Source organism: Aythya ferina, assembly GCF_964211825.1.
Source record: "Aythya ferina genome assembly, chromosome: 21".
NCBI classification, from domain to species: domain Eukaryota; kingdom Metazoa; phylum Chordata; class Aves; order Anseriformes; family Anatidae; genus Aythya; species Aythya ferina.
In genome coordinates this window covers 5,678,337-5,955,516 of record NC_140319.1, presented here as the reverse complement: position 1 = coordinate 5,955,516, position 277,180 = coordinate 5,678,337, and the positions used below count along the sequence as shown (strand labels likewise).

General features: G+C 54.1%; 5 protein-coding genes and 1 long non-coding RNA gene across 9 annotated transcripts; 4 read left to right on the top strand and 2 right to left on the bottom strand.

Moving 5' to 3' along the window:
• Nucleotides 1–38,631: 38,631 nt before the first annotated feature.
• SAMD11 (sterile alpha motif domain containing 11) lies at nt 38,632–166,665 on the top strand. 3 transcript variants are annotated; one of them, XM_084495024.1, is made up of 16 exons: nt 38,632–38,725; nt 62,017–62,059; nt 63,392–64,200; nt 65,991–66,082; nt 99,729–99,907; nt 108,313–108,363; nt 125,243–125,367; nt 138,798–138,890; nt 143,609–143,773; nt 147,969–148,119; nt 154,431–154,546; nt 154,708–154,786; nt 155,025–155,731; nt 159,477–159,601; nt 162,541–162,651; nt 164,980–166,665. In XM_084495024.1, the coding sequence occupies exons 3-16, from the start codon at nt 63,408–63,410 to the stop codon at nt 165,226–165,228; spliced, it is 3,036 nt and encodes a 1,011-aa protein (XP_084351150.1). In that variant the 5' UTR covers nt 38,632–38,725; nt 62,017–62,059; nt 63,392–63,407; the 3' UTR covers nt 165,229–166,665. The 3 variants fall into 3 exon arrangements, with proteins under 3 accessions (XP_084351150.1, XP_084351148.1, XP_084351149.1); XM_084495022.1 differs by lacking the exon at nt 38,632–38,725 and adding an exon at nt 45,711–45,809; XM_084495023.1 differs by lacking the exons at nt 38,632–38,725; nt 108,313–108,363 and adding an exon at nt 45,716–45,809.
• Nucleotides 112,014–121,089, top strand: LOC311422207. Its single transcript, XR_014685222.1, has 2 exons — nt 112,014–112,559; nt 119,985–121,089. It is a non-coding gene; the product is annotated as an uncharacterized lncRNA (long non-coding RNA).
• Nucleotides 166,666–168,326: 1,661 nt separating the features above from the next.
• Nucleotides 168,327–202,254, bottom strand: NOC2L (NOC2 like nucleolar associated transcriptional repressor). Its single transcript, XM_084495025.1, has 19 exons — nt 202,167–202,254; nt 201,928–202,065; nt 201,222–201,393; nt 200,778–200,906; nt 200,043–200,163; nt 199,393–199,483; nt 198,924–199,002; nt 197,324–197,434; nt 196,699–196,812; nt 195,866–196,054; nt 193,579–193,718; nt 189,333–189,444; nt 183,856–183,969; nt 183,573–183,674; nt 179,630–179,773; nt 175,133–175,246; nt 172,189–172,324; nt 170,302–170,445; nt 168,327–168,731 (listed from the first exon to the last, which is right to left on the bottom strand). The coding sequence occupies exons 1-19, from the start codon at nt 202,184–202,186 to the stop codon at nt 168,601–168,603; spliced, it is 2,301 nt and encodes a 766-aa protein (XP_084351151.1). The 5' UTR covers nt 202,187–202,254; the 3' UTR covers nt 168,327–168,600.
• A 427-nt stretch (nt 202,255–202,681) lies between these two features.
• Nucleotides 202,682–219,555, top strand: KLHL17 (kelch like family member 17). 2 transcript variants are annotated; one of them, XM_084494829.1, is made up of 12 exons: nt 202,682–202,746; nt 209,787–210,036; nt 210,413–210,534; nt 210,964–211,185; nt 211,951–212,067; nt 212,377–212,590; nt 212,708–212,852; nt 213,049–213,216; nt 213,529–213,617; nt 214,245–214,318; nt 215,570–215,751; nt 216,303–219,555. In XM_084494829.1, the coding sequence occupies exons 2-12, from the start codon at nt 209,826–209,828 to the stop codon at nt 216,529–216,531; spliced, it is 1,773 nt and encodes a 590-aa protein (XP_084350955.1). In that variant the 5' UTR covers nt 202,682–202,746; nt 209,787–209,825; the 3' UTR covers nt 216,532–219,555. The 2 variants fall into 2 exon arrangements, with proteins under 2 accessions (XP_084350955.1, XP_084350956.1); XM_084494830.1 differs by lacking the exon at nt 202,682–202,746 and having other exon boundaries at nt 204,921–210,036.
• Nucleotides 219,556–222,235: 2,680 nt separating this feature from the next.
• PLEKHN1 (pleckstrin homology domain containing N1) lies at nt 222,236–239,290 on the top strand. The gene is made up of 15 exons (XM_084495376.1): nt 222,236–222,396; nt 223,565–223,664; nt 227,754–227,900; nt 228,050–228,130; nt 228,950–229,037; nt 231,790–231,914; nt 232,661–232,810; nt 233,070–233,150; nt 235,734–235,803; nt 236,110–236,264; nt 236,712–236,906; nt 237,265–237,501; nt 238,346–238,456; nt 238,582–238,630; nt 238,808–239,290. Exons 1-15 carry the CDS (start codon nt 222,317–222,319, stop codon nt 238,996–238,998), a joined length of 1,860 nt encoding a protein of 619 aa, XP_084351502.1. The 5' UTR covers nt 222,236–222,316; the 3' UTR covers nt 238,999–239,290.
• Nucleotides 239,291–243,583: 4,293 nt separating this feature from the next.
• PERM1 (PPARGC1 and ESRR induced regulator, muscle 1) lies at nt 243,584–250,154 on the bottom strand. Its single transcript, XM_084494774.1, has 4 exons — nt 250,018–250,154; nt 247,636–249,531; nt 246,711–246,827; nt 243,584–244,865 (listed from the first exon to the last, which is right to left on the bottom strand). The coding sequence occupies exons 2-4, from the start codon at nt 249,527–249,529 to the stop codon at nt 244,786–244,788; spliced, it is 2,091 nt and encodes a 696-aa protein (XP_084350900.1). The 5' UTR covers nt 249,530–249,531; nt 250,018–250,154; the 3' UTR covers nt 243,584–244,785.
• Between the last annotated feature and the right edge of the window lie 27,026 nt (nt 250,155–277,180).

Here is a 277,180-nt window from a genome sequence, read left to right as displayed (position 1 = left end):
TTGAGAAAGTTAAGAGTGCGTGGAGCTACTCAAAGAAAGGCACAGCAGAGGAGAAAGTATTGAGAAGCGGTTTGGTGCTGGCTGTTTCAGAATGAATTGGTTTGACGTTAAGGATTTCTTTCCAGACTTCATTTTTTTGCATCTTTTCTCAGCTCTCACTCTTTCACAACTTCCTGCTTTTTTCTTCTAGCCCTCTCACTTCTCCGAGCTTTTTCCTTCTGCAATGAGTGGCAGGGATCAAAATAAATCAGTCCGAGTCTGCAAGAATCCGGAGCACGTGGACATGCAACAATTCACTGAATATTCAGAAAGAAAGGTAGAGAATTAATCAGATCAGCAAGGCAACTATGAATCTAAAGGAAATATAACCATGATAAAATTCCTGGTGCTGGAGCAGCACGGAGTTTAATCATTGGAGATGGCGAAAAGCTTGTGAATGTTTTGAGGCATTTTTATTCCTTCAGTCATGTCTTTTGAGATAAAAAGTAATAAGCTAATTAAAATGTACCCAAGCGTGGCTCTGAGTAATAAGGTGAGGGTATGGACATAAAATAAACAAAACCCAACAAACACCCAAACAAATATACGGGCAGTCCTTCTGTCTGGTGTGGGTTGGACGGTCGTGTTTCAGCTTTCAGAATCAGAGCTGTAAGGGATGAGGAAATTAAGCCCTGGTCAAGCCAAAGCTCCAAAATTATTGTATCAGGCAGAAGAAGGCAGCAAGTCCAGGGGAGGGATGTTTGAGAACCTGCACGGCACACGCATTGCGATAAAAAAGGATGTGTCTGCTTGCCAGGAGGGGCTGGGTGCCACTTGTTTGGTTGTTCATTCTGGTTTTGACTGCAGAAAGGAGTCTGAAAGGCATTTATTATTTAACTTGCTGATTTGGGAGAGGCGTGGAAGAAGCACTGCTACTGACCTCCAGGTGAGCCACAGGCTGCAGCTTCTGGGCTGCGTTCAGTGCAGCTGGGCCCACGGAGATGGCACTCAGGGCAGACCCGGACCTTTGTCGGAGTGGTGGGGTGCTTCTGTGTGTTTTCTGCTGCTGCAGCTACAAATTTGGGATAAGGACGGGAAGGCAGGCGAGCGAAGGGCTTGGATGTGAGGAGGTAGCAGGGCTCTGTTTGATAGGCCTCGTCTTTGAATTCTGCTTCAAAAGTCTGGGGGAATGGTGGTGTGCGTCCATGACTTATTTATTTCTTCCTTCAGATTTCCAAGCAGGACTGTAGGTGTGCACCTCGCCCATAAATTAAACATCACAACGTAAACAAAGGGCTGCTCATAAATATCTGCACCTCAACCCGTCCTTATCAGAAGTCTTGGAGGGAAGGAGGTGGGCTCTGTACCATGAAGTGGAGACGTCCTCGCTCATCCTTCACCCAGAGAAGGTGCAAACAGGGCTTTGTTAAGGTCCTAGCTCGTTTTGTTTTGTTTTGTTTTTCTGCTGGAATTACACCCTGCTTTTCTTTCACCTGCGCTGTTGCCTCAAGCTTAATTCCAACCCACTGATTATTTTCTGGTGCAAAAAATCTCCTCCTTCAGCTGATGATGCTGACAACACAGGGTAGCTCTCTGCCCTAGCCTTGTGCCCTCTGCAAATGGATGTTTTTGCTGTGCCCAAGCTTAGACGAAGCTTGTGATGCTGCGAAGCCTTGCATGCTGCCACAATTTGTGTTTCTGGTGGGGCGCAAGGCTGGGATGGCTCTGCAGAAACACAAGGCCCACTGGACCCCCAGCAGGAATGCTGAGCTGAAACCCGGTGAACCTGAGGTGAGATGTGACTTGCCCTTCAGGAACAACTTAGTGTGTAAGCTGAGAAACCTGCCAGCTGAACTTCTGGACCTTCTCCTGGGCTGCGTGTGGAGGAGCAGAGGCTTTGCAGGAGAGTGGAGTGGGTGCAGACCACCCTCGTGTGGCACCCAGTGCCAGGGGGCACTGCCAGCAGCGTGGCACCCCCTGTGTGTGCCCAGCACCACCTGCAGGGCTCCAACCTCCAGGGCAGACATCAGAGGCAGAGAAACAGCCCTCGCTGTAGCAGCACGAGGACTCTGGAGGAGGCTGGGGGGAGCTTTTTCACACTCGACTCTCCTGCCACTGCAGGCTGGGTGCAGCCAGCAGCTCCATCGCCCTGGTTCTTCCTGCCCAGAAAGTGCTGTTTCCATTTCCTGCCGCAGTGGTGAGAAAAGCCTTCGTGTTGCTGCCTTCTCCCTCGCCCTGTCAACCCCCTCTCCCCAGTTGAGTCCGCTTTTTGACACGCAGCATGCACAGAGGGGTACTCCCCATCCCACACACCGCTCACCGGGCGGGCAGCCCTCGGTAATCTCCTGCGTCTCGTTCACAGAAGTGCTCGCTCTTGAAAAGAAATGTCTGGTGGTTAACGTGGTTCCAGTAAAATACCTAGTGAGTAGGTAGCTAATTTCCATAATACAGAGAAGCATCAAGAAAAGAAATCTCCTGGGCTTGGTGTGCAGCAGAGCAGTTGCCTCTCGCTGACAGCAGGCGTGTGCTGTGCTGGGGACTGGCTCAGGCTTGCTTGGTGCTAGCTTTCACCCTTGCCTACTTAGAGGCTACTGAATGCGGTTTAAACCACATGTGCTTGAACTGGTGTTGAACCTGTTAGGGGAAAAAAAAAAAAAAAAAAAGGTGTTTTTTCCAGTGTGGGATGGGGCCGAGCGGCCGTACAGAGAGCTGCTGTCACTGCTGTGCTCAGCGAGGGAGCTGCACCTCGCCAGCCCTGCTCAGTGCTCTCCCTTGGAGAACTCTGCTCCAGCTCAACATCTGGTTTTCCAAATGCCTCTGCAACACTCCTTTTTTTTTTTTTTTTCTATTTTTTTCTCCCCCAAATGCTTCTCGAGCTCTGTTGGCTGTCTTGCATCTGGAGGTCAAGTGCCTTGCCCCCGTGGGTCACGCAGCAAGCGAGCCCTTTGATCCTCGTCCCAACAGACGAGAGCACTCGGAGGCACTGCTGCTGCTGCCGGGGCTCAGATCTGAGCTTCGGGTGTTGGAGGCAGGGCCCACGGTGGCTGAGAGCTCTGCTGGCTGCAGGCAGCGAAGGAGTAGCTGTTTGCTTCAGATCTGACCTGGTCCCAGGCCCGAACGCAGGAAGGTTGCTCTATAAATGGCCTGGAGGTGTGAACCGCCTGGTGTATCGCTCTGTTCTCTCACCTTGGGTAAAAGTGAAATGCAGCGTTGCATTTCAGCTGCAATGGGCCCTGCACCCCGAGGGGCCTGCTGGCTTTGACGGAGGTTGCTGAATGCTCAGCTCCTGGGATTTGCAGCCCCAATTTGCAGTTAATAAACGTGCTTGGGCTCAAGCAGCAGGCGAGCACAGTAAGAGCTCAGTCCCAGGACCCTCAGGCAGCAGGGTGCAGCTTTCTGGCTGCTTTCCCCTGCAGTGCATGCACAGCTGCATGCAAGCTCAGTATATGCAGTGGTATTTACCTTGGACAGGTTGGTTTTCTTCTCCTACCCTGATGCCTCCGTCCGCTCTCTCGTGGAGGCCTCTAGAGCTGTGTTGGTGCAGGTGTCCTCTGTACTCAGCACATCCCAGCATCCCTGGAAGTCTTGTTGCCCTTACGAGGGCTGCATGAGGAGACCACCTGCCAGGAATATCTCAGTGCTTAACACCTCCTTTCAACACCTCCCGAGCACAGCCAAGGAAAAGCCTGACCTTCCTCTCCTTGTCCTGCGGGGAGCCCCAAATCTCTTCTTAGAGGGAAGGATCCTTCCCTCTAAGCTGTGTCTGTCCATACCCGTAGGCTCCAGTTTTGTGTTCCTCACCCAAGGTTTGTATGGAAGAGGGGAGGGAATGCGGTGGCACACTGTTTCTGGCTCTCTGCGTGCTATCAAATCCATCTAAGTTGCCCCTGTGGTGCCAAGAAAGGAGGCAGGTGCTGATAAATTCCTATCTTGCTTTTTATTTATGTTGGCTTCACTCTGGGGAAGGAGTTCCGTCCTTCTTCCTGCAAGCACATAGTAGGAAATGTTTCTACAACCATGGTAGAAAAGAACACAGAAAAAAGAGAGCTAAAAGCAGGGCCCATCTGGTCAGCACCATGGCTCCCACCTTCCCTTGCCCTGGCTCCCCTTCGGACTGGGGAGACAAAAAGCCATTTCTGCCCACTTTACTTGGTGCTGGTGGCATTCAGCCTGGCAAGGAGGGACCCCGAGACACTTGCCTCTGTGCCTGGCATTTATATCTATGTTAATCTGCTTGTTCTGACTGCTCTTTTCCTTGTGTGTCTCTGTTGCACGTTTTGGGTCCCTCCTGGCAGCGTGAAGCCCGCAGATCTCAGCCTTCCCTCATTTCTCTGGTAGGTGAGGGCTCTCTGGTGGCGTTCTGGACCACACAGACACTGTGGCACGAGGAGCGTGCCCGGGAAGATGACGCTGTTGCTGCACAGGCAGCTGGAGCATTGTTAGACTTCAATGCAATTCTGAATGGCCTCAGATCTGCCTCTCGTGTTTCCCATTCCCATATTCACTCGGCATCAGAGGCTTGCAAAGTGTGCTTGCAAAGCGTGCTGCCCGGCCTTCGGCCACACTCAGAGACCCGCACCCAGTGGAAAATGCAGCCTTAAGGGCTGTGAAATATTCTGAATTGTCCCAGCATTGCACTCCACGTCTTAGGTATCTGCTACCCCCTCCTTGCACAGACAGTGCAGCAATTTCTTTATGTCTTTATTTTTAAGGGGGAGCATTCAAGCCTGGTGTCTCCGTTTAGCTCTGCTTGGCCATAGTGTAAAATATGGTGGTTGGTGTAGAGTCCCAGCTGGCAAAGTCCTTGCTAACTCTTTTGCAGATCGGGAAGCTGACGAGCAGAGCAGCTAAATGCCTCAGTCAAAGTTCACACAGCAGCTCAGTGACAGCTGGAAGAATCAGCCCCCGGATCCCCAGCTCCCCTTCGCCTGGCCAGCGGCAGGTATGAGATGTCAGGCAGGAGCAGTGATTTCCCTGGGGCCCCGTGCCTGGCGGACGCTGCCCATCATTTTCTCTGCAGCACGACACAGCCACGTTGCCACCACACACGTCGAGCTCCGTGGCAGCTCGAAAAGAACGCCGCTCCTTCAGAGGAAATCTCCTGAGTGCGATGACCAAAGCTGGGGAGAAAAAACCGTGGGGGCTTTGCACATGTTGCTGCTCCTTCCCTACCTCCATGCTTAAATTAAAAACAAAAACAACCCTCCCCCCCCTAAAAAATCCACCCAACTGAAAGCATTTGTCTCCCATCGAAGCAGTCAAACATCGCAGAATGCAGAGGCACGAGGGTAGGCTTGCTCCTGTGAGCCTTTGCTGGCCAAGTTATGTGGCAGTGGGTGCTGGGGAGGCCACATGTGCAAGGAGAAATGGGTCGAAAGGGGACAGAGCTGCTGCTATATAAGGCTTTTTTTCCCACTCCTTGCCAACATAATCAAAATAACTCACTTACACCTAATAAAATAAAATGCAGAATCCAAAAGCCTTCCTTCCCTCCAGCGGTTTGTCTGGATCCCATTCCTTGAAGCTGAGCTGAGAAAGCCACAGCGGGTTTTTATTAGTATTATTTTCTGTTAATTTTTCTAGAATGAAAAATACTAAGCGAGGCAGAAGGTGTAGCATATTTCTGGCACAGATGGAAGGCAAGTGCTCCTAAAGCTGATGGCATGATGGGGACCAAACTTCACGGTAAGTTAATGTCTGTTGTGTTTTTTTTCCACCTTTTTTTTTCTCTCTCCCTCTCGGTTTAATTTAGTCCTTGCTTACCCACAGATAGGTGGGGTTTATCGCCTCCTTGTCTGCTCGAAGCATATGTGTGTGTGCTTTTTCAATTAGATCTGATCTGCCCTTCCCTTCTGTCCGTTTCCATTTAGGATTGCTTTCCATCACAGCTGCAGTTCTCCAAACTACCAGAGAATGAGTGTGGGAAGTACCAGCAGCCCTTTACAACGTGCCGGGAATGACCAGAGATGACAGTTGCAAAGGTGAAAGAGAAAGGTACTAAAACATAAAAGCAAGAAATTCCACACGGGTAGTGGCAATCTGACAAATTAATTAACTCTTCTGCATATGTAAATCATAACGGTGAAGGGGACTGCTCCTGTGGTGAACTCAAATGCAAAACTAACGGCCTAGTGGGTTGGAGATACAAAGCTGGGTGACCTTGGAGGCTCTGAGTAAAGCTGATTGTGAAACGATCAACTGAAAGTGCAAGTCTGTCAAAAATTTTCTGAAAGACTTTGCAGAAACATGTTGATTTTGGTAAAAATAATTTTCAGGGGAAAGGCACCAAAAGAAATAGCCGTAGACATCACCATCTCAGGCCTCTCCGTTGACCCGGATGCGTCATCTTGAGTCAGGGCGTTGCAGGGGCAGATGCAGCGCAGCTGTGACCACATCAGGGAGCCCGGGAGCACCCCCACCCACCCTCGTTGGGCACGTTGACCCCTCCAGCCTGACTCACGGGGTGGGCGAGGGACGGCGTCACCGGGCTGCAGCTGGGACTTGAGCGTGGCCACCCTGCTCCACGAGCCCCCCAGGCAAGAGGCAGCGCCCCAAGGCCAATTGCCAGAGCCTGCACATTGCCAGCGTGGTGGGACATCTGGGCTGAAGGAGGCACCAAACCTCCTTCAGCTCTTCCAGTAAATCTTCATCGTTGTTCCCACAGTGGGAGAAAGTGAGGCCCAGAAGCATGAACGTGACTCAGTGCGTCGATGGTGGTGACCAAGCCCGTAGATCCTCATCTCAGTGCTTGTTCTTTAGCTACAAGACTGCCTAGCGTAGAAGAGGGATTTATATTCATGTTCAATGTTTTCCTTTTGCTGTCATGCATATTTAATATGCATCTAATAAATGACTGACTTCCACAGCTTGTGCTGCTGCAGCTATGAAAATATACAATAACCCGGTGCCTCTTATCTTTGTTTCAGTTTCAGTTAATGACCGGGATGAAGCCCGTCCTTCAAACACAGGTAAGTGGTCTCTGCTGAAGTCACTGGGATCTCGGCACGTGCTCGTGAAGGTGGAGGTTGCCCGTCTTTATTACTTGCTAAATTATGTCTTAGAATCTACTGCGTTATTTCCGCTTGCATCAGGACTTAGAGGTTGCTCCATATTTAAAAATAAAAAATAAAAACAACTTAAATCTACCAGACAATGGTGACTAGTCACGAATTAAAAAGGAAAAAAAATGCTTTACAGTGATATGAAGGTAAAGAAATGAGTTCCATATGGCTGTGTGTGTTTAAGAGCACAGATTTAGTAGGGAGGCAATGGGGGCTGGGACCCTTTAATTTCTGCTACGCTCTGTGTCACAGTGATGAGGGAAAGTTATTGCTGGCACCAATGCGTTGCACCTAGCCCTGCTATGAGATACCCACTCTCCAGTGTCCTGCCTGTCCCATCACATACCTGCTCTGCGTTTCTCAGCCTGAGTAAATCATTTTTCACTCAGCTACCAAAGATTTTTATGCTTGTGGTTTCCCAGAGTCAAATCCTTGGTGTTGGTCAGAAGATGTCACATATGTGCATGTCATTTACCTTGTAAACCACAACTTTTTAAAGAAGCAGATGCAAAGTATGTAGGAGAACTAAGAGCGCTGACCCAATCACAACAGCAATCTCTTTTTAGATCGTTACAGTATGTAACATCTCTGAGTGAAATGGAGTTAATCATCCAAACCTGTAATTTTCAAGTAATCTCCAATTCTGGATTGTTGTTATGTCATTACCAGCAGTAGCCAGCATTTGAAAAGGAGGCAGCAGAGAGTTTCTGTTAAAATGAAATCAAAAATATTTTTTATCAGTGGCATGTTTAAAAGCTGAAGCATCTGAATGCTTTTTTGCAATCTGTATCAGAGAGTCATACCTGGTGAATCTCTGCCTAAATCAGTGGCAGCAGAGGGAGCGTGTAACAAAGAAGAGAAAAAATCGCCTCGTGTAAGATTATGGAAATGCCATGCAAGAGGCATAACACGGTAATTTGCAGGTTGGGATGAAAAAACCATTAATGCTCAATTTCTGCATATTGAGTTATTATGTGCAAGTTATTAACAGTGTAATTGTTCAGCTCAGATGCTGGTGGCAAGAGATTTCAGATGATAAATATGTCTCCAGCATAACTCAATTCTTTTCACTAGAGTTTGACTAAAGGACAAATTAGGTCCCTGATGTCCAGGAATGAATTTGGTGGAAGCAGCCTGTATCAAAGGGCCTGGGGATTTGAGATTGTAGGGTACAAGATGAACATAAATATTTCATGGTGGAGAATAGTCTTGACCCCTCACAGAAAACCTTCTGGTACAGGATTCAAATATGCAGCATCGCTGATTCTTTTTGCATGCACCATCCTCATGTAACATTGAAACTACCTGCTCTGCTTTCAGTTTTGAAAATAAGGAGTAATTGTCACTTCAAATTTGACCTGCTGGAGCAGACACAGTTCCATTAAGACACAATTCTTCAACCATTATCAATGCTCGGTACAAAAACCGTCCCCTTCCTCATTATTTCACAGCTAGATTGTTAAACATCTTAAGCCATTTTGGAGGAATAATAAAAACAAAAAGATATCAAGAAATCAACTTTATCTCCCTAAAAAACAGGGAGGAATGAATTTCCCTAGTGCCTTCCGCCATCATCTCGCTCTTATCATGAAGGAGGGACTGTGCTGGCTTGCTGAAAAGAAAAATGGGAGGGAGGAGAACGCAGCCACTGGGGAGGCTGGAGCTCCCTAAATGTAATTTCCATATCTCGTTATTTGCAGGCTGTGTCCCAATCGGGCCGAGTACCCTTTGGAGAAGTTTTGCTCCAGATGCATCAGCTCAGGGCGGCTGCTGCTACCGAGGAGTCCCGAGATGCTCCGGCCTTCTCCATCCATGTACCACAGGGGACCCACAGTGCATTCCGGGAGCCAAACGCATGACTCAGATCTCTGTTCCTCCAGCGGCTCGAACTGCACGCTGCTGGTAGCTCTGCACCAAACCAAACCCGTGCCGGACCCAGAAAAACCTCTCCTGGTCAGTGGTGGAGGAAGCACAAGCACACGTAGCTCTGCACGGCTACCCCACAGGTACGGCTCTCCAGCGCCTGGCCCATCACCCTGGTGGCTTTCTGGGCTGCTCTGGGTACACCTGAGGAGCATTGCTGTCTGCTCAGGGTTGCCACCAGGGCAGGTAACAGGGACAACAGGGACCCTGCCAAAAAGTGCTCGATCCCCTTAGGGAAAAAAAAAAAAAAACCAAGCTGACTTCCCCAGCTCAGCCTCCTCTGCCTTCTGTTTGAACCCCCCAGGCTCCAGCCCTGCACAAGGGACAGCAGAGCCACCGGAAGGTCTCCCAGCCCCCCGGGGGGGTTGTGGCGGAGCCTCCCCACCACCCTTGGGGCTCTGGCGGCCGCCGGCCACCCGCCACCCAGCCGCTTCCAGGAAGCCAGCCCCGTCGCGCCGTCTGGGGCCGCCGGCGGCTCCGCGGCCGTGCCCTTGGCTGCCGGCCACGGTGGGAGGCCCCCACGGTTCTCCCGGCTTTGGGCGGCCGCCCGCGGGGGTCCCCAACGCCTCCCCTGCACACCCAGCAACCGGGGAGAGAGCGAGGAGAGGGGCTGGGGTGAAAGCTTGAATTCCACCCCCCCCGCCAGCCCCAGCTTTGAGCCCAGCGGGAGGAAAGAGGGGAGGCAGAGGGCTTGCTCTGCTCCGGCAGCGCTTCTCTAATGCGGTTACACGGGCTTGAAATGAGTGTTTACCGCTGGAAAACGCTGCTGCTGGTACCTCTGCTCCTCTAGAGCGCCAGATCTGTGTGTTTGAAATGGCCAGGCCACTGGAGGAGCAAAGACTCAAAAAAAAAAAAAAAAAAAAATCAAATTTCTAAGAGCAAATCCTTTTATTGAGCATGTGTGTGGCTTTCTGTGGTGCTGGGAACCTACAGTTCCCATATAAAACTCGGCTCCTAATTCTTCCCTGCCTTTTCCCTTCCCCAGGCTCTGTCCATTGTTCTTGCTTGGCTCCATCGCTGAGTCCGTGGCAAACTTTTGTCCATATGTCTCCCCAGGAGCCATCCGAGGTGTAGGTCAGGCTGTTATTATCCCTGCTTGGGAGAAAGGAAACTGAAACACGCCTCAGGTCACCCGAGGAAATCTGTGCTGGATTAGCACCTGAATCATTTGTTCTGGTCACAGAAATGCTAATTTCATTAGCATTTTAACATCTGAGCAGAGCCCTGAGTGATATGGCCGCGAAGATGCAGGTATTTCCAGCCCCAGTCCTACCCCACTAAGTTCAGCGGTGAACTTCTTTGGCAGTGGATTGAAATCTAACCAAATATTTTCTTTGGGCTCGGTTCTCCTTTCATTGGCATTGTTTTATGCAGAACTGATGTAAGCAAAAGAAGAAATAATTATTTTTTTGTTTAATTCTTGCAGAGCGTATATTTTTCGCTGTGAAATTATTCAGCAAAGATGGTGATTGCTGGTAACAGACTGGGATATCTCAAATGAATGTCATAAACTTTTTTTTTTTTGGTGCAATCCTTTATTTCTGCATTCTTTACAGCAGGACTGGGAGATAATGGGGTTGGAATGTCCTTCTTGAATGTTCATTTTATTTTTTTGTCAAGGAGGATAAAACTCCAGCTAATCCTGCCATAAATTTAGGTATTCCTAATGCTTCGGTATTCCCAATTTTCTTCAGGCATTAGGTATGTAATCAGTCCTGTGCCAAAAAGGAAAATAAAAGAAAAATTTGGGATTGCAAGCAGCTTTTTTTTTTTTTTATTAAATATAAAATAATAATAAGAAGAAGAAGAAAAAAGAACAAGCTGCCCAGTATTGCTCAAGTTCAGATGGTTTTAATAATTTTCCAGTGTAACCTGTCTGGCTCTGCAGTCCCTCCACAGGAAAATTGAGATTTGGGAGCGTGCAGAATGTGTCTTGTGGCAATTCACATGGCTCGGTACTCTTAGGACAGCAGTGCAGTGGTGCTTTGCCCTCTTACAGTAGTGTCCCATTCAAGGTTTACATCTCTGCTCCTCACAAACCCAGCAGAACTGAGCAACACCCCCTGCTAATGAGTGGGGCTGGTAAGAAAGGGGGCTAACGGTGATATCTGGAGTGTGACACGAGGCTGAGCATGTTGGGGTCCGAACAGAAAGGAGGAACAGGACCAGAGGGGCCCCGATCAGCAGTGCAGCCCTGCAGGTGATGGCCCAGTTTGAAGATGGGCTGTGCTGCCTGCAAAGGCACGTGCTGTCCCTCCTCCCTGGAGGGCAAGGTGGGCATCTGCTCCACCGTGCTCCTCTGGGACTGGGACCAGTTCTTTGGGACCTCCGGAGGGAGGTCAGCAAGGAGCAGAAGGAAGCAGGGCTCAGAGCAGCTGCTCCAAAATAAAGGAGGAACTGAGGCAGCTTTGGGGAGGGAAAACACATAGGGGGTGTTCCCACTGCTATTTCCGAGCAGAAGCTGCATTCCTATCAACCAGCACAGTGGTATTTCCCCGTGGTCTGCTCCACGGCTGCCCCGCCACCCTCCTGATGCCTTATTGATGACTGGTGCCATACGATCCCTTGCATGTAACAGTTCTGCCTCCTTCCCCTTCTTCCTAGCTTCTGTTGACTTTCTTTCCTTTGCTGCTTAGCCCATGGCTTATATTACAGATATATTTAAAGTGGGTTCTTTTTAAACTCTTCCAGGTTGTGTTTATTTCTTTAGGAGATAGCAGTTTAATGTATGTACATGTGAAGAGGGGCTGTGCTCCTCCACCAGTATTTTTTTTATTTTAGTGGGGTTCTCTGTTACTCTTTCTGTAGCTTGAAAGGGCTTTGATGGGAGCGGGGTATTTTTGCTTTAATTATCGTTAAAGAAAGAAGATAGAAGGAAACCAACCTCAGCCTATGAAACTTTTCCCAGCACAACTTGTCGATTCTGATGGCTAAATGGCCACTCCACTTAATGAGGGGCTGAGAATTGTCCAAGTGAGCAGTTATTTTCAGGACATCTCCCCTTCCTCAGGTAGCTGGGAGCCAGCGCAGGGTAAGAAGAGCATCCACAGGGCTTCCCTCAAAGCCTGTTTGCAGGCAGCCTGGGGGAGCACCTCTGTGTACTGCAGGCACAAGACCTTGGGCTGGCCGTCCCACCAAGGGGTGCTTTCTCCGTGAGCCTTGCAGCTGGTGATCTGGCGTGCTGTGCTGGCTGCTGGGGGGCTTTACGAGCAGCCCAGCTGCTGTGAGGAGGCCACAGCCACGCAGCTCCCAATTTGGGTTTGTATAAGCACCAAAACAGACAATGGGGAAAAAATTGGAAATAAGCACGCTGGCTGTTTTCGATTAGGAGCAGCCCTACTTCAGTCTGCACCACAGGCACTCGTGTTTGCTTAGCAGTACAAAGGATTATTCATAAGAAAGTGGATTCCTGGACCAGGATAAGATAGCAGGACCCTTTACTTGCTCCCGTGGGTCCATTTCTGGTGGGTTCCACCAGCATCTCGCTGGCATTTTGTGGGAGGTGAAGCCTGTGGAAACGCACAGGGGTCAGTGAAATGGCCCCTTTGTCACTAGGCAGTCCTGGATCAGGCCCGCTGTGTGGGTTTCCCTGTTGTCTCCAGCCTGTGGGGGGTTGCTCCATTTGTACTTGGGTGTTCCTAAACTAAGGTTTTGGGGCTGTCTGTAAATGCATCAAACAAAATGACTGGCCTGACTGGCCGTGGGGCTGTGGTTTTATGCCCTGATCGTATGGTTGACCCCTGCTTTTCACACCTAGCAGCAAAGCATCTCTTGGCTTAGCAAACGGTCCTTATCTGGTGTAAAAAACGTTATCTGCAGGTTGTATCACGGGCCTGTGAAGTCAGGGGTTCTTGACTGTGCTCCCAGCTTCTCCACCAGCTCCCCACGGGCCTCAGTTTGTGCGCCTGCAGAGTGAGGATATCCATCCCTACCCGCCTTGCAGGAAGAAATATTTGATTGAGAGGTGCCTGCACTACGAGATGCTCGGACGAAGGATGTAGCTGGGAACAGTTCTCACTGCTCTTATTAGGCCCTGCTAACAGAAGGGAGAAGCAGTTCTGTGCTGCCTTGCTTTAAATAGGGCACAGTGTGAGGCACAGATACAAATGAAAACCGTTCAGCTTGTTTCTTTTCTCTTCTCCCCCTGCAGAGAACCTGGCCCTGATTCTGCTGTCATGCTGGTGCAGAAGAGCAATTCAACTGGTGTCAGAGGATTTCCATTGACATAAATCTAGTGTAAGCAGGAGGATCGTGGGGCTCTATATTGGACATTTTCCACTTTCCAGGGTGAACGTGTGGACTTTCCCTCAAGCAGACCAACCTCAGTAGGCATATTTATTCCTCTTTGTCCTTGCCCTTAATTTTTCTTCTATTTGCTTGCGTTACTTAACTCCATGAAATGCATCTTCCATAACTACAAGTGGAGGTGGGCATTAAAACAAGACATAGCTAAATGTTTTAGAGAGACTTCTCCACTTGCCCCTGACACTCCCTTCCGAAGTGGCAAGCATGTATGGGTTTTGCTATCCTTAGGCAACTTTGCTGGTATTTCTCACGATTATTGATAATGATTATTGATAATATTTTATTGAAGAATTTTATGCCATGGCATTTTGAAGTGCTGCAAACTTCCTGCAGAACAGCCAGGCCCCTATACTGAGGAACTTTTGAGGTAGCAAAAGGTGTGTGTGATAAAGACTGCTTGTATATTGAGTCAGATTGAGATGTAAGTAGGTAAGGTCATGCTTGCTGTTCTGCTTTCATGCAACTCTCCAGAAACTCCCCTGGTAATAAATAATAATGATTACCTGATTATCTGTAAGGCATAATAACAGCTTTCATCCAAGATCTGAAAAACTCTTTGAAAGGTGGATTTTGCAAATGCAGAACTGCAGTGCAGGGGATGAACAGCTTGATTTTTATCAGCCAGCATTGAACTTGCCATAGGGGTACACAGGGGAGCACGTAGCAAAAAGGGATTGAATTGGTGCTTCTTGCCGCTCTGTCCAGTGCCTTGTTTTTGTGGCTGGTTGTGCCACACTGTTCACACAGTCTCAAGACATCCTTCCCACAGTGTGCTTTCTTTTTTGCCTTTTTTTAATGTGACCCAGAGCCCTGGCTATGGTCTTTCAGGCATATCGTTGAGACAGGTACTCCTAGAAACTTAGATCCAGTTGTAGAGATTCACAGAATCCTCTAGGTTGGAAGAGACCTCCAAGATCACCTGGTCCAGCCTCTGAGATTGGTTGCTTCTGAGCAAGAGGGTTGTGTTCCCAGCTCCTAGAGAGCAGCCTTGCAAGGTTTTAGGTCTGAACACCTGAAAACTGCAGGATTGGAAGGGTTCTGAGCATGCTGGAAATCCACTGCTCATGCCGAGGCATGATGCATGCAGGCAGGCAATGACATCTAGAGTATCTTGAAACATTTGGGAGATTACAAGAAAATCTTTACTGCTGGCCCTGTTCTAACCCATTCTGTTTTTTAGAAATATGTGGAAACAACTTATCTAATATAAATGTATTTGTTTTAGGTTTTGCCTCCCCCTCACGATTTCTGCCAAAAGCTCTGGATTGCTGTGGTCAATGGCATCTCTGAAGGACACACGGGCTGACAGACAGTAAGTTTGCCACAGCAAATATTGCAGTCTTTTCCAACAAAGGCAAAACAAATCACATGTTGTCAGTGGTATTGCAGGTCAAGCATGAAGTTGTGCCATCTCCCACAGTCTGAGCAGAAAAAGAAATCTAAGCAGTGAAGGGAAACAGAAAAGTTGGCTGACTGTTTAATTTACTTATCTTTTTATGTCTTTTTCTGTACTTTTTTATTTCTTAACACACGGAGTTCCCCAATTTTCTATTATTATAATGAGGAGTTTCATTCATTGCCCAGCATCAAAGCTCTCCTCATGGTGGTACAGATTAAACATTGTTTTTTCTTGCCCTTCTTATCAGTTTATCACAGATAGCTCAGCTCAATGTAGGTTTGAAACCTTTACCTTATGCCCAATGACTTCACCCTGTCTGGGAGAAGGGAAGGAGCGGGGAGCACCCTAATCTGTCTTCCTTTTGGCCTAAAAGGTGGCAGAGGAGGGGCAGTGTAAAGGAGAAAGCTGGTATCAGCCCAGAACCTTTTTTCCTTGCTTCATCTCTTCCTTCCAGTATCTCCTCTCCCTTTCCTTCTGCTCTCTGCCCTGTGCTGCAGCATTGCTGGTGACCTTGCTGTCTTCTCCCCTGCCACTCCTCTCCATCAGACAAGGTGCTTGAGAGATCGGGGCCCCATACAACTGCGGGAGAAGCCTGTGGAGTCATTCCTCCTCCTTCCAGCTGTGAATATGGCCCAAGGGGCTTCTAATCACTTTCTTTCATTCTGCACACAATGAGTAGTGTAGCAAAAACTCTCAACTGGGGAAAGAAAGGGAGAGAATTGCCAGAGGAAGAAAAGGATGGGAGGAGAGAGAGACGTTTCTCTCTTTATCCATAAAGCTGGAGACTTTCCTGCTCAGGAAATGAAGGTCTTCTGACCCCGGAGTCTTTTTCCTCCAGTTCAGACAATGTGCAGATGTTCTGCCAGGCCTTGCTGCACCCGTTTGATACCTATAAAGCTTTTACATTCAGTTCTATCGAGTTGGCTCTATCCCAAAGACATTAAATTCACATAAGAAATAAAAGCATTTTGCAGCACTGGAGCTATTCGTACCTTGGGAAGTCCTAGAGCTTCATGGGTGGGAGTCAGGGAGAGGACCTTCCCAGCAAGGTGTCCTTCAGCATTTCAGGACACCATTTTCTCTAGGAAAGCCGTTTGTCACCAAAATATCTGGGGCAGGAAAAGAGATAATGATGGTATAGGGAGGGTTGGCTTTGCTCTATCAGTGAAGAGCTGAGGACAGAAGAACATCCAGTGTGTGCATCTGGCAACAACGGGGTAAGAAAAAGGCAAATATTTTGCTAGCCTTATCTGGTGGAATTAATAGGACTAGCCATGGAGAAGGGTGGGAAGCAACTGGAGAATGAATAATGTGTACCTGGAAGCCCACCTCTCCATTTTACAAGGGAGCAGCCCCTCCTAGAAGGGCTGTGCAAATGTTCCCAACTTCCTGAGCTATGCGGAGAGCCTTCATTTGAGACATTTCTGGGGGTGAAATCTCACGGTTGTGTTGCTAGCACCTGTCAGAGCCCGTAAGAGCTGTATGTCTTAGATGGAAAGTTTTCAAAGTGCAACAGGCCCAGAAACGCCTCCCTCCATGCATGCATAAGACACTGTGATTAAAAATGCACCCGCAGAGAGGAAAATAAAAACAACAGCCCAGAAACTCCTTGAAGAAAGATATTTATGTCCTAAGTTGTAAAACTCGCCAAGCTCCCCAAAGAAACAGCAGTAACAGAATTTAGCTGTTGGAACCCAGAGACGCATTGTTCTGATTTAATAATTAATGTGGAGTTAATTGAGGCTTTTACTGAACTGAAACAGGATAAAAGAAACCTGCCAGTCTGGACGCCATGCTTCTCTGAGAACAAGTTCATTCTGTTCCCCTGTGACCCCCTCCCCAGTCCCTGTGCCACACGCCGCCCCCCTTTCCTTTCCCCCAAAGGGGTGTGGAGCGTGACCACTTCTGTTCAGCACACAAAACGAGGCAGGGAAGCAGGGAAGGTGGCCACCGAGGCGGCTGGGTGTGGGGAAGGGGGAGCCAACAGCAAGCCCGGTCTGGGGATGAACGGAGCTTTCCTCCTTCCCTCTCCTGGGCCATTGTTTGACAGCAATTTTCCACATCTGCACTGACTTGGGAATTACTGAGCCATGCAGCAGTCACAAAGGATGCCTCCGACAGGCAGCAAAGACAGAGAGAGAGAGACAGGGAGAAGCTGGCTCCGTGTTATCTTCAAGAAAGTAAATAACGACACGGGTTTATGGCTTAAAATGCAGTGCTTTAGAAATTAAGGGTTGCACAGAATGTATCCTGGGCAAAGTGGCTTTTAACCCCTCGGAGCCTGTGCAATGGGAATAAATACTTCTCAGGCGTGCTGGGAAAAATGGCCAAATTTTGGTGGCGGGGCTGTTGGTTACTAGAGAATGGAAGGATGGGAGAGCCCGTCAGAGTAGGGCATGGCTGCAGCACCAGATCTAGGTCCTCTGGAAGAGCGTTTGGAGCGGCCTTCATCTTGCAGAAGAAATCATTATACCAATTTCAAGGCCCTTTGGATGAGAGTTTATCAGAATTTATCAAGAATCATGAAGGAAAAGCTGTTGTGTTTTTTTTTTTTTAGATTTTTTTTTTTTTTTCTGATCACAACAGTATTGGGGGAACAGAAGGTGCTAAGATGGATGAGTCTTGGAGCAGATCTACCCTGAATTCTGGCCCCTGCAGTCTCCTGCCTTGGGTCTATGCTTTTTTTTTTGGAAAAATGCAACCCTTGCATTAGCCCACTGCCATACTGTGGTGTGCTAGTGCAGAGGTGAGGGAGTTTTCCTCGTATGGCAAGGATAGAAGAGTTTCTGGGAAGGAATAACTCCTTGATCTCAATTCTCCTTCCCTTCCTTTCACCCCCTCCTGTCAGGACGAGCCCTGCTACTTTCATTCAACCCATCAGCTCCTACCTAGAGACTGGAGCAAGAGCAACAACTTTTGAAAGTCCATGAGATTGTGACTGTTTGCAGTTTGCAGGGGGGAAGGATCTCTGTACATCTGCCCATTTAGTAACTGCTCTTCAGCAACTGCCTGCAAAGAGGACCTTTTTATTTAGGTTTTCCCTTTATTTTTCTAGGCTCACTGAACACAGGGAGAGGAAAACCCCAGCTGGGAGCACCAAAAACGAGCAAAGCAAAGCTGCTCTATATTGCTGACAGTCACTGGGATCATCAGCAGAAGCGAGGTACGCAACACTTCTTTCTCATTTGGGGTTCAGACTCTCTCTTTGGAAGCAGGAATACTAGGACATTGGGGTTTCTGTCCTCCAAATAAATGGGGTGACAGAAGAGATTACTAGGAAGTGCTTTTTCACCTGAATGTGAGCAAACCCCATTGGGTGAACTTTGCAGCACAGAGCACATCTCTGAGGGTGGGAGAGGGGATGCTGGGCACTAGGAGAATAAGGAGAAAGAGGGAAAGCTCTGGGGAAGGTAATCACACACTTCTCGAGTCATGGGAACATGATATATATGTGCCTGTTGTGAGGTAGTGCTTTAGGTGCATCTCTGTTTATTAAAAAGGGATTTTTTTTTCCATCTGACTTTATTGATACACAGTGGTTCAAAGAAAATTAAGAAAAAAAAGAATTGCAGCTGTGGAATATTATTATTTATGCACAACCCCTTAGTAGTCAGAAGTTCCTCTGGAGATCTATTGATTCTGCGTGTGGGTGAGTTTTTGAACTGCAGTTGGTGCTGCTCTAGCTTTGTTGCCACTTAAGATAATAAGCTGGTCTAATTCTGTGCACGGCATCATCCTGGCTTCCACAAGAATGGAGTTATGCCAATATTGGTAGTTTTGGAAAATCACTTTGCAAGTGTGTGCCAAATCCCCGGAGGGTTTGCCGTTCAGAAACACAGAAATTAGAAGAAAAGAATGGCTCCATTGATCTGGTTCCTAAACTGTTCATTGTATGACCTTAGGCAACTCATTTAATTTCTGAGTGCCACAGTTTATCTATCAATAAAACAGGGATAATATCTATTTATTTCTTACAATAGGTTGGGAAATCTAATAAGAAAAATGTTGGCAATAAGCTTTTGATCCTGTAAAAGTAAGAGAGGACAGCAAAGGACAGCATTAGTTACAAATGCATGTTGCATTTTTCATGTAGTTGACAATGTTATTGTGCTGTTTGGAATCAAGCTGATGCTAAATAATTATCTGAAACAGAATTCAACAGATTCTTGATCCTGGCATGTGGGAGGTTCCGATGTGTCTCTAAATTTAGAGTTTCTCTTTAATTTGCTTAGGCAGTTGAATTCATGTTGGGTATTCAGCCCCGGACAGGACACGTACACTGGCTTGTGCAGCTTCCATGGATCACATCGAGCTGGTGTCCACCGTGCCGTCAGTCTTGCCTGGTTTAGGCACGATAGGTGCAGCCCTGGGGGCACAGGTAGGCTGACCCAGGTGGCTTCTGGCTGTGTCCTTTGCCGTGCTGTGGTTATTCTGTGGTTTTGGCTGAGTCAGGGTAAGAGAAGGGCATTGACTCTGTTCTGCTTTTGTATGAAATCGGTCCATAAACAAAATAAATTGCAGGCCCAGCTGGAGCTGTGAAAGCAAGCAGCACTGAAAAATGAGCCTCGGATAGGGAGATTTATTGAAATGAGCCATGCACTCACACCACCATGTATGTATCTGTGTGCGTGCTTATCTGTATCTGTATGTGTGCCTGTTAGAAAGGTAGAAATCTAATGGTCATACAGTAACCATATAATGTCCTGGTGAAGAAACAAACGTAAATGACAACAGAGGTATTTCTTTACCTAATGAGAAAATTGAAGGAGAAGAAGAGGAGAGGAAAAAAAGAGAGGAAAACACACACCAACATATTCTAGGAAGGGATTATTATCAGCTGGAGGTGCAAACAGGGGGCCAGGCCCTCCCAGGACTGTGGGCTGCCATTCGCCTGTACCACTGACCTGGGTGAGGGGAGCAGACCCCAGATGAAGTCTCCTTCTCAAGGTCCCACAGACCTTGTGAAGAGCCCAGAGGGCACGTGTGCTTCGAAGAGAACCAGGCAGAATCACACCATACAGAGGAGAAGAATTTTATTCAGGCTTCGAAACACCCAAAAGGGGATTAATAACCGTAATTAAAAAAAGGAAAATAAATCTCCTGTCCATTAGACGGGAAAAATCCTTTGCCTCCCTGCAGGAGAGAGGAGACTGGGAGCTGAACAGAATGTAGGATGCAAGAGCAAACTGTAACCCAGTGAATTAGTCTTAACTATAGCGAAAACAGCGCTTGTGTAAATGAGGCCCCTAAGGGCCGATAACCAAGCAGTAAAATGTTACAGGAGGGAAGTAAGTCAGGGCTATAAACCTGGGAAGTCAGGACTGGGTAGCCAGGATCTGGAGCATAAAACAGGCGAGATTAAAGGATGACAGATGAGGGCTGGGAAGGATGCATGAATCCTCACTGGCCTAAGGATTCTAATTCCTTTGAAGACAGGCTGGTTCCTCCGAGTGCTGCCAGGCACCAGAAAATGACGGAGATGCCCACTGAGAACTTGCAAGGAGAGTGGAAGAGTGAGCGATGGATGATAAATAAAATAAGGGAACATAATCAAATCAACATTGAGTGTATTTGATTTAGGAGGACACCAATGAATAGAGAAGGGGAAGAAGGCGGCAGGGTGGGAGTTACTGTTGGATGGGACTGTGGCTTGAGTGAGATATAGTGCAAGCCCTAAATTATCATCATCATTATTTTTTGGCTGGGCTGTGTTGTGACATCAATACCAATTTACACTCTGGGTGAATAGCACTTACTACCTTCTTGTCTTCATAAATTGTGCATTGCCCTTATTTATTTGCTTCCCTGTCCCCTTCCTCTCCTCCTGCATCGCCTCCCTCCTCCCTTACACCCTGACGGGGGTGGTGTATCCTTGCTATGTCCTTGAGGAGCTTGACATCTAACCCCAGTTCTGAGTCCCCAGCTCCACGCTCCCTCCTCCTGTGACAGGTACAGCAATGTTCCTTTTATATTCTTTGTTGTGGGGAGGATGGTGTGAGCAAAAGGAGGCGAGGCATTACCCTTGATAGACCCGTTAGCAAGTGAATCCCTTTTCAGGCAGCTGCTATTTCCATGGTACCTGTGGTCCTCTTGTCCAGCTGTAAGTTGACACGTTGACTGTTCTGAGTCAAAGCCTTCTTCCTGCCATCACGTGCTACATGTTCAAAGGTCGTAATTTTTATACTTGCTTTCTGTCCAAATTCAGTGAGCCATCTCACGTTGTGAAGGCCCACAAAAGCACTGCTGTGGCATCACAGGACATCTTCAACACTCCCTTCAGGCATGTGAAAAGCAGGTCACATCATGGCAACCCCAGCAGTGCCTGGAAGCAGGTCGACTATTTTTTGTATGTCCACAGGACGGAGCTGCTCCATCTCTCACTTGTGTGGACTAAGTTCTAGTAAAAAAATCATTCTGCAAGCCACTTGCCTTCCCAGGGCATCCATTTGATGCCTATTGTAATGTTAAAAAGGCACAGAGTCTATTGTTTTTCTTTGAGAATAATATAGCAGCTGAGGGGAAAAAAAACAACGTCGTAACTGTGACCGTATTATCTTAGGTAACTGCGAGATCTCTCTGCTGCTCAGGAGGAACATAGCTAGAGAGACAGAACCCATTCCATTTCATTTAAGAAAATACTCTTTTTTTTCCTGCAAATTTGTGTTGGCATTTTCATCCTGCAGAAAATGAGGCAATGAGAAAGGTAGTGTAGGAGAAGCATTAAAGGACAATAAAATCAAGTCTATACCAAATACAAGACCAGGCTTGAACTGTACATCTTATGGAACCTCTGCAGAAGGATAGGGAAGTAATCTGAATATTGGCAAAGAGCTGGAGAGTTGGATTGTGGATCCTAAGAATAGTCTATCCCAGGTGAATGAACAGATCCCAGGTAGAGTTCAGTTTCCACAGACTGGTCGTGCATCCAGCCTCCTGTCACTCACCATCTCCTTTCTCATCTTGTTTGATTGATTAGAAGATTTTCTTACTTGCTCTTTTGGTGTGAACAATCAAGGCCACCTGTCTTGAGGAGGGGAAGAAGATGTCATTCAGCTACTACATTTCCTTGGAGGAGGAGGACTTTCACTCAGCTGATTAAATTCTGGAATAAAGATGGAGATGGGGCAGTCATCTTTTTGTTTCCTCTATACTCCCATGTACTCCCCTTTTCTTTTTCTGTTGGCGTAGCAAAAAGAGGATGAAGCATCTATATCAGATAGATGGCATGTAATTTACAAACTGTTTTTTTTTGTTCCTCAACAAGTGCTAGGGACTAAAGGATTCCCAGGTTCAACCTCCATGCCCGGGTAGCTAGAAAGGAGCCTAGCAGAAGCTCTTTATAATGCTCTTTATAGCACTTTGCCTCTTTTTTATATACTTTTTTTTTTTTTTAAATACCTTCGAATACATACAGTCAAAAGGAACAAAAAGCATGCCCAGGATAGTGGGGTACTTTATCTTACGGACTGTCAGGTGAAGCTTTTGCTTACTGCTAATAATTGGTATAAAGGAGGATAAGACTGCAACTAGGGAAAAGAAAAACAATGTCTAGCTGGGTTGTGTTTCCAGCTCCCATTAGCCCTAAATCCAAAGAGTACGAGGGGCTGAGCTGCACATTGCTGGAGCGCGTGGGTCTATAAATGGTTAGCCATTCTTGCTCTAGGCTGAGATCTCGCTGCAGGATTTTTAGCTGATGTGACTTTTGATTTTTGACATTAATTCCCGCTATGCGACTTTGTAGGAGAAAAGGTGTCTGTAACCATTAACAAGAATAATTATGGAAGGAGAAGAAATCTTGAATTGGAAAGATGATAAACTATCATCTGGTGTCAGTCGGCAGAGAGACACTGGTTTTTGCTGATAGTTTGTGCTAAACCCCTGCATTTTACACTGAAACAGCTGAGTTGTGCACATGCTCTGCTGTTCTGCCCTTGTGACTGGGTCAGTGATTGAGTGAATTAGACAAAGTCCATTTGGAAACTGAGTGTGTGCCAACTGCCTTTTTCAGTTCCATTTGAAATTCTGATATAAACTAAAATAATTCTGGTTCAAAACTGGCAAGCTTTTCCAGTGGCTTAAAGTCACGCCTTAAATTGATCTGATACCCATCAACGGGTGGGGTAACTGGTGGTCTCCTCATGAACTGGTTTGCCTATTGGAAGGGCTGATGGCAAAATTGAAGCTAACAGATCTCAGAATTACCTCTTAGTGTTGTTGTAGTGGATAACTCTTGGTTTTTGAGCATGATGTTGCCCTCAACCTGTCCAAATTTCCTCTCCCACAGCAGAACCTGAAGAAGAGGGCGATGCTGTGGGGCAATTGCTCTCACACAAAATCCCATTGACTTGGGAGGGAACTTCTAGCTGCAGGTAAGGATGCAGAAAACCCAGAACTAAATGCTTGGTGAACTCAGAAGGTAGACTAACGGGGAGTGGGAAGGCCTTGGTCTGTGTGTGAATTTATTTGGCACGCAGGTGCCAGGCAATGGGCAATGTCACTATCAAAAAAAGGGCAGAGACTTTTCCTGTGCTAAAGGATTGCAGATTTAATCTATAATAAATCCTGTCTCCTGTTTTCTGGTGGTATCTCCAACTCACAGTCTCTCCTGTCATATTCTGCACCCAATTGAATGTTTATTACTGTATATATGGAAACACAAGGCTTCTTCCTGATTCCTGCATCCCGATCGGTTCGTGCTCTGATCTTTGCAGCCAACAGAACAGAAAGCTGGGGATTTTCCTACTTTTGAGTCTGCTTTGCTGAAAAGAAAATAGATTCAGATAATGTATGAAGCAGCCTGGTGCTGGTGCCTGCTCAGAGGAAACAGGCAAAAGAGGGATAGACTACTGAAAAAAAAAAAAAAAGAAAGAAAAAAACCAACCTTATTTAGGGGTAGTAGATTTAATAATCTCTAATAGAATTACTGGTAAGGAATCTACATGCTCATCTCTTTCCTGTAAATTTGTATTTCTTTTTTTTTGGTTTCTTTTTTTTTTTTTTTTCCTCTCTCCCGTCTATAGCCTGCCTTCTTCTGTAGGGAATCAGTATGTAGACATTCTCCTAGGACAGTGGCTGATGATGGTACCTGAGCTGCAAGGTCATGTCCTTGCATAATACATTAGGAGACAGTGGGTTTGAATATGCTTAACCCCGTACAGGTGCACAGGGAAGAAGATGGATGCAAAGAACTTCTTTTTCCTGCTGCTTCTGTGCAGGGGGCAGGGCAGAGGCACCATCTCTGAAACTCCTCTTCCACACGTGTGGTGCCCTGGGAATCCAGCCCAGACTAGAGTGGAGCCTAGCCCCAGGCACAGGGCCTTGGGGAACAGCTGCCAGCATCGAGTTCGCCTTTAGCTTCCCTCCCCGCCTCTCCTCAGCAGAGACCTGCAGCTGGAGCTGAGCTTTTCCTACAATGCCAACTTGCAATAATGCAAACTAATTGCCAGGGTGCAGCAAAGAAAGCTGAAACACCTGCCAAGAAGGTAGAGCGGCTCCTACACTTCCATTTTCTGCCTGCGTGGAAATAGAGTAAAAATTAAAATCCTGGGGAGCGCTCACGCCCTCTCAGGCTGCAGCTGGATGATGGAAATATTTGGAACTTCACTGCCAGCTCTGTGGTTTGGTTGATTTGGGGGATGCAGGAGATGTAAAGCTCCCCAGTGCCCCATGCAGAATAACGTGCCTTCCCTTAAACACCACTTTAGTAAACATTCTGGGTAAATGTTGGGTAAAAACTGCCATGTTCCATTTTCCTGGAGCCTTGATTTTCTGCTTTTTTGTGCCTAGTCTTGGTGACAAGGGAATCTCCCTAGAGATAATGACTTGAGAGCGGTGTCATTTCAGTTTTTATTGATGCCGTGGTCTCGGACAAGTATGAAAGAATAACTTGGCAAGAGGTGGTGGTTTGGAGAGCAGTAGATAACCCCCTCTAAAGAGAAAGGCATTTAAGAAAAAAAGGCAGCATTTACTTTTAAGTTTGGATTTTCCGAGAATGAACGCTGGACAGATGTAAGCCCTGAAATATGTGATTAGTTCACTGTGTTAAAGGAGTGCAGCACTTCTGGTTTGCTGGTAGCCTGCATCACAAACTTGTAAGGCAATCAGCAACTTTCTTTGGGAGCCCTGTTCCACAGACCCTGGCCTCAGTGAAAGTGCACAGCAGGCAGTGTTTACGGGGTCAGGACCCAGGGGACCTGTGATTTGCTCCGTCAGTGCCACAGAGTCACTCTTGTGACCTAGTAACACATTTCTGGGGAGGAATATAACTCCATAAATCCCAAAGCCAAACTTTTAATGTGAACATGGCAAATTCTTTTGCCTGAACTTCAAACGTGGTTAGGTTCATTGTTTAATTTTAATCGGTATTACACAATAATCGCTCGCCCGATTTTATTTCCAAATCTCAATCCACCTAGCAGTTCCGTACACGAACGGCCCCTTTGTGTTCACGAGCATCAGTCGTTAGTAATTCTTAGCTGGATTAAATCATTAGGCCCTGATCCTGCAGACGGCGTTGGGTTGTGGGTAATTGTACTCGGGGATTAGCTGACTGAGTTCTCTGGTCTCATCTGGGTGGAGTTGTTTGTAAACCACAGGCGTTTGCGAGACTCGAGATATTAAAGAATTCTGTGGCATGGTTCATTTACTTTCATATTAAGCACGCCTATAATACCAAAACTTTTGGGCATTAAATGAGATAAGGAACATCTGAAAGGAGGAGATTTATTTGTACATATTTCACCATGCAATTTTCTGTGTGTGAAAGATGCCTAAAGCTACACTGTTTGAAGTCATTCTCTATGGCTAAAAGCGCTTAAGGACATTTGTTCCCTGGCTTATATTTATGATATTGTATAGGCAAGGTCTGGTATTCAATGCAGAAAGAAACTGTCTAAATTTCGAATGCAGGAATTTCAGGATGGGGCCCAAAACTGGATGAACCCTAGGACATTGCCTTCCTTTGGGAGAACCCAGCACCTCCTGCAGGATGAAGGCTGGGCTCCTGGAGCAGTGATCTAGGGGCAAGTCTTCATCCCTCCACGATAAGCAAAGCAGAACTTTTAGATGATAACCACCCGATAACCTGTGCCACTGCTGGAAACGCCAACAACCCGTTAGCTCCTTGGCATTGTGGCCAACCAGTTCCCAGCCACCCATCCTGGTTGGGATTTCCGTGGTGCAATCAGCCCGGATCAGGGCACAGGAATTCGGGCCGTGTCCGCAGCTGACTTGCCCCAAGCAGTTCACCTGGGCTTCTCACGATCCTACAGCCACCGTTGCCTCACGCAGCACCCCTGGGCTCGATGGCTGAGATTACAGAGCTGTTACCTGGCTGGGCAGACAGGCCCATGCCCCGATCACGTCGCCGCTGTGCCCCGCAGGATGAAGCTTTCTGCTGCTCCCCAGCCCCGGTGGACGAACTTCTCCCTCCTGCCCTCCTCCTGACCTCAACCTGATCTGGAGGAGCCGCTCCTCCTGAAGGTCAGAGATAATTCACGTGGTGTCGTGCTGTGTCATTCACCATGAGTGACCGCACTGGTATGATGAATGGGGAAGGGTCAGGCGGAGCGCTAACCCTAGGAACAAATCCGTGGGGCCGCCAGCGGCATTTTATTTAGGGTCTACGTAGCGCCTTCCAGGCTTTCTGCCTCAAGAATGAGCAGCTCATCCCTGAAAGGAACTCAGCACTTTCCTTGTTTTTCCGCCCCTGACTCCAGGAGAAGGAGAGGCTGAGAAGCATTTGCAATTCTGTAAAACTTACGAGCACAATGGGTAGCCTATCTAATTGATAAGCAGCCTTAAATCTCATTTTTCAAGGGTTTGTAGTGTGGCACTGAAAATTGCTGAAACTTGGCATTCAAATCTCATCTGGGGAGCAACTCTTTTCTTCCCATCTTTCCCTCTCTCTTTTTTTTTTTTTTTTTTTTTTTTAAGATTGCTTTCTTGCATCATCTTGGATCTTTTCTGCTCTGCAGCCTCCCCTCTGACCCCCCTCTCCTCCCCCCAAGTTACAATTTCTGGCAGAGTTTCTCAGTGAGCAATTGCTCACGAGGGCTCTGAGCTCTGCCATTTTTCTCCCAGTGGGAGCTGCATCCCTGCATTTTTCTGGAATTAAAAAAAAAAAAAAAAAGTCAATTTCTCAGGGTTTTGTTACCTGAAAGAAAGAACAAACGATGCAAAGGCCCAAACAGAAATTTCTGCAGTGCAATGCTCTTTGTACCTATGGCCTACGTGTTAGTTAAAATCATGTCTGCAGAGGGCCCACAAAAATGCCTTTAAGACAATTCATTTCCATTTTAGATCAGCAATGAACCCTGTTTACTCGAGGGTTTTACTCCACTGGCTATACCACTGTAATTGAAGCCATATAATTTCTCTAAGCTGTGCTAAGATAGAGCACACATCACGCTGGTGTAGAGCTGCATCCTTTTAAGGGTTGCTCTCTTAGAGCTTTTCTGATGAAGTCAAATTCTTCTCTCCCAAATAAGATAGCGGTATGATGGAAAAAAGGCCATATCAGAGGTAAGAGATGAGCCTTGCTCTCACCTTCTGCTTTTCAGTGTTGCAGCAAGGAAAAGGGTCGGGTATAAGGGCTGATTTGCCACAAGCACACTTGGTATGCAGCACAGGGCTGAGTTTGGGGGCACACTTCACGGCGGTGTTAGGGCCACCTCTGGAAAAGCTGTGGGATGGGCTGGGGAGCAGAATCCTGCCCGTTTGTTGCAGCATTCTGTATTTTCCTCTCCCGGCCAGCTTCTTGCCCCAGGAGCATGCTAACAGCATGCTATCAGTGCTGAGAGGAGTCTCGGCTCCGATGTGACGGATGCGGCCCTTTGTAGCGAGCAGGTGAGTTTCGTGATGAGGTGTGAGATTTGCCACCCCTCCTTAGGCAAGCTTTTCACTGAAGTCGGCGAGACTTTTGCCAGATCTGCGTTGTCAGGACTCCTTCCTGGCTTCTGCTTGCGCAGCAGCATGACTAAAATGCTCCACTATCTCATTCCCATTTTTTTTCATCACCTATTTTGGCAGGGCTAGCATCGTGTCCCTGGCCAACAGGTTCCTACACCGGGATGCACTCAGGTAAAATTACCACCGATTCTGCTGGAAAGTTTGCCTGCCTCAGGTCCGCAGGCATAAACACAAAGCCTTTTTCTCGTGTTTCCATTATTCCAAAACAGCTTAAATTTTAGTAATAAAATATTGCAGGCATTTAGTCCATGATATGGATTAGGGCCCCCTTGGCCACTTAGGAGTAGCAAACATAATTTAAATGGCAGATAGTTTTGTCATTTGAAAATTAGCTATTCTGTATCTGAAATAACCGTGTTTTTTTGTGGTGGTTGGCATGGAAACAAGGAGAGCCTACAGGTCCTGCTCCAGACACCTTCGTAACCCCAGTAGAAGGCAATGGGAGCCTGTGGAAAGGCTCTGCAGCTCTGAAAATCTATGTAAAGTATCTCACTTTTGTCCTCCAGAAAGGACCTGATTTTGAAAATTAGCTTTATTCTGAAGTCTTCGCTGAAGTGGCGCCATGCAGCGGTCTGAGCTCAGGTTGTGCATTTGGAGTTAAGGTTAAATATTGCAGCAGTAAGAGCTCCTTCCACGCTGGCTGGTTCCTGTGCTCTGCAGAACAAGGACACGGCAGTCAAGGGCCCTCCTGTAGTTAAGAGGACACAGCCCTGCTCCTGTAGGTGTCTCGTCCCTCCGTGCTAGAGCTGAACATCGCTGGTGGCACACTGCTACTTTCCTCAAGCCATGCGGTATCAAGTAGAAAGGGTCTTTGGTAACTACGGCAAGTTTTACCCCATTTTTGGATAGGTATTAGGCTGAGTCTTGTCGGTAATTTGTAGAGATCACTATGCTTAATTTTCTCAGCAATGCCAATCTCAAGAGAGGAAAAAAAAGTCCTCGCTGTGACTTGATGAGATGGGGCAAAACATCACCATTTAGCAATGAGAAGTGTTGGCATTTCACTGAAATGTCATGGCTTCGGCTACATTCTGTCTCTCCCATTCCAAAATGATTTCCAGGAAGGCAAAATGGAAAGTGGGACCATGATGATAAATGAGTGAGATTTTTAACTGTCTCGTTGAAGTACAAAAAGCCCTTCATCTTACATAGGAAGGTTTGGTGGGTTTAGTGTTTGAAAATAAGGCCAGACGGAGAACATCTCCTCTGAGACCTGTTGGGTCAGGCATGGTGGTGATTAAAATGCGGTCCTGGTCCTAATGCAGTTTTTAGAGTAGCTGCCTGATGTGGGGTTGTGTCGGATCTTCTGGTTAAGGGAAATGCTGACAGAAGGAAAAAGAAACGCGGGGAAACAACGTGCATCGTCTTCCTCGCTCTCCCAGGAACTAAATGCAGCTCCGTGTGAGGGAGCAGGAGAATAAGGTGCTCATCCGAGTTTCTTCTCCTGTAGGCCTCTTTCTCTTAAATATCCATCGTGCTGAGAGGGAGACGGGCAGGGGATGTGAGGAGTTGGAGCTGTGCTGCGCTGTGTCTGGTGCTGCAAAGCTTTTGGATGCTGGCGGTGAGGACTGGGACGAATGGCTGTAATTTACAGCTGAGAACATGCTTTTGTAGGACAGACTGGGGGAAAATTGAATCTCGAAATGATTCACTTAGAGCCGAGGCCTGCCTCCGTGGAAAGTCTCGCTAGGTGTGGAGAATTTTCTGGCAGACACAGCTCGAGGGGATGGGGCCGGGAGTGCGACTTGACCTCTTCCTCGCACCCCTGCTGCGTGGAGACCACCTCTTCTGGAGCATGGCACGTGATAACTTAGACTTTTCCTGTCTAACACCAGTGTCCAAGGGTCAAAACAGACACAAAGACCTCAGCATGGAAGCCGTTCATTGCTAAAACGTTCAGAAAAGCACCGCTGTGGCTGTGTGAAAGGCCAGTGATGGTGCACCAGTGTGAGCTGGCACATCGCGAGCACCGCACAAACCCTCTGCAGCACGTTTTGAGGGCTCAAACAGGGAGCCCACGGTGTGTGGCACTCGGCTGCTGTTTTCTCTCTGCAAGCATCCCTCGGTGGGCACTTTGGGGTGGCACGGCTGCTGTTGTTGCCCTGGCTTTTGGGGTGGCAGGCACAGAAGGCATAGTTGCCTATTTTCGGTGTGCCGGTGCCGGCTGTATGTGCGCACACAGCTTCTGGTTTTTAATTTTGCTCTTTTAGGGGATTGCTGGTGAGCACTGCAGCAGGACAGCCGTGCTGTCGCTCTCCTTGCACCGAGGCTGTGGCCCCCCGGAGCTCATCATTACCCCCCTCCCCAAGGCGGGGACCCCCCGGGAGCCGTGGCTGCGCGGCTGCCTTGGCTGCGTGCGGCCGCGCCTCCGCGTTCCTGTGCTATCAGCCCTGCTGGAAAAAAAAAAAAAAAAAAAAAAAAAAAAAAAAAAAAAAGGAAAGAAAACATAAAAAAAGAAAGAAAACAAAAAAAAACCTCATCCCCCGGCCGCCCGGGGAGCGCGTAGGCGGCTGCGGGGCGTGCCGAGCCGAGCCGAGCCGTGCCGAGCCGCAGCGCCCCGGGGGAGGCAGCGGCCGGGGCCGCCCGGTTAATTGGGACCTGGCGGCGCCAGCTGGGGCCGGCCCCGGGCAGGGCTCCCAGGGCACCGCTCGGCCCCGTCCTTGCGTGGGGTTTGGGGTTTTTTGTGGTTTTTTAATCTCGGTTTCCTCCCGCCCCCGCCCCGCGGATGCCGGAGGCTCCGAGCCGCGGCTGGGGGAGGCCGCCGGGGCTGGGGGGTGGGAGCTGCGGGTACGGGGGGTGGAGGGGATGGGGATGGGGAGAAGATCCCTCATCCCCTTCCCCGTCCCTGACCCCGTCTCTGTTCCTATCCCTGTCCCTTTTTCCTTCCTTGTCCCTGTCTCTGTTCCCCTTCCCATCCCCTTCACTGTCTCTGTTCCAATTCCCATTCCCGTCCCTGTCCCCATTCCCATCCCCATCCCCATCAGTATGAGCTGCTCCCAGTGATGGCAGGGCTGGGGAAAGCCTCTGTCCCCAGCAGTGCCCAATTCCCAGATGCAGATTGTTCACCAGGTCCCCCCGATGCCGTCCATGCTCAGTTTAACGAAGCTCTGTCCCCCTGTGCCTCCACGCACACTGCCAAGCACACGCCTTGATGTGATACACGTCTATGGCATGTTTCTTGGTACATTTATTTTTCCTTTTTGCAACCAAACCGATTAGGAGAAAGCCTTTTATGAGGGGCTTACAGCTGCGTGGACCTGCATGTAAAGGATATCCTCGGAAGGTTTAGTTTTTATCCTTCACATTGCGAGAGCAGTGAAAAGCAGCCCGGTACGTTCTCCTAGATAGATGCAGTCGCCCCTGGACCAAAGGTGTGTAGGAGCCTTGCCGGCTGCAGTGCAGAGCGTGCTCAAAGTGCTGTGGAGCCCAGGAGGAAAATTACAATGGTTTCTGTCCTCCTGCGGCATCGTACGGTGAAGGGATTGCGGGGCGGTGGGTCCATGTGCACCAGGAGGGTATCAGCAACTGGGGGTCGTGTTTGGCCTTTTCAGGCACACACGTGGAGGTTTTGTTGCCAGTTGAGTTCAGCTGCTGGGAGAATGGGTTGGACTGGGTTGGGAGATAAAGCTTGCATCAGCTTTGGCTGTTAACGTAAGGGGGAGACGCGAGTTTGGGATTAATGAAACGTGGAAGTGGAAGGGGAGAGAGAAGTACGAGACTTCGGATGCTGTCATAATTATTGCTCTATTTTAATAAGAGCTGCGGATGCTTATCACCTCGGTGAATCAGGTTGCGTTAGGTGCCAACGTTGAGGCACCCGCGTTTGAGAAGTGCCAGCTCGCTGGCAAGGTCACAGCAGCTTGGTGACGGATCTGGGAACAGCGGCCGGGTCCTCACCCCTCTGCCACCGCCTCGGGCAGGGCGGAGGGAACCAGGGAGCTGTAACTTAGGGAGAAAGAAGTCCCATAATGAAGATCCTGCAGGAGCCAGCTCAGATGCCTGGAAGGGAGAGGCACAAAGCTAGAACTGAAAAGATGAAGGACCTCATTGAACCTGAAGTGCCTCATTAAGTGCAGTACAGCCTGAGCGTGCACAATGGCAGATTTTTCGGGAGATACGTAGAAAGCTCAAACTGGGAGGGGTGGGAGAAACGGAGAAAAGAGTTCCCTTCCAAAAATACTGAAGTTGAGTAGTATTAGATATAAGGAATAGAATTAATTATTGTGTACTTACAAGGTAGCAACACACACCGTCCGTTTTAGCAGCCTGGTTATGTGGAACTGCCTGTGTACAGGGAAAGAGTTGTCTGCTCTTCCTGGCTCCTGATGCTAAATCGCCAAATGCTTGCTCTGTGCCTCATTTTTTCCACAGATGAGCCCAGGGTAAAACGTTGATATCTCTGAGTCTTTTTGCACAGAACTGTAAGGCAGTAAATATCCATTGGGTCTGAAGCAAAGCAAAGAATAGATATACTCAGAGGAAATTGATGTGGAAATTCAACTAAGTATTGAAATATTCAGGAATATTGAACAGCAAGCTGTTTGCATGCAGTTCTTAGTACTTGGGGATGCTGCTTCTGAAGAGTGGTTTATTTAGCTTTGCTGCCACATCAGGAATTCAACTAATATTTGCCCATGTTTGGTGATTCCCTGGCAGCCACTGGTGCTACCGGGAAGCTGCGAAAGGAATGTTTGCCAAGCGCGTTGCGAGCTTCGGGTGATGGCTGCTATGGCTGTGCAAAGAATCGCCATGAAATAAATCAAAGGCTTGCTGGAAAAAAAAAAAAAAAAAAAAAAACCAAGAAGAGAAAGGGATCTGGAGAAGGACAGCTGCTTGAAAGGCTGACCTCCTAGGAAGAGGGTGACTGAGGAACTCCTGCCAGTGTTGCTCTAGCGCTGGGATTCCAAGATGTGGAAATAGGAAGTGAGCTGTTTCTTTTCAAGGGTCTCAGCCACGCGCACTGCTCAATTTATCTTCCTGGCTGGACCTACACTGATAGCATTTAGCCTTCCAGGGGCCATTTCTCTGTTATTATTCAGATTAAGCTGGTGAAGTTTAAGCAAACGATTCAGTGACTCGCTAGAGCATGGCTCGCAACTAGGCTGCTCAGCTGAGGAACTGTCAGCCTGGTTTTAACTTGTAACTGGGTGCTGAAGTCAGATACCACTTGAGGTATCCCTCTGCTGTATTGAAACCCAGGGAAACTTTGCTGGAAAGGTTCCTTTGTAACCTCCTCTCAACATCTTGTCATTGCGTCACCAGAAACTTTACACGCTCCTGCAGTTTGGTTTCATCTTTGGCATGGGAGGCGGTAGGCAGCCAGCCAGCACGGTGAGGGATGTGACCAGGGAATGGGGGAGCGTGGAAATGTCACCAGGTGTGGGTCCTCCACGAGGCAGTGCTCTGATAAGTCCTGCCTGCAGCAGGCTGCCAAAGTCTTTTACGGAAAGCATGGCTTCTGCAGGTGTTGACGGCAGCAAAACGGATTTGGAAAAGGTTGCGATAAAGGGAGTTCTCCTGGGAGGTGGAAAAAGGAGCAGTAAGTATCTGAAAACCACTTTGGTCACACAAGGAGCACAATGTGCTTGTTGGAGCACTCAGGGACTGCCTTCTGTTGGACCGGACGAGGCAGAGAGTCTGGGGGCCTGGTCAAAGCCTGAGACTTCCATGAAGTGCTTCCAGTATTCTTTTTTCCAGGGATAGGACTATTCCTGACCCAAAGACTTACATAAACTCCTCAGGATTTTGGTTCCCCAGGTCCCAAAGGGACAGTTGCCATTTCCTCTAAATGCAGTAAACCAGAAACCCTCATTTCAGGTGTCCTCTTGGCTGATCCTGCTTTGAACCCAATATATCCCTTTCATCCCTATTTCTGGGTCTTTCTGCATCCAGGTAACCTTCTGCTCACTCATTTCCCCAGTACCTGCCTTCAGTCATCATCTCAATCTTTGATTTCAAAGGAACTAGATGGATTTTCTAGCCTAGTCTGCAGCTTTAAAATGGGAAACACAAACTGGGAGCTAGGAGACAAACCAGAGCATATGTGGATATGTGAGTCTGGTGGGGGGAGAATCGGGGAAAAGCCCAGGATTTGTGTCTGGTAACCAGGAAAATGGACACAGTACAAAATTATTGCTTTTGCTGATGTAAAGATGATATTTTATGTCCGTTAGTGTGTTTTTGTGATAGACCTGAGAGGTTGCTGCTGTGATCTATAAATCTTTGTTCTGAAGCGGTTCTGTGATGCTGGTCTCCCTGGCATAGAATTGTTTTAGGTACAGATCTGATAAGTGATAAAACATGCAATTCTGTTTACGCTCTCTTTTGTTTGTTTGTTTTAAATACCTGTATTACAGCTGCAATGTGACTGCAGCTCTAGTCCCTCCCCTGTTAACATTTTCAGGACAGGCTCACCTACCCTGGGTGGGGCTGAGCAGGAGTTTTCTAACCCAGTACTCGGTGAGATAGCGCTGGTGGGTTGGGGTTCAGTGTCAGCAGCACCTCAGTTTGACAGCGGTCTGCAGGATGTCCTGCAGAGCACAGGGTTCCCAAACTACCATGCAGTGGGCATCCTGCTACGCTCGGTGAGGATGGCGTGCTCCTCTGCAGCTCTGTTACGTGCTGGTGGCAGGTGAGATCCTGGCTGTGCCGTGGAGGAAAGGCTGCTCTGGTTCCAACAGCGACTGACCCAGTGGCACAGAGCCCTGCTGACGGCGCTTCGGCAAATCGCAGGAATTCAGGGTGGAGGTTTGGAGCTCGGCGTGAACTGTGGACATGTTGGATGTTACCCTGTAGACATAAACATCGTTGTGAAATGATCAGTGAGTCACCAATGCAGTATAATCACCCGAGATGTGCCAAGCACCGGGCTGTCAATCACTCTCAAATTGACAACGCACCCTTAAGTGTGTGCTACGCCTGCCCGAGGCCCCGGTATAAATCCTCTTGCAATGGGGGAACACGCTCCTTGTAACACAGGTGTGCACACAGGGGTGCCCTAAGCACGTCACATCATTCTGTTATCGATGGGCACCACCAGGCCTCCACAGGGCGGCTTGAGCTTAGCCCTAGCAGCAGGAGGAAACGCTGTAAAGCCGAATTGCAGCTCTTGTTGCACGTGTGTGCTTTGTACCAGACACCTCCAGTGCGTGTGGTCACTCCTGCCTCCCATGATCTGGTTGATGCAGCAGGGATTTGGCACTGCGAGCGTGTCCTCCTTGTCTGTAGGAGCTTTGGTGTGCGCAGCCCTTGGCAAGTAGGGTTGTAGATGCCAGACATGCTCCGTCGTCTGGCTCTGTCAGCACTTCTTTTGAAGTTGTGCAGATGTTGGTGCAAACGTTCCTGACAGGACTGAAAGGGACCCGTCGAATGGAGAAGACCATGAGGCTGACATATGGAAAGGTCCAAGAGTTCTGGTGTGGTTTGCAAGCGAGCTGCTGCGCTGAACAAAACAATTAGCATCGCTAAAGAGCATTTCGTCGCTGCGTCTGAGAAACGAGAAGGATGTTTTGATGTTTCCTCAGCTACATCCAAGACAACTTCCTAGCCTGCAGCTGGAGATACGGCCATCATGCACAGGACCCAAAGTTGTGCCAGTACTTTCCTCCTGTCCTTTCAAGGCTGGCATCACTTCCACTCCTTTTACCCTCACCATCTCTGCACCGAGCAAGCACAGGCGTAGCAGGATGGTTACACACACGACTTTCTTGCAGGTATTCCAGCCAGATACCTGACAGATGCTGGTAAGGTGGTGCAAGCCTGGCGTTTCCTTGCTCTGGCTGTTGTCAAAAACCAGTGCTTTCATTAGAAATGGAGCTGGCGAGTGGCAGAAGTGGATATCTCAGCAGACCATGGCATACGCGCAGACACGATGCAGTGTGCACACCTCCGGTATCCAGGTGCAGAGGGGGGTTGGGAGGAGAGGCAATACCAGAGTGAGTTTGTGTAATTAAAGATGGAATAACCACCTCTGCTGCCTTTCTCGTGCAGCATAAAATAAGACTGAGACTGAGGGGTTGGCTTCTGGCGATCTAGCCGTGGCAGCATGAAAAATGAGGAGGAGTGTGATAAGAAACTAATAATTTATGTTCCAAGCACAGACTCACACCAGTGTGGAGGGAAATTTGTGCCAATAACTCCTACTAACTCAGAAAGGCACGCAATCTTTTATTGCACAAATTATTAACGACCAGAAAATAAATGACTCTGTAATCAGATTGGTGCTGCCGGCGCTTTTCGTTTCTCCTTTTATTTGTATAAATTCTGAAGCCAGTCCACCCCTGAAGCTGAGGCAACGGGAACTTTTCCTGGCCCGGCGCCATGCCTGACAACAGAACAGATTAAACGGCGAAACAGAAACGCCTCGCTATCTCATTGCCTATCAGAAATGGGCTTACCCGACAGATGTTTGCTGGCCCCTTCGGCACTAAGCAGCTTTGTAGGGATCCCTGGCTTGGGAGCGCATCGCGTGGTGACCGGGGGAGTCCAACAGCAGTGTATGGAAACGTAGGGGAAAATAACAGCTCTCTGTCGTCTCTTGGCCCTGTCCCTTTTCAGGCTGCTTTCTTCACGTCCTCGCTCTGTCCTTCGGGCTGTTTGTGTTGTGCTCCATATGCTCCTGCTCTAGGTTTTCAGCAGTAGTGCTTAACATTCAGCAGTGCTGGGCACCCACAGCAATTGCCCAAGTCCACCAGGGTTGGGGGTCCTCAGTCCTCCTGAAATCAAGACTTTGGGCCTCGGACTTGCCTGGTGAAAAGAGCACGAGGAGCTGGGTTTATTTAGACAGAGTCCATATGGAAACAAAGCGTGGAATGTTTTCCCCACCAGCAAGTGATTACATCCTGTGATCTTTCTTGAATTAAAATCTTTATATGATGGTAATGAGGAAAAGAGGCACCGACGGAAGACGAAACCTCTTAAAGAGGAGAGATGATGGCTTTTGGATCGGCTGCAGGCTCCCTTTTTGTGTCTCCCAAAGGAGGGGGCACAGTGTTCCTGCGGGAGGAGCGAGGAGCTTGGGTGTGATGCCAAAGCGAGCTGAGGAATGCGAGCTGGGCTCGAGCTAGTCACTATTTGCAGGAGGCGCAGCGCGAACCGGAGCGGTAGAAGCAAACAACTTGGAGCCCACAGGTAGCTTTGGATCGAGATCTAAGCTTCACTTGAAAGTTATCTCGATAACACACCGAACCCGTATCTCGGGCGGGGTTCCAACCCCGGGGGATATCTCAACCCGAACCCGATGTTTGCAGGACTTGCTGCGTCCCTGCCCTGCCGCCCTGACCCCAGTGCCGCCCCGCGGGGCTTTTTGGCCCCGGACCCAAGCCCAGCGATGGGGCCCAGCTCTCCAGCCAAGGCGGATTTCTTCTGAGTCACATCATCCACAGCAGCCTGACCCGGCTGGGCCTCATTTAAGCCCAATATATAAGGTTTTAGGGTGAGGTTTCTTCCGTAAGCGTCCCTTGAAGGCGAGGGAGTTGCTCCATATGCTGTTGGAGGCTCCGGCCCGTGTAAGGCCCGTGCATTTTTCAGTTGGTGGGGCACAGCCATCTGTACAGACTTATAATTACGGTGCTGCTTAGACATTCCTCTCCCCTCCCATTCCCCCCTTCCCCTTTGGATTGTGTGAGCCATATGATAAGGAAGAAAAGTGTTTCTATTGTTAATCCAGCCCATTCGTTATCAACGGCGCTATCTCCCTGATGGCTTCATCTGAATGGGGAGGAGGGGGGGAGCTGCTCTCCCTCTCCCTTTTTTTTTTTTATATTGGCGAGGGGGTGTTGGTGAAGGTGACCACAGCCGGGCTGCAATAATGAATAATGTGCAGATTGTTCCTGGGGACTGCGAGTGTTTTATTAATGCAGGTTTTCTTAGACTGAATGCCCAATCACCACAGAACCATGAAACTCAAATTGCCTTACAGCTCTCTCATGAACATACTTTTAATCTCATTGACCTGTCGTTATACTGCAACACATAAATCCAGATTTGGAGATCTTATGTCCAATCATAAATTGGGCTGGCAGACTTCCGATCAACAGAATAAAACTGTCTCCTGCGAGGTGGGTTTTTTATTTGTCAGCGCTGTTCCAGCAGACAGAGCGGAGGTGCAGTCAGCTTTTCTTAATAAACTATTCTTTAAAAAAAAATGGGGGAAAATCAGAAACCCAGCATGGAATTCACAAGAGAGAGAGAAAAAAAAAATGAGGTGATGTTTAAATAACATTAATGTTGGACATAAACATCGAATGTGGAAAATTGTGAATTAAGGGGTGTTTGCTTCTGCCATCATGGAGAAATGGTAGAAAAATAGAAGAGTTTGTGCCGTGGCATCCAGACACACAATTTTGGTCATAATTCTCTGTGTTTTCTGGGGGCAGGAGAGCACTCGTACGAACTTTATAGAATTCCTTCCTCTTTTCTTATCTCTTTTTCTCCTTTTACTTAAACGGGCAGCCTTGAATAAATCTAATTTCCCCTCCTTTGCATACAGTGTTTTATTCGGATTCAGCAGAGAATGAGGGATTTGAATTTTGTTTGGGTCGGTGGGAAGCTGGATGTGCAGGGAGACTTTGCTGTGCTGCTATCAGGCTGGGGGCAGTCATGCAGAAGAATTTCCCTGTGTGAAGGGAGATTACAAGAGGGAAATCCTGCTGGGCGCTGAGCGTGTTCAGGGTGGTGCAGCAGGCCCCTGTGCGAGTGCTGTGGCCAACTCCTGTTCTCCTCAATACAAATGTGTCCCCCAAAATGCTGCTGGAGCAGGTTTGCGTGTGTGTTTTCTCTTGATAGATCACTGTAGAAGAAAGCCCTGTGATGGACTTCTCCAGTAGCTCACACAACGCTCATTCATTCAACGCTCAGTGTTTCATTACATAGACATCACCTTTTCAATGCTCCCCTGCCGTATGCGTTATTCCATAAGATAATACACATGTTGAAAATCACCATTTCATACTCTTGCACTGTGCTGAACCCATCTTTTGTCTTCATCTCCCAAAGGGGTCTGGCGGACAGCAGCACAGGCTTCCCAGGACAGAGCTGCCTCCGTCATCCTTTGCATCCTGCCCGTCAGAACCCGCTCTGCTTGAAGCAGGTAAGTCAGTGACGTGCACCATCAGTACACAAGGCCCTGCCAACCCATGCTGAAGCCGAGCTGGTGGTCTAGAGGCAGTGTCCTTTCCTCTGTGTGGCTTCACTGAGGGCTTGTTGCTGCTAAGAAGAATTCTCCCTAAAGACAAAGAGCAGCTGAAGTTCTCTATTCCTCAAAATGTGGAGACCTTCTAACTTTCGGGGAGAGTCTGTGGTAGGAGTGGCTCATTTCAAGAGTTTCCTGGGCTTTTCAGTGTCCTTTGAGTGTTAGCGGGTTGAGACCACCCCTAGAACCTGAAGAGCTCTTGCTCTTAACCTGTTCCAGGCACCCGCACCTCACTGCAGCTGCACGCTGGGCAGGCAGGCAGTGCCTCCAGGTAGCCCTGCTGGTAGTTCTGGTGCTCTGAAACAGCAAAGCTTTGGACAAAAGTGCAGTTTTGGCTATTGCATCCCTCCAAGTGCTGTTCTGTGGCATGGCAGCTGCCGCCAGCTCTGGCTCTGCTCCTCAGCATTCCAGTCTTGCCCCCGTAACAATTCAGCAGCAGTCATCTGAGGAAACAAAGTACTTTGGACTCCCTCCTCTAGGGTTTTCTGTCCTCACGGTGTTTTGTTGAGGGCCTCTGTTTTCATAGCGCCGGGATAGATGGACTCCTAAAATATACAGCCAATTACACGGCAGAATTTATTAGACTTTATTCTGGTGCACGTTACGTGGTGGGGGTGGGGAAGAAAGCGCCAACTCTGGAAGGAAACCCATAGCAACTGAAACTGTAAGTGTGAGGATTAGAAGTCCCCATAAATATACCTGACTTTGCCATCACTGTTAATTAAATGCAAGTCATGAAACACGGGCCCAGAGCGCGTCGGTGACAGGGAGCAGCAGTGTTCAGAGGCAGGAAGGAAGAGCAAGCAGGGGAACGGCTCCATGGCCTGGGGCTGAGACGCAGAGCACAGCCAGGAGGGTTAAAGGCACGCAGGTGATTTAGAGCGAGCCCTCCCCAGCGAGGCAAAGGGGACTCTCTGATCAGTTATTAATGTTTCCTGTTTTATCTTCTCATCTTCGTGGGTTTAATTGTAAATTATCCGGCGTGCTGCGCTGCTCCGCTGTGTTTTCTTCTCCTGTCCCAGAGAGGCGATAGAGGAGGACGTGGTGATGCTAACAAGGAAGCCAGGCACGGGGAAGGCCTGTCCCCTCTCAGCTTTGCCTCAGGGCTGTGCAGCTCCAAACTGCGAAGCTCTCTGGGCCTCATGCTGTGATTTACTCAGCTTCTGAGGCCTTCTCCCCTCCAAATAACGTGCCAGGATTGGGCTTCTAGGAGCAGCGGTGCTTGGCTTCCCTCCAGATACGCGTGGCCCAGAGGGCCATGTCTGAGAGACCAGGACGAGGTACTGTGTTAATTCAGCTCTCCTGTAAACAGCTTCCTCGTTTTCTCCCCCTTGTCGTTATTCAAGCATTTTTCCTTTCCCAGCTCCGTTTCGCCCTTGGTAATCTCCCCAGCATGTACTCCATCAGCACTCCTGTGGGGCTTCTGTGCGTAGGAAATAAAGCCCATAGTTCAGCACTATCCATCTAATATCTTCTGACTGGTTTTAATCATAGCATTTTCCATTTAATTGGGAAGGCAGGCACACTTTGCATATTAATACGGCACAGCCCGCACCTCCTAAGCATTAAAAGCATAGATGTCTGGGATGTGCTGTGCAGCGGCTGTGAACCTGCTGGGCGTCTTTTAGCATCTCTGTGAATGGGATATTTTCAGCAGGGCTGGTTTCTGCCCTCCTGGTGGAAGTCCATTTGAAAAAAAAAAAAAAAAAAAAGGAAGAAAAAAAAAAAAAAGAATTATTCCCTCAAAAAATTGTATGGATTTCAGCCATTTAAATAATCGGTCTGTAGGCAGTGCAGCCGTTGCTCTGTCTGTTGTGTCCATTGTCTTTCCTAGATCACAACACTGCTGGTCCCATTGTCTATTGAGGACAGCCAAAGGGGAATATATCATCTTCCCTCCCTTCAGAACTGTTGGTCGTATAGCTCTTTCCCCTTCTGTGATCCATCTATTTTCATGAAAGACCCATTCTTTTTCTTCTTGGCTTCGTATTGCCACCCATCACTGGAGGCCGTCTGTGCAAAACCAATAGTTTTGTCTTCATTTCATTGTGGTTTTCATGACTCTTTCTTCTCCTTGGTCAAAACTTTCCTTAGGGCAGGCAAATTGGTTTGGATTTGGAGGCGGTCTCAGTAGGTCTTTTATGGTGAAAAAGCTTTTCAAGAACACGCTCACACACACCTTGCCACGTGGAAGGCGAGGAGGGGAATTCTTACCGTGATTTGCTATCAGCATCAGTTGGTGGTGTGCTAGATGCTGTACAGAAAGATAGCAAATGTGCAGCTCTGTTAGAAAGTGGAGGTGTTTGCTTTAGATTCCAGACAGGTCCTGCTTACAGTTTTCGTATTCTCTTGTAGTCTCCCTGTCTCCAAAGTTTTTGGTATACGTGGTATATATCTTTAAGGTTCCCATTCAAAGTTAGGAGAGAAAGAAAACTGATGAGCTGAGTCTGTTCTGACGTTTGCATTTATTTCCATTATTCACAAGAGCACAGATCTAGAGCCCTGCCATCTCGGGGAACAGTTGCCCATGGTTTTGTACGGCAGATGTGAGAAGAGAGGTGTGCATCAGGCAGTAACTTGCAGGCTGTGTGTGGCAGGGATTTTATCTTCCTTTCTGGTTGAGGCACACTGGCCACAGTGCTGGGTCCGTGTAATTTGTGTTGATCAGCTAAGCCTCCCTGCTTCTCCATTATTCCTGTTGAAGCCTTCAGGAAGCACCTGGGTTATTCAGCACCAAAGTGGCTTCCACTTCTCCTGGAAGAAGTCTGGAGTGCTCGGGTGCTGCTGCAAAGCTCGTTAGGCTCCCAGGCACTGGCTCACAGCTCTGCAGAAGTGCATAATGATGGCCCCGGGGGAACGGTGTTCTTAACTGGGGATTGTAGGGCACAATCTAATGCTTTGTCCTGCCTTGGTCATTGTGATCCCAGAGCCTCTGGGATTGGTTTGAGCTCTGATGCCACACAGAAACCCGTTGGGTGGGCACTGAGGAATGTTTGTGTATTTAGCTTCCAAGCTTGAGAGGATAACACAGATGAGGCCAGATGAAAAATAGATTGGCTTTGATTATAGATTTTAATCACCTCCAAGGCGATGCAGCATTTCAGCTTTCAGGAAAATCACAATATGTGAGCCAATTTTGTCCTGGTTATCAATAGGTTCGAGAGACTATCAGCAACCACAAATATGCACTTTTGCTATTTGTGTTTTTGCCATTCTTCAGTGTGGCAGCAACCCAGAAAGTTTCCAGGCATGGCTGTACCTGGGACCTTCTGGAGGCTGGTCTCTTGCGAGCTGGTGTTGTGGGAGTTGTGACTGCTCCGGGCCCCAGTGTGTACCACGGAGAGGTGATCCAGCAGAGGCACAGTTTAATTATAGAGGTAAGGCTAGGTCAGGAAATCTAGCTCTCCAGAAGCTGGTGGTATGATAGTAGAGGGCAAACAGAGCCAGATCTTGCATGCTGCATGTGTTTTCCTTGCTGATCTGTCATTGCTCCTGCAGCCTGTCAGTAGTCCTAGTCACTCCTGCTTTTCTGGTCTAGTAAGAGCTCTGTCATTGCGTCTCTGTCTTGACCTACAGTTCCCTGTAGACTTCATAATTACGGCCTTCTTTAAAACAGACATCACTTACCATGCCAGAAATTGTCACGGCGTGGGGGAGTAGATCAAAATCCATTAGGGAACAAGAGGTGACTGGATTCATTTCCACCTGAAATTTCAATTAAGCATTTCAGCATAAACCAAACCTAGACAGAATGACTCTGTTTTTTGAATTTCAGAATTGGTTTGTCAGGAAGAAGTAGATGGAGCTTTCCAGAGTTTAAAAGTGTACAGCAGCACTACAGACAGCTAAATAGAGCTGTAGATACCTGTAAGTATTTCAGATGCTGAAAGCCACAACTATGTAGAGGTTTTCCTCATGTTAATTTGTCTGCTGTGCCTGAAAGCTGGGTCTCCCAATGGAAACAGTCAAAACAGATTCTTCTACTCATTGTTGTTTCAACTGGAAACCCGGTAGTCTTTGCGTTTGTTGGAGCTAAAATAGTTCCCAAGATGATATTGTGGCACGTGTCTGCTAGGTGTCTGGTTCTCCAAAGCATCCAAGAGGATCAGTGATCTGTAACAGCGTGCTCTAGGTACATACCTATGCATCTCTGGACCCTTTTTTGAATATCTGATTGATACTGAACACCACGCGGGGAGGCATTTCCTACAGAGGAACCACGGCTCACCCATTACCGGTGTTCACTGTGTGCTTTCTTTTATGGAGAGGGGCCAACAGCCAGCCCCATCATCTGTGTTGTCACAGACATGGATAAGAGTTGGGCTGTGAAGTTGCCTAACCCATTTCTGAGCTCCCCCGAGCTTTGCTGTGTCCGTGGCTGTGTTCTTTCTGAAGCAGCAGCTAGCAGTTCCCTGGTGCTGCCGGTGTGGCTGCATCCCAGCGCCTGTTGGGCTAGGAAGCTGGAGGCTTGAGCTGAAACCTGCCAGCTGATTGCCAGTAGCTTTGGGGAGACAGCTGGCTCTCTGCGGCTTACCAGCAGCAGGCGGAGTGCGCAGATACCGCGCCTCCAACCCTGGAAAGCATCTGCTTGCAGCACCGCTGTGGAAACAGAGGAATGATACTGCTGGCATCCTGCACCAGGCAGGAGTGGAGAACGGAGGAAATTTTGAAATGGCAGTTGGTCTTTTTGTAAAGGAGCCTTGGTTTCCACTACCTTTTAAAATTTTCTCTCTCTCTCTTTTTTTTTTTTTTTCTTCCCCCAGATATTTCACAGGTCTGGACTATTTAACACTGACCCCCAGTGAGTGAGCTTCTCAGAGTAATTTGGAGGTTTCTTTTGTTAGGGGATGTTAGCCAGAGAGGCCTTGCGTGGCCTTTAGCACGCACTAACATTGAAGACAAAATGTGTTTCAGAAAGAGGAAGGACCTGGGTGTCGCAACACCTCCAGCCTTCCCCTGTTTCTGCCACTTTCTTGTTCCATATCCCCAGGAGACTTATTTAAACAATTTTCTTCATCAGTCTGTAATAAAGCACAATCACTGACCACCTGCGTTGCACTGGAGTTGTGACACACAGCTATCAAGGGCCTGTATCAATAGCTGGAAGAATGACAGAAGTTAGAGAAACATTACATTTCTTATTCTCCATGGACAGAAAAGAAAGGAGAATTGTAGAGGGTTTTTAATGTTTTTTGTTTTGTTTTTCTTATTTTCTATATTATAGCGAGACCATGAATTGCCCTGAAAGAGCACAAGAAGCTGTTCCTAAGGCTGGAAGGCATTAAAGAGTCGGGGGGCTTCTTGTCTTTAGCACAGTGTGGTTTTTGCAGTGGTTGTTGCTGCTTAAAAGAGGCTGGTAGGTGTATGGCACTAGCGGACTGGTGCTTCTGGAAATCAGTGCTGGGAAGGGGGGCTACAGGCAGGATAGCAGAGATCTTTGGCATTTCCTGGGCTATGAAAATAGTTCTGAGTTCTGTTCTTTTGACTGGCAACAGGAGTAATTTGCCTTCTTATTTATTAGGGACTCGTGAGATGGCTGGGGGGAGAAAGCAAAGGGAGAGAACGGCTAGAAAGCAACCGAATCAGCAGCTTAATCAGCAGCTTGTTACTGCGAAACACAAAAAGGATATCCCAAAGATTTAGGGACTGAGAAGCCAGTGGACTGCTTTGAGTCCACTCAATGTTTTTGTTGGACTGGAAGTCCCACGCTCCTGGCCCCTGCCGCGCACATCTTCTTGAACACATCCTTCCACGTTGTCGGTGTGTGTACATGAAATGAGACGTGTCCTGTGTGTGTGTACATCCACACGCACACAGAGCCGTGTACAGAAGCCATGCAAATTTGGGGGACAGCCTCGGGAGTCCCTGGAGAACAGGCTGTTATTGCACTTATTTTGTGTCACCCTCGTTTCTAATCAGACACACACACTCGCGCACACACCTCTCACTGGCTCTCTTCAGCCCTGTATCTATTTTCTTTTATTATCCTGGCAGGAGACGAGCTTCATTAGGGGAGCGGAGTCTCTAACAAGGATGGGGAATGGCAACAACAAAAGGATGTAGCAATATAAAGTTATGTCAAAAAACCTTTACAAGAAAAACGGCTGACATTAGAAACAGTGTGCATTAAAAATTCAAGACGGTTGGAAGCAGGGGCAGGACTGGAGAGAGAGAAACAAATAAATACCCAGGCTTTAAACTAATAAATCCTTGCATTTGGGAAATGTATCAAACCCTGCATGCTATTAAAACTGGCTTTATTTCTATTATTGTTAATAACAATGATAAATATATTTTTTTCTTGGATCTCAGTGTGGGCTATCTGCATTTTAAATACACACTTAACTGGCTGAGCAATCTTTGCCTTGTACAGTTTGCTGCTAATATTCGGCGGCTGGGAAGGCTGCTTCGTTGTGCCAGACGTGGAACTGGCTAACTGGGCCCAGCAAATCATTTTGGCTGTTCCTTGAGCAGCAGCCCCAGTTCAGTCAGCTCCGTAGAGTTACGCCAACACACCCGCCCTGTTTCTTTTGGCTGATCAGATAATCTGTCAGTCCGGCTACCCCTGGTTTGGGGTTTGTTTCTTTTCCACCATCAGGCTCTTTGCGGAGAATCCGTTGACCCAAACGCAAAACAGCCCGAGGCTAACCTGTGGGTAATAGATTAATTCGTTTTCGCAGGGAACTGAGAAAGCCAAATCTGTGTGCAAAGGGAGAAGGATTTGGAAAGGAAAAGTTAGACTGCTGTGCTCTTGAAGCATTAGAAAATTAGGATTTTATTCTGCTCTGGCCCTGAAGGTCTCTAACACATACTTGTTTCCCTCCTCCCTTGTGAGCTGGCCAACACACCCGTACAGGATAAATCTGGATCCCAAAGTCCTGCAATTAGCAGAGGTTGAAATGAGAACTGCCACTTGTGTCACCTGCCTCTAGAGAGCTGAAGACCTGGGTGCTGGGCAGCAAGCTTCTTTGTCACCATGCAGGTGAGCCGCACACCTTTGTGGTTTGCTGTGTTCCCCTAATTCTGGGAATTCACAAGAGGCCCTATGTTCTCCAGCCTGACCAGCCTGCTCCTTCCCACCTGCTCTAAATTCATGCTGAAATTGCGATTGCTCCCCCCCAGCTCCTCAGCCAGAACCTGCAGCAGCAGATGAGTGTGCCCGATGTTTTCCAGAACCTCTCGTGGTGCTTTATCTGCTTCTCGGGGTGTGTTAGCAGACGCCGATGGGTTACAGCACCGCGTCTGGATTTCCTGCGGTCTGGGGACCTGGCTTCCCAGCCTCTCCTTTGTGTCAGGTTTCTCCCACTTTTTACGAGGCTCATTCATGCTGTTGTAATTACAGACTTTTATAGACTTTCACCAAACCAGTTCTACCCACCTTTGGTTTGAAATGCAGTTAAACAAAACGCGGCGATGCACAGAGGTTACCGGTGGTTCTTGGGAGTGTCGGGCAGGGTGTGGGGGCAAAGGGTTCCCCCTGTCTGAGAGGACAGCTTGCTTTTGTTACTTCTGTTCAGCTGCCATGAAAAAAGGGTGAGAAGAAAACTCCCAAAGTGGGCGGCAGGCTGTCACCCTCTCCTAAACTCTGGCAGCTTCAGATTCATTTTTTTTTTTAAAAAAAAAAAGGTCCCAGGGAACAAAGGAGATGAAACGAGGAACCTGTTTCTTTGACACTTGCAGCTTTATTGCTTTAGACGTGGGAGCAGTAGAGCCATGCTTAATAAATCCTGGGATTTGGGAAGTATATCAAACTCTGCGTGGTATTAAAACTAGTTTAATGCCTAGTGCTACTGTCTGCTCTTCTTGCCACTTTCCAAGTGGCTCTCACACTCTGCCAGGTGCATGAACAGGTCAGAAAAAGAGGTTCCTGCCCACAGCTCTCCTGGTAGCAGTCTCTCCCTGTCTTTCCTCATCCTTCCTTGCTTCTAACCCAGCAGACAGACACAGGCTTGTCTTTCTGCCTCTTCTATGTATAAATGTATTGGTTTTACACGAAGAATGGGATGTTCTGCTGGACATGGAGGATTTTTTCCTGTTTTCTTGCTGCAAATGTTACAGGTTCCTTGAGGCCTTTTCCTCCCCGATTGTGCCTCTTCTCCAGTTTTCTTTCCTCAGTGGCACGAGGTGGGATATTGCCAAGTTCCCTGTCTTGCAGCTGCTCGGTCAAGCAACAGAAAATCTCCCCCGGTTTCTTCTTGCCTTCAGGGGACCGTATCGTGCCTCGACAGCCAAGCAGCCCACCACCAGGTTGGGATCTGTCGCCCTTCAAAGCCTGCTCTCTGTCGTGGCGGCGTGGCGAGGGAGTTATCCTGTTGTTTGGAAGTGTCGGTGGCAAGGGACAGCGGTGTGTTGTGGTTTGCTTAACGCCTCCTCCTCGGTTTCTTCACGTGACACCCAAACCAGAGGGAAAAAAGCTTTGCGTGTGGACAGACGGAGGAGCCTGGGAGCTGGGTCTTTTTCAGCTCCCTCTGTGATGTTAGTTCATGACCCTCTGTGTTGTATAATACCTGTGCGTGTTTTTTCACTGCCCTTCCATGTGCAGCAGGGCAGGGGAAGGAGGGAAAGAAGGTGGTGAAAGGCAGCTGGGGTCACCCTGTTGACAGCAAAACATCCTCTAAGAAAAAAATATTCACTTTGAAACGCCGTAAAACAACCTCCGTTTCTGTGTTTGTAGTTGTGTGTATGTATGCATGCAGGCGCTCTCTGTCTCTCTCACAGTTCTCCTCTTAATATTATTCATCCTTATTACATATCATTATTCTTTATTATGATTTATCTGCCATGCCACGACTTTATTATGATTTATACCCCTGCCCCCAAAAGAGCTTACAGAAGGCGTCACACGGCAAGAAGACAGGCATCCCTGCACAGGGGGAGAGACGTGGCTTTCTCCCTGAGCAGCGAGTCTAACTTTTCTTCTGAGCTGTAATGAACCCCAGTTCTTGGCTTCAGCGAAAGGCTTTTGGTTTGCTTGTACCAAGGCTACAAATCTACCTTTCACCCACAGTTATGGTCCCCAGTTCCTTTGCTGCTGAGCTTGAATAACTGCCAGCAGCGTCAATGGGAGCTGCTTGCTGCTGGAAATGGGGGAATAACGTCCCTACCTTCTCCTGCTTTTTCTAGATCTTGATTTTCATCTTTCCTATTACAGCAAATTGTTTAACGATTGCCCTTACAGCAGGCTGATCCTTGTCCTGGGTGGGGAGGAACTATCCTGGAGGCAGCGTTACCTCTTGGGTACATACGTGTAAGTGACAATGACCCCGCAAACGCTGCTGTCTGTGTTCCAGTAGCATTTTGGTGTTCACGTGGAGGAACCTTGACCTGTCACCTGTTTGTGAGCAAGGAGGTGCCCTCTTTTGTCAGCCGTGCTGCTTTGTTGAAGGAGCGAATCGCCGTGTCTTTGTTGAAGGACCTGAAGGAGGGAATTGCCATGTCTCCAGAACCTGGAAATTTGCTCCTCTCTTTGGTAAGAGGGTGCCTTAGCTCCCCAAACCAGAAATCTGAAGGAAGGAACCTGCTCTGCGGGCTAACGCCAGAATCTTCAAAGCAATGTAAAGGAGACCGGGGCTGTCTCCGAAGGAGCCTTTCAGATCTGAGTATTTGGGGAGCCCAAGGACTTGTGCTCTCCACTCCCTCAGAGCTTTTCACTGGGAAAAAAATGTGTATTTTTGCAATACAGCAACTCCATTTTTTTAGGGTCAAGGTCTTCGTGCTTCATCCACATTAAAATTAATGTTGGGCCAGACTTTGAGCTCCTTTGGAAACATCAGTCAAGACAGCAGCAGGTAACAGGGAGAAAAAAGAGGGAAGATGCAAAACCACAGGAATAAGAGAACCCTGGACCTTTTCTTAAGAAAATATTGCCGTTCCCTTTGAAGTGACCGAATCCCCTTGTGTGCCCCTGCGTTTGCCTTCAGCATCTTACTGTGTCCATTGTGTGATTGGTGTGCAGGCTGTGCCACCCATAAAGCCCATCCCCAGCCCTGGCTGCATTCCCCCTGCCCTGCTCTCATCCCTCCCTCATTACCGTGCTCCCGTGACTTTCCTCTGAATGCACACAGGAAGTGGCAGAGCTGTCAGAAAATCTGCATTTCCCGGAGATGATGTTTTTCATGGCAAGGAAGGTCAGATATTTTTTGTGTGTGTTACGGGAAACCCATGACAACGATAAAAACAAAAATGCCCCACCCTCGTGCTTCGTTAAGGGCCGGGATTTAAATGGTCCTGATGAGAGGGATAATCGCAGCTGGGGAAATGGGTCAAAGGCAGAAAGAGGAAAAACTTTGGAGAGCCGCTTTGGGGGTGGGAATACAGCAGTGAAGTGCTGTTTGATGACATGGATGCTCACTTTTGGTGCGGGTCATGCACTGTAACCTGGCATAAATAATCTTGGAGGGTGGTCAGAGCAGTGTGCAGCCTGGTGTGCCTTGTGGAGCCCCCTTGGTGGTGGGATGCCTGTGCGGGGTAAAGGAGGAGTTAACCAAAACCTTCAAACGCAACCAGCTCCCCTGTGGCAGAGCCGAGGAAACGAGCTCCGAGCTTAGGTTTCTGCATAGTGTTTGGGTTTTTTGATCTGGCATCCAGTTTGGATGCCTGAAGTTGCTAAAGCTGGCCTGGCGTGACTCTGATCCTATTTGAAACGTTGGCAAAACTCATGTGGAATTCAGCAACGCGAGGGAGAGCCGGGTTTTGGAGCACATCAGCGGTTGGGGACAGGGACTGTCATCTGCCCTTTGTCTGTAGGGCACCTAGCACGACACGGTCCTGGCGACAGGAGGCTCCGAGCCATAATGGCAATGCAAACAGCAAATGACAACATTTTGTGAGGTGAGCAGGGCTTAGGACAAGCATATATGTAAGTCGCATGCATGCATGTGTACGGGTAAGTGCCAGAGGCAGGGACTCGCAAATATTTAACCACAATAAGCAGAGACACATTTTCTTCCCTTTTCCCGAGGAGCCGGTCATCCATCCAGCTATTTTATTTATTTATTAAATATCACTGGAGATAGTTCAGCAGCAGGGGCGCGCTGCTCTGTCTCCCGGCCGATGATTGCCATCAGGCTGGAGAAATCAGTCATTTCTGGCAAGAAAAAAAACCGTTCGGTGGGTTAATGATGCAGGGTAAATACTGACAGTGGCCAGTGGTCTGAGCACACCAGACATGACCTAAGGGAATCATAGATTCCGAGGGGGCTGCTGTGTCTCCGTAATGTGATTGCCTCTTTATAATGGCCTCAACTTTTTTTTTTTTCCTTTTTTTTTTTTTTTTTTTTTTTTTTTCCCTTCCCCTTTATCATTATTGACCAAGGAGCATCAGTGAGGCTGGAGAATAAATAGTTCCCTGCTGGTTAACAACAGGCCCTCCACCGATTGCAAAGCCAGCCAGGCTCCATCATCACGATAGAAGCGGGGAGCACCCCAGGAGCCTCCCCTGCGGCTGCGGGGCGCAGGCTCCGGCACGGGACGCGGCCACAAACCCGGTCCCCTGCGCTCCCCCTCTCCATCCCCATCCCCAGCTCCGTCTGGGCGCTGCTGGCCGGGGCTGTTTGCACAACCTCCCCCGGCTGGGGCTGGCTCCAGGCTCCCGGGGGCGGGAGGTGCTGCTTTTCCAGCGGGTATTTGTCGGGTCAGAGGCTGCGCCGCCCGCCGGGCTCCGCGCCTCGCTCCCCGGGTTATTTATTGCCTCGCTCCCCGGCGGCAGCGCTGCGGCTCCGGGGCTGCTGCCAGCAACCCGCGGCGGCGGCGGGGAACCCGTCGGGGGGTTCCCGAGAAGCGACGAGGCCGTTTTTGGATGTGTGTGTCCCCCCCCCCCCCACAACCCCGGTCCCCATCCCGCTGCCCCCGCTCCCGGAGCTGGAGGCTCGCGGTCCCCCGGGGGCTGGTGCCGCCCGGGGGCGTTTGGTGGTCGATGGGGGGGGGGAAAAAATGGGGTGGGAGGCTTTTGTGGAGGTTGGCTGATTAAAAGCAGGCTGGAGCTGAGTTGGAAGGAAAGGAATCTAATCTATTTCTAATCGGGGTTTGATTTGGTGGAGCTGCAGGCAGGGTTAGGGCGCAGCATCCCAGCCTCCAGCGTGGTCCTTGGGCTGAAAGTCCAGGCACCCCAATGGGCTCCTCCTCTCCTCCCTCCAGCACCAGGTAGTCCCAGCGGGGAAAATTTTGTCTTTCAGGCTTCTCAGTGCTTGCAGCCTTCACCAGGAGGTTGGGGAGGGTGTGCAGCCACTGAGTGCTGCAAACCCATGGGCTCTGGAGCTGGGCAGAGCTGAGCTGGAAAGGGGAACTGCGAAAGGACGGGGCTGTAGCTCACCTCAGCACTCGTTCCTGAAGGTCAAAGGATGGGAGTGAGGCTGTAAATGTGCCCGTGATGGCCTTTGGAGAGCTGCAGGCGGTGTGCCTGGGCAGATAAGCTCGAGCAGTGGGCAGCCCGGCCTGGAGGATGGGGTCAGAGCCGTGTCACCCGGGCATGTATGCGTGCAACCACGCACCGTGCTGCTTCTGAAACAGAATTACTCAAATTCCACATGACGACACTGTTAGGTGATTTCCATTGATATTTCTGTTGAGTCACTCTATATAATTTGGCGTTTTAAGGTAAAAATGAACGCAGTCCCTAGGCTGACCTTATCTGCTCTTACGGGCTGGGCTGTGCGCCGTGGGTACCTGTAATCTAACGATCTCCTAGTGCTTTCCAGATCTTCATTAACATTTCACCCTGATTTCAGCTTGTTTATTCCTTTGCATGCAGATTTCTTGTGCGCCGGGTCGGGTTGTTTCCCTTGCCAGCAGGCTGCGTGCGTAGGGTCCCTCCACGGCTTTCACCTCCGGGGTTGTGACGTGAGCCTGCTCTGAGCGATGCGCTGGGAACACCACAGCATCGGGGAGAGGCCCGGCTTTGGTTGGCTTTGGAAATGCCCCTGCCTCGGGGAGGATTGCTGTGGCTTATGGGGAAAATGGTCTTGTTTCAAAGTTTGTGATGGGGATTCCAGTCGGAGCTTTACCCTCTGTACCTTCCGCAGCAGTTGTCCCTCGGGTCGAGGAGATGTGCTGGGAACTCTTCTGGAAAGGGCAGGCAACTCTAGGGTCCCCTCACGGGGCGGCCACACAGCTCACATTTCCCTTGCTAGGGCAAGCAGCTCACAACTCACTCCTGCTCCCGACAGCTTGACTTGTTAAGGTGCCTTCCAGAACTGAAACTTCTGTCCCTGCTTGCAGTGTATCAGCCTGCTCAAAACGTGTGGGAACTAGCGAGCAAATGTTTCTCTCTCACGGTGAGCTCCATCTCTCTCATCCCGATACAACTCCTTGGGCACAGGGGAATACAAGAAGCCAAGTAAGTATTATTTTGTTATAGTTCAGCTGCATTTCTTTCCTGGTGTTACCTGCTTGTCTGCGGATGCACCAGGGTCCCCAGGGCTCCTGAACACTTATTTTTATTTTTATTTCCCCATCTGTTGCCCTCACATTCACTCCTGGGCAATGGAAATGTACCCCAAAAACCTTTGTCTCCAGTTAATGGGGAGAGGAGAAAAGAGACTGTTAGAAACTCCTGGGATGTGCCAGGACAGCTGTTGATATGGGCAGGTCAAAAGAGACATGCACGTGGAGGGAACTTTTTACTCTGGAGGCAAAGGGGACTGCCCATGCAGGTGAGAAGGCCAAGGAAAAATGCTAACGAGTGCGAGGTGGTTAGCAGCAGTCAGAAGCTGCTAATTATCCCACGCTTCGGCTCGTTCTCATGGGAGCTGGGAAACTCGCTCTTTGATCCGCCTGGAGTTCATTTCATAATTGGATGGGGGTTCCAGGTGCTACCGCCGAGGGTTTTAGGGAGCTGATGGGAAGAGATAGTCAAATCGGGGGCCTCGGACGGTCACCGAGGTGTTCTCAGCCTTTTGCTAAAGGCGAACGACGAACGTCTTTCACCTTCTTGTCCTTACAGGGTTATTGATAGGGCTCTTTTGTATCGGCTCTTGGACGCTCTTTTCTTCACCACAGTCACCCTTAGGGTTCCAGCCTCTTTCCCTCCCGTTTCATGGAGAAGAGAGCCGAGTGTTTACTTCCTACTGCTTCGAAGCGGTTTGAATTGCATTAAGTTTGTACCTCATTGCTGCAGTTCCCTACGACTAGCCCAATAAATAGATTTACTGATTTAGTGGCATTTAGTGGTAGCTACTGCAGCAGCAAGGCTGGAGAGGGCTCCAAGAACATCAGTGCAAAGGGAATTTTGAATTTGTCATTGCAGATGACAAATGTTGAAAGCCTAATTCTGGCCGTTAGATCATTTCATGGGTAGTGCATCCAACCTAAGCAAAACAACTGGAGATGTAAAGATGTAATTTTTGCACTAAGTTGCTCATGAATGGGCTACGGCTCAAGATATTAGCAGAAATCAGCAGGAGAGGAAGAGTCACGCTTCCTGTCTGCTCCACGAGGAGACGAGCCCGCTCCCAAAACGCCTGGTCTCCCAGGAGCTCTGATTACAGACTCTCACTGCACTGCGGGTTCCTGCACTGTTTGCAGAAGAATTTCTCCTGTGGCAGACTGGAGACTGATAGGAACCAAGGAAGAAGGTCGGCCAGCTATAAAAAAAGTTGCAGAAGCACTGGTATCGTTATAGTACGTGGATATAACAGTGCGATCTCTGTTATTACTCCAAATAATGCCTTCTCTCGTTGAGTAATACAAATAGGGTCAGCAAACTACCTCTCAGAACAGCTTCCAAAGCAGGAATTATGCAGTAAGCAACGGCTCCGTAATTGTGTTGGTGAACTGCTGAGTGCAGGCAAACCCTGGCTCCTCTAACAGTCCCAGGAAACACCGCAGAGGAGGGCATCAGTGCTACCAAAGGGCCGGTGGTTTTCTAAAGAAATGTTTTCCTTAGCCAGCTGTATAATCTGAAATTAGGCAATAGCGCCTAGATACCAGAGTGGTATATAGGGATGGGAAGTAGCAACAACCTCTTGAGGACCTCCTTATGACTTAAAAAACCCACATGCATGCTGTGAGTGCTTGCAGCTCCAGATTGGACAAAAAACTGCATTCACCCAGCACACACACACTGGTCAGTCCTACTTTGCTGTTGGCCATGAGTCCTGCGTGGAGCTGTGTCCCCTGCCAGGACTGCTGACAGCGAGGGGCATGGGACACGCAGTCCCTGTCCCTGATGGAGGGGAGGATTATGGCAAGCGTGCTTCTTTCCACCACCAAAAGAGGAAGGTACTGCACAGCTTCCTTGTTGTTTGTAGGTGTATATGGCTGATCTGTGAGTATCTTAATGTGTGCATGTGTACAAACACACGGGTTACTTCTAGGAAGCACAACATGTTGTATTCTGTAGGTTAATCCAGATTAGGACTTGATTTCCATATTCATTCAGTGAGAACATGACAATATTGTAGTCCTAATGAAAATCCTGCATACGTTGGAACAATGGCCATTCTTGCAGTCAAACACAGCAGTCCCTGGTGAGTTATACTAGCTCTGCTCTTTCAGGTATTAGCAGGGGGAAGGGGGAGAATCTTGTGCTCAATAATATATGGATCCTTAAAGATTTTTTTTGAGCAAGTAATAATTCTTTAGAAATTAAGCCTAATTAAAAGCAATACCTTACCTATAAATGCATTCAGTTACTTTGTCAAGATAATTTTATTTTTGTTTCCTGTGATGTTGCCTTGTGCATCCTAATCAGCGTTTTGCTGTAATTGTGATGGGAGGCCGGACCACCGAGACAGGCTCCTTTAAAACCTGGAAGGAAGCAGCAAGCGGTTGGACGGTAATAGACTTGAGTGTCTTCTGGATATTTACAGTGGATTAGGCTTTTTATTTTAGGGTCAGTGCAGCCTTAACCTGAATGCAGTGGTTTATGGCTAATGCCAGCATCGCTTCTGGGTGCAAAGCACATGTGAGAAATGCCTGCGTGCTCGATGTGCTTGAAAGGGGAAAGGGGAACTCAGAAAGATCTCTTCCCTCCACTGCTCACCCTCAGTCATTGATCCCAGCTTCCTCCTAAGTCTTTCCCGGGTAGTGAAAAATGAAATGTGTGATGGAACCCAGCTTTTTGCCCCTTCAGCTGTTGGCACATCTGTTATTCTGCTGAGGATGAGATGCGAGCTACCATCTGGCTGAAATGTTAGTGACTGAAATTTTGGCGACTGCCCCGAAAAGCCAAGCTAATATTTCAGCAGCTTGTCTCTTCCCGGTCGGTATGCAGAGAACCTCAGGTTTGATATTTTAGCCCTTCTTGTCTTTCTGGGAGCACAAAGCAAAGCCAAACTAACCCTCCTGCTCACCCAGAGCCTATTCTCTGCGTGCACACGCCTGTGCATCGTTGTGTGTCGGTGTCTCACAGCTGCTGCCCCTTGGTGCCAGGCTGTCCCAGCTCCCTTGGGCTGGTTGCTGCAGGGCTGTACCTGCTCCCATCCTGTCCACAGCCGTTGCTAAGTCTGTGCTGAAGACGGCTGAGGAGAGCAATAGCTTTTGTGAACAATACAGTGTTCAGAATGCCTTTTTATACTTTCCTATGGAAGCAAAACTTGAAACGTTGTGCCAGTGTCTGGGGTAGTTTTTCAAGTGCGTGCTGACAATGTTATCTATTTGCATGTGTGTCTTCTGCATGCGAAGAGTGAGTGAGAGTGGTTTGTGCCATGTGTGGACACAGATTAGTTTTGGCTAAGGCAAGGAAGATGTATGACAAACAAACCCCTTTTCTCCTGCTGTGAACAAAATAGTTATTTGTAAGTATTTGCCAAACAGTTTGGATGAGCAATTTTAAGCATCAGGCATCAAAATTACTTGCAAACTGTTTGCTTTCTGCATGTGCCACTTATGTTGTGTTGTGGTTCATAATTATTTGTTTTTGCTCAGTGGCTGAGTTATTGAACTTGAGAAAAAACAGAGATATAGAAACATATAGTATGGGATAGGGATGAATGAGGAGTGTGAACACCCGGTGAGCTGTGCTTCCCAGCTCTGCTTTATGGAGATGTTCTCTCTGTTTTATGAGCAGAGAACCTGAGCTTGGAGTTGCTAGGTGAATTGCTGCAGTCACAAAGTGAAGCAAAATAAGCAGAAATAGAAGTTGGAATGCCTGACTCCACATGTAGAAAAGTTGGAGTTTGGAAGTCTGACAAACAAATAAAACTCGGTGCTAACTAGTTGCAGCAGGCAGCTTCTCTTGTCCACAAGCATGCTGCGTGTGCTGTGAAGCAAGGCAAGAAGAGCAGAAGAGTTGCCCGTCTTCCAAATCACCATAAAGAGATTCAAATGTGCAAATGCTTGTTTACATATTATTTGAAATTCCCTTTGTTTTGTTTTTGTTATTCTTTTTTTTTATATATATATCTTATCTAAGTTTTTGTTTGATTAAAGCACTCTGTTGCAGTGTAGTCATGGCAACAAGTTTACTTGAATGAGTCTCTTTTTCTAGGAATGTAAGATATAAAAGAAAAGAAAAACAAACCCAAACAAGACAGGCCTTCATGTGGTCCTGACCCAGCCTTTATTCATAATGATGGAGGCTAAGGGAGTAGTGAGTGAATGAGGAGCAAGCAGGGAGTTGTTTATGTGCGTTTGACTCCGTGAGTTTGCTGGAGACTCTGCTTATGTCTGCGCCTGTTCATACGAATGCCTTTGCATATCTTTTGTTCAAATACAACCTACTTGTGCATGACCACATAAGAGCTCTGGTCGCAGTGACGACGAAGTCCTGACCGCCTTCCTGTGCTGAGCTGGATTGTCCTGGTTACAGCTGCAGAGAGAGCACAGCGGCACAGACTTGGGTGAGAATTCCCTGGAGAAAAATCGGTCCACATCGGTGCAGCTCCTCTGTGATGTCTGCTTGAAACACCCCTGCTAACTCATTAACATTCAGCTACAGCAGATGGACGCTTGCAGTCATATCTGAAACTGCAATATAGACATCACCCAGCCTAGGACCTATGTGTACGTAAAGTTTTACAGTGCTGTAACAATAATTGTTCTGAAATGTTCCCGGTGGAAGTTGCACAGCTGTCTGGTGGGGTGCGGCTGTGCTAGCGGAGAGGTGATCTATGCTAATCCCGTAATTACTAGGGCATTGACTACACAACACCGATTTCTAGAAAGGAGGAGAATTAGAACAATACAAAACCCGTCTGCAGAGATGCCCAGTGATTTAAAGGCTTTCGAACACGTTAGCCCTAATTAATGTGAAAGCTGTAAGCCAGCTCAGGTAGTGTGTACTTCAGCACCTCCTAAATTGGTTAAGGCAGGTTCTACCTAGCCTTTAATTTGACCTCTCTAGCATGCATTAAAAGTAGTTACACCTTGATTACACTAGACTCTTGTGACACTTCACTTCCAAAGGATTAGCTACCAAAGTTCATCCGCCTAGTCTAAACAACTGTGCTTTGTGCACACGTGTTCGTATACGCTTGTGAAGGAGGGGACAGACCCAAGGCTGCTTCTTTTATAGCACTGTTTGGTGCTGGGGTGGCACGCCAAATGTTATCTTCTTCTTGGTGGCCACTAATTTTGTATTCTTTTAACCCAGCAATAGATTCCAGCCGTGCCCGGCTTCTTGGATAGTCAGTTTTTCAGTGTTTCTTTTTGTTACTATGATTGTAGGCGGGAAGGAAGGCAGGAAGTTGGAGAGGGGAGTAGCACAGAGTGATCTACAAGTGCTGGGACACAGCCAAGCTTTAGATTAATACATCATGACCGTCATTTCAGCATCTTTTGATATTGTGAGTTTTTCTTAGCAATGGAGCAGATTAGAGTAGAAAAAAGCAAGCAAACAAACAAACAAAATAAAAAAACAACAACCAACAACAACCCTAAAAACAAACTTTAAGGAAAAAGAGAATCTGGTGATGGCTTTCTTCTGCATTACAGCTTTGATATCTCAAGTCTTTCACAAGAGCTACAAATCAGCAGTAAATAACATCTCAGGAGAGAAGAATAGGCGAGAGAGAAAGATGTGTTTTTAATTGCAATATGGGCACAAAGAAAGAGTATAGTTAATACAGAGAGAAAAACAGGGAGGCTGTCCAACGGCTGGAACTGCAAAGAAGAAGGCACTTGCCTTAAAAGTAAAGGGTCAGAGAGAATTGTTAATATAACAGCAGCTTTGATACTTAAAGCCTTATTCCACTGGTGATTTCTGTAAGTGCTCTTTTTACATCATGCAGGCACCAGTTGAGTGTTGCTAAATTTGTTGCTTTCCAAAACCTTTGTAGGGAAGGGCAATCTCTTGTGGGCCTTGAACACTGAAGTGTGAAGTCAGTAAAAAAAATTTTTTCCATTGGTTTTAATGGAAATAGGAATCTGCCCTTTGAATTGAAACTTCTTGTTGCAGAGATCTCAAAGCTGATTCTGATCCGAATTTCCACAGCATACCTGAACTCCAACCACTGAGGAAGGGAGATGAATCGGTACTTTTATCCCGTTAGGGTTTCTGGTGCCATATCCTCTGTATTGAACTACGTAGATTGGTCTCACTGGTGCTCTGCTATACGGGGTACTTGCAGGGAAGGTGATTTGGAAGAGGTATTTCATGAAAATACTTGGATGGAAAGAGTTTTTTAACCCACACTGACTGTCCTGGGCCGTTCTCTTGGAAGCAGCCAACCTGCCTGCAGGAGGTAGGGATGTGTGCAATTGACAGCTCTGGTTTGTTGTGTAACCTCATGCTACCCTAACCCTACGTCCAACAAAGACACAAAATACCTCGTAGTGAGTTCTAGGGGGCTCCTTTTTCACCCCAAGAATTCAGTGTAAGTGGCAGCCTTCTGTATCAATGGGATTAAAAAGGGTACAGCCCAGCAGTTCCCGAGGAAGCCCTTTTTGAGAGGCAAAGCCCTTTCCAGTGTCCTCCTTCCCAACCCTCCGCCCCTGAAGACCCTCGTGTGCCCTCTCTGCTGCTGCTCTTGCTGCTGGGCTGTCAAAATCTCTCTTAATGAAACAGTCTGGCCCGAGGCTAGTATTACCTCCAGTACTGATCCTGCTGGGCTGCTCACGTGCCGCAGCGAGCACAGAGCCGGGCCACACCTGGCAAGGAATAAAAGACAAAAAGCAGTGAATCCTGTCTGTTAGACTGCCTTGATGTCCTCCGAGGCTGTAAAAGGGACTGGAGAAGGCATGAATTTGGCTGTTTTGGGGAGTGGTGGTGCTTGGTCTCCTGCCTTGTCTTTCGGTCAGCTTAGGGTGACTTGGTAGGGTCAGAGCTGTCGCTTTCCATCACGGGTGTGATCACATCAGGGCAATTCTGGGGGAAAGGAGTGTGGAGAGGAGCTGTTAACTCGCAGTCATAAAGGGCTAAGCACCCTAGCTTTGTTCAGGGAAATGACAGGGCCCAGGGGGTACTGCCCCATTTGTTGAAGGACCTGCTTAACTACCTGAGCTCTCCTGGTGTGCAGGACACAACTTGGCTGCCATCCTTACTTGGGGGCTGTGAGGAACCCCTGGTATGGCACAGCCAGCCAGGAGCACTCTGTGGACTCGGTCTGGCCATTTTACCTGTGCCTGGGTGCCTCTTTCCTCCCAGCCTCAACCTGCCTTTCCTGTCAAGGGGCACAGCCTGCACCTACAATGAGTTTTTAAAGCACTCAGCACCAGGGACCTTTGATCTCAGTTAGAAACTCAGGTTTACTGTCAGACGTAAATAACAAATTGCATATAGGATGTTCCCACTCCTTTTACGGGTAGAATAATGGAGGCCTCTCCAGGATAAGTAATTTGTCCATGAAACTGATGACAGAACGAGGAGGAAAATCCTTATCAGTTAACTTTCAGACCTCTGCTTGAAGCACCATCTCTTCTTGTAATACGCTTTCCAGGAGAGCTAGCTCTTGGCTGCTGTTGACACATTTGATCAGAGAGAAACAAAAGGTCCTGGTTTTGCTTCAATCCAGCATGTTGTATTCCAGAAGTGAGGAACTAAACGTTAGAAAATGATCACTATTTATTACGCTTCCTGTGGTAGCGCCTCTCTGAGCAGATTAAGAATCATGCTTCCACTTTGCTAGGTGCGCTGGAAACACATTGCAAAAAGACACAGCAATTTGCACCCCCAGACTTTAGCACATTCCAATTCCTTAGTCTGGCCTTTGCAAAGCATACCTGCTTCTCTCTTCAACCACATGTGCGTGGATTTGCTTAGATCTCTCTGATCTGCTCGCCAATGGTGGATCTGTTTACACTAATCTCAAGAGCTCCACTCTTACGAGACTGGAGCTGAACAACTCGAGGCTCCTGCTGTCGGACTCAGGCTTCCAGACAGAGCTCTTATGCTTTATTACAGTGTGGAGGGGTAGGGAGGACTTGGTAGTAAATTTTAGTGCTCGTAAGAGACTGGTAGGATCGCCTTGAATCTGCGCCTCTTGAATCCCTCCAAACTTTGCCGAGGTCTACCTGAAAGCATCGTGTGTGTGCAGGAAATGCAGCCTGGCCCAAGCCCTGCACCTCAGGCTGAGACACCATCAGGAAGCCTCCCTCTGCCAGTGCTTGGCCAACGCACCTATATCATGACTGGAATCAAATACCCATATTTTTTGGGGACTGAAGCACAGCCAAGCAGTTGCTGCCCTTCCAGAATGAAGTCTAAGCAGATTCGTTTATGAGTAGGTTCAGTTTTGAGCCCGGTTTCTTTAGAGATTGAAAGCAACTGAGTTGACGCAAAGTGGGAAAACCCCACGGCAAGTCAGCTTTTCCCCTGAAAAGAGAAGGTAAATACAAATCCTCGGGGTTAGGAAAGGTTCCATCACAGTGGGCTGATACGGGCAGAGCAGACGCTAGGTGCTGTTAGGGGATCTGAGGGGCCTGGAAGTGCCACAGGAGGATGTGTTCCTGCAGGGTGAAGGCCATTCCTGCTCCTCTGAGCCCTCCTGGAGGAAGCCTTGAGACTTATCTTTGGAGGCGGCCAAGCTCTCTGCACTTGGAGGTGAAGCTGCCCTTACGGATGGAGGTGGCAGAAGAACAGCAATCACTGTGGCTGTAAGAGAAAGCAAGCTACAGAGGAAACACCCATTCCCATCTAAAAAATTAAAAGCAATCAGCCCCGTGAAGCCAAGTCGCAAAGAAAATGGATTCAAATGAAGCCTGAAGAAGCTCTGCGAGCCCTGCAGAGAGCTCAGGGCAGTTGTAGGTGTGCCAGGCGAGGAGGTTTTCTAGGAGGACAAGAGCAGTGCTGCTCACCCTACAGCATCCTCACCTGAGCTCCATCCAGAGTCATCGCACGCTTTCACGGAGAACGCCTGCGTCTCCCAGAGCCTCTTCCAAGCATTGTTCTTGGTTCATTAGGTGATAATAGAAAGTAATTTTTCCCCTGTCATCTTGAGCAATCAGAGGCATTAAGAATAAGAGCCTAAGCCTGAAAGCCTAAATGAGAGGGCTTGATGGGTATGTATATCTGCCTCCTTCATTAGAGCAAGAAGTGAGAGGATTGCTCCCAGAGCTTGCATTCCTGGCGAATAAATAGGCGAGGAAGAATCATGGTCAAACAGGGCCAGGAGATGAGGTTTGGGGCTTCAGGTTCCATTCCCAGACCTGCTGGACCCCGGAGAGCCGTTTTCCTCCCCCTTTGCTGGTGAGAAGCAACAGCCTGTCCCACAAGGGGCCCATCAGAGGACGCGGTGTCGAGAGGGGTTCCCATCAGCTGGGGGCTGTGGGGGGCAGAGAGCACCCGTGAGAGCTCAGGCCAATCACTTGGTGCCCCAGTGTGAGCTCCTCACCCCTATTAGCCTGCGTTTACTCATAGTGGGACTGAGTAGCTGCATGAGTAACTGTGTAAACCCAGCACGAGTACAGCATTCACATTCTGGATCTCAGTCTCTTTACCACTAAAATGAAGCTTTTTAGCTTCCTCGTAAAGGTGCTGGGAGGTGCTGGGCATTCTCATCTCTGTCCTGAGAGCATCAGAGAGAGGGTGCTGAAGGGGCCGGGGCTGGTTGGGAACTGCCCTGCTACCTGTCAGTGGCTACCAGTGGAGAGCAGATGGGAGAGAGACAAGCAAATCCATTTCTCCCTGTCTGGAAGGCAAATTTAACTTGCCACTAGCTCCCCTGTAAGAAAATATGTACTAAAATGTGCACCTTGGAACAAAATCAATAATTGTTGTTGTTTGGGATGGGATAGTGATGCCACCTTCTAACATTTGTGGGGCATATTTCTTGTAGTATATTCAAGAGGATAATTTCTTTTTATTTCCCTTCCAGGTAGGATTCTTCCCACTCAGCCGATCCCAAGCAGCATCCAAAGGTAGGGACCTCTCATCACCATCACAAATCTCCGTAACAACAACACAACTTAATTTTGGGCCACACTGGGCTGTTCCGCGTGGCTGTCCAGTACGGCTCCTAACGCAAAACCAAATTACAGCACACCCCCTGCTTCTTCCTCCATCCCTGGGGGGGAGGAAAGAGCAGGATCGAGCCCTCCTTCCCCAGGCTTTTCCCACCAGGAGCCTGCCAGGCAGAGCAGCGCACGCAGCCAGGCGTGCGGAGGGAGGCGAGCCCGGCTGGCAGGGGGCAAGCCCAGCCGCGCCAGCCGCCGGAGCCGGGCTGGCGGCTCCCCTGCGGCTCCGGAGTTGGCTCCGGAGCCGGATCCGGAGCTGGCCCCGGAGCTGGCCCCGCCGGCCGTCGCTCACCCCCTGTCTCCCCGCCGCCGCCGCCGCCGCCGGCGCGGCGCTTGCAAGCGCCTCCGCTCTTTAAATGGGCCAAGTTAAGAGAAGCGGCGGCGGCGGAGGGAAAGCTTGTTTGGTCGGAGTCTGGGAAGTGCGCTGCGACTTCGGAGCGCAGATCAATATATGTCTGTCCCGGCTCGGGGGAGGGCCGGGGGGGCGAGCCGGCAGCCCGACACAGAGCGGCGTTTAGGGGCTGGGGGCGCCTGCGTGGGGAGCGCACGGCGTGCAGAAAAGCACGAGCTGGCGGGGCTGTACATGCGTGTGTATATATATATAAATATGTAGATAAATATATATATGCACACACATATCTCTGTAACATAATACCGTGTCGGCTTTTTTTTTTTTCTTTTTTTTTTCCTTAAATTCCGCGCAGGAGTGGGAATTAAAATACCAACTGGCGGTGCTCCGAACCCGCCGGTGGGAGCGGGGCGAGGGCGCAGGGGTGCAGGTGGAGGGGAGGGAGGGAGGGAGAGAGGGGGGGAGGCCCCCGGGAAACTTCTCCGGCCGGCCGGCTGCTTGCAGCCCCCGGGCGCTGCGGGGCAGGGCAGGGGCGGCCGGCACCGGGCGGCCCCCGGGGGCCGGATCCTGCCCGCGCCCGGCGGGCGCCGGCGGCGGCGGCGGCGGCGGAGGGGAGGGAGGCGGATGGCGGGGTGGCGGCGGCGGGGGCGCAGCGTTTCATTTTAATTATCGCCTAGAAATAAATAAACCAGGTGTCAGTTTAAAGGAAGGAGGGGAGGAAGAAAAGGGGGGGGGAGGGTGGGGGGGTAGGAGGGCGAAAGGGGGCCGGGTGGGCGGCGGGGAACCCTCCAGCCTGGTGAGAAGGTGGGTCGATCTAGGGGAATCAATAAGCGCTTTTTTTTTTTTTTTTTTTTTTTTTTTTTAAACCAAAATAATGTCTACGGCAGCGGAGACCTCTCCGAGATGTCAGGTATTAGTCCGGAGGGGCAGATCTGCGAGCCACACGGCAGCTCCCGGGGCTACGGTACATTAGGCTCTCCGTGGGAGAGGGATCCCAGGGAGCTCCGCTGGGGAGCCAGCCCAGGAGATTTGTTCGCGGGCTGCTCCGGGGGATACCAGCCACCTCCGGCACCCGAGCGCCAAAGGTGCTCGTGTTCCTGCTGCTGCTGCTGCTGCTGCTGCTGGCGCATTTCATCCAAACTCCAGCCAGAGCGGGGGCAAGTTGAGCCGGAGACATCAGAGCCACTGCGCTTTGGAGAGACGAGGGCGCCCGGGGAGCGCAGTAGCACCATGCCTGCTATCAAGAAGGAGCGACTTGACAGGGAAGAGCTGGCCCTGGCAGCCTTTAACCAACCCATGGAAACCTTACCTGACTATCTCGCCCCTCTGGCCGCCGCTGCCATGCCGGTGGTAGCCCCCCACCCGCCGGCGTACGAGCAGATCTTTGCCCACCGCGCGTACCTGGGCTTCCACGAGAGCCCCCACCCCTCCCACCCCCACCACCACCTCCCCGAGGACCTGATGCTGGAGAGGTTTTCCTCCATCCCGGATTTCCAGCCCTTCTTTGACAACGGCGAGCCTTGCATCGAGGTGGAGTGCGGGGAGAACAAGGCGCTGCTCTACATCAATAAGTTGTGCCAGGGGAGCAAGGGACCCTCTATCCGCTACCGGGGCGAGTGGCTCACCCCGAACGAGTTCCAGTTTGTCAGCGGCAGGGAGACGGCCAAGGACTGGAAGCGCAGCATCAGGCACAAAGGTAGGGGCGCTGCCCCCCCTCCCTCCCCCTTTGTAATTTTTTTTGGGGGGGGTCCCCCAAATTTCGCCGCTCTTCCTCAGCATCCTCCCCCTCGCCCCCCCCACGCTTCGGTGGCCGGATCCGGGGAAGGGGTGGGGGGAGGCTGTGTGGGTGGGTGTTGGGGGAAGCGGGGGGGCTCCGTGTTATCGGGGGGGACCTCGTATCGCCTCGCCGTGCCCCCTCCACCCCCCCGGGGCTCTCCCCGCCGCCCCCCACCCGGGCACCCCAGGAGCGGCGCAGCGCGGCTGGAAGTTTTCCCAGCGATTTGGCAGCGCCGGCGGGGGGAGGAAGAAGAGGAGGAGGAAGAAGAGAGGAGGTGGAGGGGGGGGGGACGACGAGTTATGTTGGGGGGGGGGGGAGAGGCGTCTCTTCGTTGAGGGGGGGGGGGGGAAGAAGTTTCGCTCCGTGCGGGCAGACGGCGGGGGGCACCCTGGTGGGGGGGGACACACACTCGGGGGGGGGGACAGACAAACTGGGAGGGGAAGAACAGGACCCAGGGGGGGTCACAGGATCCGGGGGGGGTCAGAGGACACGGAGGGGGGGGGACAGGGAGCCGGGGGCTGAGCCTCGGCGCCACGGGGAGCGGCGGCTCCGTCGCGCCGGGGTGAGGACGAGGCAGCTCCGGGGCGGCGGGCGGGGCGCCGGGGGGGTGTTCCCCCGGCTGCTGGGTGGTGCGGGACCTCCGCCGTGCTGCCGGGGGGGGGAGCCGGTCCTCCCCCCCCCCCCTTTTTCCTTTCCCTCCATCCCTCCCTCCCTCCTTCCTTCCCTCCCTCCCTTCTCTCCCTCCCCGCCGCAGTCCCGGCGCCGGGGCCGGCGCGGCGGAGCTGCTGGTGCGGGCGGCAGGTGGAGGCAGAGCGGGGAGCCTGCGGGGGGGGGGGGGACATGGGGAGGGGGGGGTCGGTGGGGATGGGGAGGGGAAGGGGTATGGGGGGGGTGAGGGGGCGAGGAGAGGAGCCACGCAATTAGCGAGAGCCGGGGGGGGGCGCACGGGGAAGGGGGGGGGGGGGCCGGGGAGGTGGCTGACACCTCGCCCCGGTTATTGATCGCCGGGGGGGGGGGCGGAAAAAAAGGGGGAGCAGCTGCGGGGGCTGCTCCGGTTGGCGGTGCCGCACTCCTTCCCAAGCCAAAAAAAAAAAAAGCAACAAAATGTTGAGAAATGTCTTATTTTTAGAAAATCGTATTTTTGAAAAAAAATCTCAATTAAAAAGCCGTAATTAAAAAATCTATTTTAAACATCTTTATTTAAAAATATTAATTAAAAATTCTTTATTAAAAATTCTTTATTAAAAATTCTTTATTAAAAATTCTTTATTTAAAAACCTTAATTAGAAAAAAAATCTTATTTTTTAAACCTTAATTAAAAAATATTTTTAAAATCTTTTTTTTTTTTTTTTTTAATTCTTAATTTTTGATTCTGATTTTGGCACTGGCTGCCTTCAGGAAACCTCAGCTCCTCCGGGGTGAGTCAGGAGAGGCCCGAGGTTGAACTGGAGGAGCTTTTTCTTTTTTTGGGGGGTGGGAGGAAGGCTTTGGGCAGCGCAGAGCCCCCCGGGGGGGCTCCGGGGGTCGGGGGTCGCCTCCCCTCGGGCAGCTCGGGGAAGGAGCAGGCAGCAGCCGGGGTGGGTGGGTGCTGGCAGGCAGGGGGGCTGCGCCTGTCTCCCTGGATCCTTTCCTCCTGTGAAGGTGCTGATCTTTTTCTTTTTATTTTTTTTCCTGCTTCTCCTCCTTGTCTCCTTCTCCTCCGCATCCAGGGAAAAGTTTGAAGACTCTTATGTCCAAAGGAATCTTACAGGTACATCCTCCAATCTGTGATTGCCCTGGGTGTCGAATTTCGTCTCCAGTGGTAAGATTACTGTTAAATATGTGCTTTAGTTAAGACATCTCCCCTCTCCTCCGCCTCCTCCCCTTTAAAAAAAAAAAAAAAAAAGAACAAACCAAAAAAAAACCAACCCACCAGCCCTTTGCTTCTGTGCTCCGGTAGGAGCTGCCAGTCCCTGGGGCTGCCAGCGCTGCTCGCAGACAGCGCAGGTGGGAAGAGAGGTGTTTAACCTAAAGGCTGCGGCGCGATTGTGTGGCTTTCGGGGGGAGCTGGCTCCGTGCAAGCGGCCAGCCGTTCAGCAGCTTCGTCCTTATCCTCACCCCTCGATTCTTGTGTGTTCTGCAGAGGTGTAAAGTGGATAAATAAAGCAGAAGGGCATTGCGAATGCACCCGCGTGCTAGAGTCAGAACAGCCACGGGTTACAAACCATTAATGATTTTTTTTTTTTTTAAGCTAAGATGAAGGAGGAACGAGCTCATCTTAAACATTCACAACTTTTACAACATTTGTCTCGTAAATCACTGCTTTTTGTAGATCTTTGCAGCACAACTTTTGGGTTCCTCTCTGCCGTTACCTTGAGAACTTTCAAAATCTCTATATGGCACCAGCATTTTCATCCAAAAGATGCTGGTGCTGTAAATAAAAACCAACTGAAATTGTGGTCAACCGAGGCATTAAAACCAGTTCTTTGTGTGCAGGAATTACCATAAAATACAGAAATACCAAAAGGTGATGGCAAAACTGTTGGCTCATGGAAGTGAACCAGGTCGTGGTCTGAAAAGCCAGCCGTGAGTTGGAACATTGTTGTCAGTAGCACTGTGGGAACAGCTGCCACTTGCGACTTGCTTCCTTTAATCCACTGAAATTACCCATTTTTTTTCTTGTGTTGTTTCTATGGGATCCGAGGGATGTTCTGTTCCACACGCAGCATCTTCATGATGCTCATCTTGGATTTGAGAACTGAAATGCTTTCTGCATGGTGCATATATGTGCATGTGATGTGTGTCTACAGACAGACACAGTCACAGCTGTGGGGTCTGTCTGTGGGGTCAGCTTGGGGGAGCAGCCGCCCGGCCCCACTGAGCTCCCAGGTACAGCTCCACTGCCTTACGTGGTATCCTAAACCCAGCAGGGCAGATGGACCACCAAAACCTGGTGTTTCTGAGGGACTGCTGTCATTCCTCTGAGTCTGGGGGCAAAGTTTGGGGTGCTGTGTGATAAACTCGCTGCCGTGTTGAGTTCTGTGTGTGCGTTAATCACTAATCTGTACGGACTGGAGGCCAACGAGCAGGGATCTGAAGACCAAAGACCCAGACTTGCTGCTGGGGCTAAATGCCTGGCCAGGTGATGCTGGCTGCTTGTCATTTTCTGTGTAGCCAGTTGTGTGGTGTGGTGGCCAAAGGCCACCTCGTACTTCCCTAGCAGCAGCATTTTTTAATAGATGCGCGGGGATGCTGTGCGTCTACAAAGGGAGGAAGCTGGGCATGGAACAAAGGCTATATTAAAGTGGCTTTTAAAATAGAACTGAATTTGAGAAGTTCAGACAGGGAAAGAAGGCTTCGTGTGGTTTTGGGAGAGGAGAAATGAATCCCCCTGGACTCGGCTCCTGCTGCTAACCCACTCGTGTGAGCTGCTTGCAAGGGGGTCGGTGTCAGAATGAGCCCAGGGGGGCCAAACCCCAGCGAGAGCTTTCATCCAAGCTGTGTTTCTCAGTGCGTGCTGCATTTTCTGGGCTGTAATTAGACCGTAGTCCTGACCGAGTGACAATTTCACGTTTGGAACCGGAAAGCTTTTGGTAGTGCCTCGTAGCAGCTGCGTGTGCTGCACATTCAAAACAGTGACACGAGGAAGGGGGTGCCCACCCCTCTCCACCTTTCCAGATGTAGGCACCACTGCCCAACCGTGGAATTTTGGGGATGTTCGGGGTACCCTGGGTGCTTGCGTTCAGATAGGGACACGGCGATGGGGAACTGGCTCCATCCTCCTCCTCCCGGAGCGAGGTCAGTCCCAGCAGAGCCCCCCTTGGCACGGGGCTGGCCGGCTGCTGGCGGCTCTCGGCACCCTGCCCTTCTCTGTGCCGCTGCCAGCAAGAAGAGGCAGCGCCGCAGGGCTCGGGTCGAAGCCCCCCGAGCTCGGGTCGGAGCCCTCAGCCCCGTCTGGCGCCGCGCTGCTCCCCCCCTGCCTTTGGGGCCAGCCCTGCCGGGGGCTCCCCCGCCGTGGCTGGGGAAAAGAGTGGCGCCCGGCCCCCGTCGCGCCCGGCTCCGTCGCCCCCCGCCGCCCCGTCGCAGCTCGTTTGCTGCAGCTGCAGACAGCGGCCGGCGCCGGGGCCAGCTCCGCCACCGACCGCTGGTTTCCTGCGAGGCGGAGGGGGAGCAGCAGCGTCGCGCCGGCTGCACTGGCGCCTTCTCCCCCCGGGCAGCAGCCGCCCCCGTGCCGGCATCCATCCATCCATCCATCCATCCATCCATCCATCCATCCGTCCGTCCATCCATCCGTCCGTCCATCCGTCCATCCATCCACCCACACATCCATCAGCGGGGACCAGGGGGAGCCGCTGCTGGCCGGGAAGGCTGATCGGAGAGGCTTGGGGGGCCCTCGGGTGGAAGGGGTTGTGGGGGTGCAGGGGGGACCCTCGGGATTTGGGGAGAAAGGAGGGTCCCCAGGGGAGGGCAGGGATGCTGGGGGAGGGCAGCACGGCATGTTCTTCCCCCCAGCTCTGCCGAGAAGGGGAGTGGGGTGCTGCGTGTCCCCCCCCATGTGTCCTCCTGGAGGGTGGCCGTGCCCCCCGTCGTCCCGTCCTCCTTTCCCCGTACCCAGCCTTTGCCCCGGAGCTTTTCCAGATGCGGAGGGGAGACCCCGCTGCAGCTCTGGGTCCCTGCAGCTATTTTGGAGGCGCGGGATGCCAGGCGTCCATAGGAGAGGTTTTGAGGAGGGGCCTGCCCCCACGCTCAGCACACGTCAGTTCTGGGCAGACACAGCTCGTCTCGCTCGGAGCCCTGGATGCCTTCCAGGCCATTCTGGTGAAACCCGTTCCCCGCAGGGTTCCCCCCGTCCCCTCCACGCCTCGCAGCGCTCCCCAGCACAACGGCTCCGCTTCCAGACCCCCGGCAGGGGCCGTGCTGGACGCTCCCTCCCCAACGTGACCCGTGCTCGCCGGCGGTGGTCTGGGCGCAGGGGGGGAGCCTGACGATTCCTGTCGAGAGCAGCACTAAAATCTTTACTGCCGAAACAAAGCGTCTCGGGTTTGCAAAGTCTGGCATCGCGTGGCCGGTGTAACGCAGGGCAGGGGTTTCTTACCAGGCTTTTGCTTGGGTTGTTTCCCTCGTCAGCACGACCCTCGCTGCATGGTGCTACTTGTGCTGCCTCCAAAGGTGTGCTAGGGCTGGATGTTGGCTACTCCTCATCCTCTTTTCCCATGGAAAGGGCGGCTGAAAGGCTGCCCACGGTGGGCTTTGAGGTCCAGGTCACAGCTACAGAAGGCAGGCAGGCTTCTAAAAAGTCTTATTTATTTTTAAATGTGCCGTAGCTGCGTTCAAGCCAAACAGAAAGCACGACAGAATGTGTGTTTTGTTTTTTTTTTCACTCCGTTTCCTTCGTTGCATGTCAGGACACATGGTAATTGTGCATAACTTGGCCGATGACGATGGTAATTTGTTTGGTTACTGGGGTGGTGTTTTGCTCTTGATTTGATTTATATGTGCTCCTTTTTATTTGCTGCTGCTTTGCTCGCTTGTTGTTGCTTTCTTTCGATGCCCCCGAAGATAAGGCGTTAGTCCAAGACTTTGTCAAGGGCGGGAAGAGGAAAGATCTGCTTATTTAAAACCAAGATGACAGCAATCAGCCGAGGCCCTGTTATTTAGCCCTAAGACTGCTGAGTGCTCTGCTGCCTGCTCGTTCGGAGGGGCAGGGGCTCTGCGCCTCCCTCCAGCACTGCCTGACTTCTCCTGGGGTCTGGCTGCATCTGCCCCGGGGATGCCCTTCTGCCACCGCTGCTCTGTGGCTCGGTGGGGAACCAGGAGCAGATCTACGTGGGGTAGGGTCAGCAGTGCCACCGAGACCCCGTGGGCACCGGGACCCGAATTCAGAGGCTGCCCCCAAACGGGGACCGTGCCCTGCTGGGCGTGAGCCCTGCAAGAGAGCCTTGCTGCGAGGGCTTCGCCTGCTGCTGGAAAATGTAGTTGGCTGCCCGTAGAGGCAGGATTAAGTCAGAAAATTTACTTCTAACCGAATAGATTAGATTTAGGTTCCTTTCCGAGCTGCCGTGGCCTCAAGGATTGGAGCTGGAGAATCTTGGGGTTTATGTGAAGGGGGCTGTTCATAACTTCGCCTTTGCGTCTCTGGGGGCTGCCTTATGAATGTGCAAAAAGCCCCTCTGTAAAGCAGACTTATAAACCTTTTTATCCCCCCAAGGTCTTTGGCACAGTCTGTTGATTTTTATTTGTGGTTTCATGCTGATTTGGATTGTTGCTTTTAATCCAGCACATTTTAGTTTAGGTTAGCATTTGTTGGAGGCTTTTTTTTTCTTTTTTTTTTTCTTTTTTTTTTTAAACGGGCTTCACTCAGGTGATTTTTAGGGCACGTGTGTTGTACTAAGAACTTCTAACTTAAATTTGAGTTGAAAAGTGTATCCCAAATCCATCAGGCACCACCTTCAGGGAGAGATTGGGGCTATGGCACGTTGTGCGTCTGCGTGGAGAGACCTCAGCTCCCGTCCTTCCTGGGAGAGGTGAGAGGCTGAGCACACAGCTTGCCATGTTCCCAAACCCAAAGGCAGCAGGAGCACGTTTGTGTGCTGCTTTCATGGAGGATCCCCAAAATAAGCCACTTTTGGGTCATTCAGCACTGTGCAAGGGAAAACTGGCAGCTGGAAGCAGGCACGGGTGTGAGAGGTGCTCCTGGAGGCGTTCTGGGCTGGAAGTTATCCCTGCTGGTCCTCCAGCTCAGCTCGGGGACAGGGCACGCTGCCACTGCCTGGTGCTGTCCGGCGCCAGGGGTTTGGAGGGGGGAGTTGTTGAGAACTGCTGGTTATTATTTTACGCAGGGGCAGAACAAACCCAGATCAATAGGGCTAAGAGTGCCAGCACAATACTGAAGGATTTAATTTTGTGGATTATTAAATACCCTCTGGAAAGGAAAATATTAATTGGATTGCAGTCTTGTGAGTGAACAGCAGAGATGTATAAGCAGCTATGGCTTAGGAAAATAATTTTATCTTCCTGTGGGTTTTAAAGAGGTCCAAGTGGGGGACGTTTGCCATAGCGCTAAGGCGGCAGTGAAGATTTTTTACTCTGTGGTGAACAACGAGGAGAAACTGGGTGCAAGAGGTCTCGTGTGATGGAAGGAGCGAGGAAGCTCCATCCATGAGCTCAGGTTAGTGTCTGTGAGCAATGGATCCACCAGCTTTTGGAGTGGTGTTGGTTTCTTGGGAGAGCCAAGGAGAGCATCACCTGTGCCGCCCCGTGTTGTGCCCTGCCCTGGGCTCAGGGTTTTACGCACGAAGGCAGCGGAGGTTTTGCAGCCAGCACCGCGTGCCTGGCGAGCTGTTGGGTTTGTGTTCCACCAGGCCTGGAGAATCTACTGCAAGCAAGTTGCAGCTGGGAAGAAAGCAGGCTAAATAAATATATAAAGCAGCGAAAGCAGCAGCATCTTGTTAGCGGTGTGTCAAGGGCAGTGTAAAGGTGAGATAGGATAAGTAATTTTGCTGTCAAAATTATTTAGAGATGTCATTAAACTGCTTAGGGCTGTCTCTGCTGCTTCAGGGCACAGACACCTGGTTTTAATTTGCAGTGGTCTATGTCCAAACCTGTTGGCCTTATTCAAAGGGATCAGTGCTAATTTGGAGCCTGGTGGCAAATGCCTTTCGTGAACACGGGATCTAAATGGCAGAGGTGACTAAAAGACCAGAATTAACTCCCTCATAAACTCCGTTCATTTTTCTTTTCCTGGGGTTGTAAAACCATAACCTAGTTAAGTTTGCAGAGCTGATGAACTTTTCAGATTGCTTGTTCTGGTTCAGCTCTGGGGGAAGGAGAACAGAGAAGCAGTCCCGTATTGGCCCCAGACATTGGCAAAGAGACCCACGCTGCTCCTAATGAAGTAATGCTTGGTTGGAATTTTGCGCTTGCAAAATTACTTTGTTTTGTCTATAATTCTTTTTCCTCCCCTCGTTTCTCTCCCTCTCTCTCTTTCCTTCCTTTCTGGGTTGTCTTGTTCTGTTCCTTATGCACAGTTTGCTTCCTTTCTCCAGAAAACTTCTTGCCACACAGCAGACACCGCTGCTGACTCTCGTTTAGCATCTCTGCCCTCTTGGCTCCCTTCTTCCTCCTCCAGGTTGAAGTTCACCATCTTCACCGAGTCAGCACCTGGAGAGACACCATTCTCACCATTTCGGGGCTCCTTTCTGTTTGGAGCTATTCAGCTTCCTCACTTCTGGTAGTGAAAAGCTCATTATTGGGCTCTGTGTCCCAAATTGGTGTTAAGGGTGGTGAAAAGACATCCCAAAAGTTATTTATTGGTGCAGGGTTGTAAGTGAAATGGAGAGCTGCAAAATCCAGCAATACCTTCAAGCCAAAATTTGCGCTTTTGACTTTCTGGATGAAAACATTCCTGCACGCCAAATCCCTCTGTTTTAAAGTGTTGAGGTCGCTTCAACCAGCGTGTGAAGGAGACTTTTTCAATCCCCTGTGCCTCCAGCGAGGCCGACACCTGCGCCTGCATCCTCCAGCACACCGCTCGGGCTGCTGTGCTGCAGCATCAGAGCAGGGGCTTGTCCAAAACCGCTTGGCTTTTTCCAGCAGGGTGCTTGCCAGAGGAAGGTGAACAGGATTTGACCCCGAGCTGCAGCTGGGAAAGGGAACGGTGAGATAAATGGGCGAGCAGCAGGCAGTGATGGAGGCTAAGTGTCCTGCCGCTCCTTGAGGGACTGAAGAGCTGAAAGCTCCTGTTATTTTGCACGCTAATTGTTCATCCACGCTTGTGCTGCCGCAGCAGCTCTTGCTAGTGGAGATCTCCCATAGATTTGGCCAAAGTTGCTGTATTTGTACCAGCACACGGCCGCTGCTCAGCTCTGCCCAAGTGGTGTCGGGGCAGTGACGTGGAGCAAGAGGCCTCGCCGTGGCTCGGTTGTCTGTGGGCACAGTGGTGCTGCCTTGTGTTTTATCATCTTGAAAAATGGGGGAGAAACGACTTTGGAATAAGGTTTCATTAATATTTTGAGAAGTAACAGCATTTTCTGTCTTTAGATGTAAGTCGATGGGCAGTACCTGTGATTTTTGCATTGTGCTGCTCAGTTGGGAAGGGAGAATCTTTCTTCAGATAATTAAGAAGCAGAAAAACTTCAGAGCTTTTGATGATAGAGGAGAGACTCGCCAGCCCTTTGGTCCAGAAAACACATCTGCTTCTAAACTGTTTCTGACGATGGCACTGCAACAAAGTCCTGTGTTGGCTCGCAGCTGATTCCCGGCGTAGTGCCGGGAGGTGCGATCGCTTCGGATCATGCAAGAAGCAGCTCGGGGATTTTAAACAGCTTCAGTGAACTCGGGCCTCTTAATCACCGCCACTTCTTCGTATAAAACTTTTCTCTTGAAAGAAAGCAGCCCACTCTGCCCAGCCCGAGGGTCTCACCCCTCGGAGCTCGTGTTTATCGCCGCGTCCCTGGGGCCTTGCAAATTCAGCGTTACGAGCAGATTCCTCTCCAGCGGTAGCTACTGCTCTGCCTATCTCTGCCCATCAAATTGCAAAAAACTCCCTCGTAACCCCATCCTTTCTTTTTATCGGGCGATGCAGGCGATAGGTGGTACTCGGCTCGGCTGGAGCTGCTTTTGCCGTGTTGCCAGGGCAACCGGAGATAGCCCCCGCCGACAGGAAAGGGCAAGCATTCCTTTCTGCCACCGGCTGGAGCATCAGTGATTGAATGAGATTAGATGGAATTAGATAATCCCGAAATTCGCAGTGATTTGACGCCAGACCTTTATTAAATAAGTAAAAGTACCGGCCCTTGTAGGAAAAATGAATTCTCGTAGATCAATAACTTTTCCCACCATTTGTCACAGCTGTGATTCTGAAGATCTCTTTTTCTGTGATGTGGGGCTAACCACACAAACAAACCTTTTTTTCTTTCTTTTTTTTTTTTTTTCTCTCTCCCAGAGGGAACTATGATATCAATTCCTCGTTTATTTCCCCCTTGTGATTCACCCACTTAACCATAAAGTACACTTAGAAAGGAAAGCACTACACGATTCTTCAGTGATGGTTCAATGAACTACAGCGTACAGGAGTTACTTAAAATTGTACACTGGTAGTCTTAACTATAACTGTGTTTTAGGGTCCTTTTTTTTTTTAAGAAAAAAAAAAAAAAAGCTGTGTGTTATGAACGGCAGCGTAGTTTTTTATTCCTTGTATGTTCAGTGCCTAAAACTGCTGGGACCTCATCTGTGCTTGGCACGTGCCTCGCTCAGCTGCAGTCGAGTTGATAACACCCTATTTTGATCGAAAGTAGATCTGGGTAAAATAAGGATGGCCGTGTGAATGCAGGATTGGACTTTGATCACAAGCAGTCTAGATTTACATCAGTTTGACTGTGTTGACTTGTTTTTCATCTTCAGGCTGGCATGGCTTGCATCAAAACTTAGCCTGCATCAGAGGATGCCCAGCAGAGCACGGAAAATTTGGTGCCTTCTGTCCCTCAAGCAGTTTTGTTTCTTATCAAGCTAAATTGGCTCTTTCTGAGCCGAGGGCTAATTTATTTATTTTTGCAGAGGGGTTGCTGTCCTTTGGGTGCAGCTCTGCTGAGGTTTTTGCAGACAGAGGGGACAGAACAAGGTCTCAAAGCCATCAAGAAGGAGCATACCCACAATGAGAAGGGCAGCCTGCCGACTCCCTGTGAGGATGCTTTTCATTCTGAACAAAAATGTAGTAAACTAGGTCCGTTTAAAGAAAAAAATTAACAGTGCAATTCCTTAAAACATTTTTGGCTTGAAATTCTTGAGCTGGTAATTCAGGGCTGTAAATCTATCTAAATCTATCTGCACTTGTTTGCATCAGCACCGTGGATCTGGTTTTCTGAAGTCTCACCTTACGCTGCTGTGATGTATTTCTCAGAAATAAGTTCAATAAAAGTAAATCAGTGAGGCTGATAAGCACTGCTGTCCCCTTACGGGTGCAGAGGGCAAAGATCTTCCTTGCTTCGGGAGGATTTAGTTTCATTGACGTCTCTGCTATTGATTTTAAAACATTATAGAATTTTTAAAAAGTATCTTAAGAGGATATTTGAAATTATATACTCTACAAGTTGCCGTGCTTTTCCTCTAGCAGTGCTGAGAAGCTAACTTAAGGAGAGTAATCTCATTGTTTTGGTGGGACTCCTGTCACGTCAAGGTCTAGAACTAAGGATACACAAGGATACAGGCAGGCTGAATTGCCACCCCTGCCTTTATTCAGCATTCAAAGGAAATTCAGGATTCCTCAGAAATCCAGAAAAATCTGGGATTTGGGTCTTTACCCCGTGACAGAAGATGATTCCTGCTTGTGATCAGGTTTCCCACCTGTCCAGCCCCAGTGTGCGAGGCAGAGGAGCTGTTGCTGCATCCATCCGGGGCAGAGTACTGCTGGAACCACTGGTACATCCCCCTGGAAGAATAGGAAACACAGCAGGAGAGGAAATGAGCCAGGTGCTTGTTTTCTTCAGGTGGCAGCTTCACCTGGGATAATCGTGCCCTGTTGCCTAGAGGTCTGCTCCACAGGACCCCCAAACAGCTTTGGGGGAACAGGGATTCTTCCCGGGAAGAATCTGGCTTGGTAACTGTAATAGCAGCTCAGTGTAAAGAGCACATGTGTGTTCAATACATAATAAAGTCTAGGTATCGGTTGCTTCAGTGATTTCCCATGTTTGGAGACCAGCCTTCACCTGGGGAGGTCTCTCCGAGCTGACAAAGGAAAATCAATTGGAAACACACACGGTGCAGAATTCCTTGTGGTGAGGATTGCAGTCCAGCTCGCATGTTTTAAATTGTACCCTGGAGAAGCTGCCCTTAATTTGTTGGAACCGTACTTTTCCTCTTATTTTTTAATGCCATCTCTGTGCATGATACTTTTTCTTCAATACCGAGTCATGTGAAGGCTCCTTCTCTGTCTGGCTGGAGCTAGCTGACACCAAAGAACATAATGAAGTTGGGTGTTCGAGGCTCTTCTGTGGGTTGGCGCAGGGGAGACGCCTGGTAACCATGCAAAGTGTGGGGCATTTGGAGAGAAAGCCTTTGCTTTGGCTGGTTGCTATTTATTACGGCTGAATCCCAAAATAATAGACATCAGATTTTGAGATGGCAGTTGGCAGCGATCCTGCTGCGTGTTCCCATGGACAGACAGGCATGGAAAGCCAAAACAAAGCTACTCAGGCTCGGTATTTGATGAAGAAAACCTGCTCTGTACTGGCAGAATGAAACCCAGAGCCTGCACCGCAGGACGGGCGTCCTACGAGCGCTGGCTCTGGCGGAGGGGAGCAGTGGGTCTGGCCATCAGGTGTCTGCTGGGGATAACCCACCGTGCTTTCTCCAGCCTTTGTTTCCAAAAGGAGATTTTTATCTGGCTTGTTGGACTTGGTTTACCAAGAGACACGCATTTCTCAAGGCCTAAATATCTTTTATTCCCGTTCACACCAGTGGTGTTCGGTGCCTTCACATGGCCCTTGGAAATGTGGGCACGTTCCGTGATTCAGCTTCCCCATGAGCAGGCTGGGGCGAGCTTATGGAAATCAAATCTTCAGATTTCTGGGTTAAAAGGCCAGGAGACCACCGTTACCATCAAGTCTAAGGTCTGGTACTATAATAAGAAATAGGACTTCCCCAAACCGGTTCCTGTTTATGGTGGCTTGTCTTTGCAGCTTTCTTTTGAAGGGAAGCGTGCAGTTGTGATTACAGGTCCTGTTGTGTATTGATCCTAATAAATAGTTTCAGTGGGTAGCTACTCTCACTATTTAGGAAACATTGACGATATTGCTAGTTTGGGTTTGTTCCTTGTCACATTCCTGCCACCTGGTCTCCTTACAGCTTTGTATTTCATTCTTCAGAGCTCTTTCAGTGCCCATCAAGAAGCCACCTCTCAACCTTCTCCTTGGTGAGTTAAATGCAGCGAGGCTCTTCAGGCTCTCCATGCAAGGAGGCGACCCCAGACCTTTAGTTGTCCAACTGGTTATTGATAAAAGTATTAGAGAGATGGTTACGTGCTTATATTCTGAGATCTTTTTATCATCTTTTAATCCAGTTAACTTGTGCTGTGTTGGCTGGTAGTGCTCTCATTTCTCATTCAAAAAGTTGCGTGGTGTAAGATCAAGAAATTTGCAGGAATCTAAGCACATGACACCAGCACAATTGTCTCAGCAAAAAAGATACGGGATCTTTTCCACGAACAAACTTTAATTTGCATAAATTATGTCACCTTCCTTTAATTTATTATCGCTTGTCCAGTTTCCTTTATTTCATTATTTCTCCTGGGGGTTATAAAATTACTTGGATTATCCTGTTTGTGCTTTTTAAAACACAGGCCCAGTGCTACGTTTTCCCGTTTACCTTGGATTTCCTCATTGTTCTGAGACTCATTAAAGATCAAAGTCAAGTATATAAAGAACTTCCCTGGCTAAGTCCTGAAACTCTCCGAGTGCAAGTGATCCAAGTCTGCTGATTTAAAACTCTGTAACTTCAGAAGTTTCAGTTTGGAAGCCTCCTAATTTATTGCTGGAATGAAAAGTATTTCATTTTCCTACCAAGTTAGAGCTAGCTTTTTCTCCCAGCGCAGAGATGAAATATTTATTGAACATCCTGATTTTTTTTCAGCATTCCTGACAGTTCTGCCATTCCCATCCAGTTACAGGCTGAAACCACGATTACCTCCTCGGCTTAATAAACCAGTGTTTACAAACCAGTTTGGAATTCTCCAGCGAAAGAAGGAGTTATTAAAATCGCAAGTGCAATTATTCCAGATTAGGATCTTTATAATGGGCGAGGAAGCAGAAGCCTGCCCCATTACAAAGGGCCCTTCTCTGCGCGTTACGCCGACGGGATGTCCAACTGTCTTAACGTCTGGTGCTCCTTAGCTTTTGGTTTATGCCTCCGGTGGGATTTCTGCTGCCTTTGCTTTGGTCGGTGCTGGTTTCATCGGCAGCCTGGCGCGTGGCTCAGCTGGTGGAGCACTAGGAGGGCAGGATGCTTTCTCTTCCTCGGCTCAGCGCCGCTTGCCAGGCTGAGTGTTTACAGCCTGCGGGTTCGGGTAATGAATAGATGTGCCGGGCTTCAAAAACCCGACCTCTGTGGCTTTCTGATGAAAGCCAAGCCGTTCTCCCCCACCTGGATGCTGCTGTAGCTCACGCTCCTCGTCTGGCTGCTTCTGTTTTCTCCCAGTCTTCCAGTCAAGCCTTCCCGCTCGGTCGCCAGCTTATGAAGCAAGGCAGTGTTTGAGTTATCCAAAGGAGCGCTCACGGTGCGTTTTGTCAGAGCTTTCTCCTCTTTAAACAAGCAGATCTGCCTTCCCTCGGTGTTTGCTGTAAATGCTCTTGGAAAGGTCTCAGCGCGGGGCTGTGTGTGCAAGGGAAGAGGTAGCAAAGTGATGCACCCACAGCACAAAACTCCTCTGCTCCCGGGAGCACCCAGTGGGAGACACCTCGCCGGGCACCTCCCTCTGCTCCAGGCTCGTGTTCATCCAGCTCTGGCTCGCGGAGATGCTGTGCTGTTAGCCCGGGCTGGCACGAAGCATCTTGATACCCTGCGAGCTGTGAAACTCGACATATGCCGAGGCAGCGAGAGGAGGAGAATTTTTCCTTAAAGCTTCCTGGGAATGTTCTGGCAGTATTTCATCTGCCGGGGGCTGCGGTGTCATTCAGGCTGATCCCAGTAGGCCAGCGGCTTAGGATCAATAACGCCCTTGATCAGCAAATAATTCTACCTTGATCAGAGAATCCTGGTAATTAGAGCTGGGAAGGATGTATGGCTTCACTCAGCCTGCTCCGGAGAGCCCCGAAGCACGCTGGCATCAGTGTGTGTGCTTCTTGGGTTTTTTTTTTTTTTGGGCCATTCTTGTAACACAATGTTAGCCAGGCTGTGCGTTGTTATTTTCGGGAAGCATCAATATGGGATGTTCCACTGGTTTTCCTCGATAAGAAAATATGAAAAAAGCCTGGTTTAAAAATGGCAAAGATGAGGGAGAAGTGGGGCACGAGGAGAGGAAACGGCCCCTTCTGATCACCCAGGAGCAGAGCTGGAAACGGAGCTCAGCCCCTCAGCTCCCATTCCCTTTTGGTGGATGCTCTGCTCAGCCTCAGACCTTGCGTGTGTCAGCCCCCAAAATGCCTCCTCTGCTGCCCTGACCAGAAGGCGTTGTTCCTGGGGTTGCTGCCTTTCCAAAGCTGACCAAAAAGGGAGGCCCTGCAGCATTTTGGTGTTTTTCGACAGCCTGGTCCAAGGGACCTGCATCACGACCAAGCCACGCTAACACGCAGTGCTACCCCTGGCTGGGGATTCCGAGGTAGGTGGAAGTGGCTTCATTCTCTCTTCCTTCACTGCTGTCTTCATCCCTCCTTGGGCTGAAACTTTGTGTATTTGGGACAACCTTTTTGGGGTGAAAGTGCATCTGTGGGATTCAACTCGGAACAGAGCGCAAGAGACGCGTTGTGCGGTGGCACAGGACGGCGCTCTGCTGTATGCAGCTCCTTGGCGGTAGCTCCCAGCAGGTTTTCGGTGGCACAAAGCAGAGCAGCTGGGGGCTGGGCGAAGGCTTAAAAGGTTTCTAAGTGAGCGTGTGGGAAATGGGTTGGAGCGTGCTGTGCCAGGGCCAAGTCTGCCCCGGAAGACTTTAGTCATCGGCATGCAAAGCACCGAGAGGCAGGGTGTCACGGCGCCGGGGCTATGCGGAGGGCAGGAGCTGTCACAGCACTAGCTGCTGGTTACAGAGCCCCAAAAATGAGGAAATAAAGATAGCTTTTCATATTTTTTTTTTTATTTTTTTGTGTGTCTGTCTGTGTGAGCCCATCAAGCAGCAGTGTGGCCGCTTGCCTACAAACAGATTAGTTTTTTATTGCTTTTGCCACCTCTGTGGTGCTGTAAGGCCTGGCTAGACCAGGGATAGCACGATAAATCTGGTTTATATCAATGTGAACTTTGATATATCTTATTAATATCACGCTCACGATTTGAGTATTTAAACATGGATGGCACACACACAAACGTCATTTAGCTTATGCTTGCTTTATTTAATTATTTTAGATTTATACAACACCTGTCATGGGCTCGTAACTGCCATGCAATTAATTAAACCTACCAGGCACTCCAGGTGGAAAATGGGCTAGGAAAAAAACCTCAGGAGCCTCCGCTGAAGCCGTGTAGGATGCCTCCGAGGGAAGCCTGCGTGGGTTAGCGAGGGCAGGGATTGCACCGAGGTTTGGGCAGAAGGAGGAAGGGAAACAGGGCTCACACAGCCACAGCAAAACATCTCGACCCGGAGGGAGCAGGGGGGATGCTCAGAAACCTGCGTGGCCCAGAGCTTGGCTTACAGTCGGGGCTCTTTGCGAGCTGCTGTTTCAGCGCCTCGTGCAGGGAGCCCGACAGAGCCACCCCAGGCAGGAGGGGCAGTTCCTGCTGCCTCAGCTCCCACTGGGATGCCTGCAAGGTTTGGAAGTGGTTTTGCATTCGCTGTCTCAATTTTCCCCAGTTTCAGCCTTTCTTTAACAAAAAAAAAAGTCAAGAAACGGGCTGAGGGGCTGCTGGGGGCTCTCAGGGCAGGGCTGGCTGGGGCAGAGCCTGTGCTGCCTCCTCGTTTCTCCTGCCTAGCCCCCAGACCACAGATTTCAGCAGAATTACACAAACGCCATGATATTGATGATTATTTCGGGCTCCTCTTGCCCACGTACCCCACAGGAATTCGCAGCCCTTCTCAACGCTTTGCATTATGCAAAATTTCTGAGAAAGGAAGAAGTTAATGAAAGGCAAGTTCTCGTAGCTGGGAGTCAGCAAGCACAGGGAGAGCCTTTACCCGGTTTGGATGAAGCACCCTTGACCAGAGCAGCCTGAAACATCTTTGAGAGGACTCTCCTTCCCTTGGCACTGCTGAATTACCTCTTAATAGGCTGCAGAGGTGCAGGGCGAGCTCCCTTCCTGTAGACTAAAGGTCAAGCGTAGCCCCTTGCTGTTGCAGGAGGTGACACGGCTGTTCTGAGTAATTAGTTTAAAAAAATGCATATGTATCTTGGTGGCACCAGAAAACGCTGACTAAAATCCAGAAGGAAATAACAAAGCAGTTGCCCATGTGCATCAGATGAAAACGGTTTCGCTCTCTGAAATATCTGCCGTGCCTTTGTAATAAAATTAGCGAGAAGGGAAAATGCCTGGTGAACACAAGGCTGAGAGGCTGTCACACGGTTTTCCAAGTGTTGTCTTTAAACAGCAGCGATCCTGGGGGTCAGGAGCATTCCTTTGTTCTGTTTCTCCAGCCCTGAGCATGGTGGAGTTGTGCTTGGGGACTTGTAGCTGCTGCCACAGCCCAGCACTTGGGGGTACAGCGATTGGGGTGCCTCAGTGTGCTCGTGCTGGGCTGGGGGTACCCGCAGTGACAAGGATCACGTGGGCCCGTGTAAAAAGGGCTGAAAAAACCCCACGTCTGGCACCACGGAAGGCAGAAACCAGGAGGTGAGCTAATAATGGGCCAGAGAGATGGAGTACGCTTTGCAGAGGATGGGGAGACGTCGTCTGAGCGCTAATGAGGTGTTTGAGTTTTGGCCAGGATTAGATGGGGGCATTCTGCGCTTGGCTTGACGAGTTCAGCTGGAGAAGGGCCAGAGGACTCCGAGCTTAGGTCCTGGAGACTCCAAGGGTGTGTTACAAAGAGCAGAGCTACCTGCTGTCTTCTCGCTCTTCCCCTGCCTCCTGTGCACCATTTCCCTGCCAGCGAAAGGCCAGCAGCCCACAGGAGCAGACAGAGCAACTCTTGGGACTTGTGCTTTGCTTCCTGGCAGATAAGATAGCAGAGAACTTTATTTTCAGGAAAAAAAAAGCGAGGTGTGCTCCGACAGATCAGCAGGTGAGGAAAGACAGGAATTAAAAGTAAGTAGAGGGTGGCTCGGAGGAGGAAATAGCAGGTGAGAGGCAATTGCTCAGGAGCTCGTGCTGCATGCTCCTGATTTAAAAAACATATTCACTGCTTGCCTGGTTGCTGCAAGGTCAGGAAGGCAGCAAGAGCGGTGCCAGCACAACAGGTCTGCTGGAAAATAAGGCGCCCTTGTGTGGTATCCCCCCTCCAGGGGAGGTGGAGCTCCTCTAATCTCCTTCCCCTTATCCCTCTTCCAGCTGACCTCCTGGGCTCGGTAAATAACATTGCAGGAGCCGCAGGAACCGGCGAACAATGAGCGGCCTCCCAGGGAGCCCGAAATTCCTTCCCCCTAAATAGCAAACTTTGCAGTCTTTGCAAAAGCATCCACAGTTATTATTCATTTAAGTGGTGGTTTGTGTTGTTTTTTCCCCCCCCCGATATGTATATATATATACACACCGTGCCTTGTCTGTCTTTTACCCTCCCACTTCAAATGTGATTCCAGAGGGGATTTTTCTGGACCCCAGTGGCTAAATCGACCCAGCCTTCTGCCCGTGGGAGTGCCTGGTGTTGGGTATTGCTTTCCTCTCCTCCTCTTGTTGTTGTTTAGGGATGGCTCACCTGCCTGATTACAGCACAGAGGGAGATAGAGGGAGATTCGCCCGAGCCTTTGGAAATGTCTGCAGGGATTTGTCCATCTGATCCCTGTTTATTTTAATAGAGCATTCAGAGCTCGAGAGCTGCCTGTCAGAACTGATTTTGTGTCTCCAGAACCAACGGGTGCAAGGTTTTGCTCACTTGATTAGCCCTTATTTTGGGTTTCTCCTTGTATCCATCAGCGTTTGGGTTTGTGGTGGTGTTTTGTGTGTTTTTTGGTTGTTTTTTTTTTGTTTGTTTGCTTTTTTTTTCCCTGTGCAAAGACTGCATCCTGGAGTTGAAGCGACGCTGTGCTGGACCTCGGTATTTGCATTCTGCTTTTGTTTTGAGCTGGAGCGAAGGAAATCCAGAGGAAATGTTCATACCCATCTGGAAGAGACGGCGCTCCCCTCCTGCACGTGGGGTTCCCAGGCTGGGTGGCTGAGCTTTGCAGCAGGGATCCCCGTGCCAGCAGCCCCGCATCCCTGCTCCCCTCCTCTTCCATCTCTGCCCCCTTTTTGCTCTCCCTCCCCTCGCCCAGCTCTGCTGCTTGCACCTTCTGCCTCTCCTCCGTGGCTGCTCCTCGCAGGGTGGGGTGAGGAAAGGGGGGGCGGTGGAAATTCCTGCCGTGAGCCCCAACCCTTCCACCCCCACGCACTACCCTGGGAGAGACCCAGACAGGCGAGGTGACTCAGCTGGGGCTGGCTGCGGCCTGGGGCTGCCGTGGGGAAACGAAAGGCCCCCAGGCAAGGCAGCCAGGCAGCTGGGGGTGGCGGCTGCTGCTTGCTTTGCTTCTCTTTTTTTTATTTATTTTTTATTTTTTTTTTTAAGCCCAGGGACCTAGCAGGGCGCAGGGGAGACGGCTGCTGCACGGGCTCCAAGAGCTGGTGGGATGTAAAAAAGGGAAAGCAAGCCTGTGTTATACGGGCTTCAGGTCAGTCTGCAAGGGTCCAGACTCTTTCACCAAAAATTTGTTAAGGTTCAGCAAGTCAGAAGCAGCTGAAAAGCAGTGGTTGAACCTCCCAGGTTTTTTTTTTTGCACCATGTAGGTGACTCTGGGGCAAGGTCCACCTGAGCAGAGGACCCAGAGCGAGATTTGGGGTGAATCTCTGTCTGTGGTGGTCTCCAGACGGGGATGGCGTTACCCTGCCTGCCTCTGGAGGTGGTGGTGGTGGAGGGCAAAAGCCAGGTCTGAGCTCCGGGGCTCTGAGCAGGCTGAGTGCTGTGAGACGGGGACGAGGGACCCCTGGTTTCCTACCCCCTCCCTGGGAAGGGCAGGGAATTGCTGGCTTTGGGCTGCTCCCCCTCCGTGCCTTCTGGCCACGCGGGCGCACAGGTGTGCCTGCAGAAATGTGTGAAGACATGTGCGTGCTAATGGCACCTAAATATAGCAGCTGCTCCTCGCTCCTGTTAACCTGTCAAGTGTCTCCTCATCCTCCCTGGCTTTGTCAAGCCCTAGGTATTACTCACGGCCATGACTAATTCCCTACGGAGGGCCCCTAAAGAGGGTTAGAAAATGAGGCCTCCGTCGCTCTGGGGCACAAAACATCACGGCTTTTTTTTTTTTTTTTTTTTTTTGTCTGAATTTGGCTAATGAGAGGAGAAACTCCCGCGGATAGGCTCGAGCTGCAGACAGGGAGTCCTCAGACAGGTTTTTTCTCCATGGCAGCCGTCCTGGCGCCCTTCCGAGGAGGCGTGCACACCCGAAACTGGCCCTGGGTGTCTGCAGGAAAGCCCAAAGCTGCTAATTGGGGCCGGCGCTTTCTGCAGGAGGAAGACGTGGTGGAAACGTGCTTAGGGTGGGATTTCACTTTCGCTTTCAGGGACTTCCTTTTCTCAAAGGCAGAGGCTGGCCGGGTAAAACCGAGCTGCTTAACGGCACACAAGAGGATCATGCGACCGCAGAGAAGTCTGCGTCTTCTTGGAGCGGCGGGGGGGGAATTAGGATTGGCAGAGTGTAATTGGTAAAGCTCCGATTTGGCTGGGATTTTGATTTGAACAGGCCCAGAAACGCGCCAAGCGAATAAGAAGAAGTTGGGACCTTAAATTTGCTCTCCAGCACCTCTGACGGCAAAGTGCACCCGAGTACACTTATTCAAGAAGGAAGAGTGCCACCTATTGAGTCCCACATTTCCCCTCCTCGGGAAGGCTGCGTGTGAGCACCCCATCCAGGTACTTTCCAGGCACGGCTCCGCACCACGCAGGTGGTGGGAAGGAGCCCCAGCCTGCGGTGCTGCCCTCCTGCAAGGGGAAGCCGAGCGTGCCCCTAAAAAGCAAAAAATTTACATCGCTGCGGCTGTGCCGCGTGCTGGAGAAGCAGATGCCAGTTGTCCCAAGTCGCCATCAGCAACCTGCCAAGTAGAGAGCGTTTTGTGGAGCAGGATTTGTGTTTAACGTGAAGAAAACCTTCAAGGCTTCCAGGCGGTGCTGGGCGAGTTATGGTGGTGCTGCTCGGTGTGCCCCGGGCTGCTTGAGGGGCTGGTGAAAGACATGAGGGGACGTGGGGCTGCTAAATGCGGGCTGCGTGGGCAGGGTTTGGTTCTCCACGTGGCCACCGTGGAGTTCCCACCTCGGGGAAATGCTTAAATGCCTAAGAAGGGAGATAACGGGTGCCCGGACAAAATGTTTCACCTTTAAAAACAAACACACCCTCCTCCCCCTGGATTTCGTTCCTTTAATTTGGGTTCTGGTTTTCGCTCCCATGGGAAATGAAGGTTTTTTTCCCCTGCTCAGAAAACTCTTCCCTTTGGTATTATTTTTTTTTTTTCCCTTTGAGCTTCTTGGTTTTATTCTTTTGATGAATTATTTACCTCTCTTGGGTTTGGGGTTTTTTATATTCTCTTTGTGTTTATCTTCAAAACATACAACTCCCAACACTCCCTAATAACACACAACCTCCTCGCGCTCCCCACTTCCATTCAGCACACATCGCAGAGCCACTGTGTTTGTTGGTCATTTGTCTCCCAGCGTTACATTTATACATACGGGCGTGCTGTAAATCATGCGGCATCACCTCGTGGCGTTCCAGATGTGCCGAGCCACCTGGCAGCGTATTTTTGGGAGTAGTTTTGGCTTTTCCTTGGCTTTTGGTGCACGCTGTCTGAGCAGAACCCGTAGTGCTGGTGCTGAGCGATCCCGGTGGATGCTGAGCCTTGCCCCAGTGCTTGCAGAGCCCACCTAGGAGGGAATCGTGCCGACTGCAGGTAATTCCCAGCTAGGTTTCTTTCTCAGGGGCACACCGGGGTATGAGTGGTTGGAGCAGCAGCCATGGGGATAGGATCTTTCTGTCCCACTCTTGCATCTTCCACCAGTCTGCCGTGCGACAGCGAGCGAGTTGCCCCCCCTTCCCTTGGTCTCACTTGTTTGTAAAATGGTATAAAAAGTACTTCCAGGGACGCAAAGCGAGAACTTTGTGCCCTTTTTGCAAAAGCTGCTGGCCTAGAAATGAAAGGCCTGGCAGGCTGCAGTGCTGTTACCGACACGATAGGGCTGGACTTCAATGTTTGCACACCTTGGCTGGTGAGTGGGAAGGACGGGATCCGCGTCGTGCTTCCAGGAACTGCTCGTGGTGGAGCTGCTGCTCGGCTCCTTTTTGTCGTCACCAGCCCCACCGCGGAGCTGTCTGGCACCCCATTTTTCATACGAAGCAGCAGCAGCACCAGGGTGGCTTGTAGGAGATGCCTCTTTGCCTCGGCGAGCTCGTGTTAATCTGCGTGTCGCCCTGGGTGGTGACAAGCCTCCTCCTGCTGCTCCCGACCACGCTGCGTTTTGGGGGACTGAGGGCATGTCAGTCCTCAGCAGGGCCGAGGAGGAGGAGGCAGGGAGTCCCTGGGGTGGCAGCAGCCACGCAGGAATTTGGCAGGCTTTTTGCCTCATGCCTGCTGCTCTCCGGCTCTGTCATTCACTCCACTCCGTGCTGCAGCTGAAGAGCACGTATCCAGACTCCGAGGAGGCACGTCTCGTAGTTGTGCAAAATCAGTTAATTTTTTATTGGATTTGAAGTCGGCCTCCATGGGCCAAATCCACCCCTGGAGGGCCGAGGCTGGGGAACAGGAGGCAGCCGGGGCTTTCTCTGGGTAATTGACTTGCTCCTCGGTGTCCACCCTCAGATTTGCACAAGAAACCTCCCTGCCTTTGCTTCTCCTTCTCCGCAGTGCTGGGGCTGAGAGGCCTTTGTCCCTGGCAGCCTCCGCCATCGAGATGCATTAAATTAAGCATCCGCACACACCGCAGCCCTGAGGCTATTAACCCCCCGCGCACACAAATAATCCGTCGTGGGCTAAGGAGAATAACTTAACGTTTGGACCCTGCTCTCGTCCAATTCATTTCCACACCTGCGGGAGTGACCTTCAAAACTTGCTGGAGGCTCTGTCTCCAAAGTCGGTTCCTCATTAGTGGGAATGAAATGTACTGCGGGGCTGCCGCCGCGTCTCCGGAGAGCCGCGCGCCGAGCCAGGCTGCTGGTCCCTGCCCAAGGACTGTGCCAGGCCCTGTCAGTCCCCGTTAGCTTTCCAGACGCCCTGCTTCCCTGCCTGCTCCTCCTCTCCTCTCCGCAGTAACGTAATTAAGATTAATGAGAGGTCCTCGCGGCACGGCCACAAAGGTTTGGGTGCGCAGGGGCTGCTGTTCCAGGTGGCTGGATGTGCCGGAGAGCGGTGTCTATGGTGCCAGCGGTTATTTGGTGCTCCCTGCCACCCCTGCTCGGAGGAATATCTCTTCTCCCTTTGCCCTGATGGCTGCACCTGGGGTTTTCGACCAGGACTGAGTGCCGGGTCCGCTGGGGAGACCTTGTGCAACGCAACATTGGCACTGATGTAAGTCTTGCTTGGGGACCTCAGCCTGGGCTCCTGGTTCAGGGCTTTTGTGGCTGACAGTCGCTGCTTTACACCACGAGCACAGCCAGACCCTGCCCCAAAAGCATCCGAAATAAAGAGGGGGTCAAGGCAGAGTCAGCCTTACCTGCAAGTAAGGAGAATGGAGGAGACCTCTTCTTGCTGAGTGGTGTCCTCGTGGTGAACACAGCAAATGTAAGGAGTACGCAGCGTGTAACGAGATGGCTTCATCCACTTGAAGGACTCTTAATTTATTTATTTTCTATTTATTTCCATAGTGAACGTGGTCTGGTGGTGGTGTTTCCTTCTAGCCTTCATCTCGGGCGTGCCATGGGCAGGTCTGCAGTGGTCTTAGAGAGGAAGGGGAGAAAAAACCCAAAGCCTCCCGTTGTGCTTCGGGTCCTTGCCATCCATCAGCCAGGGGTCACAGCAACTGCAGATCATATGCTGGGGTCTCAAAACCTGCAGGAAATCAGTCTTTGTTACATGGAAAATAAAGCAGTCTATGGGGAAAATAACCATAAATGTTCATTATTTGTACAGGAAAATCAATTTGTAGGCCAATTGACCAAATAAAGTAATACAATTTGCTGGGAAATTCCCTAGGTGTGGCTGGCAAATCACGGAGTGGAAATGGCAGCGGTGGCTGCAGAGGTTGTCTGGTGGTTTGGGGGTGGGAGGGATAAGGGGAAGGGAGGTAAAATGGGGGGAAATTAAGAAAAAACAACAGAAAAGACCGCTTTCTGCCCTTCTGCTGTGCAGCCAGCTGCAGGGAAGGTCCTAACAAAAGGAGGAGAAGCAGAAACTGTTGGGTTTTGTTTCTGGTTTTGGTTGAGTTTTATGTTTCATGTTGTTTTTTTAATATCACAGAGGGTGTTGGAAAAAAGGTAGCAGTGTCACCACCAGCGTGGCAGCACAGAAGGAGCTGCGAGAGGCGGCACGGCCGCGATGTGTGGGGAGTGACAGGGACACGACCTCCCTCGTTTCGCCCCCAGCCCACCTTGAGCAAGCCCGTGTGCGTGGAGAAAAATCAGCTAATCACCCTGCAGGGTTTTACGGTGGTCCCAGGAGTCTCGTGGCAGGGCTGAGCTCAGAGCTGAGTGTTTCTGAACGCCGGCGGTGGGCACCCTGCGACCGGACAGAGAATTGGCCCCAGGGGCGCGTTGACACCGCTCAGGTTTGACGCGGTGAGGATGGATTTCTCAGTCGGGCTCCTCCAGTTATCCCAACAGATCCTTTGTGCTTCCCTTAGGCATCGCTAAGGCGGTGCAGCCCAGCTCCTCCGACTGCTGAAAAGGCTCCCCCAGAGCTTCTGCTCCGCTCTGGATGGGAATGTGTTGTGTCCTTTGTGGGCTTATGGCTTTGGAAGAAGGTGAAAGGGGCTCAGGGGAGGCCGTGGCTTCACGCCTGTGCAGCTCTGTAACAACAAGCTCCTTCCCCAGCCCCGAGTGGCCCTGCTGAGCTCGTCCTGCTTCGACAACCTCTGGCAGTCCCACCACGCCTGCACCTTCCTCTGCTTTGTTTTGGTATTGATAGCGTGAGAGCGAGATGTTTGCGTAAACACCGGATTTTTTATTTTATTTCTTTCAAATGTGAAAGCAACACCCTAATGAATATTTGGAGTTTCCGTGTTTGCTTTGGATTTCCCAAGTCTGCTTGGCCGTCAGGAGGGTCGAGTCGCTCTGAGGAAGCTTTGTGGGCAGACCTGGCTGCTGCTCGCTTGCTAAGCGGCTGCTGTCCCCTTGGATTTTTCTTCTCTTTTCTCAGAGCTGGGAGCAGGCTCGAAATCCTACAATTTGCGTGGCTTTCCATGGCTTTGCCAGCCTGGAGGATCTCGGGGAAGGTGCAAGGTGAAGGCTTGAGCTCATGGTCCTCGAAGCATGCCCGTCCAAGGGGGACGGGGCTGTGCTGCTGGGTGGTCCCTCCGTGGAGGCAGATGGGGCTGATTTTGGGGCCGATTTTGGCACCAGCCTCCCTGGGGAGCCCTCGGATGCAAGGCAGAGCTCGGGGTGCGCTGGGCAAAGCTGCTGCTGCCTCTCTGCTCGCAGCTGGGCTGCTTCAGTTCTGAGGGAAACTGCTTAGAAATCGATTTTTTTTTTTTTTAAAGCTGGGAAAAAAAAAATGCCTTCTTGTTCATTTCCATTTGGTTCTGGCCAGGAACGTGAGTGGTGGAGAAGTCAGGAGGCTTTTTGGGTTGGTCTGACCCCAGGGTGCGTGAGCTGAGGATGCCTCGGGTCGGGGACCTGCAGGGCAGGACCTCTCCCTTTTGTTCCTCTCATGCCCCTACTACATTTCGGTTAGCAGTGATTACAGGGCTCTTCTGTGTTGTGGAAGCCCAGCTTTTAAGATGTTTTTAGAGCTGATTTTCCAAAGGAAGCAGCTGTAGCTCTCAGCAGGGCACAGCTCTCAATAGGTGCAGCAGCAGCAGAACTGCCTTCCATGTGGACAGCAGAGCAGGCTGGAAGCCACGCTTGGACATCTCAGGGATCTCAAAGAAATGCTTTAAGCACGTGTCTCCAGAGCAGAATAGAAGCATAAACCCCAGCTGAATTTCCCTTGCTGAATTATTTCAACTTTGCAGGGAAAGGCTGTGTCCTCGTGGACCCGATGAAATGAAACGTTGGAGTGAAGTGTTAATTCCTTGGGGGAATGGTGGACAGTTATTTTGTTCTCTTGTCTTTCTCCCACCTGAAAGGTAGAGCAGTGAGGTGCGTGAGGAGAAGAGGAAATGTCTGAAAGCATCCGTGCCCTTTTGCTCCTTGTCTCTTCACCAGAGCGGAGGAGCAGGAAAGGAAAGAAAAAAGAGAAAAATGCGTGAGTTTTGCTTTTATTTAGGAGATAGCATCAGTGTACCACATCCTCAGTTGGTGTGAGTTGACTTTTACTCCATTAATGCCGACTTACATTGCCTGAGGACCTGGCTTCAAATCTCTGCTTCCTTCTTTTCAACCTCAGACTGAAATGGACGAAGTTATTTGATGTGGGACAGACAGAGAAAACAAAGACCACACCGCTCCTCGGCCTTCTTCCAAGGAGTTTTTGAAAGCAGGTAGCTCCAAAAGACTGATGGATTTTCTATCCTGGGGTATTTCCCTTCAAAGACTGGAAATTCCACTTGGCTTTTCCAGAAGAGCATGGCTCTGACTCTATTAACAAATTACCCTTTAGGCTTTATAATTCACTCAGAGGTAATAAATGGGAAGCGTTTCCTTCTGTTCACAGGTCTTGCTCATCTGTTTCTGTAGGGCTCCAGAAAATAACGTTGTTAACATTGATGGGAAGAGCTGCCCTTCTGTGTAACTTTTTTTTTTTTTTGGTTCATAACATATATAATTTCTCCAATTATAATAGTACCTAGAGTCATGTTGGTACTCCTCATCAACGCATCCTTCTCTGCTCCAAAATGCTTGCAGTATAAACAAGGAGGAGGTGTTACTGCTGGCTTTTTAGAGCAGGGAGACCGAGCACAACGGGGTCAAGTGAGTTGCCTGAGATCACACAAGGAAGTTGTGGTTAAGAGCAATCTTCTTCTTTGCCTTCTTCTCTCAAGAAAAGAATGGAATCCCCTAAAAAAAAAGGGCCTGGGCTGTCTGTACTGGAATTGATGGCTTAGTATAAAGAAGTTGGTGGAAGCAGCTCTGAGTGGTGAAAGGGTTTAAGCAAAAAGACTCACAGCGTGCCTGATCATTTGTGTGTCTCTCATGTAATGCAGCTGGGCTAGGCTGCAGGTCTCATCTGAGGAAGATTAACAGCTTTTTTTTTTTTCCTGCCACATGTCTGCAACTACTTCTCCTACACAGCAGCTCGGGGAATCAATCACTCTTGGTGGTACCTCAGGCTCTGGCAGATAGTGAGGTATTTGTCCTGGGGTACCCTGCAGGACAGCTGGTGCCTTTGCACCTGGGAGTGCAGAAATCTTCCCTCGCTTTCAGTTAAGTTTCAGTGTCCAGAACGTGGAAGTGCAACCTGGAGCATCAAAACCCCCTGATGTGAGGAGAAGCAACCTGCATCTCTCTGAGGACCGAGCAGTCCTGTTAATGGACCTCAGGAAAACCCATGGATATTGACTAATGCTTGACCTTTCTTCTAAAGTGCTATTTAAACTGAAGGAGCCAATGCTTGAAGCATATCCCCAGCTCAGAAGATGCAGTAGCACTGGTTGATTCCCTCTCCCATTTGCTCTCAGAAGAATAATTGCAATTTGCCATCTAAGCATTTGCTTTGTCAGTTGTGCTGCAGCCAAGCCCAGACTCTGCCATCGGACTTGGAGCTTTGCACCCTGAGATTTTCGGTGCCCTGAGGAATTCTTTGAGATTTCAGGGTTTTCATTATTTAGATAACTCTTTTTTGTTAAAGGAGACCCGTATCACAAAGCACATCCTCACCAGGTGTTTAGCCATCCTGGGTGCATTGTCAGTCTCAAGGAAGGCTTTTTGATACGAATCCTGGGAGCACCTTACCCCTGTCAGGAGGAGGGTTCCTCACACTTGGCAATCTCAAAATGCTTCCCACACACAGCGAGGGAAAGCCCTGCTGCAGGACTTTGTAACAGCTTCTGAGACCTGCTGTAGTCACAGCCTGGCTCTGAGTGCCCCATGGATAATGGGATCCTATAAGGTAACGAGGTAATGGGAGTTCTTTACGAGCTCTCCTCTTAGGCTAGAGAGGACAATTTGAGAGCAATCTCTGCAAGTACTTAAATTGCTGCATGGAAACTGATAATTCTGACCTCTTCTCCGACTGGGGTTTAAGACATCCTGGCTTGTTCGAGAAGAGCATTGGATGTGAGTCTTCCTGGACAAGGAACCAGAAGAGGGAGGTTCATTGACGAAGAGAGGTGGTTGAGCAGATTGACACCTTGCAGCATCAACTGGCGTGCACTGAGGGCTGCCAGCGGTGAGTTCAAAGCATTTTGCTACCTCCCAAACATCCCTGATCTATCGGGGATCCTGCTAGAAATCAACACAAAGGCTGCTGCGACCTGTATAAATTAACAACGGGGACACACAGGCTGGCATCAGCCCAGTTTGTTGTGGGCAGGTAGGAGGAAGGTGACAGCAACTCTCCAATGAACGGCCTTTGGGATTTTTTGCTGGATCAGGTTTTGCAGAACACATCAGCGAGCGGTTGGTGCTGGATCAGGCCTTGCCCGAAGATGTCATTTCTCTTTCCTAGCTGCTCCATTGCATTTTCTGCTTTATTTGTATACAACCTTAAGGGGGCAGGGACAGAGCTGAGAAGCTCCTGCGTCAATGCTCTTCAGAGCCTCGTATGAAGCAAACTTGTCCGAGCAGGCCAGCTTGCTCACATGATGGAAGAAAATATTCCAGGAAGAAAAGGGGAGTTTACTTTGACCTATTATAAACAATGGTGTGAAAAGAAATAGTTTGCCCAAATTGAGACGTGTCTGTTTCAACAAAATATCCCTTTTTTTGCAGAGCTGCTGGGCAGGATTGGCTGTTTGGGAGTGATGGCTTGGCAATTACTTGTGAGTTTGGCTGCTTAACTGTAAATATTGCACTGAAAATGGTGACCTAGGAGGAAGGAGAACGAGAGGAAGAATGAGCTCGGTGGGATGCCTTTGTCCTTATTTTAATGCGTTCTACCTGTAAATGTCAGTGGGTTTTATCAAAGCGAGGAGGTGACACTCTTGGAGGAAGGGTAGCCGAGATGTGACTACCTGTGGTCGTGCAGTAATCTGTGGGCAAAGCTGGGGCAGAATCGAGGTTTTTCAGCTGTCGTCTTCTTCAGGAGGTTCAAAAACCAAGGCTGGGCTGCACCTTGGTCCTTCTCGGTTTTGTGGTTTCGGCGTGCCCCTTGCTGCCTGTACCTACAGAAGGATGCCGAGCACCAAGCCCATCGGCCATCAGGTGAGGCAGAAAAACAGCTGTGGAGGAAGGCTGCTGGCTGTTGTTTTATTCATCTCTTCATTACCAAACAGGAGACGAGGGGCTGGGCAGCTCGTTGGGTCCGTGACCCCCCTTTTGGCGGAGGTGCAGGCGCTCCCGATGCCATCAGCCCGGTAGGATGCCGGCCTCGGGCGCCTAATGAAGGCCCAGGGGAGGGCAGGAGATTATCTGGGCAGGCCCCCGGCCCTTTCCTGGGTGTTTAATCACGGCCGAAGGTAAACGCCAAGCCTGTCATTTAGCCAGCAAGGGGGTGTGTGGGCTCCACGGGTGTGTAATTTCCCTAATGAAAGCCATTTGACTGGGTTTATTATTTGAAAAAGGGAAAAAAAAAAAAAAAAAAAAAAAAAAAGATTCCAGGCTCTCAGAACCTCCCCCTTTCCTTTTCCATATCTTTATTATCAATAAAAAGAGGGAGAAAATGCTGTCTGGACTCGAGGATTTCCTTCACATATGGAACAGATTTAGCATTCCTCAGCTCCCAGCGCTGGCACTGCACCAAGCTCCCCTCTTGCCTCCCCCCAGCATCCCCTGCCTGCTCCCCGTGTTTCCCAGCCCTACGTGGACAGCAGGAATGCAGATGCTGTTGTTCCTGCAGTTGTTGGCTTCCATTCCCATTTGTATTTTTATTTTTCCTACCCGATAGAAATCCCATTTGCAGCGGGTCGAATCGCAGGCACGTGAGCCGCCTCGCAGACAGCCCCGATGTTTTTAGCGGCGCGCAAACTCCTCGGGCGTTGGCGTTTCTGCCTTGTTTTCCTGGGGATGCTGAAGGAGCCGTGTCCGTAGGGACTGCACCTGCTCGTCAGCTCGGGTCTCTTACCATCAGGAGCGCTTCCCGTGGCCTGGCGAAAGCTTTGATTCCATGTGCATTTTTTTTCCATGGCTTTTTTTTTTTTTTTTTTTTTTTCTGTGCCTTGCAGCTCTCCTCGCCGAGGCCTTTCCATTGCTGGGATCAATTAAATGCTCACCAGGGACTCTCGCTGCGAGGAATCTTTCCTTTTCTGGCTGCCTTTGAATGTCACACCAGGGCGTTCAGCTGTTTTTGACCTTGTTGCAGTAGCTCCCAGGGCAGAAAACCTTTCCTAACCCTCCCTTCCCTGCTCTCCCCCAAGCCCTGTGCTCTCCGCCCGCCGCTCCATCTGCGAGCTCTCCCAGGGCTCTTGTGCAAGAGCTCGCCCCTGCTATTCTTGGCTGGGAGCGCGTGGCTCCAGGGGAGAGCTGCGAGGGGGTGGGATGGCTGGGTGGGGGGAAAAAGATTGCATTTTGTAACTCCTGACCTCTCCTAGCCACACGGAGCGGAATTTTCCCCTGCTCTCTGAAAGGGAAGAAATCCCACTACTATTTTATTTTTTTTTTCCCCCTATTTCATATGGTCCCTTGCTTTCAGGGCAGAGCAAGCAGGCTTCTGGGCTTCTCCACTCAGGTAACCTTCCACAGATCCAGCATCATTTTCTTTCCTTTTATTTTTTTTTAATTGTAGCTGCATCTCTACCTTATTTGACTTACTGATACTTTTAAATCGTGTGTTGGTACCCCTCTGATTTTTTTTTCCCGGGGAAAGGAAATCTCCTCGCCTGTGATTTTTCTAATACCAAGCCAACCCCCCGCCCGGCCAGTGCTGTAAGCGAGGCAGTGCCAGCAGTCACTGGTGTCAGAAGAACCCAGGAGGGTGACGTGGTGAGTGCCGGAGGGCTGGGCTGACGCAGGACCGGCTCGGGGGGCGCAGGGGACAGAGGGTTTTAGGCTCCAGCTTTAGCTGGTATCATAACCCACAAAATTAATGGTGCGAAGGGGAGGGGATCCTAACGCGGGAGGCAGCTCTGCTCTGCCCCCAGCACTCACCCTTGCAGTAGCTTTGGAGGATTGCAGGGGTGTTTTACTCTCTGGCCGGGCTAATTAAGGCGTGGATAAATGATGCTCGCTCTGTTCTGTGCCAAGGGACAGGGGAAATCCCTGGGTTAGGAAGGGAGGGTGCCAGCCCCACACCTTCACCTTGCCCTCGTTTGGTTGAAAACGGAGTTATTTAATGGGGGAAGCTTCAGGTGCCAACTGGGAGCTGTGTTCAGCAGTCACCTGCCCCTGCTAAAGGGGGCTCCAAGGAACTCAGCATCATTTCGTGGGCTTTAGTTAAATCCTGCCTTGATTATTGGGCTCAAAGAGATGTTTTTTTTTTTTTTTTGTAACTGCTGAAAGTTTTTTCCTTCTCCTCATGTGCGTGCTCCCAAGGGGATGGGAGCTCTTCACGTGGTGTGTTTGTCAGGCTGGGAAGAGGGAAATTCTGGCGAATGTAAAGCCTTGGTCTCAACTTTGGGAGGCCCCCAGTGAGCTCTTAAATGTGTGTTAATAACTGATAGTTTATTAGGGATCATTAAAGAGGGTTATGTTGATAAGATCCAGCACAGGCCAAACCACGCAGTGCTTCCAGTACAAGTTTCATCTGGTGCTGAGTGCCATGGGTTAAAAAGATCCTGCTTTCACGAATTTTAACTGATTTTAAGTTCTTTTGCTTTTGAGATTAAAAGGTAGGCAGAATTGTTCCGACGGGAAGATGCAAGTGTGGAATAGTTCAGTTCAGCTGTGCTTGGGGTGCCTTTCAGGGCAATCAGGTGCTTTCTCAATGAAGCCAGGCTGCTAGCTTCATCTTTGTTGGGGCTGTGAATTAAAAACAATCCAGGGGACTGTTTTTTTTTTTAAAAACAATTAAAAACAATTCAGGGGACATGGACAGGTTTTTCTCCCAAGTGTCTGACGTCCCCGTGAATACCAACAAATTGGAAGGTGGTTTTCTTGCAAAATACTCAAAGTTTATGAAAGGTCCCTGCCTGGATTCGTGCACATCACACTGCTCAGCGTGCCTTTTGCTACCTGCCACCACGAGCAAAGTGCCATTTGATAACTGAAGCAGCACAGCCACAAAAGATATCTCAATATCTTCACCTCTGCAGGTGGGTTCCTGTCCTGTTGTCCCTCTGCACGTTGTAGAGGACTTCAGCAAAAGCCAGGAGTCGTAGGAATGGCTCCTTGGTGGCTTGCTGCTCACCAAGGAGTGGTTTTTATTTACAGCTTGGACCGCTGCCTTCCCAAGTCAGTGGAAAGACAATTGATTGTAGCAGGTTCTGGACCAGGCTTCTGGCTACCTTTGTGCTTAATTTAAAAGTAATGTGTATCTACTGGTGAATGCCTCTAAACAGATTAAGAAAGTGCAATTGATTCAAAAGTGACTATAGATGAACATAAAAGGCAAAATTGATTTGTCTCGGTCTATTTTAATTTTCTGGGAATGCAGAAATGTTAACAAAAAAAAAATGCCCCAAACCTGTTGGCATAAATACAAAGTACAAAATAAACACAGATTTAAAAAAATAAGCTCCCAGTGCTGGACTGCAGGTGTTTGCAAGGGAACTGCTGTGGCCCCGTTTCCAGTGCTGCCCATTTGAGTTCATTCGTGTGTCTTTAGGGGAACAAGCTGGGTGATATCCACAGAGGGGTGTAGATATTTTTGTATACTATACATACAAATTTGTACTTTATATATATGAATATATATGTGTATATATAGGTATGTACATGATATATATATATATCAGCTGATATATGCATATAGAGCAGCTTTAGGTGCAAGGTTATGGTTTTAGGAAGGCAAAGGACAAGCATTTTAAGGAGCAGGGGAAAGTGGGAGCTGGTGCTCCGGGTCCGGTGGGCTGTTTCTCTCGCTTTAGTGCCTCCCTTTTTGCTGCACTCTCGCTCTTGTTAGGGCTGATGAGTCCCTGGGTAGTCACTGAGACCCGGTAACTGCTTGAAGGTACCATAATGGCCATAAAATGATTTTTAGTATCTGATCAGCGCTATTCTCTTTAGCCTGCAAAGTCACAGCAGAGAGCGAATTGCAATTATTTTGAAGCGGAAATTTGCACACCCGCCCTCCCCTCCCCCTTTAATTGTTATGATAAATTGCAACTTCAGGAAAATATATAAAGCTCTGGCGCGATAAAGCTCGTGCTGATATCAAGTCCTGGCTTTTCAGCGTGACAGAACCGTGGTGCAAATCCTGCCTTCTCTTTGCATTTCCCTTCCTCCCTTCCCGTTTTCCCTTTCTCTCCTTTTCTCCCCCCCGTCCTTTGGACACCGTGCAGCCCAGAGCAGCTTTAGGCACGGGATGAGCTCTGTGCGTGTTCCCCGTTTGCACAGGAGCAGGAAAAAGGGGCTGGGGTGGCGATGCCCACGTGTGCAAAAAATGTTTAGGGGCGGGAGACGCAATTTATGGCACGACCCCAGGCTGCAGGCAGCGAGAAATCTCTGCAAAGGGCAAGGTGAGGGGGGCCCTACTGCTGTCCAAGGGAGCCCCCTGTCACATAGCATTGACCCCTGGCACCGTAGGGATTCACCTGCTGCAGCTGGGTCTTGGAGAGCCACCAGCAGAAGCCCCAGGAATGGTGTCCCCGTGTCCGAGGCTGGGCACTGACCTTGTTGCTCTTTCCCCAAGGATGCTCTTTTCTTCTTCACGCTGCGCGAACAAAGCGCACGAAACCTCACGAACAACAAATCCGGCTCAGAGGGTGTCTTTTTCCTCGTATACATGACTTTTCCCATTTTCAAGCCAACTTGGCCCACTGCTCCTCTCTCTCTGGCTGTCTGCAGTTCACAGGCAGCTGAGTTCTTGGCTTGGAAGTGCATCGGAATGGAAAAGCTAATGTGCCTCCTTGGGGCAATGCCTTCCAGATGGATTTAGCTAATTATCACAACGATTAGGGCTCCCCTTAATGACCACAACTGGAAATTTATTGACGGAGGTAAACAAGAAGTTTTCGTTTTGTCTTGGTGGAAAGTTCTTAATTTCTTTAATTAAAAAAACATGGGCTCTTCCGTCACTTAGCCTTGCTCCACGCTCCCCTTCAGAGAGCCTGGCTGGCTCTCCCACAACATTTCCATTTTGCCAGGTTTATTTGGAAAGTTGGAGTTGCTGTTGCAGAGAAAATGTTGTTAGTTAAGCGCTGCCTTGCACTCCCCTGACCTGTTTCACACACCTTGCTCCGTTTTGTTCCAGTCCTCCCTAAAACCACGTTTCTTCTGTAGCACTCATCTTCTTGAAGAAAGCATCCACAGAGTATGCAGAACTGTTTTACCTCCCCTCACTGCGGTTCCCTGCCAAGTTTCATGCTTTTGTTTGCTGAAATTTTAAATTCTGTGGGTCGGTGAAGTTGCAGGCTCTTTTCTTGGGTTTCTAATCCAGTGTCTTTCACTGCAAGTGCTCCTCCTGTGGCTCTCTGTCTCGGTCAATCACAGATTAAGACTTGGGGTGTTTAGCTCAGGAAGATGCTATCAGAGCAAGAGCTAAAAACCCAACGAGCTCCAATTTAGGCTGCCCCAGGCTCGAATCCTCTCGTGCATCAGGCACAGAGGGTGCAGGGACAGAGTCATTTATCATACGTTCTCCCTGCTGGCAGAAGATAGGAGGTTGGGAGCAGGGTCACGTTGCGCTAGGTTCTGCACACAAACACACAGGCAGCAAAAAAAAGTGGCTTTTGCCCCCTGGGCGTTATTCTCTGGTTTATTTGAGTCTTGTCAGAAGTGAATTGTTGGGGGCCAAACGCTGCCAGGAGCTCCCAGGGGAAGTTGGGACAAGGCAAGAACTGCCAGATTGCTCTGCACATGCAAATGAACGGTGAAAAGTAGCCTCAATAATTAAAACTAGATGGATGTGGACTATTGGCTGGTGTGGGAGACAAACCTGGTGGCTGGCAGAGGTTTTCCCTTTGTAGTCAAAAGTGTTCTGGATTCTCAGGGTCACATCTTTGCTGTGCTGCTGCCAAAGGTTGCGTTTCACCTATCCAGCTGTGTCAGTACGTGACATTTGGTGGGAAATATTCTGGAGAGAAGGACTGGAGCCTGACAGCTCCATCATCCTTTGCTGTTGGTGTGAAAGAGAGCCGAAGTAGGAACGGAGAGGTGGGGAGAGGCTGGAAGTGCATGGCTTGAGTGTTGGAGCTGGAGGAGCTCGAGAGAGATGTGCCTCTGCTGAAAAGTCCTTTGCAAAGCGAGCGTGGCCTTTGCCCAGCCACCATAGTTTGAAACCCGTGTTTTTGAGCCCTGGACAACATTGTCGTCCAGAACAACCATTTGTGAGGATCTTCTTGGTTCTGGGTTGTCTAACCAAATTCTCGTTTGTTTTTTTTTTTTTCTTTTTCCCTCATGCCCTTTCCTGCTGGAACTGATTCCACCCTGTGGCAGAACCGGGGTCGCCTGGCAGAGAAGAGGACGATCCCCCTGCCTCCCACCAGGATCCCGAAGAAAGAGCTGACCTCGATTTTCTCGCATAGTGATGACAGCGAAGAGAGCGACAAGGGCAATGGTCAACACCCCGAAGTAAAGCAGGAGGAGGATCTCCATATCAGTATCATGAAAAGAAGGTACTTTCCTGCCAGGGAGAGCTGGCATGACAAGAGCAAAGACAAAGCACACTGGGCAGCAGGTGACCACCCTTTCTGGGCCAACACTGCCCGGGCAGCCCGATGGAGACACCTCCAGGGCTTGAAATTCAAGTGCAAAAGGCCCATTATAGCTCAGGAAGAGCAGCTGGATCCTCTCCTGTGCTTGCTGACTCCTGTTTGGGGCAGCTGGGGTTCAAAGAGGTCTTGTACCACGGGGCTTGTGTGGTAAAAGGCATCTGCATTTGCAGATGGTGATTTTTGTGCCATCCCCTGCCCAGCGCTCTGTGTCTTTGTGCCTGGGGAGCCAATGAATTGCATGAGCAAGAAGTCATCTGGGGGCCTTTCGCACAGCCATCTGCAAACCCACGGAGGTGCACGGGTCAAAAGGCTCGTCTTCTGCTCTCGTGTGCCCAGAAGTTCTGATGTAATAGAAACGGGATAATTTAATGTTGGTGAGCAAAGTTTGGGGTGGAGATAGCAACGATGGTGGTAGTTACGTGTGCTTGCTGGCGTGTCAAAGAGCACAGCCACGTCTGCCTGGTCCTCCGTGGTACAACGGGAGATGTAATGGAGTTGCAGGAGGCAGAGTCACTCAGGGTTACCTCAACACTTAATATTTTGGTTACGTCTTGCTCAGTACCAGAGATGTTCACAAAGGAGCTCACGCAGGGTTAGAGGAGGAGGAGGAGGAGGGATTGCTCTAAGTTACATTCAAGTAGCTGTCAGCTGGGCTCTCATGTCAGGCCTTAGTGCCAATAATATTCAGCTGCAAGATTTTGGGTTCTCTTCTCCTTCACAAGAAATATGGTGTTTAGAAGACCTGTAACTACAGGAGAATAAATACCTAAAGGTGATGTGTCTCAGCCTCCCATGCATATCATTGCAACTCATCTTGATTGTCATCTCTCTCTGATGCATAAAATCACTCAGATCCTAAGACAAGCCCTATAAAAACAGAGGAGTGGAAACCGAAGGCATGTAATTGCTTTTCTTATGTTTTATGTGTTCCTCGCTCCTGAGGAGATGAGCTATTTCCCCTCTTGCCTTCCAGCAGACGCTGGTACCTTCTGCAACAGAGAGCTCGGAAGTAGGGAGACAGCACAGTAGCCAGCTCTCCTCATAAAACCCACCTGTAATTAAAGTCTGGGTTTATCATCGCAGCTGTCTGAGGGCCGTGGCCGAGGGTTATCGCTCGGAAATGAAGAGGTGGCTGGGGACAGCATCAACCCTGCCCATGCAGGCAGGAGCCACGGAGGGGAGGGAACGCTCCTCATCAGTTTGGGGAAAGTGCCCTCCTTCTCCACCCCCCCCCCTTTAATTATGCTCCTAAATCTGCAAAATTACAGCGCGAGATTTTTCTCATTAGGAGGGAGAACCTAACGAGCGTTTAATTGATACGCTGGGCCCCCAAAATACAAAGTGCTCTTATCCTAAATCTTTAATTACTGTAATTGCTTTGCCTTGTTTATTAGGAAGTGAAGAAAGAAAAATACTCGGTGGTTATTAGGCAGTGGTCCCCCAGCTTATCGCGTCTGTCCTGCAGTCCTTTGAGTCCTCTTCTCTGAAGGTCCCTTGCTTGAGCGTTGTCTCGATTCCTTAGAGGATGTTGTTGCCTTTTCTCTTTTTTTTTCCTGCTGCCCTGGCAGGGAACATCTACAGCTCCATCCCTCGGCATTGCCAAGCGCTCTGCCCCCTCCAAATAGCCAGTCCCACTAAATCACCCCCTTCTCGTGGTGGGGGAACGCCGGCCGTTCCCAATTGTTGGAGGGCGAGGAATGGGGAGCAGCCTGAGGAAGATGAAGGTGTGATGGAGCTGGCTCTGGAGGCAGCAGCGTGAAGGCAGACAGCTCGCAGACACGACAGCTGGGGCCTGCCGGAGCCCGCGCCCCATCTGCCTCCTGCCTTTAATTCACCTGTTGTGTCCTCCCCGCCTGGTGCTGGATTGGGCCGAGGTTTTATCGCCTCCCACTGAGAGGGAGAAATAGGTTAATAGCAGCAAAACAAGGTCAGGGCCTGAGCAAACCTGTGGTTTCCTCTCGTACCCCTCACGCACGTTGATTTTATGGTTATAAACAGCGCCATTATTGCTGTGGATGTTGTTGCCTTTTCTTTTTTTTTCTCTCCGTTCTCAATTTCCTTAATATTGACCATTTCCTTCCATCGTTGGCACAAGGGGATGCTTCCTGCTGCTCTGAGGTCTAGGCATCGGTAAAGAAGAGGCCCAAGGGATTAGAAAAGGAGCCAGAAGCTCAGTTTCTTGGTCAGTCTCTCATCCTCGCCTTTGACACTTCTTTCACCCGTGATCTTAGGCATCTGCCTGTGCTGATGGCCTTCAGAGGAGGCCTGAGGACTAACAGCCTGCCTCGTGGTGTTCTTGCAGCGTTGAAGTCGGTGCTTGTCATTGCGTGCCAACTTATTTCCCTGCCAAGTCCTTGCAGAACCGTGTCACGTCGCTGTCCTGCACGTGCGGAACGGGTTCGGCGCTCTAATGAGCTCGGCTCATCTGCTTTGAAATCCAGGTGACCCAGGCTTAGAGGGGAACGTTTCTCAGCTCGTGGTGAGACCCCTTGAGTCCTCCTGAGCCTGCTTTGCAGGGTGTGCTAAGCAGCCTTTGTGGTACGCCTCCTGTCTGGAAAATAGGGGGCTTAAAATCTTGTCTCATATAACCAGAGGCGTCTGCTGAGCTTGATACCGTAGCTTGATACCCAGACTGTAAGCACTTAGGGAGCAAGCTCTGGAGATTATTGGGACAGTGCTGCAGAAGGGTAACGGCCTTTTCCTTTTGATCAGAACCCGGGCTCCAGAAATCTTGCTCCTCTCCAGCCTTCCTTAGGGCAACATTTGCGTTGCCTTAATCAATGGGTAGGTTCAGCTGGGCTGGCGCCTGGTGAGGATGCTTGGCTGGCTACGAAGGTGGTTTTTCCTATATGGTGAAAGGGATGATATCAATATAGGGCATTTCTGTACTGACTGATGCACCTCGGTCACTGGTGTAGTTACTAACTAAAAGTTATCCCAGTCCGTGGCATAGTTCTCCCCTCTCTGCTTAATCCGAGACACAAAATCAAGCAATGTAGAGAGATTTGAGACTACAAATTCCGTGTTAACTTCCTCAGACTCATTGGGAAACTCTGAGTGGTGTTATTGGGAAACGCATTACCTCTGCAAAAGCCTGGGAGCTTTTCATGTTGAGGCTGAAGCTGTCAACTGAGGCAAAACTTCAGCTGAGGTTGAAGTTTTTGATCTGACCGACCATAAAAGCATCGAAGGAACCCTTATGGGATATTAAGTAAATATGTACATTGGACTAAGTAATGGCCAGGAGAGGTACAAAAGGACCTGTATGGTGAAAATGCCTTTAAAGTTCATTAATTTGAAAAAAAAAAGAGGATGGGGAGGAAAAGTAGGAGCAGATTGTACAACGAGAGCACACAAGGGGCTGGCTTCCTTGCCAAATATTGCTCTGAAAGAAAAGCAATTTTGAGGAGAAATAAGAGAAAAACAAATGTCCTGCAACAGCATGCGTGTGTGTGCTCTGGGGAGGTTTCTGGAGAACCCCATCCTGCCCTGAAGTCTTTTCTTACACCCCCGAGTGCTCTCCGGCTGGGGCAGCAGCGTGGCCCCAATGCCCAGCACCTGCCGTGGGAATCGCGGTGCTTTTTCCAACCAGCACTTGAAGGTGTTTATCCAAGGACTGGCAGGACGCTGCCGTGCATCACACACAGAGCCCAGAGGGGCAGGGTGCCTCCCCCTGCCCCCAGCATCCCCCCCCTCTCAGCGTTCTCCCTCCTCATCCATTTTCTGATGGCCAAATTACTGCCCTCCGCTCGGCCCTAATGGCTCGCGGCTGTCAGCCTCTCCCCCGCCTGCCTTCCTAAGTGGAGAGCTCTCTCTAATATCCCATAAGGCTGCTGCTCTTTGACTCCCTAATTGATTGGAGATCAAATCCGAGCCCCCCCCCACCCCGTTGTATTTGCCACTCGCACCTGCTTGTCATTCAGGGCCACGAGGTCCCAGCGCCTTCCCCGGTGACGTGCGGGGTGCGCGGCACCGCCTCTGCCGCCCTCCTCCTGCTTGGCCCCTTCCCAAAAATCCCCCCCTGGTGCTGCCCTGGGGGGGAGACCCTTGAGATTCCCTCCTCCTGGAGGAGCTCGGTGGATGGTGTGATGCCCACAGCTGCTGCCAAAATCCCTGGGGTCTGGGTTGGGTGGACCAGGCTCATCCAGGAGGTGTAGGACTAAAGGGAGAGTGGGCATGGGGCAGAGCAGGATGCTCTTTGGGCTCCAGCCGTGAATCAGGCTCCTAGATTAGACCCGATAGCCCTCCTCCTAATTGCCATGACTCAAAAGGAGGGGGCCAGGGCCCCTCCTATAGCCGGAGAGAGATTTTAATGCTTTAGGACACTTTTCTTTCACAGCCCCCACTGGCTATTTTCTGTTAATTGGCAGGTCAAAGCCAATCCCTTCTTCCTTCCTCTGCAGCCCTTTATTTTCTCTGCCTCCTCTTTCCTCCCCCTTGCTCTCTTTTCCTCTGAACCATGCACCACTAAATAACAGCCCCCGTATTCAATAAATATATTAAAGATCCATCTGGGAAGTGAAGGCTGGACTTGGTCCAGAGTGCCAGGAAGCATGTCATTGACCTAATGAGGACGTATATTTGAGGTCGGGGGGGAGAGAAGGACAAGGGTTGCTTGTCAGGGATATTGCAGGATAAAATAGGAGATACAGCAAGAAATCCCTTCTTGCCCAAGACAGAGAGAGGAGACTGGAAAAAAAAAAAAGGTGAAGTGTGAGAATGAAATCCCGACCGTGGCAGGGAATGGCCAAGATGCCCTAAGTCCTGCTCTCAGCCTTGCTGCCCTGGAAAAACTGCCCCGTTCATGGCCTGCACGAGCTTTCAGTGCCCCCTTTCCCCAGCACTGCCCTACACCAGAGGAGCTGGGGAAGCCCTGGGAGTATTTTTCTCTCTCCTGGCAGCTGGGGACCCGTGGCTGTGGCTGGATGCTGCCCGCTGTTCTCCACGCTCCCACAACGTTTGGAGAGCCAAAAGGAGCTGCACAAAGCGAGCTGGCCGCGGGGCAGGGGCTCAGCTGCAGGACGGGGCTGCTGCTGCTGCCCCTGGCGTGGCAGGGGACGCCTGGCTCCATCCCTTGGCCCCTTCCGTGGTCGCCACGCCGGTGTTGGAAGCCCGCAGGGGCCTCTACAGTAAAAAGAAATGACAGGGAAGGAAAAAAAAAAAAAAAAAACAGCTTAAAAATTAAAAACTATCCCAGCTGCTCTCCCGTATTTTGCCAGCTCTGTCGCTTTCTTTTCTGGGTTGGCTTCTCATTCCAATGCAGGCTCCAGAGATGACTCGAGCAGCCTCAGCCCTTCCTGTTAAATCCCTTTTTTTTTTTTTCGGTTTCACGTACGTTTATGAGTGATTTCACTCTTGGTACAGACCGAGCCCTGACACTCAGGTCCCTCCTTGCTGGGGTGCCCGACCCAGAGGTTTGTGAGCCTCCTGCTTACACCCTCCGAGTGCCTTGGCCCTGCCTTCGATGGGTTCCTGCTGCCACAGGACCCATCGGGGCATTTTTGTGCTGGATTCCTTCTACCTGACCACACTACCCCTGAAATCTTGGGATGGTGAAGAGCTGGGAGAGCTGGAAGCGGCCGCCCTGCCTGCCTGTTTTTAATTTCCCCCCCTCCTTTTCTGTTATTAATTTGCAGGGAACCATCTCCCGCTCACCATTCTCTATACGACCCAAGGACGGGCTTGTGCAGCTGATAGCTTGCAAATTATTAGTAATTTGATTTCAATTGGATGAATAACCCGTTAAAGCAAAATGTACATTAGCCTCAGCAATCTAATTGGTGATAACGGCGCAGGGACGTGGAAGGAGTGCTTGGTTCTGCTCCCCGTCCCTCCCTCCACCCCCCCCCAAAAAAAAAAGATAATTAGGATTTAATTTCATTCTCACCTATTCATTTGTCTAAATATGGGTGTTTAATTATCCATCTCGGCAGATAGCTGTCTCTGCGTGGATCTGAGCTCTGCCTTTCCTACCAGCCCGTCCCTCCCTGCCACTCACAGCTCTCTGAAGCTTTGAAGCTGAGCTGGGCGAAGCCTCCTTAGGAGCCCTGCCTTCCCCTGGTGCTCAGCACCACCAGGATCCATCCAGCCTGCTGCAGACCACGAGGAGCTGTGTTTTGTGGAGCTCGCTGGTGGACCGGGACCCCCGAGCACCCCATGGCCCACTGCTGGACCCCAAACGGTGCTTGCTGCCTTTCCAAATCGGCATTTTTTTTTCATCAGGAAAGGGACCGTGGAGTTTTAGCTAGGCAAACACAGTGCTTAGCCTACCTATAGCTCAGCACCAAACCCTCCAGCGGGATGATTGTCCCTTTTCTCTTGCCTTTTATTTTTTAAGAGCACTGAGGGATGTTTTATAGACGGAGACAGGAGAAGCACGAGGGCCTTTTTCAGGCTCCCTTGCCAGCAGTTGGTGGCTGGGCAGTGTTTGGAGCTCTCCCCACTTCCACAGGGCAGCTGCCAGGGTCTGAGCAGCCTCGTGCAAGGTGCTGAGCTGCAATTAAAGGGGTCTCCTGGAGGTCTGTGTGTGCAAGAAGTCAGGGATTTTGTGGAGCAGTGCAAAATCAGGCTTCCCACCCTCACCAACCGCACTCTCTTCTGTGCCAGAAGGACCAGGAGAGCTTGGGCTGGCTTCATTTTGCTTTGGATTCACATCAGCTTACCTGGGAAGTCCAAACATGTCCCAGTCGGACCAAGATCTGCTCATGGAGATGTTACTCAGTGCCCCCATTTGGCCTTTGCTTTCCCAGAAGTTCTCCAATGTTGGCTGAATTTTAACTTTGAAGAACAATCGTTACCTGCTGTAGGCTCAGTAGCTGGGATTCGCCTTTTGCCACTTCTGTTTGCAAATAAAAAGCTGGGAAGATGGAAAGTTGGGAAGGGGGAAAGCTGGGGTAGGTTTTCTAAACCGTTGCATATGAGGAAAGGGTAAAATAGGAAAAGGGAGGTACACGTGGAACTAATAAGTACAGTTCTGAGCACAGCTTTATTGCTGGAACTTAATATCTAATAAAATCTAACAACCCCCTAAAAGAAGTACTCACCCCTGAAAGAACCACGCGGAGAGCAGCCAGTCCTGCAGGGAGAGCACAGAGGACAGGGATCGTGTTAGTAAAACCCCGTGTTAGTAAAGCCCTGTGCCTCGGCTGTGGAATTATTTCCGTGCTGAGCATTGCTTGCAGCTGATTTCTGAACCAGGCTGCAGCAGGGGCACCCGGTCAGGAAAGCACTTGAGCAGCCACTCAGCCCTGGGTTCCGTCCCATTGACTTCCCCGCTCATGCTTAAGTGCTTGCTGGCCCAATTCAGGGCACATTCAAACCAGAACGGGTCCCTTTTGCCTCGGCAGCCTTTGGATCAGGCTTTTCCTGGACTCTTCAGCCACACGCGGCTGCTTCCTCCAGCTGGGGACAGGGGCAGGAGCGCCGCGGGGACGCCCAAAATGCGCAAAAACCCATTTGGCCTCGCCGCGTGTGATGCTTGCCGGCGCTGCTCTTCAGTGCTTTTGGGAACCTGGGGCTGCAGGAGCCGAGCTGCAGGCTCGCAGGAAGATGCTGAGAGGGAGCAGCATCGTGCGAGGAGCTGGGCTCGCGTGCGGCTTCGGTCTCAGCTGGCTGGGCTCCTCATCAATCACGCCGCCGCGGAGAGCCACCGGTGGGCACAGCCCTCCTCGGAGGTTCTGCCCCTGCTATCCGCTGGAGATGCTGGACCACAGAAGGTCTCAACGTCTGCCTTAGCCCTCTGGGTCAGTGCGGATGCTGTCCTGTTGGAAAGGGTAGCAAAGAGGGAAAAAAAACAAAAAAAAAAAATCAAAAAAAAAAAAGCAAACGGCAAAACCCAGCCCCCTTGGCCGCCCTGCCTTCATTTAGGATGTTGTTCATCTCGGCTCTGCTTTTCCTGCTTGTCAGCAGGCAGAGTGACAGAGTATGTGAAATTAATTTCCGAGGTGGGAAATTGCTAATAATTTATTTACAGCTGGGGCGGGCGCGGAGGAGGGAACGCGGAGCGGCCGTATTTGGGTTCTCTTCAGGAAATGTCACCGCTTAGCCCTTGCTGCTCCCTCTGAACGTGCCCTCTCGGTTGAGACAGCATCTTGCAGCCCCTGTGCCTGGCAGGGAGCTCACCTGCGGGTCTCATTTACAGCTCTGGGAGACCTGCTGGGGGAGCTGAGCCCCTCGCAGGCTGTGGCAGAGGGGTTGGGAGCCCGAGAGGAGCGCGGGTGGGTGGTCGTGATGGAGCTGCTCTTAAAATGGCAAAGAGATGCAGCGTTCAGCCTGTGCCATTGACCTCTCTGTTTGTTTGTTAACAGGATACACACCCACTGGGATTTAAACATCTCCTTCCGAGAGACCTCTTGCAGGTACCATTTTGGGGCACCCTCTTTGTATGGTAGGCGAAGAGTTTCTGCTATGTTACTGGCGTGTGGATGCTGTCAGATGTAAATGAACATTTCTGACTGTCGGTGCTGGGGGGGGTTTCTCTTCCTCCTTTCTTCCTTTTTCTCCCCTTCCCAAATACCCTTCCTTTTGTTCTTTTATTTGGGGGAAAGTTGTCTCTGGGGGGAAACACTGCTGTGTTGGAAGGGAGAGTTGATTAGCCTTGTAAAGAAAGCCTGTTACCATTTTTGATATATGCTTGCTCTAGTCCCTTTTTGGAAGAATGTGGGATTGGGGTGACCCCAATGTACAATTTCACAGCTGATACGAGAGGCTGCATCTCATTTGCAGAAGTGATCCTTTGCACAAAAGGCTCACTGAAGGCCAAGGATGCTCCCGAGTCGCTCCGAAACTTAGCTTAAAGCATTGCAGCCTTAAAAGGTGGGCCTGTGGCTGCAGGGAGCAAAATCACCGGATGGCAGTGCTTGGATAACAATATGATAACGCTGAGCCACCCTGCTCCTGGAAAAATTACATCTGTAGGCATCCAGCTGCTGTGCATAGAGGTCATACTGCAGTAGAAACTCCTGGAGCCATCAGGACTCTGCTTTTTGCAGGGTGAAGTCTGAGCTGGCTGAGCTGCAGCTGCAAAATGCGGTGCAAGAGTATTAATGTGGTAACTTGGGAGAAAGCGGGCATTGAAAAAAATGAGTATTTTATGAAGCATAAGTAAAAGAAATCATATTGAAATTGGAATTGTAAGAGCAGAAGGATTGCCAAACCAATCCTGTCTGTTGGTTTTGAGGTCTGGTTTCCTGCAGTAGCAGATGCCCCAACAAGGTGCAAGTTCCTGAATCAGAGATATCCAGGTATAAATGTTAAAATTGCATTGTGACCTCTGATGTGGTCAGTTGTTGCTCGGGGCATTGTGTTCAATAGTGCATTTTCTGTGTTGCCGGTAGTCATCAACTTCTCTAATGCTTTAAAAATCTAGCTGAAGATACTGGTCTCTGCATTTGAAAAAGAAAACTGGCATTTTGAAATTCCCGTTCTAAACTTGGTTGCCCCATTTGGGCGAAAAGGTTGAGCCTGGCAGGTGCTGCTTGTTTTCTAAAAGAACAGCAAAAAAAAAGATTTGTGCAGCTGTGAAGCTTCTGGGGACACCACAGGAGGAGGTAGGGCCCAGAGCAGCCCAGGCTCTGCTGCTGGTTCGTGTGCCAGTGGGGAATGGGCGAGGGCAGAGGCGAGGATTCACTGGTATTTGAGTAAGCACAGACTTTGGCCCTTAAGCACAAAACCCCGTAATTCCTAAATCCTCAATGTTAAGCATATAAAAACCCCACCCTGATCACTAAGCATCAAGGAGCCAGTCTAGAAGGCACAGCTCACCCAGCACCCCTGTAAAAAAAGCAGCTGAAAGGGTTTTTTTTTTTTTTTTTTTTTTTTTTTTTTTTTTTTTTTTTTTGCATGGCAGCCTTTAGAGTAAAATCCCTGTTTTGTTGCTGTAAGCTTTTGGGACTCGAAAATACAAAAGAATGGATTCCTTCCAGGCAGACCTTTTCATGATAAATTTCAGCCTGGAGCAAAGTTTTATGGCTGAGTTATAAACTCCTAAAAGGCAGAGGTTTGTAATGGAAGTGCTGCCACGAGCCTTAATTAATAGCCATATGAACAACGATCCTGCAGGTTAATACAGCTGCAGCTGAGGGTGCAAACACCTTTGGAAATGAGAATCCCCATCTTAAAAGGAAATATTTCTGAAGCTGCGATGCACGGAATAAAATAATGCTCTGTCTTTTAGGGAAGCAAATACACCTCCTGGGCTCCCCCAGCCTGTTGGCTCCCTTCAGCTTAGCTCTGGCCTGGTGGGGACATCGGTGGTTCCCCTGGGGGCACAAGTTGTGCTGCTGTGTATGGTTAGTCCAGCTAGCAGGAGCTGTGCCCATCTGGCTGTTTCAGAAGAAGACAACCCGCGTTAAGCTATGAAGCAAAGGGAATAATTTCTGGGCTCTTTGTTTAGTCCAGAAAAAAAAAAAAAAAAAAAAGTTGTATGTATTTAAGCGACCGAAGTTGCCATCGCAGCTCTGTAAAACACCTGGAGGATCTGAAATACATCGTGGGGTGGCAGAAAGCTTTGGCTGACCTTCCTTCTCAGTGACCTGCATAATTCAGCGCCGGGCAGTTGCACAGGTCACCCCAAACCCAGGCCAGGGAATCGTAATGATGCACCACACCTGTGTGAACCCCCCTTGGCCACAAAATCAAGAAGGTCCGAGAGCTGCCGTCTGAATTTACCTGCCTCTTTGTCGTGCCTTTGATCTTCCTATTCAAGCTGTCAGAGGGTACCTGGATTATTGGGTTTGCTGGCTGTGTTGCCCTGGATAAAGACACTAATTGGGTGTAATTGGGCACAAGGCATTCAGTGCAGAGAACCCAAATCTTGAGATATGGGCATTGTCCTGAAAGGGGAGATTAGGATCTCTCCTTGGCTTGCCAGCTGCTTTGCTCCCTTCCCTTTCCAGCTTTGAAGATAACACTGGCTTCGAGGTTTTGTTTACAGCTACCCTTCCTTTAAAATTGCCTGTTCGAGGTAGAATTCCCTTGCATGGACATCCCGTTCGTTGAATAATTTGCTGAAATGTGTTAAAGTTGTTCAAGACGAGCCTGTCAAGTTCTGAAACTGTGAGCACGAGGTGAAAGCCTGGATTTCAGCGAGTCCCAGGTGCTCAGCACCACGGGCAGGGTTACCTTGCTGTGGCTGGGGCACAGCACAGAAAGAAATAGTGGAATAAAAAGGAGTTCCAGGGAGGAAAGGGATTTTCCTTCCCTTTGTTGCCACTCGATATCTTGAGGGAGGTGAGTGAGAAATAGATAAGAGGCTGTGGGTGTTAACAGCACGCTGTGATGCTGCTCAGGGTGGAGAAACTCGGTGCCCATCCAGCTGCTGTCAGCGCAATTAAACCAGCCCCGTCTGCAAGGACGTTTGAGAGGTGTTTCGTGTTGACCATGTTAAAGAACGGTAGGAATAAAGATGAAATGAATTTGGTGAAAGCTGCACGAAAAGGCACGGAGCGTAGCTGGGCACGGAGCTGTGCAGCGCGACGTTCAGCCACGTGCTCTTCCTTCTGGCTGCAAGGTGAGCAAACTCTGAAGCAAAACCCAAGGCAGCCTTTCTGTCTTTAGAAACGAAGAACTTTTAGGCAGGTGTAAAGCAGTGACAAAGAGGCAGGAGGAAGCAAGAAGAGTCTCCTGACTGCTGCATGGAGACAAAGCCGCTTGAGGGGACACTCCAAGCTTTCTGGGCCTCCCAGGGGATAATTTCTTCCAGGTATGCTCTGCATGAGGGCTGCATAAGGACATGGAAGGAAAACAGAGACATCGTGTGCCCAGAGCAAATAAACTGCATGGAACAAGCACAGTTTAAACAAAGATTACAGCGGTATGCAGCCAGCCTTTCTGGATGGGCACGGACCAGATTAGGATATGCTTTAGGTAGAATATGTTTTTGGCCAAGAGCCTGGGCATCTCGTGTGTGTGTTTAAATGTGCCTAAAACATACTTCGTGGGCCTTGCCATGTGAATTTCTCCCTGACATAAACCCTCAGAGCCAGGGCAGAGTTGAAGCAGCCGTGCTGTGACTGGATTGCCGCAGGTTTGGTCTGTGGGGTGCAGCTGTGTCCTGTTTAGAAAGGGGTATTTAAGGAAGAATGAAAAGGGTTCCTCAAGAAGGAGGAGAGCAGTGAGCTGAGCAGGCTGGGTGCAAGAAAGGGATGAAAAATACCTGGGAAATGGGTCAGGAGAAACGGAAATCCACTGATTTAGCTCATTTCTTTGGAAGATGCTCTGGGAGAGGAGAGGAAAGCAGGGGAGGAGAACAGCCAAAAGAGCTGAGATTGGTCAGAAATGTTTACTTGTAAATGATGCTGAATTTGGCCCTTCCAGCTTACTTCTGCTGTGGCTTTGGGATGTAGACTGCCTACAGAAAGGTTTTAATCCTCATCCTGGCGGAATATCCAAAGAGCTCTCACCTTTGTGGCTGTTTTAAGTTAAAGCTCTGCACCAGGACGTGCTTCCCGAAGGCAAAGCCGATAAGCACAAGGAAGCTCCTGGCCAACGCTGCTGCTGGCAGGCAATGCCTGGCCGTGCAGGGACAATGCATTGGAAGGAAAAGGCTTTCCAGGTGGGTGAGCAGGGTTTGTTCATCAAACAGGGACATACCTGTTCGGTTTTAGACAATAGCTGCCCAAGCAAATGGACGCGCTCTTTTGTTTGACTGGAAGACAAGAAATCGAGTAAAGCCCTACCAAATCTGTGGAACTGATGGGTGCTGGCAGAGCACACGGGGTCAGAATGAAGAGCACGTGGGAAGGTTGAGCCAAGGAGCTCAGCCTCCAGGGCTGTAGGAAGGTACGAGCAACCTGTGCTTTGCTTGCCTGAGCCCCCACAAAGCATCCGTGTGAGCACTGAGATGAAATGGGAGGAGCTGCCAGGTCTTCATTAGGAGCCCAATCCTCCGTTGGCTGCTTGGTGAGGGCTTCAGATGGCAATGTCACAGCCTTCAGGCTCTGTGCTGTAAAGTATTTGCTTTCCCTTCTTTTTGCAAACTTACAACCTTCAAAAGGATGGCAGAGGAGAAAATCATTCTGGGACACCACCTCGCTGGAAGGCACTGGTGGAAATTAGCTCTGGAATTGGCTTGTGGTGCTGTGCCCTGGGCTCCCTAGGGCCCACCTGAGTTAGGTCTGGGCTTTCCAAGGAGTTGTGCAGAGCAGAATTAGCCAGGTGGCTTTTGCTTCTCCCTTCCCTGTAGGTCTGGAGTTATCTGGGGCCTTCTTCATGCAGGTTCTGGGGTGAATGTACCTGTAGGGAGGAATGGATGAGTGGGGAGGAGAACGTCAGTGTATTGGCTTTCTGAAAAGCATTATTTCATTTGAAATAATTATTTCATCAGTATTTCATTAGCTTTGCTCTTATATTCATGCACAGAAAGCTTCATTTGGTGTTGGGGTGGGTTGGAGAAAGAGGGCATTTAGGTACTGGCAGAGATTCAGAGAGATGGTGAAGGTGGAGAGGTCTCATAAACCACTTTCAGCCTTCATTTTGAAGCTAGAAGAATGTGATTATATTTCACGTAAGGTAGGTGAGAAAAGCTCTTAGATACCTGCAAGGCACGGGGGGATGTTTGTGCAAGAGTGATGCTCTCTGTGTTTATCCCCCAAATGTTTTCATCTCTTTACAGCAGTGTGTAGGATATTGCGTTTGATGGGGTCTAATGGACCTGTTGTAGGGCAGCTGAAAGAAACCAAACCTATGAAGGCATCCTAAGGCCTTGGGATAGTGTTGAGGGGTTGTAGCCTTGGCTGCAGCTTTTGGGGAGCATTCCTGATGCATTTCAGCAGCATACAGCAGTGTCCTCCTGCTGGATCAAAACTCCAAGGGCATGTTTCTGGAAGAGAAGGTTTCCTGACTGCCCTCCTCACACCTTGCTGGGAAATTGAAAGGATTCCTGCTTAAGTCTGCCTTGCCCTTAATGCGTTGGGTATGGGAGTGATTCCTGGGGATCACCAGCTCCCGCTGCTCGTTGCCTAAACCTGCACCTTATCACCCATTTAAAATCACTCATCTGAGTGTTTCAATATTTCGTCAGTTCAAAGCGGGCGGCTTAATGAATTGAGAGAATGAGTAGAATTGGGGATATTTAAGGGACCTCATATCCATTAGGCACACCAGCTGCATGTCAGCGACACGTTCCTTTTATTGGCTGAGCACAACATTTCTGTTTGTCCATTACTCAGTAACTCTGGAACGCAGCATCCAGACAAGTCCAAGGCTTTTGGGAATGCTCCGCACGTCAGCGGGACGAGCCCATTGATTTCGGTGCAAATCAGACCGGCCAAAAAACCTGTCAGGAGGAAAATCAGGCCCTCCAGGCTCTCTGGTGCTGCAGGCAGAGGAATCTTTCAGCCCTTCCCTGCACTTGCATGCAGGCAGCAGGAGCGGCTGGGTGGGACTGGGGTCTGGCAAGGAGCTGGGATTTCGGAAGTGCTGCTTATGGGACGCGTTTGGAGATCCAGCATGGGAGGTTTAGGATCTTAGGCATTACTGCAGGCAGGAAGGGAAATCCCAGGCTAAAATGTTGAGTGGAAATCCCCCTTGCCCAGTGCTTTTGTGGCACCTTCCCAGACGGGCACAAGTCAAACCATCCATCAGAGTCAGGTGCCATCGGTGACTGCCTTTGTGTCCCGGTGGTGCTTTATCTCTTCACCATCTCCAGTCCAGCACCAGCGTGTAGTTCCATCTTCCTTTTATTTATGGGCTTGCGGCGAGCTGAATGACGAAGCAGGATTACAATAAAAACATCTTTAAACTTATTTCCACCTCATTTTGGAGTTGCCAGCTCCACTGATCATTTTTATGAACTGTCATGAACATTAATGAAATTTTATGAGCGTTTTGCTCAGGACATTGCAAGATGACTTTTTTTTTTTTTCTGAGATAAGTCTGCAGGGAGCATTAGGCCCGTATCACTTGGGGTTGGGGCTTGCAGGTGTCTCAGCTCCCTTGAATTTGTAAAACTTGCTCGCTTTCCTCTTGCCTTTCCCCTTTCCTTCCCTTCTTGCCCATGCCCCATGGGTGGCATCTCAGCAGAAGGAGGTGTGCGAGAAGCAGGATGCTGGTAAATGCGTGAAGGTCTGGTAAGACTGATGTCTAAGAAGGACAGAGAGTGATTGAGAGGTGTTTTTTTTGTTGTTGTTGTTGTTTTTTTTTTTTTTTATCAATGATGAAGCATTAGGAGGCAACCAGAAGAGCGAGCAATAAAAATATAACCAAGGAGGCCATGGAAAGCAAGGCAACCGTTCCCTCAGCTTTGCTTTTTGGAAATCGTGCCTCTGTTTTCAGCCTAGGATGCAAAGTTCTCCTGGGGTACACTGTGCTCTCAGGGCTGTGGAGGTAGGGGAAGACTTTCCATTACCTTCAGCGGGCACTGAGCTGGGTTCATGGAGAGCCCAGTTGGGTTCTGCACGTGCGGGTGCTGTTGGACGCTGCTGGCTACTGATGTGTCGCCAGGTCTGGGGTTTTGAAGCAAATGGAGAAGATGGAGATGTGCTCGAGAATTCAGGAGAGAGAGGCAGAAAGCACATCACAAGCTCGCCTCCCAGCCTCTTGGCACCTTGCACGGGGGCAGGGGTGGCACGGAGAGGTCTGCAGGAGGCAGGCAGCCTGCTAGCATCCAGCTTCCCCGCCTGGGGCTTATCTGCCCATCTCTGCTGGAAAAGTGACACGGGTCACGCTGCCTATTGTTCATCCGAGAAACAAAACTCCACTGCTCCCCCCCTTCCCCGCCCCAGCCACTTCTTTATTAGTCGCCTGATCGCAGCCTTCAAATCCTTGACCCAAATCCTCCTGTGCCCAGCTTTGAGGTCTTATCCTGCTCTGGCTGTCGTGTCCGGCGTCGACCCGCGAGGGAAGGTATTGGCTGCGCGCCGCGCGATTAGGGGGCTGCTGCCGGGTGTTTCGTGCTGTGCACAAGGTGATAAGCAGGGAGAAGGGAGGGGGAGAGCCCCCGGTCGGTCTGAGCTGCCAGCTTTCCCCGATCCCCAGCCCTCCCCTGCTCCTGCTGACTCAGGCACCCTGGGCTTAGTGCCTGGTGCTGTCGGAGGCGCTGACCTTGCCTGGCCGCGCGCGGCCCGCTGGCACTCAAAGGCCACGCCGGGGCATGGGCGAGGGATGCCGAGGAGAAAGTCTTCGTGCTGAATTTCACAGCCCGAGGTGACTCCCAGCCCTGTTGGGTGAGAAAACGGTGACGCCTGCACTGCTCTGGTGCCGTGCGGGTAGTGGGGAGTCACAGTGGTCATCCTCCGAAATGCCCTTGATTTTTTTTTCCCCCTCTCACTGGTTAATGCTGGCAAGGAGGAAGCTGCGAGGATTCATTTTATTTTGTGAATCCAGAGCGTGCCTGGAGTTTGGAGGTGGAGGCTTTCTCTTTGCTTCCTGGGGGGCAGAGATTTTTTTTTATTACCTGGGCACCTGTTTTTTTATTACCCTCTTACGGGGTGAGCCTTGCTGGCAGGTTCTGTGCAGGAGGTCGGATGTGCCAGATAGAGCAGTCCCTTCTGGGGCTTAAACTCAATGAATCTGTGTTGAAACAGCCCTCGGAGGCTGGATGTTACGGGGAAGGGAGTGATGCTGGTGGCATTTTATGGGGGAGCTGCAGTCAGGTATTTCTCCAGTGGCAGCACGGTGCTGGCAGTCCCCAGGTCACCTCTGTCCTTCCAGCGAGCCCCAGGTCCACCCGCACACGGTAGGGAGGTAGAAGATGATTTTATTATATTTTTTTTGGAGTGTATTTGTTGCTTTGGAAATCAGAAATCAGTTCTGTTGTGGGTTTAAAAAAAATGCTAACCAAAAAAAAAAAGCAGGAGCCTCTGCGTGGTAATTTCCCCCCAGCCCTGCCATTGCGTGGCCGTGCTGTTACATAAGGTTGTTTCTCGCTGCTGTAATGATGCAACAGTATTTATAGACCAATCTGGGTTTTCCTTTTAATGGCTTCCATAAAAAGCTCATTATTCCCCTCGCTCAGGCACGGGCTCATTTACATGCTCGTCCCGTCCCCGGGCGTGGGCTGCGCTTCGGGCCACCCCGGCGGCTCGGCTGGGTGCTGGCCACCTCTGGCAGCGCTCCTGTCCCATCCCCGAACCAGGATCTTGTCTTCTGGGGGGCTGGAGAGGAGGGGAGGGTGGTGGAGAAGGAGAAAAACCGCTGTGGTTGCTGCACGTTGTGGTAATAGTGTTTTTTTTCCTTGGAGCTGCAAACTCGCGTTGTGCTGGCGAGGGACTCAGCCTGGCTCAGGTGGGTGTCTGTGACGCAGGGAGGTGTCAGTGCAGAGCAAACAGCGCGTGGCTCTGGTACCCAAGCCAGGGGGGCTGCTGAAATAGGTCCCTGAACCAGACAAAAATCCAGACGAGGAAGGGGAAGGAACACCCTGCATGCCCCTGCTGAGCCGGGGGGGCTGCGTGGAGGTGCTCGGTGCGCCCACCCCAGCTCCCCCTGCCTCAATCAATGCCCTCGCGTCTCCCCCTCTGCAGGCCCTGCCATCCCTCCTTTTGCATATTGGATTTTTTTTTTCTCTTTATTGGAGGGAGGGGCAGAGGGTTGGGACAGTTTTATGGCAACGGTATTGATCAGTAAAATTTAATATAATCCCTGCAGTTACTGAGTGATCGTTAAGGGGATGGAGAGCCGGTGAAACATATTTAAAAAGAAATATTTTTCAGTTTTATTTCCTCCCGCGCTACTTTTCTGAGCCTCTCTTCTCTTCCAAACCTGGCATCAGTCTCCTACTTTGCATCCCTTCAAAGACACCCGTGCGTTTTTGACCGGGTTTTCACAGCTTGCCTTTGGGTTGATTAAATATTAGCAAAAGACGGATCCAGGCTGATCCCGTGCTAGGTTCCTTTGCCATTTCCTCAGCACAGCGCCTCGCCGCTTTTGGATCTAGGAAATCTGTCTGCCGAGAGCATCCCTCCCTCGTTTTATCTCAGCTCTCTCTGCAGCTCCTGTTGCTGTAGTGCCGGGTTGCCTCTTGGTGTCTGCTGCCTCCCACTCTCTCCGTGCCCACGTGCGTCCCCGCGACGTGCCCGGCAGCAAATTGGAGCAGAAGAGAAGCGACAGCTTGAGCCTCAAACGCGTGCTAAATATCCTAACCGCTGGAGCAGCCTTCCTGGGGCAGGGCTGAGCGGTGCTGCACCGCAGGGGAAAGAAATTCCCTCCCTGCAGTTGTTGGTGCTCTTCTTCTGGGCTGGCCAGAGGGCTGCTGTCGGTGATCAGGCTGCTGGTGGGCGATCTCCAAAAGGCCCACGGGGCTTATCCTGGCCCACCCTGCGAGGAAAACGGGGCACCATGGCACTTGGAGCGAGGTTCCCGCAGCCTCCTTCATTTGGAGAGGGCTGCGGCAAACCAGGAGGCAGCCGTTGCTCAAAAGGATCTGATTTTCGACCAAATTTTCCTCTTCCCCTCGCCCTCCCCCTCCGTGCAGTCACTCTTTGCCGTCACTTGGAGCAGCGCGTTGCGAGAATCGCCAGACCCCGCGGGCGCCTGGCTGCCTCTGCGAGCTGCAGAGCCTCTGACACTGATTTATATTTTGGTTAATTGTCTCCATCCATTAGTCTCCTCGTCCTTCTCCTTGTTAAAGATGCAGTCGCTGCTAATGCCTGTAAATGAAACACATTTAAAAGGCATTGCTCCCAGCCTGAATCCGCCTCGCCTTAATGATCAGCGGAAGCTGCCACCACCCTCGTGAGCGTTTTGGGGTGGTGGTGTCTCCGTTCGGGTGTCCCCTGGGGCGTTCCTCAGCAGCTCCCTGCTTAGCCTGCCTCGAGGGGACAAGAGGTGGAGGTGCCTGCTCCATCCTGGTCTGCTCCATCCTCTGTGACGCACTCCAAAAGGGGTCTTGGAGCAAGAGCTGCAGGCGCCGCTGGTCAGGGGCTCCTGCTGCAGATGCTGCTCAGCAGCAGCCCTGTTGTTCCTACAAGTCAGCCCCGTGGGATGGCTGCTCGTCTGGCCACCACAGCCTCCTCCTAATTCATTTTGGCTGTCCCAAGGGACGGCCACACTCAGCAAATTTGCCAATTCGGTGGCAGTCCCAATGAGGGACTCCTCCTCGGGCAGGTATTGGGGCTCATCAACCAGATGGGGTCACGCTGCCAAAAACACAGATGAGCCCGTGGGTTTCTGTGGCATCCTCTCCCAGGCAGACAGCTCCTGTCGGGGTGACGTTTCCCCCAGCTGTTGATGTGTCTGTCCATCCTCTGGGGTCCTTTTTCCCGCAGCCATCGCGTGGCTTTGGTGGAGCATTACGCTGCCGGCACAGGGAGAGGCTCATCAGAGCCACCAGCGCCGGGGAGACAGAGGAGCAGCCGGTGCCATTAAACACAGACAGTGCAGCAGTCAGAGCGTTCGGAGAGACCATTAGCAACGTGGCTTTTTTCTTTTTTTTCCTCCAGTGGTAATTTTTGCAGCCATTAGTGATTAGTCCGGCTCTCTGCTGCTTTGCAGAGGGGGCTGCTTGTGTCAGAGCGTCGGGGAGAGACAGAAATTTTCGACTGTCAGCCCTGATGTGTGTCCTGCGCCAGTGCTCACTGGATTTGGGTGCGAGGTTTGGGGAGAGGAAGATTTTTGTTGTTTTTTCCCATGCCTGGCACGGAACTGGCATCATACAGCCCTTGCTGCACATGCACTCCCCTGCCCTTCTCTCATTTTGTGCAACAGGTCATCGGTAAAATGTTTTTAGGAACACCCTCAGAGGTCGGGTGGCCGTTCTCTTAGAGAGCAGCTTCCATCTCGTGCCATATCCAGGTAAAATCCAGGAGCCAGTTGGTCTCGGCCTTTTAAGCTGCGTGGCTGCTGCTTGCACCAAGCACAGCTTGGGTTGCAGGGTGCTGGTGAGCTGCTCTGCGCCTTGTGACTTAGCCAAAACCTTTCTCACAGCCTTCCCGTGTTCCTGGTAAGTGGCTCTGTTGCTCCTGCGCCTTGGCTTCATTAGGACTTGAAAACTGCCCAAGCCATAATAATATCCAGCCACTTCTCCAACTGTTGCTTTTGGCAGCGAGGCAGAGCCCGGTGGCAGAGGGGGGGTCCTGGTGGATGGCACGCAGCCTGCAGCAGCCTCGGCTCTTCTTTTCAGGGGAGAGCTGGGCAAGGCAGAGGCAGGACAGACACATGGCACGGCGGTGGGCTGGTTACCTCTCCGAGGCTTCGTGGAGCACAATAATCAAGAAGCACTCACACGGTGCCACCGCCAGCTTTGCGCCCGTGAGGCCAGGTTCACCGCGAGATCTGTGCCTCTTGCAGCGCCTCTCAGAGCTTCAGAGTTGGCCTTGAGGGAAGTCCTTAGTGCTGTTAGGCAGCTGCTACCCTTCCTTTATTTATCAGGAGGGACATCTTTGTGGAGACAGGGTCACTCCTTCACCAGCATCCATTTCTAGTTGGCCACACAAAATCCTCATCCTTTTTGAACACTTACTGCTCCCCGCCGCTGCCAAGTTTGATGTCACAAACCCAGGCTGGGGGATTCAGAGAAGGAGCAGCAGCACGTCAGCTGTAATTGAAAGCGACAAAAGGAGTTCAGCTTTACCAGGCACGTTTAGGTGCCCTGTTCAGATACAGGTCCGGCCGAGGCTTGGTGTTCTGGATCGAGCTGCGCGGGATTTGAAATTGCCACCCAAGTGTGCTTGTGCCACAAGCTCTTCGTAAAACTTGGTCCACCAAAACAGCAGAAATACCCGAAAAGCACATCTTTTGACCGGAGCTCCGGTCATCCTGGGCCAGATGCCAGAAGAAAGGCCTTCAGGAAGGTTATGGCAGTAACACGGAGCCGCATCCCGGTCAGAAACACACCCGGAGCCTGCTGCAGTCCCTGGCACTAAGTGCTCCCTTTGCCACCCTTCGTTTTACTGCAAGAGCACAACTTGCACCTGGGAGGTGGAACTGCCCGAGCAGCCATCCCTCACACCATGTGAAACACACCTGTGTTAGTGGGGGGCCCCCAAACCATTAATTACCAAAACCCCATGCAAACTGAGCATTGCCATGGCAACCTGCAGCCCTCCAGAAGGCTATTTGTCTCCTCCTTGACCTTTCAGGAGATCTGTATCTTGCTCAAGCCCCCTTCTCTAATCCGGTTTTTAAAATATAATATTATGCTACTGGAAGGGATCAGACCTTTAATCTGATTGTGTGTGCATGTGTGTTTGTGCGTGGGGGGGGGGGGTGCCTGCATTAACAGGCACCCGGCAGCGACGCGGAGACGAGACAAAGGAAGAGCAGAGCGTGCCTGTGCCCTGCTGGGGCTGCAAGTGAGCACCTGGGAGGAATTGCTCCCTTCAGCACACGGAGGGGGAAATCCTCCTCGTGGCAGGACCTGTCCCCTCCGTTCCCCCCAGGGCAGGCTCCTTCCCGCTGGGGTCAGGCAAGAGTTGTGCTCTTGAGGGCTGCGGAGGCGATGCTCTCGCACCCCTGTTGGGTTTTTCCTTCCAGGAAGCCTCAAGCCTCATCTTCAGCTGCATTAATTTGTGGTGCAAGCAGCCAGGTGAATGCTGGTATTCCTGAAGCATCTTAATTCTGCATCTCAGTATCCCACGAGCCAGACACTCTTTTTCTGGTTGTGTTCCCTCCAGGGGAGCACTCTTCAGTCCTGCGTTGCCTCTGCTGCTGGATCCCTGAGCCCAGCAGTTTGTTTCCCATTCTGTGTACACTGGGATAAATGGGAGCAATTTAGGGGGGGTGTGAAGAAGAGGAACAACTGGCCTTTTTGAAAACACTTCTTGTGCCTTGAGAGCAAACCGAGCACCCTGCATCCTGGGTGAGGGCATCACTTCTGTGCCGTGCCAGCTGTTGAGGCAGCCCCAAAACCTGAGCACGTCCATGAGATGGGCTCAGACAGGGGGGCTTTTTGCGTGGGATGCGGGCACAAAAATCCAGCAGGAGTGGGGGGTGAGGAATCAGGGACCAGGTGGTCAAAGGGAATTGATGCAGGGCCATCATCGACCACCTGGAAGCCGAGGGCTGCCCAGGTCCCCCTCGTTTTGCAGCGGTGCTTGCTGGGGCAGCGCATGGTTTGCCTTCAGGAAAGGTAGGTGCTGGCTTGGATTTTTCCAGAAGCTGTTTTCTGTCGAGAAACACGCCAGGCTGTTTCTAGGAGTTGTATGGCAGGTGGACAAGGCAGGGGGTGAGGCAGTGCGATCTCAGGGAAAGTGCAAAGGCAGTTGCAGCGCTGGAGTCCAGGGTGGTGAGCGTGCAAAAGCAGGGAGACTTCTGAGACTGGCTGGTGGCTGGGCAGAGCCCTACCTCCTGGCTAAGGGGAGACCTGAGGTTCTGTTAAACAAATTAAACTTTGACTAGTTGTGTTTTTCAATGGCATTGGGATGAAAAGCAGTCGGTTGGGCTTCGCCCTTTAGCGGCTCAGGAGGGTCTCTGCTGAAATCGAGGCCGGTTTGCTGCCTTGAGCAGGTCTAGGTAAGGTGGAGGTGGCAGAGCTGTTGCCTGCAGAGCTGAAGCTGGTTTGATTCTGTGCCCCCAGCGTGGTGGCAGAACCCCCTGGGGTCCAAGCAGAGCCTTCCACGAGAACATCCCTTGTTGGAGAGCCCACACGGTCACTGGTGGCCGTGTGGGCTCTCTGCGTGGAGCCAGCTGGGCCTGCAATATTAAAAAAAAATGCTTAAAATCTTGACCTAAGCAGCAAGGTGTTTCAATTTTTCATGAGCTGATCCAGCCACCCCTCGGTGTTTCTTTTCTCCTGCTAAGACTGAGCCCCAGCTCCAAGCTGCCTCCCATTGTGCTGGCTGTGGAAGAAGCCCAGAACAAAAAGGCAGCCCCTGCTTCAAGCCTCCCGCACGCCCAGGCAGAGGAACAGCTCCTGGGGACAGGCTGATGTGTTAAAAGCTGCCCGAGCTGCAGTCCTTCTCCCCTTTCCTCTCAATGTCACCTTGGTGCTCGCTTTGCCTTCTGCAAAGGTGTTCCAGCAACGTTGTGATTCCTGGGCTCCTGCCTGGCTGCGTGGGGAGGCTGAGCCGGGTTCAAAGCCTGCTTGGGGTCCTGAGCCTGCCTGGAGTTCGGACTTGCAAACACGCCTTTTGATACCATGACAATCTTAAATTCAAGGTCATGGAAAATCTGAAAACGTCAATTTCTTTTTGGAAGGAAAAGACCCATTCTGGTTTCCAGCGGCTGCGCCGGGTTGAGCCACGTTTGGGAGTCGCCGTGCCCTTTTCCAGAAAGAGAGGCAGCTGTGCTTTAGTGCTGGATAAAAACCCAATTCCTTTTCATAGCTCTCTTGCCGTGTTTACGTGTGAGAGGGGCTTTGGGCTCGTTTGGGATGCAAGGCACTCTGCAAATGCAAAGATGTAATTATCCCATTTTTCTCTTCCTACTCCCTGCCTTCTCCCTCTGCACTTCTGGCTCATCTCCTCCGCCCTTTCCCGAGCGTAGTGCTGATGGCAGCGTTTATCTGCATTTGTCCTCTGTCCCTGACATCCAGTTATTGATTGGCATGATTAAAAAGAACTGATAATCACTTCACATTAATCCCATAAATGACTTAAGACACCCAAATATTTGCATAATGCATCTTAAAGGTGGCAGCTAAAAGAGGATAAGACCCAAAACTGCTTGGCGCAGGAGAAACGGGCTTCCCACTCACCTGTGGGCTTGCTTAAGTAATTAGCCTTCTGCTTGCATAAGGAGGAATCTGAACTGGTTTAGCGGAGGAAGATGCAGTGGGTGCTCAAAGGCTTTGGGATTTGAGCATCCAGCCCCGGTGCTGGGGCCGCGGGGGGAGCAGCGGGGAGCGGGGCAGCGGCTGCTGCAACGGGAGCCCGGTCGTGTCTGCTGCCTCTCGTGAAAATCTGGAGCCAGACGCCCGCTGAAAGTACCTCTGTCTAAAGACTTTCTGTCATAAACTTATCTGATTAGCGGGGAGCTAGACGACAGATTAGCCCCTGCTTCTGCACCGGGGCTGGGCTCCCCGGAGCATCTGAGCAGATCCGGGGCTGGTGCCCGGAGCCGCTGGCAGGTGGGGAGGAGGTGAGGGGGGAGAGGAGGGGGATATATTTAAGGGAAGAGGATCGCGGGGTGGCTCTGCAGATAATGCACCCTCCGTGCTGTCCCACGGGTCCCAGGTGAGGACACTTTTTCTGCGGCAGGGAGCTGGTGGCCATGTGCTGCCTGTGGCAGCGGCACCGAGCGGGCGCGCTCCTCGTGTGAGTAGGGGCTGGGAGGGCAGCGGGCATGGGGACACAGCTCTGCTGCTGTCCCACGGGGTTTTGTAAGTGTCTTTTCTTCCTCTGCCCCTCGCCTTCATTTTAGGAAGGGGGGAGGAAGGAAAAGAGCCACGTCTAGCTCGGAGCAAGCACCTCGTGCTGGAAGGATGGGTGCTTTAACGTAGACACAACCCAAAAAGGAGGGAGATGATCCAGCGTTTCCATTTAGTATCACGTATAGGGTTGGTTGCTTTTTTTTTGCTTGTTCTTCCTCTTCAGTGTTTGTGCATCGTTTATTGAGAAATATTTTGCAAGAGCTTTGCAAGCCAAAGCATTTGCCAGCTGAACTGCAGTATCTGCTACAGCGACTGTCTTTTTGCGCTTGTGCTCTCCCTCTCCATAGAAGGAGAAAAGCAAAAAGACTGAAGTAGCCTACTCGACAGCAGCCTGAGAGCAGGCACAGTAATGCTGAACCACTCTGTGTGCTCTCAGCCCAGAAAGAAGGGAGAATTATTTCAGGAGTGAAGAGTTGAAAATTAGTTTTGTAAATAAATCTGAGCCGTGGGCTCGGAGTGATGCAGATGGCCAGGTTCACGGTGGGTTTCTCTCCAAGAAGAAAAACAATTATTCAAGTAAATAAAGTAGGCTTGTGTTCCAGCAGTGATGGAATGGAAAAACTTACTTTTTTGAGAATAGAGGGGTGGCAGCTGATAGAAGACTATCAGTTATTTCAGTTCAAGTTTCCTATTAATTCGGGAACAGATCTGCCAATTCGTGCGCTTTCAGTTTTTCCATCTGAGATGTAAGTTCTGGCCCACGCAAGTTATATCTGGCAGCACTGAAATCAGGAGCTCTGGCAGCTGCCGAGCACTTTATGGGAAATGAGAGGGCTGCTTGGGAAGTGCTTCGTGCTCGCTCTCCGCTCCCCAAAAGTAGAGGAGGTTACCTTGGAGCCTGGCGGCTGGGGGGGGAGAACCTTTCCTGCAAGGCGGCGATGTCGGGGGCAAACAAAAGCAGCTTGCGCACGCGTACGCACATGCACACAGAAATCAATTACGTGGTGGCAAATAGGATTTCCTTAACTTGGTGCTTTTCTGCTCTGTTGCAGCCGTGATAACGACCTCTCCACTATCATCTCCAACCTGCATCAGAGCCGTCAGCTCGTTATGCCAGAGACCCAGAGCCGCTGTGAATTCAAGAGGAACAGCATCGACGTTGGCTTGGGAGCAGCAGGTAAGGGGCTGGAGCAGGTCCTGCTGGCTGGGGCTCGGCGACTTCCCTCCCTTCTCTTTCACCCCTCCCTTTGTGCATTTTTTCAATTTCTTTTTTTTCTTTTTTCTTTTTTTTTTTTTTTTTTTCCCCGTGGCTCTTCGTGTTACACTTCAGAGTGAGCTACGTGAAGTCTCTTAATATTCTGGCCGGAGATTAACATGGGAAGGATTTCTTGATGTTAAAGTGGTGCGGTCTTTTGAGATCTCAGCCCTGCTTTATTCTCAAATCTAGTGGTCTGTGTTAAACTACTGGCAAAGGAGCTTGCGCCAGCAAAGAAGTGAAATGTCCCCAGGGTTAGTGTCAAGTGAAGCAGAAAGGCCTTGCAGAGAGCACGGTTTGATTTGTAATTTCATTAATCAGAGGTTCCCCATGCTGCCTCTGTGCCTGCCAACTCCTTTGTGAGTGTGTGTTTGTTTGGTTTTGGACTGCTACCTGGCTTTTTTCTTTCTCTTTTTTCTTTTTTCTTTTTTTTTTTTTTTTTTTTTTGTTTTTGGAAGTTGAACTTCTTTGACGTGGTGAAAGCAGAAGTGCTGTGCCCGTCTGGATGTCAGGAAGGGGATGCTTTGGTGCTGGACGCGCATCAGCCAACAAGTGAGGCGCTGGTAACAAAGCAGAGCTCTGCTTGCTGCTTGCAGAGCCTACGGTTTGCTTTGGAGAATAATTAAAAGTTGAGGAAAAAAGTGGGAGTAATGCTGGCTTCTCTATTCTCTGTAGGGAAAGCAGCAATCTCTCTGCTTCCAAATCAGACCCGGCTCTCTCTGTGCATCTTAATGTTAGGCCTTCCCTGAAAATCTCTGTGTGGTTTGGTCCATACTTGCCTCTAAGTCATTCTGTTGACCCTGTAACGTAACCAAGGATCCGAAGGGAAGAGCGCCACGTCTAACGCACTTTGGGAAGGTCTCTGGAGGCACCTGGTTCGCCTTTTGCTGAGGCTTGGCCCCTTTCCTCCTGCCTGCAGTGGCACCTGGGCTGCTGCAACCGCTTCTGCAGGGAGCACTGAGTCCCACGTGTGTGTAGGGCTGAACTGGGGGATTTGGGCTGGCTGTAGGGCAGCCACGAGCAGCTCCCCCTCCTCGCTTGCACAGCTGAATCTCCCTTTTCTCTTCGTTACACAGCTCCAAAAGGCACGCTGGCCAGAGAGATAAGTTGTTCCGTACGGCGTTACTCATGTCTGGATGTCTCAGCTGACCTCGCGTGTTAAAATGGGTTTTAATAATGTTTGCTGCCTGGGGAGGCTGCTGGGCTTTATCAGCGCTGCTGAAATTCTCCGAGATCCTTAACGTTCCAGAAATGCAAAGTGCACTTTTCATTCCCGTCAGTGTGAAACAGGAGCAAAGATTAGATGGTGAGGTCCTCGTTTGTACTTGCTGGAATTCGTGCTCGAGGTTCTCCGGTTAGTTTCCTACCCGAAAGAAACGGTGAGAAATATGAAACACAGGCACCACGCAGGGGCTGTAGCAGTGGGGCCGGCGGCGCTTGGCTCTGATCCCAAGGAAAGGCTGAGCGATGAAAAAGCAGAGGGCTCGTTCACACGAGAGGCCACCAAGCAAGTGACAGAGCCTTTCAGGACGTGATAGATCTGGTGTGTCTAAAGAGAGCCGACCAGCAAAAGAGCAGCTGGGGGCATGGTGGGGCTGTTGGCTATCCGAAGGGAGAGGGGCTTTGTCACATCTCCGCGGGGATGGTTCAGCTCTTGCTTTGTCCCTGCTGCCTGGCAGTGGCTCGTTCCCCATGCCTATTTGATGCAAGGGAGGCTCGTTTGCCAAAACCTCCCCAGAACCTGCCAGCTCTGGGTCTAGGTGTGCTGCTCTGGTACCTGCACCACCACCACTGGAAGCCAAGGGACCAGAAACAAAACGGTGCTGGGGGTTTGTAGCTGCCGCCGATTACTGGATTTGTGCCTCGGTGCTGTTTGTTTGCACTGGCGTGAGTGGGAGGGGAGAACGCTAGAACTAATTGCTGCGTGTATAATTTTAAGAGACTTAATGTTGGGTTAGTCTCAAAGACTGGCTGGTGTTTAAACCTCTTAGTAAGGGGAAAAGAAACGTGCCCGGGGCTGCCTGCCGTTTGCACTGCCTGCCTCTGAGGACAGGCACTGAGAATCTCACCCCCAGAGCAGCATTTGGAGATGGACGGCGCTGAAGAAACGATGCTAACACATCTGAAAAAACTCCTGCATCACTGGTGACTGTAAGCTGCGCTGCTCTAGAAGTAAGTCGGAATAGGATGCTCGAGTGTTTGCTGGGTTATGCTAACGTTTATGGTCCCAGCCAGAAGGGGCAAAGCTCTCTGGAGGCTGAGCTGCAGCTCGGACCGAGGGTTGTGCACGCTCAGGATGAGGGGTGAGTGTCTGTGGCTTTTTTGGCTATGGCTATGAGCAGGGGAGTGAGAAACGGGGATAGCACGGCTGCGAGAGATTTGTTTATTGCAGGGCCCCCGGGGCTAGGAGGGCTGAAGTTGGCAGGGTTGGTTGGTTTATGATTAATTCAGCGAGAGTCGCTTGATTTATAGTTAAGGCTAAGAGCAGAGGCAGTGCGATAGTTTTGAATGTGGACTGGAAAATTGGAATAGTTACTGGATCTTGAACGGTCTTTGAAATGATGGAAGGGGCTGGAACTGCTGGAAATGGATGGTTTGTAGGGCTCGGGTGAGGTCTGGGGGGCAGGTGAGTCTGGAGTCAGGGTTCAAGCCAGAGCTGGGCTGATGGTTGGGTCGAAAGGGACTGAGGAGAACATTGCTGGAGCATAAAAGGCCCGTGGTTGGAAGAGTAGGACTGATATTAATGTCCTCGGAAGGTCTATGAATAATTCTTAAGTGAAACCAGGCCGCTGTGTATCAATGGTGATGGTTAAATTTGGGAACAGAGACTGAACAGCTCAGTTTGGGAAAGCAGAAGCAGAACTTCCAAAATAAATGGTCCTGAAGGACTCGGATAGGGTTTGGCCCTGGCCAGGAGAGGGGCTGATAACCCCTCGTGGTGGGCGCCGGCTGCTTGGAACAAGGAGCCCGGAGGAGGTGAAGTCTTAGGCTTGGGACAGCTGGGACAAAAGAAGTCACTGCATTTTGGGTGATGAGAGACCCAAAGAGCTACGATGACTGTGGAGTCAGCACAGACGCACGGCTGAGCTCCCCGGTGCATCACTTCGGTGTGATTGAGGTGAGTGTGGTGACGGTCACAAGCTGGCAAGGTTAGCACCTACCAAATCTGAGAGCTACGGTGCTTTGAAAATACATGGCCCATCAGAAATGAGAAGACCATTACTGCTAGTCTAGAGAGATAACGGGAAAGGAGGGTAGTTGTGCTTCCAGGGAGGGGATTTTTTTTGGACAAGATGCGTAACGCCTTCCACCAGCCTTAGAGTACGTTGTAGGTGCATGGGTCAACCCAGGCATGGAGAGGGAAATCTGCCCAAGGTGGTAAAGCCAACAGCAGAGCTCTGTTCCCTGGTTTGTCCTCCCTGGCTTCTTTGCTAGACCTCTCTGTTGTTGTTCCTGTGACAACAGGACAATGTGGATTAAAGCGTGCTCCTAGGGATTCCCCAGGTGAGAGATTTTGGGTTCAGGGTGGTGTTCCCCCTTGCTGGGGTGTGTGCTGGAGGAAGAGCTCCGGATAGAAATAGCTGGCAGCCTCACTCATGTTCAAAGCATCTTGACACCGGGCCTTCAAAGGAAATAAAGAACACCAAGAGCACAAACCTACAAAAAACAAACAAAAAACCCAAACCACATGAATCTGCTCCAGCCAGTGCTTCTCTGGCACCAGGAGGGGTGAGCGAGGCTTTTGCAAGGACAGCAGAAGTAGGTGGCCGAGAGGCGTGTCCCGATAAAATCTAATTGCCCTATCGATCGGCTCCGGAGCCGCGCTCGGCTGCGGTAATGATTGAGATATTCTTAGGGGTTTGATGCATGGGAGCCGTATCTCAGCGCCCGGGGCCCACCAGGGACCTGGGGGTGTTGCAGCGATCTCTTAATCACGGAGCAAACCCGCGCGCGTTGGGCCCGCTCTGCGGCACTGCAGATTTATTACAATTATTATCACCGATGCACTCGGATTTCCTTGGGTCCCAGGGGGTGCCGGGTTTCGGGGAAGAGCTGCCCTGCTCGTAACTCTGAATTTTGAACTGGCTGAGGAAAAAAAAAAATCTCAGTCCTAGGTTAGGAATTCACCCGTCTGCACCACCGTGCACCTTGCTTTTCCTACCGTCCTTCCTTTGGTCTCATCTGGGTTGACCATTGGCAGTGTCAGGCTTTTAAGAATAGTAAATTCTCAGACTTTTAAGAATAATTAAATTAAGAATAAGTAAATTTTCTGCTGCTTCTGCTTTCTCTTCCTCTCTGTGTGGCTGGGAGTGCAAGAGCTCGTGCTTGCAGGTTGGGTGCCCTGCTTCCTACAGTCTCTGGGTAACGTCTGCTCATCAAAGGGTTGTGCAAGTTTGAAGAGTGCAAATGTCCATTGCTTCCAGCACGGGTTGGTGTAAATGCTCTTGGAGGATCGGGGAATGTGGTGCAAGGGAAGGGTGTTTGCCTCTCTGCCAGCTCCAGAGATCTCCGTTGATCACAGTGATATCCAGCTCCTCTTCTGAAGCCGAGGTTATACCTCTGCTGGGCTTCCACCCAGCTCCTGGGTTTAATCTCCTCCTCTGAGCTGAACCTGACTTCATAAAAATCAGTATTATTATTGAAAATTGGAGCTGGCTGATGCAGCTGCTGAGAGGGGAGGGCAGCGAGGTGCCCCCTGTGCGCAGAGGAGAGGCGAGCTGCTCCCCTGGGGCTGGCAGCCTGCGGGAGGGCAGGGGAACACGCAGGGAGCCTGCCTGGAAAAATGTTTTTTTTGCCATTCCCAGAGCTCCCAGGGCTGTTTACCTGGGAGAGGTTGGTGCTCGCTCCTCTCTTAGCCCTGCAGCCCTGATTTTTTGTTCGGCCCTTCTCTCGTGGAGGTGCTCTGCAGCGGGAAATGCCGGAGGATGCTTTCCTTGGTGCTAATTAAATTGCGGTCACGATGGGGATATAATATGCCAAATGGAGGAAGAAAGGAAAAGTGCCTATAATGGGGGCTGTACTTCCTTGGGAACACGCGGAGACAGCCTGCTTCGGTGAGATTCAGTAAGAGGCTTAGCAACATCTGCAAAGGTAGAGCAAGTGTGCTGAAATGCCTCCGGGGGAGCGCGCGTGGGAGGGGAGGGCAGGCGGCGAGCCTAATGAGAATATAAAAGTCGTTTCCAAATGGATCAGATAAAGGCGAGGCAGCAGACAGGGTACAGCGATGGCACTACAGAGGGGCTTACCTTGAGAGCGGATGATGGCACAAGGCGCTTTTAATCTTAATTGAGAGAGAGAGAGGCACACACGGGGATGAGCAGAGCCGGGGCTGCTCGACAAAGGCGCGGCGGCAAAGCTGGCGGTTTGCACATCAAACACGGATTTAGATCCCCTTTAAGCAGCTAGCGGTGTGCCTGTAAACAAGTCCAATCCCCTCTATCCCGTTTGGCTAATGCAGTCTGCCAGGAGAGGGTGGAGGAGCCCTGGTGGGGCTCCTGGGGCAGGCGCCCGTGGCTCTCCCTTGCGTGGGTGCGTGCCGCTTGAGGAGGTGCGCACGCGTTCTGCGGTCCTGGTCCCGTGGCCCTACCTCATTTCCCTCTTTCTCCTCATGTCCTAATGTCTCCTCTTTCTCACCAAACCCCCTCTGTGCTGCAGATTTCATGGCTTTCCACTTGCAGGAGGGCCATTGGCACGGGTAGAAGTGGAGGCATCAGGCTCGCTGGTGCTGGAGGAAGGTGGCCGGGTCTCCCCTCTCCTCCTCCTGCCCCTCGTGGGGTCGGCTTGATGTCTGAACGTGGTCTGAGAGGGCACTTCATGGGCACAGCAAGTCCCGACACTTTTTTTCGTGTGTCTCAAAAACATCCTGAAAGAGATCTCTCTCCCTCTCCAAGGTTATCCGTTCTTCTGCGGTAAGGCTCCCGTCTCATCTTTCCACGTGATGCTCTGTTGGCTAACAGGAGGAGAAATTTCAGGAGTGAACTGCAGGCAGCTTCCCATGGTCCAAAGTGGTCTTGGGACTTTCCTCTGCTAGGGAGGAGTTAATACATGGGGGCTGAGAAGGAACTGGGATCAGGGATGTCGTAGCTAATGATTAGAGACAGGGGCACAGCGAACGGCTGTTTTCTGAGCGTGTGATAATGAGGTAGGATGCAGGCATGTTTTCATTTAACAAAGCAAAACAATAACAAAAAAAAAAAAAGCAGCAGCCTTTATTGAATTGCTGCCTTAAATTGAGCAGAAAATCAGCACCAAGAGGGCATCTGGGAGTTGTAAGCCCAGCCACCCTTGTTCGCATGTTTTTCCACGAAGGACAGTTGTTCGCCTAGGCAACGTGAGGGCCTGGGCTCTGTCGGTGCCATTTGTCCTCTTGGCTGGGATCTGGAGGATTGTCCTTTCTTTGTGCTCTATTTAAGTTAATTTTTATTTTTTTTTCTGAAGCCCGGTTGGAGGCAGCCAGCATCCTTCTGTAACCCAGATGGAGGGCTTGGGAGGTGAAGGAAAAATGGGAAAGCCAGACATGGGAGCGTTCCCTTTTTTTTGTGTCCTGCGTAGGTCAGTGCAGTGCCTTTTGCTGGTGTCGTTGTAGATTTTTGGCCTTGCCACTGCAGGAGGAGAAGGAAATCAAGTAGTTCAGTGCCCTGTGCTTGGAGCAAGCAGTTTGGTGTCTCCTGTGCCTGGTGTGCTCCGGGCAGCCCGGCACGGCCAGGACACGGCGCCTGTGCTGGCTCAGCCACCAGACTTAGGTTGGCACGCGTGGTGGCTTTGAAACGGAAATCAGCAGCGACTTTCTTCCTCTCCTTGCAGCTCTAGGAAGAGCAGGATTATCCTGCTTCCAAAAATAACCTCCTCCCTGCTCCCACCTCCTGTCCCAGGTGTCTCACAGGCGGCTTGAAAAGCACTGAAAACAAATCGGTGACACCTCACTGATGGTAACTGCAGGAATCCAGCACGGATTGTGGCTGGTACCCGACACATCCCCTTCTGTGAGCCCCTGCCACGAGTCCAGGTGATGCTTCAGAGGCAGGGTTTTGGCAGTGCCCCTGCTCTGGCACGCGAATTTGTCATCAGGTTTGGATGCCGTGGGTTTGGTGCTGCGAACCTGAGCCTCCTGCTCCTGCTGCGTGGCAGCTGCAGCCCTGTTCCTCCTGACCTCAAAGCCTGCAGTGGGATTTGGTGCTCAGGTAGCAGGCGTGGAGCTGCTGCCCTGCTCCTTGTTCCCTTGAAGCCGAAGCCCTGCCAGGTCAGGTCCTGCCCTCCAGCGCTGCTCCAGCACACCCACCCTTTGGCAAAGCCTGCCCGAGGGCTTCTGATGGAAATGAGCCTCCTCGGTGCAAATCAAGAGCAGGAGCTGGGAGGGGGTTCTCAAGGATGTGAGTGCAGGGAACCAGCTCCTAAATGAAACGAGATGATGTCCCCTCAAGCTTGCAAGTTTGTGGCATCAGACCTGGTCAGAGCACCGGTGGTGCCGCGTGCTTTGGGTCAGACATGAGTGGACCTGGGAGCAGCTGAGCAAGGTTGGAGGCCTGGGGGTTGGAAAGATTTTTTTATTAACCCTTTGCCATGAGCAAGAGGAGGGTCGCCTGCCCACCTCATTAATTTTTCAGCTCTGCACAAGCCTTTTGTTCCAATTCCTTTTCTTCTCTTCGCTCCTCTCCCATTTCCTTGGTTCTCAACCCCTTTTTTTCCCCCTCCTTCTGCTTCCATCCTTAATCCTCGTCTCACACGTGCGCCCTCCCTCCCTCCGGTTCCCGGGTCCTCCTCTCCGTTGGCCCTTCCCCACCCTCCCTCCCTCCATCACCGAGCTCCTGAGGAAGAAGACAATCCGAAGGCTTTCCTCTGCTCTCAGCTGAGAGGCTCCTTCCCTCAAGCCAATCAATGGCAGCCTTTCAGCCCCGGTGGGGCTTGGCAAACATGAGATCAATAAGTTATTAGCACCATTCTGTCAGCTGTAATGTGGAGATTGATCGGGGCCGGGGCTCCTGCATGCTGCCTGGCACTTCCCCAGCCTGATAAAGATGACAGATTAAGGGAATAAGAAAAAGGAATTAAGGAGTCTGGCTGTCAAAGCTGTCACGGGCTGGAGGAGCGCTGGTTTTTTCCAGGGGGCTGAATGAGTGCAATCGGACATTTAAATGGTGCGAAGGGCACAGCACCACCAGCAGCTCCCTTGGAAATGGTGATCTGGGGCGTTCGCTTGCACAAAGAGCTGCTGGAGGTGGAGGCAGCACCGGGGCGCCGGCGGGGACCACGTGCAGCAGATCCAGCAGCTCCTGGGGGAAACGCCAGCCCCCGGCCCTGCCACGCCGCCCTGTGAGCCTTTTGGGGTTGTTGAATATTCCCCAGGACCCAGGGAGGAGGGATCTGTGGCAGAGGACCGGTGCCAGGTTTCGGAGCTTTTTTATCACGGGTAGATAAATGGAGGCCAAACGACCGCTGCCTGGGAGGTTTGTGGTCCCTCAAGGAGACGCGGCGTGATCCTTATTGGAGCTGGGCTTAAGCCTTTTGATTTAACAAGCTTCCCCCTCCTCCCGTCCTGCCCACGAGAGCAGCTCCTTCCTAGAGCGTGCAGGATCCTGGACTTGCAGCCCAGCCTCCCTCCTTCAATCTTTTCTGCAGCAGAGCGGGGATTCACAAGTTTGCAGTCGCTAAAAAGCCTCCCTGCAGCATATCAAATGAATGCAGATCTCTCTCTTAAGTGCAGTATATCCCCTCCATGAGTGTTTTTCATACGATGAATATTTACCACCTTTTTATGGCTCGGTGCATGCTGTAAAAATGAATTTTGTAGGAAGCCGGGCGACGAGGGGACGTCGCTGCCCCTTCCCTAATAAACAGCCTCGTTACAGCCGGGTAGGAGGACGGCTCCGGCACCTCGTTCATGAGGAACTGAAATATTGGGCTGGCCTTTTAGGAGCTTGGCTCCAGCTAGCGAGCACGAGGAGGTGGGAAGAAGCAGGAGACTGTTTGCCTGGTAGGAGGGAAGGCAGATGGCCCAGCGGTTGGAGCTGAGAAGGGGGATGCGGGCTCCTTCCCCAGCCTAGCAGAGGCTGGTTGCTGTGTTGTACGTCGGGAATCCGTCTGTGACACTCTTCTTGTGTGCTCCCGCAGCCTGGTACCTTGTGTTTAGGGAGGAGTGGGTGACAGCAGGTCTGCCTCTGGGGGGCTGCTCTCAGTATTTCACCAAGATCCGTGAGTGCCAGCCGCTGACCCTTGGCTGTTGGAGTCCTGCTCCGCTCCCGAGAGCGACCAGACACCACTCTGCCTAAGTTAAGTTCTCTCAAAGTGAGCAGGAGAGAGAAAAAAAACCTTCTGGTTCCTTGCTCTGTAGGAAGGGCCCATCAGCATGTCCCATTCCTCTCCACTTGGTTGCGCTTTGCTTCCTGATACAGGCGTGGAGAGATGAAGGAGCAAGGAGAGACCTCGGTGCAATCGCTGGGGCTTGAAGCCTGCTGCCTGCCGTGTCCCTAAAGCCACCGAGCTGACCTGCTGGCCAGGGGCTGCTGCCTTTATTTTGCTGCTCGGACACCCCCTTTGCAGTGCCACCTCCCCCTTTCCTTGCTAGACCCAGCACTGGGCACACCGCCGCATCATCCGAGCATCCCAACGCGCACAAACCCTTCTCCCTTCCCCCAGCTCCCCCAATAATTTTTTTTTTTTGTCCTCCCCTCCCCGTTCTCGTTGCCCTCAGTTAAATTACGGCCCGTTATTCCCATGACCTTGTGCTTCGCTCTGCCTTTGTTCCATTGATTCCTGCTGGCAAGGGGACGGGGCCGATGTGCCGCCAGGCTCCACGCTGCTCCGCGCAGCCTCCCGCCTGGCCCCTCGCCCTCCAGCCTTTGTTTTCGGCAGCCCCACGACTCGGCGAGCTGGTGCTGAGCCCGTCAAGGGGGGAAAAAAAGTCTCTGGGGTCCCTGCAAACCTGTCACGTCGAGGAAGGGAACGGGCTGAGCGGCGGGGCTGGAGAGCCAGAGCTGCCTGAGCGAAGCAGCTCCTCCGGTGCCAAAGGAGAGGGGAGAGCTGGGTGAGGTGGGATGCTGCCAGGGCATTTCGGGCCGGGCACTGGGAATTGTCATCCCCGGGGTTTGAGGTCGATTAGGGGGGCTTAAAAGCAAGGGGAGATGTTTTCCTCCTGGAAAAACAACGTGGAAGGGGGTGGATGAGAAGGGCTCCCTTCCCTTGTTAGATGTTGGCTATCGGAGCCTGGGTGGATTCCCGTGGAGCTTGGCTCGCCGCTCTGTTTACGCAGGGCTTCTGGGGCCAAAAAGCTTTCACAGCAAACCCAGCGATACGGATAGGGAGCGTGAGATAGGGCTTGATCTCCTCCCACGGTGCCTGGAGCACAGCGCAGCAGCGCTTGGGGCCGCGCATCTTGCTCCAGAGTCTGCCCGTTTCACACCGCTGGGAGGGCGAAAATTTGGGGACCACCTCCAAGTTGCACGTTTGGCCCTCTCCAGGTGAAACCTGTGGTCGGCTATGGGGGCAGGTTGGGTCCTCACCTCGCTTTGGTGCAGTCTGTGCCCTTGGTGCATCTTCTCCGCCGCAGATCCAGTTGTAAAGGGTGGAGATAACATCCCCTTCCTCTTTGGGGAAACCTGGAGATGAGTTTTCTAATCTGCCCAGCTGTCTGAGGCTCCCAAGTCCTCTCCTCAAAGCTGATGGTGATGCTGGGGATCCTCAGACGTGTTGGTGAGCGTGAAGTCACCCAGCTCCACGGAGGGCCGGGAGCCTGGGGATTAGCGGGACCCTGCCAGGTGACCTTCCCACCCATGGCCTCTAATTCCCTTCCCACGATGGGAGACAAAAAACAATCCATTTTGATTTCTAGCTCATCAGGGAAAACACCACGCTTGGTTTCCAAAAAGCTCTCTGGATTTCCCTCCGTTGTTGGGCCAGGAGCGGCCCCAAAGGCGGTGCAGGGTGTGGGGTCCTTGGGGCTCTGTCGGGTGCTCGTGGTCGGGGGTGTGGGGGCGATCAGTATGCCTGGGGCTTCCTCCAGCACTCCCCGCTTGTCATATCGCCCGGCCGAGCTTCATAACGGCGCCGTCCTGCTGATAATGTCTTTCATTTTCAGCCAGAATATTAAAAAACGGCCCCGATTTGGCCGCCTTGCTATTGAAATGCTCGGCGGAGGGCAGGGGAGCCGAGGCAAAAGCAGGGATTGGGAAAAAACAAAACAAAACAAAAAAAAAAAACAGAAAACGAAAGCCTACACAATTGTTGTCTCCCTTCCCATCTTCACCCAAGGGTGGTGGTCCCTTTTGCAGGTCATTGCCATTGAGGTTGTACCCCAGGATCCGTGGGTAACGTATGTGGGCACCTGCCCTGTCCCTGCTCTGAGGATGAGGAGGGTTTGGGATGGGATGCCAAAGGCAAACCTTGTGGTCTCCGACTGGTGCAGGTTGTGGGATCGCTGTGCTTCAAGACTGGCTGCAAATGATCCCCTCTTCCTTGCTCAGAGCGTGTCTTGTTGGGTTAGTCCCCCAGCTTCTGGGGGCAGAGGCATCTCCGGCACACCCCAGGACTTTGCCTTAAATGGAAAAAAAAATAAAAAAGGAAAATTTTCACTCTGTGATCTGCCTGCCATCAGAAGGGCTGGGGAGGAACCCAAATGCAGCCAGGACAAGCCCTGCTGGGTGCTGCTGCCCCCTGGCCGGGCTGGGAACGGTGAATTGTGAGCAGAGCACTGGGACGTGGTTGTTCCAAAGCCACAGAGCCCAGATGAGCGCGCTTTGGGGGAGGAAACCTCCATCCCTCAGGGGCTGCAGCATCAGGGCGGCATCTCCAAGAAAATCACCACGAAAAAGGAAGAAATAAACCCTTGTGTGCCCTGTGGCCTCTGGCGCTGCCTTGGCGAGCTGCTGCAGCTTTGGGGAAGTTATCGGAAGGGGAAACCGAGGCAGGAGGAGGGCTGAGATGCAGATCGTGCCAGCGGGGCTGACTCAACACCTGGAAAGGGCAGCGCCTGGGAAACCTGCGCGCTGCCACCGGCCGCCTCCATCCCTGCCCATCTGTTTCCCAGTCGCTGCGGGTTTGTTGCATTTACTTGGGGCTTCATTTTGGCTGGCCGCGAGCCTCGGCGATCCTCTCTGAGTGCCAGCTTCGTTACCAGGCTGGGAGACGGGGTCAGGCGAGATGGGATCGGGGGCTGCCCGCGCCGCGTGAAGCCCTGGCGGTGCCACTTGTGGCTGCGCCGAGCGCCAGGAGGGCTCCCGGGATGAAGGGTGCGGGTCTGTGCTCGGGCTCTCCCGGTAAATGCAGCGCCGAGGCAGGACCCCGGGCTTGCAGAGCTGCACCCGAAGCAGTTCGCAGTGATTCCAGCTACAAAGGGCGGCCGCTCGGCTCAAAATGTCACCTGCAGCCGAAATCAGTTCGCCGCTCTTATAAATAGCGCCGAGGGGTTTTGTAACCTTCCTCAACTCCGACGCGTCGGGCAAATTTGCAGAAGCTCTGCACGCGTGGTGACTCGCGGGCAGGTGCAGCGTGTGCTCACTCAGACACGGTGCTTGTTTGCCAGGTTTATTTATTCATTATTATTTTTTTTTTTTTTTAAGATGCTGCATCTTTAACGAGCCCTTGATAGATGAGGATTTGATGCGCGCAGTGACAAACAGCCTCTTCCTTCCTGCCCATATGCAACATCATGCTTTCAGTTTTTCCCCAGCATTATTATGGGAGGATATTGATTTTAAATCTGTTCGGGGACGCTGTAATTGTGTATTAGGTATTTTGTGTTGGTTTGTAGGGCTGCACTAATGCAAAAGGCTTGAGCGTTTCCGTACAATCTAGAGGGGGAAGATTGCTGAGGACCTTGAGGTTTTGAAGAGGAGAGAGGGAGGGAGGGAGGGGGGGAAAGAGAGAGAGAGAGAGAGAGATACTGTGGTAGGAAGATTCAGAGATCTGTTGTGCTTTTTTTTTTTGTTGTTTTTTTCTTTTTTTTTTGTTTTTTTCCTCCCCTTTCTCTTCCCCCAGTTGCTTTGCATCAGGGCATGAAAGGAGTGGAAACACCAGGGGGACAAAAGGCAACAGAACAAATGATGAAACTCAGTAAGGAAATCAACTGGATTCAGAATTTATCGCTCGAAAACGTTGCATTGATCAGAGTGCGAATAGTCATTATGCGCTCTCGGACTGCGTGATTAGGAAAGCAGATCAAGGCTCTCAGGATGATGATTTTTCTTACTTTCGCTTTTTTTTTTTTTTTTTTTTTTTTTCTCCTCTGCCTGTAATGTGTGTGTGTGTGTGTGTGTTTGTGTGTGTGCGAGAGGAGGAAAATACCAAAGTCTCGCTGGCTGCTTCTGCAAAGAGGAAAGTACAGCCTTATCTGATGCTCAGGTCTCTCGTCTCTCTCCTAGATGAGATTTTAGGCAAGAGAAGAGTATGTTCTCCCAACAGCAGCAGTGAGTGTCCTTTAGAAAGCAAGAAAGCCCGAAGTGAGTCCCCAAAGGGTAAGTGCTGCTTCTCCCTCCCCCCCCCATCCCCTTCCCCTTTCTTCTCCTTGCTTAATTGAAATTAGGGAGGGGAGGGGGGGCTTGGAGAGGCTGCGGCGCGGTGCTGGAAGTCGCCAGCGCCGAGGGTGCCCGGGGAAGGCAGGCAGCGCTCTGCTTTCTTTATCTAATCGGAGGGAAGCTCGCGGCGCGAGAAGGGAATTGCCTCTTAATTAGAGTAATTATTTTAGGGCTTAAAAAGCGAGCTGCAGGCTCGGCAGCGGATTTTGGGGGTGTTCCTACTTTCCAGGCGGCGTGCCTTGATTATGCGTTTAATATAAAAGATACGGCGAGGCTTATCGTGCTGGCATCTGCTCCTTTAAAGGGAAAAAAAAGAGGAGCTCGCAGGGAGGATAGGGCTGCCTGGGTGTTTCGTATGCATTTATGGCACTGTTCCTATAGAGATGGAATCCGCGGAAGGTTTGTCTTTTTAGGGTTTTTTTTTTTTTGAATCTCCCGATTTGCTTTCCAGCTCCTTTCTCCAAACACGATTTTCAAACTTTCTTCACAGCTGGCGAAGCGGGGAGGGGAACGGAGCCTGCAGCTAACGAGTTTGGCTCCGGGTTGCGTAAATGAGGGCTTGCAGGCCGTTGGCTTCGAGGCTTTGTTGTTAAGTTCAGACTAATTAGCTGTCAGTGATGCCCACCTCCATCACCGTGCCCAACCTGCTCTCTTCTGGCTATTTAAGAAAGAAGGAGGCAGGCTGGCTGGCTGGAGCTAGGTCCTGTTTTGGGGGCTTGGAGGCCAGCAGCTGAGCCTCCCCGAGGTGTCCATCCCGAGTAACACCTCCAGGGAGTCTCAAGGGGGTCTTGCACACAGCAGTGTGTCCTGAAGCCTTCTGAAACCGAGTGCTGTACGTGAGGAGATGTAAAGATATATCGCAGAGGCTTGTACCACATCCTAATCTTGCATAATGTTCCCCTACATTGTCTCTTCCTGGTTCCTTCTCCCCAAATGATGATCTGAGAGGCAGCGTATTTTGAGGGGATGCTGAATGCTAGCGTTGCTCCCTGTGATAACGCTAGCATCACCTAAGAACATCCGAAATCTCTCTTTTCACATAAGCATCTCCTGTCTGCTCAGTCCTCATTCCAATTAAAGGCACCTTAGCTTTTTTCCTGGGCTTTTCTGAAAGGCAGAAGGATGCGCTGCTGCTCGTTACCTGTTTTCCTTGGTTGGTTTGTCTGCCCTGCTGCTGTTATCCTAGGAGTTTCTGGCAGCTGTGCAGGTAAGTTCCAGCAGATTGCTGGATTCCAAAATGCATTTGTTAGATGGGAGCGAGGGCTCCTGGGCCACATCTGACAGAGCTGCTGTCTGCTTTGCTCCTCTGCTGAGGCCATGCCCTTCCCAATTCCAGGACCATGGTGCTTAGAAAACAAGCCCAGGTAACAGCAGCCTCTGTCCGGGCTGAGAACGGGCTAAACTTTAATCAAGCCACCTGAAACCAAACTGCTGCGTTTGGATTCACCCTAGGAAAGCGCCCGAACCCGCAGGGATGGAGGTTTTGGCCATGGGAGCAGCAGGGTCAGGCCATCCCCTGCTGTTCCCTCGCTCTGCCTTCTCCCACCGTTGCTCTTCACCTGCGTGGGCTGAGCGTGCACTAAAAGAAATCCTGCTCCTTAACTCGGGGTGACTCAGTGCGGGATTCCCCCCCCCCGGCTCAGAGCGGGGTGCCCAGGAAGCCCCACACAGCAGCAAATTTTTGATTTTCCACACCCACTTTTTTCTCAGAAAGCCTTCCCTGCCCTTTCCAGCGCTGCAAGGCGGAGTGGAAACTCTGAGCTGGGCCTTTTGCTAATCCCCCACATTACCTGTTTTTTATTGCGTCCCATCACAGGGGACTCCCCTGCTCTCTCCAGCACCACGCAGGCATTTTAAGGCTGTGCTGATGCTAGCACACCATTATAATAGCTGGAGGGAATAGGAACGGAGTCTTTTGTGCTTTTAGGGCCTTTATTTGCCTGCTCCCTACAAGGCAGAGAGGGTAAAGAAGGGGTAGAGCTGGAGTTTCTGTTCCCTGTGCCCAGGACAGTGAGAGCATCTTGCAGACTTGTCATCCTGCTGGCAGTCAGAAGGATGCATGCTGTGCCATTTCCAACACCACGGGCCCCAGGGGCTGGGGATTTGGGATTTGGGATCCACTGCTGCAGGGCGGATCCCAGCTGTGCTCGGTGGGGACGAGAAGTGAGCACAGCCTGAGATTTAGGGGTGGGAAGGGAGGCGGGGACGACCAGAGGGGTTTTGCAGCCTCCTCGCCAGGTCTGCGCCCATCCTTTCCCCTTGTGGGGCTGCAATCTTGGGGGCGCACAGGGCTCGGCGCCCCTCGCCTCATGGCCCTGACGCAGCCCTGGCACTGCCGCCCCATCTCCCGGCCAGCTTTTTGGAGAGAAGCAACCCCACACCTCCAGCACATCTTGGGGACGAAGCCAGGAGAACAGGGGCAGGCGGGGCAATCACCGCCTCTCCCTCCCCGAGCGAAAAACCACCTGTGGGGCTGGCAGCCCTTCCAGCCGGGCAGCAGCAGCAGCACCCTCCCTTCCCCCTCGGCGATGCTCGATGCTCGCCGCGCGCACGCCGGAGATCAAAAGCCAGCCCTATCTCGGTGGAAACGGGGCCGCGGCTGTCAAACAGAGCAGAACGTTCTGGCGTCTCGTATGGAAATGCGAGCGGATCAGAGGCTCGGCGCGAGGGCTGCGCTGGCAGGTCACGGAGGAAGCTTTCTCCCCGGGAGACAATTCCCCAAGCGAAGCCCCGGCTCCCGAGGCAACGGCGGCGTGGCCGGAGATGCGCGACGCGCGGTGAAACGGAGCGCTGGCAGGAAAGAGGGGGGGATAATGGGGAGGAAGGTTTCGGTTCCCGTTTTGACTGCTGTGAAATAAATCTGCCGGGAGCCTCCTCGGCCTTTGGGAGGGTTTCAAACCAGGCTGGACCAAGCGCTGGAAAATCCAGCGGGAGGAGTGTTGCGCTCACCCCCCGGGGCGGGCTGGTGGCCTCGCGCGCTGCTCTTTCCGCCGCTCTCTTTCCTTTGCTGTTGGAGGTGATTCAAGACAAAACCCAACCTTACTGCATCCTTGGGTAAGGAAGTGGATGGGAGCTGGGTCACAGCTGCGCAGTTCAGATCCAGCTCTGACAATTTGTTCCTTTATTTTTTATTTTTTTTTTCTGTGGAGCTTGCCCGGTTGTCGTGGCACAGGAGGGGCAGGCTGGGTGCTCCTGCCCACCCCTGGGGCTGTGACGAGGTGGTGCAGCACCTCCACGTCCCCCACGCCAGCCCACATCGTCCAGGAGCTGTTTTTTGGGGGGCTGGCAGCGGGGAGAGAGGGTCCCCATGGCTGGAGATGCTCAGGAGGCCCCGTGTGTGCCCTCCTGGTGGCCGTGCCAGAGTCTGCTCCACACCTGGCAGCTGGAGGAGATTTGGCGAGATCAGTCCCTCCCGCATTCCCCCCCCTTGGTAATGACAAAAGCAGACAGCAAAGCTTCAGCAGGGCTGGAATTATCGCTGGCTGAGTCATGTGAAATCTTGGAGTTTTCAGCGTGGAAAGCCAGCCTTTCCCCGGGCTCCTCCTCACCACCCCCCCCCTCGCACCTGAAATCTGCTCTGGGGCTGATCCGATGGAGTTTATGGTAATTAAGTGCTATTAACTCCCCTCCTCCTTCCTTTTTTTTTTTTTTTTTTTTTTTTTCTCTAATGACACAGCTGTGTTAAAAAAAAAGCAGTGATTTCCCTAAAGCAGGTCTGCAGCACTCGGCTTTGCTCCTTGGACCTTTGGTTAAGAGCATCAGAAGGGAGCAGGGAGAATTTGGTGCCCCTGTGCGTCCCTGGGGAGGTGGCAGCAGAGATGGGGATGGGAACTGGGTCCCTGTCCCCATCCCCATGCTCCTTCCACGGGTGTCCTGCAGGTTTGGGTACCTGCAGGTGTGGCTGTCTCTTCTTTTGGGGCAGGATTTTGTGGGTGGGGTGGGGTGGGGATGAACTCCTGGTGCCTGCTGGCTCGAAGCAGGTCCCGGACCCATGCTTTGCGCAGGGAGCCTGCGGTCCCCGAGGTGCAGGCTGGAGATTTCTCTTTTCGAGCAGTGCTTTGGGAGCTGGGGGCAGCTTGATTTCCTTTATTATTTATTTTTATGTATATATGCAGGCAGTAGGGTGGTCTCATCGTGCACCCAGCGCAGCGGGAGCCCTGCCCGCATCCCCGTGAGTAATGAAAAGGTTTTGCCCCTGGGGAAGATCCCAGATAAAACAGCCCGAGAGCAGCCAAGGCAGAGAAGGGTAATTACTGGGAGTTGTGCTTACAGTAAACACAAAGCCCGTGGGGTTTCAGCTCCCCAGCAGTCGGGCTGGGATCCCTGCTGCCCAGGGAGCAGGCAGGGCCCTCCTCAAAGCTCGCAGGCATTTCGGGAAGGGGGAGAGGTGGGCGTGCTGGGCCATTTGTAGGCTTTTCTGGGTGTGAGGCTGAGCAAGCCGTAGGGACTGCACGTGGTGCTACGTCTCGGGGCACGAGGACAGCTTGCTGCATCAGTTCTGTGTGTGCTAGTCATGGAAATTGTCCTAACACCCCCCCACACCCACCTCGCTCTTTCCTTTGCCCCATCCCTGTACTCAATGTGATTTTTCCGCCGTGTTTCTCTATGGAAAAAGACCAAAAAAAAAAAAATAAAGCCCAAATCTCTCTGCTCTTCAGAAAACTCCCACACGCCTCTGCTGGAGGACGCGGTGACTCAGATGACCCCGGAGGAGCACTACAGGCGCATGATGTCGGCGCTGAACGAGCACGGCACGTTCGAGGAGCAGCAGCAGCAGCGTCTCTACCAGCTGGCCAACAGCATGGCAGTGCCCAGCCACGGAGGTACGGGCACGGGGGGACACCAGGGCTTGGGTTTGTCAATGGTTATGGCTTGTAAGATGTTCTGGTGAGGATCCTTTGGACTCTTTTTTCCCTCATCTCCCTGGAGGTGGCTGTTCTCAGCTGTCTGGAAGTGCTAGCACCTTCTGGAGCAACCCACTGATGGTGCAGGATTTAGCTAAGCGTTGATAACGCCGGGTTTGGAGCGTCTGTGCACTAGCTGCTGCCCACAGACATAGCGTAAATTGGTGTTAATGACCTTTTGCCTTAACGAGAATTAGATATCCCATGATTTTACGGACAATTAACATATGCAGATGGAGCCGGGTCGCAGTGAAGGCAGCTCAGCAGGCAAACGCTGATGTCAGGGGGGACAGGTTCAGCCACGGTGTCATCTTGTGGAAATGATTGTGTTTGCATCACCGAGGATCAATCTGCTCCTTTGCTAGCCAAAACCAGAGCCACTGTGAAGTAAGAGGGTGCTGAAGGGACAGACCCTCCTCTACACCCACCTGGTGAGGGCTTCATCGGGGCATGGCTGTGAGGACCACGTAGATTTCAGCTTCCAGCACTAAGACGTTGTCCCCAGACCTTCCCAGGTCCTCTGAGGTTGAGCTGGGGACAGCTGAGAGACCCCCCAGCCCCTCTTTATTTGCTGCCTGCTGCATATTGCTTGTTGTGCTGCTGTACGATGCCTGCCTGGCTGCTGGCTCGAGGCTGGAGCAGTATAGGAGTGTTTCTGCACCAATATTTGTGCTGAAGAGAAGATGCTGCCGCTCTGCTCTTCAAAACAAGCTGGTGCTTGTAGTTACAGGAGGGAAAATCCAAAGCCTGGCTCCAAACACCTTAACGGGTACCGCTGCGTGCCGCTGCCCTGCCCTGGGCAGGTGCCAGCACCCAAAGGGCACTGCGGGAAGGGAAGGAAAGGAAGGATCTCTGGAGACTTTTGCCTTCAGCTGGGGAAGAAGCTGCCTAGCTGCAGCGGGGCTGCGGGATGCCGTGCTGTGCCTAAAGGGGGCACCAGGCAGTTGCAGCTTCCAGCCGGGGAAGCGCTCGGCAGAGCGCAGGAGCGCGACATCCCCGCACCGCTGCAGGGGTGCCTCGGCTGCCTCCTTGGCCCAGGGGGAGGCCGTGCGGTGTCCCGGCGGGGTGACCCAGCTCTCTGCATCCCTCAACGCTTGGGAGATGGAAGAGATGCCTCTGCTGCAGCACGGGGAGCAGAGCTGAGCGCTGGTGCTGTGCCAGGACGCAGGGTGCGGGGGCTGGCAGGCGCTGCCGGGGGGTCCGGGGGAGCGCGAGCAGCATCCGTGAAGCATCCAGCAGGAGCTGGAGGAGAATCTCCAGTCTGGAGTGCAAATCCCCAGGGCTCCTTGTTAGGTTAATGAAGAGGCTGTCTTCTTTTCCACTCTGTTTGATTTGATTGGTTTCTCTGGGGGCAGGAAGGCGATTCCTTTCGCCGCGGAGTAAGAATTTGCTCATCAGCAGAGGCACAGCACAAGGCTGTGCGCAGACGAACAGTGGTGAACACGGCACACGCCTCGGTGCTCGGCTGTCCCAGGGGTTTCCAAGAGGTGCAGGGCTCCTGCAAACACCATAGTTTGGGGGCAGCACCATGCCCTGTAGGGCTGGAGTTGTTGTCCCGTGAACCCAAGTGTGCAAAAGCACCAGAGGCTGCACACAAAGGGACAGCACCTCCAGACACCCAGGTCTCCCTAGACCGTGCTGGACACATGCTCTGTAATTCTCAGCACCAAAGGGGGTGCACACACACCTGTATTTAACAGGAGAGCCCCCGTGCCCTGGGCACCCGCTGGTGCTGGACACGCAGACCACACGCAGCTGCTGCCACCCCCTTCTCCCCCCACGCCACGAGTGCAGTAGCTCATTTCCATGAAAAGCCTGACGGTTTATTTATTATTTTTTTACTATTAAATAATCTCCGCAGCCTTTGCGGGATGAGGGGGCACCCTGAGGTTTTGGGGTGGGCATTGGAGAAGAGGAGCCGGCACCGAGGGGCTCTCCAGTCCCGCCGCCGAGACAAAACTTGGTGAATTTTGGATGGGCTCCGCGCCGCGGGGCCCTGGTCGGGCCATAAATTATTCGTGCCCCTACAAAGCGCAGTTTATCTGCGGGCTCGCACGGAGGCACCAATAACATTAATAATTTAAAAAATGTTAATAATTTAGAAATCTTTTTTTTTTTTTTTTTTTTTTTTAATTGCCTTTCTCCTCCTCCCCCTCTCCTCCTCCTCCTCCTCCTCCGCCCCCGTGCTCCCAGCGGCATTCATCCAGCATTCTGCATTCAGGCTGCCTCCGTGCCTGGCTCCTCCATCCGCCGGCGTCCCCCTGTCAATCAATCTGATTTCCCAACTGTCAGAGTGCAGGATTGTAAATAACAGACCCTCGGGGGGGGGCCGGGCGAGGGGCAGGGGCACGGGGAGAGGGGGGAGAAGGAATGGGGAGAGCAAGAGGAGACAGGAGGGCGGGTGTGCGGGGGGTTGCTGCGGTCATTCGGGATCAATGCAGCTCCTGGAGCTGGCCGCACGCCAGCCTTCTAAATTACAGGCGCTGTGGCAATCAGGAGCGACCTGGGCTTTGCAGATAATTAATTTATAAACATTGGAGGTGCGCCGTCCCCAGCTCGGAGAATTCTCTCAGCTTTATTTTTTTTTTTTACGCCCTCCGATGGGGTTTTGGTGCCCCGCTCTTCGTTAGGCTGGAAATTTGGAGGGTGTTGGAGCGTTTGTCCCCTCGTTTGGTGGGGCTGTGTGTGTGTGAACGTGGCTATAAACCCAGCCAGGTTCCCATGTGCTGCTTGTTCCCAGCCCAGCTTGCACAGGCTTTGAGCCCTGACCGTGGCAAAAATACTCAGTGGGGCTTGGGCATGGGATGCGTGGATGTTGCAACCCCCAGAACCCCCAAAAAAATCAGCGTGCTGGTGGAGGAAGGCAAGGAGAGGGAGCGGGTAGCGTGGCCAGGTTGTGCAGCACGCTCTCATTAACTTTGCTTTATTAATTGGTTGTGGGAAGAGGGCTGATGCACACCGCTTCGCGGGGAGGGCTTGGAAATCGCAGGCAGCTCCTGAGCAGGGTGTGCTCGTTAAGATAAATCCTCCTCTCCTCCTCTCCCCAGCTGTGTTTTGGTTTCCTTTCGCAGCGTGGCACGCCTGAGTGTGCGAAGGAGGTTTCCTGTAAGCGTGCACCCGTGTGCGTGCGTTTCCTGCCTGTCATGTGAATGGCAGCAGAGGTTTTGTTGTGGGTTCGAAGCGAGCCGTGCGTAGGAACCAGGCACTGCTGGTGCTGAGCTGCCAGAGCAGCTGCAGAAAAAAACCCAGTTGGTGCAGCTGGGAGCCGTGCCCGCGTCCTTTGCCCTTTTTGGAGGTTTGTCCACCTGTGGTGGTCCCCGAGGAGGAAAAGCAGAGTGAGAAGCTGTTGCCTGGGCATCTCCTGGTGCTCCCCAGCAGCCCTGTGGCTGTCACCATCGCGTGGCACTGGGCCACCGCCTGGGCGATGGGGACAGGCTCCTGGGGTGGGGGGGAGCTTGACCGAAGGGTGCATTTTGCATTTCTTTCGGGCTGCTGAAGGCGCCGTGCCCCGGGCTGGAACGAGGGGGGGCCCCTCGCCGTGCCCCAGCAGCAAAACCACGCCGGGCGCGCCCCAGCCTGCGCGAGCGAGGGGCACCCCCGGGATTTGGGGGCTCCGGGTTCTGCTGGAGCAGCCCCCGGAGTTTTTTTTTTGGGGAGGGGATTTTGGGGGAAGCAGCCCCCCTCCCGGCCCGGGTCTGAACAGCTCCCGCTCCCTTGTGCCCCCCTCCCCGCCTGCCTCCTCCCCTCCCTCCGCCAGGAAGGCAATTAAGCAGCAATCCGCCCCCCTCCCTCCCTCCCCTCCCGGAGTTGCACAATTTCCTCCGCTGCCCAACTCCCTCGGCGGCGGAGGCGGCTCCGGCTCCGAGCCCCCGCTCTGCAGGGTGAGCACCCGGGGGGGGGGGCAGCGGCTGGGCTGGGGGCTGCGGGGCTGGGGGCTGCGGGAGGGGAGATTGGGACAGATGGATGGAGAGGGGAGGGGGACACCCGCTGTCTCCAGCTGGGGAGCCGGCAGCAGCCGGGTTGTGGAGCTGGGGGTCCTTCGGGCAAAAGGAGGGTGGTTTGGTGGTGTTTTATTTTGTGGGGGGGTCGCGGCTGATCCTTTCCCTCTCCCCAGATCTGCTCCGGGCTCGGCAAGAGGTGGCGGCGGCGGCGGCGGCGCGCAACCCCGGCGCGATGGAAGCGCACATCCCCTCGGGCAGCAACTCGTCCAGCCAGAGGAGGAAACAGGGGCTGCCCCAGCACAGGGACACCCATTTCCCCGAAAGGTACCTTCGGGGGGGGGGACACGGCTCTGCCAGGCCGCTGGGGAGGGCTGGCCGCGGTTCCCCCCCGCCCCGGGGCGGGGTTAGCAGCGGGCACGGCTTGGGAAAGGGGCTGCGCTTCTTGGGGAAGGGCTTGGGGGGGCTCCAAGCAGCCCCCTGGGGACCCCAAGGGGAAGCGCAGCCCTGGATGAGGGGGCACGGAGGATGCCCCGCTGTCACCTCTTGTAGGTGTGGGGGTTTTGGGGTTTGGGGGTGGGACACGGAGGGGGCGATGGGGGCTTCGCGCACTGCCTGCCTGCTGGGAGCCGTCCCAGCCCTGCCTCGGGTCCCTTTCCAGCCTGTCCTTAGGCACAGAGCAAGTGAAGGTGTTGAAGCTGGGGTTTTAGAGCTCCCCCAGATAGGGAGAGAGGAGGAATGCACCAGGGTGGAATAAAAAGAGAAGAAATTTTCCTTTTTTTTTTAGAGGAAGAAGGAGGCGAGGCTTCCTTTTTCCACTGACAGGAGTGCTGGAAAGCTGATTTCCCTCCCTCCCAAGAAATTCTAGCTCATTTATCTTGCTCTGTGCCACAAGCCATTCCCTCCACAATCAGGAACTTCAGAGGGAAATTAAATTAAAGCTGCGTGAGCTCCTGACAAGGATCGCAGAGGTGGGGATGCAAAGACTTTGGGTATCACGGGACAAGCAGTGGAAAGCTCCAGCATCTAGCCTCGTCTGGCTTTCATCTCGGGGTGGGAGCAGCTGGATATATGGATTCTGTAGCGTGCATATTAACCCTCTGGGTTTAGAGTCCCTCCGTTCGTTACAGCCTCGGGGATCCTGTCTGTTTTTCCCTCTCTCTGAGCGAGGAGGCTGGGCGCAGACCTTCCTCCTGCGGGGTGCACTTTGGCTAACCCGCCCCGCGAAACCCCAAGCCAGGCCACGTGGATCGTAGGCAGACCTGCGAGGAATGCAGGGATAGAGGAGCTTCAGTGCAGCCAGGCAGATGGGGGGGGGGAATTGGAAATTTTCTCCAGCTCTGTGTGGCCTGGAGAAGAGCCAGGCCAGCCGGAGGGCTGGCTGCAAGAGCCCCCGCGGAAGGGTGGAGGCGGCGCGCGGGGAGGCGCTGCAAGCAGGGGGGGCAAAACTGCACAGGAGGGAGATCCCTATCGCGCCCAGAGGTGCTCTGCTGCCAGGCAGGTGCTGTGATGGAGCTGGGCAGGGCCAGGAAACGTTAAAGCGGTTGGGAAGAGGGCAGGGAGGCAGCCAGCAGGCTCAGCAGGGGCTGGAGCTGGGAGCTGTGCGCCTCCCCGCACCGCTTCTGTTGGCGATCCCGTTCTCCGAGTAGCCCTGCAAGGTTGGCACGTGTCAGACAGAGATCCCGGTGAGGTGAGGAGGGGAGGAGAGCACACAGGGCCCCAACCTGGTGTGGGTATTGAGAGAAGAACCTGCAGGCCCTCGGGTTCAGCTTGCAGGGTCACCCCGTGCCTCAGTTTCCCTTCCTGCGCTGCGATGGGGCCCTGGTTTTAGGGATTTTTCCTGGGGTTTTTAGGGATGCCAGGAGAAGCCACGGCCACACGTTACAAAGCAGAAAAGCACCGTGTGGGTTAAATCCTGCCTTCCCTTCTCCCTGGTGCTGTTAGCCTTGGGTTTTGCTCTTGGCTGCTATGGTCCCTGTCAACCAGGTCAATCACAGCAGCCTTTCTGCAGCTTATCGTGCAGGCGTGGACGTTGTAAAGGGTTCAGGTAGGCACTGACAGAGGCGGCGGCGATGGAGGAAGCGGGCTCACGTGCGTGGGCAAACCGTAGGTAGATTTATGACATCTCCTTTCCCCGGAGCAGAAGCAATAATGCATGATGCGGGGGGCTGCGAGCTGCTTGGCGCGGCGTTAAAATTCCATTCTGGCTTCCCATCGGGAGATCTGCGGGGATCAGGTCAGCTCTCCAGCGTGGCAGCAGCGTGGGCAGGAATAATTAGCCACTCCAGGCGTTACGAGGAGGGGAAAACCCACGCAGGTGACCCAGTTGTGCTGAGCCAGGGCAGTGTTGCTGCTCTCGCAGAGGCAGGGACGGAGGGAGCTCTGCCAGCAGGAGCTGCCCACTCGGTGCCCCGCTTCCCAGGTGTGAGGAGGGTGGGAGGCGAGGAGTCAGAGCCAGGGAACATCTGGGAAGGGAGGCGTGTGCCCGACTTTTTGGGTAGGCGTAACGAAGCAGAAGGTAGGGAGATGGGTGCTGGCTGTGCCAGGGTGTGCTCCAAAAAACACTAAAAAGGACATTTTTGGGGGCTGGGTCCAAGGTCCTTTGAGCAGGGCAGTGTTCCCTTCACCTCTCCAACTTCCCCAGCTGTTGGGGGCAGTTTGTAAAAGCTGTGCCTCTCGCAGTGCCCGTGGCCAGACCTGGAGCCGGGCTGCTGCTGGAGAACCCATTTGGTTTCGGTTTCCTAAATCCTTCTCGAGATCGGCTCAGCCTCGGCTTACGGAGCGCCAAGCCCCGGTGGTTTGTTTGAAAGGGCTGTCGAGTTAGCTCGGAGTTATAAAAAGACTTGGAAGAGGAAAGGGTACAGCTCGAAGGTGTCACTGTTACTGCTCCAGCCTGGAGAACTTCCCATCTCCAAGCTGCTCCGGCTCCTGCAGGAACGGCAGGTGGCTGCGCCCTGCACAGGCTGGGCTGCTGGGATCCTGCTACCTCCCGAATTTTTTTGGCACTGGGCTGGTTTTGCTGCCTTGTTTGGCCTGGCAGCTTCTTAGCCAGGGTGCTCGGCTCCGGGTGCGTGGTGCAGGACCTGCTCCTGGGCCGTGCTCCGGACCTGGAGCTGGGCAGACCCCGCTTCTCTGGGTGTTGGGAGATGCTGGAGCCTTTCCCTTTCCCCCCCTGTGCTCCTTGCTGCCCTCCTACCCTCACCGTGCCCTGCCCCACATCCCCCTCTCTGCTCCAAAGCCTTCATCCACCTTCCTCCCACTTATGCACCTCCTCACCTGGGTGAGGGGCAGCGCAGAAAGACCCCGGAGCTCGCCCTGCCCTAGGGAATTTGGCTTTGGCACCGCTTTGCGTTTTGAGCCACCAATTCCCCCCAGCCAGCCCCTCCACGCCCAGGACAGCAGAGGTACGTGTCCCTTTCTGCCTGCAAAACCCGAGCACCATTTTTTTGAGCAGCCTTTTCATTTCATTTAGTTCCCCTTACTGGCACTGGCAGAGGCTGTGGATGGCGAGCCAGGAGCTGTGCCTGCCTATTACCTCAGGTTTGAAGTGTCTCTCCCTATCAAATGCAAAGCAGAAGCAAGCAGGGCTCTCATGCATCCTTTTTTTTTCTTTTTTTTTCCTCCTCCTTCTTCTATCCGTTCTAAATTTATTTCCATGCCTTGCCGCTTTCAATCTGCATTCCCTGACCCCCTCACGTCTCCAGCCGCTGCCTCTGCTCGGAGCCTGCCGGGGGGAGCTCGGGAGGCTGCGAGGGGGTTAAGGCGAGAGGCTTGGCTTTACCAGTATAATGTGTAACCCCGTAATGACTTTAAATATTGATTATTTGAAGGCCATTAGTGCTTATTGTTAAAGAAAAGTCAATACTTTTTAAGCCTCGCCAACCATTTGTCTCCTGTTAAAGGACATATCAAATTTAGCAGCATGCAGCGCAAATCCCCTAATACCCTGCTCCCGAGCCTCCAGCTGGCATAGTAGGGGAAAAAAAAAGGGTCTGGGGAAGGACTGGGCAGCACCACGGAACTGCTCTCCTGGGGCAGGGACCAGGCTCATCATTCACCTCCTCGGGGGGCCGGGGCTGTAACTCAGCCCTCGCTCTGGGAGGAGGAAGAGGAGGAGGAAGGAAGCGAAGGGGGCTGGTGCCCGTGTGGGAAAGGATGCGAGGATTTGCATTGCGCTCTGCCTGAGAGCGCACGGCAGCCTCGGCTCGGGTCTCGGGGGGCTTTTTTCTCAGGGGTTGCCTTTTTCTCAGAGGTTGGCTGTCTCCAGGCGTGCTGGGAAGCAGTCGCCGGCCCCGTGGAGGAAGGAATCGGGCTCCCCGGCTCCTGCCCCCGTGCCAAGGGCCAGATTTGGGGCAGAAGCAGCATCTTCCCCATCTGATGGCCCTAACTAAGCTGGGTGGGAGGCAGGCAGTGCTCGTCCTCGTGGTACCGTGGTTGGAGAGCATCGGTGTGCCAGCAGGGAGCAGGGTCCCTCATCCCCTGGGGATTTCCTGCTTGTCCCACGTGTATTTGGGGTGCCCCGCGTGGGGCAGGTGCCGATGCCTCCGCCTAAATTTCCCTCCCCATTGCTCGCCTGCCTGGCCCTGCCCTGAGCTGATCCCTGCTCTGCTGGGAGCCGGAGGCCATGAGCAGCCCCAAATTCCTTCGGGATCACGGCGAGTGCAGCGTTAAGGCATAAGAACAACCTCTGGTTAATGCAGCACTGCCACCAAAGGGAAAAAGATCCTTTTTTCCCAAGCCCAGCCCCGATCTCCAGCTTCCTGGGTCTCCTCTTGGCTAAAACCCGGAGCCTCTCCTTGTTTTTTAGCATCCCCCCGTAGAGCCTGGGGCCGCCGCGCACCGCTCCTGGCACCAAATCGGGGGGACGCATCCCCCGCTTGCCCGGCCTCGGAACAGTTAAAAGCGACTTGATTTCCTAAATTGCTTCTTATAAAACGACCAGCACGTCTGCCAGCCTCGTCTCCCCATGATTACAGCTAATTACGATCGAGCGGACACCTCCTCGCCCCCGTCATGCCGCTTTAATTGTCCGTTATTCATCTGCAGGCTGTCCGGGGTGGCAAAGCACTTGGCAGCCCAGCGACCGAGGCCTCGGCTAATTGTGAGGCCTCGGGGATTAGGGCAGGTGATTACACACTTCATGGTGTAATTACATAAGCATCGCTTGGCTGCTGCCCCGGCTCGGAGCCGAAGGTCAGGCGCTGCGTTACCTGAGATTAATTGGAGCTGCCAGCGGAGTGCGAGGTGCTGGCGGAGCGGTTATACGATTAGCATTAACATTTCAGCAGCGACGGATCGATCCGTGGCTCTCCTCCAGACACAGCGAGCTGTGCAATTAGTTTAGAGGAGAGCTAGGGGAGGAAGGAGGAGGAAAGGAGAGACGGGGAGACAGCCGGAGGAGGAGGAGGAGGAGGAGGAGGAATTCAGAGGGGGCTCGCAGCCCGCCCGCTGCTGCCCATCAGCCTCTTGCAGCATTTCGTGGGGATTTGGAGAGATGGCTGCACGGGACGAGGATGAAACAACCCTGGGAAGACCCAGGGAAAAAGCAGAGCAATTCCTTGTGGTGCTCATTGGAAAGCCTTCAGGGAGCCCGTCTCACCCCCAAATCCTTCCTGGCTGGCTTCTCATGAGCCCTGGGGGCAGCCCAGCCCCACCTTGGCACCCCCCAGCCCCACGGAGAGGGGGAGCTCTCCTTGCCACGGCGTCTCCCGTGCCTCCCCGCTCCCTTCCTCTCGCCCCCCGGTCTCTCCCGCAGCAGCCTTTACGGGGAGATGTTGTAAAATGAAAATAAACGGCGCAGCACTTGGCTTTGCCTCTGGATGCCCTGGTGAAGGTAATAATGTTGTAAGTGGCCATCAAAAGGAATTAAGAGACATGCAGCCGGAAAGCAGAGATTTGCTTGCAGGCTCCCAGGGCAGATTTGACTAATGGAAGAGACCTTGGCTCCTATTCCCTTCCTGCATATTCTTTTCTTTTTTTCTTCTTATTTTTTTTTCTGCAACAAGCAAGCAGGCTCTACCTGCCTTGCTCCTGGGCATTGCCCCCTTCCCCGCCCTCCAACCTGCCTCTTCCAGTCACTTTCCACCTTCCCCAGCTCCCCAAATGCTTCTTCCCACTGACCCCGTGGCACTTGGAGCTCACGTCCCCCTCCCCAGCTCCCCTCTCTCCGCCTCACATCCCACTTTTCTCTCCAGCACGGGGAATCACCCCTCGTCCCAGTGATTCCTGTGATCCCCCTGATCCCTTCAGATCTTCACAGCCCCAGCTCCTCAGATCTAGAAGGGCTTTTTGGTTGTAAGAGAGCTGAGACAGAAGCCTGAGCTTGAAGGGAAAGGCAAAGGCAGCATCCCCAGCGTTGCATCTGCCAGCTCTGGGTAGCCAAGGATGCTCTGAGCAGCCCAGCTCAGAGTAAATGAGGAGCAGGAGGGTGGGAGGCAGGTAGGGCCGGTGGAGTTTGGGCTGATTTCTTCCCCATCTGGTTCTGCTTTTCTGTATTTATTATTTTCTCCTCCTTTGCAAGTCTTACATCCAGGAAACGGGCATCTTTCTTATCTCGGCCCAGCCCCTGGTGGTGCAGAGAAGGGATGCTCTTCCTGAGCCAGCTTTTCAACCTGGATTTCTTTTTCTGGTCCCCGCAGGGAGATATCCCACCCGCCGCCGCTGCTCTCGCCCCAGAACGCGCCCCATATCGCCCTGGGGCCCCACTTGAGACCTCCTTTCCTCGGGGTGCCTTCGGCCCTGTGCCAGACACCAGGTGAGTGCAGGAGATGCCGTATTTCAGCACGGGGTTGGGAATGGGTTGGGTTGGGTTGTGGAAGCTCTCCTGCTCGGCCCTTTGGAGAGCTCCCCCCGAGCGAGCAGGGGGTCAATGCTGGGCTGAATAACCCCGCGTCGTTTTGCCCTCCCTGTCCCCAGGTTACGGGTTCCTGCAGCCGGCACAAGCAGAGATGTTTGCACGGCAGCAAGAGATGCTCCGAAAGCAAAACCTGGCGAGGTGAGGAGCGCGGGGGGCGAGCCCTGCCCTTCTTTTCCCTGCTGACAGGCAGGGCGGTGCGGGGTGTGGGGCTGGGGGAGCCGTGCACGAGCAGCAGAGACACATCCAGCCGATCCCAATGGATCTGAGCGCGTGGGGACCGCTCTTGGAGAGCCCCCAGCTCAGCTTCAGCCGTGCTGCGGGTCAACAAATTCCTCTTAGGGTCTTCCAGTGACCTCCTCTGCCTCTCCCCGTGCAGGTTGGAGATGTCGGCCGAGATCATCCGCCAGAAGGAGCTGGAGAACCTCCACAGGCAGCGGCTGCTGGCCGGCGACCCTCTGAGCCTCCACCCCGGCTTGCCCCCGGACCACCCGGCCCTGCGCAACGTGCACGACATCCCCGAGGGCCACCCGCTGCGGGAGGAGCTGTCCCGGCGCAACGCCATGCTGGTGCTGCGGCACAACAACGCGCCCCTGCTCTCCCTCAACCCCGGCGTCCCCAGCAGCTCCACGCCGCCCAAGGAGCAGCCGCGGCGGGGCAGCAGGAAGGCGGCGCAGCACCGCGCCGAGCCGCAGGGGCCGAGCGAGGCCAAGGAGGCGGCGGAGCCCCGCGGGGCGCGGGACGGGGCCCCGGACTGTAACGACGAGGAGATGAAGGACTCGGAGAGCGACGCCGACGTGAGCGACGAGAAGCCTGAGAGCCTGAAGGCAGAGAGCAGCGGCTCGGCCGCCGAGCTGAAGGAGTGCAAGGAGGCGGGGAAGGGCTGCGAAGGGGCCAAGGAGCTGGGGGAAGGGGCCGCCGGCACCAATGCGCCCTGCAGCTCGTCCAGCGCCGAGTCCCCCAGCCACTTGCTCGGGCCGGGCATCAACAAAAGCGAGGTGAAATACCTGCCGCCAGCCTCCATCCCGCCGCCCCAGCCGCTGCCCTTTGGGTTCCCCTACACGATGAGCCCGTACTTCCACGCAGGTGGGTGCGCCGAGTGGCTGTGGGGCTTGCTGAACGCAGGGCTCGTCCCCTTGCCGTCCTGCAGCGTGCTCGTGGTGGCCCTTCTGTACCTTTTATTGAGGTTAAAAGGTCCCCGTTTGCACCACAGCGGGTCAAGGGTGGTTACGAGCACCAGCAGGGATGAAGCAGGTCCCAAGCACATAAAAAAAGGCGCGAGGGCGATGTGATGGGTTAAGGGACCTTGCAGTCTCGGGGACCTTCTCCATAAACCGTGGTTAGGAGAGATGTGAAATATCAGCAGCTTCAGGGAGAAGTGAGGCAGATGACTGGCGGCAAGGATCTGCCATACAAAGGGACGGGTCAGAGGTTTTGTGCCTGGAAGGGAGGCCGGAAGGTCAGGGCAGGCTGTCGGGCTGCGCTCAGCTGGTTTGGAGCCAAAATTGTTCCTTTCCCTGCAGCAACTTGCCCATCGGGTGGGCCAGACCGGCAGGGAAACCATGACCAGCTCTCCGCCATCCCCAGCCGAAAGCCAAACCCCGCTTCGCCTAATAATAATTAGCGGAGCAATTAGCAGGAGGCAGGAGCAGGCGGAGGAGGGAGACCGGGGGGGGGGGGCACGGCACGCGGGGCGCCGAGCCTGCCTCCTCTCCGTGCGGAGAGCCGCGGCGGCGGGGAGCGCGGCTGCCCGGCTCTCATTAGAGCTGCCTTCCAGCCAGGAAGGAGGAAGCGATTTTTCGATGACAGGCAGGTGGCCAGCCTGATAAATATTCCTGCTGCCGGGGGCTGCCGAGGCGTCCTCGCAGGAGCCCTTCTCTCCCGGCCATTAAGGGAAGAAGCGCGCACGGCTCCGGCGCGCATCGGCCGCGCGAGGCTCCGCGGGGAGGCCGGGCTGTGCACGGGCTCGCTGCCTTCCCCCAGCGAGGCCCGGGTTCCTGTAATAGCCCATTTATTATTATCACTTCGAATTTATATCACCGGCCTGTCTGGAGGCCTTGGCAGAGATGAGCGCTTCTGATTTTGCTCCTGATTTGTGGAGCCCGACGCAGGTCTGGTCCTGAGGGCGGTTTTTGCTTTCGGTGGTGGCTGCGTGCAGGGGAACAGCACCGGGCTCGGGATCCCTCGTGCCAGGAAAAGCTCCTGGTTTGGGATCAGGGCACATCCCGTGCGGACGGGGGAGCCGGGAGGAGAGCTCAGCCGCTGAAATACCGAGGGCTGCATTGATCCCAGGGGCCCTGGGCTGCGCCAGGGTAATGTGCAGCAACCAAAACACAACGAAAAAAAAAGGGGTTTTGGCCCTTGAGGAGCGGCTCTTGGAGGCAGCCAGGCAGAGCTGCACCAACCTCCCCCCCTTGTGTGCCAAATAAATCCCCGAATACTTCGGAGGGCTGCTCTGCTCTTTTGGCCTGCCTGGTCCCGGCGTTGTGGCACGAGACAGGGAAGGTGGTGCTGGGCCCGGGAGGCTGAGCTGGCTGGAAATGCCGGCTCCTCAGGGCCTGCAGCAAGGGAGCTCCTGCTGCGGAGGCAGGGAGCCGCTTGGCGTCCCCGCCGGGAGGAATATTGACGGCAGCCAGAGCCGGGTCGATTCCCGCAGCCGCCTTCTGGAGACCTGGCGGCTGCCGCCTGACCTCATCTCGCCGAGGTTTCAGCAGCCCTGCTCCCCTCCTCCTCCTCCTCCATCCTCCTCCTCCTCCTCCTCCTCCGGCGAGGTGAAGGATGGAGCGTGCAGGAGGCTAAAATCCTCGCATCGATCCGGAGGCTGGAGAGCAATTAACGGGAGGCTGCCGCTGGGAGGGGGCGCAGGGCTGGCTTTGGAGGGGGAGCGGTGCCGATGGAACAGCAGGAACACCCCCAAAAGGGGCTGCCCCCCCCCCCACAGCAGGCCTGCTTTGTGCACCTGAAGCCACCTTGGGCTTCTCTCCCAAGGCAGCTGGACGTCGGGAGGAGGGAGAAAAATTAGAAATGGATCGTGGCCGGGGGGCGGCGAGGGCTCGTACGTGTGGACACCTGCCCACGAGCCGGGGCTGATGAATCCTCCCCGGTGCCTCCGCGGCGGGCCCCATCTGGAGAGCTGCTCTGCAATCCATTAGCAGCCTCCCGGCCCCTCATTTATCACGGGGCGAGGCGGGGGGGCCCTGGCAGGGAATTGCTGCTGCCCCGGCGGCGCGGCGGGGCCGGGTGACATGTCATTATGGCACCAGCAGCCGCGTCCCCTCGCGCCGCTGGGCACCGATTTGTCCTCATTCCCCGAGCTGCCAGAGCGGGGAGAGGTCCTTGGGGAGGGGGAGCAGGATGGGACCCCCCCAGCAGCGAGCTCCAGAGCCCCAGCTCGGGGTGCTGAGCACCTGGGTGGGATCTGCTGCAGCCACGGGGAGCCCTGGGACTGGTTTCCCACTGGTTTCCCACTGGTTTCACTGGGAAGTGGCGTCCTCCCGATGGGTTTTAGGTTCCGCAGGGCAGAGCCCGCAGCGTGGCTCTTCGCCTTCCCCTTCCCACTGATACTTCCCCCAGCTGGTGCTGCGCCTTCCTGGCATCACCGGGAAGGGAAGGTGAACTCTGAGAGAAATCCTGTGGCCACGTTGTGTTTCCTTGTGTGTGGGGACGTGGAAAACCTGCCTTATTCCCACCCAGCGGGGCTGTTTTACTCCGAGCATCTCGCCCCAGCACTGCCCGTGCCCGGAACAACGGAGTGATCCCGTGAGTGTGGCTCCAGTTCCTCCCTTCACCGAGCTGCAGCCGCCCTTCCAAAAAGCAGAGAGAGAATTGCCCTGCCCCGGGAAAGAGCAGCCCTCTCCTCTCCTCTCCTCTCTTTTCCCTGCCACCTTGGGCCGTGGTGGTTTTGGCAGGCAGCTGCTGGAGCCCCCGTTTGTGGCTCTGCTGGGTGCGCTCCCCACCAGGACTTTTTGGGGGCCGTGTTCCTGGTGCTGCTCCAAAGCCTTGGGGACAAAAACTACAGAAAGGCTCGTTTGGTCAGGATAAACCCCTGGGAGAAGTATTTTTTGGGGGTGTTTTGTTGCTTCATGCCCTGAAGGGACGTGTTTTGGTGCAATTTGTTGCTCCGTGCCCTTTACGAGGGCCGTGTTACATCCCTCATAAACTTTCCCCCTGCCCAGCACGGCCACGGCTGCCCAGGTCCTCATCAATGACCCCGATGTTGCCGCGCAGCAGCGAGTTCCTCGCGTTAAGAACGCTTTATTTTTCCCCAAAAAGTGGCATTTTCTGGAAATGGGTTTCTTCAGTGCTGGCACAGCTGGGACCCAAGTGTGGTTTGGTGGGACGGACGGACAGACGGACACACAGGGGGCTGGGGGAGAGGAGAGCAGCCCCCAGGGCAGGCAGCATTCTGCTCTGCGGGGTGTGCAGGAACACCCCTCGGGGGTTGTTTTTATTTATTTTTTTATTTATTTTTATTTATTTTTATTTTTTTCCCCTTCCTTCTTTTCGCCGCCCTCCCCCCCATCCCTGCCCTGCAGCTGAAGAACATTAAGCACATGAAATGCATTAGCTGGGATTTTTCCTTCCCCCCCTGATCCTCCCCCCCCACCTCCCCTTTCCAAGCTGGGGACCTCCAGGAGGAAGAGGCCTACGAATTGACCCTGCCCAGTGCTTTAATTGACAGGTCATTAAAGATGAATGTGCGGCTGGAGAAAAATATTCAGATTGCAGGCTGCTTGTTGTCCGTGTGGGATTTTAATGATTTATGTTTCTTTCTCCTCCCCTCCTTCCCCCCCTTTTTTTTTTTCCCCCCCCTCGCCTCCGAACGCTGCAGGCACCATGGGAGGTCTGTTTCTGGATGGCGAGGAAAGCCCCGCGCTGGAAGACATCAGCAAATGGACAGTGGAGGACGTGTGCAGCTTCGTGTCCAACCTCTCCGGCTGCACCGAGTACACTCAGGTAAAGCATCCTCCAGCCCCAGCAGCCTCCCAGCCCTGCCTCTTTTTCCTCACAGCCTCCATCCCCACGGGTGGACAGCCCGGAGCCCTGCGCTCCCTGTAGCTCGTTCGCCTTGTGAATTGCACAATAAATCCTTGCTGCTGGTGCCGACCCCAAAAGCAAAAGGGTGGATGGGAGCAGGGCAAGGCTGGGGGCTTCGAGCTCTCCTCCTGCGCCCGTGGGGCAGAGCAGGGACAGAGCCCAGTGGCACAAACATCCCCGTAAGCTCCGCGCTCACGCGTCGCAGTGCTGCTGGTGGTGATTTTTAAGCTCATCCTAGGATGCCTCTCGGTGTGAGGTCGCGAGGTGCAGTACAAAAACCCAACCCCATGTTTTTGGCTTCCGTGCCCGCCGGGGCCCATTATAAATGCCCCATTGAGAGCGCGCCGCCTGCGAGGGCGCAGATTCCTGAGCTGTCTGGGACGGCCTCGTAAAGGGGGTCCAGTGTGCTGGGAGGGGGGGGAGAGAAAGCAGCAGATAGAGAGGCAAAGGGCCAGCGCCGAGGACAATCCTGCCTTTCAGCAGAGATGCATCCGAGGCTGAGAACGGATCTCAGGAGGGAGGAAGGAGCAGCGCTGGGCTTTCCGGACACGCTGCTCCAAGAGGAGCTTCCCCGACTGGCAGCCAGGGAGGGCAAAGCTCTCCTTGGGCATCCCGGCTGGCTGGAAGCTGATTGCCAAAAAAAAAACGCTTTCTCCAAAAAAAAAAAACTTGCTTCTTCAGTGCATTGGGCAGAAGTTGTGCCCCCCATGAGTCGTTTTAAGAAGGGGGAAGCTCAGCACCCAGCTCCTGCTCTGCGTGAGGTTCCCTTTAGGTCCTGCTGATGTTGGCGTGTGCCCTGTGGAGAGGTGCAAGCAGCTCGCCCCGAGGGGATGGGGAAGCTGGGACACAGCCTTTTCTTTTCTTTATGGAAGCCTGGAATTGCCCCACAGCTCCCCTTAACTCCCCGGTGATGGGATAACTGCTTTCACTCCCAAATCTCTTTCCTCCACTCCCAAATCTCTTTCCTCACCCCCTAAACCCTGACGTTAATCCCATCACAGCGTGCTTTGTTACCACCACCTGCAAACCAGGGCTGCTTTGGAGCAGACACCTGTGTGTGCATCCAGGATTTAGGAAAGGGAATGCTCCTCAGAGAGGTGGAGCACACAAAATGTTCCCTAGGAGGAACGAGAGGGGTTTGGGCTCCCTGTGGCTCAAGATTTTGGCTGGCTGGCTGCTTGCAGGAGGGTCCACATGCAGCAGCTCTGTGCGTGGAGGGGAGCTCGGGGGCTGCTGCTGGTGAGGACAGTGAGGGATGGGGTCAGCACGTCCCCATGTGCTGATTATTTGCCGGGAGGGACTCGAGCCCACACAAAAGGCTCCCAACCGAGGCTTGCTGCTGCCCGTGCCAACAGAGCGCCCTCGGCACCGCGGCGCCTTGCCCGTGTTCCCAAAATGGCACGGGGATGGGCACAGAGGATGGGAAATCACCCGGGAGCTGGTGGGAAGCGTGGAGAAATCCTTCCCGCAGCCACCTCGCCGGAGGCTCATCCATCCATCCAGCTCCACCTCGCGTGCCAGCCCCCGGTGCGCCAGCGGGGAGAAATCAATGGCTCGGCGAGACAAAGCAAAACGCTTCACGCTGCCGGGAGCAGCTCTCAACAGCCTCCTGGCGGGGGCCCCCTGCTCCGGTGCATTTTGCTGGGGGTGCGTGGTGTGAGGGGGTGGGTTGTTCCGCGCCGTGGTTAGGCGCTTAGCAGGTTTTTTACTATGTGAAAACGCCGGCGATGGGGGGAGAGCCAGCTCCGGGGCTGCGCGCCGCAGAGCCGCCTGTTCCCGTCTCCAAAGCCGCAGCTGCCGGGGAGGTCTGGCAGCGGCCCGCAGGCTGCTGCTGCCAGGAAAAGCCAGCGAGAGCGTGGTGGTATGCAGTGCGTGTAGAGCTCAGGCAAACAAGAAGGTTTCAGCAGAAAAACCCCAAGTCGCTGCTGCTCCCGGCCCCTGACAACCTTCGGCTTCGTCCCCGCCGCGGGTCGGGACCTGCGGGACACCCGAGGGCGACGCTGTTCTCACTTGGAGGCTTTTTGTGCCGGGTTTTAGCGCTGAGCGAAGGGAGGCTGCTGGCTCCCGGCCACGCTGGCTTCGCAGGGAGGAGAAGAAATGGGTATATTAAGTTTCGTGAGGTCAAGGAGCAGCAAAACGCTGCAGTCATGGGCGGCTTTGCTGGTGGAGTCCGGCAATAAAATAAAATAAAAATAAGGGCTCACAGCAGCTCAGCTGCTGCTCCGAAGGGATGGCTCTGGGCTAGGGGCTGCTGAGAAAGAAGCCTCTAGAGGAAAATAAAATCTCCCCTCGCCGTGCTGCTCAGTGAGGGCACTGCTGTGCGAAACCCCCCCGCGGCGAGGCGGCAGCATCGGGCGGCTCGTTTGGGCAAGGCTCCAGCGCGAGCCGGGCTGTGAAACGCTGCGGAGCGGCGCTGTGGTTGGGCTAAAAAAAAATACTAAAAGCACAACAAAACAGGCCCAGAGCTGACATCCCCCGACTGCTGGCAGCTTCTGCTCGCGCTACGGAGCTCGGGCATCCGGAGCAAGCCCCCGGGGGAGCCTGGTGCAAGCACAGCCCTGCTGTGCCTACAAGGACCGGGGCCGTAAGCTCACGTAGCCAGCCCGTAACCTTTGCAGCACGTACTGGGTGGAAAACTCCTGCACAGAGCTCACTGCAACACTGTTGGGCTGCTGGCTCAGCTTTTTCCAAATAGCCAGAAAAAAACGGTGTGTGATGTAGGATTTGTCAACAATTTAGATTCGTATGGTGTCGTCTGTCCTTTTTTTTGGGTTTATGTGTTGGCTCCTGGATTCAGGATGTAAACGCTGCCCGTGGTGAGGGATCTCAGCCCTGAGCCTGGCCCCGTTTTCCCGCAGGTATTCCGCGAGCAAGCGATCGATGGTGAGACCCTGCCCCTCCTGACAGAAGAGCACTTGCTGAACAACATGGGGCTGAAGCTCGGCCCCGCGCTGAAGATCCGCTCTCAGGTAGGAGCAGTCCCACTGCCGGGCGGTACCAAGGGGCACACGGTCAGGCTGGCCCCAGCTGGAGCAGCTCCGTTGTCCCCCTGGTTTAGTGGCTGTAATTTTCCGAGTGATAATCGTTTAGTTCTTTAATTTGGGTTTCAGGAGCGCGCGTGCTGGGCTCCAGAAATGGTGCATGTGCTCATCCATCAGTCAGGCAGCTCTTCCAGGGCAGACAGCACGCAAATAGCTCGGGACGGGGATGCAGAGGGAGCCTAAATCGACCCCGGCGAGGTGCTTGTGGCGAGGGAGAGCAGCTGCAGCCAGGCAGGGGAGGCAGAGGATGCCAAATCAGCTCCACCTGAAATAGTCTGTGGGGCCTCAAGCGGGTGATGCCATTTCGGGAGATGTGTTTTTGTTCTAGACCGGCTGCAGGGCCTCCTGCTGCTCCTTTCCCTTGTGCCCAAAGGGCTCTGGGCAGCTCCGTTTTGGGGAGCTCGAGGCCCCGAGGCATCTCGCAGGCTCAGCATCGGCTGCTGGGCGCTTTCCCTCCCCAGTAACACCAAGCTCTGCCCCTCCTCGGCCGTGCTAGCACAAACCTGCTGCCTGTTTATTTCCTCCTCAACAGATCGGTTTGCTCCCGTAGCACTATTTCTTTAAAGCAATGCCAATCCTCCCCAAAACACCTTTTTTTTTTTTCCTTTTTTTCTCCTGCCTTGGCTCCCAGCTGCCCGGGGAGGTTTGCTCGCGGTCACAGCGACCCGTTACAGCTGCCTCCAGCTCCTCTTGGACACGAAGCTGGCCGAGCAGCTCTGCTCCAGCTGCGTTTTGTTTTCCCCAAACCCATCCAAAAACCAGCACCCGGCCCCTGCCACACGTCAGGACCAGGCGGGGCTGCAGGGTGCCACCGGGCTGCACACGGGAGCATCCCTGCCCTGATCCAGGAGCCGTGCGTTTGTTAGGTTATGTTAAAACAATGAGGGAGCCTTTACTGCTTTCCCTGCAGCCCTCACTGTTTACGAGGGGGCTAATAAAAAGGTTCTGTGGGCAATTGTTCCCCGTGGGTCAATTCAGGAGGAAATAAAACTCGTATGTTTCTTAAAAAACAGGGAATGCCAAATAGCTCGCAGACATACCGAGAGTGGATGTGGTAGGGGGAGGAATATGAGATAGGGGCTGAAGCTCGAAAAACCCTGCTTCGATTTAATCAATAGTGTTTAAAGTTCTCTAATAAGGCAGGGGCTGGGGGGGGGGGGGTAAGTGGGGGAGCAGAGCCCTGATGTTGCTCACTGCATAATGCCCCGGTTGTCTGGTTGGAGCACCAGCCGGTGTTTTTGTTTAAGCCTAAATGTGAACCAGCTGTGTAGGTGCTGGAAAGTTGTGAGGCCTTTGGCCCTCGCTGGGAGGCAAGAGCTGCTGCAGGAGAGCTTTCTCCGGAGCTGCAGCGGGGAGAGGCTGCAGGCTTACAGCTTCCTGCGCCGCTAACAGAAGCCACCCTGTAGCCAGATTGCTTTTTTTTCCCCCCTCTTCCCATCAGAGCAATTCAAAAGCGGGCAGCGGGTGCTGGCCTGCAGCTTTCTAGCACTTTGGGGCTGGCAGAAGCGTTCTGGTGAACCGGTGGTGCCTGCGAATGGGATGGGATGAGGCAGGTGTTGCCAGCTGGCTGCACCCTGTACTCGGGGCAGCTACCCAGGGGGTGACCCCAAAGCCTGGTGCAGCAGGGTGCACGGGGACGGATGCGTCCCAGAGCCACGTTTCACCTGGGGCCATGCAGAGCACGGGCACACGTGGCTGTGCAGCCTTACCTAGCGCAGCCTCCAGGTTTCCACAGCCCCTTTCTGAGCCCTGAGCATTTCAGGGGCTGGATTTGGGTCAGCGTTGGGGTTTCGGGCTTGCTTTCAGCCTGGAGCGCAGCAAGGCCATCAGCGTGGGACACATGCAGGACACGTTGCAGGAGGGATTCTTGCACTGCCCATCCCAGCACAGATTTAGTCTGCGAGGTGTGAGCAGGGCTCCAGCTCCAGCTGCACTTTGGGGCCATGCTCTTTGTGAGCCGTGCCCCAAAGCGCCCAGCACCAGAGGGAGCGCGCTGGCACAACAGAGCCCTGTAGGAAAAGGGAGAGGGGGAAGAAATCTTCCCGGGTCTTCTCCAGCAATGCACCAGGGGGTTTTGGTGCAGCAGGAACAGCAGCTCTTCATTTAAATGGTGCCACTTCCCCGGATTTGGGACCCTTCAGATTTCAGCCCCTGGGGCACTTCAGGACCGCGCAGCCCCTGGGGCTTTCCCACACCGGGTTGCGCACAGGCTCAGCCCTTTAACCCCTGCGTTGACTTTCTGCTTTTTTTCCCTAGGTGGCCAAGAGAGTGGGCCGAGTGCTGTACATGGCCGGCTTCCCCATGGCTTTCCCTCTGCAGCCCCCTGGTTTGAGGCCCCCGGAGCGGGACCTGCCCCCCGCCGACCTGCGGCCGTCCTCCACGGGCAGCGTGGCTTCGCCCTTCAGCAGCGGGCTGCCCTCGGCCAGCCGCATCTCACCAAAGCAGGAGAACGGCAACCCCGCCATCCTCGCCGGGCTCAACGACACCACGAAACCTCCCTCCTAACCGCCGGCCGGCTCGGGGCTGCTGCTGGAACTGAGCTTCGGCTGGGGGAAACCCAAGGGAAGGCGGCGTGAGAGCAGGAGAGCCTCCCTCGGCGCCAGACACGGGAGCGAGGAAGGGAGGGTTTTAAGGTTTGGTTTTGGTTTTTTTTTTTTTTGGATGCATTTGCTTTTTTGTTTAAAAAAAACTCACGGAAGTTTTAAAAACTGTATAAAGGGAAGGAAAGGAAACTATCCAAAGATGTTTTTCGAGGCAAGACGAGTGAAGAGGAAGATGATGGTGGAGGACGGCGGCGGTGCCCTTCCCTTCCACGCCCCTTCGCGCTCCCCAGGCTGATGGAGAGCTGGGAGCGGGGAGGAAAAAAAGCTCCTCTTTGCCTTCAGAGCCACACGGCTGGCAGCAACTTCTGGCAGTGACTCGGAGCAGGGCCAGGGACCGGGCACTGCTCCTCCCACCGGTACTCAGCACCCCTGAGGGAAAAAGGAAACCCACGGAAAATGGCAAGCGAGCGCCTTCCCAAGCAGCTCCTCCTCCCGGGAAACTGTCCTCAGTTCCTCATTCAGGTGTCTATGCATCTCTAGCGACTTTTAAAACAATACCAAAGACAGACAAAAAAATAAAAAAAAAATAAGAAAAAAAAAATAGAAAAACTTAAAACTAAAAGGCAAGTTCCGGTCCATGTTTACTTCAGTGTGGATGGTACGGCACAGGCGGCGCGCGGCCCCTCGGCTGGGGGCTGCCCTCTCCCCGGCGCCTTTTCCTTGCAGCACACACCCAGGAGGACTCTGCTCCAGCCCCGCAGAGCTGCTTTTTTGTTTTTTTTTTTTTTTTCCCCTCGTTTTGTTTTAAAGAAGAAAAAAAAAGGAGTGTGTGTGCTGATTTGGGACGGAGGGTCACAGGCCTCACTCCAGCGTGGCCCTCTCCCTCTTGTCGCGTGTCCTACGGACTCATTTCTACGTTTGGGTTATTATTATTTTTGTTCGTTTGTAGGGTTGGTTTTTTGTTCCTTTTAAAGCCTTGTTACAGAGGTGGATGTAGTTGCACATTCTGGCCTGCTGTGGACCATGAGACGGATACCTGTGCGTTCCCAGAGGAGGGGGAGGGATGCTGGGGGGGGTCAGGCTAAAAAAAAAAAACAAGGGGCAGAGTTTTTACTACTGTGAACGAGACGGAAACTCCTGGGGGTGACCTCCTGTGACTTGTACAGTTGTGAGCAACAATCACATGTGGTACTTTTCTCTCTCTCTCTCTCCCCTCTTATTTTTTTTTTTGTTTAAACGTTGCACGTGCTGCCGTTTTTTCTTACAAAAATAGCTTGGTGGTACATTAGCTTCTTTATATTGTAAAATAATAATAAAAAAAAAAAATTGTCATTATCCATCACATCACGATAAAAATGCTTTCCAGCAATCAGTTTAAATAAAAAAGAAAAACACTTAATTTACAAATGGTACCTGGCTTCCTGAGCCCCTCCTGGATGGGTCCTTTACCCACGAAGCCTCTTCCATCGTGTGCACCACTGCTGGTGGTGGGAACCCGGTGTTAAATGGCAAAAAACCCCTCTTTGCCCAGCAAAGTTAAGGGAAAGGAGGCAGAAACAACCTCTTTCTTTCGGAAGAGAAGGTAAGTTCAACCTTTTTCTTGCAGTTGGGGCACTGCAAGCCTCGTCCCCGCAGCCACATCCCAGCTGTCACCGCCTGGGGACAGCGGCTGCGTTACCAGCCTGGCCCCTCAGTCTGGAGCAATCCCGACCCCTGCTAAAGCAGCAGGTGCTCAGCCCCCTCAGGGCTCTCTAAATAATAAATAAATAATAATAAATTATTGATTTCTGAGGATACTCCCTCCTCCTTAGGGGCCAAAGGGTATCTGGGCGCGTGTTTAGGGACAGGACCAATAATTATTTTAACTACAGCCAGGGGAAGAAAGAAACCACAGCACCCTTTCTAACCCCTAAGCTCCAAAAAAACATCATGAACTCTGAAGGAAACAGAGCCAGTTCCCCCACAGCCCTCCTACAGCAGTGATTTGCCCGTTACCTGCACAGCAAGGATGTTTGGAAGCAGGAGAGGAGCAGCACAGGGTGCAGGGCAGGAAGAGCAGAATTACAGCTTGGTGTGGGTGTCGCTCAGGGATGGGGCGAGAGGGAGCACAGCAGCCAGGCTGCACGACACGTGGCCTGACTGGTCCCTTTTGGCTGCAGTAAGGGAACGTTTCTGAGCTGCGGTTAGTTCTGCTCCATGAAAATAGCCCTTAAAAATACCTCTTTTTAAATGTTTTAAAGAAAACAGCTCGTCTTCTTGCGGTGTGCCTGGAGGGGCACACGTAGGCAGAGCAGCAGGCAGTGATGAACAAGCCCGTGCAGGCAGCTTGGCCACCCCGGTGCTGACACCGAACGGGGACAGAGAGGAATAAAGATAACATTCAGCCCTGCCTCTCTCTCTTCCTTTCCAAGAAATCTGCATGAAGAAAAAAAATACTCTTGAAAGGCACGGTTCATGTTCAGGAGTGATTTTTTTGTCAGATCACTCTGAGAATACTTAAACCTGGTTTTTAGGGAGGGAGGGAGGGAGGCAGGCTGCCCCTGTCACACTGCTGCTTGCAGGGCTCGCAGCCGGGCACGTTCCCGGTGCCACCACGGGTGACAACAGGACTGTCACAGCGCACAGGAGCACCCTGGATGCCCCTTGGCTCACCAAGCACGTGGATCTGGGGTCTAGCCAACAAATCCTGGGCAAATCCTACAATTTTTCTGATGTGAAAAGCGTATTTCCTACGTTATTACCTCGGCCTCCTCTTACTCCACCCTGCTCGCACCCCCTCCCTTCTCCCACACCCCAGGGCTGGTTATTTCAGGTTCCCACACACTCAGCATCCTTACAGCCTGGGCATCTGGCTGAGCTGCCTCGGCTGTCCCCGATAAAAGCTCTCCTTTTGCAGCGAGGACACAAAGCTCCAAACGCTCTGCGCACTCCTTGAGGACCCCTGGCTAAAAAGAGGGTTTGGGGAGAGAGCAAAATGGGGGGGCAGGACAGGCAGGAGGCCCCTCAGACAAAGGGGCTGCTCCTTCCCCTGGCCAGCAGAAGCTGAAATGGGAGCCTACGTTATTTAAACCAGATTTTAATGAGGGCTTTTTATTACCTACGCCGAGCAGTTTTACTGGCTTTGAAGTGCCCCCCAAAAAAAAACGTTACCAAAAATATAAAGAGTCTGTAGAAAAAGCTGGGGAAGTCCAAGCGGCTGCTGCGCCGTGTCACCGTAACAGTCCTCGGTGGCACCTGGGGATGGGTCCCACCCCTCCTTACCACCTCCTGGAGCCCAGCTGGAGGTGCTGGAGGCTGGGGGAGGTCCGACGGGGCTGTAGGGGCCCGGAGGTGCTCAGTCCTCGTCGGAGAACGCCAGGTCCTCCACAACGTCCTCGCCGCCTTGCGCCAGCTGCTCCAGGTCAGCCCGCGACAGCCCCCGGGGGCAGCTCCTCTGCTTCCGCGGGGCCTCGGTGCTGTCGTCCTCTGCGGGTGGGGAGAGAGAGAGAAAGAGGTGTAAATCCTGCTTTACTGGGGGGCAGGTGGAGGCAACTCGTCGCTAATTAAGCCCAGAGACTCGTTAATTTATTGGCAGCGCTGCAGCTCCCCGAGAGCGGTAGGTGAGCGCCGCAGGGAGCAGCGCAGGCTCCGGGGAGGGGGGAGAGGTAACGGTGCCCCCAGGCACGAGGGAGGGGGCGAGGCAGGCAGTGCCCCCAGCCCTCTGAGCAGCCTTCCCCTCACGGAGACCCCTCTTGGGGGGGTGAGGAGCTGCCAGAAAGGAGCTGTGACAGCCGCAAGGCTCCCAGGCGTCAGCTGAGCCCCGAGCAACCTCCTTTTGGAGAGGTGTTTTAATAAACACGACGCAGAGCTTCTGCTTTCTGGGGGCTGTGCACGATTCCACACATTCCCCTTCCTGGTGCAGCCTCCCAGAAGTGGGGCTGGAGCTCCCCTGGCCCCTCGGACCATCCTGCTGAGCCCTGCCAGCAGCGTGCAGGCTCAGCACCAGCCCCTCGGAGCTTCTTTCCGTGCGTCCCCTGCTCCAAAAAGGACACAAAGCCACCTCTGGCTGCCCACACCGGGCTGGATGCTCACGCTGAAAACCCCACTAAAGCACCAGGTCCCCCAGCCCCCAAGAGAAGGTGATTTTCCCTACGTGTGCCTGCGTACAGAGGTGGGCAGGAAGGAGCAAGGCTGCCTCGTCCTCTTTGCCAGCACTGCCAGAACGCGCACCGAGCCCCCGTCTATTCCGGGCGAGGTGGCTGGGCTGTGTGTGCCAAGCCACAGCCATCTGCCACGCTGAATCAGGCGGGTTTTGCTCTCACTTGGCCTCTTTCCCCCTTCTGCTCCCCAAACTGGTTAAAAAAAAACCACCCCGGGAGCTTTTTGTGGCTGTTCCCCGCAGCCGCGCATCACGCCCAAAGGCAGGCAGGGGCGCAGAGGCTTGGTCCTATAAATCCCAGGCCTAAGCAATGGCAAAAAAAAAGACAAAAAAGGAGAAAAAAAAAACCAGCAAAGGAACAGCAGAGCAGGCAGAGGAGCCCTGGCAGGCCCAGCTCCCGTCTGCTCGCGTGGCAGTGACTTGGCAGAGGCAGGCAGGAGCGAGCCCAGCCGGGGTGCAGGCGGGCTCACGAGGTGGCTGCGGCTCCGTGCGAGGGCCAGGAGGGGCTGGCACAGCTGCACCAAAGCCTCCAACCTCCCCGGTGGCACAGCGTTAGCCCCGAGGAGGAGCTCAGCCTCCACACCTCGCCTGCGGAGAGCCTTGAAGCGAGGTTTCTGTGCCCTGCCGGGCTGGGCTGTACTTGCCGAGTCTGTTTGAGCCTCTCTGCAGGAGGCCCCTGCCAGGAGATGAAAGGGACTGGTGGCTGCGCAGCCCTTAACCCCTTCGCTCTCCGCTCGGAGCTGGCAGGGCTCCCCGTGTGTGTGCAGGGATCCCTCCTGCCTCCCCGCAGCTCACAGGGACAGGGGAGGAAGCTCCTTTGTAGGATGCAAAAGGAGCCTCGGGCTCCCAGCGCTGTCAGGAACGTCCCTTCCCCTTTTTCCTAGGAGCACTACTCACCGTCGGAGTCGCCGTCGTCTTCCAAATCTTCCTCGTCCTCCTCCACCTCGTACTCTCCCTCTTCGTCGTCATCGTCCTCACCGTAGTCCTTGCTGCTGGCTTCGGAGCTGTCGTCATCCGATGCTGCTTTGGCTTTGGATTTCCCTGCAAGAGTTTTTACAGCGTAAACAGAAAATCACGGGCAGCACAGGGCGTCACCACCCCGGCACGTGCTGAAGGGGAAGCTCACCACTCGCTTTCTCCTGCCACATCTCCCCACGAGCCTTTTGGCCTCACACCGGAGCCCGGAGAAGGATGCCCAGCGCTTCAGAGGCTCTCCCCTTCCTCTGCACGGGGATTTCACCAGGCAAATCAGCGCTAGAGGACGCCGAAACGCATCCCCAGGGGAGCAGCACCTCGAGCTAAGCCCGGTTTGCCTGCCCTGCCTCCCGACCTGCCCAGGCAGCTGCTTGCTCACATCTCAGCCCGCTCTGCCAGGCTTTTTTTTGCCCCAGCTGACCCGTGCTGCTCGCTGAGCCGGGTGCGGAGCCATCAATAAGCTCCCTGCCAGCGCCGCGCCGCCACCGATCTAGTCAGCCCCTCGGCCCCCCGGGGCAGCCGAAGCTGTGGCTCGTGCAGGGAGCCCCCCGGGAGCCGGCTGGCAGCGCTGCTGGAGGCTTATTGATGGGCACCTGAGCAGCTCCGGCGAGGGGAACGCGCTCATCCATCACCCCGAGCACGGGGAGGAAGCAGGGGTGGGCAGGGAGCGGTGCTGGGATGTTCCCGAAGGCTGGGACGCAGGCAAGAAGTGGCTACGAGGGGATTTAGTGAGCTGCAGCCTTCCTGCGCCCCGCCGCCGAGCTGGGATCCTGCTGCCTCTCCCCCTAAATTCCCAGGGCAGAAGTCAAAGGGTTTCGTTGTGGGAGGCAGGAGCACATCGAGGGGATGTTTGGGGTGCTCCAGAGCTCCCCTCTCTCTCCCATCGACCCCGAGCGCTGCCCCCGTGGGGAACACCCCGGCACCCCACAAGGAGCAGGAACAAGATCTCATCGTGTGCTTCTCCCCAGATACTTGCTCTTTTCCCAACCTCTCCAGATCCCAGGGCTCTATCTCAGCAAACCGCCCTGCTGCCACGCCGATCCCTCACTATCTTGCCCGTTCCTTGCTGGGACACCTACAAAACCCCACCAACTTCTACCTCAACGCGAGTTTTCCGACCATTTCCTCCTCCTGCAGCACAGAAAGCTGTGAGGGGGGCATTGGTGCCGTGCCAAGCTTTCCTTGAGCCATGTGGGGAACTTTTTAGGCAGGTTCCACAATTTACTATGGCCCCCTCGTGGTCGGAGCCAGTGAGTGGCACCATTTTCTCCAGAGGCTCCGGACTTTCTTGGCTCACCAAGAACACTTCCAATGTCACCTGCTAGAAAATAAATTCATCCCAAGTGCATGCAGAGAGAGGGAAACTGTTTTTCCATCAAAGGTTCTCGTTCTGGTAACCAGCCTCTGGGCTAGCTGCTGTTTGCAGTGTATATGGTGAAAATCAAGCCCGCTGCCAGGTAGAAAAACGTTTTTGCTCCTCTTTTCCACGTGGGGAACAAGAGTTAGATTTCTGCATCTCCACCCAGTGTGCAAAAAAGGCAGCAAACGCTCCTACGTTCTCCGAGGCTTTGGGTCAGGCGTGGAAAAGAAAGGAGTAAGGCAGATCCCAAGGGTTTAAAATGAGCTGGAGTGACAAGGTGGGAGAGGGAGAGGAGGAGGAAAGCCTCCCAGCTGCCTTCTGTCACTCTGAAAAGCCCCCACCGTGCTGTGCTCCCTCTCCACGTCAGTCCACCTTTTGAAGTGAACGTGCATCTCACTCAGGGCAGCAAAACCCGGTGAGGAGAGGCGTGCCCAGCCCTGCAGCCCTACCTTTCACAGCAATCCCAGTGCTCTCCTCATCAGAGTCAGTGTCCAGCTCGAAGAGCTCCTTGAATTCCTTCTTGTCTTCCTCCTTCCTTTCCTCTTGCTTCTTACGCTTAATTTCGGGGAAGTTCAAGTCTTCAAGCTGGGAAAAAAAAAAAACAAAGAAAACACCAAACCAACGTTAAGCACGACCTTAATTTGTGCTTTTTACACACAAAATGCTGAGCTTAAAGGCAGGAACTTGGCTTTGCCCTGCCTGTGGAAGCCACGCTGCCAAGAGCAGTTGGGTCAGCCAGGGATACAGGGAGGGATATCTCTGAAGAAGAAACTTTCCAGCAGTGCCCAAAGCCGTGGCAGCTCTCACAAGCTGTTTTCTTGGCCCTAAATTTCAGAAAAGGTGCTTCAGCTCTGTCTCTGCCACGTCTTGCCCTGTTGCTGGCCCTTCTGGAGATCAATGGGCCAAGCCTTGCTGCTGCAGCCCCAGCCAATATCAATGCCATTAAGTACTTGCAATTGACACCACCTCGCTGCTCTTTACACCTCTCCGGAGGGGGATTAGGGGGAGGATTTACTCGCCAGGGCTCGGGCCAGCAGGGCGAAGATAATCAGAATGCAAATTAAATCCCAAGTGCTCTCTGAACATCAGCTGCCCGCTGCCTGTGCCTGGCTGCACACCTCCTGGGAAGCACTCATGCATTAGCACACATTAGCTTGCTTGGAAACATTCGCCCTGCGCCTAATAACTCATTTGCTCTCTCCCACCCCTCGACGCTCTCCTCTCCGACCACGGCCACTGCTTCACCCCTCCCAGGAGCTTCCCCCGGAGGGAGAGGCAGCGTTTGGGAGGGTGCAAGAGGCACAGTGTTTGTTCCTGCAGACAGCTCCAGCAGTTTCTCCCGACCTGAAGGGAGAAACTTCATCGTGGTTACGGTCCCCAGCTGGGCAGTATTGATTCCAGGAGCTGAGAGCTTGCAGGCAATAACCTGCAGCACCACGATGGAGAGCCAGAGGCTGGCTGGAGAAGAGGAGAGGGGAGCAAAGCAGGCTCCTGGTTCTAAATCACCTTCCCACCTGCTTTTTTCTGCTACCAGAGACTTCTCCTTCTGCTGGCCCTGCAGAGACCTCGGTGCTGGGGAGATATGTGAAGGATGAAAGCAACCTGTGGGTGCTGGGGACACGGAATCACCACGCTGCCCTGCTGCTGGCAGCCACGGGCAGCACCTTTGGGTGCTCTCTGCCAAGATCCACGCTGGCTGCAGCCCTTGCGTGGCAGCTATCGCTCCTCAGCAGCTCCTCTTTGTCACAGCAGGAGCCTGGCACTGCCCAGCCAGCAAGGAGTTGAGGTTGGAAGCGTCCCAGTCCCTGTAAGCATCAAACAAACAGGAGGAGAAACCCGGATCCTGCAACAAGCTGCTTGCATTGACTGCTCGGGTCCCTGCTCCTCGGTCCTGTTCGCCACGAGCCTGGTCACCGCCGCTCCTCCAGCAGTAAAAATAAATGCAAAAATCATTCAGGGGCTCGTTCTCCCTCTGCAAGGCCTTCTAAATGTCCCTAGGAGTGCCCTCAGGACCAACACGCAGGCAGCAGAAATCCCCCCCAGCTGCACAGCGACCACAAAGCAGGGGAACGAGGACCTGCCCCGAGCCAGCGCCCGCAGATCCAGCCCGTGTTCATCACGCAGGGGCAGTAATTAGGTAATTTGGGGGCCAGTCTTTTAATCCCCAGCTAGAAGGTCGCTACAGAGCGAGTCTCACGAAGCCGATTAGTCTGCATCCCATTAAAAACCTTTGGGAAAAGCAAAGGGAACGGGCAGACGGGGTCAGTGTTGTTATATAAGGCGAGCTGCAGCTCGGAGCAGCTGAGAGCCAGGCTGATTTTTTTCCTTTTTTTTTTTTTTTTTTTTTTTCCCTGTTATTATTTTTCCCCCCAATGGCTGCTAATGGGACATGGATTTTCCCAGCCCTAATGGGCCTCATGGTGTTCACTCTCCTGCTGGGGCTCACAATGCTGCATCATTAAGCTAGCAGCCCCCACCGAGAGAGACAACAGCCCCATTCAGCACGCCGAGATGTCAGGCAGCCTCAGAGCTCTCTGAAAGCCAACTCCGAAATCTCTCTCCAGGCTTTATCTGTTCAGCCCGCTTCCTCCAGGGGAGAACAAGTCCCTGGCCCTGCCCTCAAACTTCCCCTGGTTTCCCAAGTCATCCTCCTGAGCCTCGCTCTGCCAAAACAACCCCTCCTTCAAGGGGAGCTCTCCCTTTAGCTGGCCCTGGCCACCCCACGCTGCTCCAGCTCACCTTTACCACGAGGTGGGGGCTCGCCTACCCAGAGCTCATCTCCTGGCCCCTTGAGACAGCTGCTTCCTTACTGGGAAAGTCGTGGCTCGCACCAGTAAGGCCAGTTTGGGGCCAGGTTAGCCCCGCTCCCACTTCTTGCTGCCTCTCAGCCCCATGCAACAAGAGGCTCCTTTTGTTCCCTCTGCCCTGGGGGAATTTCTTCTTCCCCCTGTCCTTATCTCGGGGCTGGTGCATGGTGCTGAGCATTTCTAGGGTCTCGCAGGTCTTGTGGCACACTCCGGGGCTTGGCTCCCAGCCAGCCACGCTCACGTCCCATCGATTATTTTAATTGTTCCCCACCATACGCTGGAGACACCAATTATATCTATTTCCTGCTCCCTGGCCGGGCAGCCCAGCTCAGCCACTTTCATTGCATTAGCATCGAGACAGCTTTTTCCTTTCCTTCCCTTTCCTCCAGGCTCCTAATGCAAGCACAGCTCCCACCTCCCCCTCTGCATCTCGTGCCCTGAGGGGTGGCCGGGACCTTCCCTGGGGCAGGAGATGTGGGGAATGGCAGGGCCAGCCCCGTGGGGGGAATAAAAGGCCAAGCAGGACTCATCTGGGATCCTCCCCTCCCTGATTTCTCGCTCCAGCGATCACTCAGGTGTTTCTTACTCTTTCTTTGCCAGTGATTTCCAGCTGGATCTCCTTCTCCCTCAGCTTCTTCCACTGGGTGTAGTACTTCGTCAGAGGCGTCCCCTCCTCTTTGACCTGCTTCTCCCACTGCTCCTGCGGAGAGAGAGGGGTGCAGGTGTAAGGGAGGTTGGCAAAGCTGTTCTGCAGCAGCACCCCGGCAAATGCAGGGAGTTGGGAGCAGAGTTAAAGCACCTACAGCAGGCAGGGCAGACAACGCAGCCTGCTGAGGAGGTAAAGAAATTTGGCTCGAAGCTGCAGGCAGGGATCACAGGGATACCTTGGAGGATCTCTCAGGACAAAATCCGCCCCCTGCTCTTGCAAGAGAGACATCTGATCGCCCGCTAAGTTCTTTTTTTTTGTTTTTTAATTCGGGAAAACCTCACGCAAGCAGTTACAAGACCTAAATACAAAGGGAGCCTGCTTGCCTCTTCCCCCTGCTCCGTGGCCAAGTGTTTATTTTTGCAACCAGCGTTCCCCCGCGGGGGGCTTGGCCTCCTCCCAGCCTTGGGAGAGCGGAGCAAGAAAAACACCGAGCCCGCTTCCGAGAGGGGAGCACGGAGGCGAAAACACTGGGAATAGTGGAAAGCACACGAGATGCTTAGAAGGGTGTTTTTTTTTGGAAGGGGTGAGGGGCAGCACGTCAGATTAAAGCCCGTTGTTTTTAACCTGCCAGGGTCCCTTCGCTTCCAAGCTGCAGAGAGCTGTGGCTGTCACCTGGATTGCTGCAGTGCCCGGGGGCTTGGTGCTATCCCACAGGACGAAGACAATTTTATTAAGCACGGAAATAGGAATTTAACAGGCAAAAGGAGCAAGGGAACAAGCAGCAGGAGGGGTTAGTTTAGATACACTTGTACATTAGCACAGGTCCAAAAAGAGTGTCCTGAATCCAAGGGCTGAGAACAAACCCAGAGCTTGGTGTTGGTGCCTGCTGCTGGTGGGGAGAGCATCTTCACAGCACAAAGCACAGCAGCAGCTCTAACACGCCTCCCCCGAGCCCAAATCGGCTCTGCTTCTGGGGAGCTGAGCCCCAAAACCGGGGGGTTGTGGTGTGGGCACTGCAGCCTGTGAGCCACGGCGCGGGGAGGAGGGTACGGAGGGACAAGATGATGGAAAGAGCAGGTCCCTGAGACGGGCAGCAGCGTGGAGCAAGGGAAAGGAGCAGTGTAAGGCGGTGAAATCCATCACCCTACATCAGCTCTTGCTCTGGCCCATCACCGGGAGGGAAGCAGAGATGATCTGTGGCCTCCGCAGCCGGCACCAGGCGCGTCGCGAGAGCGCAGCCAGCCAAAACGGCCCCCGGCTGGTAATTCCCCGGGTCCCAGACCCACAGATCCCTTGGGAGCGTTTGTAACACGGCTCCAAGCTCTGCACCGGAGCCCGGGGCTGCTCCCCAGCCTCCCCCCGGCGGGCTGGCAGCGGGGCTGATGGACCTCTGGCTCCGGCAGCGCCGGCTGGAGGAGACGGCAGGCGGCAGACAGCGCGGCTCTCCTGGCGGTCTGGCCCACGAGGAGTAATTCCTGAGGAGCACGGAGTCACCCCCTTCGTGGATCAGGCTCCCATCAGGCTGCCAGCTGCAGGCAGGCAATTTGTTGATGCTGCTCGGGGCGGAGGGCTTCCGAGAAAGGCTCTTCTTGGGGAAGGCAAAGGTCTGGGCGCTCTGATGCGGCTCTTTGGGGTTTAAAGAGTGTCAGAATCCAGAGATGAAAAAATTAAAATAAAACAATCCCATTTTTCTCATCGGCACGCCTCAATGGGAATTTTAAGAGTGGATGCTGTCGTACCCACCTCAACTGTTTGCAATTCTCCTTTTATTCCTGCCTCTGCATCACCGTGCTGCCAGGGGACACCCAGCACGGATCAAGTCCCCGGTGCTGTGCAAACGGAAAAGGTCACTGAGATGGGGATGGATGCAAATCTGGAAATCCTACAGCAACGAGGCAATGCCTGCCATCATCTCATTCTCTCCCTGGGCTGGGCTCAAATGCAGGACCCCCAGAGCCCTGCGTGGAGCTCCCGAGCTGTGCTGCAGGTCCTGGCGAGCTCCTCTCCTCCCCTGCACTGTCCCCTGCCAGGCCAGGGCCCAGGCAGGTGCTGAAGAAACCTCAAGTCAGAGGTGCCCATCGCACATCCGGACCCAACAAACAAAGAAAGAAAAGGAAAATCAAGTTCTCAGCCTGAAAACGTGGTGGAAGCATCAGGCTGAACACAGCTGCTGTGCCTGGGATACCGGGGGGATCCCCGCACAGCCCCTCCACTTCATTTCAAATGCCTTTTCGGGCAGGGTTTGCGTTTGCAGGAGTGCCAACACCCTGCATGTGCTGGGGACGGCCTGGCAAGCTCAACCCAGCCTTGGAGGGATGCTCCGAGCTGTTCTGGGAAGCCCGGTCTCTGTGGGAGCTTTGGCCCTTTTTGGAAATCTACCCCATCTGCTCGCACAGGAGCAGGTCACCAGCCACCAAGCTCGTCCCCAGGCACAAAAGATAAGCTGGAGAAGCACCGAGCCGGCTGCTGCCCTCGCTCTTTAGGGGCAGGAGGAGAACCTGTCCCCAAACAGGCTGGGCAAAACAGAGCTTTTGTTTCCCCAAAGCAGCCCCAACCTTACCTGCGACGCTCCTGCAGGTGCACCAGCATCAGCTAGGAGCTGTGCGGGCAGCAAGATGTTAAAATGATCGCTCAGTTCTTAAAAAAAGGGGCTGCTGCCAGAGCTGCTGGGAGAAGCAGACAGTGGCAGAGTTGTTGGAAACCCGTTTTTTCTTTTCAGCCAACAATCCTCCCCAGCCCATGGTTCCAGGGAGCCCTGGGGGCTGAAACCTCTACCTCTGCGGAGCGGGTGGGTGGTCACGGAGCTGTCTGCCCGCAGAAGCTACAGAACAACAACACAACCCCAACCACTGCGCTCCAGACGGGAAGCCTAATTCCTCTGGCAAAAAAGCCCGAGCCCGAGCGGCGTTTCCAAAACCCAGGACTGCTCAGCCTCTTCAAAACCAGCTCCCTCAACCCCTTCATCCCAGAAGAGCAGCGCTGTGCCCAAGGCACCGATGTGCCAGGATTTCCAAGGGTGATTTTCCTGCAGTTCCTGCACTTTGATCCCCTCAATTACCTCCCAGACACAGATAATTCCTCCTCTCTCCTGCTGGGCAAGGAATTACCCGACTCACCGCTGACTCTCAGGCGGAGGCGTGCACACACACAGCTCACCTGCAGAGGTTGCTGCGCCGGCTAAATGCAAAGCTCCCCGTCCCAAAGGAAAAGCAAACAAAGCTTCGTTAGCAAGGCTTCCCTTTGGCTTCGTTTAGCAGGACAGGAGCACGGTCCCCTTGGAGGCAAAAAAAAAAGAGCAACAGAAGGTTCCCCTCCTACCCCAGGCCGGCAGAGAACAGCACAACGGAATTAAGGCCAGGCAGCTGCTTCTGGAGTGTTTGAACAGGTCCCTGCTTCGAGCTGAAACCAGCAGCTTCCAGTGCCTCCATCTGCATCCAGCTGGCTGCGGCAGCTTCCTTACGGAGAGGCCCTGGAGACCAGCACCTCTTGGCACGCCTCGACAGGCAGCTCGTCTCCGCCTGCTCCTTTCGTGGTGCCTTCCCTCCGGACCCTTCCCAGCCAGGGGAACACCCCTAGCCACGACAGGTTTTTTCCAGGAAGACAGCATCTCGTTCTATCAGCCAGATGGCCAACTATTTACTACCTCACCCTCGAAATATCCTGTTTTCTACCCGTGCAGTTCATTTCCTAAAATAAAAAGCGATGACCATTACCCCTGCTGCTCTCCTTCAGCTCGTCACTGAGGCAAAACTGCCCTGAGATGCAGCCCAACACCTCCACGGGCCCTACAAGCCACCCAGCACCACTGCATCTTTTCCAGGCACTGAATGTGCTCAGCATTTCCTCTGCAGGTTGGATATTTGCTTGATTGCAGACAGCAGGACACACCAGCATCTCTCCTGGTGCCCAGGGTGCCTGATCACAGTTCTTTGGGCTCGTACCTTTAGTTGGTCTCCAGTTCTGCCTCCACAAGAGACCAGGAAAATGGAAAAAGGTTTGGCTCAGGATTCTGAACTCTATCAGTCAGATACAGCTGCTGGAGAGGTGTCTCCACACACCAGGAGGAAACAACACGGTGACAGAGGAGGTGAAATCCCCCCCTTCACCTTAAGCCATGAGCTGGCACCGGCGTACCAGCAGCGGGGTGATGAGAAGCCAGAAATTCCCCAGCAGAGGATGTGCCCCAGCGAAGCGAGGCGCTTCCATACGTGCGTGTGCAGTGAGTAAGAGCAGGGTGTAATTTATGGCCTGTGTTTTCCATGAGGCTCTTGGCTGCGGGGCCCTGCCCAGCCGGGTTGTTTGCGAGCTCCTGCCGCACCCCACGGCCCCGTTTCCAGGAGCTCGTCCTCCCTCCTCCCCCTGCCACCCGCTCGGCCCCGGCAGCCGGAGCCTGGCTGTCTTTCCAGGAAGCCCAAATCGAAGCAGCAGACTCACCACAGACTCCCTGCTGGCCACCCCGAAGGTAGCTTTCTGACGCCTGCTGGCGATGTAGGCAGAATTTTCCTGCACTTTCTCCAGCAGCTGCCGGATAGGCTTGCAGTAGTTGGCGATCTTGCACTCCTTCAGGAAAGATTTTAGCTGGGAGGAGGGGGAAGAAGAAGAAGGAAAGCCACGTTAAGAGTTTCCATGCACAGACCCCATCAGCAAAAAAAAAACACATCTCCCACCCTTGCTGAGGGACAGCACGGGGTGCCTGCTGCCTTCCATTCACACCACGGAGCAGCATCCTGCCAGCCTGGGCTGGGAGAGGATGCAGAGATACAGATATCTGCACCCAATCCAGCTGTGGGGCTCGCTCAGGAACAGCTCTGCACCCTTGAACTCGAGCTCTTTCTGAAAGGATGCACTGCTGGGGCTGGAGCAGCACCGCGACGGATATTGGGGTGGGAATCCCAGGTAGGTGAGGCTGGGAGGCAGAGATTGAACAAGGAGTGCACAAAGGATCATCTGTGGGCTGGGACTGGAGGTCTTTGCACGGCTCAGTGGGAAAACTGGGGGCTGGCAGAGCTGTAGGGCCGTGGGTCAGGCCGGGGGGCCACGAGCAGAGTCACACGAGGTGAGGTTTGCTTAGCGCCTGCCTGCCAGCCCAGCTCCAGCTGGAACCTCCCATTTTTCAAGGGCGCAAACCCACGCAGGCACCACAGAAAAATGCACGGAGCAACCCCCACAGGCATGTGCCTAGATAATTCCTCCTTTTAAGACCCAAGGGCTTCGGCGGAACGGCTGGGACGAGAGCCAGTCTGCCAGGAAACCACAAACCCAAAAAAAAGGGCACGGGCCAGGTCCAGCCTACTCGCAGGGAGCTGGCCCCTGCCTTCCCTCAGCGCAGGAAACACTCCAGTACCCCCAGACGATGGGACTGTCTCACTGCCAACACCATGTTTTTGTGGGGTTTGCTTTTTTTCTATCTCAGCAGCTCTCACAGGGCTCTGACACCGCGGCGAGGCGGCAGAGGATGCTCCAAACAGGAGAGATGGGAGCGTGTGGATTGACCCCGGTTTCCATTCCAGCACACTGCTAGGTTTCCACCAGCTCTCCAAATTCTGCAGGGCGACCTTCTTGCCGGTGTACCAGACGCTTTGATTTAGGGGAAAAGAGACCCAAGGGGGCAGCAGAAAATGGTTGACCACGAGGGAGCCTTCACCTGCCTGCTCCACGCGGGGAGAACGTCCCCATCAGCTGGCAGCAGGGGCTGCTCTCCTCCCTTTCTCCACCTTCCAGCCCTCAGCCAACTCCGAGAAAGGGGAGATAAAACCAACACCTTGCCCCCTTTCTGCAGACAGCCTCCCCAACAGGTACAAAGGAACCACCCCAAGCGCTGCTGCCGGCCAGCCCCGTCCTGTTCTCGCCCTCCCTTTCTAAAATATTTATTTTTTCGCAGGCGCTGCGTATTTATCTCCGCGGTAGAGATGCATTTGTCATTCCATTTATCTCCCCTGATCCCCCCGGCTGCAGCCCCAGATCCATTTCATCCGCTGCCACGGACATTCTCATTTTTCTTCCCTTGCACGAGTGTCACCTGAAATCCTGCCGAATCTCGGGCTCCATCGGGGCGGTTTGGCGGCGTGCGCTCGCTCTCCCGGCCCTGCGCTTCATTTCTCCTCCTCCCCTCCTCTCCCCGACCCAGGCAATCCCTCACAGCCCCACCGCTATCTGCCACGGATATTAACGAAAGGTAATGAGATCTCAGCCCCGCGTTCGGAGGCAGGGAACGACCGAGACAGTGAAAGATAGAGGGGGGAGAGAGAGAGAGAGAGAAAGGAACCCTCTGCGTGCCTTTTTCCCCGCTGCCAAGCACAACAACCGCAGCTTTCCAGAATAAAAGCGCTCGGAACATGTGTTTGTGTGTGTGTGTGCTGCTAACATCTCACGTCGGCTCCTAGCTAAGCAGCTCTGTGATTAGTGGGATTGATCCCGTCCAACTGCCAGCCTCAAACGCCAAGGGTTTGTACCAGCGGGGAGACCGCAGCAAAAACCCAGCTCCTCTTACAGTAAACGACACGGGCAACGAGAAATGATGGGCTGCAGCTGGGCTCGTGTGTGCCAGGGAACCCAAAGCAACCCCAATCCTCCACTCTCAGGCAGCAGGGACAATATCCAGCTGGGTCAGAGCGAGCAGGAGGGGGTGCAGCTAGCAGGGACTCCGGCACCTCCGTCCTTCTGCGAGCCCTGCCCTGCCCGTGCCACCTCCCAGCAGCACCAGCCCCTATCCAAACCCTCCAATTTTCCCCTTTAACCTCCCACCTCTGCTCTGCGCTGCCTGGAAGGACCCTACAGACCAGGGATTCTCATCCAAGCACCCAGACGCACGCCCTGAGCTCCTCACCCACCCGTGGTGGAGTGGAAGCAGCAACAGCAGCCCGGGGGTCGTGCCTTTGAACCGCCTCCCTCCCCTGCTGGCTCTGCTTTCCTTTCATCAGCCCCGGCTGCTTCCTGCCTTCCAGGCAAGGAGGCTCCAAAGTTCAGGCTGAAGGCAGTTCAGCCCAGCTTCTCCCAAAGCCGCCGACCAGGAGGAGATGAGCTCTCGGCGCAGCCCTCGCCAGCTGGAAGCCAGCCCCTGCCCCACGGCGCTGAGCGAGGAGGGGGAAGAGGGATTTATTTTTTATTTTTTTTCTAGCTAACTGGAGCGGTGCCAGGGGAAAAGCCTTCCCCCCGCGCGCCTTCCCGAAGGCTCCGAGATTTTGGGAAGCTAACCTCAGCAGCCCGGGCCCAGCAGACGGCCACGAGGCTGTGGTTAGTGGCAGCCGAAGAGGAATCCGACAGCGGGAATTCTCTGCGGAAAGCCGGGCTGGTCCCGGGCTGTGTTTGGAAGCCACGGGGCGCTCCTCGTTCCAGCTCCAACCTCGGCTCCGACAGCTTGGCTGCTCCCAGCAGCTGCTGGCTGAGACCAAAGGGCTTCGTTCGCCGCCGATCAAGTGAGAAGCAAAAGGAGAGCAGGCAGGGGAGCTGCTCTGCAAGCGTGGAGGCTGCCTGTCAGCTCGCATTAGGCAGGGCAGCCGGCTGGCTGCAGCACCGTGGGCAGGCACAGCGGCTCGTGGCAGCAGAGCAGAAGCACGTGGCCCCACGGAGGGTACAGGAGCAACCAAATTGCTCGCCACCCGCCGCTTGTGAGTTAAAAATAAGAGGAATGGGAGGATGTGAAGGAACAAGCTCCAGCTTGTTTGCACTCAGCAGTCCTCCTGTGCAAAGCAGAGAGGGCGCTGCTCATTTGAAACAAGCCACCAGCTTCAGCTCCCGGTATTAGGGGAGGATTAGGCTCCATACACCCAGACATGGCCCCATTAGGCTGCCTTATTGCAGAGAAAGAAGCGTGTGAACACGAAGTGGTGAGGAAGAACTGCCTGCCACGGAATGCCAGGGCAGAGGGAAAGGAGAGCTCTTCACAGCAATGCTCTGAGGTGCGTTGAGGAAGATGGACAGAGACAGGAATTGGATGCAGGGAGAAAGTGCCCCAGCTGGAGGGGACACAGGCTGGGAGAGAGGATTGCCATCTTGTGGAGAGCACGTGAGAAAAGCCATAAGGCAAGGAGAAACACGAGCTCTGAGAGCACAGGTGCTGTGGTGAGGTAATACAGCAAATCTGGACTACTCTAAATTGCCAAGAACTGCATTCACTGGTCAAAAATGCATCTCTAGAGCCCGTTGTCTCTCTTTGTCTCCCAAAAGAGTGGCTCACACCAAAGCCACTTTCCCCTACCTTCAGCCTCCTGTTGGATGCCTCTGTTCCTAAGAATCCCTCAAAATGCAAACACAAACTGTGACTGGGAAAAGGTAAATAGCTCTCCCCTCACATTATCAGGACCATCTAAAGTTCGCTGCTAGGTTAAAGGAGCTTATCCCACTCTGGGGACGTTCCAAGAGGTGTCCTATACCTTACCTGGATGATAGTGGGGAGAACCAACTCTGGGAACCCGATGCTGTGGGCTTGGCAATGCAGGTACTCAAGAATCAGGTCATAGAGCTGTTCGATGAGGCCATCCTGGGTAGAGGGAGCAGAAATAGAGATATCAGATAGGAACTAAGCCCCTCAGCTCCCAGACTGGGAAATGAGCCTCTAACCTACAGGACAGGATCACAGAACAGGCTGCTGGGGCCAGTCCTGTTTGAACAGAAGCTGTGTTTCTGAGGATGTGCACTGTTGGCAGCTGGGTTCCACTTACTCGGAAGGCTTTCTCCTGCAGGTTGGCGTTGGAAAGCTTCAGGATCACCGCGAAGTTTATCGGCTTAGCACTCATGCGTCCTGGCCTCTTGTTGAAATCCACTTGCTGGAAAATCTGCAAGAGAAGCAATTGAGCGTAAGGATGGTCACGCCACCAAACAAACAGACACCCCACGACTCAACCAAGACCGTGAAGTTGATGACAGAGCTGAGAAGACAACCCAAGAGCCCTGACTCCTGCCTGCTCGTTCTGATCGCTGTCCAACAGCTTTTTTTAAATGCCCTAGCAAAGGACAGCTTGGGAGCAAACACCAAGCAGACTCAAGGCTTTAGAGCCCTGAGCATGAAAGATGCCACAGGAGCGTGGTGTAAAAGGGAACCGACACAAGCAACAGCACGAGGAACTAGAGGTTTGCTCCTCGGACCTGTGCTTCGGACAGCAGGGTGGTACTGCAAGGCTTGAGTGTGCTTTGGAGCTGTGCCTGAAGATGAGATGCTTTTCAACAGCAGGACTAAATGCTGCTTGTACCAACCGATTACCTTCTTACTGTCATTGAAGTAAGTGCCTGAATTGTCCTAGGAAGCAGATGGACCAGGAAGTCCTTTCCACAAACACCCCTTGCCAGGCAAGGTCTCTGGTCTGATGCCTTTCCCACCAGTGTCCCTTCTACCAATTATAACTGAACAGCCTTTGAATAAGCACAGATCATTCTCCACGGACACATTTCTCTTTATAGCAAGGGACATGGGGAAAAAACTGGCCCTTTTCCAGATTCTGAGCAGAGACTACACACGTAGCTCCTCAAAAACAACCCCAAGAGGCACACATAGCACCCAGGGTAAAGCTGGATGCCCAACACACCAGGCGTGTCAAACCTGCATCTTTGCTGTTACATTCTTCCAGAAATGGGAAACGAAAATGCTTAATGCATTAGGGAGAAAAACATTTATTTCACATAAAAGCTGAAATCAGCTGCAAGCAGGATTTGCCTCGGTCCCTACCCTGGGTAGGTATCAGGCAAGAGGGGAGGCTACCCAAAAAGGGCTGTGCACTGTGCTGCTCGCCTTCTGAAGCTGTGATATATGAAGGAAGATAAGGTTTCTGGAACGATCAGCAGCACAAACCTGCCCTTCCCCAGCCTGGCAGAGGCAGACCTCAGGAGGAAGCTGAGAAGAGCTGCACAGACCGCTCGCACCAGGGCACGTTCCCAGAGACTCCCATCAGGGGCTAACAAGCAGCAATCAAGGGAGGTGGTCACTAATAAGGGAGCTTCGTTTCAAAAAGCCAGCCCCAAATGACCAACTGGCAATCACTCCTGTGCCAGCTGACAACCTTTGAGGGGTCTGACAAGGAGCACAGCCTGCCTGCCCGTGCCTCTGAGCACGAGGCCCCTGCCTCCAAGGCGCTCAGCCCCTAGATTCCCAACACTTCTAAATATTACTTTCGAGCAGGAAATAATTTCTATTCCCTCTACGCGGCGATACATTCATCATCAGAGCCCAAGCAGCCCAGAAAGGCAGCGCACTGATTGCTAGAGGGTGAGGTGGGGGAGAGGGAGGGCGCTCGGGTCACTCCGGTGCCCCCGGGCCAGAAAAGCATGGAGCCAGCTATTGATTTTTTTACATTTTATTTGTCAATCCAGGTTATTTGGAAGGGAGGGACAAGCCTGGTGGCTTGTGAAAACAAAGAGCCCCAGCCTAGGGAATCGATGCTATAAACCTCGTTATGCACGGTTATTTCTTTGGCCAAAACAGTCGTATTGATCCCCGAGGTCAGACGCATTAAAGAAAAAGGCAGCGGGCGCTGTGGGATCCTAACATGCCACGAGGCAAGTGGGAAAATACAAGCAGAGGGTTTGAAACCTTCCCAGATGTGCTGGGGAATCTGGCAGGACACGTGGAAAGGGGAAAAATGTGGTTCCCAGCCCTAGGTCGTGCAGGATGGCCCAGACAGCAGCCAGGCTGCAAGAGGGGATGACTGTGTCTAGGAATCCTGTGGCAGGGCAGAAAGGTGATAACGAGGGACTGGAGGGCCAGAAAACATCCAAAACCAAGGGCTTGGCTCGAGTGAGACCCACCAGCAGACAGAAAAAAGGACAGGAGGGGGTTTTCAGCAAGCTCTAGCTCACCGCTCCTACGTTGTTAGGGTGAAGAGTGCTTGGATGTACAGCTTGCACCAGCAGAAAACCAAGCCCACGGCCCCAGCACTCTTATTTTATCACCCCCACCCCATCCTGACTCTTCTCAGGCTCCAGCAAAGCCTCCTGGCAGCTGCTTTGATCAGCCCGAGGCCGGCTGCCCCAGGCCAGCCCCCAGCAAGGAGGCAGAGCTGTGCAGGACCCGCCTGCAGCCTCCCCACGGCTGCTCCAGCACCCTCCACCTCACCCCCGGCACCCAGCAGGGCTGCTCAGAGCCCAGCTGCTGCCAAGCTGAGAAAAGCTGCTCAACTTTTGTAATATATTCCCGTTTTGCATCCCACAGGGTGTTTTTCCTCTGGGGTTATTCCTTCTCCCCTACAGGACATTGCATCCCCCTTGGTTGAGCTGCGGGAGGTGTCTCCAACGTGCCAAGGTCCCTCCAAAGAGCAGGGCCCTGCTGGTGCAGTAATTCCTCCCAGCTTTGCACCTTCTGCACGCTTCTTGATGTCCTCATCCCTGCGTTCAAACCATGAGTGATAACATCTCACCCCCCTGACGAGCACTGGCCCAGCAGCACACCCCACAGCCAGCTTCTCCAGCCCCAAATCCTCAGCCTGGCTGTGAGGTGTGGGAGATGGCACCCAAAGCCCTGATAACGGGAAGATAAAACACCCAGGGGGCTCTTCCCTTATCCACAGAGCCAACTGTCTCTTGGTAGGAGGCTATTAGATGGGTTGAGCATTATTTCACTGAGAAAAGTCCTGGCACAAGCAGGGTTGTGCAGCTTCAAAGCTGCAGGGCAGTATTTGGAGGGAGGGAAGGCCCAGGATAAGGGATGCATCTTCAGCTGGTGCAGAGGCTCAGCTCAGCAAGCCTGACGTTGTAGTTTTTCCTCTGTGCGATGATGCAAAGAGCCCCCAGCTTGTAAAAACTTAAATCTACGACAAGGTCCAGGATTATGGGCCCCCAACAAGCCCCCACTCAGGTATGTCACCGGGCTTCAGGCCCCCCAGGGACCTTCTCCAAAGCGAGCTGCACATCCAAAACAAAACTCGAGCCATTGAAGTGCCAAAGTGAAGAGCTCACGCCTCCCTAAGCACGTCAGGGTTAACCTCTTTCCCCATTCCTCTGCAGGGAAGCTAATTTTAAATTGGCATGCCAAGCCTGCCTGTGGGGAGATTTCCACCTTGTTTATCCACACCTGCCTTCCAGCAGATGAGCCACCGCTTCTCCTGCTGCAGAAACTAGTGCCTGTCACAAAATAATTGAAGTGCTGGGGGAAAAAAAGATAGCCTGGGATCTCACAGGCCCTCCAAGGGTGGGAACAATGCAAAAATAAAAGCCTGCCTGCTTTACGCTTTCTCTCAAGCCGTCTCCTCTCATCTAAGAGGTGATTTTAGCAAGCTTCTTTCGCTCCCCCCCCAAAAAGCAGAGTCAAAAGAGGAGACAGCCCTGGGTGCCCGTGCTGGGGAGCAGCAGCTCCTGTCAGGCTGCATCAAGCAGCCAGCTCTCATTTCGACTGGCAGGGGCTTGGGGAATTCCCGTGCCTGGGGGAATTGCACAAAACATTCAATCTGCTGGCTCCTGAAAGCACGGCAGCGACAGGGCTGAGACAAGAGGTAGCCAGGGCTGGTCTTCTTGGTGGAGAGGGGGAAGGGAAGCAATCGTGGTCTCTTCTTAGAGAAGGTTTTCAGGATCTACACTGAGGCTGTACAAAGCTCAGCCACATTTTTTTCAGGGCTTTGTGCACGTCTGGTGTCGCTCACTCCAGATCCTGGCTACGTTTGGATGCAGCTGCATCAGCGAGTGAGGGGCAGGCTGCCGTCCTCCACAGCAAATGGAGCATGGGAAGGCTTCGATCTGCCCCCTGACCCCAGCCCTGCCCCTTAAACCCAGCGTTTAGGAGGGGCTGAGCAGCGTGCTGCTTCTCTCTCACCTCGCTTTGGCTGCTGGGTTTAAAACGTGCTGGTTTTGTGACACGGTGTGGTGCAGGACTGCTGCCTAGGGGCAGAGGCACTGCCAGGGTTGTGAGCTGGTAGGAACAGGCTCGTTGGTAAAGCACCAGGGCTGCTTAGAGATGAGTTTATCCCTGGCACCTTGGGTTCAAATTGGAAATTAAGGGCTAGCAACACGCATGCAGGCATTTTACCCTGCCCCCAGTCTCTCCTTTGTCACCAACACCTGGACAAGGCAGGCCCAGCAGCGCCTCGCACGCAGCAGGCTGGGATGTGGTGGGGAGGAAGCTCAGCGTGCGCCGCGGTCACGGCCGGCTGGGGCCCGACACACGGATTGCAGCCCCACGGGGAAGGAGATTTTTTTTCCTCTCGGAGCACTGAAAATTAAAAATAAAAAGCAGAGGAACCGTCCTCCCCCCCCCCGGGCTCTGCTACAGCGGCGTGGAGATGCCTCCGTCGCTGGATGTGGCTGGCAGAGGTTCAAGAGTGTGTGAAGGAGAGGAAGGAAGCAGGCAAATGGCAAAGCCACACAGGCCAGGGCCAGGGCGCAGCAGAGGGGGGCGGGAGAGCAGGAGGAGATTTATAAACATTGCTGGCTTCCACGGGCTCAGAGGATGTGGTTTGCAGAGGACGTTTACAACAACACAAAACCACAAAAGCCTTTGCTTCAACAGAACTTGATTAGCAACGAGCCCAGCTGACTCAGGTCATTTGTTACAGAAGCCTCCCTCATTCTCCTCCAACAGCCAGCCTCACGCTGACCTTCGGGGGCTTTGCATTCCTCACCTTGCCCCATTCTCCCTCAGAAGTGTTTCTTCAAAGAAAAAGCCACTTCTGTACTACCCTCTCACAGGGAGACATCAGGAATCTGATCTGTGGGAAGCTGGATGGTCTCTGAGCATCACCCTAAGGAAAACACAAGGCACCAGTATTTCACCAAACATCCCGTGTTTCGCCAGGCTGCCTTCAAGGGGATTTTTTTTGACCAAATTAAGTCTTGAAGCACCTTTTTCCTTCCATCTCCCTTTGTCTGTGGTTGTGACAAGCTCTTCCATTTGCTAAGACACAAACACATCAAGGGGATCAAGTAACAGCTTGGGGACTTACTGCAGCCAGTTGAATCAAAGCTCCTCCTTGGAAACCCTTTGCCTATTCCAGCTGCATCAGCCAAACCAGCTAGGAATGTCTTTTTGCACCCAGCTGATCTCAAATAGAGGAAAATTATAAATTTAATCCTGTTTGCTAACCGCACGCTGTCTGATGGCATTTGCCAAGGGGTTTAGGGTGTGAGCAGATCCCAGGGGGAGCTGTTGGTGGGTAGGGTAAATGTGAAGGTGTTCATTAGGTAGCAGACAGTTGTTGCTACACCAGCAGGACCCACTGACCTCCAGGATAAATGGCAGCACGGGGATGAAGGTCCTGGTGTTCTCAGACAGCAGCGTAAGGGCACGGATGCAATGCATGCGCAGAGGGTAGAACCGAGCTGTGGGCACCAGCCTAGAAGGGAAAAAAAAAGGATATTAGGCCAGGATAATACAGGAGCTGCACTCGCAGCCCCCAGCAACGTTTTAGAGCCCTTCCTGCTCTACAAAAGGAAGAGAGCTTTAGGATTGCACAGCAAACTGAGCTGAAGCTATCCCGTAGTGGGGAAAAATTTATTCGTGCTAAAGCTGTGACACCAACAACCAGGTTCCTGCAACCAGAGCACCAGGTTCTTCTGGGACAGAGGAGAGAAAGTGCTACAAGGCAGGAGTTTTGCAGATGAAGCTCAGCACTGATGCTCTTTTGTCATGTTCAACACTTGGAGCTCTCGTGCTGCCGACACAGGTAGGTGCACGAGGAGAAGTGGCAGGAACCAGCAGTGAAATGTTCAGCTGAGGCAGTGAATTTGCCAGAAATGGGCTCCCCCAGCACACAGGAGGGACTGCAAGGAGAAGGTGGTAACCAATTTCAGGCTACGTACCCTCTGTGTGCCCACACAGCTCGTGCTGTCACCTCCATAGCCACACTTGTCACGTGGAATGTCACCAGGGCAGGAGGAGCTGGACCAGCAGCGTGTCAGAAAGGACAGAGCAGGACCAAGAGGGGCATCACAAGATCCTCTCAGCCCTCTCCAACAGAGGAGGAATCGCTCAGCTGCTCCTCTTTCAGAGAGAAAAGAGGATTGAAACTGCTAGTGATGAGCAGGGAGGGAAAGAGGCCGCCTTTGACCATGTTTTAGGCTGTTATGCCCTTGGATATTAAAGGGAACTGAGCACAGCTGCCTCTGTAAGGTGGGGCACCGCAGGCTCAGCTCCCCCAGTGCCACCTAAGCCAGCAGCAGAGAACACAGAGCCCAGCATCAATCCCATGGCTACCCCTAAGACACCAAAACTCGTTACCTTACCTCTCCAGAAACCTCTTGCTATGCACGCCTGTACCTGAAGACAGATGCCCCCAGCACTAACGAGTTTTTTTCTTTTTTTCCATGGAATTCTCAAACAACAGCCCCACATCCAATAAATCCCTCCCTCCCCACCCAAAAAGGGTTTGATGAGAAACCCAGGGGAGAACACACCCGACCGGGCACCATAAATCACCTCCACCTCCCCCACCCTCCCCCCACGCTAAATAGTGGAATAATTATCACTGGATCCATTATAGGAATAAATCTACTTCCCGCCCCGATCTGGCACCACTAGAGATGACGAAAGCCATTCTCAGGAATTAATTGATCGAGGGATAAACCTGTTAAATGTATAGATTTACTGTAAACCAAGACCATTAATTTTAGAGTGCTCTGCGATGCAACAATCTGTTTAACTTCCCGATGGCTGGATGCTCGGGGAATACAAAACACAGCTGGGCCTTGGCTCTGCTGAGGAAGATCTGCCCAGGGGTCACACCAGCAAGTTCAAATCCACTTGCTCTGGTTTACAGCTCGTGCTTTTCATCTCAGAGAGTGCTCCCTGTTGTCTTACCATCACCACTTCCTGCAACACCTGCCCTGCTTCTCCCGTGCAGCAGGCTGTGGTGCAGGGAACAGCCCCCAAGGCACTTGGAGGCTTATTTTTACTAGATACAGTTCTTTCTGCTCTACTTTTGTCTGGTCACAGTCTTCTTCTGACTGGGGAGAACACAGAAAGCTTCTTATGGTATCGGTCTCTGCCCCACCAAGAGGGGACAGCCAAGGGAAGGAGTTGAAGGACACCAAAGCTGTGCTTGCTGTACCTGTACGTGCTGGGAGGCTGGAGACCAACCCTTACGGGGCATCACAAATCCTCATTTAACTACAAGCCAGGGCAGAACCTCGTATTTATAGCCTGGAGTAAGAGCAAGGTAGGAAGCCAAGCAGACAAGGTCAGGAGAACACTTGCCTTCAGCCTGGAAAAAGGGACAGGAGCTCCTGCAACAACTCTGACACAAAAATAAAGCAGGAAAGACAAACATAAGCATGCAGACCAGACCGAGAACTTTACAGACCACAGAAGCAGAGAAAGAAAAGCAGGCATCTCCTTTGTGTTCCGTCTCTGCAATACCTACAGCACTACCCCAGTGGTCAAAGCAACTGCAACCTTTCAGCTGTTTGCAAGATCAACACCGCTGATTTTTACAAGGCAATGCCATTAGCAAACTCAGCAGCGAGGCTTTTTCCAGCAGCCCTGAAGTCAGAAGCGATCAATTCCAACATTTTTCCATTCAGCAGTCTGCCTTCCCCGATCACATCTGAGCATGTGCAGCTTGGACACGTTTCAGGAATGGACCCCATGCATTATTAAAAGTAGTTTCGGCGTGTTTTATATGCTGGAGAGCAGGGAGAGGGAGCAAGGAAACGAGGGAGCTGATTTCAATTTTAGCAGCAACCCTTCTGCTCCTAGTTACCGTATTTAATCACATTTCCAATTCTGCCTCGGTCCCTGCCTAGAGCAAAAACAAACCGACGAGCGGTGGTTTCTCTGCAATCCCCTCCCGAAAGCCACCAGGGTGGCACAAGGAGCTGGTCCTGCAGACAGACAGACACCCTGCTCGCTGCCCTTTCGCTGGAGCAAGGCGCCACCTCCTGGACTTAGGGAAGGAGAATCTCCTCCAAAGGCTATTTATCCCCCTCTGGATGCTCCCAGGAGCACAAGTGAAAGCTTCTGTGGATGGAAAAGCCGCACAGCATCCTTCCCTACCACCCCATCACACGCACCTGGGATCTATTTTCTATTTTCCCCGTGCTGAAATTCATCTCTCAGGCTCCCCAACCTTTGACACCTTGTCAGACGGTGGCTGCACTTGGTGCCGAGCACCTCTGCGCATCGCTGATGCGAACAAGTTTTATTTGCTGCTCTTGCTGAGAGACTCACCCAGTTCACCTCTCCTTGGCCCCAGCTCGCTGATTTATCTGCCTGGACAGGTAGAAAACTGCCTCGACTTGTCTGCAGGACAACTGGAGCTCGGCAGCAGCAGCGGGAAGCAGCCTGTGCACATGGGGGATGGGGAGAAGGATGTATGCACACCAACGATCGTTTAAATCTGCTTATCTTCATCACCACTTGGGAGTTTTTCAAGACCAGGCGGGTGGGGTTTTAAAGCTGAGAATCTGGTTACAGAGCTAACAGGATTTCAGGGATCACCAGAGATTCAGAAATTCCCTCAACGCCCATTAACAGCAGCTTCAAAGCAGAAAAAATTCAAACACACAGGGTGATAGGGGAAAAAGATAAGTAAAAAACTGCAAGCAAAAAAACAATGAGAAAAGCTTTCATATTGCTCAAAATAAGCAAGCAGGCTTGTGCACAATTAAAAATAAGACTTCAGCACACTTCTGATTCCAAAACCAAGTCCTTATCTCCTCCCTGATTTCAAACTCCCCTCAAAATAGCACAGCTCTGAGACTATCAGGAACTGCTGAGCATGGCACGGCATGCATGCACTTGGACAGCTCCACAGAAATACCCAGACAGATATAACTTCTTGGAAAGAGCTCTCAGGAAAGGAATTCTACCTGGTGCTGCCACTCCTCTACTTGTGAGGACATTCCAACAGATGTTGAAAGGCAAAACTGTCCCGTCTGGGTTAGTACTTCGCATGAATGCTTGGAACTACTCTTATTTTAAGCTTACCTTTTAGATAGCGTCCTCTTTCTCAAGGAATTTTAAGAAATACAAAGCTCCAGCAGTTCAGGTATCACGCCTTTTAGCGAAGCAGAATTGGACTAGGCACCAAAACTAACCGCATTGCTTTGTGTCTCCCCAGCTCCCCACCAGATGATAGCAAAGAAGGGTTTAGGTTGTTCAGAGATGTGCCCAGGCTGCACAAACTCCACAAATAGTCTGCAGTATGGCAAAAAAGCAGCTGACACTATTTTTTTGTCCTCACTGCTGTTCACCACTTAGCTACTTTTGAGTCCAATCCTTCCTGCAGTGTCTGATTTCACACACCCTGAGCCCATGGTCTCAGCTGGTGAAGCAGAGGTGCTGACTTCCTCTCCAGCAACCCTTTAATTCCTTCATGCAACGTGCTCGCAACACGCCTGCAGCTGTAAGACCTCCATCAAAAGCAGCTCTCAGGTTAAATCCAAATCACATAACAGTACCACCCCTTCGGAACTGTTTTACTACATCCAACAAGAGAAGGATTGCCAGAAGAGGAAAAAAAACTACTTACTTGATACAGCCAATGATGACCTGTGTCAGAGGATAGATCAAGGGCTCCATGACCTCGCTGGGGTAGATCGTGCTGAGAACCCGACACCAGAAATAGAGGCAGTGGATGTACTGCCAGTTGTAGACAGACTGGAAGTTCTCCTGCAGGAAACGGATGAACAGACTTGAAAATGGGGCACCTGAGAGGGGTTCAACTCCAATTTCTCTCCACAATTCATTTATTTTCTTTCTCCTGCAGGACACTGCGCACTGCCCAGAGGATAACTCACATTCTGGCTGTGGCTTTGATGCTGCTGGCTCTTCCACCACCCAGCAGAGTCAGATGCAGCACGCCATAATTTAGTACTGGTTAGTGCCTTGAAGGAAATAACGCGCAGCACAGCCTGCTTTTCTTCCCAAGTACGGCTCATTGGAGAGGGATGATTTAATGACTCAGCTCCCAGCAGATGGTGAGATGCAGCCAAGCATCAGGAAGCCTTTAACCATTCCCTTCACTCACAGGCCTGGGGACAGTCCCCAGGAACCCCCAGGTAGGAAGGCTGGAAAGCAGCACTGCTCTGACAGCCTCGTGAGCTGCCTTCTGGCCTCTGCAGACCAGAAAGGAGAGGAAAAAAGCATGTAAACTACTACAGGAGGAAATTCCTCTGCATTTCCCCTCGTTGTACTCAGACTCTGACTGTGAGGTAGCAGCTTATCTTTCCCGCTCAAGGCCTCCCTTCCCTCAGATGCGTTAACCAAACCCCCTACTCACCACCCCACTATCTCTGAGGCATAATGCCAGTATTTTAAAGATGTTTCTGTGAGCATTCACTGTCAAAGCAAGCACCAAACCATCGACCTAGCACTCCTCCCTGCTTTTGGAAAAGACACAGTCCAGGCCAGTTGAAGTTTTCAACTGCAGAGTAAAAATGACAGAGCCGAGAACAAACTTGCAGCTCTGTTTCTAAGCCAGCCTTTATGGTTACCAGCAAAAACAATGCAAGAGGCCAGTGTGTCTGACATGCTGTGACACCAGAACAGTGGTTTCAGGCTGGCCCAGACCAAGTCTTGCACAAAATCCAAGCCACGTGGTTTTTCAAGAATGTTTGGGCAAGCCCCTACTCTTTCCTGCCATGTGCTGGAGCAGCCCATAGTGCCAGAGTAAACAGAAGCCCAGAAAGAGTGCAGAAGTCCCTTAAGGACACTCTTTCCAACGAGTTCTGCAGGCCCAGAACGCACAGCACTGCGCCAAGATCTTCGGAGATAACATTTTAAAAGGTGCCTCAGCTCCAGCCTGTTTCACACAGGCTTTCAAGGCTCAGGTCACCTCTTTTGTATGATGAAAGAAGATGTGCAAGTCCCAGAAAAAGCACAGAAGCCCTGAACTGCAACCACTGGCCCAAATCTTGTGATAGGAACTTAGGCTGCAGCTGGAAGTGGCAGAGCTCTCACCAGGTACCAAGGTTTGTTTTCAGCTTCTCCTGTAAACAGCGACCTGCTCCTGTAACCACCTTCCACAGCCACCCACTGCTCAATTTAAGCTAATTGGCTTACTGCTTGGATTTATACCTTTTGGTTGTGCTGATGTCATTTAAAGTTCCCGCAACCCTCCCCAGCTGTGAAAACAAGTGGATTTAGGTCTTGTCTGGGCCAGACTCAGTCTTACACTGAGTGTGTAAGAAGCCACCACAATCCAATTAGGGCAGGCACATACATCCCAGACTTCGTTTATCCCCATGTCTGAACAGCCAGGAGATTTAACCAGTCACCAATCCTGCAATGTTTGGGAGCAGCTCAAGCATTAATCTACAGGGATCCGTTTTGCTGAACGTGAACAAAGCCAGGATTAACAAGCTGACTCAGATTTGCTAGGTCAGACTGGAGGCAGCCCAAATCAGGGCTGTTCCCAAAAAGTCTGAGCTGCTTTGTTCAATTGGATGGGCAATGCCAGCTGCTGCTGGATTGGGCAGACACACACACCAGGGTCATTCCTGGTCTTCTTTACCCTGGGCTTTTGCAACAGAGGCTGCAAACTATAAATACAGAAGAGGGAGAGTGCAAATCCTTCCAAGATGAGGAGAAAAAAGTGACTCCCACCCCCCGTAGTGTCCTGTTCTCTCCTTCCTTGCTGAAAACTAACACAGAAAAGAAGAATTCACGGACAGCTATGAAGATTTCAAGCTCCCAGTCCCAGCAAATAATCCCTCAGCACATTATGAAATGGATCAGACAATTCCTGACACTTCAGAGAGGCCACCAAAAGCCTGAAGTGGCTACAGTGGCTTTCCTCCCCACAGCAGGGCACCTACCTTCTTCTTTATGGTCATAGCACTGCGCAGGTGGATGGCGAGCTGCCGGATATAGATGAAGGCGTGCTGGTAGGAGATGTGGGTGTCCAGGGCATACATCTCTGTCAGCGTCCGCTGCATGAAGTTGATCATGGGCAGCACGTTGGGAGAAGTAAATCTTGAGTTCTTCACAAACGAGATGTACATTTGCTGTTGGGGGAAGAGGACGACATGCTTGTTGTCAGAACAAAACCAGTGTTTTACCGACCTTCCCCACCCAGGCGTTCCCAACCACCTGCGAAGTGTTCCTTTAAAAAACAGACACTTAAAAAAAAATTTGAAGAGATAATTCAGTCTACTCCTCTGCAAGAGTCAGAATCTTTTCTCACTCATACATTGTTTAGCAGAGCTTAGAAACGTCCTTGCCATTGCTCCTCCACAGGAGGAGGAAGGAGCTGCAGGATGGCTTTGAGCCACACACGCTGCAGGCTGGTCACAGCAGTTAATGCAGCTCTCTGGTAACAAACAGCGGTAACAAAGCAAACTACACTTGGGAGCCTCAGCTATTAGCAGAGAGCAGCACTGAGTAGCGTGTCAGTACTTGAAGAAAGCCCTTGAGAGGCTGGAGGATGAGTATTCAGCCAGCAGACAGGCAAGTACCAGAGGCATTCTCTGCAAAACCCAGGAGTGCCCCTAGAAGGAACAACAGCAGCGAGCAGGAGACTCTGACCTGCAGAATTTCTCCCATTTTACATTGCAGGGGAGCCAGCACCTTGCCCCACCTCAGAGGCTGCCCTAAGTTCTTGGCATTTGACTTCAAAAAAGCTGCAGAGCAGAGGAAACAGCGGGCTCACCTTCAGCAGGGTGTGCAGGTACGCGTCTTTCTTGTGGCGGCAGATCTTGTTCAGCACGAGGAAGGCCAGCACCCTCACGGTTTCCTCGCCCGTGCTCCACAAATGAACTACTCGCTGGGAAGGGAAACCCACAGATAAGCATCCCAGCCTCGCCCTGCTCCAGCTTTTCATTTAAACATCACCCCCTTGTTGCCCTCTTTCGCTCTTTTCCGCCCCCATTGTTGTTCTTAAGCACTCAGCAGTTGTGACTAAGTTTCTGCAAAAATATTCCACCCACAGAGCGGAGTGAAATGCTATCACAGACACACACAGACTCAGGCAGCAAGCACTCCATCTGCAGCAGGGAAGCAGACAGCTTCCCCAGAACACCCCCACATCACTTTGCATAGGGACTCGCGCTGAGTGCACACATTTTGCTCACTCAGCTTTCCCTGAAAGAGCTCCACGGCACTCACAAACCTGGAGGAGAAAGCACAAATCCCTCCTGGGACCAGAAGAAAAGCGAGGGAAGAGTCCAGGAGACTGGACTGTCATGGGATCCGGTCCAAATACCACGAGGGGCTCGTTTGTTGGGGTGAAAAAAGTGCTTGAGAGCTACATGAAGCATCACAGCACGCAGCCTTACCTTGAGAAGTATACGGCACTGCTTTGGGAAGGTCAGGTAATAAGGCACTGTGGCATTGACATGCTGAAGGACTGCTGCTCCAACAGAGGCTTCTGTTAAACAAGACAGGAGCTACAAGGAAAAAAAAATAAAATCCTAGTTAGTATAGCCCTCCTCACATCTTCCTTTAGCATTTACCATTGGTATTTTGCTGTTCCCAAGTAATTCTGGGCTCCAAAGGACTGGAAGAAAAGCCTGGCAGGAAGCTAAAAAAAAAACAAAGCTGTATTAGGAATGGAGCAGGTCCACAGCAGGTTAAAGAATTCCCCTGCAGGAACATCATCTTAGCAAACAGGAGCTCAGGCCACCAGCACCTGAGTTCATCACTTAAAGCCTCACTCAGCTGTACTGCAACAACTCCATCTCCACGAAGCTTCCAGCTTCTTACAGGCAGCGTGACACCGATGCCATTGTCATCTCACCACAGATGGCCGGGGCGTGATGAAGACGCTCTCAGTCTACACACAGCTTGCTCGGAAGCAGACCATCTGAGCTGCCTGAAGACTTCCAGTGCTACACCAGATTTTTTTCAGGGGAAGCAAGAATGCTACCGGGTATCTAGAGGTTAACTCAAGCTCAAGAAAAAGGTTTAAACATTGTCTTGGTATCTCTGGGTTGTTCAGCTCAGTTCCCCTGCAGCCAAACCCAAGCACAGAACTTTGTACTTTCTAATTTAAGCTCGAAGTCATCTCAATTTCAAAGAAGTTCTGCACGATGGAATATCCACTCTTGCCTGAAATCCCAATTGCTGTAAGCAGAGACTTTTTTCTAACTTCATTTTCTTTCTCATTCTCCTCCTTGCACTGCAAGGACTCTGCAGTCCTTCACACAACAAAAAGACAACACTTTTCAGGAACTATTATGCTAGAAAAACCCTGCCACAAAGCATGAGGACACTCAGAAGGAAGCACAGGACCAGGAATTATTTCCATGACTGGACTGCCAGCTTTTCCTTTTCTTCTGCAGTCTTTAATTCTGCTGCTGCTAAGGAGCACCACAGCTTCAGGAAAAAGCTCTGCTGATCAAAATGCTGTTTCTGCTAAGTCATCCTGCCCTCGTTACCTCACAGCAAAAAGGCATCAGCACCCCCCCCTCAGTTTCTGAAGAATGTTACAGCAATACTGTTAGTTTTGTATTTTTTATGTCCCATACTTGGGGATGTTACAGCTTTCCACCTTCATATTTACTACAAGAAATGGCAAGATCATAACACCAGAATATGCATTAGAAATTCAGAATGCTGGAGCACAGCACTGCCAACTTCATGGACGCTAATTATTTTGGCAGACAAATTAAGGCAAAGAATTGCCAGAAGGTTTAACTTGTCCTTCTTTACAGGCTATCTATTTTCAACCAGTTATTCTATAGAGCTCCGTGCTATTTGTTAGACCAAAAACCTCCAAAAACAAGAGACGTGCAGACTCACAGCTCACAAGTGCCCAAAGCCCCCAGACCCACTGAGATTGCAGTGGGTAGAAATTATCTCAGCGAATAAATTAATAAATAAGCCCGCTGATGCACAGATGAACCCTGAGAACACAAACATGCTGGAATTTCTTACTTGGATCGTACAGGTCAGGTACATTCTTATGTCCAGCCGCAGCTTGCTCCAAATTGGGCTGCTGGAAGGGAGGACCAACCTGGAAGCAAACAAGAGTTGAGTTTAGCTTTAAAAAAAAAAAAACACAAATTAATGCTTCAGTAACAGAACAGGGAGTTCGCTTTCTTAGCATTGCCAATGAGTAAAAAAAACTGCTTGTAAAGCAAAAATTAAAAAAAAAGTAATGATTTTGTCACAGATGCAGAGAAGCACTTCTCACAGCATTACAAAATTTGATTCAAGGCAGAGTTCAGCTTCCCAGCCATGTACCCAGGTCTCAGACTGATTCAGCGGCCTTAAGACACCCCAAAATTCAAACACAGCCTACACCAGCCAGGTTTGTGCAGCAGAAAGGTAGAACTGGAGCTTCTAGAAGTAAAGCCCCACCAGCTTTCTCTCACCAGCAGTTCTCAGATCTCCTCAGACTTACTTTTGTTTGTTCTTCGGGGCTTTTATAAGCAGCAGCTCTTGCAGGCAGTGGAAGAGGTCCCGGACACAGAAGGACACAAGGGCATTGAACACTGTTTAAAAAAAGTCAAAAAAGCATTTGTAAGTGACTTTCCACATATTCCTGAATTCTCAGCTAACCTGAGAAGAGCTCTCTAAGGAGATGAAGCCACAGGAGCCTTCTCTACTCTCCACATGAAGAGCACCAAGCACAAAAGCAGCCCAACCCTTTATCAGAGGTCTATACTACCAGCACTCTGACCCAAAACATAACGGGGATTCAAAGGTACTTTTTAAAGGGTTGCATAGGTACTTTTTATAGGGTCACATGGGTTATAGAATGGGGTAAAAAGACAAAACAGCTCAGTAAAATTGGTTCTAAGAGGCCACAGCAAGAAGCAGCAGAAAAAGTTGTCCAAAGAACTTCAATGTGAGGATTTCAACAGAACTAACTTTGCTCAAAGAGATATAATCCCACTCCCACGAACATGAAGATAAGCCACTCACGTGAAACTTACCCTTCCACAGGCTTTGTTAACTCCCGTCTGTACTTATTCTTTTCTAATAGCTGAAATTCCCCTACCCAAATGATCTATGGGTATATTTCACACAGAAGCATGGCAATCAACTCACCTGCAGCATCAATGACTTTGTACTTGCTAGGGTCAGCCCCTTCATTATCTCCTTTGGTAGTTGCTACGGCCGCTTTGAATGCTTGAGTGATTTCATGGAAGAGCCTCGGTGTTAGCCGTCTCTGGGGAAAGAGCAAGACAAGCAATAGTCAAACTCTGAAGCACTACTGGGACAGGAGAATTGGAATTACTGGAAGCCTGGTTGCAAAAATAGCTCCATCCTTTCACGTGAAGAAAGGTGTGAAGACAGTTAACAAATGGCAGCAGCCTTCACTTGCTCTAAAATAGGTTTCTAGGACATTTAATTGGTTGGGGGATGAGGAACAGAGACCTAGCTGCAAGCAATTATCCAGCCTGACCTTTCCCTCCCCCTCTTGCAGGCAGCAAGCTATTTTATCACTGCACAAAATGGGACTTCAGAGAAGTTCCTGGAACTGTCACAGACACAGCACTTAGCAAGGCAGGGAACAAGAATTAATCATCCTGCCTTTTTCTGAGCCGTTCCAGTTTCTCCAGCTTCCCCCCTCTGACAGAGTCAGAGTAATCTTGCAGCCCAAGCAAAAATTGCAGACAAATCATATTGAAATCACAAGAAATCTACGGGCAGGACTGTCACCATCTTCTCCGTACTTGTGAAATACGAACAAAACCAAAGGTGGTCTTTTAAAGGTGGTGACATGTGGAAGAACATTAAAGGAGAACACTCCAGTGCCTTGTATTCTAGCTCCCTGCTCACCTCCGCAGCTTTCTTCCACTCTTCAACCATCTTCAAGCTGACAGGAATGGTATCAGCTTTCTTGTGTTTGGCTGTTTTACGTTCGTCTTCATCTTCGTCTTCATCTTCTTCATCTTCATCACTCGCTTCCTAGGAAAGTTTTTTATGAAGACCGAGTAAATGCTTACAGACTTATTTTCTGGCCCTGCCTCTTTTGCTGAGAGGCTGCTGAAGAGGAGAGCAGGCAGCAGCAATTGTTATTAATTCTGTCAGCAGCACTTCATGTAAAGCACTAACAAAATTAAGGTTACCACAAATTCCCAAAAAAAGCTCCTCCCTGGCCACCTGCACCACCATAGGCCCCACTACACTTTATCCCTGCACTGAAACTCAAACACTTAACATGTACTTCATTGATTTCAGCTGAAATAATTGGTTCCAGCAGCCCAAATTAACGCCTGGTACCTCCAGCGTATCAGGTGGCACATGCAACCTCTCATCGTCCTCATCAGAGCTGTCTGAGGCATCAAAGTTCAGCAGAGTGCGGTCGTTTTCTTCCAAAAACTTGTAAAACTCGGGGTCCTTTTCCTTCAGCCGGGAGAGCTGGTCTTTGTGCTCAGAGGCCTTCCCCTTCTTCCTGGTAGATGAGAATTAATGGGTGTTAATTCATTAATTCACTGCTCGAGCTTCTGCTGGGGCTGGAGGGAAAGCACACAGCCTGGAGGCAACGAGGTGCAGCTGGGACTAACGGGATTGGTGAGGGGTTTACCAGGGCTGGGCTCCCACCTGGAACACTTTTAACACGCATTTTGGAGGGCTTGTTAAGGAGTGTTTTAATTGGGGATTAAGGAAAGCTGAAGTTTAATTGAGGAGTAAGAACAGCTGAACCTCGTGGCAGACTGAGGCTGTGCTGGGCTGATGGAGGTACCGGCTAGAGGTCCTGAAGAGCAGATTACGAAGGAAAAAGTCATTTTATTTAAATTTTCAGGGTTATTTTTGTAAACTTCTTAAAATAAAAAGCAAGAAAACGTTGATATTTAACGCTGAAGAACCCAGAAACCCACCCCACGTGAGCAACCTGACGGCAGACCCTCAGCAAAGTCCCCCCGGACACAAAACCTCTCATTTTCCACCCATTTTTGGCTCCCGGGCCCCGCAGCCCGGCCCTCACCTGGCGGCCGCCTGGGGCCGGCCCCGCTCCCGCTGCTTCGGCCTCGGCCTCGCCTCCTCCTCCTCCTCCTCATCACCCTCAGGCTCCGACTCGAAGCCGGCCGCGAGGAACTCGTCCACGCTCAGCTCCGCCAGGCTCCTGCGGGCCGGGAGGGAAGGGGTTAAAGGGGTTAAAATGGGGTAAAAAGGGGTAAAAATGGGTTAAAAGGGGAGGGGGGGGGGCCAGGCCCAGCCGCTCACCTCCGCCCGGTGCCCGCCATGCTGCCGCCCGCGCCGCTTCCGCTCCCACAATGCCCCGCGGCGGGGAGGGGCGGGGCTAAACCCTCAAAGGGAAGCGGGGCCACCGTAATGAAGGCGGAGCCACGCCCACTGAAGGAGAGGCCACGCCCATTGAGAGCGAGGCCACGCCCATCTAGAACGGAGCGTCGCCCACCGAGAACGGAGCCGCCTTGCTAAGGGCGTAGCCACGCCCACTGGCGGCGGAGCCACGCCCACTCAATCCGGACGCGGTGGACTCAGCGCGGAGCCACGCCCACTAAGAGCGAAGCCACACCCCCTATAAAAGTAGCCACGCCCACTAAACGCGAGGCCTCGCCCACTCAGCCCGGACGCCGCTAACTCATCTCGGAAGCCACGCCCACTCACCCCTTAGCCACACCCACTAACACCATAACCACGCCCACCGCCCCCTAAACCACGCCCCCTTGCGGGCCTTTCCCCTTCTCGTCCCCTCCCTAAGCCCCGCCCCTTGCCCCGCCCCTTGCCCCGCCCCGGCGCGGGCAGAGCGGAGCCCGCAGCCCCGGGCACCGGCAGCGGGGCCGTGAGTAGGGGCCGGGGGGGGGGGGGGGGGGCACGGGGAGCACCGGGGGGCTGGGGGGGGGACACCGGGGGTCGAGGCGCTGGGACCCCCCCCCTGTGTGCAGCCACCCCCGGGGGGGTGAAGGGCACCGGTACTGCGGGATTGGGGCGGGTTTGGGGGGATTTGGGGGGATTTTAGGGGGGTTTGGGGGATTTTGGGGGATTTTGGGGTTTTTGGGGTTTTGTCCTCTCTGCGGTGGGTGGTGGGAGGTGTGTGCCCCGCTATGGTGTCCTCAGGCCTGGGGTGTTCGCTGCTTGGTCGCGGTGTGGGGGGGGATTTGGTAGCCCCCCGGTAGGGTTTGGGGTTAGGGAGGGGTATAAAGGGTGCTTGGGGTTTTTTTTTGGGGGGGTCCCCGTCACCGCCAGCAGCGGGGTTCAATGGGGACGGAGCCCCCGAAAGGGGCAGGGTGCTCCCGGGGTGATTCAGCACCGGGAGGGTGAGCGGAAACATTCGGCTTTGGGGAGGGGGAGGAAGGATGGGGAACCCCCATTAGGGTCCGGTCCGACCCCAATGAGCAGGGGTCAGGCCCCAGCGGGGCTGGTTTTAGGGTCGGGGGTGAGGGAGGCTGAGATGTTGTAGGGGACCTCACGTGCCTGTGGACGCCGGTTCCCCAGCCCCCACGTGGGAAGGTTTCCTGCTGTTTTCCTGGTTTTTGGGGTCAGGGAGGAGGGTTTTTGTTAAATCCCAGCCAGCTGCCGGCAGAGGAGGAGGATGTTTGGGGGAGAAGTTGTGCTGCAGGATGAGGACGGGGACGTGGAGGGGCTGTGGGCACCCTGGGGTGCCTCTGGGGTGCAAGGTCTGGTGTTTAGGGCGCTGCAGCGATCCCATATGTCGAGTTTTCCCTCCTGGTCTGGTGGAGATGCATTCAACGGGGCAGTACCGTGGGTGTCTTGGGTGTAAAAATGTGAATTTCCACCCCGAGGGCTCACCGAGTACCCAAATCAGAGCAGGGCAGGAGCTGGCGAGGGTGGCAGTAGCCCCAAACCTCTTGGGTTGGCCACCTGGGATCCCAATGGGGTCACTCCTTGTGCCTGGGGTTATGGGGAAGGTCTCTTGATGTCCCATCTGTGGGCCAGGGGCAGCTTGGTGGGCAAAAAACCCCTTTGCAACCCCTCACGGGCAGGAATTTGAGCTTTTTTGTCTCCAATTCCCAGTGTCTGGGTCCCTGCGTGGTGGCCGGTCCTTCACAGCTCCCCCAGCGAGAGGTTTTTTGGGATTTTTCCCCTGCATCCCCACCTCGCTTCCATCGCTCACACCGGTGACAAGGCCACGAGGCTCCAGGGGGCTGCCCCCGCTGGGGACGGAGCTGTGGGGATGCCAGGAAGGGGCATTTAGGGCGTTCCCAGCCCTGGGTGGAAGCAAAGGGCTTTGATTTTGCTCAGATTTTGGGGTGCTTTGTGCCTCGCCGCAGCTGGAGACCCGCACATTTTGCATCTCCAGGCCTCTTTACGACGGACTTTTTCCATTTCTTCTTCCTCCCCGGTGTGGGAAGCCAAAACTATTCGGGTCCTGGCCCCGGTGTGACCCAAGGGTTGGCACAGGCGCCCCTAAAATCCCTCAGCCACGCAGCCCTGCCTGGAGCTGCTGCCATCCCCTCCCTGCAGGGCGCTGCAGGGGAAGCTGGCTGCAGGAGGAGCTGGAGAGGGTGCACGAGAAGGGTTTTTGCCCAGCGAGCCGGGCTCAAAGCCTTTCTTTTTTTGGCTACGGGAATGTCCTGGTGCCGAGGTTCTGCCTCGCACCCCCTTTCTCCGAGCAAATTTGCTTCGGGGAATGAGCTGGGGGCAACCGGGAGCTGCTGGGTGCTGGGTCCCCAGGCAAAACACCCCGGGAGAAATGGGAAGAGAAGCTTCCATCAGCCCCACAACCTCACTGATTCCAGCCCAGGGAGCTGCTGGCGAGGTCAATGTGCTCAGTGCCCTCCTCTGCCCGTGCCGGAGAGCTGGCAGGGGTGTGCGCTTCTCCCCTGCCCTCCCCAACCCCCTCGCCGAGGCTCCACGTCCTCTCTGGCAGCTTGTCACTTCTCTGCAGATGTCTAGACAGGAGGATTCAGCGCGTGGCAGTTGTGCCTAATTCATTTAAAAAAAAAATAAATAATAAAAAAACCCACAACACAACACCCTACGGAGAGCTGGGGATTCTCAGCCCTGCTGGCTCGCGGCAGATTTACGCAGGATCCACGGCCTGAGGGTTTGGGGGACAGGAGGAGGGGAAGGTGAAGGGGTTGGGATCGAGGTGCACGTCGTAGCAGCCGGCTGTCCTTGCAGCTCAGCACAGCTCCTGCCCTCCACGGTGCCCATCGGGAGCTGGGAGAGGGGCACCAGGCACCCGAGCCCTGGTGCCAAAGCCAGCTCCGTGCCCCTTTGGGTCGTATTTCCAGCAGTAGTTGCAGTCCCGACCTGTGTATGGGGTTGTTTTATGGGTATTTACTGCCGTAAATCAGTGCTGGTGGTGGCTGGACCCGCAGCTTGTAGCAAAAAACAAAAAAAAAAAGGAATTTGGGATGCCGGATTTGGGGCAGGAAGGGCAGGTGGGGTTTGTCTGCTCGCGAAAACAGCCCCGGCGTCTCCGAGATGCCTGCTGCGAGAGGATTACTGATGCAAAAATCCTGCTAGTCATCCTAAAGCTCCTCCGCACCGGCTTCAGAGCCGCGGAGGGGATTCACCAAAAGGGGCTGGCCGAGCACGGAGGAGCCCTGCGCCCCGCGGGACCTCCACAAAACCCCGAGGAAAGGGGAAAATTTGGGCCGGCAACCTTCCCGGCTGGGTGTCCGGGTGCTGCTCTCCCTTTGCGGCAGCACAACAGCAGCTATTGTTGCTGCCGGCTCAGCTGCTTGTGTCTTATGACTGCTGAAGGGAAGGAGCAGTCCCCGGCAGCACATCCTCTGCCTGCTCCACGGGGGGAAGAAGAAGCTGCTCGAGATGCTGGGTGCACCCAGGGGTTCCCCGTGCCCGCCTTTTGGGGCTCTTTCCCTGAGTTTTGCCATTTGTCCGGGCTCCGTGCGGAGTGCTGCATGCAGGAGAACAGCCTGGGAGCTCTCTCGGAGGGGCTACAAATAATAATTGTGAGGGATTGGGGTAGGGGAGAGGAGAATGCACTTGGAAGCAGCAATTCTCTGCTTTTTGACCCCGCCACCAGCTCCTTCCTCCCCAGCCTCCCTGCCCGTGCAGGGCCAGCCTTGCTGTGCGTGCCCCAAAGCAGGGCTGTGGGGCTGGTTTCCCCAAAACGGGGATATGAGGGACAGGGCGCACGTGGGAGAGAGGGATTTGGGCATAAAATGCATCAGGCCTTGGGGAATATCGTGCCCTAGAGGAGGGCACAGCAGCACCTTGTCCCCAGCACCCAGCCAGCTGCACAGGATGTCTCCCCGCTGGCCCGGCGGACACAAACTCTCCATCCAGGGCCACCAACAAAAAAAACCTTTCTGCAGGGCCTTCCTGGGGAAAGGGCAGCCCCCGAGCTTCTCCCGGGAGGATGCTCTGTGCCCTGGCTATTGCTCAGCACGCTGCCTTTCACTCTCAGCAAAATATGTTTTATTTTTTTGTGTGTGTGTGCGCGCGAAGCGAACAGGCCTCCCTTTGGGCAGGGATCGTTTGCATTAATTAACGGGAGCCGTTATGCACGGCCACGCTCCGTCGCTTGGGAGCCAAACAAACGCCTTCTTTTTATTTGATTTGATTTGATTTTTTTTTTTTTAATTTTTGTCCTAACCTAGGAGTTAGGACAAGTCAGCCGCTGCGGAACACGTGCGCCCAGGCTGCCGCGTGCTCCACAAAAGTGGGTTTGTGTTTGCATCCCCCCCGCCGGAGCCCTGGACACTGCCTCCCTGTCTCTCGTGGTCCCGGCGCCGTTCCCCATTAATTATATCTTTGCCGGGCTCGTCTCCCTTCGTTTCCTGGGAACGAGGGTTTACAAGGAAATGAGGAATATTTAGTGCCAGCGAGGCTGGGAGCTCGGGGAGCAGCAGTGGGGTGTCCTCTCCCTGTTCCCCCCCCCCGCTGATTATATCCTGGCTGGTTAAAGCCGAAAGCTCGGATGGGAACGAGTCATTTCAGAGCAGAAGGAGCTCTGGGGATGGGGCTGTACCCCCTGCAAGCCTTAAACCAGCCCCACGCCGGTGGTCTCCACGTTTTGGGATGGGGACCCTTCCCCACGGAGCCCGCGGGGCACAACCCATGGGGCAGGGCATCAGCTGCCGGCCTGCCTGCTTCGGTACCCCTGCAGAGCTCGGTGTTTCTATCACGTTAGGTGGTCGTGGCTGGTGTTTTTCTGGCATTTGAAATGGGAGCGTGAGTGTGGTGCCCCCTGGCACAGCAAATCAGCCTCCTAGGGTTGGTCGTTGTGATTCACCTCTCCGTGCGCTGATGCACGCTGCCAGGAGGGGGGAGAGGCTCTGCAGGAGCTGTTTCCCTCTGCAAATCCCCAGGGAGGGACTGTCCCGTGGGCTGGGGATGCTCTTGGGATGCCGGTGGCACTGGGGTGGCTGGGATGGGATCTCCCTGGGGTGCTGCTCCCTGCCCGGTCGCTTCGTAGCTGGCGCGGCACGGGGCAGCAGGGGCGCGGGGGGCACCGGTGGGGCTTCACTGAGCTCTTTGGAAGCTCACTGCAGGGAGAAATAATGTCCCCCTTGTCACTCCCAGCGTTTGTACTTGCCCAAAGTCACGCAATGACTCAGTGGCAGGGCTGGGAAGAGAGCCCAGGACTTCCGACCCTCCTTGGAAATGCATCTGGTGGCTGGAGCCGGAGATGCGGCGGCATCACGGGAACCTTCAGCCCGCCGTGCGCGCCCTCTGTGGCTCTCCCCGCTGCTGGAGCCGCTTCGTGTGCTGCCCTCCAGCCTGCCTGGGGAGGCACAGCGTCCTCACGGGGCTGCCAGCACGCCGAGCAGCACCCCCAGCTCCCTGCACACCTCTCCTCTCCTGTTTTATGCCCCGGCACTGCTCGGGGGGGCTCTCGGTTACAGCTGGGGCACCGCCGCCGTAGCGATGGGGAGCAGTGTGCTTGGGGGGGCATCACACAGAGAATCAGGCTCGCAGCTAGGGGAATAAAGGAGAAGCAATGTCTGCTCTCTGCCTCTAAACCAGGCCTGGGAAGGGAGCTGCAGAGCCCGGAGAGATGCTAAAGTGCTTTCGTGCAGGCGCCTCTCGCCGCGGTGTCCACACGCGTTACCTGGCGCACATGGGGTGTCCCGGGGAGGTCGCAGCTTTCTGAAAGCTCAGCTGAGGGGCTTGGGAGGAGAAGGCCGGTTAACGCTTGGGATCCTCTTCCCTTTCAAGGGCACAGCAGCATCCTGCTCTCACTGCTGGGAGGTGTTCGTTGTGTGCCCCTGAATCCTCCTCGCTGTCACTGCCGTGGGGAATCTCATGTCGCACTGATGATGCGAGGAGAAGAGGGCATCGCAGGCCTCCCTCCCGCTCTGAAAAGCTGTTTATTCATCTTTTTCCCTCCCCCAGACTCTCGTACACGACACAACTGCTATTTAAAAACGGATAGATGGCTGCTTTTCGTGGCTGAGCAGGCACAGCGTGGTGGGCTTCTATTTTTAGGCCGAGCGCGGCTGGCGACGTGGAGGTGTCGCGAGGAGCAGGGAGGCGGAGGGGATTCTCTCGCCGCAGGGATGCGGGGGCAGGCGATGAGCGCAGCACGCTGCCTTTCTTCCTCCCAGCTGCCTTTTTCTCCTGCTGCCTCCCCCGGCTCCCTCCTGCTGCTCTCTTGTTCCCTCCCCACTCCCCCGGCTCGCCTTTGGGTGCCGCTTGCAGGGAGGCAGCCAAATGCCTTTTGAAACGCAGGCAGGAGGCTAGATGCTCACGGCATGGAAAGGAGAAAAAAAAAAAAAAAACATCTTTGCACAAAGAAATGCCCTTGTTTAGGCATTTTTTGTTTTCTGAGAGCTCAGCAAGCTCACGCTGCTGCTCCCTGCGTGCCCAGAGGCGTGCGCACAGGCTGAGCTCTGCATCGGGTCCCGGCCACCCGGTCTCTGTCCTTTGCTGTCTGTCCATCCTGTCCTCCTCATCAAACGAGAGCTGTTTGAAGCCCAGGGCTGGCTGCTGGAAGGACAACATCAGCCGGGGATGGTGCAGGGGGGCTCGGGGCTCTGCTTTGCCCCCTCTGCCCATTGGGACCGGAGCTGCGGTGCCGGGGCAGGATGGTCCGGGGCAGCCCTGGGGTTGGATGTGCCTGGTTAGAGGACACGTGGGGGGAGTGAGACCAGCACGTTAAAGCCTGTGTTCCCTGTTCCCGTAAAGGAAAGCTCAGTCTTTGTCCAAAAAGAGGCTTGAAATATAAAAAACTGAGAGAATTGAACCCCAAATCTGCCAGGTTCTGTGCTGGGGTTGTGCAGCTCCGTGCTACGATTGCCTTTGCCCTCTGCCTTGTCCTCCTGAATTGTTTTTGGGCAGCTCTTTGGGCTTCAATTCTGAGGGCAGGTGCACCACAAACCTCCTGGCATCTTCTGGAAGCAGGAAGAGAACCAGCACAGCTCAGAGGGCTGCGGTCCATAACGCCCCTCTTGCATTTGGGATCATGGTATTCCATGCTTGTGGTTTGCTCGGTCTGCCCCGGGTTGTCGTGGTCGCTGTCTCGAGGGGTTTATTTTAAAATGTGTTCGGTCAGTGCCTGGTGGGACTTGTGAGACCAGTGCTGGGGATGTGATGGAGACGCACACGGCCAGGCTGATTTGGAGGTGGTGCAGCTGCACGGAAAACCAAGCGTGATCACGTACATAAAGCAGTGCCCTTCCGAAGGCGGGGAGGAGGATATTGATCCAGAGATGAGCACAGCAGGGAGGCAGTGGGTGCCAGCACTGCCACAGAGCAGCGAAAAGCCTTGGCATCACCTTGCACAACTCGTGTCCCTCCAGGGACCGTCCTCTCCCCGTTCCTTAGGAGCAGGGTGCTGCTTCCCTGGCAGGAGCTGCTCTTGCTCGGGGTCTTGGAGGAGGGTCCCATGGGAACCATTGGGGTCTGGAGCTGTTCTGGGTAACGCTTTGTTTCTCCTCGTCCCAGGGACGCCGAGCAGGGAGATCCCAGCGCCCACCCGCAGCCATGGAAGGCGGCGTGCAGCTCCTCAACCGCGACGGCCACAGCATCTCGCACAACTCCAAGCGGCACTACCACGACGCCTTCGTCTGCATGAACCGCATGCGGCAGCGCGGGCTGCTCTGCGACATCGTCCTCCACGTGGGCACCAAGGAGATCAAGGCCCACAAGGTGGTGCTGGCGTCCTGCAGCCCCTACTTCCACGCCATGTTCACAAGCAAGTAGTCTTCCTCTCTTCTTCCTCTCTCCTCCGTGGCGCGGTGCCCCCAGCTCCCCAAACTTTTTGTTTTTTTTTTTCCGCAATCCCCTTCCCTTTCTGCCCTCCTCCTGCCTTGTGGAAGGGTGATGCCCGTGTATCATCTCGGTGGGCGAGTGCATTCCTCATTGGGCTCCCTCCTGTGCAGCACGCTGCCCGTAATCCCCTTCCCAGCTATTTTGGTGCCCGTCCTGCAGACGTGGACCCCGTTCCCTGCTGCTTCTCCCCACTGGGGCTGTGACGCCGGGCTGTGGACGCGGCTTGCTGCGTGGACAGCCAAATCTTCCTGCGGGGAGGCAATCCCGCTGAGGGGGCTTTCTCGGGGTGTTGCCCCCAGATGAGATGAGCGAGAGCCGCCAGACCCACGTCACGCTGCACGACATCGACCCGCAGGCCCTGGAGCAGCTGGTGCAGTACGCGTACACGGCCGAGATCGTGGTGGGCGAGGGCAACGTGCAGGTAGGAGCCTCCCCCGATCCTTCCTCTCCACAAAGCTTGCCTCCTGGGGCTCTTCTCGCCCTCTTCTCAGGACTTTGGGCTGTCCTTCTGTGGTGCCACCTGCGTTGAGCAGTGGTTGGGGAGCTCCTCTGCCCTCCTGAGCCCGGACATGGGGTTTGTGCAACTGCCTCCTTAAAGCAATATGGCAATGGGCAGCTCTAGCCCCGAGCATCTGCCATTTCCTAGCCCTTTGGGGTATCGTGGGCGTCCTTCTTGGCTCTTTTTAAACTCAGTCCTGTCAGAAACAAAGACTATCTGTCCTCTATGTGCTTGTGTGCATGAAGCCGCTCACTAAACCTCTTCTGCCATTGACCTGCAGTGGGATAAGGGTGAAAATGGTGTTTCCTTGCCCTGGAAGCTCCTTTTTTCCCCATTCTTTTCCACTGCCAGACACTTCTTCCCGCTGCCAGCCTGCTTCAGCTCAATGGTGTGCGGGATGCTTGCTGCAAGTTCCTCCTGAGCCAGCTCGACCCATCCAACTGCCTGGGGATCCGGGGCTTTGCCGACACGCACTCCTGCAGCGACCTCCTCAAGTCTGCCCACAAGTACGTCCTCCAGCACTTCGTGGAGGTGGCCAAGACAGAGGAGTTCATGTTGCTGCCCCTCAAACAGGTGAGGTGCTGCTGGAGAGGTGAAGGTGTGAGCCTGGCGAGGCTTTGCTTGGTTTATCCTGGCAGGCACGGCCAGGAGCCCGAGGGACCCACACAGAGGGGACAGGGTTTGGCGGGGAAATGCAGCCAGAATCTGTGCTTTGGTCCTTTCTGTTGGATGGGGAAACAATACGTGGAGGAGTGCTGCCAGACAGCGAGCTGAATCCCCTGTGAAATAGGGCCGGGAGGCTCGCAGGGAGGATAATTGCTGGTGCTGATGCTTGCCTCTGGGTGCTCTGCCCTCTGCCTGGGAGCACAAAGGGACACGTCTCCCCCATCCGTCCTCGGGGCAGAGGGCAGGGAGCATTTCTCCACCTGCTCCAGCTCTGTCATCCTTTGGCAGGCGAAGCGAGCCTGCTGGGAACAGCCAGGGCACCTGGCTCCATCCCATGAAATATTGAAGGGACGCGTGCGGGCAGAGTCGTCTGCCTGAGCTCACTGATGCTTATTGGAAGTGTCAGGCACTGCAGCAGCTTCAGACACAGAAAGGGAGGGGGGAAAACGAGCCGAGGAGGGTGGCTGAGGGCAGAGCTGGCTCCGCACCCGTGCTGCAAGATCCTTTGGATCCTTCATCCAGCGGCTGTGCACCCCTCGGCCCCCAGCATCTGCAGGGGGCTGCTCTTTGCCTCTGCCAGTGCTGTTCTGGCCACTCAGCCGTCTGTGGGAATAAATCCCTTGGTCCCACGCTGTGCCAGCTGCCACTTGCTTTTTCCATCCCTCTCTGCAGGTGCTGGACCTGATTTCCAGCGACAGCCTCAACGTGCCGTCGGAGGAGGAGGTGTACCGGGCTGTGCTCAGCTGGGTCAAGCACGACGTGGACAGCAGAAGGCAGCATGTCCCCAGGGTGAGGGACTCTGCTGGGTTCAAGCCAGCTCCCAGCCTCTGTCGGGGTGGAAACGTGGGCCTGGAAGAAGCTGCGGGGTGGCCAGAGGGCAAAATGTGGGCAGCAGAAGGGGATCAGCCCTGCCTGCAGACTGGCTGAGCTTTCCTGTGCGTTCCCCAACAAGGATCTCGAGCAAACGTGATCAGAAACCTCAGAGCCTCCTGGCATGGGCACACTGGGTGCAGGAGGGCTCTGCAGCCCCATGGCGAGGGGTCATTGCTCATGGGATGGGTGCACCCCGCTGACGGGACGCGACCCCTCTCCCTTCAGCTGATGAAGTGCGTGCGGCTGCCCCTGCTGAGCCGGGACTTCCTGATGAGCAACGTGGACACGGAGCTGCTGGTGAGGCACCACTCGGAGTGCAAGGACCTGCTGATCGAAGCCCTCAAGTACCACCTCATGCCCGAGCAGCGAGGGGTCCTCAGCAACAGCAGGACGAGGCCGCGGCGCTGCGAGGGGGCCAGCACCGTGCTGTTCGCCGTGGGTAAGGCCCCGCCGGGGAAGGGGAGATCACCCCTTCCGAGCGGCTATCCTGGAATAAAAACCCCTTTCTGGGGGTTTTGGGGGCGTTGTGTGCTCTGCTTTGCCCTCCCGTGAGCAGGTGGGGGCAGCCTGTTCGCCATCCACGGGGACTGCGAGGCCTACGACACGCGGACGGACCGCTGGCACATGGTGGCCTCCATGTCGACGCGCAGGGCCCGGGTCGGCGTGGCCGCCATCGGGAACAAGCTGTACGCCGTGGGGGGGTAAGGACGAGGGCAGGGGGACATCGGGGGGGTGTCACCACCTCCGCACGGAGCCCTCTGTGCTCCCAGCCTTGGAAGAAGCTGGGGTGGTGACGGGGTTGTGGCCGTGGGTTTCAGCAGCGCGCGCCCAGCCTCTCACACGTCCTCTGTTGTGGTGTTTTTGTTTGTTTGTTTTGTTTTATTTTTCCCTGTACAGCTACGACGGGACCTCGGATCTGGCCACGGTGGAGTCCTACGACCCCGTCACCAACTCCTGGCAGCCCGAGGTGTCCATGGGCACCCGGAGGAGCTGCCTGGGCGTAGCGGCGCTCCACGGGCTGCTCTATGCGGCCGGGGGGTACGACGGAGCCTCGTGCCTCAACAGGTAGGGGATCACCCTGCTTCGAGCTCTTCCGATGCTCTTGCATGCACTGGGGAGCCCCCACATCTGCTCCCAACAGACAACCCAGCCCTGGTATAGATTTCTTGCAATCCAGCCAGGCCTTCCAGTGTCTTTGTCCCGGGGGAAAGCATCCCGTAGCCCTCTCCCACCGCAGCCCGTGCCCTTTGTTAGCTCTCCCCTCCCTTTTTCCCAAGCTTTTTTGGGAGCTGCCCCCTGAGGCTGTGTCAAAGGGGCTGGTGTGGGCTTTGCCAGTGTCACAGCTTGTCGTGTTCCTGTGTCCCTGCCCTGCTGCAGCGCGGAGCGCTACGACCCTCTGACCGGCACCTGGACGTCCATCGCTGCCATGAGCACCAGGAGACGCTACGTGCGGGTGGCCACGCTAGGTGGGTGATGGCACGAGGACCTGGCTTCGGTGCAGACCCTCTCCTGCCTTTCTGCTGGTTCCTTTTCGTGTTCTTCCAGTCGCTGCCTCGCCCTCCGCGGGTTCCCTAGCTGCGGGTAACCCAGCCGGCCCTCTGCTGTGTGCTCCTGGCGTGCTCCCTGCCTTTGCCTTGCTCCTCAGCCTCCCTCCCAGTTGGGTTCCAGCCCGTTCCAGCAGCTCCCCAGTGCCCCCCCGACGTGTTCCTCAGCTCCTTTGTGCCCACTTCCAGCTTGGAGCACGAGGGCTGGCCGTGGAGGATCTCCCATCCCTAGCAGGGAAGGGAACACCTTACGAGTTTCCTCTTAGTTTTCCCTTTTGACAAGGATCAATTCCCTTCCTGACGGTCCGAGCAGCAGTGTGGGGTCAAACCTGTCTCTCCTGGGGGTGCCATGCCACGATGTCTCACGACTCCAACCGAGTGACTTCTGTTCCTAAGGAGGATGCCGTGGGAGAAGCATTACTGAAGCCACGCGAGCCCCCTGGGGAGCGGGGGGCACCCGTGGGGACACCCCATGCGGTGTTTGTGGGGGATTATGCGGGGGCTGGGGGGGCTTCAGCTGATCCCTGCGTGTGTCTGATGTCTTTGCAGAAGGCAACCTCTACGCTGTTGGGGGATACGACAGCTCGTCCCACCTGGCCACGGTAGAAAAGTATGAGCCCCAGGTAAATCCAGCCTGGTAATCCTTTCATTTCTCTCCTCCTGGTGGGTGCTCTGCAGGCAGAGAAGGGCCACATGAGTTGCTGAAGGAGGTGGTAGAAGGCGAGAGATCTGCTCTGAATGGTTTTGGAGCAGAAGTTTAAGCTGTGACCACGTCCTAGCAAAGAATTGCAGGGGGAGGGGAGCAGAAGGGGTGCCCAGCTCTGAGAGCTCCCTCTGAGGTTTTTATCCACCACATCCCTCCATATCCTCGGTGCCCGTAGGCCAGCTCAGCTTCTCGAGGAAGAGCAGCTCTCGTTCACATCTCCCAGCTTCCAGCCCCAGGTTTTTTTGCTGCGTGCTCACCCAGGGCCCTTAGCAGGGATTGCAGTCGGCTGGGGACACGCGTTGGGGCTGGGGGCTCACAGCTCTGTTCCAGCAGGCTGCAGAGCTGCAAAAAAAAAGTTCAAAAAGCAGGTCCTGGAGGTTTTCTGCGAGCTGTAAAGCCACAGCCATGCCTTGTAGAGGTTCGAAATAGCCACGGTCCCATCCCCATGCCTGGTTTGGCTGTGCCATGCCTGGTGGCTTGGCACTGAGCTCTGCTCAGGGGGTGGCAGGGCTCCTGCCAGCTGGGGCTGTGCTTTCCCGAGCCTGTCGGCAGAGGTCTCCTGGGGCCTCACACTTCTTCCTGCTGGAGATTTGTTTCCTTTGCTAACGTTGGGTTGGTTTGACAGCTCTTCTGGAGCCGCAGGAATGTCCCCGGACCCTGCATTCGCAGTCCTCCCAGGTGCTTAGCTGGGAGGGAGGGCAAAAACCTTCCCCGTGGGGGCTGTGAACAGCAATATTTTGCTTCTCTCCTTCAGCAGGAGCAAACCAACCCCATGCAGCACTCTCCATCGTCCCGTGACATCTCTGCGATGCCCCCAAAATGCTTTTTGAGAGGGACGAGAGGGGGCTCACGGCGTGCTGGTGTCTGCCTGCAGCCCAGCTGGAGAGCTGGCTTGGCCCCGTGGGGCTGGGGCTGAGGAGGCAGCCAGCAGTGCTGCAATCCAGCTCTCTCTGCAAGCAGCTCGTGGCCTCTGCTCCAAATAACAATATCGGGAGGGTTCCTCCTCGCTCGCCCGTTGCCCTGACCTCTTTGGATGAAGGGGAAAGAGCTGGGGGCCTGCCCAAAGCGTTTTCTGGGGGGAGGGCTGTTAACTCAACATGGGTAGAGCAGGGGTGAGGGGAAGATGATTTGTACCGGGGCCTCACCAGCAAACATTGCCCCCTCCCAGATCAACACCTGGACGCCCATCGCCAACATGCTGAGCCGCCGGAGCAGCGCGGGGGTGGCCGTGCTGGAGGGGATGCTCTACGTGGCCGGCGGCAACGACGGGACCAGCTGCCTTAACTCCGTGGAGCGCTACAACCCCAAAACCAACACCTGGGAGAGCGTGGCGCCCATGAACATCCGCAGGTGAGGAGCTGGGGGCCAGGAGCTCGTCCCTCCGACAGCTTGGCTGCATTTGGCACGGCGAGCGGCGCGCTGCAGAGCATTGCCCCAGGGGCTGGATGGCCCTGCAGCTGGCTGGCTCCGTGCTTGCTGCACAAAGGCAACCCAAGCCACACGTCCTGCTGCTCTGCAAGGGGTTTTGGGGTGTGTGTGGGTGCCAGCAGGGACCTTCTGCAGCGGGCGTTGTCTGCTGAGGGATTGATGCCCGGCTCTCTGCGTGGCTGTACAGATTTGGGTGGCGTTGCTTGGCTGCGGGGAGGATTTTAGGCTTGGAGGTCCAAGGATTGGAGGCTCCTGTTATTTAGAAATAACACATCTGCAGCGGGAATTGGGTACCGGAGTGAGGGGAAAGCCTCAAAGCTCCGTGCTGCGCTCTGCCATGAACGCACGGTCTCTTTTCACGGGGCATTTATGAGGCCGGGCACCCCCTCCAGTGGGGTGGCAAGGACCCCCCGTGCCCCATGTGTGCTGTGCTGGAGCCTCACAGCCCCGTGGTCTCTGCCCGGTCCTTCCAGGAGCACCCACGACCTGGTGGCCATGGACGGCTGGCTGTATGCCGTGGGTGGCAACGACGGGAGCTCCAGCCTGAACTCCATCGAGAAGTACAACCCGCGCACCAACAAGTGGGTGGCAGCCTCCTGCATGTTCACCCGCCGCAGCAGCGTGGGGGTGGCGGTGCTGGAACTGCTCAACTTCCCACCCCCTTCCTCGCCCACCCTCTCGGTGTCTTCGACGAGCCTTTGACAAAGGAGCAGGACCTGCCCTACCTCCAGGGGACAGGGGCGCCTGGCGGAGCACCCGGCCGCCGTGGCCCGCCCCGCGGGGCAGCCGGTCGTTGTAGGAGGAGAGCGAAGGCGCCGGGTGCCACCCCCAGCCCCAACACCCCCAGGGACCCCGGAGCCATCCCCGCTTTCGTTGCACGCGTGGGACCCTCGCGGCGCTCAGAAACGTGCTTCCCGGTTGAGCACCCTCCTTCCAGGGGGCGAGGAGAGGGGGTGCCCTCCGCCCCGTCCGCGGACTCATCTCAGCGCCCTCCCGAAGGGTGTGGATTTTCCTTTGGGGAGGGGAATCCCCAAACCATTGCTGCTTTTGGGATTCGGACCATCCAGCCGGTGCCACCCGGGCGAGCACAGCCAGCCGTGGAGGCTCCCCGGAGTCCCGCGGGGTGGCAGAGGTGGACGGCGCTCCTCCCGGGGCCACGGCCGAGTGTGCAAGCGCTCCTCCGAATGTCACTGTAGCCAAACTCTTTACCAAGCCTATCGTGCACTGTTCAAGACTCTGAGGCCACCGCATGGTTCTCAATGGTGTCTGACTGATGCCTTAAAATAAACGACTGAAGCCCAGCGAAGGGACGGGGGCCTGGAGGAGGCGAAGTTTGGAGGCAAAGCTGGATGCAGCATCCAGATCCCTCGGTGTTTCCAGGCTCGACCTCATTCCCAAGGATCCCAACTGCCCGTCCTTTTGGGGCGGCCCCAGACGGGTGGATTGGCCTTGTTCGCATCGTGCCCAGGTCGATGTCCCGGGTTCAAGTGGCCGTGTGGCTGCCTGCTCCCTGCACGTGCCCCTGGTGTGTGCTCTGATGGGAACAGATCATCCTGGCTGCTGCTCCCCTCTCTGCAGAGCAGGTTCTGGGTTCGTGGGAGGGGGCTCGGTTCCTGAAGGAGAAGGGTCCAGCCTTCTGAACGGGGAGGGTTGCCTGGTGTTACTTTTTTTTTTTTTTTGTGTTCATTTTTCACCTTTTTTTTTAATTTGAGTGCCAGTATTTTCATTTTAATTACTTCGTATCCCTTTATTTTTTCCGCCCTGCCGGTGTTCCCCATCCCATCTGCTTTCAAGGCAGCAGAAGGGATGCAATTACTTTTCTTAATGGTTGATGAGATGATGACTGTGTCCTGGAAGACGTTCTCTAAAGACGTGTGGGTGTGTGTGCGTGTGTGAGAGACCATATGTACAGCGAAAACAGCATGGAAGGGACCATGTGCAATTAGCAGCTCCCCGGCAATTAAGCAGCCACTTTACCTAAAGGTTGAATAAATTAGCACTGTAAATCACAAGCCTGTCCTCCCAGACCCGCCTGTGCCGCGGGACCTCCTGGGTGGTTGCTTAGGATGTGATTTCGGTGCGTGTGCTGCAGGGCGTGCGCGTTATAGGGGCACGACAACCCCTGGTACCTCAGCGGTGTCCGTGTGGGGCATCAGAACATGCTCTGAGCGTTTGTTTTTTTTAGACTTTATGCCTTTAGCCGTGTGCCTCCGCTCCTTCTTGTTCCCCATGCACAGGATTCGCGTTTCACTTGTGTTTGGCCCAAATTTCCAAGGGGCGCGGGATGTCCTGCTTTCTCTTCTCCTTGGGGTGGGAAGAGAGCTCGGGACTCCCCAACTTAAGGCGATTTGCCCCGCGATCTGATTTCTCCCGGACAGGTGCCTGCATGTTTTACAAGCCCATTTTCAGTGCCTAAAGTTGGACACCTGAAATTACCAGCTGCTCCTGAAAACCTAGACTGCTTCCATCCCCCCCCGGCCTCTCCCCCAGGACAGTCTGGGCTTCTCGGGCTGAGGAGGGCGTTTTGTTTCCCCGAACAGACTTGAAATCTGCCTTTTGTTCCCCTGCCACTTCCCCAGGCTCTGCTGGAGCCGGCCCCAGCTCAGCAGCTCTCCCCATCCTGCAGATTTACACCCTGCAAGTGGCCAGGAGGCTCTCGCAGGTTGCCTTTGGTCAGCACGGCGCGGGGGCTGCCAAAAGTGGAGGCACTCGCCTGCTGCGTGTGCAGTAATGATGAATTCATGAAACCCACGTTGCTGTGTGTGTGAGTGTGTGCGTGAGAGAGGTCTCGATCCTTTTCTTCCCGTTCCTGTCAGCAACATCAGGATTTCAGTCTTTTGCGCATTCAAGGTGCCCTGGGCTTTAGGGTCCCCTGTACAGGAGGATCTGCTCGCAGAAAGGGGCTGGTGCTGGGATGCTGAGGCCAGTGGAAGGAATGGGAGAAGGGGAGCTGCAATCCTTAGCAATTTACTCTAGAAAAGGGGTGCAACGCTGCCCTGCCTCCTGAGGGTCAGGGGAAGGGGCAGCGGGACTCCTGCCGCCCTCCGGCTGGGTCCTGAGCAATACCCCGGGGAGGAGGGAGCCCGTCGTGTCTGACATCCTAACTATGCAGGTGCTCACGGCTTCCCCCGAATGGGAAACGGAGGAAGGAAAGGGCGAAATCGTTCCCCAGAGCACCCCAACCCCACACTGTGTGGACACGAGGTGTCAGCATCTGCCCCGGGGCGATCCCGGGGCTGGAACTGGTGCTGCGCGCCCCTTGCCTCGGCGGGGCTGTGCGTCTGTCTGTGTGTCCGTCTGTGCGTTGTACCCTGTCCGAGCGGGGAGGAGAACCCGTCCCGACCCTCTGCCAGTGTTAGTTCAGTGGTGTCTCGCCCCAAATATCCCTCGTGCCCTTTCCCACGTGAGTTTTCCCCCCGGCTGAGGGGCGGCTCCGGGCTGGGTGCGGCGATGCGCTTCGCCCACCGACCCCGCTGAGGGTTGCAGGGGGATGGCCAGGGTGGGCAGAGCCCCGACCCCACACGGGGCAGGGGTTTGCTTGGCCATCCCGGTGGGCAGCCCCTGTCTAGCCATGTCAACCCGTCGTCACTTTGATTTCTCTGTAAGTTATCCGACTTATTTATGTGGAACTCTGTTTCTCCGAATTTTTTGCACTACGGGGGACCGGGGAGGGGATACAAGCAATACGAGCCAACGTGGACAATAAAGATGTTTTCTTGAATACAGGACCCTGTCTTCTGCAGCCTTTCTTCTCGCTTCCCTGGCCCTGCTAACACAGAGACAGGCAGCATTGCCCCGTGCAGAGGGGCTGGGAACGTCCTCCCCAGAGCAAAACCAAGGCGAAGCTGCTGGTGGTGCTGGAGCCCACTGGGAAAAGCCCAGCCTGAGCCATGGGGGCTTTAAGGCAGGCTGATTTACGCCTCCCTCTGCCTTGAAATTCCACTTGGGGCTCCCCAGGAGTCCCGATCTCCAGCTCTGCTGACAGCTTTCCCCTGCAGTGGAAATGAGAACCAGCCCAGAGCCATCCCTCCCTTCCCTCCAGCTGTCCTGCCCGGGGGCAGGAGCTGCTGCCTGGCCCCTCCACGAGCTGCTGCCACTCACTGCTGGTTAGGGGGGGGAAAATGCCAAACCCATTTCATGGGGAGGGTGAAAAGGGCAAGGAGAAGCTGCGTGGCAAGGGGTAACCACATCCTGCGGGGGCCCGGAGGGGAATTTTCCCAGGCGTGCACCATCCCACCCCTGCAGCAAAGCCCCGACGGTGCACAGCAGCCGCAGCACGCCTGGCTGCTGCCCTGCCCTCTTCCTCACCGCTCTCTAGGCTCGCTGCTGGGCTTCTATAAATAACTGCTGTGCTGCAAAAAGCTGCAGCCCGTCTGTTTCTGCCCCTCCTGGGAGCAGGGCTGCGGAAATTTGGGGAGCCGCTGGCCCCCATGCGCCCGGCAGGATGGTGAGGGCAGCAGGAGGGGGGCAGCTGGAAGGTTTGGAGCTGTAGGGTTTGGAGCTGTGAGGTTTAGAGATGTATGGTTTGGAGCTGTAAGGTTTTCAGCTGTAAGGTTTGGAGCTGTAAGGTTTGGAGCTGTAAGGTTTGGAGCTGTGAGGTTTTATTTCGAGCAAACACGCCGGGGGAACAGCACGTTGCTGGTCACAGCGCCGATCGCGTTAGGCACGGCTCTTAGGAGGAATCGTATTTTTTCCCTGAAAAAAAAACACCAGTTGTTGCTGCTGGCTGTGATTTTGGGAGGCTGCCAGCAGGCTCCGGGACAGGGCTTTGCTGTTGGAGAGGGAAAACAACTTGCAGAAGTGCCCCTGCCTAAAACATCGGGGTTTTCTGGCAGGGGACCCCAAAGAGATGCCCGGCTGCTTTGCCCAGCCGTGAAGGGTTAATGAACTCTGCAAGGCAGAGGCTGTTTTGAAAGCCAGCCGTGTGGAGGCCTTTGACAGGTTTTATGGCATGTCTGTTATCAGCAGCCTCCCCGGGCTGCTGCCGCCTGGCTGTACGACCGGCTCCGTGGGGCTGCGCTGCCTTCGGCCCCGCAGGGCTCCTCCGGCTCCCAGACGGGGCAGATGCGGAGCCCGACAAGCCCGGTGCGTCTGCGAGCTTTCACCTAGCAAGCCCCAGGAGACTCGGGCAGCTCTAGGAAAACATCCTCGGCCAGTTTGGAAAACCTCTTGGCCGAGGATCTCCCAATCCGGGAGCTGCTCCAGCCAGAAATGAGCTTTCCTGTTTAAAATGCGCACGCTTTGGGGTTAACCTTGTCCCACTTCTCTGCCCCAGCGTCGTTTCTTTGCTCTTCCTTGCCAGCTGCTTGCTTCAGGGCTGTTCCCTACAACAAGACAGAGCTGCTGGGCTGGCCCTCGGAGCAGTGGGGAGAAAAAACTGCCCCCTGACAAGCCCATAATTACGGGATCGGGCACCTTTACCCCCCAAAACTGCTGCCCCCATCGGCTTCTCCCACTCCTGCCCGATGCCGTGGTCCTGCAGGATCCACGCTGCAATCAGACAGCGGCGATCCCAAACCTTTCCTGCTCAGGGCTTGCAAAACTCACCTGTGAATTCCCTGCGTGTTTTGTGCTTGCCTTTTCACACCCACCTGCAGCTCCGGGGAAGGAGAGTTTCCTCACTTGCTCTGACCGCACTGCCTGGCTTTCCTCAATCCCTGGAACAGAAATATTTATTCTGCGTCTACCTCCTGCATTCCCATTCACAGCTCACTATTAGCATTACCACTTCCACGCAGCAAGGGGCTCACACCACCGCCAGGAAGCTCTGTCTGGATCCTTTTGAAGTGTTTCTTCTAAAAGTAACCCTGGAGTTTTGCTTATCATACACGTCTCCGTTCGGGATTTGCTTCCGTTGCCAATTTTCCATAATTTCTACATTTTAACGTGTGTGTAACTTCAATATATACATTGGCTTGCCCATATTTATTTCTCTTTCTGCTGTTAGTTACACTTTGAGTCTATTATTGTATTTTTCTACCATTTGTTTCACTTCAAATCTAACCCAGGCTGCTCCTTTCCAGCTCACACAACTGTCCCGAACACCTTAAGCAATAATCACCGACATTTTCTTCCTGCTCCCTTTTTCTTTTTTTTTTCCCAGCCAAGCGGTGATTTATTCCCTTTAGCGAAAACGCTCCCGAGGAGCTCTTTAGGGGCTCCAGCCTCGTCCTGCCTGCCGATCTGTGGTCTCCCCATGCACCCTCGGAGCGTGCCAGGGCATCCATCCCTGCGGGTGCCGCGGTGCGCACGGGGAGCCGTGGCTCTGGAGCCGGCACCCAGCCCCTCCCCGCGGCACGCAGCGCGTCCCGGCCCCACGCGGGGAGGGAGGAGAAGCGGAGCAGCTGAGAAACCTTGGCCAAAAGTCTGTTTGCTCGCAGCTCACACCCACAAGAGTCACTGCAGACGGAAGCGGGGAATGGCTGCGTGACACACCGCACCGAGCGCCCCGGCTCCGCGCGCCCGCTCGCTGCTCCCTCCCGCCGGCATGGGGAACATAACTTGTGTTCCCCAGGCACCTGGGAGGTTCAGGCACTCGTTCAGAAGGAAACCTTCGCTGAAGAAAGAGTGAGTACGCTCGGTTTTATTGGGGACGGTTTTTTCAAGCCTCCACGCGGGACGGGGTGCCCAGGAGCTGCTGGTGAAGGAGGGCTCCTGCGGGGCTCTGAGTGGTGCCGGCGGTGCCAAACGGGATCGAGTGGCTGCCAGCCCCTGGGAGGTTATTGCGGGGCTGTGCTGGGGGATCCCGGTGAGGCTGCCCTGAGGAAAAACCTGATTTGGGTCATTTTGGGTTGAAAAATTGGAAACTCCCCCCTGTGGGGCAGATGCGGGGCGAAATGCCTGATGTTTCTCTTCTTCACCCATAGCTCTTTATACGTGACACCCAGAGCTGCTGTGGGGTGGAAAAGCAGCATTCACATCCCTTTAATTTCAGCCAGCCCCAAATCCCAGCACCCTGCCCCTTCAGCCCGACCCCTGCCTGTACCCCCAGAGGAAGAAAATGCCTGCGAAATCCTCTCGGGGTTTGGTGTCGGGTGCCCGGGACAGCACTCGGGTACCACGGTCCCAAAATAGAGCCCGGGAGGAGACGCTGCCACCGGTCCTGGGTCTCGGGGCTGCCCTAAACCAGGAGCAGGGCTGTGGGAGTCCACAGGAGAAGGGTTGGGGAATTGGGACCCCGAGGGCTGACACCGGTCCTGGCTTCCCAGGGAGATGGGAGGCGAGGAAAGCTGCTGGGCAGCCCCAGAGCTTCCAAACCAGTGCCTGCTCCTTACTGGTGTGCGCATCGGGAGGAGCTGGGGGCCTTGCTGGGAGCAGAAGGAAAGGGAGAGGAAAAGCAGAGAGCTCCCAACAAAACCGGGCTGGATTTGGCCTCTGCCTTCTGAGCAGAACATCCTCCCCTACCCCTCTGGAGGCTCGGTGGAGCCCAGCTGATCACCTGGCTATGGGAAGAAATGATAAAAAAAAAAAGAAAAACAACAACAACAAACCGAAACGAAACCCAAACACCAACAGGTGCAGCACAAAACCCATTACAACCGTCCCAGGCTGGTTATCAGCCCATTAAAGGGCTGGGATGATTAGAAAGCCCATGACAAATTGCTTACTTGGCGTTCCGACTTCCTTATTTCTGGGAAGAAATAAGAATTCACTCCGCATCGGCCTCGCTCTGTGATTACATGCCTGTTTTGTTTCAGTTTTTCTTTTTTTTTTTTTTTTTTTCCCCCTCCTGTAGGCAAAATGGCAAGAAAAAGCTGCCCAGCTTTTTCGGGATAGACGGAGGTGGGGAGCGAGATACGACCGCAGACAAAATCCTGCAGTACATCCCGGGAAAGGCAAGTAGCAACGCATCCTGCCCCCCTCCCCAGGGTTTATTCCCACCCATCCCAAGGCCAGATGTGTGCAAAAAGGGCCCCGAAACGGGATGGCAGCAGGTTCAATCTCCCACCCACCACCCTGGGGCTGAGCCCCCCGCCTCTCCCGGCAGCATCACCGACAGCTCCGGGTCCCTAAAGGGGGCTCGAGGGGAGCCGCCGTGCCCCAAAAATTCACGTGCTGGTTGTGGGGTGCAGAGGGCGAGGCGGGCAGCGAGGTGGGAACATCCCCTAACCCCCTTGCTCCTCTTTTTGTGGTTCTTTGTTTCTGGGTCACCCCGCGGAGGAAGGGAAAAGGAGAGCGAGCGCTCGGAGGTGATTCATTCCCACGCTGGAATGAGACGGAGCAGGCAGCGCGCACGCGGGGAGCCTTGGGAAGATAATCAGGAAGGGCAGGTCTGCCCCGGGCACGTAGCAGCCCCGTGGCCATATGGCCCGCTTCCCAGCCCCGTTCGGGGCACGCAGGGGCGCACCCACGAGCCCCGATGCGTTCGCTTGGCTTTTGGGGTCGCCCAGGGCCACGGATGGAGCAGTCCTGGGCATGTGCCCACCCCTACCCCGTGTGGGTATGGGGACAGGGAAACTGAGGCAGGGGTCTGTCCTTTGGGGTTTGAGATGTTTGTCGAGGGCTCAGTGGCCTCGAGCTCGGAGGGGTGGGTGCTGCCCCCTCTATTTGGGGGCATCCTGGTTGGTACAGGGGGAAGATATTTGGCTGAGGGCAATGGGGTGGGCACAGCTCCCTGCCTGCCCCCAGCAGGGCTCAGGGAGGGGGAGCAGATGCTGCCTCCATCCCCCAGGAGAGCTGTGCTGGCCGCAGGTCCTGCAAAAGGGATCCCCTGTTGTGTGTGGGATCCCCTCGGGGCAGGAAGGAGGGTGGGGTGGGGTGGGTGTCACCCTGCCGGGGGGCAGCTGGGATCCCCGCTCCCTGCCCAGCCTCAAGCATCTTGTGTGGCTGGGGGAAAGCCACGATTCAGCCCCTTTCCCACCCTCGTTTTTTCAAGGAAAAAAAAAAAAAAAAGCAGCAGAGAGCAGGAGGTGACCGGGTGCTGCGGGGTTTTAGGGCGAGCAGAGCCATCAGCGTGGACATCCCCATCTCAGGGCAAGAAGTTTTTTGGGCAAGAAACACCCCAAAAACCTGTCCCCATGATCCCACCGTGGATAGCTGCCAAGCCAGCCCCCCTGCTCCCACCCAGCACCTTTTTTCCCACTTTCCCCACTTAAAACCAGGATGGGAGGATGGGGCAGGAGAGCAGGGCCTCTCCTCTGCCTTTTTTATCATCCGGCAGCAGCTTTTGGTGCCCCGGGGGCAGCAGCCCTGCGAGGCTGAGCCCTTCCTGGCTCGGTGATTCAGCGGGGAGTCACCGGGGGCTGCAGGGGCTGGGGCAGGTTAATCAGCAACCGGCTCTACCTGCGGGATGAGACAGCGGGGACGGAGGTGGGGAGCGAGGATGTGTCGGGGTGGGCATGCCAAACCCCAAGAAAAATCAGATTTCCAAGGATCTGTACTGCCGGCTGCGCAAGGGAACCGCTGAGCCGCCCCAAAATGCGCTCATTGGGCAGGGGAAGGGTTTGCCCCCAGCACAAACCAGCCAGAGGAGGGTTTCTGATGGTTATTTCCTTTATTTTTGGCTGCACAAGGTCATGGTGGGGTTGCCAGTGCTGCTTTTTTGGGGGATGGCTGGGTGCGGGCTGTAAACCTGTCCCCCAGTGGGACACCCGGGGACGTCCGAGGCATCTGCCTTCTGCAGGGCCGGGGTTCACGCAGCCTGGAAACTGCCTTTGGACCCGGGCAGAGCATCGGGAGCTTGTGGGAAAGGGCATCGAACAGGGGCTGAGCCCAGCCCAGGGGCTGGCCAAGCCACAGGGCCCTGGCAGGAGCAGCAGAGCCCGTGGTTGTGATGTCTTTTTTGGACAGCAAATGCCTCCAAAGCGCCGCTGTGCCCGGCGGGGACCTGTTCTCCAGGGATCTTGGCTGAGGACCTGCTCCAGCTGCTGGGTTTGGAGGTGTCCAGGGACCTGTGGAAAGCTGGGGGCAGCTCCCCTGCTGCCTCCTCAAATGCTGTGCTGGGTTTGGGTTCCGCAGGGGCACCCCAGGGAAAAAAAAACCCACGGGTTAGAGAAGTCCAGGAGAGCCCTGCCTGGTAAAAAATTGACCAGAACAGTCCCACTTCTTCCTGCAATACCTGATGAGGAATGATAAGACCGCTGGCGCTTGAAAGGCTTCTCAATTACATCTTTCTCAAGAGAGAAAAATCCTGCTCCCCCCTTTGACCCTGGCCGGGCGAGCAGCTGGGCTGTGCCCAAACGGCGCCGTCTGCCTCGCCGCAGCTCCGAAGCCAGGAGGGAGCAGCTGGGGAGCTGAAGCTGGCCCCAAATTTATCTACAGGCTGGTTTTGTTCGTGTTGCACTGTTCGTGCCCTGCTTTGGTGGACTTGTCCCCATCGGGGCACCACGTCCCCACTGAAGGTGGGATGTGGAGATGCTGCTGCCCTGCTCTGGGCTTGAAGGAGGAGTGTTGGGGGCACCTCACCCCTGCGGGGCTCTTTGCCAAAATCACTGCTGGCTTCCCAGCATCCAAGCTGCTTTTGCATCCCAGAGCCTCACGTATTACAGGGCGATTCCAGGCCAAGATCCATCCAGCAGCATCACTGGGGCACCTCTCTGCTCACCGCAGTGTCCCCGCTTCCAGTCCCGCACCCCGCCTCACCCCGCTGCCAGGCTTTGTTATCGCTGCCCCCGGCCTCTCTGGGTGCTGGCAGCAGCTCGTAGCACCAAGGCAATCATTTCCTATGCTTAATTGCCTCTTGGTGAGAGCGTTAATTGGCAGCCAGCGGGTTCCTGCCTCCAGGGGAGGATCTGGGTGCATGTGCACGGGTCCCGCGTGGAATGAGCCAGATGGAGACGCGGCGCAGGGAAAGGCTCAGCCCACATCCCCAAAAAGCCACCGAAATCCACGAGGGCGCAGCAGGAGCTCCAGTCCTTGCGGGTGGAAGGCTCCTGGGAGCGGAGAAGCACTGGAGACGGGCAGGGTGATGGGTGAGGAGAGGGGTTAATGCCATTCCCCAGGGCTGAGTCACGGGGGGCCCCAGCACGGACCCGGTGCGCGCTGCTGGCTCACCATCCATCACGGGGCTCAGGCAGCTGTCCCGCTGGCCGCCGGCGCTGGGGGAGCGAGGGCTGAGCAGGGTGAGAGCTGTCACCCCATCCCTGTGCGCCCTGGCTCCCTGCTAGTTCCTGGAAATGCTGCTGCAACCGGGGGGGAGCCACATGCCACCGCCACAGCCCTCCGGCACGGGACAAAAGCCAGCCTGCAACGAGCAAAGCGGGGTCCCCCCAGGGTCTGTAGCCAGGGAAAGCTTGCATCTCCCACCTGCCTTTCTCTTTTTCTCTGGAATTAGTATCCCGGAGTCTGTGGCGTGCCTAAAATTGATATTTCAGTCTCGGATGTGCACGCAGGGTGTGGATTTATGGGGACTGTGTGGTCTTGCTGAGACACAGCCCCTCCTTCACCCCAAATAGTCAACCAGCCTCCGGGAAAAATCAAACCAAAAAGAGCGTTCCCAGAGGAACTGCAGGGAGAGCTTTTCACCCCGGGGCTTGGTGCAATACCCCAGGGGCTTTTCAGTGCAATAGGGGTGTGGGGTCGGTGTCATTGCACAAGGGAGGGATTTCCATAGAACCAGGGCTCGGGAAATAAGAGAAACTCCCCGCGGGGGAGGCAGCCTGTGCTTGCTGAGCCCGGGTCGATCCTTGCTCCAGTGAATTTAATTCGGATGGCAGGGGGTCAGCTGTGGTGACCCTAAATGTAGGATGTGCTTCTGCGCCCCCTCTTTCCCACCCCATAAAGCCTCCTTTTAGCTCCCCAGCTCCCCAGGCCTGCCAGCAGCACCCGCAGCCAGCACGCTGGCATGGAGACCCAGCAACAAACAGCAGGGGCTGGGCACCCTCCCAGGGCACCTTTTGGAGGACGGGTCACGCTGGGAACCTCTCCTCCATCCCTCCCTCCCTCCCTCCCACCTCTGATTTGTTTCTCCTGAATCCTTCCTCCAGCACTTCCAGAACCAAGAAAACCAAAAAGAAAACCTGGACCAGAGGTTCCCCAGCTTGTTCAAGAAGGGGAGGAGGAAAACAGTTGTCAGGAACCTGGGGAAAATCATCTATTACTCCAAGGTCAAGCTAAAGCTTCAGCACTGCCAGGTAAATCACGGCACGTGCCTGCGGGCTCGGAGTGGCCCTGCAGGGCTGGGAAGTGACGAGCAATTTTGGGCAACGGGACCCTTGGGGACCTCCTCCAGCTATGGCTTGTGTCTGTCAGAGCTCCCCCAAAATGTTTGTGTTTTCTGCAGGAGGTGAACGACTGCTACCTGGAGCTGTTCCAGTCTTATCTGTACTTCCAGTCCATGGGCTTCAACGGGCTCACCTACCAGGTAAGGCGGCACAGCCAAACTGGGGGCACTGGGAGGGCAGGACAGGATGGGACAGGAGAGGGAAACCCCGCTCCTGGGGCTGTGCTGGCCGCCACTGAGCAAGCTTTTCACCTGGTGAATTCCAAGCCAAGGCTGTTCTGCCAAAAAATCACAGCCGAGCAAAGCCTGACCGCGCTCTCCCTCCACGGGAGTGAGCGTCTGCAACTGAGCACTGCTGTTTTGGGGATGTTCGGAAAATTCGTCCCTTTTAGAAATGATTTATTGTCTTCCCGGTCACTTGAGGTTAACGCAACGTGACAGTGCAGTCTCTTGAGTCAGCCGGCAAGCCGGGCTTCAGCCGAAAAGACCCATGTCAGAATACAAACAACATCACAAAATCCCCTGTCTGCTTTCTAAGCAGCCCCTCGGATTATTAATTCTAAAGGAATTAAAAAGGAATTAATGTGCCAGCAGTGGCCCCTAGACATTAGGGCAATTTGCATCCTTTACAGCCCTTGTTCAGGGAGCCCACGACAGGGAGCACAAACTTGTCATCCGTCCCCGTGCCTCGTTGCAGGAACCCAGCAGCCCAATTTTGCTTTATGGGCATTTCCATCTGGTTTTCTTTGCTAAATCGGCATTGTTTTGTTGAGTCCTCTCTTCAAACCAAAAGATTTGAAGCCTACAGAAAGCTTCTGGCCAGCAGGGCATTGGACATCCCGAATATTTCCAGATTTCTGCCGTCCAACCTGCTGGGGCTGGGGCTGGGCTCCCAGTCCCCACGATAAAGGGGTGCTCGTCACCTGTCCCCCAAGATAATGGTTCATCCTTCTCATGCAGGGACTGCTGCCTTTGAAAGAGCTGAACGTGTGTGAAATTGAGGCTGGGAAGAGCCCGGGGCAGGAGGATCACGCCTTCCGCATCACAGGTCGGTGCCTCCGCGTGCGCGCTTCGGGAGGGGAGCAAAGGGTGCATTAGTCACAGCTGCCTGCTCTTTGTCCCCCTCTGACCCAGTCCCGGAGGAAAACACACGGGGAGAGGAGACAGGGAGGTGATGCTCGTCCTCCCACCTCCCCACGGCTCCAAAATTCCTGGCCACGGATGCCCAGGGATGCAGGGCCGGGAATGGGGCTGGGTGGGAGCGCAGAGGGTGGGCTGATGGGGCACCTGGTGATGGGTCCTGCAGGAGCTGAGCATCCTGGTGTAAATTTGAACACAAATTGGAGAAGTACTGAGAGGTGGATGGCCCCACCAGCAACACCAGGCGGGTGCCATCAGGGCACAGCATCACTTCTTCAACTCTCCCCCAGCAGCACCCCCACCTCCATGAGTTTTTAGACTTTTCTCGGTGAGATCTTGCTTTATAAAACATTTCCTGGGATATCAACCTGCTGCAGCATGGCTGGTGAAGTCCTTACAGAGCTGCAGCAGCCCCAAGCCCCCAGGAGGGGCAGTTACAGCACAGAAATTAGTGGCTAACCCTGCAAAGACAGAGCCAAGGAAGCTCATGCGTGCCCTGTGCCCACTGTTAGAAAGCCACTCAACCAAACAAAAATAACATATAAAAAGGAGCTGGGAAAAATGATCCACTGGTTTTAAGGACTGCCGGGTTGTTGCATCATTGAGCTGCGTGGGGCAGGGCTCTTGAACCCTTTTTGGCAGCCGAAAAGACGAAGGAAATCTCTGCACAGGGCTGGGCGGATGCGCTCTGAGCGCGCTGAAACGCGGGTGAGCGCGGCTGGGTGGAAAATCGCCCCGAGCTGTGCTGGGTTTGGGTCCTGCTCAGGGGAAGAACAAATCAAGGCTCTTCTGGCAGAGGGAGGTGGTTAGGAAATAGTGATGAGGAGAGGCCGGGGAGGCAGCGGTGTGTAGGAATCCCATGAGATCAGCGGAGCAGTTTTATTTCTCCGCCGGAGAGGGAGAAACCAAGGCACAGCAGGAGCAGAGCCTGGTGTGTGGCCTCAGGGTGGGAGTCTTTTGTCCCATGACTTGGCGACAGAAGACACGAGCCCATCCTCTTGCGAAATCCTGTGGATTTCCCCCAGGAACTGTGTTTTTTGGGCAGCTCAGTGCCTCAGAAGGTGCCAGCACCGTCGCTGCTGATGCCGGCACCTTGGCTGCTCCAGCCTCCGGAGCATCCCTTTGCCCCTGCCCCAGCTGCGGATGCTGCAGCAGCTTTTTGCTGGCTCTAGGGTGGGAACAGGCTGCAGCCATGCAGGGAAGTGGCTTCATTGACCCCTACGTTCCCCTGGGAGCCTTCCCACGGAAAGGGGAAGCGCGGGGCAGACGAAGGGCGCACGAGGGCCGGCACAGGTTGCTCAGCCCCTCTGCGTCACGGCGCTGCCGCAGGCTGTGCTGCTGGAGTTCCTCTTCTCCTTTTTCCCCCCCTTAGCACCCCGTTGGATGTGGCAGGGCAAGCAGTGCCATGCTGGGAAAAAGTCCTGCTGGGAAAAAAAAAAAAACTGATGTGTTTTTTTCCTGAAAAAAAAAAAAAACATCTGTGATGGTTTGGGTGCTCCGGGAAGGGCTCGGAGCTTCCTGAACATCTGGATAATGTTGTCACGTATACACCCTCCCAGCTGCCCTGCACAGGGCAGGGAATCTCTTTATCTCTGCTGCAAGGGCCGGGAAATCAAGGCAGGGGAAAAGGAGAAGCCCGGAGTCACGCGGGTTTATGGGCACATGGATGTCCGGGGCTGCGTGCCACCGAAGCGCTGCGATGGGGCTGAGCGCCGCGGCTCACGGGCTGCCGTTCAGCTGCCTCAGCTTCCCCACCTCTCTGTTTGTGTTAGAGCATTTCCGGACAGACAGAGGTGTCTCAAAGTCTTAATTAACCGATAGATAACGCGGGAATTGCGAGATGACAGGCGCTCCACAGGAGGGCAAAGTACCGTGTTTCTGCCGAGCGCTCGTTATCTGAGCACCTCCAAGCCCCATGAATCCAGCTCGTACGAAGCATGCACCCAATATGGCTTTAATGTAAGACCACGGGTGAATTATTAATCACGACATCCATTCTGCAGCGTGCCAGAAATGATTATTAACGTCATTAGGTTGTCTCTGCGGTGAGTAGCAGGGGGGATGTGAGACTGGGGCTTGTGCTACGGAGGGAAAGCCAGCTGGAGACGTTAAACCCAGCAAGGTGCAGGGCTGTTCCCCCTTCCCGGGCCAAGTCCGAGAGCTGCTTCAGCTCGTTTGGCACAGGCCCTATCTGGCGAGGCAGTAAATAAACACTTTGGAAAGCTGCTGCTGCTCCATGGGTTTGCAGCTGAAGTGAAACCAAGAGCACCGCGCCGGTTCGGCGAGGCGTCACCGCTGCTTTCCGCTAGCCGACGGGGGCTTGCGGAGTTAAAAGCTGCCTGCTGCTCTCAGGCGTGACTTTTGGACTCTTGGACTTTTGCTCCTGGCCTGGTTTGGGACTGAAAAAGGGCAGCCAGAGCTAGAGGTGACTGTGGGAGATGAAGGTGCCCGTGGAGTTGCCTCCTGAGAGCTTCCCAGCAGCCCGTCCCTTGCCAGGAAACGTGACGGGGGTGGTGACGGCATGGGCTGGAGCTGGGTGGCCAGAGAGCAACGTCCCAGGCAGGCCGGGGTGTGATGTGCTGAGCCAGGACAGCCCCGGCCAGCTGATTGCCCTGTGATGCTCGTGCCCTTATCTGCTCATCTCATCTCGTTTCTCCCAGGTCCTTTGCTGAATCCCCTTATCGTGTTCTGCCCGACTGAGTCAGAGCTGAAGCAGTGGCTTTATCACCTGGAGAAACAGATCCAGCTCAACGGAGGGAGCCTGGGCTTGCCCTTCCTCTCTCAGGTGAGCGTCTTGGGCTGGTGAAGCTGTGTTGGGGGGGGACAACCCCTCCAACCGGCCGTTTTCAGCATTTTCCAGCCCTTTTTTCCATCCTCCTTTGGGGCTCAGGGCTCCTCCAGCCCGGAGAGTGTGAGCAGAGGGCAGGGGGCGAAAAGGCAGCGGAGCTCTGGCTCCACTTCCAAGTGCTCCCTGCTGTGCTCGCTGCGATTTCCAAATGCTGGGTGGAGATGTGGGGTTTAATCCTGGCCCGAGCCCCGGTTCTCCAGGCTGGCTGCTTCCCTGCAGCAGCCAGGAGCTGCCCCTCTGGGTGGCACGTGGGGTCTGGCGGGGTGCGGGTGCCAAAAGGGAGCCCTGCCACCCAGGGGTGCCGCACCACGAGGTTTGGGGCAGCTTCGGAGGAATTCTCACCCAGCTGGCTGCTGGTGCAAATGTCCCGAGCTTGCAAAACGTTTTTGGAGGAGGAGGCTGGGAGCAGGGTCTAGGAAACAGGACCAGATTCGAGAGGCTTGCCTTCTCTTCCAAGCTTTAGGGGGTGTCCTCCTCCCCTTCTGCCTCTGTCTGGATATTCCCCTCTGAATTCCCCCAACGTGCAGATGATGCTAGGCTGGAAAGCTGCCTCCTGCACAGATTTATTTGCCCTTTCCTGCCTCCGCCCTGCTTGAGAAGCGTCCTGCCATGGGCCCCGTGCTGGCTAAGCGCTTAGGGGGGGGACGCACTGCCCTGCTCCTCAGCCCTGCTCCCGTCCCCAGGGTGACTGGCAGCAGAGCTCCATGGGGAAGGAGGAGCTGCGGTGGTCCGTGCAGAACATGCCTGTCCAGGAGTGGAGAGGGACCCAGCGGGAATCCCTCGGCAACGTCATCTGTGCTTCCAAAGTGAAGCTCCAGCACTTGCCTTTCCAGGTAGGACACAGCCTCGGGTCGGCAGGGCCCCGATGGTGCAGAGCCCTGCGCCAGGGGGTCCCCGAGGGCTCCTTTCACCCCGGTCCTAATAAATGGGACGAGGTTTGTCACCGCTCCTCCGGCCCTGCTGCGGTGCCAGGGGGTGGCACGTGTGCGCAATGAGCGTTTGGAGGCCGGGGGTGGCAGCTGGAGGCTGTGGTGTGGCAGCAGCTGGGCTCTGTCCCCGGGGCTGAGCCTCCCTCCTCTTTGCTTTTCCAAGGAGCAGCACGACCGGCTGCTGGTGCTTTACCCTTCCACCCTGGTGATCGTGTCCGAAGAGCACAACAGCTTCTACTTCAAGGTCAGTTCACCTGCAAGCCTCTTCTCCCTCCCTCCCCAGCCCACCGTGGCTATTCCAGCGCGGCCCCAGCTCTTTGTTCCCCTCCACCTGCCTTTCCCTGCGCTCCCCGGCTTGGCAGGGGCTCTCCCTCCTGGCTGCTCCCTTGCCAGCTGGCAGGCGAGCAGGCAGAGGGATGTTGCAAGCCATCTTCCCATGAGAAACACCTTGCCCTCCTACAAAAACCCCGGGGGGAAGGAGCTGGCTGCCAAGGCTCTGGGAGGAGGAGGTTGGCGTGCTCCTGGGCGGCCGTGCCGGCGGCTTCCCGAGCCCCTTTCTGCGGCACTGCTTGAGAGCAAGGAGCACGGGAGCTGCATCTGCGTGGCCTGAAGTGTGAACCCTTAAAACCCCTTGCCAGAATTCATCCTAGACACGGCTGGGATGGCTGTTAACCATCCCGGTGCTCCCCGACCCTGTTTTCTCATGCTGTAATTGTGCCGAGACAAGCTGTGCACTGCCCAGCCAGCAGGTGCAGCGGCACCGGGACGTGGTGGTGCTGAGCTCAGAGGTGTCCTCGTTAGCTGCTGAGACAGGAGGCAGAAACCAGGGATGAGGAAGCCCTGTGGAGGTGGAGGGCTTGCGAATTTCAGCGTGGACCCGCTGGGGTCCTTCGTGCTTTTTCCCCCTGCCCGTGCCGCTGCCCTGAGCGCTGCAGGCTGCTCGTAATCCAAGCGGGAAGACCTGCACGGAGCATCCTGCTGGTTGCAGAAAGCTGTGCCCGCAGTGGGAAGGGGCACGAGGAGGGATGCACACCATCACAAGCTCTCCCCTCTCAGCCACCCCGGGTGTTTTCCAGCAGCGGGTGGCTCCCCCGACACGCCTCCGACTGCGCCTGCTTTCGGGAACGCGTGGTTTGCAGCTCCTGGGAACGGGGCACGGCGCAAGGGGGGGCCCTGGGCTGGGCTCCCGGATTAACTCATCCCTTTTGAAACCTTAAACCAGATTTGTCTTCCCCGGCCACGCAACGCTGCCTTCCCACGGTGCCGGAGCGTGGGTCCGCGGGCGCCTCGCTAGCGGTGCCGAGGGCAGGGCTGCGCGGCTGACTCACGGCCGGCTCCCTGCAGCACCAACCGGCTTTTCCACGGGCGTGCCGGGGCACAGCAGCCTTCTCCCAGGGCTCCTGCGAGCCGGCTTCCCTTCCTTCCCCGTGAGCAGACACCGAGCCCTGCCTCTGGTGTGCCAGGGAAGAGCCCGGCCCTTTTGTTCCCCGGTTTTGGGCAGGAGCTGGTGCGCACAGGGCCGACCCCAAGCAGCCGGTTCTGGAGAACCGCTGATGGGAAAATGCCCTGGGCAAGGCGTTGAGGGGCACAGGGGGGCTTCTAGGATTGGGGGGGTGCCCCAAAAAGGCTGGAGGGGCTGCACAGGCAGCGCGCATGCTGTTTGCAAGGGATGCTTTGAGCCTGCCCTGTGCCAGCTCCTCCAGCCCCCACCCACGCGCGGCACCCGTGTGAGCCGAAGCATCAAAGTCCACCTCTGACAGCAGCGGGGGAAACTGAGTCACGGCGCGGAGCTTTCCCTCCCACTTCATCCTCCTGGCTCTGCTTGGCCAGCAAATTGCTTGGCTGTGCAGGAGAAACGCTGCACAGCAACTGCCCACACAGGTCCCCGACACCTGCAGGGCACGGTGGGGACAGTGAGGGTGTGATGAGGGTTTTTTTTTTGCCAGAAACCTGATTTTTGCAGCTGGAGAACTCAGGGAAAATGGATCCCAAGCTGCTGCAGGGCTTTGCTTGGTTGGGGGCATAGTGAGGTGGGCGCTCGGGTTTTGGGCACTGCGCAGTCCCCCGTGTGCCATCCTGGCCAAAATTGTCCCAGGGCCATTGCCAGCAGCAGGGGCACAGTGACCAGGGAAGGGGAGCAGGGGCTGCAGGGACAAAGGGACGATGTCCCACTCAGCTCACAGAAAGGGAGAGAAATTGAGAAATAAAGCAGGGAGCTCATCGGCGAGCGGTGTCCAGCACAAAATCTGCTTCAGCTGCTCGCAGAGTGGTATCCACACCTGAGCCCCATAGCCCCGGAGCTCACGTTTCCCCCGCTGGCATTTACGGGGCTCAGCCCTGCCTTGGTGAGGCTTCGCAGGGGGGGATTCCCCTGGTTGGGGGGGGATTCCTGGCTGCGAGGCTGGAAATCCCAGCCCGGCACGTCCTGCCTTCTTCAGGACCACGTTTGCACAATTTTCTGGAGAAGCCAGCTGCTAAAGCGTGGGAAATGAAAGCAGGGGAAGGCATTTTTCTGAGCTCCCTTCTCAGGGAGGGCTTTGTAAGGACACCCACAACTCGTGCAGCCACGCTGCCTTCCCAGACTTCTCCCCTTATCCCATGAAGATCCCCCGACTCCCTCCAACCCAGCCTGGCCCTCGCTGCCAGCACCTCTTCCCGGCTCTCCTCCTGCTCCCAGCTGTGCTGGCAGAACCTCACTGCCAGCTCCCGAAGCCTCTTGGCTTCCCTGGAGGGGGATAAATCTGGTGCGAGGGAGCGGAGCCAGCGGTGCCTGCTCGGGCGGGCGCGCAGCCCCCGCGTGCGCTCAGCCTGCTTCTCTCTCCGCCAGGGCGAGCTGCCACTCAACGCCATCCAGGTGTTTTTTGAAGAGAACGAGAAAACCTCCTTTTTGATAGAAGGTGAGTGTCCGCCGTGCTGAGGGCTGTGCCAACAGCGGCTGTGGAGTTTGGGCTGGGTTTCGCTGGGCGGCTGCGGGCATCCCGGCACCCAGCCGTGGTGAACGGAGCCACCCGGGTGCCATCGTTTGGATTCGGGCTGCCTCTGTCCCTGCCCCACGAAGGCACAGCATCCTCCTGTTGGTTCCCGTGCTGCTCTGGATGCCTGTGAGATAATGGGGAGGGATGGAGCAGGGGGGTGCCCACGGGTTTTTGGAGGAATCGCCGCGCGCGCCTGCAGTGCCAGCGGGGCTCGGTGCTGTTTTGCAGGCCGGCTGATCAATTCGATCCGGGTGATCTGCCGCAGCTATGAGGATTACGGGGAGTGGCTGGACTGCCTGAAAACAGCCCAGTTTCGGAACGCCGACTCCTCCCTGTCCGGATCAGAGAGCTTTTCGGGATCAAAGCAGCCACACCTCGGCCAGGTAAGAGGTGCTGCGGGTTCGCATGGGTCCCGATGGATGTCTCCGGGGGCTCTGCCCGTCCTGCCTTTGGCCCTGTGTGAATACTCCTGTGACACAGCAGGATTTGCTTCCAGAGCCCTGCTTGAAGGCTCGAGGTGTGCCAGGGGAGGTTTTGTGGAGGATTTCTTCCTGGAGAGGACAGTTGGGCACCGGGATGGGGTGCTGGTGGAGCCCCCAGCCCCGGAGACATTTCAGGGAGGTGGAGGCATGGCACTAGGGGACATGGCTCTAGTGTCTAGGGGATGGGGTCGGGGTGCCCGGGCACCCACCTCCCTGCTGCAAGCACCCCGGGGTGGGCTGGAACACAGATCCACGGCTCCATCCTGCCCTGGCTCAGCCCCTGCGAGCAGCTCAAGGTGTGGGGATGCTCAGGGTGCTCTGACACACTCCCCTTCTCTCCCCCAGCAGCTCGGTGGCAGTGGGAGAGGCTCGCTGGCCTCCGACGGCCGCACCAACTCCTGGGCATCCGGAGGGAAAGGGGCCACCCTGACGCACCTCTCCCAGAACAGTGGCTCCTTCCACGACGCGCAGTCCTTCGTGCTGCTGTCGGAGGGCAGGATGCTGGAGGACCCGCTCAGCCCTGGCTATTCCCAGCCTCTCCATGTAAGTGAAACCCCAAAACCCAGGACATTTTTGGGGTCAGAGCGATCTGTCCAGGTTCCCCGGGTGGGCTGAGCTCACGCGGGTTGTACTCGCGGTGCGGCATTGCAAATCCATGCCTGGAACCTGTGTTTGTCCTGGCTCAGCTCTGTCACTGCTGATAAGGGAAAGGCTGATAAAGAGCCCCAGTTCTTAAATTCTCTGCATCAGGGCTGCAGGTCTGGGTTGCAAAAGGCCGGAGACAGCCACGGGACCATGGGGGTGCCCAAGCGCGGAGCGATGCCCGCGGCACCCCGAGCAAGGCGGTGATGGTGCGTGCCCAAGGCTGTTGAAAAGAGCCCGTTTTGTCTTCTCCTCACAGTGCCTGCCCCACACCAACTGGCCAAGCACCGGGCTGCCCTCGCAGGAGCTGCGGAGGGGTGGCAGCGCCAGGAAATCCAAAGGCAGAAGCGGCCAGGACGCGGAGAGGACGGCGCGCGGCCTCATCCCCGAGCACCCCGGCGGCGAGCTCGTGCCCGCGGCGTACAGCGAGCCCTACTCATCTCTCAGCTCATGGCATCACCCCACGGCCTCCCCGTCGCACCCGGAGCTGAGCAATGTAAGGGGTCTGTGGGGTCTGGGGGCTGCCCTCCTGCTTGGGGAAGGGGTTGCACCAGCAGGGAACTGGTGCCCGTTTCTCTCCGGTGCCTCGTGCTTTCCTCACCGGTGCTGTAAGGCAGCGGGGAAACCATTTCCACAGGGGCCAGCCCCCAGCCCCTTTTTCTTTCCCCTTTTTCACACAGCTTTTGGGCTCCAGAATTTGTGCCCCCAGCAGGAAAAATTCTTTTCCTACTGTCTGCCTGAGCCCGAGCAGATGTGGCACTGCAGGGCCCGCGCGGCGGGGCACGGCTCGCTTCTCCTCCAGAGGGAACAGGTTTCCCCTGTCTTATTGCTCGATGCCAGCGGCACAACAGCCCCGGGAAGAGCCAGGACCCACGAAACAAAAGCCCAGACTGAGATGTCGTCCAGCCTCCAGAAACTGGAGATGAGTCAGAGGCTGATCCACACCCCCCGAACAACTGGGGGCCTGTTGGAGGCGATATTTCTGGTTCTGTGCACCCCTTAGCAGCCTTTTGGCTGGTGCCCCACACATCGCTGAGCCCCCTCTCCCCCCTGCAGGGCTCCTCCTGACCCTGACCCTGAGCTGCCCATGGGTTTCGCTCTCCTCCCTTCACCCCTGGCCATCCTCCATCACCCCTGTGTGCAACCTGCACCCGTTCTTTCTCTCACAGCGAGGGCTTTTGGCACTGGAATGTCGCAGAACTTGCAAGGCGGAGAGAAAAACCTTGTTTTGCCTGAGTCTGCAGCAACAATCTGCTCACAGCAGGGCTGGTTTGGGGGTGGTGGGGGGGAGCAGCCAGTCTCCACGGCAGGCATCAGCTCTGCCATTTGTTCTGTTTAAGGTCCTGCAGTGCCCGAAGACCTCCCAGCCCGTGCCCAGCAGACACTGGAGGGAGATGCCGGGGGCGCAGAGACCTCCCCAGCCTCCTGCTGATGCTCCTTACCTCGCCGGCGTGAGTCGTGAGAGCAGCCCTGGCTCATCCTGGTGCTGGGGAGCAGGGGTGGCGTGAAGTGCCCTGGCACTGCATGGCTTCACCATCCCCATCAGCACATTATTTTTTTTTTTGGTCCTTTCCAGGTCTCCTCCCTGCCAGAGGAACACCTGGGCCCCTTGCTGCAGCCACCAGGTGAGACCCTCGGGGTGCGCAGCCCCTTCTGCTCCCCCAGCATCACTCAGAGCAGAGCCAGGAGGGCACGTGGGGGGACCCGTGCACATCCTCCCTCTTCCCTACCCCTGCTGGTGAGGGAGCAGGCAGCCGAGGGGCTCTCAGCAGCTCTCCGAGCTCAGTTTTGGCTTCCTGCAGGTGACAGCAGCGGCGCTTACGACCTGCCCGAGGGCTTCTCGCGCCGCGGCTCCGCTGCCTACCACGACTACGCCGAGCTGCAGAGCTTCCAGAGCGACTTCAGCTACGACAACCTGTGGGAGGCCGAGGGGAGGGCGCCCAGCACCCCGCGGGGGTCCCCGACACCCAGCCCACACTTCTACCAGGCCTGAGGAGGGGTCCCACGGCCAGGCACACAAAAGTCCCCCCCCCGCCCGGCAGGGTGTGGGGAGCAAAGGGAGGGGATCTGTGATGAATCCTGAGAATTGCTGTTAAGCCGAATCTTCCCCCTTGAGCTCTGAGGTCTGGGGAGGTGTAAGGGACCTGCCCGGCACAGGACGTGAGGTAGCAATAGGTGGGGTTGTCCTGCGAGATCGGGGCTGTCTGGCAGAGATGGAGAAAGCAAGCCAGGGTCTTTGGGGACGTTCTTTCCATTTTACGCAAAAAAAAAAAAAAATCCTTTCCTGATGGTGCTGGCTCCAAACCATAGTGTGACCTGCAGTACTCAGAGCCTGGCACCTGGGAGGTGGAAAAAAGCAAGGGGCTGCCACAAAATCAGCCACGAAAGTGGCTTGAGTTTACCCAGGAAGGATGCCCCAGGTTCCCCCTACGGGACCGCGTCCTCTCCTCGCACCCCTCCGCACACTGCTGGCCCCACACCAGAAGCTGCCTGGGGATATTTGGGCAGGGAGGGAAGGAAAAAAAAAATCCTCTGCAGAGACCTGCAGCTCGCTCTGCCCCCCAGCAGGATCTGGACACAAACAACAGGGGACAGAGTCTTGGTGCTATCTCTTTGCAGCCTCCTCAGCCAGATCCTTTAGCACATACAGGGCAGCAGCAAACCCCAATGTTTTTTTCACCCGAGGCTCCAAATTCTTAACCTTTGTTCCCGAAGGAGGCTGCAAGCTGAGCGTGGTAGCAAAAAAAAATCTCGATTTTCTTCGTTCTTTCACTGCTGCAAACCAAACAACCCAGGATCTCTTTGTACTTGAATATCCATGCATTGTATCGTAGCGTTTTGTTAGGGTTTGTTTTTCGGAAGGTAACCCGCCGAGTTTACATGTCAGGTTTGATTGTGTTTGATGTATTTAATGTGTACATGTGTCCGAGTCGTAGGTCTATTTAATTTTGTAGCTGAGCTCTAGGTCTATTTAATTTTGTAGCCGTGGATGGCCTTCGGTACTGTGGCACGGGCACCTCCGTGTGCGTGTGTTGGTTTGGGTCTTGTAGCTGTTCTTGTTCTGTTTCAGGTTCACTTTCGTGTTAGGAGGATTTGTCCCTAATAACTTAGCCCAGGGACCTATTTATTCGGGATGGGATCTCAGCAGGGAGCAGCAGAGGCACGTGCTGTCCTGGAGGGGGCCGTGCTCGTGGGCTTTTAATACACGTTGGCATGAAAGCTGTCACCGCGAGCCTTTTAACCATGTTTTCACGGCGATGTCTGCGTTGTACCAGAAGGGGAAAACCCCTCCCTGTTACTGTAAAAGTTCCCCAGTGGATCACTGTGAGCCCGTGCAAATACAACAAACCTTCTTCTGCAAGACTTTTGTTCTCTCTTTTTCCAGCACCTGGCTTGGCGGTCGGGGAATTTTCTCCCCTTGCTGCTGTATCCGAGCCCTTCCTCCCCTGAGGACCTGGTGTCCCCGGGTCAGGACAGGCACGTGCAAGCACCTAATCCCAGAGCAAAGTCTCCACCGCATGGCAGATTAACGCCAAAGCTCGCCGCCCTCTGCTTTCTCCCGGAGTCCTGGGGGTCTTGGCAAGGAGCTCTCCGAGCTGCCTCCTGCACCCCTATTGATCCGCGATGGGTGCACAGGCAAGCGAGGAGCCCCCGGGAGCAGGATCCTGCTGCACAGCACCCAAAGCTCCTGCCAGAGCTCTCCCCAGCTACCTCGAGGCTAAATTTGTCCCTTCCAAGCGCTGCCCTTTGGCCGTGCAGGCTGCTCATTTCTCACGCCTCCAGCACCGCCTCCGTGCGCGCCTGCCGGGGTGTGCGCGGCTCCGATTTCGGGTCCTGGACTGTGTTCATGCCTCGGGCACCTGAGGAATGGCCTGGCCCTGTCCCCACCGTGCTGCTGGGCAGCGTTTTGGGGTCACAAAATGAGTCTGCCCTCAGCACACGGGCATGGTCAGGGGCTTGCACCGATGGAGAGCTGGGCTGGGGGCGTGGGCAGGACCCCAGTGTCCCACCTTTGTCCAGCTGCTCACGGAGACCTGCTCCCTGCTCCTTCTTCCCTGCTACCCCATAGCAACTAAGGATTATGATGGCAAACTGCCACTGAAATGCTTGCACAGCCCCTGCCTACAAAGGAGTTTGGCTTATTCCCCTTCCCAGCTGGGGTTGGGTCCCCTATCAACAGCTCTTCTCCCTGGTCTCCCTCTATTTATCCTTTCTCATAAGGTCTTACAGCTTTCCCAGGCTGGCACCATTATTGCAGAACAATTTATGTGCTAATACAAGCCCTAAAGTGTTTCCAAACCAGCCCCACGAGCATCAGACCGGTCGGGACCCCCACCTGAGCTCCGCAGCCCAGCTTCCCTGTCGAGTCGTTGGGTTCGGTGGCCTTGGGTTTTCCTGAAGGTTTCCCACTGGGATGCTGACCCAGGAGCGGGTCACGGCACAAGGTGACATTCACTGCTGACAGGTCCCCCTGTGACAGACAATCTCGACTCCCCCTCTAGTGCTAAAAGCCGTGAATTGGGTGTTGTGTCCCCCCTCGAGGTGTGGGAACCCCTGGGAAGAGAGCGCTGCCTCCGAGCAGGGACCTCGGCGATGCGCAGCTCCCCCGGGGATCCTCACCAGGAGCCCACCCCAGTGCCTCATCCTGGCCTCGTTGTCCCTGCAAGCAAGGAGGGGGCAAGGAGGGGGCAAGGAGGGCCCCGCTGCAGCCACCCAGGGCTGGCACCAGCAGCCCGCAGACATCCCTCTGATGTCCCGCGAGAGGATGGCAATGACGCAGAAACGACCCAGCAGAAATGCCCGCAGGAAGCTGTGCTCTGGTTTCATTGCTGAGAAGGTGAAGCAAAAAAAAAAATAAAAAAATAAATACCAGAAGCTGCTCTGGCAAAGGGGATTGCTGCAGGAGAGGGGGGAGAGGCACAGAGCCCTGCCCTCCCCGGCTCCGGCGCGCGTGGCAGGGCAGCGCATGGTGTGCCGCGGCGGCCCAGGAGCGTGCACCTGCCTGACTTTTTCATCTGCTTGGCACGACGAGGTGTCAGATGTGGGAGCTACGTGCAAGGCGAGGAAGCGGGGCGGGATGGCACGGCTCCCGCTGCCGGCCCTGACGTTTTCTTCAGCGAAGTGCAAACAGCCTCGCCGCCGCCGCGAGGATGCTCCGAAAAGGTCGTTTCTATTGTGGTGGTCGGTGCTGTTGCAAAAGATGGTGAGCTTCTGGCTGCTCCCTCCGGGGAGAGATACAAGCAGGCTGACCTGGCCGTGGAGAGAGGAGAGAGCTTAAAAGGTCACAGAATTAACCAAGCGTTAAAACTGCAGGCAAGCCCGTGCTGGTTTCCTTGAAGGACACCGGAGACGCTGCTGCTTGAACGAGCACAGCAGACGCTCCCAGAGCTGCTACCAACAAGCCTCTTGCAGGATTTCCCTTTGCATCTGCAGTGGACTGAAAACATCCATCTTCTGAAATATTCATTTCGTCCGCTTCTGCCAGCGGAGAACAAAAGGAGTGTGAAATGCACCTGTGACCTGCTGGATAATCTGGCATCTTCGGTGACTCGTGCAGGGGGAGGTGCCAGGGCGCATTTGTTTCTCCAAGCCCAAGCTCTGAAGGACCAGATCCACTGAGATCTCCAGGCCAAATTTGCACCACTGAGACAAACCAGGGCAGCTTTCCCAGCCATTTTGCCCAGTATTACATTTGGTGATTTCTGGCACGAGCCTTTATTAGCTGCCAGCGCTGCCCCTGGGAGCGCTGCGCAAGCTGGGAGGGAAACTAACAGTTCCTGCACCTGCAAAGCGAAGGGAAAACATTATTTCTTCCAGGCTTGTGTGGCAAGGCTAGAAAACACAAAAATCTGAAAACTTCCAAGCCAGCAAGGAGCCAGCAGTGCCTGTTTGTGGTTCAGCTTCCACTGGGATCTTCCGTCTGCAGGAGGAGCTGTGCAGGATGAGAGGAGGGCTGGCGGTGCCAGGGCCCCCTTCCCTTCAGCAAGCCTGTCTGCTGCCCTCCTCTGCCCTTTTTCTGCTTTGCTCAGCTCCGTGTCACTTGGTCTCCCAGGAAAGCCCTGCAGAAAGGAATCGCCCGCTTCCTCCAGCTGTTCCCCCATTACCCACCCGCCACGCCGGGGCTGCTGCGTTTCCACCTGCCGCTGAGCTCGCGGGGAGCGCTTAATGGATTATGGCTGGATAAACAGTAAAATTGAGCATATGGGAGCTTTTCCCCCTCCCCTCTGCCTGCCGTGCTCCTGCGAGCGAGGGCTGCTCGGCAGGACTTCCAGGGCTGCAGTGCCAGGCTGTGCAGGGAAGGATGGAGCAGACCTGGGGGCTGCTGCCCTGCGCCCCCCATGCTCGCCCCGGTGCTCGTGGGCACGGAGAGTGCTCAGGGACAGGCCCTGGGGAGCAGCCAAAGGGCAGGAGAAGCAGCCCAGCACCCTGAGTGCTCTGTCCTCCAGGGCTCCCCATCCTCTCCTACACTTTTATGCCAACACACCTGCTATAATTTGATTTCTCACCCTTTAAAACCCAACCCTCCTTCAACAGTTCCACGCGGGGACGATGCAGACAGAGGAAGGCACGCCGAGGTGTTAAATGGGATAGATCTTTATTAGAAGCTGTCAGCATATTAAATATGTTCTCTTCCTCCACAAAACTCTTCCTACTCAACGTACAGCTACTGTAGTCCATATAGAGCCTGCACATCCCTCTTACCACCTACTGCTACGTGCCTCACTGTGCAACCACAGCGTGCTCCCTTATCTGCAATAATACATGGTCTGAAGTGCAACCCCACACACATTAAAATTGCATGGCACTCTGCATCACGAGGAAAGAGCCCAACCTCGCCTTCTGTTTCTCCTTACTGCTCCTACAAAGCTCACAGGCAGACCCACACAGGCATTTGGGGCACGTTTCCCCCCCGGTACCTTTGTGGGTCTGGTCCCTAAGCGCTTCATGCATCTCATGGTTGTGCTGTTGCCAGATTTGGGAGTGCAGAAAACCCTCACCAATAATGCCCTTGGGTCCCAGGAAGGCACTCGAGACAGGGAAGAAACCAAACCACCTCCTCGGTGTTTTCCACCCTGTTTTTCCATGCCAGGTCTCACCCCGCTGCCCCACAAAGCCCCACGCTCACCCTCCATCCCCTCCCACTTCATGTTCCTAGCACAGGAGGCAGCAGAGGCCCCAAGGGGAACCCCTAGACCCTTGGCTGGCCAAGTGCCTGCGTCCCATGTCCTCTCCAACAAGCTCCTGTCCTTGCCAGGGCTCCTCCCTGTGCTCAGCCCCTCTCCCTGCTCTCCTCCGTCCCCTCGCTGCGGCATCTGCTTAGCTGGGGCACAGACAGCTCCTCCCCAGCTCTCTCCTCTCCCCCCCCCAAACCCTTTTGCAGGACACGAAGCCCTTCTCCTGGCTTCTTTGGCTCCCTCCTCCCTCTGCTGCTCCCTCCAGCCCCCAGGTGAGCTCAGCGGGGAGTCAGGGCGAGCAGCACACGGTGACTACTCCTAGCAGATGGCACGAGGATGCAAGAAGTGTGCAAAGAACGAACCGAGCCAGCCCACGCCGGGCTCCTCTTGTGTCCAGTACAGGTACAAACCGCCTACCGTATTGCCAGCGACCGTCACGGGAAGGATCCTGCTTCCTGTGACACCCTGTCCCTTTTGGGGATGGGTCCAGAGAAGTCTCGGTGCCGGGGTCCAGGCTTCCCAGGCTGCCCGAGGACGAGGTGCCTGGCCCCTGCCTCCTCCGTCCTCGCCCGTCCCGGGGGGAGCACCTCCGGCGTGCGCCGGGGTTAGGTCCGCGGGCGTCCTTCTCTGGCCTGCCGTCGGAAGTAGCGGATGGCAGACAGCGTGCCAAAGCTCGCCAGGAACACTGCAAAAAAAAAAACATCGTGGTCCCACGGTGAGCCTTATTCCCGACCCAAAATATCCTCCTCGCGACGTGAAGGTCACAAGGCACTGCCCATGCGCCAAGGGGGTCCTTCCACTCCTGTCCTTGCGCCTCGTCCCCACCACGCTGGGTTATTCCCAGTGCTTTCGGCCCCGAGGACATTTCTTCCTGCAGTTTGGGCACGCCGTTTTCCCAAGAAATGGCTGGTTTTGGAGGGAGAGAGCATGCAAACTGCATGGGTTGGCTGAGACGTCTGGGGACTGAGCGCTAGGGAACGACACAAGGTGTGGGTCACCTGATGGTGGTTGTGTCTGGCATGGCTTGTGGCCGTTTATGGATGGGATTATCAAGAAAAAAAGCACTTCTGGAAGAAAATCTCATCTCCTGGGGCCAGCTACGCCGAGATGTTGAAGGCGGCAGCCTTACCTTGGTGCAGGTCCTGCTGCGGGAGGTGTTGCTCACGCAGGGCTCCCATCCCTCCCCAGCAGCGTTGCGTGCCCCAGGAGAGGCCAGCTGCTGGGTGGCTGGAGGGAAGGACATTTGGGGAAAAGAAGGACCTTTTGGGAAGTCAAGGATGTTTTGGGAAGGAAGGACCTTCTGGAAAGGAAGGATCTTTTGGGAAGGACCAGGGAAAAGGGTGATGAAACATCGCCTGCCTGGCTGGGTGGTGGTCTACAGCTAGATGTCTGGTCTTGGACGAGAAGCTCACAGCAGGGAACCTCACCAGAGCTTCAGGGCATTCCCTTTTTTTCTACTGTTCAGACCGGGAAGATGCCAAGAAATCTATTTTATTTTTTTCTTTTGTGGGCTATTATCTGCTGACATCCTGATCCCAGCCCGAAGCAGAAAATACCCCAAACTCCGAATCAAAAAAAAAAAATAAACGCGAGGCTCCAAACAAGACCTCAGGGAGAACGCACGCAGAATGAGGCTCTCCTCTGAGCCTCTGGGGCAGGTTTTCGGCTTGGCTCCCGGGAGAGGTCATCCTGCCCCGCTCTCTGCCCAGCCAAAGCCCCTCGCACGCTGCCTTACGCAACCCCATGGCACGGGGCCGCGTCCTGCTTCCCGCACCCCCTCGGCCGCCTCTGCCTCGTACTAAGAAGGCAACGAAGAGCAGGCCAAGAGCTCCTTGTGATTGCTGCGCGGAGCAACCTTAGCTAAGGGGCTATTCTCAGCCCCGGGGTGTCAGCTTCCTGCCTGACCTTCGTGGGGAACATTCCTCCCCGGAGAGCCCATGGGCGGCGCTGGCCCCGTGCCCTGCTCCTCAGTGCCACCTCCTGCGTGCTGCCCCTTCTTGCTTCGCCACCAGCTTGGCTGTGGCTGGAGGGGGGGCCCGAGGGTTGTGCTCGGTGCTGGTTGTGTTTTGGGGCGCTCGTGGGGGTGGTGGAGGAGCTGGCAGGGTCAATGCACCAACTGGGGTGGTATTTGGGAAAAAGATAATCCCTTTATGGCACACGATAAAAATGCATGTGCTTCTTCCAGCTGAGCAATAAATGTGCACACTTGAGGTCGTGGTGATGCTCCTTGAAAGCACGGACCCTAAAAAAGCCTCTCCCACCCCCAAAACCCCATACTGCTCCCTAACTGAGCCTGGATGGAGCAAGGATAAAGCCAGGCTCAGCTGAAGGCAGCAGACATGGTGCAAAGAGAAAGACCCTAAGCAAGCAGGACTCAAAACTAACACTCCTACAGGACGTGTTAAAAAGCAGCAGGACTCTGCAAAAACAGGAAAACATCCGCATTTCCCTGCCGGCACCATGGGGTCCTTCAGCATCCCTGCCCTCCAGGTCCTCCCCCAGCCCCAGCCCGCCCCTCTCCCCCACGCACTGGTTTTCCAGGCGTCCGGAGCCTGCAGGTCGGAGGTTTTCACCGCCCAGGAGGCGAAGGCACAGAAGACGAGGCACATGTCCTTGTGGGTCAGCGGCAGCGGGGCCTCGGGTATCCCTGCGGGGACGAGAGCAAGCTTCAGGACGCCTGGCAGAAGTCGGCCGTTTTCGCTCCCGTGTTTATTTGATCAGGCGTTTAATTAAAGCCGGCTTATTAATTAGCTACCATGGTGGCAAAGGGTTTTTTTTGTGTGGTTTTTTTTTTTTTTTTTTTTTTTTCGCTCTGTGCAAACAGCCTGGGAGCTCTGTTTTGAGGCGCCCCCGGGGATGAGTCACTCGGTGTTTGGTTTGGATATTAACGGGAGGCGCCGCGGCTCTAAGCCCCGCGTAAGCTCGAAGACAAACACGCCGGCTGTCCTGGCGGCCGGACCCGCTCTGCCTTTCCCCCCCATCCCTCTGACCTGCCCCCGTGCTCAGGAAGCCCTTGGGGTCTCTGGATGGCTCTTTGCAAATCTCAGCACGTGTTTTTAAGCCCCCCTCACCTTCAGCTGGATGTGTTCCCCCCCTGGTGCACACTTTTTTCCCCCACCAATTCATTTTCCCCCCTCCAATATGAGATCAATCAGCGACCCAACCTCACCAGCCTGCAGCTCGGCAGCCACTGCCTTATCTCATGGCCCTGATTTTGCTCTTTCCCCTCCCATCCCCTTGCCAAAAAAACACAACTACACGGTTCGGTGGGATGGCACGAGGAGGGGACAGCCACACCGGGTAGGGCAGGGACTTGTGGCCAGCCCGTCACCCCGCTGCAAGCACGCTCAGAGCAAAGCCGGCCGTGCCCAAACCTCCCCCGGGTCCCCATCCTCCCCGCGGGTCCAGCAGCACCACGAGCATCACGAGCAGAGCACGGGGTCACGGTGCTTTACCTCTCAGGGCAAGGGCCATGTCCAAAGCCTGGGGCTGTGCCTGGCCTCTTCTCAGCGGCACGAGGGCGAGCGGCTCTCCGGATCCTCTCCGCGCCAAAGCCGGCGGCACCGGCACTTGGCCTCCGCCGAGGTTCATCGGCTTTTGTAGGAAGGATCTCAAAGCCCCCACGGCTTTCTTCACCTCGGAGGCTGGCGTGGTGAAGATAAGCCCCCGCCAGCCCCCCCTGTTCCGAGGCCTGTCGGGAAAGAAGTGTTCGTACAGCTCCGGGACCGTGGCAGCCTGGGGCTCTTTGGCCAGCGCCAGGTCGGGTTCCTCTTTCTGCTGATCGTGGTCCAAGCTGCTAAACTTCTTTCGCTTCCTCTCTTTACCCTTGACTTTTTTCCTGTTTCCTTCAGGTTCATTGAAAAAATATTCATACAGTTCAGGCAAGGACATTTCCCTTTCCAAGGGTGTTTTCTCGCCCTCCACCAAGTTCCCCATGGCTTCTTCTTCCCCTTGGGAGTCACAGAACAAATAGTCGTACATCTCGGGCCAAGTCACATCCAGCGAGTTTGCCCTTGCGCAGCCCCCTGCTGCAGAGCCTGGGGGGCTCACCTCCACAGGGGGCTCGGCTGCAGGCTCCCCAGGGCCCCCCCCGGCAGCATTTCCTGCAGGAACAGCCACACTTTGGGGACGGAGAGCCTTCCCCTCCCGGCACGCCTCTCCCGGAGGGTCTGGGGCTGCGGTGGTAAGAATCACCGGCACGTCATCGCGCACGCCCGAGCCCCCTGCCTGTCCTGCCTTGGGGAGCTTGGGGGCCCTCGTCTTCCCTGGGGACTGTGCCCCCGGCTCCTTCGCCTTCTGCCTCGGGGGGATGCTCGTGGGCACGTCTCCCTCATCCGTGCCAGGGCTCGTTGCTGGCCGCTTGCTCTCCGCCGCCTCCTCGCTCCCCAGCCGCACGGGTGCCAGCTTGGCCGCCTTCTCCTTCCCTTTGCTCTTCCTCGAGGTCAGTGGGGAGGACGATGGTGCCCTGGTGGGCACCCCGCTGCCCTGTGCCGGGGTCCCCGCTGGCTCCCTGTCCCCCGGGGTCACCTCGGAGGCACCGGCACCGCGCTGCTTACGGCTCTTCCTCGTCTGCGCTGGCACCTTGGGTCTCACCACCTCTGGGGAGCTGGGCTCTGGCCCCGTTTTCTGCCCAATTTCTGGGGGCCGAGCCGGGCAGCTGGGAGCAGCCTCCGGGGCAGGGCTGGGGGGGAGGTTGGGAGCGGGTCCCTGCACCCCAGGCTCCACGCAGGCAGCTGCGCTAAGACTTTTCCTCGCCAAAGCATCCAGGGCACCCCCTTGTGCCGCCACCGGGCTTCCACGGGGCTGCTCCCCCCCGGCTTCCCCTCCGTGCGCAGGGGCTCGGGGTGCAGCGGGGTGGCCGGCAGGCTCCATGACCCCACTGCTGCTGCTGGTGGTGGTCGTGGCTCCTTCCCCCGATGCCGTCTGCGGCGCTGCCCCCTCGCATGCCGCGTCCTGCCCCGCGATGCTGTCGGCCGCGGGGGGACGGGGCGGCTGCGTCCCCTGCACGCTGGGCATGGGAGCGGGCAGCGGGCGGCCGGGCTGGTCGCTCCCACGCGGAAAGCTGCCTGCTGAGCACGGGTCCGCTTCGTCCTCGTCCGCCCCGGGCACCCCACGTGGGGAGCAGCTCGCCCTGCCAGCCCCTGGCCCGCTGCCCGGCCTCGCTGCCAGCTCCCCGTCCGCGCTGGCGCTGCGCGGAGCGGGCACGCCGTCCCCTTGCTCAATGTCACTGAGACACTGCTCCTCCGCCGTGGCCAGGGAGGCCGGCAATAGATTGCATTCCTCGGCCGCCTGGAAGAATTCAGCCCAGTCCCTGTCGTTCAGCTGGATGCTGTACTCGAAGTCATCCATGCCTGCAGCGGCAAAGCAAGGGGAAGGGGCCGGAGAGAGCGGGGCGTGAGGAGGGGGCACCAGCAGCCACCGTGGTGCGTGCCCCCTGCCCCTTGCCCCTACCATCTGTGCTTTTTTTGGGGTGAAATCTGTGGAAGATGAGGGTGCCTCGTGGCAGACCCCGTGGGAGAGGTATTGCTGGGGTGGGGATTGCCATGACCACCCCGCTCAGGGCTGTTTTGGGGGTCGCCTCTGCTCAGCACCACAGCACCATTGCATCTCGCATGCCCTTTTCCTACAACCTAGGTGAAAAGTGGAGGATTTATTCTCCTTCCTGCTGACCCTGTGCCATGCACGAAGGTGGCACGCAGCGCAGCCCACGTAGGATTTCAGCAAGCCCTTCTTTACCCCTGGGTTTTGGGGAGGGAGCTGCAGCAGAGCCCAAAGCCAGCAGGGGGGGGACCCGGCAGCAGGAGGAGAAGCAGAAAGCCCCCAAAGCCGCATCCTACCTGTGCCACAGCCTCAGCCGGTGGCGGAGCCATTCAAAGAGCCAGGCTGGAACATCCTCCCGGCACAACATGATGCCGTACCCTTGACGGGGGCAGAGAGCTGGGCTGCAGCACAGCTCCATTCACCTGCTAAAAATAGCCCCGGGTGTCACCTGAGCCTCGAGGGTGATGGGTTCGGGGAGGGCAGACCCATATTTAGAAGCTGATGGGGCAGAGGCGAGGGTGGCAATGGGCTCATTTCCACCCTGCACTCTCCGTGTTCTCCAGGACCACTCCTGATACCCGCACCACATCTTCCTGGGGGTGCTCCGTGGGCTGGGCATCCCGGAAAGGACACGGGAGCCTTGGTGGGATCCTGGGGGCGAGCACAGCACGGGGGGAAAAACCACCCGTGGGTCAGCAACCAGGGCCAGGAATAGCTCCCGGAGCCAGAAATAACCCCCAGCTCCTGCCAGCCCCATGTCCCAGGGGGCCAGAACTATCTGCCCTGCCCCAGCTGCCCGTCCCACGGGGAGGAAGCTCCCCTTCGTGGCTGCCGTCACGCACTGCACGGCCCCGCGGCGTTCCCAGCTGGAGCTCGACCGGGCCACGCTTCCTTTCCTTATCCCGCGGGCTGACGCACGCGGGGAGCTTGTCAAGGCGAGAAAATATGGAAGGGAAGAGCTCCGCTGCCTTCCCGTCCTATCTCATTTCGGATCTGGCTACGCCCTGCTCCCGCTCCCCCTCACACGCGCTCGCAGACGCAGGAGGGAAACCGACTGGCTTCCTTTTCTTGGCTGCAGCCGCTTCCTTCCCTTTGAGCCCGGCAGCCGGGGGTTAGTCAGAGGAACCTTTAAACCCTGCCTCGCAAACCGCAGCAGCGCACATGAAAGCGGCAGGCGCAGCGAGGCGGAACTGGAAGCCAGCAGCGGGCGGGCGGGCGGCGTTATCGGTGTCACGGCGAAACCCAGCGCCGGGGCGGCCGCACGCCCAAAGCCAACAGGAACGGCACACACCCCGCCACATGTTCCGCCCCGGCTTGGGAGAAGCAAACAAGCCTCGGCGCGAGAGGCATCCAAGTGTTTGTTTAGCTGGCCGGGCGAAGCCCACACGCCGTCCTTTGGGGGATTGCACATCTGCTAGCGCTTCCCTGCTTTCCTTTAGGGTGACCCCAAAGGCGCGGCGGGGACCTCAGGGGCGAGGCGGGGGCCGTGCATGAGGGACATCCAGCGGGACCGTCTCCAATTTCCTCCTGGCGCCGCGTGCCTGGCCCCGTGCTGCTCGGGGATGCTTGGTTCCAGGTCTCCGAGGGGTTTGGGGATGCTGCAGGGGATGCTGGCACCTCCGGAGCACACGGTGCGCGGCGGATGCCACCTGCCGAGCTGCCCCGGCGCTCCCTGCCCGTTTGGGCACCGAGGGCGTTATATAAATAACTAATGTCAAGCTGTAATTAGAGACGGGACTGAAATAAAGCAGCAGATGAGGCCTCTCTCTGCACGGCGGCGCAGGACACGGCGGAGGAGAAGGAGCCAGGATCAAGGGCATGGAGAAGGGAGCTGGCAGGGAAAGTGGGGGCGCACAAAACCCCTCGTTATGGCCCCCCACGTTCATTATTCCCAGCATAAAGGGAAAACTGGCAGGAGGAAAGGAGATATATAGAGATATACAGAATAATAGCCAAAGATAAGCAATTTCCTCTCCAGCAAACTCCACTTGGGAAAATTCTACCTTCACGGGGCTCTTAAAAATCAGCATTAACAAGTCACGAGAATCATATTTTTTTTTGGCAGAATGCGTTCCAGAGACAACGCAGCTGAGAAATGTGGGTTTGATTACAAACAAGCCCTCCCTGCCCTGACCGAGAGCCATCACATGGTGTCTGCACGGGGAGGAAGAGAGCGATGGGTTTGCAGGAAGAGGAATAAAAAAAAAAAAAAAAAAAAAAAAAAGTGCAGATGGTGGCAGGGAGCGGGGAGCGCCGTGAGCCCTCCCTCGGGATGGGGAGAGGGCAAACCCTGAATTTGCCCCCCAAAAAAGCCCAGAGGTTGCAGCTCCTCATGCCGAGGAAGGGGTTAAGCCTGCACTGAAACTCGGAGCGCAGCGGAGCTGCAACCACCAGGCTGGTTATGCTGGTTTGGGGACAGGTGAACGAGGAATGATCACCCCGAACCATAGGAGGTCTGCATTGTTTTTGCCTAAGCCCTTTAACGGTGTTATTTTATTTTATTTTATTTTATTTATTTATTTTTTGCCTGAAACTCTGTCCCCAGGCTCTCTTAAAATTCAAGCCCATGCTTCCCGGGAAGCCAGCAGTGGGCTCACTCAAAGGTCAGCCTCTGCCTTGAAACTCAGCCCGCGCCTGCCTGAAACCCTGCCAAGCTCTTCCGAAAGGCTTGTATCCTGGCCTGAGTTTCGGCTTGCTAATCCAAGTCTCGCTGGGTTTCAGGTTTCCTTGCAAGCCTTGGCTCTGCTCGCCACCGGAGCAGCCTCAGGACACAGCTCCCGGCTGGCCGGGGCAGGGGGGCAGCGGGAGGACGGGTCCCCAAGCCAAAACCAAGAGGGGACGAGCAACAAAACCCCAGCAGCAGGCAGAGGACAGCAAGACCCAGAGGGCCACGAAGCTCCCTGAGCCCATTGCAGCCCTTAAATCTGAATTATGGCGTGGTAAAGCCGGACCCGTGCGTGGGTTGTGCCGCTCGTAGGGTTTTTGGCTCGGGACCAGCAGCCACAAGGCAGGTGGCCACCGGCACGGCACGGCCACCCCGTAACGCACGGGGTGTGCTGAGCTGAACCACGTTCCCTGCAAATCCCACCCGGACAGACAGAGCCCCTCTGCCCTATTGCACGAGAAGCTGCAGCCCTCAGGACTCCGAGTTTCATTGCTGAACCCGCCGGGATCTGCATTTCACCTGGGGAACCCTTTTTATTTTTATTTTTTTTTTCCCTGCCATTTCCACTAGATGTCACTTACAGCCAGAAAGTTAAGGGTTTCCCTAGGTTTTTAAGCTCCTGATGCACAGGTTTATGCTAATCCCCAAAAATAGGGGCTTAGATGCCCAGGACATTGGGGTCGGGATGGCGTTAGGACAGGCGGGTAAGGAAGGGGAGGTGTGGGGTGAAGCCAACATCTCCTTTTGGGATCAGGCTCCCTGCAAGACGTCTCTGTGTCAGCTGCTTCCAGCATGCCCCTAAAGGTTTAACCAGCTATTTTGTCTGCATTCAGCCAAAAATAAAAGATATTTGGGGGAATCCCAGCTGGGGGTGAGGTGGTCCTCGGACCTGGGTGGTTTTTCTTCCATCGTGGTGGGAGGGAAAGGGCAACGGTAGCTGGAACGGCAGCCGCAGCTCCCTTTCTGTCCAAGCCTCTGATTAATTATGTTTGGGGTTGAAAGGGCCTCCCCTCCCACCCCAGCCCCCAAAAACACGCTGCTCCATATCCGTGGGGCTCCCTCGGGCAGCAAGCTCCAAAGGGCGAGGGAGAGGTCGGCTGCAGACACCGGTAGCTCCTCGCTGCTGCGCTCCCCTGGGGCAGAGCAGGGGAGAGGAGGCTGCCTCTGCGCTGTCTGGCTTGAATTAAATCAGCCTGATGGCACCAACCCCCTGAGGGCTGCAGGATGGGGATCCCCAAAACCTCCTTTGCTACGGGGAGCTGCGCTCGGGGTGCCTGCCGAGCTGCTGGTGCTCCCTGATGTGCCACCGGGGCCGGCTAGAGGGTGGTGGTGGACACCCTTTGCTCTGCACGGGCTGATCCCCGAAACCTGAGAGCCCAAAGATCAAAATAACTAAAGCTCTCCGCAAGCTGAAAACTCCCAAGGACCTGAGCATGGCCTCCACCTGTGTTTGAAGTACGCTGCCCCCATTCCCCAGTGAATTAAACCCCCTTCTCTGACCAGCTCCTTGCAGGGAGTGCATTTTTTTCCCTGTTTTCCATACAAAAGCCCCCCAGAGAATCGTGGCCAGAAGAATGGCAACTGGTGGTCCTCGTCTCCTGGGGCTGAAGATTATTGGAGAGGTTTCCGAGACAAAATTGGGATTAGAGCTGGGCCAACGACAGCCCTCGATTATTGAGTCGAGTGCCTGGGGCGCTGTGCGTGCTCGGAGGGAGGGCAGCGAGCACAGAGCTGAGCTGGGACAAAGCACGGGGCGGCGCTGCCATCCCAGTACCTCCCAGTGCCACCCAGTGCCACCCAGTGAGCCCGCCTGCCAGCATTTTTGGGGAGGCAAAGAGGAGATGCAAAAGGAGGGGGCTGGGATGCGATGTCCCAGCATCACTCCTGCCCTGCTTTTGGTGGAGAAATCAGAAATCAGGGTCCCTCGGCGCACACGGTGCTCCCAGCAGGACCCAGCAAACCCACACTTCTACAAAGGAAAAGAAAAAAAAAAAACACAAAGTCTTTTGAGGAAATGGTATTGTTCCTGCCTTTGGAATAACCCTTCACAAAGCCCTTCCACCGCGCTGATTTCTTCCCATCTTCCTGTCTCCCTGCGCCACATCTGGGAATCCTATTTGAAGTGCACGTTTTTTTTCCTCCCTTCCTTAACGAAAGTCAAATATTTCTTCCCCCCTTTTCCTCGCGAGGAGGGGGTGGGGGGCGGATGGATGTGTGGCTTGCGTTTGGATTTGCATAGCAGCTATTTGGGTTATTTCTGAGTGATTCGGTTCCTTTGCATGCTGCAAAAAAAAAAAATAAAAATAAAAATAAAAAAAAATCTTGTTCTGCTTTTGAAAAGAACTCGAGGTAGCAAATCCTGGCCTGGGGTGCTAAGGATGGCTCCATTTTTTCAGCTCCATTCGGGATTTTTCCTGGCAAGGGCACGGAGATGGCTGCGGGGCTGCACACCCTTAGGGTCTAGGATGTGTTTTAGGTCACGCCAGCCTCGGTGTTTGGGGTGTTTCAGTGCCCTGGCCGTGCAGCAGGATGCGAGAGCTCCTGCCATCCCGTGCCACCCCGTGCCGGAGCCTGCGGGCGCTGCTGCAACCACCAGGACAGCCCAGATGCTGCTGGAAACCTCGGCGCTACCTGGCGCTGCCGGTGGCTAATCCCTGCCCGGCGATTGAAGCAGCCGAGGCCAAACCAGAGAGACAGCACCAGCGGCAGAGGCAGGAGCAGACGGCAGAATTGCAGCTGGAAGGAGATGAAAGGCTGGGGAGGAGCGTGGGCTCGCCCTCCTCCCTTACCGCAGCGCGCCGGGCTCCGCCGGGCTGCCCAGACGCTTGTGGGATCGCCTTCCCCCTGCAATCAGCAGCACCAAGGGGATGGGAAGGGCGAGGGGCTGCTGACCCCAAGGGCTGGGATGAGCCAGCTCGTGCACCTTTTGATTTCTCCCCCTCCCCGAGGGGTTTGGCATGGGAGCAGGGCTCCCCTTGCTCCGGCGTCTTAACAAGAAGCAGCTGCTGGAGGCAGGGCGAGGACTGGCAGGAGGAAAAGGCCCCCGCTGCATTAATTAAAGGTCACGGGGCCATTCCAGAGGCTTCCCAATTACCTCGGGAAGAGTGTCGCTAATGTGAGATAATGATGTCATACGGCCACTAATGAGGCAGGTTAACCAAACCCCGCCGCCCCCTCCCCGGAGGATGTGCCGGCACCAGCGGGGCGAGCGCGGCCACTCATCCACCCCCCCTGTACCCCTTCCACCTCCCCCCTTAATAGGGTGCCTCCCGGCGCCCCTGCCCATAAAGGAGCCAGGGGAGAAAGGAGGAGAGGCCAAGCCCCTTCTTTGAGGTTTTTGTGCCCAGAAAAAAGTCCCGGGGAGGCCCATTCTCCCCTGCGCCCTGAATTGCTCCTCGGGAGTGATGTCAACAGGATATTGTTCGGCCCTGACCCCGCTCCCCGCCTGGCTCAGACCAAATCCAGCCCCATTAGCGCTCCTTAATTGAGCGTAATTGGAAGTGAAAAATCTGCCTCCCAACGTGCCGGGGGGGAGATGGAGCTCCCTGGGGCGGGGGGGACGTGGTCCCGTCCTGGGGACAACCCCCGGGTCCCAGGGTAAAACCCTGACTGGTGAAGGAGTCCCAGCCCAGCAGGGGTTTGGGGACAGGCAGAATTTAATGTTAAAATGCTCGTTTTCTATCCATCCTCTGTGGTTTGTCTCCAATGCCTGGGCATGCTCGTAGGGTAAACACCTCTTTGTCTTAGGGCTCAGGCACCAGGCAGGGATTAAAGGGACAAAATGCTGTAACGGGGGTTAAAGTAAGCCCCAAAATGATAAAAAAAATAAAAAAGAATAATAAAAAAATAATAAAAATAAATAAATTAAAGCCACGGGGTCCTGAGTTCCATGATTTGGAGGAGGGAAGGGGAGAGAGGGAGCGAAGAAGCACCAAAAATAACAAAATTCTCGCATCTGAAGCTAGTCCCTTTCCACCCAGAGCTTCAAAACTGATGGGGCAGGGGGAGCGGGGAGACCTCAGGGTCGTGCCCCTGCCCGTGCAGGGTCCCAGCCCAGCAGGATGGGTGCGGAGCCAGCCCTGCAGCACCCCTGGGGGTGGCCAGGCTGCTGCGGAGATGATTCCTGGGACAAATCCTGCTCCTGCTGCTGCTGCTGGTGGCACCCGCTGCCTCGCCAGCACACGGGGACAGAGCTGGAGCCACCACACAGCCCCCGAGAGGGACCCGGGGTTATCAGCAGCTCCTCCTTGGCCTCCCCCTGTCGTGTCTCCTGCTGGTGGTTTGCTCAAGCAGCCGCTGCGGCAGCGCTGATTTGTGCCCTGCCTGGAGCGCATCCCAAACCTCCTCTTTTTAGGTCCTGCCTTTTTGCCTTCCCGACCTCTTTTTCAAGGCGTTTATTGCCAATCTCCAGCAGGGAAGCCCAGGAGCTGGAAAAAGGAAAAAGGGTCGCTCCTGCCCTGAGCACGAAGCTGGGCACCACCTGGAAGGGGAGAGGAGAGGGAGAGGAGAGGAGAGGAGAGGAGAGGAGAGGAGAGGAGAGGAGAGGAGAGGAGAGGAGAGGAGAGGAGAGGAGAGGAGAGGAGAGGTGCCACCCTTAGGGCTGGCACCGTTGGGTGTCCGCTGTTTCACCGTGCCCTACACGACAGATCAGAGCCTGACCCACGGCGAGGAGCTCGAAACGAGGGCTTGCTGCTGAGAAACCATGATACCAGCCACTTCCAGAGGGGCTGCCATCCATCCCCTGTCCCCAGCTCCAGCCGGATCCTTACCCCCAAGCGCGCACAGGCACAAAACGAGCGGAGCCTGCTGGAGTGGGAGCTGCCAGCTGCGATTTATCAGGCGATGGGAAGAGACAGCACATGGCTGGAAGTGAGGGAGGGCTTGCAGGGGGAGGCAGAGGTGGAGGGAGCAGGGATCTCTGAGTTCTCCCAGGAAGGCAGAGCTGAAAAAAGTGCTGGGGTTATTAATTATCTGCAGCTTTCATCCCTCCCACATTCTGCAAGGAGGAGGAAAAAAGAAAAAAAAAAAAAAAAAAAAAGTTGTCAGGGCAAAATGGAAATGGGCGGGCGAGAGAAAAAGAGATGAAAAGACGAACGGCAGGGAAAGGAGGAGCAGGGGGTGGGCTGGGAGCCAGGCTTGCTGCAGACAGGGTGCCAGGGCCGAGCCAACACGCGGGGCTCGCTGATAAGGAGCTTCCTCGCCCAGAGGGATCCCATTAATTCCCCCAGCTTGCGGCGGTGGCCAAGGGGTGGGGTATTTTCCATTCGCCAGCACGATTACAGCTGCTCCAGGAATTCTGCTCCCATGGCTCCCCCCCGGCTGGGTGGGATTTTTCCACGCGCTCGCAGAATCGGGCTAAATCAACACCATTTTTTTTTTTTTTTTTTTAATTTTTTATTTTTTTTCTAGCCTGGACCGAACCTGCGGCGGAGGAAGAGGCTGGGAAGGGCTGGAGCAGTAATCCCTGACCTTTGCTAATCCACAGGCAATAACTCCGAGCAAGAGGCACGCTGCAGGCGATGGCAGGCTTTGCTCTCCCCCTGGGCAGCGTTTTTAACCTCAGCAGCAGACGGGTTTTGCTGGCAGCTGCAGGGGAGCCGTGAATTCTTTGAGAGCCCCGGATGGATCCTGAGGGCTCTGGTGGGAAAGCCACGGGGCTGGGAGCTTCGGGAAGGCTGAGATGTGCTGCTGGCCTCCCCGGAGAGCTTATTCAAAACACAGCACCTCCCTTCGCTTACTTCTTCATTTCTAAAATGAGGATAATGAGGCTGAGACCTTGGAGATGGAGCTGTAAAAAAAAAAAAACAAAACAACCACCACCGGGTAGCAGCCGAGGGTGTTGCAGCCGGCTGGGGAGACGCTCCGGGTTCCAACCAAAATAAAGATGTTCTGAGCAAATTCCTTTAACCAGCCCTGAGCATCGGGATCCCGACCAGCGACCCGCGGCCCCGTTTTTGGTTCAAGTTTTCCGGCCTCCCCTGGCCCTCCTCGGCCCTAATGCAAATAGAGGCCGCCGCCACGCACCGCTTTTATGCAAAAAACACAAGCCCAGCGCGGCACACGAAATATTTCCCAGCTATTAAAAACAAAAAATCACACAGATAGCTGCGAGGATGAGCACCACCTGCATGCAAATCCATCCTCAGCCCCCTCTTTTGGCTACCACGGGGCCTTCTGCTGCCCTCGGGGAACATTTCGGGCTGGTTTTAGCCATGCCTTGGGGCTGCCACCTTGCAGCTGGCGCTGCTGCTCTTCACCCCCAGCTCCTGCCCCATCCAGGGCACAGAAAATATCTCAAGCACAGGGAGCTGCTTCCCCGGAGCCACTTTGTGCACGCCAGGAGCCAGCCTCCAGCATTTAAAGCCTCCTGGCTCCTTTGTCCTGGCCATAAATCCGGGTGTCTTCCTTTGGAGCCTCGGCACGGCTTCTCCCGAAGCAGAAAATAAACAGCGGGGCTGTCGCCGCTGAGTTATGGGGGGAGTTTAGAGGCTGCGAGTGTGAAGAAGTTAATTGCCTGACACTCGAGTTAATCACCCTGAGCCCACAGCAGCGAGGCGCAGCCACCCCAGGGCGGTGGCACCGTCCCCTGTCCCCGTGGCACGGTGGGTGCTGATCCCAGGTGGCACCCGTGGGGGCTGCTGAGCCCCCCATGCCTGCTTTTGCTGGTGCAACCCCCCGGATTTTGCAATCCTGCTCCTCGCAGCTCAGCTGTGGGAGCTCGGAGGCTTTGCGCTCCCCTGGATGTGCGCGAGGTGGGGGCGAAGCAGCACCCGGTGCCTTGCCCGGTGCTCCTTTGGGTGTTAGCACAACCACGGGAGCTCTGCCAGTGACCCCATGGTGCCCTGAGCACAGGGACCTTCAGCCCAGGCAGCAAAAAACCAACATTTGACAGCAGCGAACACCGCCGGGTGGATTTCCCCACCCCACACAACATTTTCCACCTGCCCCCATCCCCGTGCCCTCCTGCGACGGGCTCTGCAGGCAGGCACGGAGCACCCTGGCCTGATTTTTGAAGGCATTTTTGGCCTCTGACAGCTCCGGGGCCGTGCTTGGTCCTGTTTCACGCTCGGCTAATGGGATCCATGTGCCTCCGGGGGTGGAGAGCGTCTGCCCGGGGCTCGTCTCCACAAAGCGCCTTTGTGCGCTGCCGCGGGAGGGAAGGGGCTGAGCACCAGGCTCCCCCCAGCACGCGAGCAGGAGCAGGTCCTCCGCGGTCTGAGGACATCAGAAAGCCTCAAAGCAACGAGATGGAGGCCGGAAAAATCAAAAAGCGAGGTTGGAGGAGCATTGTCCCCACCGTGCTGCCAGCAGCACTCGTACACACGGCGGCGGCGGCACGCGGCGTTATCCTGCGCCCTCCTCTCCTCCCTGTCTGGCACTCCCAGCCCCGCGCTGCTGGGGCCGCCCGTGGGTGTTGATCCCCTCTCAGGCAGGGTGTGAAACCCTAATTGCTGTTGACACCCGCCCGGCTGGGGTATTTACACCCCAACAGGCAGGTGTTGGGTGCCGAGCGCTCCCTGCTGAGCTCAGGGCGCAGCCTGCCCTCCTGCACCCCCCCTGGCACCTCCTGGAGCTTTTCCTCTGCTCAGCTTCGGGCTTTTCCCTGCCCAAACATCTCCCGAGCTGAGCCTTCCCCGGGGAGATTCCTCCTCCTCCTCTGGCAGCACGGAGTGCCCCACAGTCCCCGAAGAAAAAAGCCTTCCCCAGCCCTTTAAAGAGCCGCCAAGGGTGTCTGGAGGCAGCAACCGCAGCGCGAGGGTGGCCGTGCTCATTGTCTCCATCCCAGACATTGTCCCCCTGCTGCAGCCCCGGGAGGGGACATCGGAGCGGCCCCGAGGGATGTGTGCCCTCCTCGTCTGCTGGCCACGGAGGTGCCTCGAGGTTGTGGTCCCTTGGGGGGTGGCGGTGGGCAAGGAGCAGCTCGGAGAGGGGAGAGGCAGCAGGGTTGGGCATCCTCGGGGACCACCACCACCATCCTGGCCCATCCATGCCATGACCAAGGGGGGATGTCTCTGCCTGCCCACCCCACAAAAGATCCTGCCCTCTGCCTGTCCCCGAAACGGTTAAGCCCCCGCAGATGAAAGGCGTCCTGGGGCTAGGCAAAGTGTTATAAACAAATAAATAAAATGTGTGTGCGCGCGCGGGTTGGAAAGGGGAGGGGAAGGGGGCTCCCGGGGAACGAGGCAGCCTCGTAAAGCGATGACGCACGCACCGCCAGCCGTGGAAGGATGCCAGGGGATCTGGAAAACAGGTTCGAGGGAAACGCAGGCTCCTGCCCATTCCCCCTGCCTTGGGCAAGGAACTGGGGGAGCTGGAGGGGCCCCGGCTGCAGTGCACAGCCCCCTTGGTGATTCCCCAGCCCTCCTCAGCTGTAATCTCCATCCCTCACCCTCACAGCACCCAAAAAGTCCTCCTACAGGACCCGTCCTTTCTCCACGGGATGGGCCAAGCCCTTTTTCCACCCAGCTGTGCCCTCGGTGCTGAGGTGCTAATCCCCAAGGGCCCGATTAAACCTTGAGACAACGCCGGTGATGGCCGCGACTTCCTTCCCACCATTGTGTCCCCGCCTGGGCACGGGGAAATCTCCGCTGGAATGCCTCTCTGGGAGGTTTTATCTTGATGGGGCTGCTGCTTTGTTTGGTGGAGGGGGTCTTCCAGCTGGGTGAGCATCCCCAGCTCTGGGAGGGAGCAAAAAGCAGAGCAGGGAGGGCGGCGAGGTCGTGGGTCCGCCACCGCTGACCCCGCGGGGGCCACGGCGAGGTGTCTGGCAGGAGAGATTTGATTTGGATGTGCCCTGCGTGTGCAGAGCTGCGCGCAGGCGGGCCTGGCGCGTCCATCTCCCAGCCAAAATTAACAGAGCGAGCGTCTGGTGGCTTGGTAATTGCTTCCATGGGAGCGGAGGAGGGAGAGAGGTCAGGGAATTGTCACGACACGCACGAAACTCGGTCACTCCTGCGGGGAGGGGTTTCGTCCCGAGCCTCCTGAACAACTCCAGGGCTCTCCATCAGCCCTGGCCCGGCACAGTGAGCCTGCCTGAAGGGCTGCAAGGCTCCAGCAAGCTCCTGCTTCTCCGTGCTACCACGGCTGAGCCTTGCCAGCTGCCTGCCCCCAAGCTCAGCCCCATCAGCCCGCCTTGGGTGAGGAGGAGCACGCACACGCCGGGTACGGGGCTGTGCTGAGCAGGAATCCAAAATCGAGGTGCCGATGATGAGCACGAGGCTTTCCTCCTCCAGGATCCCAAGCTACGCAGAGGGAAGCACATGGGCATCGCTCCAACCCTCATAGAAATGCAGGCTTTGGGGCTGGGCTGGGCCAGATTCAGCAATTTGGGATCAGGGCAGAGCTGGCTGGAGACGGAGCTGCCGGAGCGCCCGCGGTGGTCCCTGGTGCAAACCCCATCCCGGGGGCCGAGCTGGTTTTGTAGTGCAGCCCCCCAGGAGGCCTTGGGTTGAAATCCCAACCCTGCTGCTGACTCACTGCACGCCCCCGGGCAGCACCTCGCAATAAAATTTAAAAAAAAAAGAAAAAAAAAAAAAAAAAAAGATCATTTTTGTGTCTGCATTGTCCGAGCTCCTCGGGACAGGGACGAGCACGGCGGTGCTGGGTGGGTGCCTGTCATCCAAATAAATGCTGGGACGAGCTCCCAAAGCTCTGTCCCTGTGGCCCTGAGTTTCCAAGAGGCTGCGGCACTCCGAAATAGGATGACATTGATGGGGGGGTGTTATTCATTGTTATTTAATGAGGACATTAAACCGTGGTGTTCGGCCCCGCTCTGTGCATTGGATGAGTCTTTGGGGAGTAATTGTGCTGAGAAATGCCTGCTCCCAGGGACGGACGTTTGATGAATTAACTTTGGCAATACTTGCAAACCGTGTCATGCCAATAAGGCTACGGAGATTGAGAAAGAGCTGAACTGGAAAGGTGGGCGAGAGTGGCAAGTCCTGGAGAGAATTGACAGCGACAGGGCAGGGGCGATCCCTCACTCCCTCCAGCCGACACCACTTTAGGGCTTAAGGAAAGCTGACAGCCAGAAGAAAAAAATAAAAAAATCACCTCTTCCCCCATCTTCAAACACCAGTGCCCTGAGAAATCCTGCAGAAAACCACACGGGCTGTAAAAGGTCCTCGTGCCAGCAGGGTCAGGCATTGGGTTTGGGTCCCAGCTGCCTGCCAGCGGTGGGGACGGGCAGGGGACAGCCCCATGGGAACGCTCCGGGGAACAGAAACCAGCTGCCACTTGGCCCTTTATTTTAACCCCTATTTAAGGCAGCGCTTCCAAGCTTTCCAGCTTCCCCTGCAGGAGCCCAGCTGCTGGACACCCTCCAGGCGAGCCACCCCGGTGGGCAGGCCCCGGTCCGCCCTGCCTCTCGGATTATTTTCATCACAAATTAGAAGTGGGTTAGCAAAACCCAGCCGCGTCCCCCTCGGAGAGCAGCAGCCTGTCCTCGCTGTTGATCTTGGCTGCCGCGGGGGCTGGCGGTATTTTTCCAGCTGCAGGGTTTGGGGTTTGCTCTTTCTTCCATTTTATTTTTCCTTTTTTTTTTTTTTTTTAAACAAAAAAAGGGTCCAGATCGAGTTGTGTTATTCTGCACGCCATGCGTAAACACCGGGTGCCAGAGGCAAGAGCGCACAGGCACGCACAGGAGGAAATAGGGCAGGAGCCTGCACCCCGGCTTCCCTCTGCTCCGGACATGAACTCCCCGACACGGAAACCTCGTCCTGCAGTTTGCTTTTTCCCTGCCCACTTCCCCATCCCCTGCGGATCACGGGGTGGTGAGGCAGCAGGAGTGCACTGGGGTTGTTGGCTCTGAAGCCTGAGGAGGCTGCAGCTGGGATTCACCAGCGCGTTGCTGGGTGGGTGAGACATCAGCCGGCACGGTCACAGAGTTAAAATGGACTTCAAGAAAAGGGCTAAGGGTTTGGCTACGTGCTCAGGTTGCACTTTTATAAAAGGATGAAGGAAGGACCTTGATGTTTTGCATCCCCTCGGGAACTGAGCCCTGGCCACAGCTGGGCATCAGAGCAGCAAAGCAAAGCAAAATGCAAGAAGGCAAAATGCAGCAAGGCAAAGCAAAAGCAAAATGCAGCAGGGCAAAGCAATGCAAAGCGAAGCAAAGCAAAGCAGGGAGCAGCCCGGAGCTGCAGCTCCCCGCAGCTGCCTCGCTGCCTGCCCTGCTTGCCTTCCTCCCACTAATCCCCTGCCGCCCTGCCTCGTGGCACGCCAATTACAAGAAATTAGCAACACCCGGCGCTGCGCACAGGGTGGAGCGTCCAGCCCTTGGGTGGATGCCTCGGAGACATCTCACCTCTCTTACTCCATCCTCCCCTCCTTCCCCTGGGACTCGGGGCAGGTCCTGATGAGCCACACACATTTTTTTTTTTCAAGCAGCTGCGTGGTTCGGAGGCGTCTGGAGCCTGGACTTTGCCCAGAGCCCATTGAAGCCTCTCCACCTCCAGCAGCAGCCCCGGGACTGGGGCCACGGGGCACGAGGCAGGAACCGTGCCTCGTTTTCAGATCCCTGCTGATTCACCTCCCCAAAAAAGGCTGCTGGCCGTGCAGACAGGGCGATCCTGTTCTGGTCGGGCTGATTCAGACTGGGGCCACAAGTGGGGCTGGGAGGAAAAGCTGCACCTGAGCAGCTCGGGCGCGCTGCTGAGGTCTCGCACGGGGCAATTCGGATGTCTGAGAGAAGAGCTCCTCGCTGCATGGTGTGGAGCTCTGCAGGCAGATGCTGCTCATTTTGTTTGCAGGGCACCTGAGGAAGGAGCAGGAGGGGGAAAGGGAGATGTGGGGAGAAGGGTGGCTGCAGGGCTTTCAGCTCAGGGTGGGTCATTTTTGGTTCCAGGTAGAATTTCACCGCGGCATTTTGAAGCCTGAACCCTGGAGGAATTTTTGTCCGTTTCAGGTGGATTTGCATAGTGATCAAAGGGTTCCAAAACCCCGTGGTTTTGGACGGAGCAGGTTCACACGAGCACTTTCTGCTCTGCACGAGTGCGTCTTTGCCACGAGGAAAAGACACAGGCACCCCCCAAATCTCACCGCTCTGACAGAGCATCCGTGTCCAGCTCGGGGCTGTCACTGCCCCTTCACCGTGCCCAGCAGTGAGCCTTCCTCCTGCCCCTTCCTCATTTAGGGTCAAACCCCTCAGGGCTGGGGTTTGAGGGTGGATTTCCCTCCCTCTCCTCCCACGGTGCCAAGAACGGGGTTAGGCAACGCCTGCTCAGGGCCGGGCTGCTGATAAGAGCCAGCCCATAAAATGCGTGTGAGGGCTTCCCACACTCGCCTCCCCAGCCCAGGCCCTTCCTTCCCCTCCCTGCCCCGTGCATAACTCAATTTAACTCATTAACCTGGCTGCCAGGGCTCGACACGGGGCCACGCCAACGCCTGGCGCTGGGCGAGGCTGGAGGCTTCCCACGGGTGGGGGGCCGAGGTGGTGGAGCCCCCACATCCATCCCCACATCCACCTCTGTACCCATCCCCGCTTCCATCCCCACATTCCTGCATCCATCCCCACGTTCCCAAATCCCCACATCCATCCCTGCATCCCCACATCCATCCCCAAATCCCCACATCCATCATCTCCATGTCCCCACAGCCCTCCGTTCATCCCTGCACCCATTCCCTCATCCATCCCTGCATCCCCCTATCCTTGCACCCATCCCCAAATACCCATATCCACCCCTGCATCCATCCCCACACCCCCACATCCATCTCCACTTCCCCGCATCCACCCCTTTATCCATCCCTGAATCCCCACATCCATCCCTGCACCCCCACATCCATCTCCACCTCCCCACATCCACCCCAAATCCCCACATCCACCCCAAATCCCCCACATCCATCCCTGCCTCCATCTGCCCAGCACGAAGGCACTTGGTTCTGCACATCCTAGCCAAAACTTCCCCCAGATCAAGCAGTTTCCTCCCGAAAGCAGCACCCCAGGGTCCTGTGTGAGCCGACGAGGCACGGTCCCGCATCCCTGCTGGGCAGCACGTACTGCAGGGGAAGAGCTCGCCTCTTGCAGGAGTTAATTACTGCCACAACTAATAACCCCCACGGCTGCTGGTTCAGCTTTGCACCGTGTGGACCTGCTCAGCAGGGCCAAGCACCGGACACGGGGCAGCAGCCGAGGCGCTCCTGGCATCCTCCCAGCCCGCAGCCACGCATCCCCGGTGGCTGCTGCAGCTCGCCAGCCCATTAGCAATCTCTCTAATTACTCGGCGACCTGCTCCTGAGTGCTCCGGCAGCCGGACTGCCAAGACCAGGAATATCAGCGGCTGGGTTTTGGCAGCCCAGGTAAGGCTTAAAAAGAGAGAGCAGCACGTGGGGAACCCAGCGCCGGCACCTCCCGTGGGGCCTTCCAGCAGCCGGGGTGTTTGCAGTCATTATCAGCTCTGTTCCAAACGAGGGCACTTCCACCTCGGTGCCTCCTATTTGTTGATACCCAGATAAACAGCTCCACACGGATGCCTGCGAGCAGGCACGCCACGCTCTGCTTTTGCACGCCGAATTTGTGCCCAGCTGCAGGCACGCTGCCCCCTGGCTCGATGTGCGCCGGAGAGGCAGGAGCGCAGAATGGCCCCGGTTCAAGAAAGCACTTAAACAGGTGCCCAGCTTAAAACACGGCCTTAAGTGCTTTGTTGAAGCTGAAAGCACTCAGGAAAACACTTAAATGCCAGCTTAAAAGGAGGCTGCCTTCCAGAGCTGCAGACAAATGGCAGAGCCAGCAGAGAGGAAACCGGTGTGTTAATGTAGGGGCTGAATTATTTATTTTGTCTGACTTCAAATGCTTTCCTCTGCTCTAACATCTGAGGTACTGGGAGCAAAGATACTCCGACTTCCTGAGGATGCCAAACCCTTTTCTATTTCTATCTGAAAAAAGCTAAGCTCCCATCCTCACCCCAGTCGATGGCATCTACAGAAAGGTCCATTGTTTGGTGCTGCACCTAAGAAATCGGGGGAAAACGAAGACTTTGGCACTTTCTGCTCATTTCAGAGCTCTGTCTTAAGTCCCGTGCTCCAGCAGGGTGCTTGCACAGCTTCGTGTCACCCAGGTGCTGCAAAGGGCTGCCCAGTGGTTTCCCTGCCCTGATTTATGTTGTCACTAATTAAAGACAGTTTGGTTTGGTTTGGTTTGGTTTGGTTTGGTTTGGTTTGGTTTGGTTTGGTTTGGTTTGGTTTGGTTTGGTCTGGTCTGGTTTGTTTAGTCCAGCCCATGACGGCTTTTTTTTTGGTTTGTCCAACCCATGAGGAGACCCCAGTGACCCTGTTCTGGCCTTCGGTGCAGAAGTTCCCATTCGTAGCTTAAAACTCTCAGGAAAAAAAATCAAATTAAGCGTGAAGGATTTGGTGGTGACTTCCCTAACCTCAAGTGAGCTCTCGGGGTCCCCTGGGGTGCTGAGCGAGGAGTTAAATTGCCCAGGAGCCATCAGCAAACAAGCGGATAATGGTGGGCTTGGTTGGTGCGTCTCCCCTCCTTCCTCTCCGCCGTGAAGTGCTCCACCTGCTCACTCCAGCCATAAAGTCATTCCTGGGGCCGCGAGGAGCACTTGTAAAATCAACAGCCCCTTATCGGACCTAAACTTGGGTAAATACTCGGACAATCGCTCCCCTTGTGCTTTCATCCTGGGAGTGTGTTAGGAGCCGATAATGTGCCCGCGGAGATGGAGTCTCCCAGCAGCAGGATCCGTGTTCCTGAGTCCTCTGCTGCCTGCCCTCACCCTGCTGCCAATGCTGCTGCTTTGGGCAGACCCACAGAGGATGTGTCCCGTGTCCCCTGGGGAATGGAGCAGGGTTGGGAAGGGGAAAGTTTCTGGTCCAGGACAGGATGGGGTGTGATGCAGGGCTGGCTGTGCCCGTGCCCCGAATTCCAGTGGGGCTCGGCTGCCTGTGGGGTCGATGTGACCCTTAAGGACCTCTCGCAGAGGTGGCAGGGTGGGGATGTGGCCGTCCGCTGCTCCTTTGGGAGCTGCTGCCTCTCAGCACGGCCCCGAATGCAGCCCCTGCATGCAGCCCGTGCGCGCGGCCGCCCAGCTTTCTGCACCTCCCGTGCCAGAGCTCGCGGCAGGACCCAAACATCTGCACTCGCTCGGCGAGTTATTCATGCCATGAGGGGATGCAGAGAGGATGGAAACATCTGGGGGGAGGATGGAGCGAGTCCACGGAGCCTGCAAAACGAGGAAGATGATGTGGAACAGATGCTGGGGATCCAGCAGAGCCTCTGGAAGGGCCGGGCGAGGGCTGCGTGCGTGCGCGCACGTGTGCGCCACGGCTCTGCGGCTTCTCCCGTGGCACTGCCAGGAGAAAAAAGGCTCATCTGATACCTGCCACCCAGCGAGGGAGCTGCCCCGCTGCCGAGAGCCGTGCCAGGCACTTATCCAGGAGCAGGGGCTCTTGATTTTGCCAAGAGGGCACATGTTTCTAGCAGCAACTCGCGCTGCTGCTGGAAAAGGCGCACAGCTCGCGGCTGAGCGGATGCCGCGCGCGTCCGCCCCTGGAAAGCTGCAGGAGGACAGCTCTCCCCGGTCAAATCCAGGCTGCAGAAGGGAGGAGCTGCCTCCTGGCCACGGTTCCCTGGGCCTGAGGACGCTCTTTGCAGCTGGACGGCGTGCCCTGATGCCGGGCAGCAGTCATCTGATCCCTGACTCAACCGCAGCGGCGTCAGCGGGCGGAGAGCCGCACGCCCCGCGGCAGCCGGCGGCTGGGTTTGCACAACGCCGCCAGCTCTGGCTGGGGCTCCGGGAAGGAAGAGAGAGGGACAAAGGGAAGGACAAGGCGCCTCCCGCCCCGGTGGGATGCTCACGGGGTGAGGGCATGTTTTTCTTGCAGGTCCCACCTGCGTCTCTCGCTCTAACGAAAGGTTTTGAATCCTCCGTGCAGTGCCCGCGCCTCCCCCATGGGTACGCAGGGGTTTGTAACGCACCCTGTGCAGCTCTGCAGCCTCCTGGCGCCTTCAGTGTGGTGCCTTTCCCATCAGCACCGTCCCCAATAATTCCCTGTTCCCCCGAGGTTTGCCATGCCAGGAGCTGCAGTGCAGCTCGGGTTCCCAGAGGGTTTCTGCAAGCTGCCCTTTCCTGGGGGTGCTCGGCAGTGCGCAGGCACGTGTCTGAAGGACACCACGAAAAGAAGCACGTGCAGAGACAGCAGCACCCTTGGGTCCCTCGGAGCAGGCTGGTGAGGGACAGAGGCCATCACCGGGCCATGCAGGACCACCTCAGAACAAAAACAGGTTCCTTGAACCGCAGGTGAAACCACAGCTGTGGTAAAGGATCGATGTTGGGACCGGAGAATACGGGTGAAAGCTCAGAGTTGAGGCTTTTTAATGCTAAAAAAAACAGCTTTCCCGCCCCAGCTGGGATATCACCTACAATTGCCATCCTGAAGGCAGCAACCAGCCAGCCCACGAAGCTCTCACACACCGGGGTCACATTTTCAGAGGAACATCTTCCTCCCCATCCACCCAACCCAGGGCCAAACGCTGGAGCCAAGCGCGCGCCCGGCAGCCGCCCAGCCCCGCGCAGTTGCTCTCTGTTACAAATTACACACACCCGAGCGAGGCAGGGCCTCCGCTCTTTGAAAACCTATCCCCGAGTGTTTATTATAGAAACCAGTCGCCCTCTTTGTTGACAGCCAAATTGCAAAGGCCCCGCTGGAACCGCAGCGCCCGCGCCGAGCCGCAACCCCGGCACCCGGGGACGCGCGGCGCTGCCTCGGTCCTGCTGGGATTTGGACCCCGAGCTTGGGAAAGCCACACCACGGCCGGCGTGGGGCTGCACCAGCCCCTCTCACTCTCACTGCGGGGAAAAAAAATAATAAAAAATAAAAATAAAAAATTAAAAAATAAAAGCTTTGTGTGTTCGCGTGTGCCCGACTGCTGGCAGTGCCAGAAAGAGCACAGACGGTAATGATTAAATAAGAGAGGCGATGCGAGGTCCTGCTGCATCCTAGCGCTACGAGACGCTTTTTTCTGTGCCTCTGCTGCCTTCAGGTAGCCGGCTGCCAAGGCCAGGAGCTACGTGGCTCTGCGCAAGCCTGGAGGTTATCTCGGGAAAGGATTTTTTTAATGTTTTTTTTTGTTGTTGTTTTTTTTTTTGCTAAAAGAGCAACCCGAGCCCTGGGCTGTGCGGTGAAGTGGCTCTGCAGCCGGGGCTTGCAGCAGGGAATGCCCCGCGTGCTGCTGGCTGGGCCGAGCCATAAAACCCTCGGTTATCGCAGCCAGGGTCGGTTCCCGGCTGCGTGGCTGCCTCCGGCTGAGTCATTTCCCTTCTATCTCCTGCGTTTCCCATGGGTAAAGCCGGCCTGATAACCACAGGTGTGTTTGAGGGATTTAACCCCGCAGTGGCCACCCGGCGCAAAGCACGCTCCTGCCGCTGCCCTGGGTTCCTCCTGCATTTATCTCCCAGGGTTTCGCTAAGGGAAGCAGCAAAAGGGCTCCCAGGGGGGCACTGGCCCCAAAACGGCACCGCTGGTGGTACAGGGATTCCCTGCATGGCCCAGCCCTGCAGCAGTGCCCTCCAGCAAGCCCTCCTGGGGCTTCATCCTCCAAGAGCCACAATTTTCCCAGCACAGGCATTAAAACCACCCCGGAGCAAGCCTGGCATCACGCTTCCTTTCTCAGCTTGGCCAGGGAATTCCCCCGAACCTCCCAGTCCCAAGGCGGTGGCAGAAGGGAGGTGAAACCTCCAGGGGCTGAGCCCCAGGGGTACCAGGCTGATGCCTCCCCAGGGACCCTCCCCTCGGCCCCATCCCTCACCCCACCAAGAATCGTGCAAGGGGACAAAACCAGCACGGTGCGCACCTACAAAGCAGCACCCTCACCCCACCACGGCCCCCCTGGGGCGAGCAGGTACCCCCCAGCACGGGGCTGCCCGGGCCAGGCACCAGGATCTCTTTCTCCCCCTTTTATATATATATATATATATTTATTTTTATTATTTTTATTTTTTTTTTGACTCGGGAGCCTCTCTCCCCCGGCTTTGCTGGTGTCTGCCTGCTGACTGAAGCTGTCATTATCAGCTCAATAAATCTCTGGCGCGGGTTTTATTGAATCGCTGCCTGAGGGGGAACAAGCCTGTAAAGGTTGAGGAGAGCAGAGCTTTCCCACGCCTAAGACACGCTGCCGGAGCTCTTGCACACATTCCGGGCCTGCCAGCACTCCGCAAATGTTTGGACAGCCTTGAACAAATAACACACCTTTAAAGAGGCCAGCATGAAATTTTTCCTCACCCTCTGGCCACCCTCCCACCGCCGCGTCCCCCTCCGCCCTGCTTTTCTTCCCCCCCTCAACCTCCAAAAAAAAAAACCACCGCAGCGCCGCGTGTGCGCGCACGGGGTTTATTTTTGGCTCGCCTCCCCCTCAGCGCTCAGGGCTCGTGGCTGAGCTCCAAGGAGCGATTTTTGGGGAGGAATCCTGGCGGTGGGGAGGCAGGGCTGGGGCAGAGCGTGGGGACGGGAGGAGGAGGTTTGGCTTTGCCTCCTGCCCCCGCTTCCCCCCCCCCCCCCGGGCAGGTAGGAACCGGCCAGCGGGGATTTTCTGCTGACGCCGCGCCAGGCTTCGGTGGTAATTTGGGGATGCCAAGGCTTTTCCAGCGTGGCCCTGCTGCTTTTCCTGGCATTTGGCCACAGAACGGGGCTGCTGGGGCTGCTGGGGCTTCCCCGTGGTGGTGCCCAAGGGATGGAGCCAGGATGGGACCCGGGACCGTGCCTCCCGTGTGCCACCGGCGCAGCGGGAACGCGGCGGTGGGGCTGGAGAGAAATTCGGGAAGGATTAATAGAGCAGACAGCTGCCTGCCTGCTGAGTTCTGGGAATGTCAAACACTGCAGCCATCTCAACAGCTCCTAAAATTCCCCCTGACTCGTTTCCTGTTGCTGCTTTCCCAAACGCTGAAAGGCTCGGGCTCCCGTGGATTGAAAAAGAAAAAAAAAAAAAAAAAAAAAAAAGGAAAGAAAAAAAAATTGGAGAGGTTCCAGAATTTAGGTTTCTGCCTACTCCATCTTCCCTGTCAGCGGATCGTTAAATAAGAAGCAGAAATGTTGTATTCGCCATACGCTCCTCACCAAGGAGCTAAGCGAAAATCCTGCTTGAGGAAGCAAGTGACAATTGGGCTGATGCTTCCCGGCTCCTTCGCTTCTGCACGGAGCCGTGGCACGCCCCGGGGTGGCTCAGCGCCCCTGCCATGCCCCAGCAGCTGGGCAGGCAGGGATTTAGCTCCCGTTGGGGAAACAAAGGCACACCTGGGACAAGGATGCTGCAAGCCCAAGTGGCAAGCAGCAAGCTGCTGCACGCAGCGGCTGGCAACCTTGGGCAAGCCGGAGGAGGACCTGAGAGGCAGCAGGATAAACACGGGAGCGCGGAAAGCGCTTTAGGACAGGGAGAGCCAGGGCTGGAGGCAGGGGCTGAGATAATAGAGGCTGAGCTGCTGAGGGCAGAGCCGTGCAGGGCACGCAGATGGGGCGATGCTCCGTGGGGCTGGCCAGGAGCTGCAGGGCAGGGGCAGAGCAAAGGTTGAGGTGCGGCGGCACGGCGCGGCGCAGGGCTCGGTGCAAGGTTCATTGCCACCAGGCTCATAAAGCGCGGATAAGGAAGTCATTCCGGGCTGAGAAAAGCCTCCCAGGTTGCTTTAGGGGCCACCCAAATGGCCTCAGGTTGGTCATGGGTCGCGCAGGCTTTCCCAACCCACATGCTGGGGACAAACCCAGGCGGATCGGAGCAAAGAGGAGGCTGCCCTCTGCTCCTCCCTGCCCTATAAACCTGGTGGGCACTGGCCCCATGTCCCCACAGCGAGGTTCTTCCACTGCTTGGGTTTCTCCTCCGTAGAGGACAAGGCACACACCGTGCTGGGTGTTTAACTCTTCCTTCCTCATCACCACCTTTAAGTCGCTTTTGAGTGATGCCAAGCGGAGCTCGGGTTGCTGTCTTCCCTCTGAGCAACCTCCTGAGGGTTTGGAGCATCCCAAAACCACCGTGGGCTCCAGCGTGCCCGGTTCAGACAAGGTCTCAGTCTGGCTAACCGGAGCAGCTGCCCCCAAAAAAAGCACAGGAACCACTGATTTACGGCAGGAGGCGGATAAAATCGCCTGTTTACTCTCAAGCCTTAAATTGTCTGTTGGCAAAGCGCAGACCACAAAATGGGTGGCCCCTTTCCTGGAGAAACTGTGAAAACCTGCTTAGTTCCTGCGCTAGCAAAGCAAACAAACAAACATGACCCGGCGTTGGGTTTCAGCGTGCCTTGTCGCTCACCGGCACATCAGAGCATCAGAAAACAAACCCAGAAAACAAACCCAGAAAAAAAAAAAAAAAAAACCAAACCCTGCCTGCCTGATAAGAACCAGCCCCGGCAGCCACGGAGGGGACAACCCAGAGATGTAATTAGAAATGCGAAATGTTTGAAACAAAGGGCGAAAGCAATCCGCGAAAGGTAATTAAAACGGATTAAATGGAGCAAAAAAAAAAAAAAAAAAAAAAAAAAAGAAAAAAAAAACATCTGAGCGAAACGCCGGGAAGCGGCCCAGCCGAGCAGGAGAGATAACTGCGCACCGTGGGCTCTGGGCCTGCGCCTTCATATTGCTTTGAGGAGCTCGGCACGCTCTGCAAGCAATTAAACCTCACGGCACCCCCGGGAGGCAGAGGTTATGGCGCACACTTCCAAGGTGGCCGCGCCGAGGGTCAGCGGTGATTTATGCGGGACCCGCGCGGCCGGCAGGAGGTCGCCGCTTTAGCCGGGGCTGGTGCCACCCGAAGGGAGTCTTTTGGCTTCCACGGTAGCGAGAGCTCCTTCCTCTAAGCCGCCTCGTTTATTTTTAGCACCTCGGTTTATATCAGGAATGACAAATTTGGCGTTTGTGCTCGGATGTGGCCGGGACAGGAGCGGCTTGCAACAATAAAATCCTAAACACGGCGGGGCTGCCTCTTCCTCTCCGCGCATCGTGCGCTCCTGGAGCTGGGCTGGGCTGGCCGTGGGAGTGCTGGGGAGCTGTGGGAAGCCCACCGGGGACACTTGCACGGGAAGCTTCTGTGTTCAACAATAACAGGGAGATGTAAGGGAGGAGAGCCACGTTTCACTTGTCCTTGGGCAGAAGAGAAAAAATAATAAGCGTGCCTTGTGTCGGTGTTTAAAAAGCAAACTCGTGGTGCTGGAAAACAAATCAGGTCTCTGGGATGCTGGGGAATGCAATTGCTCCGAGCTTAAGTTAGGAAATAAAAGAAGGAATAGAAAAAGGGGAAAAAAAATAATAGCCCTCAAGGCTTCCCTTCTCCCACGGGACAGCGCTGAGCAAAGCACCAAGCTGAGGTTCCTGGCTCTCTGTGCTCCTCCAGGGGCACTGCTGGGAACCTCTCCTGTCCTGCAGGCCAGCTCGCCGGCTGCTTTTAAAAGCCATTTCCTTTGCTGGTTGCGTTTTTATTTTAGCATCCTGCTGGTGCAGCAGGCAGGGCAGCGTCCTGGGAGCTGGGCAGGGTTTGTGCAGCTGCCTGGGCGCGAGGAGCTGCTGGCGCCGGGTCAGGGCTGGCGAGTTTCAGTTCCCCAGACTCTGAGTACCCCGAGGGACGGACGCCGAGAGGCGAATCTGCCCTGCCTTTGAAGATAGCTGTGCCATTTGCATCCTTGCCTGGACCTAGCAGGCCTCGTGTTCGCCGTGCAATTTGTGCATCCGGCCCCTGTTTCTTGCTCTGCGAGGCACATGAGCAGAGCAATGCTGGGTGGTGACCCTGCTCATGCTGCACCCCACGGGTTCCTGGGTGCCTCCACGAGCCTGCAGGGCTCTCAGCCACACAGATCTGTGCAGCGCTCCCATGAGCTGATCCTTGGAGCACCCCAGAAACCACCGTGGGCTCCAGCTTGCCTGGTGCAGACCAGGTCTCAGTTTGGAAAGAGATCACCCAAAATCCAGGAGTGGATGCATGATTTTAAGACACATTTCCTTAACCCCTAGGGGATTCTCTGGCTGCGATTTCCACTCGGGATGCTCTCTAGCATCAGGCAGGCAGCGAGCAGCTGGGATCAGCGAGAGGCTCGGGTGCCCACATGCAATCAGCAGGATGAGGCATTCGCCTGAATACCGAGGTAACCGCCAGCAGAGCATCACGCCTGGAGCACAAACTAATCCCCGGCCGCCTGCGTGTGGGAAGGCTCTGCGTGGGGGCGGCAGGTTATCCAAAAGAATGCTGGCGTTACGGGGGGGGTGTTTGAGGGGCACGCCGCCCTCGGAGGCCACTCGGGCTGCTCGCTGCCGGAGATAGGAGGCTGCTCCGAGCACACCATCAGCCTTATCCAGCCCGCCAGCTCCCCATGTTTTGGCTGGAGCGCGCAGATAGGAATTAGCGACCGCGCGGCGCTTGCTCCCGCGGAGCAGGAGGGGAGGCTGACAGCGAGCGAAACGCAGAGCGAAAATAACAAGGCAGGGAAGGAAGGAAGGAAGGAAGGAAGAGGAGGGGACGTGCGCAGGCATATAAACGCACAGCCTGCTTTTCCACGGCGGAGGAGCCCCCCCCCCCTTTTTAGTCCCCGACGATTTGGGGAGGAAGCAGCCCCGTGCCCCGGCGCGTGCTGCGGGCGCTGGCGAGGGCGCAGAGCAGGAGGGGGAGCGGGCGGCGGGCGAGGCGCGCCTCCGACACACGACAGCGGCTCCGGCTGCGTGGGTGGCAGCACGGCTGCGTGCCTGGCTTGCCTTTCCCAGGCACGAAGCAGACAGCCTGGCGTGCAAAAGCCTGCGGTCGGTCTCGGGGCCGGCACACGCAGCGCCCCGCCGAGCCCAGCGCAGGCACCTCGCGGCATGAGTTCAAAGCGGAGCAGGCTCCCCGGGTGCTCGCTGCAGGACGGGGTGGTGGATGGGCAGGCAGGGGAGTAAAAGGACAGAATTAATTCCCAACGTGCTGCCAGGAGGCAGGCCAGCTCAGGGGGGAAGGCATCGGGGCAGAATGCACGTTGCTCAGAGCATCGGGGGTGCGCTTTGCTGCTTTCCCGCAGCGCGCAAACTGGTGTCACCTCGGCACCGTGGCACGAAGGTGAGGACAAGAAGTCCGAGCCAGGGGTAAACAGAGCGTCTGGCTGCCGGGACACTGCAGACAAATGTTTTCGGGACGGCGGGGTGAGCCTCTGGTAGTGTAGTGTGTGGGTTTTAAATAAACTTTGCCCTCCAGATTGCAGCCTGTCCATAACCGCCCAGCGTGGGTTCACCCTGGGTGAGGCGTTTCTCTTTTCCGTCCCCAAGTCACCTGCTGGCCACACGCACGGCGGTGGGAGCGGGGTGCCCGGTGGCACGGTGGCTCTGAAAGGCTCGGATGTCTTTGCCAGCCTTGGGGGAGAGCCCGCTGGAGGTATCGATCTGATAATATAGGTCAGCTCCAGTCATTATGCAGAGCTCTAAAAACAGGGGATCAATCACAGCAGCCAGGCTCAGCGAGACTTTAATCACTGTGACAAAATCAGGGGTGAGGGGGAGCGGGAGGTTGGTTTTGCCCTAGATTTTTTTATTATTATTATTATTTTATTTCCAGCTCTGCTGCTGCCAGCTGGTGCACAGGACAGCAACATGCTTTGGGTTTCTAAATGACGTAGCACTGGGCGGACAGGGAAGGTCAAAAGATTCCTCCACAGCCTCTAAAAACAACTCCCAGCCCCTGCAGGAGGATGCCCCGATTTTAAAATAAAGGGATCACTCCAATTCCCTTATCTGTGCTGCTGCAGGGTGGCGATGCCACCTCCTTGTGCCCTGCAGGACTTGAGGATTTGGGGTCTGGGGAGGGCACCGTGCACATTGCGCCCTGGGTCCCCAGGGCTGCTTGATTCATCACACCCTCTCCTTTGGTGAATCCAGAGGGGTTTTTTTCTCAAAAAAACTCAGCTGTGGGGTCTTTCCCCCGTCCCCTGCCACAGCGAGCTCTGCCCAGAGGAGGACGGGTGGAGGCCGGCACGTTTCCTTTCCACGGGGCTTATCATCCCCGCTGCCGGGCTGCCCCTCCCTGTCTGTCTGGCAGGCTACCTGGGCTGCGAGCAGAGATGCTATCAAAGAGGCAGCACTGATAAGGGCACCGGGGATGTGGCAAGCGCTGGGCAGAAACCTCGCCTCTAATGGGCTCCCCGTGGCAAACAGACGGCCGTGCTCCCCCGCGCCCTCCTCCCGTCCCTGTTTGAGCCATCTCCTTTGGCAAGCCCCACGCGGGTGACTCACGCCATGTACCTTGACTCCTCTTTCTGAACTGCCAGCACCGATGCTCTCTTTTTTTTTATTCTTTTTCCCCCCTCTTTTTTTTTTTTTTTTTCTTTTCTTTTATGGCTGGAATTTGCCCCCTTGGCTTCGACCCTGGTGCCGACAAACAGCACCCCAGTGCCCCTGGCTTGCTGATGATTTTTATGGGAGGTCGGCACCTTCCTGCGTGCTTGGTGCACGGGTGAGGAGTGTGAACGTGGCTCCAGGAGAAGCAGGCAGCAGCAGCACCACGGCAGGACCAGGGCTTGCCCACGGCTCCTGCTGGCCCCCGGTGCGCACTGGATGGGGATGGGCACCTTGCAGCCCGTCTCCTGGTGGAAACCTGGTTTTCTGATGAGAAATGGGGAGCTCAGTGAGGGATCTGGCCAAGGAGCCAAAAGCAAGATTGTCATCCCTGGAGGCAGCAGGGTTTGAGCTGGAAAAGCTTCTCCTCTGCCTTCATTGCCTGTTCTGGGCGCAAAGGGACAGCCTGGCTGCGTGGCACGGCGACTCCAACACACCTCCCTGCCCCTCAGACAACACCTCTCACAGCTCTTTTTTCTTTTCATTCTTCTTTGTACACTTTCACAAATAATACATTTCCCTAT

What these genes read in the sequence shown, in the direction of transcription:
- PERM1 (XM_084494774.1), bottom strand. Translation starts at nt 249,529, where the DNA reads ATGGATGACTTCGAGTACAGCATCCAGCTGAACGACAGGGACTGGGCT. An exon ending in CATGGCCCTTGCCCTGAGAG is followed by an intron (nt 246,828 to 247,635) that starts GTAAAGCACCGT and finishes TCGTCCCCGCAG; the next exon opens with GGATACCCGAGGCCCCGCTG. An exon ending in TCCGGACGCCTGGAAAACCA is followed by an intron (nt 244,866 to 246,710) that starts GTGCGTGGGGGA and finishes TTTTTTTTGCAG; the next exon opens with TGTTCCTGGCGAGCTTTGGC.
- NOC2L (XM_084495025.1), bottom strand. Translation starts at nt 202,186, where the DNA reads ATGGCGGGCACCGGGCGGAG. An exon ending in CGGCCCCAGGCGGCCGCCAG is followed by an intron (nt 201,394 to 201,927) that starts GTGAGGGCCGGG and finishes CTCATCTACCAG; the next exon opens with GAAGAAGGGGAAGGCCTCTG. An exon ending in TGCAGGAGAAAGCCTTCCGA is followed by an intron (nt 183,675 to 183,855) that starts GTAAGTGGAACC and finishes CCCTCTACCCAG; the next exon opens with GATGGCCTCATCGAACAGCT.
- PLEKHN1 (XM_084495376.1), top strand. Translation starts at nt 222,317, where the DNA reads ATGGGGAACATAACTTGTGTTCCCCAGGCACCTGGGAGGTTCAGGCAC. An exon ending in ACAACAGCTTCTACTTCAAG is followed by an intron (nt 233,151 to 235,733) that starts GTCAGTTCACCT and finishes TCTCTCCGCCAG; the next exon opens with GGCGAGCTGCCACTCAACGC. An exon ending in CCCCTTGCTGCAGCCACCAG is followed by an intron (nt 238,631 to 238,807) that starts GTGAGACCCTCG and finishes GGCTTCCTGCAG; the next exon opens with GTGACAGCAGCGGCGCTTAC.
- SAMD11 (XM_084495024.1), top strand. Translation starts at nt 63,408, where the DNA reads ATGTCAGGTATTAGTCCGGAGGGGCAGATCTGCGAGCCACACGGCAGC. An exon ending in GGCCCTGTGCCAGACACCAG is followed by an intron (nt 154,547 to 154,707) that starts GTGAGTGCAGGA and finishes CCCTGTCCCCAG; the next exon opens with GTTACGGGTTCCTGCAGCCG. An exon ending in GCTGCACCGAGTACACTCAG is followed by an intron (nt 159,602 to 162,540) that starts GTAAAGCATCCT and finishes GTTTTCCCGCAG; the next exon opens with GTATTCCGCGAGCAAGCGAT.
- KLHL17 (XM_084494829.1), top strand. Translation starts at nt 209,826, where the DNA reads ATGGAAGGCGGCGTGCAGCTCCTCAACCGCGACGGCCACAGCATCTCG. An exon ending in CACCGTGCTGTTCGCCGTGG is followed by an intron (nt 212,591 to 212,707) that starts GTAAGGCCCCGC and finishes TCCCGTGAGCAG; the next exon opens with GTGGGGGCAGCCTGTTCGCC. An exon ending in TAGAAAAGTATGAGCCCCAG is followed by an intron (nt 214,319 to 215,569) that starts GTAAATCCAGCC and finishes GCCCCCTCCCAG; the next exon opens with ATCAACACCTGGACGCCCAT.